Source organism: Eumetopias jubatus, unplaced genomic scaffold, assembly GCF_037043125.1.
Source record: "Eumetopias jubatus isolate StellerSeaLion01/CBP00866 unplaced genomic scaffold, mEumJub1_p1.0 scaffold_12, whole genome shotgun sequence".
Classification (NCBI taxonomy): domain Eukaryota; kingdom Metazoa; phylum Chordata; class Mammalia; order Carnivora; family Otariidae; genus Eumetopias; species Eumetopias jubatus.
In genome coordinates this window covers 105,786,264-106,021,487 of record NW_028274818.1, presented here as the reverse complement: position 1 = coordinate 106,021,487, position 235,224 = coordinate 105,786,264, and the positions used below count along the sequence as shown (strand labels likewise).

At 47.4% G+C, this 235,224-nt stretch overlaps 2 protein-coding genes, 1 non-coding gene and 3 pseudogenes across 4 annotated transcripts; 2 read left to right on the top strand and 4 right to left on the bottom strand.

Moving 5' to 3' along the window:
* The first annotated feature begins 20,151 nt into the window (after positions 1-20,151).
* BRI3 (brain protein I3) lies at positions 20,152-29,281 on the top strand. The gene is made up of 3 exons (XM_028088419.2): positions 20,152-20,439; positions 21,012-21,114; positions 28,865-29,281. Exons 1-3 carry the CDS (start codon positions 20,298-20,300, stop codon positions 28,995-28,997), a joined length of 378 nt encoding a protein of 125 aa, XP_027944220.1. The 5' UTR covers positions 20,152-20,297; the 3' UTR covers positions 28,998-29,281.
* A 185-nt stretch (positions 29,282-29,466) lies between these two features.
* BAIAP2L1 (BAR/IMD domain containing adaptor protein 2 like 1) lies at positions 29,467-124,918 on the bottom strand. Of its 2 annotated transcripts, none has more exons than XM_028088417.2 (14): positions 124,839-124,918; positions 100,082-100,157; positions 95,522-95,608; positions 56,372-56,433; positions 56,192-56,263; positions 54,745-54,882; positions 53,925-54,077; positions 52,016-52,183; positions 49,215-49,362; positions 46,915-47,122; positions 46,188-46,265; positions 44,528-44,708; positions 31,676-31,713; positions 29,467-31,256 (listed from the first exon to the last, which is right to left on the bottom strand). In XM_028088417.2, the coding sequence occupies exons 1-14, from the start codon at positions 124,887-124,889 to the stop codon at positions 31,181-31,183; spliced, it is 1,536 nt and encodes a 511-aa protein (XP_027944218.1). In that variant the 5' UTR covers positions 124,890-124,918; the 3' UTR covers positions 29,467-31,180. The 2 variants fall into 2 exon arrangements, with proteins under 2 accessions (XP_027944218.1, XP_027944219.1); XM_028088418.2 differs by having other exon boundaries at positions 49,215-49,320.
* On the top strand, positions 64,188-64,373 carry LOC114197417 (small EDRK-rich factor 1 pseudogene; annotated as a pseudogene).
* On the bottom strand, positions 102,790-102,932 carry LOC114197502 (U4 spliceosomal RNA). Its single transcript, XR_003606910.1, has one exon. It is a non-coding gene; the product is annotated as a U4 spliceosomal RNA (small nuclear RNA).
* Positions 124,919-133,318: 8,400 nt separating the features above from the next.
* On the bottom strand, positions 133,319-139,720 carry LOC114197409 (small ribosomal subunit protein eS17 pseudogene; annotated as a pseudogene).
* Positions 139,721-140,149: 429 nt separating this feature from the next.
* LOC114197488 (E3 ubiquitin-protein ligase RNF8 pseudogene) lies at positions 140,150-208,455 on the bottom strand (annotated as a pseudogene).
* Between the last annotated feature and the right edge of the window lie 26,769 nt (positions 208,456-235,224).

The following is a 235,224-nucleotide window of genomic DNA, read 5'->3' as shown; positions in this document are numbered from 1 at the left end:
CAGGCGGGCCTGCAGACCACCGACGCCCCCAGAACCTTCCCCCGCCACCACCACCCCCACCCCCCCGAGGCCCCCTGCCGCCCCCCAGAACCCGGCCCGTCGTCCCTTCAGGACCGACCCGTCGTACCTCGGGCCCCAGCCCGTCGTTTCTTCAGGACCCGCCCGCCGCCTCCCAGCACCTGCCCGCCAGCCTTGTGTTCTCTGGACGGAAGGCGAGGAGGGGGCGGCCGGGAGGGCCCGAGGCGGGGGGTGGGGGGGGCGGCCCCGTGGCGACCGGAGGTGGGAGGAGGAGAGCCGGCGGGCGCAGGTGGAGGCAGGTGTCGAGGTGGTGGCGTGGAGCACACAAACCCAGAGCTTTAACCTCCTCCGGAGAATTCCTCCAGACTTGTGATGCTGTGAGGACAGCGTGGCGTGGTGGCGGTAACAGGCCGCTGTTTTGTTCAGACTCCGGTGTTGCCAGTGACAGAAACCCTGACGGGAGGTGGGCCAGCCTAGTACCTCGTACTAGCTCAGAAGCGAGTGCTGTGCCGTCTGCCGGCCGGGATGGAAGTGATGCGCCCGCCCCTCTTTCCATCTCCTCGGGGGCAGCCCGGGGGCTACCCCCGCCGTTGGGATGGAGATGAGAACCAAAGCAGGAGCCGTGACTGCTGGCACGCCAGCCACAGCCCGACGTAGAGGCTGCAGCACTGTGGCTTGGACCTGGTTCCCCTTCCTCCCGCTCGGGTTCTCGCCCTCGCCCCTTTCCGAGGATGCAGACCAGCTTTTTCCCCCACCGTGGTGGCCGCGGAAGCCCCGCACGGGCCAGCTCCACTGGGACGAGAGGCAGAAAAGCCTCTGATTCATGCTGGCTGGTTTTGTGGTCTCGTGTGTAACCTTCAGTGTGGCTTTTGCGGACTGGCGCAGTCTGGAGGTGTGGGTTATCAGGCGCTGTGTGTTTGTGTCCCCCTAAAATTCGTACATTGAAACGTTCGTCCTCAGTTGGGTGGTATTCGGTGATGGGGCCTTGGGGAGGCGGGGTGGTGGTCACTGGGTCATGGGGGTGGAGCCCTCCGAAGAAGGTAAATGCCCTGATTGAGAAGAGACACACAAGAGCCCACACCCCCTCCCCTTGTGAGGCTACAGTGACAGGTGGCTGTCTACCAGCCAGGAAGGAGGCTGTCACCAGACACCAGACCTGCTGGCACCTGGACCTTGCACTTCCAGCTTCCAGAACTTTGAGGGATCGGTGTTTGTGGTTTCAGCCCCCCACTCTGGTATTTTTGTTACAGCAGCCCCAGGGGACTAAGACCCATGCTGGGAGGGCTCAGTGAGACCCGGGTACTATTAGCAGGAGGACGAGTGGCTGTCGGACAGCAGAAGCAGTAGTCTGGAGATGGGAGGAGAACAGAACCCGTTCTCTGTTCTGTCGGTGACCGTCTGTAGCCATTTCTCCTCTCTGGCCCCAGTTTCCACGGTAAAAGAAGCATTGAGTTAGGAGCGCTCCATGGTCCTTGGCAGAGCTCCTGCGCTGTGACAGAATTCAATACCAGCTTCCCGGAACTCGGAGTCTGACACAGTGGAACTTCTGGGGACCCACAGTCCTCCCCGTGGCACCACGCCCCCCTCCACCCCCAGTCCTTTCAGCCTTTGCAGAGCTGACTCTCTTCAGTTGTCAGGAGGCCTGCATTTTTTTGCCCTCACCACAGCTGATAGTCCTCATTCCCATATCTGCACTTCTGTTGTAACCTTCGTTTCTTGTTTCTCGTCTGTCCTCCTTGCCACGTCTCTCCTGGGCCAGACACAGTAGGTTCATATCCCAGCTCCGTCACTTACTAGACGAGTCACTACACCTCTGAGCCTGTGTCCTCGTCTCTAAAATAGGAATAACACCGCTTGCGTCTTTGGGTTGGAGGGAGGACGAAGTGAGAAGGTGTACGTAAAGTGCTTACGAGCACTCACATATTACTAGTATTGTTATTATAGTCTCTGCATATTTGGGTTCAAGGCACTTGGTCATTTGCATTAAGTCTTAGAGTTTCAGAGGCAGCACTGGGTTCAGCAGCATTCCAGATGATTGCTGGAGGGCTGCTTTCAGGTTGATGGACATTACTGTATCCGTCTCTCGTATTTGGGTCAGGGAGGGATGGCTGGATAAATGACAGGCTGGGCGGTCTGGATTTCCCCCAACACTTGCCCGTCAGTCACAGGAGAGAGCTCGGGCTTTCCAAATGGCTGGCTCTTCCCCACCATTTCTCCCTTCCACTGTAGCCTCAGTTCTGTGGCGGCTTCTGTGAACCTTTAAGCTCCAGCCTTGGCAGAACTTGCTGCTGTGCTCCTGGCCCCATCAGACTTCTAAACTTCTACGCAGCCCCCACTGTCCCACATGCCATACCCACCCTCCTTCCACTGTCCATTCTCATTCAGCCTTAAGTCTCAGATCAAAGGTCAGCTCTTACTAAACCCAAAGAAAAGCAGACGTGGGTTATTTTGCCCTCGTATTTTGTATGTGCTTGATTCTAGCCCCCCACATCTGTCTTATAATTGTTTTTCTGTCTGTATCCCTGACCACATCGCAATATGTTTGAGGGAGTGACTTCATGATTTTTTTTTTTTAAGATTTTATGTGTTTATTTGAAAGAAAGAGAAAGAGCATAAGCCGGGGGAGAGGGGCAGAGGGAGAAGCAGACTCCCTGCCGAGCAGGGAGCCTGATGCGGGGCTCAGTTTCAGGACCCCGGGATCATGACTTGAGCTGAAGGCAGACAACCGCTTAACCGACTGAGCCACCCAGGTACCCCAAGGGAGTGACGTTCTTATTCGTATTGGAATTTCCAGGGCTTAGTAATTGCCTAACACGTAATAGGTATTCGCTTTTTATTAAAGGAATTAATATCCCTCCCCCAGGTCCCCAGATAATGGGTAAGTCTTGCACTGAAAAATGTTGGAAGAGCCTGAGCAAAAAGGGCAGAGATGAGCAGAACTGGCCCACACACATCGCTCCTCTGTCCATTTCATCCCCCACCTCCACCAACAACGAACATGGCCACCTTGGCCCTTTCTTTTTTTTTTTTTTTAAAGATTTAATTTATTTATTTGACAGAGAGAGACACAGCAAGAGAGGGAACACAAGCAGGGGGAGTGGGAGAGGGAGAAGCGGGCTTCCTGTGGAGCGGGGAGCCCGATGCGGGGCTTGACGCGGGGCTCGATCCCAGGACCCTGGGATCATGACCTGAGCCGAAGGCAGACGCTTAACGACTGAGCCACCCAGGTGCCCCGCACCTTGGCCCTTTCTTAACATGGCTTCCAGTAGGCTCCACACGCGTTAAATAGAGGTGGTAAGGTTGTTCCTAAGATCTTTCTGATGGCCTGTCTTTTTGCTAACGACTGTTCGATTTTTCCTTTCTCTATGGAAACTCATTTGCTAGGAGTTAAGCTCTTAATCACGAGTGGTTCATGGTACTTTCACTTTAATTCTGTTTACAGTCATTCCACCCTTTGTAAAGCTGATGAGTCAGATGTCTGGCCGTGAACCTGGTAAGGTAGGACCCTGGACAGCCTTGCTCCTGGACTTCAGTTAGCCCTTCTCACTACTCAGCCAGTAGTGCCCTGCTCCTGATAACCCACACTGTTCAGAGTTATGTAGGTGCTGGATGAAGCAGTTAAAAATGTGGTGTTCCCCCCATCTCTGGCAGAGGAAAACTTGCAGAAACCATCTGTTAAAAAGGACAACTGAAAGTTCATGTATGTGCATGTCCTGATTCGCAAAGGCCACAGTGCCTTATAAAGTGAAGAAGTGATGTTTCTGTTTCTAAGAGGAAACCGACAACACCTATAATCTAAAACTTAAACAAACAATGAACTAAACCTGGAAGCCAGTGTTAGTCACTGCCCCAGTTGTCTGATCTCCGCCTGGTTATACAAACTCACGCACACACAGCCAAGTCTAGCATTCATTCAACAGTCACCTTTGGAGTGCTTACGATGTTAGGTTACTGCTAGTGCGGGTGGGGATTCAAATCAGCCAAAAGACCTTTTCCCCTAGAGCTGAAAAGGTCCAGTGGGGGAGAGAGAACTCTATTAGAAGCCAGGAAAGACTATAACCTGTAGGGGTATACTTGATTGTATAAAGGTGGTTAATTCGAGGTTGAGGAGGATAAACTGATAAGGTCAGTGGTGAAGTACAAGGGTCAGGAGTAGACAAAGAAAACCCAGGTTAATTTACTTAACATAAATTCTACTCCAGGAAGCAACATGAAGCTTTGCACTCATACCTTAAAGTCCTTAGTATTTATGTACCAGTAGGTATACAGGTCTGTTTATCTCGTGGGCCAGAAGCTTCTCATGAAGAACTTACTTTGTACTTCTTGTACATATCACTCTGCACTAGACCCCGTGACTGCTACTGGTTGATTGTAGTTGGAAGAATTTTTTTTTTTTTTAAAGATTTTTATTTTTAAGTAACTCTACACCCAGTGTGGGGCTTGAACTCACAACCCCAAGATCAAGATCCACCCGCTGCACTGACTGAGCCAGCCAGGCTTCCCAGGAACTTCTAATGGCAGTAGACTCACACAGAATGTGCAAAACCAAACCGTAATCTGTGTTATACTTGTATGTAAAAGAAATATACTATATATTTGATTCCAGAAATATAATTTGTCAAACAAGCCACTTGTACCTAAACTGTCTTTCATTGCGTTTTACAATCATTTACACAAATGAAGTTTATTATTAACCTACTCTGGAGAGAGGTTTCCTGTCTCAAACCCCGTCAGCTCTCTTTCCAGCACAGAAATGGAGCTCCGCTGACGGTTGCCACAGGTAGGGTCTGCCCTGGGTGGTGGCTGATACAGAAGTTCCTGGCCTCAGCTCTCCTGGGCTTACCACAGCTCTCCCAGGAAGGCAGTGCATCAAGGATGGGTGCCACCAACCACAGACCCAAGCTGGCTCTTCTGAGGCATTCTGGTATGCTTCTCTGTACCTGTCCAAGAACCAGTAATCTATCATGGCTAGAATTAGAATTCACTGCTGCTAACTTGTTCCAAGAAGAAAAGCTTAAAGAAATTTTCAGACACTTTTAGGAGTGAAAGGGGATGCTAACTAGAAAAGATGCCAGGACAGGTGGTAAAACCTAGATATATGGCTACTCTAATTATAGATTTAAATGTGAAAAACAAAACTTCTGGAAGATAATATAAGAAAAAAAAAATTTTTTTTTTTTAAGGTACGCTGCACACCCAGCATGGAGCCCAACACGGGGCTCGAACCCACGACCATGAGATGAAGACCTGGGCCAAGATCAAAAGTCAGACACTTAACCGACTGAGGCACCCAGTGCCCCCATATAAAAATATCTTAAAGATTTTGAGGTAAGGAATGATTTCTATAAAAAAGATGTAGAAAGCACCAGCTATAACGGAAGAGATGGATACATTCAACTACTTTAAAATCAAAAACTTCTCTTTATCAAGACACCATTAAAAGGGTAAAAAGGCAAACCACAAAGCAGAAGAAATTTGCAATACGCATAACCAACAAAGGGCTAGGATCCAGAACATAGAAAGAAGCGCCAAACAGTAAGAAAAAGACAAACATTTAAATTGTGAGAAAGGTGAAGGACCTGAGCGGGCACGTGAGAAGAAAGAGGAAATACAAATGGCTAATAAACATGAGAAAGTGCCCAACCTTAGCAGTAATCAGGGGAATACAAATTAAACCCACAAGGAGCTGCCTACCACATAGGCCAAGTGGAAGTAGAAGTTGGTGCTATCACTGGGGAAGTCAGTCTGACATTATCTAGTGAAGCTGAAGATAGGCCTGCCCTGTGGTCAACAGTGCCTTTGCTAATACACACACCAGGAGCACATGTGAGAACGTTCTCAGCAACATTGTTTCTTTTGGCTCAAAGTGTCCCTCAGCAGTGGAATGGATGAATAAGTGGGATGGAGTCATATAGCGAGTATTCTTGGTAACCAAAAACGAAGTACAACTAGGTGCAGCAACGTGCGTGAACGTAGAATGTATGGTGACTAAAAAAAGCTAGCCTAAAGGAGTACCTATGATCCCTTTTGTATGTAAAGTTCAAAAATAGGCAAGAATTTAATTATACTATTTGAGGATGTATGTTTACAGTAAAAATATAAAAATAAGTAAACGGTTACCGTAACATTACCATAAAAACCAGGATGTGGATGCCTTCGGAGCACTAAAGGGACATACTGAGGCTTTGGGATTGTTGCCAGTGTTTTAGTTCTTCACCTGGGCAGTGGTTACATAAGTTTTGCTTTATGATAATTCATAACATTTTTGTCTCAGACAGTCTTCTCTATTATATTTTATAATTTAAAAAGGTTTATTTGGGGGGTGCCTACATGGCTCATTCGGTTAAGCATCTGCCTTCAGCTTGGGTTGTGGTCCCGGGATCCTGGGATGGAGCCCTGTGTCAGGCTCCCTGCTCAGCAGGGCATCTGCTTCTCCCTCTCCCTTTACCCCTCTCCCCTACTCGTGTTCTCTCTCTCTCTCTCAAGTAAATAAATAAAAAAAAAACAAACCTAAAAACAATCCAGAAAACCCTGAGCATTTAAAATAAATAAAATAAAATAAAATAAAATGTTTTTTCCCCCCAAAGGACATAGGGTTAAAGCAATGGTCCTAGTTTTACCTGAATGAGATAACTTAGCAGTGACGGCGTCACACAGGATTTTTAAAAATGTTGTAGCTCAAATAATCCAGAAAAAAAGACAAGATGACATGCCCTAGAAATCTCTTTGAGGGCACAGAGAGCACGCTGGCATGATGGTGACACCATGGTGATAGTGACATGAAAAGACGTTTGAGGCATTTCCAGAAAAGTAAGAGTGAAGAACATTTTCAGAATATTCATACGTGTATGTCTGATTTGAAATGTGTACATAAAACCAAGTTAGTAAATAGTACAAATTGACATCCATTTCATTTTTATTCTCAAAAAGTTGAGCCCAAGTCAGCCACATCTTTTCTGGGAGCTTCCCAGGGGAAAGAAGAGCGCAGTCTGCGTTGGGACAGTCCCAGTAGCTGGTACCAGCCCCATCTGACAGAGCACAAAGCAAAAGTCATTTGCTGATGTTCACACAGCTGATTTTCAAATTTCTTGGGTTGCAGACCGAAAGGTGGAAGGGAATCCATGGCAATGGGAAATGTGTCACTGACAGCATCGACGGCAGCCCGGAAAACCAGGTTCAGCAAACAAACAGGAACGAGGGCCCCCGAGAGCCACCATCACCGTGCCTTTCCTGCCACAGCAACAGCCTGACCAGGGTGCGGGCATTGATGCTGTTGGGTGTTGCCCCAGTGCCACGGCCTCCACTCCGTTCTGGACCCGCCACAGGTGGCACACATTCCAATCTGTCCATTCTCCCTGTCACTCACTGCGGACCCAAAGTCCCAGGCTCAAGTGTCCATTTGGCCAACATCAACTCTTCTGCCTATGTCTTAGGGACTTGGGGTTTGAGGGAGAGCAAGGATCTCACCTTTTAGGGTCCCTACCAAGATTTCCCAGATCTTCTGGGCAACAGAAGGTAGTTCACGCAGTGAATGGTCAGAAATGGCCATTTTCATTTTCCCTTTAGAGGCAGGTGGTGACAGGGCCGGGACCGGTGCCCAGGACAACACGCATTTCCACTGTCCCTTCTGTGTTTCTTTGGACCTGGGGGTGAGATGGGTGGCAAACCCCAGTCACCAATGTTGGTATCCTCACCCCCTCGAGTAGTCAGTGGGGTCAGGTCCCAATGGGGGGCTGCAGATGGGAACCTGCTGAGGTCACCCACACAAGAATCAGTCCCAACAGCAGCTCTTTGAGTTATTTTTAAGCCAGTCAACAGCAGGCCAAGGAGTGGGTGCAGGTACAAAGAGAAATACTCCAGGCTCCTGCTCTAGAGAGCTTGTAGTCTAATCTCTTAAAACCTCAGCTGGGGGCACCTTTGTGGTTCAGCTGTTTGAGCGTCTGGCTCTTGGTTTCCACTCGCATCATGATCTTGGGAACGTGGGATCGAGCCCCACATCGGGCTCTGCACTCAGCACAGAGTCTGCTTGGACCTCTCCCTCTGCTTCTCCCCCTGCTCGTGCTGTCTCTAAAATCAATTAATTAATTAATGTAAAAAAAATCAGCTGTATGTTATGCTGCCTTTAACGTAAGGTCTTCTTATAGAATTCCTGAATTCCTCTTTCTAGTCTCCCTTTGTAGTTCCAAGTATATGTTTTAAGGGTGAAGTGCTCTATGATCTTTTCCCAATTTATATTGTGCAGTTATTATCACTCTTTATCCCTAAATGGTGAAGATCATCAATTAAAGGAAGCTTTAGGAACGTCACCTTCGGGGTTGTTTGACAAGCTACTACCCTGCTGGGTAGAGTTCTTTAGGCATTGTAAGTACTCAGGAAATGCTGGAGAGGGGTTGGAGGTGGGAGCAGGTAGTAGAAGTGATTTGGAGAAATGGGAGAGAGAATGTATTTGTTTTTTTTTTTTTTTTAAAGATTTTATTTATTTATTTGAGAGAGAATGAGAGATAGAGAGCACGAGAGGGAAGAGGGTCAGAGGGAGAAGCAGACTCCCTGCCGAGCAGGGAGCCCGATGCGGGACTCCAGGATCATGACCTGAGCCGAAGGCAGTCGCTTAACCAACTGAGCCACCCAGGCGCCCGAGAGAATGTATTTGATTTAGATATGGAGAGGCCTCTATAGGCGGCCAATATGCCTCCTGCTCCAAAGGTAATGAAATTGAGAACAGTTTATAGGTAATGGTTTACCATTACCAGGGGCCTGAATAAAGGAGTGAGGACGTGAGTGGCGCGCACAGCGGGAATGTCAAGTGCAACAGCCCAGGACCGGCAGGGAGGCAGGGTGGCTGGAGTCCGGGAGACATGAGGCAGAGTAACAGTGAGCTCAGAGAGCCTGGAGGGAGAGGGCCGATGGGGTTAGGGCAGAGCCATGCATTCATAATGAAGCCCAAGGGATGCGTTACTAAGTGTGCCCAAGCGCAGTCGTAAGTGCAAAAGGTAAGAGATTGTTTAATGTCCACTGCTTTCATTAAGTAGGTGTGGACACAGACCCCAGAGTGGCCCCATGATCTCTGCCCCCTCTGTCGTCCCCTCCTTTGATGTGGGCTGGCCTGTGACTTTCCTCTAGCTAGTAGAATACTGCAGAGATGCAGGGATTTGGCAGATGTAATTAAGGTCCCAAATCAGTAGATTTTGAGTTAATTAGAAGGGAGATGATCCTGGGTGAGCTCAGCTTAATTAGATAAGAGCCCTTTTAAGAGGGACTTGGGCTTTTCTGAGGCTAGACACTCGCTCCTGCTGGCCTTGCAGAAGTGAACAGCCATGTTGTGAACGGCCTCTGGGGAGGGCCACGTGGCAGGGGACCTCAGGCAGCCTTTAGGATCTGAGGGCGGCCAACAGCCAGTCAGAAGCTGGGGCCCTCTGTCGTCGGCTGCAAGGAAATGTTTCCAGCCAACAGTCAAATGAGCCCAGCAATGAATTCTTCCCCACTCACACTTCAGGTGGGGACACAGCCTGGCGACCTGTTGGTTGCAGGCTTGTAAGACCCTGAGCAGAAGACCCAGCGTGGCCGTGCCCAGACTCCTGACCAACAGACACTGTGAGATAAGAAATGTGCATTGTTTTAAGCTGCTAAATATGTGTAGTGTAGAAAATGAATACAGTAGATTTCTAACATACAAATACACACATACAGATTTGTGTGTATGTGTGTGTGTGTGTGTGTGTGTGTTGATTTCCCCCTGATGATAAAGCAATGTTTTGTACTCGTTTCTGTCAGTGTAAGTAGAAACAGCTAAATGCGTGGGACCAAGGAGCAAAGCCAGTGGCCCCAGAAGAAGCAGGAGCAGTCAGTGCTGGTGATTATTCATGAGAACAGGCAAGTGCCTGCCCCAGTGCTCACACACAGAAGCCAGGTAATGAGCAGGCTTCACAGCATGTTCCCAGGTAGGCAGTACATCACCCAAGTGTCCTCAAGAGAAGACATCACCATGAAGATTCAATCCTTCATTTCTGGGTGATAAAATTTTTAGAGGCCTTGCTAATTTTAATACAGTGCTAACAAGGCAGGGCACCTGAGTGGCTCAGTCAGTTAAGCGTCTGCCTTCAGCTCAGGTCATGATCCCAGGGTGCTGGGATCAAGCCCTGCAGCGGGCTCCCTGCTGCCCCTCCCCCTGCTTGTGCTCTCTCGCTCTCGCTCACTCTCTCAAATAAATAAAATCTTAAAAAAGAACTTGAACAAAACCACTGCTAATAAGGCAAACATAATTTTTTTTTAAAGATTTTATTTATTTGACAGACACAGCGAGAGAGGGAACACCAGCAGGGGGCGTGGGAGAGGGAGAAGCAGGCTTCCCGCCGAGCAGGGAGCCCAATGCCGGGCCCAATCCCAGGACCCTGGGATCATGACCTGAGCCGAAGGCAGACGTTTAACGACTGAGCCACCCAGGTGCCCCCAAACATAAGTTTTTAATAATGCTAACAGATGAAGTCACTGTTTTGTAATGACAGGACTAGAATACCACCCAGCAAGACTTTAACAAATGCATCATTTTAGGGTGTGTGGCTGGCTTAATCGGTAGAGCATTCAACTCTTTTAGAGAGAAAGTGCGTGTGCGTGCAGGGTGGGAGACAAGTAGGAGGGTAGGGACGTCGTGGGTGGGAAGTGGCAGAGGGAGAGGGAGAGAATCCCAAGCAGACTCTCCACTGAGCACAGAGCCCGATGCGGGGCTTGATCCCACAACCCTGAGATCGTGACCTGAGCTGAAATCAAGAGTCAGATGCTTAACCAACTGTGCCACCCAGGCACCCCGAGCATGTGACTCTAGATCTCAGGGTTATAAGTTTGAGCCCCACACTGGGTGTAGAGATCACTTAAAATCTTCAAGAAAAAAATGCATCATTTTAGGGGAGACATAAGGTTGCAAAGAACTATAACCTGTGTGAAGGGTTTGGGTTTTCCAAATCTGACCGATGCAGGAAATGACATTTCTAAGAAGCAACTTTAGCCTAGATCCAGCCCTCTCCAAGAATCCAACTGTAACCCAAATGCCTTAACTCAGCTGGTTAGAGATGGTATTCTTTTTGTTTGGGGCCTTTAACCCTGGAAAAATATCAAACATAGCTATAATCCTAGAATGATAGCTTTTTTATTTTTTTATTTTATTTTATTTTATTTTTAAAGATTTTATTTATTTGACAGAGAGGGAACACAAGCAGGGGGAGAGGGAGAGGGAGAAGCAGGCTTCCCACTGAGCAGGAAGCCCGATGCGGGGCTCGATCCCAGGACCCTGGGGTCATGACCTGAGCGGAAGGCAGACGCTTAACAACTGAGCCACCCAGGCGCTCCTAGAATGATAGTTTTTTTAAAAAGTAAAGGAAATCACGAAGATGATGTTGATATTTAGCCTGAGAAATTAGTCCATGCCTTCTGTGCTGTCTGAGGGGTTGGTAATAATTAACCATGCCACATTTATAACTACAGGTTAAGCTGTTGAAGAGGATTACTTTATTTGTAGTTGTGTTTTAGATGTGAAAAGAAAGATTGTAAAATTTGGTTCATAAATGAACTTAACACTGAACATTAAAAAAGTACAGGGAGTGTGGGTGTCCTCTTCATGCCTGATGCTCCGGGACAGTTAGGAACCTAGTCAACTCGGAAAAGATCTGGGTTCCGGAATCTGAGTGTGGGGCCCGGCCTTCCAACAAACAAGGATATCTCTTCTATTGTAGTAAGAGGACAGTGGCCCTGGGCATCTCTATGGAGGTGCCAAGATCTCCAAGTGAGGAAAAAAAAAACTTGCACAACAAAACACAGAGTGTCCACAAGGGGGAAAAGTCAACCCTAGTAAATCACATATGCATAGAACTACTGGGAAAGGGTAACGAGATCCACTCCAAACCCTTTACTGTGATACGTGTGGGGGTTGAGCGACTGTTTTTTTTTTTTGTTTTTTTTTTTTAACCTGATGTCAATGTTTCATGTGCAAATTCCTGTACAAGGTTCCGGGCAGCACCCGGTGCTCGGAGATAGAGATCACGCACCATGGCCGACGCTCACTCAGTGTCACACGCACACACGCACACACACGCTCACCTCTCACAAAAATCCAGTGAGGTTGCTACAGTTCTTACCCCATTCGACAGGTGAGGAAACAGCCCTAGACGGCATCCAAGTTAGTAGGTCAAGGAAACGGAGGCCTGGAATCTGGACCGCTTGCCCTCCTAGAGCCTGTGTGCTTAATCAGAAAACCGCAGGGCAGCCCGCTCTACCTCGCTGACTCTCGGAAACAGTAACAAGACCAATCAGCTCAGGTTCCCAGGAGAACGTGCCAAGTGAGTGATGTGGGAGTCCCAAGGAGGAAGGAAGGACTCAGCTGTGTAGAGCATGCTCTCACGGTGCCATAGCTCTTGGCTGATGCCCCGAAGACCTGGGAGTTTGTGTTGCAGGCACTGGGGTACCATCGCCAGGTGTAAGCGAGTGTCTGGTGACGCTGAGCGCGCTGGCTCTGAAGGGTGATTCTTCCCATGCTTGGTGGGAGGGGTGGCCCGAAGGACTAGAGGCTGGGACACCCTCGGGGGGCCTGGAGGTGACAGAGGCCGGGACCAGTAGCCACGAGATGGACAAGAAGGTTGTGTCACCTCTAAAAGACCTCACAATTACAGCTCAGTAATGCTGTTTTTTGGGTTTCTTAAAAAGGACAGACTATATAGGCCTAGGTTCCGATGTGTAGGCATATCGGAGGGGGATGTGTTTTCACTGCGGAGCGGTGGGGGGGGGGCTTCTCTGAAACTAAAGAGGACTAAGGGTTGCATTATGGCTAGCACCACCAACCACAAATTATTCTCCACTACCCGGTTTTGCTCACTGTAATGATGTGAACTTCAGATAAGAGCTCAGGTTTGAAAACGGATTCCTCAGGCAGTGTGGTGTGTGGTGTGCAATGAGCACATTTCACACCCGTTCCAGCCTTTGGCCTGCAGCAGGCTGAAGTGCTGGTGACCAGTGAACACAGGACCCACCACGGACAGAGTGGGCCCTGCGGGGCTTCTCCCAGCAGGCCTTGCTTTTCGGGATCCTTCGGGATCTTCGGGACACCAGCCTTACGCACAGCTCCTGGGTAGCCCCTCTCTCCTGGCCAAGGTACAGAGTACGTTTCCCTTTCTCTTAGGTCTGCATTGGAACCCCAGAAGGAACTCAGCTGAGGAAAGTCAGGGAAACAACCCACAGAAATGAATGAATGATGGTTTTGAAGGGTGCTTGGTTCCTGGAATTCAGGGGGCTGTTCTTGCCTCATGGCTCAGGCTACCATCCCTGTTGCACCTGTCCTACTGACAGTTTCCAGGGACACAGGACAAAACCCAGCACTGGCCTTTGTCTTTGGTGCTGGTCACATTTTGTCCTTACCTGGCTAGCCCTACAGTTCCTGTCTCTCCTAAGTCATGGATTTGATCCAGGATGCCCTTGGCAGTGGTCTTAAATGGGCTTCGCCTTAGCTGCCAGAGGCAAAATCCCATGGGTGGTACCTCCAGCCCCTTCCTAGTGGTGGGACTCCATGCTTGGAACCTGAGGGTCTCGGAACAGGGAAGGATTGTGAGGCTGCATTCTGTCCCCTGCCTGGTTCCTCCTGGGCCCTCCAGCCCCACGATGGCTCCTCCCCGGGGACCTTCTCCTCCACCACTCCTTCATGTCAGCCACTGCCTGTCTTCTGCTGGAGCATAAGGGGGCTGTCGCCAGCCCCATCCTCAGGCTCCTTCCCCGCGCGCAGGAGCAGCCCCTTGAAGCTAGCCATGACAACGGTGCAAGCGGCAGGTAGGGGCCACGGGCCAGGGCGGAGCGGGCGGCCAGAAGGAGACGGGCCGAGGGTGGGGAGGGGCCTTCAGCAGAGGTGGCCTCTCTTCCTGGGGACCTCAGCCCGCTCAGCCCTCCAAGCTGGCTGGCTTCACAAAGCTCCTTCACGAAACCACCTCAAAGCCTCAGCCTCTCCTGCTTCACTCTGCAGCTTGCAGAAGAACCAAGTTCTGGGTGTCACTTGCCAAACAGAATAAAGGCTGAGAGAAGGAAGGCCAAAACCCTTGGAGGCCCTGCAAGGGGCTGTAAAAATCATCTGGGGCAGCTCACAGAGGTCCCTCGTGGCCCCAAGGAGGTGACCTCTCGTCTCAGCTTGGGAGTGGTCATTTGCTTTCCCCCAACCAAAGAAGAGTCCCTGTTGCCGCCGAATTCAGTGCTCTGGTAAATGGTAACAAGCTCACCTTGGTTTCCCTTTACTGTCATGAATTAAACAATGGTGACAGATTTCAAAGGGAAATACCTTTTGCAAATCTGAGTAACTGTCATTGACCTCTGGGAGAGGGTAGAAAAGTTTTGGAGGTACATTTTTTCCCCCCCCGAATGATACTCTATAATCTTGAAAACCACTGAGATCCCAAAGGGCATCTTCCCTATACTCTGGGCACTTGTGGCTTTTTTAAAACCAGGAATGGCTTTCTGGAATGATCCAGACCTACTTCTAGCCTGAAGGGGGATGCACTTCATGGTCTATGGGCCAGAGCTCAATTCCGGAGGCCGGAGGATCTAAGTTTGAATCCTTACCAGCTACATGACTTGGGCAAGGTCAGCGGTTTTGAGCACCTACCATCCCAGGCACTGGGGAAACGGGGAGAGGGCACTATCCTGGCCCACAATGGGCCTCACTTAGTGGAGAGAGAGGTGCTTTCCTTATATGTCAACTGGGGGAAATAAAAATCTGCATATCCTGGCCCTGATCTGCTTCCCCACACAGTACCCACCACACAACGGCGTGACAAAGGTTGGGTTTCTCCCTGTAAGTTCCGTTCAGAAATGGTTATACCGTCATTGTGGCAGATGAGAAGGTAGACATGCCCCCACAGAGGAGACATTGTTAGAGTGTCGAGAGGATGCTTGAAGTCTTAGTATGAGAGAGCCTGGCTTACAAAGGTTAAGTGACGAGCTCAGACAAGAGCTGTTCTCAGTTTGTAGAAACCTGGACAGCAACCAGCTGTTGTTCCAACCTCAGCCCACTTCCTCTGAGTGCTGCCTTCAACATCCACATTTGGCTACAGTTTTTTTGGACGCCCCCGTGCCCCCAATCAAGAAGTCTTGGAAAAGCACCCTGTTCCGTTACTCTGCATATGGCAGAGATAAAAGGTGTTAAGTTAATTTTGCATGTGGTTGCCACAAACGTGTTTGACTGCCATGTTTTTGCCTATTATTAGTCCAGATACATTGGTTACATCCATTAATACAGAGCGGCTTTTCAGGGGTCTTGGGTACAGCTACTTGGAAACTTATTTAGCTAGAAACTTGCTATCCAGAATTTGCTCTTTGTTCTTGTGAGAATTGCTGGATAATGTTGACTTAGACATTTTTTATATGTCATTGCATGAGTGTGTTCTACCGGGTAGACCTATGGAGCGGGGACCACCTCTTAGAGAATGAAGGGTGTAGTATGGAATTAAATATAGTAATATATATTTATATTTTGATAAGAATTACCCTGTGACCCAGCGTGAAATTGTCACCTGTGTTGCATAGAAACGTATGTACTTAATTTATAAAATATGTAGAAATATTTGCCTAGTAGAATTATAAGGTTTACCACCAGCTTACCATAAAACTTAAAACTTAGTGTTTATCTAAGATAAACATTTAGCAAATATTTGGTGAGCACCTTCTCTGAGCCAGGTGCTTGTAATTGGTTACAGCCTTGGATTTTGAAATATTTACTGCTGCTTGCTTGCTTTCTTCTTCTTCTTCTTCTTCTTCTTCTTCTTCTTTTTTTTTGCCACAATCCTAACCACGTGAGATGCTAGATTCCTGAATGTGCAAGACACTCACGTGATGGGTAATTAGCACTCTGCAAAAAGGGACATGGATCCTTGTTTTAGTTTCCTCTGGCTACATCTGAGGAGAGTCCTTGGTGACTGTCAAGGTCTGGAGGACAGTGGCACCTCCCAGGCAGGGGCCAGCACGTGCACTGCCTGACCAGGTCCCCTGCAGAGTGCTCCCAGCGAAGACCTGTACACATAGCAATTAAAATCATATTTCCTCACTTTTATGGACGTGGCAATACTAAAAAAAAAAAAAAAAATCAATGTATGCGTGATATGAACATGCAGAATTTCAGCTATCTGAAAAATGTGCACAGAGGAAGATATGTTCCAACTCTTCAGTCGGAGTGTATTTCTGTTAAAATCGGCAGTGGCTGGCTTTTCCTGTGCCCTTTGCGTGGAGGCAGGGTACCGGGATCACTGGTGGCGGGAATGCCGATGTGGGATCTGAAGATCTAGCTTTCCTGGCCGGGAGGCCTTGGAAAAGTTACAGGACCTGAGTCAAGCAGTTGGGGGCCGTCCAAGTCTACTTCATGGGTTGGCCCCGAGGAAGAACTGAGGTGTTTATAACCTCGACTGAGTAAATTTAAAGATCAAATTGACTTTACTCAGTGACTTGTGAAGGGGGCAGCGTCCCATCCTGCAGATAGGAGCTCCAGAGAGCTACGCAAAACGGGAGACTTGTAGGCCGAGGGGGGCAGGGCGAGGAGAGAGCAGATCGCTTTCTCTAAGGGGTTAGAAGGGTTCTGTCAGGTGGATCACCTCACTGCTGCTGGCCAGGAAATTCCAGATTGACTGGTTTAAAACCGCGCTCCTGCGAAGGGTTGAACTGCAGTTTGGCTGGGTGTTAAGTCTTGGTTTGCTGACGTGGGGCTGAGCACAAGTGACTCCATTCGGGGCTCATCTCGTTCTTGTAACATAGGCGAGAGTATTCCTGGTCCCGCTCTGAAGTAGCATCACTGGTCTCGGTCAGCCCTTACACTGCCGTGTGGTCAAGTCCCGACTCTCTAGCCTCGCCAAGGGCCCATTGTCCTCGGTAACTTCCCTACTTCCTCTTCTTTCCTGGAACCCCAGCACCCCTCCCTTAGCCTTGGTCTCACTGCTGACCTTGCTTCCTGTGTCATACAGAAAACAGAAGCATGCAGGAGAGTGCTCCCACATGCGCCACCTTCTCCCATTTCTGGGGGTGACCCTGGGATCCCAGCACGGGGCCCCTTCTCCCCTCTTTCTCCCATATCCTCTTCCCATGAGGATTGTTCCCACCAGGACATACACATGCTGTTCCCTTCCTTCCCCTCAGAACCCAGGTCAACAAACAGAGGCTGGTCCTTCTTGGTCTCACGGCTAACTCTGACCTCCCTCCAGGCTCTGCTCACCTTGATGCGCCCACTCCAAACACCGATGCAAGATCACACACCACTGCACCGCCTTGGCCACCTCGCCCCCATGCCCTTGACCCTGCTCATTTCTCCCCTCTAGCACTCACCACTTTCTATGACTGCCTCCACCCCCCTTGGAGTGTAGCTCCACGAGGCGGGATGTTGCCAGTTTTGTTGCATCCTGGGCAGAGTATGTGCTCCATAAATACTTGTTGAGTGGGTGACCGGCTGTCAGCCACTCAGACTGTCTCAGATCTTTATCATAAGGCTAATGCTTCGTAGTTTTCTTCCTGCGCAGCCTTCCTCTGGTTAGGTGTTTCTTCGGGATATGCATGCACAGAGTCAGCCTGTCTGGGCCTGGCCTCCCCACGTGTCCCCTCCAGACAGCTTCTTTTGGTTCATGTCCATGTTCTGGCAACACTGTCACCTGGGCCAGAAACCTGAGCATCATGCCTAGTCCACATCCGTCCAGGAGGTGACCAAGTCCCCGTGGGTTCTTGAACTCTCTTCCCGCTTTCCTCTCCACCTCCACAGCTGTCCCTCCCTCCTTGATGCCCTGCCTCTGAACTACCCCCTACACTGCTGCCAGAGCCATTGTTTTCTAACGTGCAAATCTGAGGCTGCTCCTCCCCTGTTTAAACTCTGGCAGTTGTGCCGGAAGCTCTAACGGGATGCTATCCCACCTCCAGCATCTGGGCCCCACCTCTTCTGGCCAGCCCCGCCCTTGCTTACTGGAGACCCTCTCGGGCTTCCGATCACACCAAGTGACTCGGCCTTGGCAGGCAGTGGGCTGCTCTTTGGGTTGGGAGTTCATGCTGCCTGGAATGCTGGTCCCCTGGTCCCTCGGGCCGAGTCACCACTGGCATTCTAGATGGGACTTCTGCCCTGGTCCTCTTAGGGCCCCCAGGGTTCATGGGCACTCCCAACCCTCTCACTGCACATACCTCACTGCACTGCCATTGTGAGTTTACTGTCTAACTCCTTACCACACTGCTGCTTTTGTGTGTCCCCGGCCTGTCATCTTTGTCCCAACCCCCCCCCCCGCCTCCCCCCCCCCGGCCCCGCCCCAGGCCTTGCAAGGCAGAACCCAGGATAACAGGTCACATTCAGCGTGATCCTGAATGAAGGGGCAGGACCTATTTTGTGTCTGTGAGCAATGTCCACCAAAGTGATGTTGGGAAATCCCAAGCCATGCCCTCTCATTCATGAACATGGATTTCCAAGCTAGGGGACACTGCTGGGGTGGGGGTGGGGGGGAACCAATTACTGGAGAAGGGAGCCAGGGGCCAAGGGTTTTGTGGAGTTTGAATTAGTAAACAAAGGTACATGAAGAAGGGAAAATTAACCAGGAAACTGAGGGGACATCAGCCAACTTTACCTTTGGTCCAACAGGTAAGGACCTCACTGAGCTACCTCATGAGCAGTTGCAAGGTGGGGGAAGGATGGGGGCCCATCGGGGTGTCCACAGCTGTCCAGGTGTCAGCGGGCTTGACCCAAGCCCACTTTTCACTGGTTGGTGAGGTTGGGGATGCACCCCTGTTCTTCCTTGGAGGGGCTCTCACTGTGGGGCCATCTCTCTCTCTCAGGCCAGGACCCCTGCTGGCTGCAGAGTCCTTGGTCACTCTCGTCCAGGCTCCATTCTTGACCTGGCTCTCCCTTAATGCCGGCCAGGCCCGCCCCTCACTTCTCCCCCACAGGACGCTGGGATGATGATGACCAGTACAGGAGATGGGCTTTGAGGAGCTAAGCTTGTAGCCCAGGGAGAAGATGGTCTCTGAGGAAAAGTTAAAAATAAGGTGGGGTCTGAGCTGTCCTTTGTCCTCATGCTAGATCAATCTGCAGATCACATGAGACACCAAATGCTACAGAAGGCCCTGGAAAGGCCTAAAGGAGCTGCAAATTTCAGGGGCTGTAAGCTTGCAGATCCTTCTTTTCCAAGTTTTATTACAAGCCCATTAAGCGTTAGCGGGCAGCAGTAAAAACGCTTCAGTGAGGGAACCCGACCTAGTGGTTGGTCTTTGCGTCAGGTTTAGGCCACTCCCCTTGCCTGAGCCTCGGTCCCCGGGCTGTGGACTGGGACTTTTAAGTACGTCCCGGGTGGTTGTGACGATCAGCAAAACCGACGAACGAGGGAGGGACGGTGCTTGTCACATGGTAGGTGCTTAATCTTTAGGGTTTTGTCCCCAAGCGGGGAATTATTTGTAATCAGCGGCTACAACTCCTAGAAATTACCTAATTTAATTCATCAAGAAGAAAACCGAGGGAATGAACATCAGCTGAGCGCGAGCAGGCACGGCTGAGAAGCACGCCCTGCTTTTTCCTGCAGGAGTTTGCACTTCCACTGACCCGGGCCGCCGCCCTGGTTGGGATCCCGGGTCCCTCGGAACGCGGAGGCCCCGGCCCCTTTGCCCCGAGGCGGTGACAACCAGGAGACGGCCGGGGGACTCGCCCCTCCTGGACCCTCCTCCTGGCCGCCCCGGGCCCCTGCCCTTCCCCGTGGTGAGTGGGTTCGGGCGATCGGATCTCCCCCGGGGCCAAGGGGGTCTCCGCTGGGAGATGGGTGGGGCGGGCCCAGGCGCTGGAAGGGGCGGAGTCCGCGGGCCATAAAGGTCGAGACCCCCGTGCGGCATCTCCTTGTAGTCGTGTGTGTGGCGCGGAGTCTCCTCGTGGCGGCGGTCTGCGTGGCCGTGGAACCGGGGCGAGGAAGCGCGCGCGGTCAAGGCCGACAAGTGGCCGACCGGGCGGCCCGGGGCTGGCACGGCCCCTTTAAGACGCCGCGCCGGCCCCGCCCCGCGCCTCACCCCCGCCGGGAGCCGCGCCACGTGACCCGGGTCTTGTGACTGGCCGGGGGGAGGCGCGGAGGGGAAGCCCGCGGCGCCCGCCTCGGAGAGGGGCCCAGCCCCGCAGCCGCCGCCGCCGCCGCCGCCGCCGCCGCCCGCGAGGAGCGGGTCCCGCCGCCGGGTCCGGGCGTCCGCGCGAGTCCGAGCCGGCGCGGGAGCGGGAGTCCTTGCGGGAGTCCAGGCGGGAGCCGGGCCGGGCGCGGTGGGCGCCGCCCGCCATGGACCACAAGCCCCTGCTGCAGGAGCGGCCGCCCGCCTACAACCTGGAGGCCGGCCAGGGCGACTTCGCGTGCGGCCCGCACGGCTACGGCGCCATCCCCGCCGCGCCCCCGCCGCCGCCCTACCCCTACCTCGTCACAGGTGCGCCCGGCGGCCGGGGGTTGCGGGCCGGGGCAGGGGCTGGGCGCCGGGCCCGCGGCCCCGGGAGCAAACTTTGGGCCCGGTCCTTTGGCGACCTTTAACCCCGAAACCAACTTTTCTCCGGACACCGCTGTGGCGGGGGGCGCGGCCCGGCCGTGCTCTGCGGGGGGGGGGGGGGAACCCCCGCGCGGGCACTGCCGAGGGGCTGCCCCGGGGCCGGGAACGCCGAGCTCGTGGGGACGGGGGTGGCTGGGGAGTCTCCCGCACCGGGAGCCCGCTGTCGGGCCCTCCGCCGACCTGGGGGGTCGCGAGCCCTGGGCCCGCCCATCCCGGGAAGCGCCGCGGCCCGGTTTCCCATTAACTTCGTTGGCCAGGTGCTCTCTGCAAACTAGCACCCAGTAAAGCCCATAACGGGCACTTAGTGGAGGCGGGCCGTTGTCTGGATTTTGGAAAGGATGAGTGCGGGTGCGGGGGCGGGGTGGGTGTCGGGACGGGGGGCCGCCAGGAGAAGTAGCCCTCAAACTTCCCGGTTTTCCTCCCGGCCCCTTTCTGATGTGCCTTCCTGCCCACAGGGATACCCACCCACCATCCCAGGGTCTACAACATCCACAGTCGAAATGTCACCAGGTACCCTGCCAATTCCATCGTTGTCGTTGGAGGCTGCCCAGTCTGCAGGTATGTCACAGGCCGGGGGTGGGGTGGGGGGGAACACTGCCCCCCCCCCCCCCCCCCCCGCGAGCCTCAGGAAGGCAGACTCGCCGGGAGGTGGGCCAGTCTTGGGACAAGCAGCTGACCTGCGGTGTGGGCAAGAGTGGGTTCGTTTGTCCTTAGGTCTCACATTGTTTCATGGGTCATCGGGGAGGGGTTCCCTTTCCTGCGGAGTTGAGTGGTTTTGGGGCCCTTGAGTCCTGGATGAGTGGGATGCAGAAATGTTAACACCTGGTGTCCCTGGTTCTGGAACCTGCAGTTGGTTCTTGAAGGTGGGGGAAGGTTGCCTTTTACCGGGAAGGGCAGCGAGAAGTGCCCTGTCAGGAGAGCCCTGACTCAGATGGCCGGTGTGTCCAAGGATCCCGAGGTCCAGGAGGGCCAGGGGAGCAACATCCACGGCGCGGGGCCATTGGCTGGAGGAGGATGGGAACACTGGTTCGTTGTGTGGGGCAGGAGCTGTTTCTCGTATTCTCAAACCAAAGCCTCCAGGGTCTTGCAACTGGTTTTATAGGGTCCCAGCTGCAGCTAGCTCCAAGCTTGTTCTGCGTGGGTCACGCGGGTTCCCATTCAGATAAGACTCGGTCCTTGCCTGCTTGATGCACGAGTGCAGGTCTTCAGCTTGTCGGGGAGGAGGAAGTTGAAGTCTGAAATGGAATTGAGAAACGCCGGCTTACACCGAGACTTAACGTCCAAGGTGTATCTGGAAGGTCGGGAGCAGAGTCAAGGGGAAGTTAAAGATTTCAGAGTCACAGGGGTCAACTGTGTGGGAGGGGGAGGGCCTCACAGAGATGGGGGGTAGGACGCTGGACTCCCAGAGCCTAGTAGGGGGAGGGCTGTGGGCCGGCCGGGGACCTTGTCTGTCGGCTCAGGACAGGTGTGTCTTCTGATACAGCCTTTGGGGAAACGTAACAGGGGTTGGGGGAAAGATGACTTGCACCCTCCTGGACACCATTCTCGCCACGGGCATCTGGGGGCGTCACAGCTGTTGGGGTTTGAAGGCACAAAGGTGGGAAGAAGGGGCGTGGCCTGGGGGCTCCCCGAAGGCTGCTTGGCTGGCGGGGTCAGGGCTCGGTCGCCTGTGAGGAGAGCGAGTGGGAGTCTCGGGGGGTTGTGTGCAGAGGTGGGTGATGGGAACCCTGCTGTCTTTGGCTCTGAGGCTGGCGCTGGGTGCTCAGCCCTTCTGCCCCCACCCGGGCCAGCTGGAGGATTCCAAGGGCCTGTGTTTGGGCGGGAGAATCTTTGCGTGATCTCCCGAGCGGAGGAAGGTGTCTGGGGCGGGGCAGTCCGGCGGGGATCTCAGCGTCTCCGGGCCACGGCTGAGTGTTGTGTCCAGCCGGTTCGCAGCCTGCCGCAGGCGCTGCGTTCAGATCCCGGCCATGTTTTCCCACCTGGGAAGTGGGGGTGTTTTGGGGTGCTCCTTGAAGCCCTTCCTGGACCAAGCGCCTGTGCTCAGAGACCAGCGGCAAGGCCCCCGTGGCTGCCGGGTGGGGAGCACTTTCCTGCCCCCCCCCCCCCTCCGGCGGGAGCCCTGCCGTTTCGGAGGCCTGTGGCTTCTGCAGACAGAGTCCCAGGGCCCCGCTCCTGCAGAATCTGGATCGCGGTCGGCTGCCTGAAGGCCGAGGTGTGGGGCGCCGGCAGTGGGGACAGGCTTTTCATGTCGGGATCACCATCCTCCCTGCCTCTGGGTGGTAGCAGTGAGGAGGGGGTGCTCTGAGAGCAAGTTTGGGGACTGAGTTGGGAGCTAACGCGCGGACTCCCTCTTGGCCCGGCCCCATGATCGCTCTTGGCCTGCGCGTTGAGGCAGATGGGTGCTGGCAGGAAGGGCTCCCCCCAGCACCTGGGTGCTTCGTGTGTGAGCGTCCCCACCCTCCACCCGTGGTGCCCTCTGCTGCTGGACAGTGGGCAGCCCCTTGGCCCCGGGAGGCCAGCTTCCTAGGCAGCGGGCGGGGGAGTGGGGACCTGGGAGGTGGGCAGCGGGAAGGAGGGAGAGGCCGGGCGCTTCCCACGGAGGTTCTCCTGTGGTTCGGGGAGCGGGTGCGTGGCCCTGGGGCGGCTCCCCTCTGGGGAGAGTGGAGAGGTGCCCCTGGGGCACAGTCCAGCGAGGCCAGTGTCTGGCATCTGGAGTTGGGAGACGGCCACTTGTCATGTGACCACACTGTCTCCCTTTCCGTCCAGCCCGCCAGGCTCTGTCCCCTTCCCTCCCGGTAGTTTGGCAGGGATTTGCCCAAGTCACACGTCTGCGATTCCTTCTGAGGGAGGCTTGGCGTAAGAGGCCTGTGTCACTTGTCACTTGGCCCTCATCTTAAGCAGCCTGACCCCATCTTCCCTTTCCAGTGGGCTATGAGAAAGCTTTCCTTGGGGGCCCAGCAGAGGAGCGTGCTCATTTCACCCGTCTGTCTGGACTCGGCGCCATCTTGCCCGGGCAGGGCTCTGGCCAGGCCCTGGCCTCTCTGAAGCTGGTCCTCCCCTGGGGGGGGGGGGGGGGCTGGGCCGTCCCTCAGTGCAGGGTGAGGGGAGGTGGCAGCCCCCAGAGTCTGGGAGCCCAGGCCCAGCTCGGTTCACCCCGGGCTGCCGTGGGGCCGCCTGTTGGGAAGGCTCCCTGTGCAGCAAGGGGTCAAAGGCCAGAGTGTGCATAAAGCCTGGCCTGCCCGGGGCTCCCCACTGACACTGGCTGGGTGTCACTGGTACTTAGTTTTGGGGGTCACCCGAGGGGTACAAGGCGATCCAGAAATGAGTGGGGCCTTGGCAGCCGAGAGAGAGGCTCCAGGCAGGCTGAGGGTATGACACAGGGCATGGGGGGACGGGGTGCGGTGTGTGGAGGGGTCCTGAGAGGAGGGGGTCTGGTCAGTGGGTTGCGGGCAGGGGGCGGGGGGGCCCCAGCTCATCCGGCGTCTAGGACCACAAAACCAGCGCTCCGGCCTTGCCCTGAGGCAGCCGCCGGGCCTGGGCCGGCGGGAAAACAGGCCGCCAGGATGGGCCCTGCCCAGGGCCGCGGTCCTGTGGGTTCTGCCCAGCCTGACGGGGGGCGGGGGGGGGGAAGGGGGCAGCACCCGGATGAGCTGGGACTCGTGCCCTGGGCTGTGCTGGGCAGGGTGCGCAGCTCATGGGAGCACCCCAAGGAATGCCGGGGGCTTCCTCCGGTAGGCCTGGGTGCTCTGCAGCTCCTCCCGCAACCAGTGCACCCCACCCCCCGTCCCTGGGGCACCTACCCTCTGTGCCTATGTGTAGTGGAGGCCCTGGGAAAGCACAAGGCCATACAGAGGCGCCTCCCAAGTGGGTGCGGTATGAGCGGGTTGGCTGGGTGCTTTGGGCATCTGGTCCCCAAGCCTTGGCTCCCGCTGAAGGCCACCTGGAGGAAGTCCTCTGCTCCCTCTTCCCTGAGACTCGGCCTTCCAGTGAGGGCCGGTCTGGGGGCTGCCCCCGGGCTGCATGCCGCCCTGAGTGCGTAACTGGGGATGCACCGAGGGCTGCTGGAGCTTGTGGCCCTGAGGGCCGGCGGGGTGGGGGGAGGAGTTACGGGACGTGCGGGAGGGACGTGTGGGGGCCACCGTTCGCGGATGGCTGGTCCCCGGGGCAGCCGAGTGCTCACTCCCCTCGGGCCTCGGTGGCCGGTCTGTTGCCTCGCTGCCCGAGAGCCTGGCCCAGGCCTGCTCTGCACAGATGCCCAGTGGCCACTTTCTCCGTAGGGTCAGAGCCAGGAGTTAAATGAGCGTGTTCAGAATTTGTCAGTTCCCAGGTTCTCCAGCTTCCACATCCTTCCCTGCCCGCCCCCCCCCCCCCAGCGGATTGCTCAAGAACGGGGTGCGGCTTCCAGGCTCTGGGGGGCTGCCCGCTCAGTGTGGATTCTGAGCCGGTTGAGAGTTGAAGCTCGTTCTGAGCTGACTGGGGCCTTTCGGGGCGGGGGGGGGGGGGGAGGTTGTGGAGAGAAATAGCCTGTGACGCCATTTGGGAGAGACGGGCGGGAGGCAGCCTGCGTCAGGGTTGTCCCGGGGCGTCCCCTCCCTCCTGTGGTGCCTCACGGGGACAGGCGCTGGGGACAGGTTTGCTCTGCAGCCTGGAGTCTTGCTCCATCAAAAGTGGCCCAGAGATCAGATTGTGTTTCCCAATTCAGAAGATTCTGGATCTTTAGAAACTGTAAATTATGCCAGCATTGTTTCTGGGGTCTGGGGCAGTACCCATGGTGAGAACATTAATATTTTTGCAGCAGGACGTGAATATTCATGTGCAGTGGATGAATTATGACCGTACGTGGCCACGAGTTAGTTCGGGTCACAGGTGGCTGCCAGGAGAGTTTGCTACAAACCTATGAAAAAGTTCTTTCAGAGCCTTTTACCGTCTGGAAGGGGGACGTGGACTCCTGGGGTGGCAGGTGTGGTGCCCGGGGGCTGACCCCGTGCTTGGAGGCTCTCAGGCCTGGCTGTCCCTTTGTTCCTTATGCGTGAAAGCGTGTTGGGTTCGGGTTGTTGCCCCGTGGCGGGTGGTTTGCTCATGGACCTGCCGGCAGGGACGGTCCCTCGTCCCTGAAGAGAAAGGCCCCTGCTCTTCCGAGACCAGTGGCCAGACCATCTTTAGAGTGGGGTGAAGGCGGACGGGGAGAGCTGGGGCCCTGGCTCCAAGGGCCTCGGGGGGTAGGCGCAGGGTCACCAATGCATGACGGTGCTCCCCACGGAGGACGGAGCGGCGGGCGGCCCAGGTGGCTAGGTGTGCCCCGGCCGGAGCATGGGACAGTTGTGGACGGAAAGCACGGCAGGTGTGAGCAGCGAGGGCTTGTGTTCTTGTGTCTGGGAAGCCCGGGGGGGGGGGGGGGCACCTAGTCGGCCCGCGAGGCCACTGCTCTGCCTTTTAAGTTTCCAGAGCACCTCCAGGGGCCGAGAGCAAGGGGAGTGTTGGGCCCAGACGGTGTGGGGGCCACTGGGAAGCTTCGTGCTTGGGCAGGGCTGGTTCCCGGCCTCACGGGCACGGAGGACCTGGGGGTGTGTGTCCCCCCCCCCGCCCCGCGCACCCCGAGTTCTTCAGCTGAGGGCCGCGGAGCACCCGGGAAAAGGCAGCTGGGGCAAGCTGCCCACGACAGCTGCCTGTCCTCCGACAGGGGGGTTCATGTAGGGAGGTGTGCTGGGCAGCACCCGTAGCTCCTGCCCCCCCCCCCCCCCCCGCTGTGGGGACACTGCGCTGGGCTCAGAGGGCTGCCCCAGGCACTGAGGACAGCAGGATATGCCTTGGCCCCAGCCTCCTCCTGGACATCTGGAGCCTCTGAGCAGACACACTGGGTTCTCGGTTGTGCTGCTTAATGGCTTTGATCCTTAAGTGGGATGACACGGAGTGTCCGGCCTGGGAGGTGCTCAGCCAGGTAGTCATGGTCCTTGGGCCCCACTCGCCCCTGAGGGGGATGCTGGGCGAGGCACACTCCTAACTCTTTCAGAGGGCAGGCTCCTCTGGAAGGTTCTCAGCTGGTGCTTGCGACCCATCTGTGAGGCCTGGCTCACTTCTGTCCTCGCTTGTTTCCTTGGGCATTCTAACCGACCCTGTGAACTGATGTGATTCTTGGGATTTCAGCTGTGGGTGGGACTGGGTGGCACCAAAGCTCTTGAGTGGTCCAGGGCCGCCTGGCTGCCTCTAGCTGGTCTGAAAGTGGCTTGATTCGCAGCCGTAGTTGCAGGAGCTGTTGGCGAGGACTGTGGACAGAGCAGGTGCGTTCCTGTCCCCGTGTGTGGCCCAGGGTCTCCCTGAAGCCTCACCCCTGATTTGGGTAGCATGACCTCTGATGCTTTCTCAAGGGGGGGCGGGTGTCGGGTGGGCTCTGCACAGCTGTGTCTGGACGCCCACGGGCAGGGGCGGCCACAGGAGGGCCAAGGAACAATGTGGGGGCCCGACGACCTTGGCAGTCCTTAGAAAGGGGACTCCTAATACAAGACTTTCATAGCAGTCTAGACAAGAAAAGGTAACTCTGCTGGTGTAAATTCAGGCCTGTTGATCAGCTTGCCCTCAGATCCGGCCTTGCCTGGGTGCAGGCTGACTGGGCAGCACACAGGTCAGTCTGAGAAATGCCGGCTGAAACAGTTCAACAGGGGTCTTTACTGCGGGACTTCTCAGGGCCTTTCCTAAACTGTGCACTGTGACTCCAGGGCAGGGGGAAGAGTTTCCTCAAATTAATCAAAAAAGTCCTTTTTTTTCTGCAGAGCTTATCAGGGGAACTGGTGTTTTAGGACAAGCCCCTTGGGAAGTGCCGCTAGAGGGCACTGTCCTTTGTAGACATTTTAGGCAACTCCCTCCTGAGGGGGTAGGAAGGGAAGCGGGCATCGAGTGTGACTTTTTCTTTAAGCAGTTGAAAGCCAGGCTTCCTAAGAGTCTAGTTTACAAGTACCACGATTCTCAGCCTTGTGCCTGCTCTCTGCGCAGCTGGGGGGTGCGGGCTGGAGCCGTGGCCCAGCGTGGGCAGGAGTGGAGCTCAGAAGGGGCGGCCGTGGCAGGTGCGGCATTTGAAGTGGAGGAAGTCTTCTGTTGGGTGCTTCACCTTGACACGTGACCTTCTGTTAAGCTGAACCTTCCTCCTCTGCACACACGGTGGCAAAACGAGAAGCAGCTGCCTCCAGAACATTGTGGGCACAGGAGATCCTTAGCAGCGTTGGAAGACAAAGGAGCTGAGGTGTGGGTAGAGGAGGAAGTGGCTTCAGGGACACGGAGGCAGCTGGGGTGAATGGGGGTGGCCTGGGAGTGGGGTCCACCCCATGAAGGCAGGCAGGCCCCGGGAGTGCAGCAGGGAGTGACACCCTCCCTGAAGTCCCTCCTTCCTTCTCAGTACGTCGGCCCGGCTGATTTTGGCATATTTGTTCTGGTGAATTCTGGTGAAGTGCCTTGTTCACAGAGGCCCTCGGCTCACAGCGTGGCGGACGAGGCTGAAGGTGTCCCTGGCCGCCTGGGGAGGAACTTGTTTCCACCGACTTTCTCTGGCTCTCCGGAATGTGAAACGTTGCTCATTAGGGCTGAGCTGGCTCTTGCGGTTACCACTTTCATTTCAGCTCTGTGTCCAGAGCTTTCCAGAAGTAGCCTAAGAAGCAGTGGCAGAGCTGAGCGCAAGGCTCCTGCTTCCTGCCTTTGAAAATGACTCTGGAATGTGAGTGGTGACAGGTCACTGAACCTACACTCCTCACACATGGTTGGGGTGATAGCCCTCGGCGTGTGTGTGACGCACGTTGAAGGTAAACTTGACTTTGTGAAGAAGAAGCATTAAATTTCTCAAGATAAGCGGTCTTCCTATAGACACCGTGAATTTGGCTGATTTTAATCTTTCAGTAAAATCTGTTTTAACCTTCTCCCGAAACAAAGAAGTTTTTGGAATTTCCGTCTAGGGGATGGAAGAATAAAACTTTTCAATAGTGGGGAAAAAATACCCTAAAATGATTCGGTTTTCTGGGTCTAGTTTTCAGAGAGACAAGAATTTTTATAGAAACTAGCATTTGTTTCTTATTTGTCCTTTTGTAGCGCAGGAGGAAACATGGTAGGTAACGTGGCAAGGGAACGTTGTCATTACAAGCGAGGATTCCTTCTGCTGACTGCCCTCCCCTCCCCGCTCTGGAGCAGCAGCAGCAGCAGCGGGCCCGAAGCGGCACGCGCAGCAGGCCGGCGAGCTCGTTGCTGGAGGGGCAAAGACGGCTTCTGGGGACACAGTCACTGACGCGCCAGGGGCCCTAACGCGAGTGCCCCTCTCTTCTCTCCACAGAGTCGGGGTTCTGGAGGACTCCTTCACCTTCCTGGGCATCTTCTTGGCCATCATCTTGTTCCCATTTGGGTTCATCTGCTGTTTTGCCTTGAGGAAGCGAAGATGCCCCAACTGTGGAGCAAACTTCACTTAACGGGAACACCACACCCGGCTTCCCTACATCCAGCTGTCTTTTTCTAATGTAAATGTTGTGTACAGTAGCTTTATTTGATTAAGCTTTCAGGACTGTTTTGTAAAGCGAGGTGGGCTAGAGGGCATGAGCTGTAGTTTCGTGGGCGCAGGGGTCACAGCGTGGGGACACAGCGGCACTGCTCCAGGGTGAATGACAGCTCAGTAAAGCACTGCTTTTATTTTTTGCAGTCTTCAATTTGAGAAAGCTGAGAAATACTGTTTTAAATAAACGAGATTCATACCATTGTTTACCTGGTTCTGCGTCTTCAGCGTGTGCACACTGCTACTTGTATAGACAAACTCGTGTTACACGTTGAAATTTTCTGTAACCAGACTAGAACATACCCATCACCTGGCTTCAGCAGCATCCAGCTCCTTGGCAGGTCTTGATCTAGTCCTCCGTAGACAGTCACAGCTCAAGAGAGTGCTTTCCAAATTTTTATTAATATAACGAAACCTAATACCTTGACACTTACTTAGCACGCACCTCTGTGCCCAGGACCTGAGGCGAGCCCTCCCCTCCTCGGTGAGGCAGGCGTGTGCCCACCACAGTCCGTTCTGTGAAGGCCGAGACCGGATCGGGTGAGCCAAGCCCGCCTGCGGAGACCGCACCTGAGAGTCTCTGTCACAAAGCCGGAGGAGCCCGAAGAGCAGAGCTCCGGAGGTCAGGGAGGCCTGCCCCCCCCCCGCCCCCATTGCAAATACTGAGCTGCTGCGAACCCTCCTCCTACTCAGAGGGTGAGAGAAGCAGTGGACCACTGAACAAAATGGAACTGTGGTTTACTGGCTGGAGCGTCTTCCCTCAGGACAGGCGTGCGGTTTGCCAGTGGCACTCAGCCCAGCTCGGCCTGGAAGACCCTCGCGTAGGTCTGACTCCTCCGCCCTCGGGGTCGCCCGATTCGCCTGGCAGCCAGGACAGGACCAAGAACGTGAAGTGTCACACGCTTCCACTGGTCTACCTGCATTTGACCGTGACCACTTTCAAGTTTATAGAAGGATGTTGATATTTATGGCGAGACCAACAGAGCTGCGGTAAGTAAGGCCCTCTGCGCCCACACGCAGCGAATGGCCTGGGGGTGCATCCTGATTGCACTCCTCCAAAACGGGGCCCAGCCCCCAGCAGCAGAGGTAAACTCGGCCACTGGCTCAGAGTCCCCAGTTCTGAGGCTGTGATGGCAGGTCTCAGATGAAATGCAGACCATCCCATCCCAGCCGCCAACACTCAGGCTCCTGGCTTTCTACGTGCTCTTTGCGGGAGGGGGGTCAGTATCTGATTTCAGAAATGAAGTACACTAGCTGCGGGGGCAGCTTCGATCAGCGAGCACAGTGAGAACACCCCGGGGTCACTCGTGTGGGGCCCTCACACGCGTGTGATGCCCTGAGCCAGGCCCACGTGCCGCACGGCCTGGTGTGTTCTTCCCACTGAGTCGGGGAGCTGGTGACTCCAAACTACTAAACTCAGTAGCTTTGGGATTATTTGAGTACTAAACATCATGGCTGTAACAGGGTCAGGCAAAACGCACGCTCTACAGGTACATCTAAATCAAACTTGGGGATTCCTCCATCTTAGGTAGCTCTACATCTGATTAACCAATTTAAAATTTTTAAGTTAAAAAATTAAATTTTATATAAGTCATAATTTATATTGCTTACAGTTATGATTTGCATGCTAAGATGCAAATTTACACATCATTTCCTTTGGATAAACATCATAATGCTGGGTGAGAGCACATGCTTTATAAACTAAAACTGGTCTCCTCTGCATTCAGGTGCAGAAAGCCAATCATGAAAGCACAGACTATCCCTTATTCTGGCCATTAAAAAAAAAATCATAGAATATTTTTAAAATGATACAGTAAGGATTAGAACCAAATTTACTGTCTTCTGATGAACAGAACATAAAGTTTTAAATGACTGAGTTGATAACTATTCTTTCCAACTCAACTATTCTTTATCTTCTTAAAGATGGAAATGTATCAACCCAACTATGTTAAATTGAGAGAATGCATTGATTTGCTCAAGTAGAATACAATTAAAATCAGGCACCCTTGGCGAAGCTTTACAACAGTTACAGCACGTTGAACAATTTGTATCATTTTGCAAGTGAGAACTTAACGGAGGAACTGGAGCTCCCGGGCCCTCCCTTCATCGGATGATGGGCGCTGAGCGATCGTTTGTCACCGTCGGTCGGAGTTTCACGGTAGCGAAGGGGTTCTCTCCGCTGCAGGGGGAGGAAAAACGCAGCTACAGAAATACTACGAGATGGAAATTTGATTTTAAAAGAGCCGTGAACTACTCTTACTCGCTCTGTGAAAATCTATGGCTTCTATAAAAAATTCTGGACGCTTTGTGAACATGAACGTTTCTCTGTGGCAGTTCTGAGTTACAGAACTCTCCAGAACTGTAGATGCTGCAACGGGAGAGCCACCTAGGACAGGGTCTGGATTCAGTTGCCCATCGCCCCCGTGACCAGGCCTCCTCCCTCTGGGACCCGGGCAGACGCTGGCAGAGCCTCCAGGCCCTCTTCCCCAGCCTGATGAGAACAGGGTGGCTGCATCCTCCTCAGACCCCACAGGCCCGAGGCCTCTCAGGGTCGGGCCTCCTGGGCTGCACAGCCCTCACGGACAAAGGTCAACATACCTGAGGAAAGGAGGCTTTGCTGTCCCATTTGCATCATTCTGTGAAGAATAGATAAAGATGAAGTTTATGGAAGGCTCATGAAATTGGGACATTTTTAGTAAGACCTGAAGGTAAAGCCATCTAAAGCACAAGGGACTCTATAATGGCTAATGCCGGTTTTAGAAAAGTGCCCCCTAGTCTCTGTCCATTTGAGACCATCTCAATGTCTTTCTAAAGTCACTTAAAGAGTAAGGACAAGAACAGAAAACCTAAGGGAGGGACCCTCACAAGCGCTGGAACGACTCAGAATTTGAGGGAGGCTGGGACGGGCTGCTCCTCACCGATGGCCCTTCGGCTGCACACCTGTAGTGACTGCAGTTGGGTTTTTGGAGCCCAATCCTGAATGATGCCATCAAAAGACAGTAAGTAAAAATAAGACCTCGTTGGGTCTTGGTGCCCACAGACTGGTGCCAACAGGTGGCCAGAGATCTGGTAGGAAGTTCCAGAAGGCAGGGGGAAGAGGGAACAATGCCAACACTGTTTTTTGCCTTCAGGAACCGCCAGAGCCCGGGACTTGGGGGTCTCCCAGTGTGGCCAGGGACCACGGGGGCGTATGCACCTTCTGTCCTTCATTCTGTAAGCTTGCAGGCTTTACACTGCTGTAAATCTGCTCTGGCTGTTCGAGAACTCACTGGCCCGAGCTTGTGGGGCTAACTCTCTGGATGGTGCCCAGGAAGAGGGCAGTGTGACACCATCTGAGCCACAGGCCGCCACACCAGACCTGACCGTCCTGAAAGCTCCCAGGATTCCTGTGACCTCTGACCAGACAGCTCCTCTGACCGCCTGCTGCCAGCCTGGGGGTCAAAGGCCATCCTTAGAGGTGGAAGCCCAGGTCAGGGCTCTCTGCCTGGCTCCTCCTGGGTGCTGGACATACAGACTCTTGAAGTCGAAGAGGGCCTGCGGGCACCTGGGCCACTTGAGACCCGCTCCTGCTGTCTCTGTGCCTCTGAGGACCTCAGGGCGTGACCGAGAGCCCTGGGGCCGGCAGGTCAGCAGGCTCATCCCGATGGGGAGCGCCAGCGTTAGGAGGCACCCCAGTCAGCCCTGCACCCCGATTCAGTGTCTACTTTTCATCACTGATGCACAAAGCAGCTGCCCTGCTCAGCACATCCTAATAGGGCTTTAAATGGCTGCAAAGTGGTTTCTTCCTACGAGGCGTGCTGCACTTCCCCAGCAGGCTCAGAATAAGCCATTTCTGGGGAAGCGCTCATACTCTATATGATGGTTACAGGCTAATTTATAATTTATTTAAAAAGCACCAGGATGCCTGCCCTGCAGTGCCACGCGTGTTCAGACCACCGGCAGCGGTGTAGGGCCTAGAGCAGAAAGCCCCTCACGGGGGAGGCACTGGATCCCACCGGGAAGAGGCCGCCTGCGTCCTCCCGGCCTGGAAAGCACACTTCCTGCCAAGCAGACTCCCCAGGTGTGGCCTCTCGGAGGCATGTGCTTGGCCCCAGAGGCACACAGCCCTCTTGCTCCTTGATACTCTCACTGGGAGCCACCTTCTTGCTGCCTTTCCTTGGGGGCAAACCGTCTCCCTGCCGGGTGCGTCCTCAAGTCTGAGGAAAGCCCTGTGCACCCTGAGTTGGAAACCAGACACACAACCCTCCCCGAGTACCCGCAAGCTGCTCTCCAGGCGAAGGCGTGGTGGCCTGTGCCCAGGAGGGCCTCCTGAGCCCTGACTGACCCAACTCGACAACGAATTTAGCTACATGTTCACGAGCTGTGCCATCCGAGTACTTGGCCCGGACCCACTCGAGAGAAGCAAACACAGCAGCAGAGATGCGTCACAGTCCACCAAAAGCCAAGTGGCAAGAAGTAACAGCTCCTGTGAGGGGGGACGGCGAGAGTAACTTAGGACAGCCTGAAGCCATTCAGTGCTGGGCCGGACCTGGGTCCCGGTGTGGACCCCACACCCCGGCAAGCCTCCCCCACCGCCGGTCCCAGCAGCGCACACGTGCAATGGGCAGAGAGCCCCCCACCCCACCAGGACACTCAGAGCAGTCCCGTGAAACAGCCTAGACATTTGTCACCAGGAGAAGGGACAACCACCTTCCATCCAGTGAACGCCACACAGCAACGGAGCGCCACAGGAGGGCACGCTGCACGTTCGGTTCGTGTGAGGACCACGCCAGAGGGGCCAGCCTGGTCTGGGAGAAGGGCCGGTCTGTGTGTGTGGGCGGGGGGTCGGGGGGGCGGGGAACGTTCTAGTTCTCAATCTGCTGCTAGTTATACGCAGTTGCTTTGTGAAAAGTCAAGCATTTTCTTTACATGGTATTCTTCAACGTTCACTTAAAAATGGAACATTTTCAGAAAGGTTTCTCCCTTCTTTAACGCACCTCCACTGAGCCCACTGCTGTGGTCACAACTGACCGCTGTCCCCAAACCTGCCCCTCCTCCCCTGCTCCCTTTTCTGTCAGTGAAGCGCACCTCCAGGCCACGTGTGGCACTGCCCTCTTTCCATCAGGGAGGAAAGTGCACATCCCACTCAGAAGTGTTTTCAGATCTTCCCACCTCAAACCTGACCACACAGCCCCATCCCTCGTGCAGGCTGATGCCACAAGCCCGTCTGTCCTGCTGGCTGCCTCCAAACGTTCCATCTGAGCCCGTCCCTCCGCTGCCTCCCTTAGGCCGTGTCGTGGGGCTTGGGGTCCCTTGTCTCTGCACTCCCCAATCCCGTCTCCCTCTTCCTTTGTCCTGTGTCCCTGGACCGGACCCATCTCAACAGGGCTCCTGCTGGCCCTCGGCCTCTCGGCACAGGCTGACGGGCCTCCGCAGACTGGGAGCCACCTTCTCTACCCGCGCAGTGCAGGGCCCACAGCACCGGAGGCCACGTGCGAGCGCATGCCTGCGGAGCCGAGCTCCCCGAGGTCCCATAGGCAACGGCAGAAAAACTCCTTACACACGCCACGGGCCTTGCTCGGACTGAGCACGATGTTTCTCACACTTTTCCTCAGACTTCACAAAAGCCAGAACCTATGGCTTTTGTGAACAGCCTGTGAACACCTGTGAACAGCCAGGTGCCTGTTGTGTCCCCTCCTGGCAAGCAGGATGGTGCTGGCCTGGAGTGACTCAACACGACAGGAGGTTATCGAGTGACGAAACCAGGCACCAACGTGGGCTAGGCATGTCATTAGGAGCGTGGAACAGGTTACCCACGAGACCGTAAGGGCAGTGAAGGCCTCGGGCCTGGTCAGCAACAGCCCACAACCAGCTGAGTAGGAAAAGGCAGAGTCCGGGCACATCTTGCGATTCTTTGCCCCAGAAAACCTAAAAGCCCGAGTTCACCTTGAGTGGGCACTCACTGTCACATGGTGTCCGTTCCAACCCCCTCCCACTATCCAGATTTCTGCTCCGGTGTCCACCACGTGCCCACATGCCTTCAAGCGGACTCCATGGTCCCAGCTTATGGTGGTCAGGTCAGCTGAGACCACCCAGTATAGCCCGTTTTCTGGCCACAGGTAGACACTCAGGTGAGACAGGGACCGTGGCCCAGTGAGAATGCTGAGTGGGGAGCCCACACCCCAGAAGCCAGGGCGAGTGATGAGAGGGCCCTGGGTGGCCTTGCTACTGACCCTCTCTGGGCTGTTGCTTCCATGAAACAGACCGTTCCCTTCCTATCTGAAGCCACTGGGGCTCAGCTCTTACCTGCAACACAAGCCACCCTGATAACCCACAGCTGATGCCAGTCCTCCGCTGTGGGCTGGGCTCATCTCCCGAATCATAACCTCTGAACTAAAGTTCAACACCTTTAGTCCTGACATGGGGACACTGAAGGCCAGACAGGGAAGAGCCAACTGCCCTGGGGCAGGGGCTCTTCTGAAATCCCGGTGCCCACCCTGGAGAGCGGATGCAGACAACCCAGGCCCCTCGCCGAGGCAGCACTTCCAACTTAGAGCACCAAGTGTGTGTGGAGTGGGGCTTAGTTTTTCAATAGCGTTTTAGAGCCTGGCTCTCCACATGTTAAGAACTCCGCTGCAGCAACAGCAGAGAACAGTGTGACCACCTGGCAGGCCCTCCAGCTTCAGTCCCCATGACCCCTCCCCCCAGCCCCTCAGGGAGAAGTCGGTATCTCAGAACATCACAGGGCAGCCACAGAACTGTAGGTTGGTGGGTTCAGGAACACTCCACTCTACAGTAGAAGGCTCCCAGGCCTGGGTGTTTGGTGTACTTAAGCCTAAGAATCCTGGTGTTTAAACAAAACTCTACGTGTAACTGGCATTAACGGATGGTTGTACATAAAAAGTATGTATAAAAGCATTAAGATGCTTTGCCAGCTGCCTTGGACCCCAGCATTTGGCTGAGACAGAACATACCTTTCCCCAGCATCATCAGCTGGTTTGAACATTTTAGTTTAGGAAAAATAAACTATCAGCTGGTTGGGCCTAAGAACTTTTGAGATTTGAAATTCCAGGACTGGACCGTGTTCCCCCCCCAGCCCTCACGGGCTACCAGGCAGGCCTCAGTCATGTATCCATGCTTCCCAACCATCACGCTTCTAGATCCGTTTTTTTTTAAGATTTTATTTATTTATTTGAGAGAGAGAGAATGAGAGATAGCACGAGAGCGAAGAGGGTCAGAGGGAGAAGCAGACCCCCTGCTGAGCAGGGAGCCTGATGCGGGACTCGATCCCGGGACTCCAGGATCATGACCTGAGCCGAAGGCAGTCGCTTAACCAACTGAGCCACCCAGGCGCCCCTCTAGATCCGGTTTTTAAATGGAACATTGTCCTGTTCTGCATGCTCTACACCCGACTGTCCCATATGGTAGCCACTTACCCATATGGCTATTTGCACTAAAATTAAATATAAATACAAATTCCTTAGTTGCAAATCCACTTTTTTCAGTGCTCAACGGCTACTGTCCTGGGCAGCCCAGTTCTGGGACATATCTACCCAGCCATAAATTCTCCACTTACGCTTTTGCCCACGCCCTGATACCAGAGGATTAGATCCTGTGCTTCCTGTTGCTCTTGCGAGAAGCTACCAAGACTAGTTCTTCTTTCCCTGCGGGGGGGGCCTGCGTGTTTCGGTTTTGTTCTTGGAGATCGGACTTGATAGCGAGGAAATGCAGTAGCTCCTCTGACAGAATGGTGTCCGCTGAGGACACGCACGAGGATGCCCACTGATGATGGAGTGGTGGTGTTTTCTTCTGCAGTTTGCACAGGATCTTGAAATATGACTTCAAAACACGTCCGTGATAGAAATGGAATATAAATCCATCATTTAATCTCACTGTGCATCTGTGAAGCACTGTGTACTTACTTTTGGGTTATTACCCCCTTCATTCTGCGAGAAGATGCCTTTTATGGTCTTACAGATAAGGAACAGTGAATGTCCCAAAGATGGTGATGGGGGAGGGCGCCGCTGGAGTCATGGCCAGCGGTGCCTTGTTTGGGGAGGCCCTCAAACCTTGTGGTCTTTGCTGATTTTTAAAAGCCAATTAATATTTTCTTGTGACCTTTATTAACTGTCTTCCATTATCCTCCAGGCCACAAAGACAAAAAAGCAACCTCTCGGTTCCTCAGGAACAGCACACAGAGGACAGTGGTATTCGTCTTATCAAGCGTTCACATGGGTGGGGCACTGATAAGCTGACCGTGGAGGTTTTAGAACTTTCTCAATCAGTTGAAGGACCTCCAGGTCCTCCTGCTCTCCGTCTGTGCTTACCCCTCCCCCGCGGCCTCCCAGCCCAGGAGATCAGAAAGTTGGATTGGCCCCGTTCACATTGCCCACCAGCCGGGTAGCAGTGCCAGCCGCGTCCGGCTCACAAATGCTTTCTGACGGAGCACATGCTCCGATCCTCCTGTGTGTGGGGGCTGGGAAGGGAGGGTAAAATATCGATCTAAATAAATTCACCTATAGTTTTCTCAAAGGAGATAAAATGAAGTGCTACCAGTGGTCATCCTGGAAGTGAACTTATACTTTCGAGCAAAACAAAAATTCCCTGGGTTATTTTTATAATAAATAAGGTGTCATGATTAGATATTTTCATTTTTACAAACTTGGACTTTGCTCTTTAACTTAAACCTGCAGCTGTGACTGCCAGGTAGATGGAAAGGAAACCTCATTTCAGCATCTGTTTATCCAGCAAATGGCAACATTTGAGGTAAAAAAACATTTATCTGTTTACTTAAGTGCATGGGATAAATGTTGAGAGCATCCTTATTTCTGTCTCAAGAGTAGGATAATTTATCAATTTATTTGTAATAGAATTTTTTATTTCTTAAAAAATTTATTTTTTTAAGATTTTATTTATTTATTTGAGAGAGAGAGCACAGAGGGAGAGGGAGAAGCAGACTCCCCCCTGAGCAGAGAGCCCAACTCCGGGCTCAGTCCCAGGACCCTGAGATCATGACCTGAGCTGAAGGCAGACGCGTAACTGACTGAGCCACCCAGGCGCCCCTGTATTAGAATTTTAGACAAAAATTTCACCATAATGCCACTTCCTTCTATGTTTAATATAGCAGACAAATCATGAAATATATAAATATACCCATGGAAAAAAACTTTTATCTTTTTTTTTTCAAAAGTGGGAAGAGGGATCTCTCAAATTGTAGGTACTTTAAAAAACCATAAAGTAACTTCATCTTTAATGAATACGATCATACTTATTGGACCCTGATTATATTATTCAGAACCTCCCAAATGTTTTCTAGTAGTTACATGTGTAACTTAAGTGTAGATTTTTTTTTTTTTTGAAGCAAAGTTTATTGATAGTACAAAGCTCCCAGAGAGGGAGGGGACCCAGGAGGGTTGCCCAAGAATGTTTTCCTTTTTCAGTGTTCCCATGTCAAAAATCTGGAGCTCAAGATTAAATTTTCAAAAAAAAAAAAACAAAAAAAAAACTCCAAAATACATGAACATGAGCAAACCAGAAATGCTTCCAGAGTTAACACAGAACGATGGTTTCTCCCAAGCAGACTACACCAGGTGGTCACTAGCTCTGTCAGTCCTTACCTCCTGAATAACTTGTCACCCTGTCCCATCTCCACTGATCACGACTCCCTCTCTCCCTGGATGACCGCACAGCCAGCTGCCCTGTCGTGAGGCCCCAGCATGCACCCCTAGAGCCACATGCGGATACCACCCAGGAGGACGGAGGAAGGAAAACATGCAGCCCAGACTTCCTGGCTCGGTGTGCTTCTCTCCTGGCATAGCCATCCCACCAACTATCTGGCTGTGGCCCTGGACCACACCCAGCCACCACGGTTCCCAGAACGTATATCTGGAAGGCTCTGCGTTTTGTCAGAGCTCTTCCTTCAGATGTTGGCTCAAATGCTTGCTTCCAAGACACCTCCTCTGGTGCTTACCAGGAGCCTGAGCTCTCCCTTCTTCCTGTCGCCTCTTTGCCCCATGCACTTTTACACAGCTCCAATAACCAGTGAACAGGACTCAACTCCTAGGCCGGCCTTATTCCTATCTGTTTCCCTGGACCATGGTAGCTTGTCAGTCAATGCTCAATGGATGAATTCCAATGGGAAGGTCTCACTGTGATCCACAGATCCCTTCTAGGCGGTGCACCGTCGTGTGCCATTTGGTTGTGTTTAAGAAAGGAGTCTGGTTGGTCACAGCAGTCTGAGGCCACAGAAAACGTTAGTTACCCAAGTTAGGTGACCTCGCTGCAGGTACTGACTCTATACCTCTCTGAAGCGCTAAACATGCCTTTTTTATGGAAGGTCTCAATTATTAAGAGTTCATCAACATTCACTGTTCTGACACTCACAAAATCAATGACAACTAAAATCACATTGGAACCCACACAAGAAGGGCACTCTCATTAGATATTTGGGGCTTTTAAATGTTACATGAAACCAAACATTCAAGGCTGCTAAAATGAAAGACTAAAAAAAGTTGTCTGGCCTGCAAGACAGAAATAGGGGGCCTGACCAGAGTATCAGGGTGATGCTGGCCTCAGAGTGAGTTTGAAGTGTCCCTTCCTCTTTGATTCTTGGACAAAAGTTTGAGAAGGATGGTATTAGCTAGTCTTTGTAATGTATGGCAGAATCCACCAGGGAAGCCATCAGGTCTGGGGCTTTGTCAAGAGACTAGATTAGGATCAGTGAAGATGGTCTGTGGCAGGGGGAGGGAGGGGGCTTGGGATGTGGAGCTCTGCCTGGAGGAGCTCTGCCTGGAGGAGCCCTGGGACAGAACAGACTGGGCGCACATGGGATGTGAGCCGAGGACTCCTGCACCCACGGCCAAGGTGGGAAGGGCAGTGGCTTTCACGAGGTGGCCGCAGAGCATGGGACCAGCTCCAGCAGCAGAGAAAGCTACACGCCCAAAGCTGCTGCTCTGCCCCAAACCCTCAGTTTACTAGACAGTCTCAGCACTTTTCAGGGCAGCCTCCTTACACTGCCAGTCTAGTATGATCCAGCCAAAGTGGTTTAAAAATAAAGTTAGATCTCATTTAAACTGCCAAATGCTAAATAATATCATTTTTGACCATACTGATAAATAGGATTTTTCAGTGTATCCAATTCAGTATAGTAAGAACTGCATCAGTGCTTTCATCATAAAGCTTTACCGACATGGTAAAAATATTGAAAATTAAAATGTTCTCTAAAATGAGACCGTGTTGGCTAAAATTTGTGTGTGTGTTTTTTAAAGATTTTATTTATTTATTTATTTGACAGAGAGAGCGAGCAAGCGAGCACACAAGCAGGGCGAGTGGCAGGCAGAGGCAGAGAGAGAAGCAGACTCCCCACTGAGCAGGGAGCCCGATGTGGGACTCGGTCCCAGGACCCTGGGATTAGGACTTGAGCCGAAGGCAGAACTTTAACAGACTGAGCCACCCAGGCGCCCTAAAATGTCAGTGTTTTCACTTACAATTTCAGTGTTAACTATGATTTTGGGGCAAGATTCTTTTATCTTAGAAGACATCACACCCAGCCTTAAAGTAATGGAGTGAGGTGGTTATTATTAAAGCTGCTAATATCACAAAAGAAGAGATAATCAGACAGGTGTCTCTCTGGATGGACTAGCCACCACCACCGATGAAATGCTCTAACAAAACAGGCAAAGAAACAAAACAATAATACCGACTCTGATCCAGGTCGAGAATACAGGAGAAAGGGGAATGTGGTGAAGGACACCATGTGGATGCATTCAGCGAAATGCAGTCAGGGGCCACCCTCCAGGGCCAATAACCTGGTTCTTCCAGATAAGTTACAAGGAAAAAGAGATGGGGAGACCTTAAATACAAAAACACTCACCATGAGACTCAGTGACCAATTACAATGTGTGGAGCAGGCCTGGATCCAGATTCAAACTATACTGTTCAATTTTTAATAAGACAATCAGAAATCAGAAATTTGAAGTGACTGGTTGATATATTGAGGAATTACTGTCAATTTTTAAAGATATGGTAATTGGTATTTTGGTTGTGTAAAAATAAAAGGTATTATTATATTTAAGGTATTTATACATGAGATGACAAAGTCTGGAATTAGCATCAAATTGATCTGGGAGCGGCCAGGGTCAAGATGAAAAAAAGATCGGGGGGGATGCCTAGGTGGCACAATTGGTTAAGCATCCAACTCTTGGTTTCAGCTCATGATCTCATGGGTTGTGGGATCGAGCCCCACCTCAGGCTCAACTGGGAGTCTGCTTGGGGTTCTCTCTCCCTCTCCCTCTGCCCCTCCCCGATCACATGCACACACGTGCGTGCTCTCTCTCAAATAAGTCTTAAAAAAAAAAAAGATTGGTAAATGAATTGACAATTGTCAAAGCTGGGGGTGAGAGACATTATTCTTTCCACTTTTATTATGTTTGAATTTTTCCCTAAGAAAAAGTTGGAAATCAAACAAAGAAACAGGAGAAGGCACTATAGACAGGTCACACCAGAACGGTGTACCTTGTATTCATGGATCCTGAGCTGCGTGACATCCAGTTGTAAGCATTTTTTTTCGCCTGCCCCAGCAAAAGGAATGTTTATGCTTTTCAAAATGTCTTAAGATAATTTTCAGACTACTGTTTTAAAACGTACTAGGGTTGGGCGCCTGGGTGGCTCAGTTGGTTAAGCGTCTGCCTTCGGCTCGAGTCATGGTCCCAGGGTCCTGGGATGGAGCCCCACATCGGGCTCCCTGCTCCGCGGGAAGCCTGCTTCTCCCTTTCTCACTCCCCCTGCTTGTGTTGCCTCTCTCGTTGTGTCTCTCGCTGTCAAATAAATAAGTAAAATCTTTAAAATAAATAAATAAATAAATAAAATGTACTAGGGTATTTAATAAAACAGCATTTGATACCTTTGTCCTTCCAAGTAATTTCTCTTCCATGATGAAAGAATGGAAAAGTTCCATTTTCAACAGCTGTGTGTCATTCTTTTGAAAATAATTTTTGTTAGGTTTTGGTGTAACTTGGAATAATAAAGGTACAAACAATGTATCGTACAGTGTGCTTATCTGAGAAGCCAAAGACTTTTTTTTTTAAAGATTTTATTTATTTATTTGAGAGAGAGCAAGAGAGATCACAGAGGGAGAGGAAGAGGGAAAAGCAGACTCCCTGCTGAGTGCAGAGCCTGACACGGGGCTCGATCCCAGCACCCCAGGATCATGACCTGAGCTGAAGGCAGACACTTTACTTACTGAGCCACCCAGGTGCCCCCAAGCCAAAGACATTTTTGAGAGAGACTGCAAAACCCTGCATTTCCCAGATCAGAACACACTGCAGCTTATGATGAGGTAGGCATATTCTAAAACACCTGAAGGCTCCAGTCAAAGGCAGGGCACATTTTTAAGAGTCCCCATTCCATGTAATCCAGAGACCGCACCCATGCACCGCTCACAGCTGAACAAAGGCCACCAGCAGTACTGGTGATGGGGGCAGAGCTGTGGAGCCACATATCCCACGAGAAGCAGGGAGATGCCCCTGCGTGCGCTACAGAAAGGACCAGACAATAACCAGAAAATAAAAAACAAAGTAGCCAGGCATCAATGTACCAACTGCCTGTGGACTACCACCAGTGCCCGGGGGCACTTCTGGGAGGAAGCTGGCAGGAGTACAGGCTAGGCAGGCTCTGGTACCACCTGGCCACTGTGCAGCCCTGGGTACGAAGCTCAGCTGCACAGCCCCCAGAAGCCCAGCCCACTCTCTGACCCTCACCTCCCAGGCTCCTTCCCACTGCACTCCGGCAGCTGTGCAGCCTTGCAGAGGTTCTGCCCCACCTCCCCCGCACCTCCTTTCCCACCCTCCAGATCCGTTCATGGCCCAGCCTGAATGCCAAGGTCTGGGACACCACAGCCCTACCCTCACAAACACCAAGAACTCCCTGCTCCTCCCCCAGCACCACCACCTGGTAACCCCAACTAGTCGTCTGAGCCGGAGCAGCTGCACTTGCTGGAGAAACAACCAAACTGCCTGGCTTCCTTTTAAATCATGACCCCAAACCATAAACGGGCATCGGCATTACCCCCCGTATACCCCGTATTCTGTACCACACGCACCTTCTCACTCTTCAGAACCCGTTTCACAAATTCCCTTTCTTTACACTTGCTCGCTCCGCCCACCCCCTCCACTGATGCCCTTGCTTCCCCACGGAGAGCAGCCACCCTCAAGCAGGAACTCCCCAGTCTGTGCGCACCTCTGCCCGCGCCCGTGGCCTCTCGCTCACTACCTTCCCTGCTCCCGGCCCCACACGCCACGTGCGCTCCGCTTGCCTTCCTGGTCTCCGTTCTCTTCATGCTTCCCCTTCTTTACGGTAAAATCTGTCCTGAAAGAAAAATGAGAACACGGATCCCCCCTTTCGCAATTCTCCATCATCCTGGAGTCATGGCCTCGTTCTCTGAGCATGCCAAGTATGTGTGCTCCTCTGCTCCTTCCCGCTCCTTGACCCCTACGTGACAGGCTCCTTGCCATTCAGGTCTCAGTTTCGGTGTCCCCTCCTTGGGGGTGCAGACATTGTCACGTGCTGCCCAGATCAACAAGAAAATGCAGGGAGCGCTGCCCTGGGCTGTCCCTTCGGGAAACTGCCCTGGCTCAAGCTCTCTTGCCCTGGATGCCAGTGATCAAGGCCTGGCTCCCCTCCCAGTCCAGCTTCTCCCCCTGCCGAATGCTGCTCCCCTTCTCTCACTTTCACAGGTGAGGACCCCAGGGTGCTCCCTCATAAGCACCTGCACACAAACCTGTGGCATCCATGTGAGCGGTCGCCCCATCCCTCTATCACCTCACCTTGTTTTAGTTCTCTGCACAGCTTCCATCACTGTGTTTACTGTTTATTTCTCACTGTCTGTTTCCCCCCACTAGAATGTAAGTTCCAAGACAGCCACTAACTGGTCCTGTTCATCTCTGCACCTTGAGAGCCCGCACCAGGGGCCGGCGCTCAGGAGACACAGGTGCCACAGCAATGAAGGGACTCTGGGAGCCCGTGGCCTCTATGATCTCATGGGGTCATTTAGGATTACAGAGGGCGTACATGACACCATGTTTACCCAGCACCTGGTGCAGAGTAAGCACTTTCTGAAACCACAAAGATAAAGTTACTTTTAACCAGAAACCTTCCCTCAGGAAACGGTATGAAAATTGAAGAAAACGCAGAACAAGTGATGAGACTGACTGACTGCAGCCGGGGCCAAAGGCGAGGAGAGAACACCTGATACCATCTGACGAACTACATTTACAGATAAAAACAAACAGAAGTACTGAAGTTATGGAAGTTGTGTGGCTGTGTGAGAGGGTGGGAATGCAGAAGATTCAGGAGCGCGTGCCAGCCCCGCCTGGGGGGATACCACCTTCATTCCTGGTAGAACAAGAGCCCACACCCCCCAGATCGCCATTCAGGGTGGGGGTACACAGGACGTTATGCTGCAGTTCCACTCACAGGAGATGTGGCTTCTGGCTGGGACACCGGTGCTTTAAAGGTAGAAGTATTTTTGGAAACATCTGCTTTCTTATCTGCAGCCGCTCCCTGGGACAAACATTCCAAGTAATCCGGTGGGGGAATGACGACATTGCTTTTCTCAGATAAATTCACCGTGCTGATGCTTCTCACTGGGGCCAGGCTACCAACAAGCAGAGAGTACAAGTTACGTAAGATCCTGCCATCTGAATCCCAAACATCCTAAATATCCTAGGGCCAGAACTGCAATAGGTGAACACTCACATAGGGTGTGAGAGAGGAGATGACGAGACATGCGTGTGTGCACACACAATATACATCAATATAAAAAATACTGTAATGTTTTTACTGGTTTGTAAATGTGCACTCAAAAAAACTGGCTTAGGGGCGCCTGGGTGGCTCAGTCGGTTAAGTGACTGCCTTCGGCTCAGGTCATGATCCTGGAGTCCTGGGATCGAGTCCCGCATCAGGCTCCCTGCTCGGCAGGGAGTCTGCTTCTCCCTCTGACCCTCCCTGCTCTCATGTGCTCTCTTTCCATTTCTCATTGTCGCTCTCTCAAATAAATAAATAAATAAATAAATAAAAATCTTTAAAAAAAAAAAAAAACTGGCTTAAGAGCTGGCTCTTGATTAATTTAAGATCAGTAAGAAAATGAAGACTACAGCAAAAGCCTTAGCAAAGTGTTGAGCACTTCAGATTTGAAAAACAAAACAAGTAAGTCCTCAGCATTTTAACATCACAAACATAATATCTAGTTTTATTCCTTGGCCACTCGGCAGTTGAGCTGTTCTGCCAGGGGTGAGGACACACAGATGACACGGAGCAGGACTTGGAGGGGGGCATCGAGTGTGGTGCTCAAAGGTCTGCAGGGACAGCTGGATGGATTAGAGGCTTTGAGATGAGAAACACTGAGGATGAGGCAATTTAGGGTAAAAATGAGGAGTGCGGTTTGGATATGTCATTTCTTTCTTTCCTTTTTAGAGAGGTAGGGAGGGGCAGAGGGAGAGAGAAGCAGAGAGAGAGAATCCTAAGCACACTCCATGGCCTGCATGGAGCCCAACTCAGGGCTTGATCTCACGACCCTGAGATCACGACCTGAGCCGAAATCAAAAGTCAGATGCTTAGCCGACTGAGCCACCCAGGCGCCCCTGGATGTCACTTCTGAGGACTCATGGGGTAACCAACTACAGCTGCTGATACACATATAAATATTCATAGCTAGGCATGGAAAAGACCTTCCTGTGCCTCAGTGTCCTCAATTTTAAAGTGGGGACCTACCTCATAAGGTTGTTACGAGAATTAAATGAGCTAGTCAGCATAAGGCACTTTGGCACTTCCTAAGCAGTAATGGTGATGATGGTCACCTTGGATTTAGTGACCTGGCCGGGGGTGGGGGACGGGACAGTAAGTGGTTCCAGAAGGCTGACGAGGGTGAGGAGCAGAGTCTGGAGGCATGTCCCCACAGCAGAAACCACTAAGGGAATAGCTGTGGGTAACAGTCCCCCTTTTGTACTCTCCTACATGACTGGAGGTTTCCCTATGGGGTCGCCACACATCTAGACAGAATTCTCGTATGTCCAAAATCATGAGGTCAAAGGTGAGTTTTCATCACTGGGAAATGGGAGCCACAGTCAGGTCCTACCTTGGTGTGGGCACACTCATGGCCTCCTTTGCATCTTCTTCCAGCAACTTTGTGTAGGATGCTGGGAACCAGCCCCTCCTACAGGTGAGGAAGGAGAAAAAAGGCCTGGTTGTGGGGTCAGCAGAAGACAAGTGAACTTAAAGTATATTACAGAATGGCTCAGGGACAGCTCAGGGGCAGACCGGTCCATTTTCACCACATCACACAATGTGTATTTTACATACAGCTTTTTTTTTATTTGGATTACCTTTTTGGCTTTTTTCCACATTTATTTAATAGCTGAATAATCTGAACAGAAAACCAATTTAACCAGCTTTACAGTAAGGCCTGTGCACATACTCATGGCTGAAGACGCTAGCATTTAAACTATTTATGCGCTAAATCTTAACAAAATCCATCTGATGTGCAGACTATCCTTGAGAAATCCAAAGTCTTCTTTCAAGGAAAAAAAAAAAAACCACAAGAATTATTTAAAACTACTTTCAGAGGTGACTTCATTATGACCTATTCAAGTATCAAATTCATCTATATATGCACATACAGAAAATAACCTGAGACAGAGTAACTCCAATTAACTACACTAGAACCATAACTAAACTATGAACCGAACTTTGGTAAAAACGCTGTGATCACAAAGACAATTTGCCACTAAAAGAAGATATGGCCGCTCTCTGAAGTGCTGGGTGGCCCTGACTGCTGTGTGGACAGCATCTGCCCTGAGACTTACACTTTGGTGCTGTCATGCTCTCCATAAAGCCAGCCGTCTTTCTCCTCAGGGATGAGCAGTGTGAGGATGTCTCCCTGTGCGAAGCTGAGCAAAGTCTGGTTTGCACCAGCAGTGTGTGGGAAAATGGTTTTTACTTTCTGCTTCTTCATCATGTTCAGTCCAGTTGCAACAGAGACTGATCGCGGTAAACTGGGATCATCTGAAGAATCTGTTGAAAATGAGCGCAGCAGTGATCGCTTTTCAGGGACTGATAACAAGTCCAAACAAGCAAACCCCAGAAAGCCACCCACTCCCGCCTGCCAACACTCGTCCTACTGCGGCTCCGAGCACACTGTTTCCACACTTAGACTTTGCCTGGATGGGCAGGGACCGCGAGGAGCAGAGGCAGAACCACAGCCTGAGGTCTCTCACTGAGCAGGACTCTTGGGGCTAAATGCTCTTTTCCAGGCGGAGAGGATACAGTACGTGCCAAGCTTCACCCGCACTCTGATTTAATCAGAGGCAAAATGACGCATCACTGGAGGGCCTGATGCTTTCCTTGCCCTGCTCTCCCAACACGAACCCCAAGGCAGTGTAGGGCATCAACTCAAACGCCATTGCCCATGACCTGGACCACAAAGAATAAGAGATTGGAAATGCAGATGTTCTCGCCGTGCAACGGCTCAAGATCTCACCTGGGAATGCAGTAAGGATGCGATGAGGACCAGCACGTTTACTGAACCCTCCCTAAGTGCCAGTCCACACTCTCAATGCTTCACAGCTTCTGAGGGAAGGAGTGGTTATCAGTTATTGTCCACAGTGACTCACCGGGATCTCAGTTAGCAGGCCAGCATGGGATGTGGGTGGCCTGATACCATAGTCCCTGCACGATGTGAAGCATCGAGCTGTACATTTCTGTCTCAATTCCAGCACCAGCTGATATTTACCACTCCAAAGAAACAAAATTGCCATTCTGAAACTCTCATCTCTGGATCTCACTCAGCAGCTGCAAATGCTGTAGTCTGTGGGCTCTCTCTAGCACATGGCTCAATGGCCATGACTTTCATACCCAAGGGGCCTGTGAGATACCCCGCACAGAGAGAGGGGTCTCTGGGTGCCAAAGACTCTGTCTATACAGAGCAGAGCCTAAGCAAAGCCCCCTGAAATCTCAGCAAACAGTAACTTGTCCTGATTTATTGAAAAAGCATCAATAGAGTTAAGAAATTTAAGCAGTTAGAACTTAAGTGTCCAGAAAGCATGAAGTTCTCTGTTAGAGATGATGAAAGAGACTAAGCCTACTGGTAAGATCAATCACCATAATTTTGTCATGTGAACTTTTATGGTTTGTTTTATTGAAAAAGAAATTTTATCACAATTGCCACCAAATATGGTGCACAATATGAGGCTCTTTGTAAGTTATATCCCATTTCAAAATGTAACACCTTTCAATAGTAAGTTTCCTTTGTATAAACATCAAGCAGTATATGGAATTAGAATTTGTCAAAGAAATGTGTCACTTATAAAATGTCTTATGGTTTTATAATAAACCCAGACCTTTATTTACTTTGAAGTGTAAGTTTCAATAAGGCAGGGGTGGCTGGGTGGCTCAGTCGGTTAAGCTTCTGCCTTTAGCTCAGGTCATGATCCTGGGGTCCTGGGACTGAGCCCTGCATCAGGCTCCCTCTCCCTCTGCCCCTCCTCCCTGCTCATGCTCTCTCTCTCAAATAAATAAAATCTTAAAAAAAAAAAAAAAAGTTTCAACAAGGCAATTATAAATGTGTGCTACCATAGATGTTTATTTACCCCTACCTCAGGATAACGTTTATCTAAAATAGTAAAAAAATTTAAAAAGGTATTTTATTTTTTAACGATGCTAATTTTATAGACTTTATTTATTTGGGGGTGGAATGCGAGCAGGGGGAGGGGCAGAGGGAAAGAGAATCTCAAGCTGACTTCCCGCTGCGCCCAGAGACTGAGGCTGGGCTCGATTCCAACACCCCGAAATCACAACCCAAGCCAAAGATCATGACCCAAAACCAAGAGTCAGAGGCCCAACTGCACAACCGAGGCACCCCTAAAAAGGTATTTTATTTTTTAAAGATTTTATTTATTTATTTGACAGAGAGAGACACAGCGAGAGAGGGAACACAAGCAGGGGGAGTGGGAAAGGGAGAAGCAGGCTTCCCGCTGAGCAGGGAGCCCGATGTGGGGCTTGATCCCAGGACCCTGGGATCATGACCTGAGCCGAAGGCAGACGCTTAACGACTGAGCCACCCAGGCGCCCCCTAAAAAGGTATTTTAAAATAAAATAAATCTCTTACCTGTTGAATTCTTTATCCTTTCCGAATTCTGTCCAACTGTTGCTGGGTTATTAAACATATCAATCAAAGGACTAGTATACGCTCTGGCTGAAGGAGCTGGGGGCACCTTTGGCGAATATTTAGAAAGAGTGTCATAATCTTTCCCAACCTGTGAAAAATTCTTCATTAGTTTAATATTAGTGTAACACAGCAATGGAATTATACAGATTCCCAGGGCTGTTTTAACATGCTTTAAATTCCACTTTCTTCACAAAGTTCTCTTGGTTGATGGCAATGCCCCACTCTGAATTATTTCAAGAATATCACATTTTTTTCATTTTTGTCTTCATTTTTTTTTAAAGGCAGTTACTCCCCATTTCCCACCACACCCTGGCAACCACTAATTTACTTTCTGTCTCTATGGATTTTAGGCTCCCTCCTAGGTACTACAGGTTTTTTTTTTTTTTTTTTTTAAGAGATTTTATTTGTTTGAAAGAGAGATTGAGAGAACAAGTAGGAGGAGGGGTTAAGGGAGAAGCAGACTCCCTGCAGAGCAGGACCCTGGACCCCGGGATCATGACCTGACCCGACGGCAGATACTTAACTGACTGAGCCACCCAGGTGCCCTAGGATTCTACATTTAAAATAATTTTTCCAAGGATTTTTGAGTGCATTGCTCCATTGATTTCTAACATCTTGTTTTGCTAACAAGAAATCTGGTACCAGTGGAGTACTCTTTTCTTTGTAAGTAATCTATTTTCCCCCTCTCTGGAAGTTTTTAGAATTTTCTCTTTATCCCCTTCTGCAACTTGACCACAGTCTATCAAGGTTTTGTTTTTTTCCATTTGTCCAGGCTCACTGTTGTTGCCGTGTTAAAGATCAGGCAGAGTCTACTGCAGTAATCTCAGCAGGGACCACAGTTAGGGCAGTGGACGGGTGTGAAGCGGCTGGACCTGTTTATGCTTTGAAGGTGGAAACGACAGGGCAGGCCCAGGGCTTGGCTGTGGCTGGGGGGTAGGGAGGTGGGGGGTGGAGAGAGGGAGAGAAGTCCGCATTTGTGCCCGAGCTACTGGAAGGATGGAGCTGCCATTTTCTGGATGGGGAAGACTAGAGAAGCACACTTAGAGTGAGAAATCAGTCATCTGGTTTTAGACAAGTTGAATTTGAGATCCCCGTTAGACATCTGGTGATGATTTTGAGAAGGCAATTGGGTATCTCCAACCTGTCTAACATTATGTTTACATCCTCTCTCCGTTTTTGTTCTGTGTTTTGTGAGAGCTCTTTGGATTAATTTTCTAAGCAGTTCCATTCTGTTAATGAGCCCACCTATTGGTGTGGGGGTTTGCTTGTTTATGTTTTTTTTGTGGAGGGGGAAAGGGGAGGGAAAAATTTAAAAAGCTATTTTAGAAAAATTTCAAGCATGTATAAAGGAGAAAGAACAGCACAATAAATCTCCCTGTACCCAACACCCAGCTTCAACAATTATGAATTCATGGCCAATATTGTTTCATATATGCTACACCATCTTCCCCCGTGCCTGGAATATGCTGAAGCAAATCCCAGACATCTCAATTGTGAATAATAATCCATTTTTAATTCCCAAAATCTTTAGTTGATTTTCCCCTGGGGATGTAATATCTTTTCGTTTCTTTCTAAAGATTTCTCCTCTGCCCTCCTGCCTCTGTTGCCTCCAATATTGTTTATTCCAGTTTTTTTCTTTTAGTGTGTTTTTTCAGGATACTGGTTTTCCTCACTTGTTTGGTGAGCCCCGATTATCTGTCCATCTCTGTATTGTATGGCATTCCCTATTCTTTTGCCGGTTTATCATAGTCTGTATTTTGCCTGTTCTTGTTATCACAGACTACCTGTGGTGAGGTGGAGACAGGGAAGACGCAGCTAGGCGGGTGCCTGGCCTCTGAACACACAGTTTCAGCCAGTGGACAAAAGCCCTGATGCCTACTGTTTAGCACAAGTGGAACCACCTTAGAGGATGTGAATCGTCTAGAACCGACCATATATAGGAACGCCACATGCCATTCTCCACCCCTTCTTAGACCCACTGACTCTGAGCTCACTGCTCGGCCCTCTGCTACAGTCTTGCCCTGCATGTGCTTGGGGCTGAGATTTTCTTCTCTCTTGATTCTCCACACTCACTGATCTTGCCTTTCTCTGAGACTCCTTCAGTGTTTCTGGCCCACCGACAGCATCTTCTCTTATCCCCCATGCAGTTATGATCTATTCTGTAGGTTGTCGACTGGTCTTTAGCATCTTTGCTTTCATTTCAGAGGTCAGGGTGGACCCATGTGTCTAAACTATCCCCTGGATCTGAATTTCCACATTTGTATCGCTTCTCGGCCTTTTGGCTAAGATCAAGGGCGTATTTCCACATTTGTGAAAAGCAATAAAGCCGAGGTACAAGGAGTGGCAAACTACAATGCTTGATTTCATTACCTTGAAATACTTTGGTGGCTATTTTTTTCTGAAGTGCCTTATGTTGTGATGAATGGCACCAGAGTTTTGCTGATTATTCTCTAAGACACCTACGCCTCCTTCACTGGGAATAAACTCACAAAGTTGGAATCATTACAATTAAAAACAGTACCAATAACATTTCCAAAACAAAGATAACAGAGTTGAACACAGCACTACACAGTGCTGAGCACTGCATGGCTAATGTCAAATCTGAAGGTAACAGGATCAGAGTGAGACAAGGAAGGACCTGTGATTGCCATCACCAAAGGCCTTGGTCCTTCGTGCAAATTTGGCCCAAGATCTATCAGTAAAAACCCAAATGAAATCTTGGAGAGAGAACCCATCCCTACCATGCTGCTTCTCTCAATCATCGGTGAGGGCTGGGGTGTCCCGGACACGGGGGTAGAGCTTGGGGTCCTTATTTCCTCAATCATATTCATGATCTTCTCGGGCACTTTGGTAGCGTCACCACACGTTTCCTGCCACCGGGGCAGCTTGGAATTGAGTAATTCTGCAGACTGTGAATCCGAGAGAAACACAACAAAACACAAACGTGTACTGTTCAAAGAGCTGAGAAAAGTCACGTCAAATATCAGGGATAATGTTTTACTGGCTTACCACCAGAAGTGTGAGAGCTTTGGGTCAAATTCAGTGAGCACTTAAGCATCTATGAACTTCCTCCCTGTGTTACTTGCTGCGAGAGGTGTCGGCCCCTGTTCTACAGCAGCTTGCCCTCTGCCTCAGTGTGAATGCAGAGTTGAAGACTGACGCAGAACAAACTCAAACACGAAAAGGGAAGGGCTGAACAATCTTATTAAGCCTCACTGTTTCCCCAGTGGCCCCAGAAATGCCAATCAGTGCTTTCTTCCTCCCACTCCTAAGAGAAGGCAAAAAACCCTCACCCCAAACCACCTATGGCCTCGGACTGTAGCCCTGACACACCGATTGCTTGGGCCTGCTTTGTCCAAGGAGCCACTGAAAGGACTGGGATGCTGGAACCAGAAAAAGGGAAGGCAAAGAAGCAGTTTTCAGAGAGATGAAGAGATTCCCAGTAGAGAAGAGAAGTAGACTTCGTTTATGCTAAAAAGTGTAACTGGGATCCAAGGTTAAGCATGAGTCTGCCACCAACTAGAGCTCTCTGCAAATTGGCAAGGTTGCCTTGTGACACAGTGAGCACCCCATCACTGGCAGGGCTAGGCCAAAGGAAGAGCCTCAAGGTCACCTGACCTATGACCCTGCCCCAGCAGGACACCCTCACCGGAAACAGACACTGCTGAACTGAGTACAAAGTGATCATCTAATACTGCAATTCTTTCCTTTCCTGTAACAATGTTAGATCTTGGGGCTTTAGATCTGGTAGATGAATGGTCCTTAAGGTTGCAAAAACTTTATGGAATATGTAACATATGACCAAAGCATACATACAAGGCCAAGTTTTTTTTCCCCTGAAAAAGAGGAAGTTGCCTTATTTTCAAGCTCTTAGAAACTTCTACCATGGAGCGCTATCTAAATTATTATAAATAACAATGAATATTTGACTTCACTCCATGCTAGTTTTGGATGCTTACACAGGCCCAGTAAAATTTATAATAAAAAAAAAAAAAAAAAAAAAGGAAGGGAAAGTAACGTATTATCTTGTAATGATTCCTGGGGGTAAAACCTCACAACTACGTGTGCTGGAAGGAGGGCAGTAAAGCCAGTTCCACGGGTGATGAGATCATGAGGAAACACCTTGAAGAGGAATGAAAAAGGAACCACAGCAAGTGTCCTGATGCTGTGAATGGGTCTGCGGCTGGGAGAGAACTTCCAGGGACACCTCTGTGCATGGACTCCCAAGGCAAACACTCAAACTACCCAGGTGGGGTGAGCTTGGGGCTCGCTGGGACTCATCCCATGGCTCTGAAGACACTGATGCTGAGGACGCATCAGAAAGAGTCTGAGGAAAGCTGACTCATAGGTGAAAAAAGAAAAAAGTACTAATTCTTGATTATTAAGCATTATTTTATGAAAGATTTTAAATATGGATATACTACTAAATTAATCATGTATTATAAGCAATATTTAACCATTTCATCCACATTTCTGAAAGTTTACATATTCAAGTGGGCCAAAAGGTGTTTCTTTGGCATGTCTTCTCATTGGTAAACTAGGCCCATCGCTTTACATTGAGGCACATATGGAAGGTGAAGCATTTCAAGGGCATTTGAATATGAAATTAAATTATTAATAATGCAACAAAACTTGCCATCACAAACCCACCTGTAAATGATAATAATGTAAGTGATTTGCAAAGCTACAGTGTTTGTCGACCAGAAAGCAGAAGCGCCTTTTCTCTTCAAGTAGAGCTTCTTTGCAACCATCTGCAATAAATTTCTGGATTTCGCTCTGGCGAGACGTAACGGTTTCTACATACTAGGAAAATAAATAATAATTATACAAGTATGTCATGAGGAATCAAGTAGCTGCACAGCCAGGCATTTATCTTGTGCCGTCTTTACACTTGGTTTATTTTGAAAGAGAAGTTAACGCTAAATAGATAAACATGAGATAAAATAACAAAGCTGTAACCTGACCTGAGCAGGTATCATCATTCTGATTAAGATCCCTGACTCATGTGTAGAAGGACGTTGCCAAAGGCCTTACATTCTGCGTTGGGCAATCTGCACAAAATATTACTTTATACTTCAGGGATAGGATTGTGTTCTAGTGGAAAATCAAGGACTTTGAAACCAGAAAGTTCAAATTTAAACTCCAGTTCTAAGTATCAACCATGTGACTTGGTCTAAGCCCCATGTTCTTCATCTGTAACATGGGGAGAGTAATGCTAATCATGGAGTATCTCTTACCACCTCCCCACCCCCAAATCAGGAGAAAATGCCAATGTTTTTAGGAGGCTATTAATTATTCTTAACTCTGGAAAACTCTGTAACCTTCAGCTCATACCAAGTCAAAACGCTCATTTTTAACTTCAACAGCGGCACAGCAGTAAGTGGTTAAAGTGGCTGACTGAGGTAAGTAACGTTCCCTGTAAATTTTATAAACTGTCAACAACAAAATAAAATAATGCTGAAAAGTTCACCTCAATTTCTTTGTGTTCGTATTTGAGTGCATTTCGTCCTCCTTGACTTTTCCTTCTGATTTTCTTTAACTCAGCTTGAGATTTCTCCAGAGAATCTAATTTACTTTTGTGTTCCGTTTGGTATCTTTTGAGAGTTGCCTGTAAGTTAAATATTGTGCTTATTTGAGTGCAGCACCGTGCAAACTGTTGGGCAGTTACTTTTGCTAACACTTCCGTTGGGCATGGCCCTGCACACCCTCACCTCATACTGCTCCCTCCCTCCAACATGCAGCTTTGTCTGTCTTAAAGTCCCTGGTAGGACAAGGGGCTACTGACCCCAAGGGCAACTCTTAGAAGACAAGAGTGTCTTTTCTTTCTTTTATTCCTTATTTTCTCAAATTTTTTAGGACACTGAGTGCTAAGTGCTTTGGTGAATAAAAAAACAATATTAAGTCACATGTTCCTGTTTTATGACTTACAACTTTAAAAAACAGAATGAACAAGCACAATCACTTCTGATTATTTTGGGTGCTGTGTAACCAAGTGTTTTTGGAGCCTCACAGACCTAAGTAAGAATTCTGGTGAAATCCTTCACTTCCTGTGGGATCTCAGCAACCACTTAGTTTCTCTCAAATTCATGTTTTCCCTTTAATATGTACAGCGAGGATAGGAGAGTAGCTACATTATGGGGTTTCTGTAGGGACAAAAATCTGATAATGTATGGAAAATGCTTGGCATTACATCCACCTCAGCTGTTGTAGGTGGTCCTGCCGCCCTCCTCCAGAGCACACAGAGCACACGCACTCAGGGGCCATGGGACGATTTCAGGGTAACGACAGTGCTTACTGCCACATGGGGTCTTGGTGAGAAAGAGGCTTTAGGTGGCAAAGAAAGCAGCTATTCCACAGCAGGTAAGGGAGATGGAAAGAGCCGTGTGACAGGGCTGGAGGGTCCGGCAGAAGGAGAAAACTGCTGGAGTCATCAATACCAGGTGACAGGCAAGGGACACAACGCAGGAGCAGTCTCTGACGAATGGGCCTGGGAGTCCCAGGGAGCTCCAGATGGTGGTTCTCCCACCCACGTCTCACACCCTGACGTGGTTTGTGAAAGCAACAGCTACAGCAGCACGAATACAGATGCAGAGGTTGTCCCCACATACGTGTTCTTTGGAAACAGTGCTGTCTAGAAGCAGGAGGACTCCTTGCAATATTTTCCTCTCTGCTTTTTAATAAAGATCCCAGGTGTTAATGCAAACGGGGCACCCAGCTCCAAGGGACCTTGTCAGTTTCCTGCCTCTGTGTATATATACTCAACACTAAGCTCTGTCCATGTTTTCTGCTGCTGGATAAACAGTGAGAGAAAGTTCTCCTCGGCTCAGAGATCAGGCAAGTGCAGCCTCCCGGAACGCCAGGTCCCCGTGCCCCACACCCACTTCCAACCATGGAGGTGGAGAAAACCGTGTACTCACATTCATGTATTTTACGTCAAGTTCTGTCTTCTTCTCCAGCTCATGTATAATCTCTTTATGGAATTTTTTGAACTGTTAACAAAAGGAATTAAAAATTCACACCAGATTTGAGACATTAAGCAAAATACAGTTTAGAAATAAAATATATTTTATTTTATAAGTATAAACATAGTTACATACGTTTTCATCAAGACTCTCATTGAGTTTCTTGTGGATACTTGAAATCTCTATGAGAACATGGCCTGTGAATAAAATCAGATGTTAGGGGGAAAAGTCACTGTGTGGATTTTGTGAAGATATTAAAGAAAGTAAAATAGTGGAATGAAGCACAATCTACCGCTGCGAACCGCGGCTGGAAGCATCAGGCCCTGTGGCACGTCAGAAGCAGTGACTGCGTGCCCGTGGCAGGGTGGGCGCCAAAGGGACATAGGCCCTAGCAAACTTACTGTACAACACTGTTCATCCAGAGAATGCCAATTTTGTCTTCAAATTCACATCATGCTTTCTATATTTTCTCATTCACTAAGCTGAATCTTATTTATCTGATTTAATTTTTAAATTCTCTTATGCAAGATTATCATGGTCATTATAGTAACTAACTATAGGAACAAATGACTTATTTTTATCTAATCCCCAGAGTAATCTGATTATCTGTCGGGCATAAAAGATAAAGGTTATTTTTTCTCATATTAGTTCTTGTATCATTTTGGAAAATATTAACACCATGGGAAAATGCAGCAGGGACAGTGTTCTGCCTCGTATCTCCCGGGACTACATCAATTCTCTGAAACAAGTACAGTCACATGGAGAATGTTCCAGAATTGAGCTTTACTCCAAAAGCAGCAAGACAAACCACTTGATTTGCAAAGTACATCTCTTGCAGTTTGAGGCAGTGTGATGCATCTCTGCTACTAAACTCTGATAAAGGTGAACAAGAGCCTCTCCCTGTTCACTTATCTATAGGAACCAAATGGGTCTGATACCTAAGAACTAGAAAAAATAGATTCATTTGGAACAACCACCAGACCATACAAACAATAACAAAATGTGCTGGGTAGATCCTCCCACAGTTTGGTAGGAATTCCTTGGGTAAACTGAAGGCTGCAGATGAAGGAGAATTAAAATTAAGACTGTGGTAGATGTGGGGAAAGAGAAAGAATAACAACTAGACTGTGACTTCAGCTATCACCTTTACAGAAATGATACTATGGTGCCCTGTTCTAGAAAGAGTTAAGACATGTGACTCTCAAATAGCCAGTCTAGTCCCCCTACCCCCCATCTTCAGACTCAGAAATCCAGCCCCTTCCTGAACATGTCCACCTGGATGTCTCATTAGGTACCTCACATTCAACGTGTCTAAAAGTGAATTCACCCCATAGTCTCCAATCCCAGCTCTTGGCTGCCAGCTCACAGCCAGTCACATGGGGTTTACACTTCACCCATATGTCACACTCAACGACAAAGACTCATTCCCTTGTGCATGTGTGTCATTACTTGGGCCAGCCTCTAGGGTGAAATCACGCCCCTTACTCATCCTGCTTTCTTGGGCAACAAATGTGCCAGCCCTTCCCTGCCTGGGAGAGAACGTATGTGAGAATGACTTGTGAAGTCTCTGTGCGCCCAATCATCTGTCCCATGAGGGGTGGGGGAAGAGTCTCCCTAGTCTGCCCCCCACCAACACATTCAAACCCACCAGTTGGACCTCTCGGGTCTTGCCCCTCAAGCTCTTATCATTTCTCTTGACTCCCAGCTTGTTCTCCTCCAGACCCTCTTCCTCAGGGGTGCCAGGGATCCCTCAAAATCAAATGTAACATGTCATTCCCCCAGCCCCCACGGTGTCCCAGATAAACCAACTCCTCAGCATGAAGCCCACTGTGAACAGTGCTGCTTAAAATAACCATGGCAGGTGGTGGGGACAGAGACTCTCCTTATAAGGTTATAGGTATATAACTTAAAGTCCCTAAGCAGCCTGTGAGTCTAGGAACCCCTAACAGAACAGCCTGCTGGATAAACCTGAGAGTGAGGGCAGACACATCCCCAGCACTCATCCCCACCACACCAAGTTATCAAGATACCCACTTTCCATCCTTAATGACACTGACTTCATTTCTCCCATAATTAAGTTCTCCTAAAGCTCAACATGAAACAAATGAGAGTTCTTCACAAAGGAAACCTTCTTATGACCAAGAATATAATTACATTAATATGTCACTTTATCATTTAGCGATTTCAGATCCTGAAATAGTCTGAGTTACTTTCATATCCATTTTAAACCCATAAATAACTCCTGGCTGGAGATGAAAAACAACAGCAACAACAAAAAACCCCACTTCAATTACTTGAAAATTAAGCACTCTATTCTTGGCAAGTCAGATCTACTTTTTTTCAAAAAGTCTAAAAATAATTGTGCAAAGAGTGATTCAGGCTACATTCAATGCACCCATTACACCCCCCCACCCCGGCAACCGGTCATGCGCTTTATCACTACAACCTTGTCTAATGTGGATCTCTGGCACTTTCGTGAAAACCAACACTGCTGACCCTGGTGCACAGGCCCTGAGGCCCCTCCCGCTCCGCGGTTTTCTCCCTTCAGGCAGCTCGGTGGAGACTCCCTGAAACAGCCCATTCACTCTGTGGGCAGGAACGGAACACCTGACCTTACCCTTGTTATTCCTGTCCCTCGCAGCTCGTGGAATTTAAATGCTGACTTTATAGCAGCAGCAGTCCTTGGTCAAAAGAAGGTTTAGAAAACATCTTTACTGTGATTATGGGAGTTGCCAAAAGTGTATCTTGAAACAGAAAATGAAAACAGCCTTTATGTTCGATCTACAGAAGTTTATTCTTAAATATAGCAAGTGCTACTTTATGTCTGAAATGTGGCATCACACACGTTTATTTACTCCTAGCCCTGTAACCTAATTTTTCATAAATTACATTGGAGAAGAAAAAAATTTTTTTCAAGGAGAGGGTGGAGCACAGCCCAGATTGTAATGGAGCAGAACTAAATACACATCCAAACAGGAACCAAGTGCTGGTCTCAGAAATCATAGCACCGTATGTACTGGATCAACCATTTCCTTTTTCCTTTTTAGGTTCTGAGTAAACATTCTGGGAAGAAACACGTAGTAAGTACAGTAATATGACTCAGTCTGAGTAAATTACATTCTTAAATGGCAGTATTAAAGGAATTTAAATATATACGTATTTCAAAATCATGAACTTGACATTGCTAAAAGTCAATGTCTACCTTCAGTTTTTCCCTAAAATTCATGCAAATAGCTGATATCACTCCAATTTTAGGAGCTATGAACAAACATGCCCAAAAATTTGGACAATACTATATAAAGATATGAATTTTGTCAATAAGCAGAATGGACTTTAAAAAGTTAAATAAAATTAGAGAGTATTACTGGTAAGAACACAGAGAAAGTTTTCATTTGAAATATAGATTAGTCACTGGACTATTAATACATTTTCAACTAGATAATTCTTCATCAATTCACAGTATAAGTTTAGAGAAACCAAATGGAGATTATTAATGGACATAAGTAGCACAGAACAGGTGCTAAACATGTAGGCATACATATTTTCATTTATATTTGATCATGGATAATCAGAATACTGTATTTCCAGAAAGCAGAGAGCAATGACTGAGTCACACACTACTTCCTCCATGTTACTTCAAGTGGAATCAGACAATAAACTGACAGGGTGGAAGCCAACCTACTGTGGACCTAAAGTTACACTCTATGAATTAAAATAAACCTGACCAAAAATGTCACTAGAAAAAGGATATACCTTTTCTGACAATTTTTAAAATATCAAATATGATGAGGAGAAAATATAATGGAAGCACAAGCAAACTACACGCAGATGGGATATGTTAAATACACAAGTGTGTATCCTATGGATTAGAGTCACCAGCACTGAATTAGTACAGAGGCAGATTAGTAACCATGAACCTGTGACTAAACTTTAAAGGCTTTGCCAGCCTCTAAGAATAGCCCTCAGTAGGTGTCCACCCACAGTCCCTGGATGCAGTCGGAGGTGCTCTCCTCTGGTGTTGGTACTATACCAATAAACAACATGTATGGAGGGATAATGTCAAAAAAGTGATAGGGTAAGCATTTCATCCAATATTCTCCAGATGCCTAGCTTCTGACTTAGCCAACGATAGTACCAGAGTTCTAATTAATGTCTTGCATGGAGACCGTAATTATTCTACCACTGATTGTGATTTATACCATCTTATGAAAAGAGGTGGGACAAACAAAAGTTATACATTAGAATTATATAGCGTTCCAAAGTTCCTTCATAGTCTGAGATGAAAGTGAAGTGCCAAGTAATATCTGACTTTGGTAAGAAAAAATGCCACTAGGGTAGCCACTAAAAGAATAAAATGCATCTAACTACCAAGCGAATAGAGAGGAAAAAACAACCAGTCAAAAAGAGGTCAATCGAAGAAGTGAACATAGACAGTAGAAAGCAAAAAGTAATTACAGTGAATGTAAATGACTATATAATCTAATTAAAAGACAAAGATTGTTAGGATTAAAAAAAATTATATTTTGTTTATAAGAGATATACCTTAAATACAGGGATAGAGAGTAAAAGGATGGAGTAAGATACGTAGCAAACACTAACCAAAAGAAAGCTGATATAGGTTTATTAAAACCAAACAAGACAAAGTAGTCAAGGAGGGTGAGAAACATTAGACATAAAAACAATCATTTCATAATGGGAAAAAGTTCAATTCATCTGGAAGATGGAAAAAATTTTTATTTGTATGCATAATTAACATGGTCAACATATTTAAAATAAAACGGAATTATAAAATAAGTAGATAAGTCAATAATAATTGTAGGAGACTTCAATACACTTCCCTTAGTAAATGATTAGAACAAGCAGACAAAAGTATCACTACAGATAGAGATGACCTGAATGATAAATACACTTGAGCTACCGAACATATATAGAATACTATAACTTCATTTTTAAAGCAAACAGTATATTAAAAAGGGATCAAAAGAAAGGCTCACTATTATTTCAAAGGACTGAAATCATACTGAGTATGTTCTTAACCACAGCAAAATTAAACTAGAAATCATTAACAGAAAGGTAATCAGAAAATGTCCATATACTGGGAATGAAGAAACAGACTTCTAAATAACCCATAGGTCAAAAAAGAAAACACAACAGAAGTTAAAATTACTTTCAAATGAAATAATAAATACAGCATATAAGAACATGTAGGATGCAACTAAAGCTGTGGTTAGAGAAACTTATAGGCTTCAAATGCATATTAGAAAAGAATGAGTGAAAAAAAATCATTGCTCTAAACACTCATTTCAAGAATTTAATGGAATACTATCCAATAATAAAAAGAAATTAACTACTGACAGACATAACAACATGGATAAATTTCAAAAATATAGTAAAAGAAAAAAGCCAGACTAAAAAAGCTACATATTGTATGATTCCATTTATAAAACATTCCAGAAAAGTATCTGATAAACAAATCTGCCTACTCTGTGACCTAGCAATTTTACTCCTAGATATATTCCCAAGAGAAATGAGTACATTTGTTTATCAATAGACAAGCACAAGAATGTTCATAGCAGCTTTATTCATATCTTCAGGCCAGAAACAACTCAAACATCTATCATCACTAGAATGGATAAGTTGTAGAATAAACTCACACAATGGAGCAAGAAGACCCAAAATCTGTATACAAATTCCTCTCAAACCCCTGGCTAACATCTAAATTGCGCACGCACAGGGTGAGACTCTAAGAAAATCAGCAGCTGGAAGGATGTGGAGTTTAGCAGAGATTCTCATTAGACACACAGTATTGGGCATACAGAATTGGGAATTCAAGTCCCACCAAGTGAGAAAGGCTTGGGAAGTAACACAGGCTTTCCACTGACATCCAGTAGGGACAAGCCTTAGGAATAAGACTAAATCATAGGACTAAGGGCAAAACCAAAATAGAACCACATAACAAAAAAAAAAAACATAGAAAAGGATAAACAAGCAAAAAAAAAAAAAAAAAATAGAACCACCAGAAAAAATCTACAATTAAGCCTCTACAAGTCAGGGTTTTCCACTAGTAATTTAATTGCCTACTAGAATAAAACTTCACAATCGAAACAATTGAGTCTCTACAACATTTTATCACAATATTCAGCATAGGAAAAAGAAATCAGCAGACAGGGTGAATGGCAAACCTACAAACTCTGAACTCCTTTTACTGAGTTTTCTTTTTTATATTCCAAAATATATTATTTTTTAATTCTAATAATACTTGTTTAATATAAATTTGTAATATATTATAAATCAATACTTTTTTTTCCTTTTGTAACTGGTTTAGTTGGTACCATGTCCTCAAGGTTCATCCATCCTATAGGATGTGTCAGAATTTCTTTTTTTTTTTTTTAAGATTTTATTTATTCATTTGAGACACAGAGATACAGAGAGAGAGAGCATGAGCAGGGAGAGAGGCAGAGGGAGAGGGAGAAGCAGGCTCCCCGCTGAGCCAGGAGCCCGATGTGGGGCTCCATCCCAGGATCCCAGGACCTGAGCCGAAGGCAGACGCTTAACCATCTGAGCCACCCAGGTGCCCCAGAATTTCCTTTCAAGACTGAATAATTTTCCCTTGTATGGATATTCCACATTTTATTTATCCATTCACCACTTGGAAAAAATGTTGATGGGCACCTGGGTTCTTTCTGCTTCTTGGCTATTACGAGTTATTGTGCTATAAACATGGGTGTGCAGATATCTCTTCAAGACTTTTATTTCCTTAAAATAATTTTTTTTTGGTTAAAGATTTTATTTATTTAACACAGAGGAGGAGAGAGTGAGCGAACAAGCACAAGCAGGGGGAAGGGGCAGAGAGAGAGGGAGAAGCTCCCCACTGAGCCCTGATGTGGGACTCGATCCCAGGACCCTGGGATCACAACCTGAGTCGAAGGCACATGTGTAACCAACTGAGCCACCCAGGTGCCCAAGACTTTCTTTTTATTTTTTAAAGTATAATTAACATACAGTGTCATATTAGTTTAAATTGATAAGAACTTTTAATAGTTCCAGACTATTTTAGATGTATCATAGATTGAGAAAATGTATAAATATGTTAAGGTTACTGGGAGCCAACGTTCACACACATTTCCAAAATATGTAAGTGCATATGCTTATTTTTATATGTCCAAGTGTATATATGCATATATATAGGTCTGTTTTTGTGTATACGTATGTTTACAGTGTACACATATCGATGTATATATTTCCTAGCTCTGCTTGCTGAAAAGGCAATGGTGGCCCTAACTTTTGTGCGATAGTTACTGAGCAAGAGGAGGAGGGACGTTTGCAATGGCCGCTGTGCGATCTCGAAGGGGCTTGCCCTCGCTAGTCATGTTTTATCCCATCTCTAAAATGAGGCAAAGTTAGCGAACAGTCTAATCCAAAACCGTTAAGGTTCTATGAGGAATCTGAGACCCAGAGATGTGTGGTCCCCTTCCCAACCTCAGTTCCCAATCACTCATACTCAGATCTCAAACACAGGGTCCACACGGGGAAGAAACGTAAGCCAAACAAAATGCCTGAAACTTGAATTTGGCCCGCGGGCCTCCAGTTTGAGGCCTACCGTGCGTCTCATCACATATACCTCATGCTATTTGTCACTGGCCTCCTTCTGTGTGATCTCCCTTCACCCCTCTTTAGCTGCTACCACTCCTTTAAACTTCCCTTTCTTTGTTCAAGAACCTGCCATAGCTACCCACATCTCCTAGCATGCGCTCCTGTTATTTGCAATTCTTCAAGATCAAACTGAAATGCGCACCATTCACTGAAGGCTCATCTTTCCGGTTCCTTCCCCATTATTCCTCTATACACTCTTGCTCCTTACACCCTGCTACTTAAAAAAAAAAAAAAAAAAGGTGCTAGAAGGCCGATGCTTTCCCGAGGGGCTCTCTTCCAGGCTCGGTCCGGTGTCAGCATGGCCCGAGGAAATCAGCGAGAACTTGCCCGCCAGAAAAACATGAAGAAATCCCAGGAAATTAGCAAGGGAAAAAGAAAAGAGGATAGCTTGACCGCCTCTCAGAGAAAGCAGAGGGACTCTGAGATAATGCAACAAAAGCAGAAGGCAGCTAATGAGAAGTCTATGCAGACAAGAGAAAAATGATGACTATTTGGAAAAACCTGGGTGTTATTGCCAACTAGGTGTATCATAAGCTCTAAGGTCAAAATTTTGTGGAGCAAACAGTCATATGTTATATCCTTATAAAACTATTTTAAACTTTACCTTTCAGCCTGACTTAGTGTAATGTTTCAGAACCATTCTTCAAAGAATAAAACACTAACCATTCACGTGAAAAAAAAAATAGCAATAGCAATGAGCACACCTAATATTCAAATTTTAGCTTCTAATATCATTCCCTACTAAAAGGAAGTATCACTCCTTAGAAACAAAATGGCTATTGATTCCACAACTGAGAAGAGACAAGATGAGCCTGGTACATACCATTATGCAAGAAAGTAAGGAAGTACACAAAAATGAATGAGTGAATGAATGGATGAGAGTCAGCCTGAAGGAGCTCTTACTGGCCAAACACAGGATAGTTTGAGCACCAAAGTAACTAAGGACAGTAATAAGTTATAAATCATTGAAAAAATCTTGGAATCCATGGGTCCACAACAATAAATAGATAAAGAGGCAAGAAAGGAAGCCTTCTACTATAAGTAAATGCCAAGTGCCAACTGGTAAACATGGAGCGAGTACTAGAGTTAGAAAATTATCACTGTGCAAAAAGTAAACACTGGTCCAGGAAAAATTCATTAATAGATGCTAAATCTAAGGAATAAATGTTGATGAGGAATAAGATATTTGCATAGTCTGAAAGTGTTCCTCCCAGAGAGCTTACTAGTAGCAGTAAAAAAAAAAAAAAAAAAAAATTTACAGAGAAATAAGAAAACCCCTTCACTGGACGATCAAAATTAGTGTCACAAATGAGAGGCAGATGAACACTTTATGCCCAGATTTGATACTCACAGGACACAAAATGACGTAGACAGCATTCTAGCCAAGAATGTACCACCTGAATCTGATCACAAAGACCTGGAATTTTAGAGGTAAGATCTTGTGTTTCTGACCATTTCATCCCCTTTTAGGGTTTCTGATACAGGTTCATTTCCTACCAATTCTTCAGCCAGTATTAAGTTTCTTTCTTTCTTTATTTTTGAAGAAGAATAAGATGATTTCATCCTCCTCTGGTGGTCAATCCCGTGCTGGCTGATGAACAAGTGTGTTGAGTTCTCTGAGCCAAACAGAAGTTGTAGCTAACAAACCTAAATATTTTTTCCCTCCTGGAGAGGAGTGGAGTCCCTTTAGACACAGAACAAATGAACTTCTATAGATAGGCCTAGAATAGGTTGCCCAAAGGACATTGTTCTTTTGTAATAAAAGGCCAGGAGCTACTGCTATCTCTCAGCAACAGAACACAAGATGTTTAGGAAGAACTCGTGAAGACGAAAGGCTGGTCAAGGAGGCTGGAAAAGAGTGGGGTGCTGTGAAAGCAAAAAGACTGGAAGCATTTTCAGAAAGTGGGGTGCTTTGGACCGTAATCATCCACAGAGAACTCAAGGGGCACAAAGATCAGGCAAAGGTCAGAGCATCTGCAGGAAGATGCAATGGTGCCAGACAAGCCCCTGGTAAGTTCCTTAACCTCCTCTCTCCAGGTAACCTCATGGAGCCTCGGTATTCTCAGTTGTACGGTGATAACGAGAATATCTACTTTACAGGGCTGGTGAGTATAGTGCTTTCCTGCACTCTGAAGAGAAATACTGGCTGGTAAGGTGTGCACATCCAGACATGAGTAGCAAATCAGTTCAATAATGCATGACACCCAACAACAGAATGGGCCCACGCTTCTCAACATGGCTTTCTTTTTGGGAGTGCTTGTTTTCTGGAAATAAAGTCCACATATGAGGTGTCAACTTAGAACTAGTTACCACATTAGTGTCAACATTTTTTTGTTCCATACACACACACACACACACACACACACACACACACACACCCCCTATGTATTCTTTCATACACTTTAATATGCTTAAAATGTTTCAGAATTAAACATCTTAAACTTAAATTAACTCAAATTAAAACTTAAAAAAAAGAAAAATGGACACCTCTCCTAAACTCAGCTCAGTGCTCCTCTCATGTTTCTTCCCCCATTCCCAGGGTCCCCAAGGGAGAAACTGTCCATCTCCTATTATCAAAAAAGAACACACACAGTGTACTCTACTCTCCTCCACTTCATAGCCTTTCCCTTTATTAAACAAAATATTTGGCACCTCAGTTTTAAGTACTGACAATTCTATACTTAAACTGTATCAGGAATGACCCATAGAGACAGACACATCTGACCGACCACTGCTGGTTAGAAATGAACCGCGAAGGGCACTTCTGGTTTCTGCTCCAACATGTAAAGAGCTTGGAATCATCACTTTTTTACTCACATCAAGAAACAAGCTAAACAAACTGAAAAACAACAGTGCTTCTTAGGTTCATTAGAGAATTAAGTTCATAGGTAAAGATCTGCCCTGAAAACCAGAGATAGGCTAATATGGAGAATCATAGTTTACTGGCAGCAGAAACCAATGCAGGGGCCAGGACTGCTAGAAACTTAACTGTAACTGATGGTTGCTGGAGGCTCATCCTGGAGCAGCTTGAGTTAAAAACTCCAGGGTGCTCAGTCTTAGGAGGAGTCTCACAGTTTCATGAGTGTTACTGCTAGGAGCCCCCAGCAAGTTCTTATCATGAAGACTGGAGAAAATCCCCCTGGGGCTTCTGGCAGGGGGAGGGGGAATATAACCATTTTGAAACAGGCCCAGGGTTGTTCTGTTCTTGTTTTGTCCTGTATGAGGAAGGCTAGCCCTCAAGAGAAACTGTTTTACTAAAGCCTTATCTGACCTGAGGAAGGATAATTAGCTAAATCCAGCCTTCATGTCTCAAATAAGGGGAGGGGGGAAAAAAAAGGCTAAGAAACTCTTCTGAAGGTCATATCCCAGGTACTGTGGCCCACTAAAAACCAAGAACACCCCACAGAACAAAAAATGGAGATTTAAATCTAAAATTATAGAATTATCCCCCTCCCCAATTACTTTACTATTTATATCACCCATCAACAGGGTTTACATCTGACTCCATTTGGAAGGATTTTTGAAGGAAACCTAAAGAAAAGAGGGGGTAAAGGGAAATAAAAACAAGAACATCAGAGGAAAACTGAAGTTTGAGGTTCTTCTGGAGAAAATCATATAGGCCAAAAACTTGGATCTACATAAAGAAATGAAAATGAACAAAAGAAGCCTCATTTCAAATGGAGTCTGAAGGCCCTGAAGGGGGTGCTCCTGTGCACCAGCACTTGTGCTACCTACAGACCTCGGCAGGAAAAAGGCAGTGTGTTTGCATTTCCCAACAGGAAGCCGCTTACTACCCCAGGAGGAGAAAAGATGTCCTCCTGCCCAGCAACAGCTCAGCCATGAGAAGTCCCCATAACCCTGAACTCTCGCCCTCCTCCAATGGGCTTTCATTCCAAACAGCCCCTAACCTCCCCCTTTCATCTATAAAAGCAAGCCCCTCTCCTTTGTTTTCTGGACTTGCCTATGGTTTGTCATAGTCTGCACACCCCAAATTGCAATTCCCAATTCATTTTGCTGGTCCACTAGCTGGTTATTTTACTTTTAAGGTTGACAGAAATGAAGAGCATTAAAGAAGGAATAAATGAAGGTAATTAAACCTTGTACTTTTTATTCTTATTTAATATAATAGGTAACTCTTTATTCAAAGTAATAAGAACAACAACATATGGAGCGGTTCCAGCTTGTGGATAAGTCCAATGAATGACAACAGTGCTACAGAGGACAGGAGGGAGGAATGGTAATGCTCTGCCACAAGGAACCTGTGTGCCACTCACCCCCCAACCTCCATGAAGTGGTACGGTGGAATATGAAAGTGGACCTAGACTGGCTGTAAATATATACTACCAAACCTTAGGGCAACAACTAGAAAAAAAAATTTTTTTAAGAGTAATTAGTATGCTAAGAAAGGAAAGACAATAGAACATAAAATGCTCAATTAAAACCAGAAAGGGCAGGAAATGGGGAAGATTTTTTTAAAAAGAAAATAAACAAGTGCAAAGAATATAAAACAATTACAAGTATGGTGGTAGTAATCCAATTATGTCCCTAATCATTTTAAATATAAATGGTTTAAATGTACCAATTAAAAGACTGACAAAGGAGACAACAAAACAAGACCCAAGTGTATTGTTTACAAAAAAGTCACTTTTAAAATATAAAGACACATATATATTAACAGTAAAGAGGGGATGAAATGCATATATATGGAGAAGATATGCCAAGCTAACACTAACCCCAAAAGAAAGCTAAAGTAGCTACACTAATTTCATTAAGAGCAGACTTCAGGACAAAAATTATCCAGGATAAAGAGGGGTGTAACACTGGGATAAAGTAATCAACTCCCCCAGAAGCCATAGCAATACCTCAGTGGATGTGACCCTCAGAGAGAGCTGAAATGCCTGAGGGAACAGATGAACCCACTATACTAGCTGGAGACTTCAGTATTCTCTCTCAGTAACGGACAGATCCAGTCAGAATGACAGCTGGAAAAAGAAACTGCACAGCACCATCCATCAACTGGATCTAAAGGACAAAACAGGTCACCTAACAGCAGAATGCACATTTTTTTTTTTAATGTTCAATGAGCCAACATATAGTACATTCTGAGCTTTTGATGCAGTGTTCAACGATTCATCAGTTGTGTATCACACCCAGTGCTCATCACACGCACATTCTTTTTAAGCTCACACAAAACATTCGCTAGGACATACCATATTCTGGGTCATCAAACATACCGCAAATTTGAAAGAATGGAAATCACACAAAGAATGTCCCCATACCACGATGGGGTTAAACTAGAAATCAGTAACAGGAAGCTAGCTGGAAAAAATCCCAACATATTTGGAGATGAAACAACATACTTCTGAATAACACAGGGATCAAGGAAGAAATCAAGAGAAATGTAAAAATATTTGAATGAAAATACACCAAAATTTGTGCAATGCAGCAAAAGCAGTACTTAAGAGGGAAATTTATAGCATTCAACGCATTAGAAAAGAAAGATGTTAAGTCAATAATCTGAGTTCCAGTTTAGGAAACCAGAGAAAGGGGCACCTGGGTGGCTTAGTCGTTAAGCGTCTGCCTTCGGCTCAGGTCATGATCCCAGGGTCCTGGGATCGAGCCCCGCATCGGGCTCCCTGCTCAGCGGGAAGCCTGCTTCTCCCTCTCCCACTCCCCCTGCTTGTGTTCCCTCTCTCGCTGTCTCTCTCTCTGTCAAATAAATAAATAAAATCTTTAAAAAAAAAAGGGAGAAAGAACAATTTAAACTAAAGCAAGCAGAGGAAAAGAACTAAAAAAATTAGAGTATAAACAAATGAAAACAGGAAAACAATAAAGAAAAGTAAATGAAATCAAAAGCTAGCTCTTTAAAATACTCCTGGTAAACCTCTAGCTGGGCTAACCTAAAGAAAAAGAGAGAAGACACGAATTATAGGAATAACTTGTTTTATTGTGCTCTGCCTTATCACACTTTCCAGATATTGCATTTTCTATAAATTGGAAGGTCTGTGACAACCCCATGTGAAGTAAGTCTATTGGTGCCATTTTCCAACAGCATTTGCTCACTTTGTGACTCACATTTTGGTAATTCTCACAATTATTCAAACTTTCTCATTATTATTATATTTGTTATGGTGATCTGTGATCAATGATCTTTGATGTTACTATTATAATTGTTCTGGGGCGCCACGAACCTCACCCATATAAGATGGCAAACTTAATAAATGTGCTCTCACTGGTCCACGAACCAACAGCTTGCCTGCCTCACTTCCTCTCCTCAGGCCTCCCTATACCATGAGATACAACAATATTGAAATTAGACTAATTAATAACCCTATAATGGCCTTTAAGTGTTCAAGTGAAAAGAAGATTCATCTCTCACTTTAAATCAAAAAGTAGATAGGATTAAGTTTAGTGAGAAAGGCATGTCAAAAGCCAAGATAGGCTGAAAGTGAGGCCCTCTTGCACCAAAGCAGCTGAGTGGTGAATGCAAAGGAGAAGTTCTTGAAGGCAATTAAAAGTGCCACTCCAGTGAATACATAAATGATAAGAAAGCAAAACAATCTGATTGCTGATACGGAGAGAGTTTTAGTGGTCTGGATGGAAGATCAAACCCGCCACAACATTCCCTTAAGCAAAAGCCTAATCCAGAGCAAGGCCCTAATTCTCCCCAATCCCATGAAGGCGAAGAGGTGAGGAAGCTGCAGAAAAAAAGTTTGAAGTTACCATGGGCTGGTTCATGAAGTTTAAGGAAAGAAGCTGTTTCCATAACATAAAAGTACACAGTGGTGTAGAAATACAAGTGCTGGTGCAGAAGTTGAGCAGTTACCCAGAAGATCTAGCAGACCACTCCTGAAGGTGCCTATGCTAAACAACAGATCTTCAGTGCGGAGGAAATATTGGAAGATCCCATTTAGGACTTTGAGGACCTTCATAGCCTTTCCCTGGCTTCAAAACTTCAAAGGACAGGCTGACTCTCTTGTCAGGGGCTAATGCAGCTGGTGACTATGTTGAAGCCAAGCTCATTTACCATTCCCAAAATCCTAGGGCCCTTAAGAATTATGCTAAATCTACTCTGCTTGTGCAAAGGAAAGAGTCCACAAAACCAAAAGACAACCGACAGAATGGGAGAAGATATTTGCAAATGACATATCAGATAAAGGGGGTAGTATCCAAAATCTATAAAGAACTTCTCAAACCCAACACCCAAAGAACAAATAATCCAATCAAGAAATGGGCAGAAGACATGAACAGACATTTCTGCAAAGACATCCAAATGGCCAACAGACACATGAAAAAGTGCTCACCATCACTCGGCATCAGGGAAATCCAAATCAAAACCTCAGTGAGATACCACCTCACACCCGTCAGAATGGCTAAAATTAACAAGTCAGGAAACGACAGATGTTGGCGAGGATGCGGAGAAAGGGGAACCCTCCTACGGAATGCAAGCTGGTGCAGCCACTCTGGAAAACAGTATGGAGGTTCCTCAAAAAGTTGAAAATAGGGCTACCCTATGACCCAGCAATTGCACTACTGGGTATTTACCCCAAAGATACAAACGTAGTGATCCGTAGGGGTATGTGCATCCCAATGTTTATAGCAGTAATGTCCACAATAGCCAAACTATGGAAAGAGCCTAGATGTCCATCGACCGATGAATGGGTAAAGAAGATGTGGTGTGTATACACACACACACACACACACACACACACACACACACACACACAATGGAATATTATGCAGCCATCAAAAAATGAAATCTTGCCATTTGTAATGATGTGGATGGAACTAGAGGGTATTATGCTAAGCGAAATAAGCCAATCACAGAAAGATAAATATCATATGATCTCACTGATACGAGGAATTTGAGAAACAAGACAGGATCATTGGGGAAGGGAGGGAAAAATGAAACAAGATGAAACCAGAGAGGGAGACAAACCATAAGAGACTCTTCATCTCAGGAGACAAACTGAGGGTTGCTGGAGTGGAGGGGGGTGGGAGGGATGGGGTGGCTGGGTGATGGACACTGGGGAGGGTAAGTACTATGGTTAGTGCTGTGAACTGTGTAAGACTGATGAATCACAGACCTGTACCCCTGAAACAAATAATACATTATATGTTAATTTAAAAAATTTAAAAAAAAAATCTACTCTGCTTGTGTTCTATAAATGCAACAACAAAGCCTGGATGACAGCACACTTATTTACACTATGGTTTACTGAGTATTTTGAGCCCACTGTTGAGATCTACTGTTCAGAAAAAAAGGTTCCTTTCAAAATATTACTGTTCACTGACAATGCATCTGGTTTCCCAGGAGCTCTGACAGAGAGGTACCATGAAATTAATGCTGTTTTCCTGCCTGCTAGTCCAACAACCATTCTGCAGCCCATGGATCAAGGAGTCATTTCAACTTGCACGTCTTATCATTTAAGAAATATATTTCATAAGGTTATCACTGCCATAAACAGTGATTCCTTTAATGGATCTGGGCAAAGTAAACCGAAAGCCTTCTGGAAAGGATTCACCCTCTTAGATACCATTAAGAACATTTGTGATTCATGGGAAAAGGTCAAAATATCATTAACAGGAGTTTGGAAGAAGTTGATTCCAACCTTCACGAATGACTTTGAGGGTTTAAGACTTTGGTGGAAGAAGTCACTGAAGATGTAGTGGAAATAGCAAGAGAAGTAGAATCAAGAGTGGAGCGTGAAGGTGGGACTGAATTGCTGCAATCTCGTGATAAAATCTGAACGGATGAGGATCTGCTTCTTGTGAATGAGCAAAGAGTGGTTCTTGAGATGGAATTTACTCCTGGTGAAGATGCTGTGAAGACTGTTGAAGTGACAACAAAGGATTTAGAATATTACATAAACTAAGTTGATAAAGGAGCAGCAGGGATTGACTTCAATTTTGAAAGAAGTTCTACTGTGGGCAAAATGCATCCCATGCATATCAAAAAGCATCACATGCCACAGAGAGATCATTTGTGAAAGTTAATTGATGTGGCAAGTTTCATTGCTGTCTTAAGAATTTGTCACAGCCACCCCAACCTTCGGCAGCCACCACCCTGATCACAGTCAGTAGCCATCAACATTGAGGGAAAACCCTCCTCCAGCAAAAAAGATTACAACTCACTGAAAGCTCACATAATGGTTAGCATTTTTTTAAGCAATACTTTTAAATTAAGGTATGTACATTTTTTTTAGACATCATGCTATTGTACACTTAACAGACCACAGTATAGGGTAAACATAACTTTTATATGCACTGGCAAACCAAAAAATTTGACTGGCTTTATTGTGGCGGTCTCGAACCAAACCCGTACTAATATCAGAAATGAAAGATGGGCTATCACTTCTGATCTCCTGGACGTTAAAAGAATATAAAGAACTCTATGCCACAAATATGATAACTTGGATAAAACAGACCAATTCCTTGAAAGACACAATCTGTTAAAACTCACACAAGAAATAGATAATCTGAATAGGCCTATATCTAATAAAGGAATTGAATCAACAATTAATAATCATCCAAACATAAAAGCAACAGGCCTAGATGGTTTCAGTGGTGCATTCTACCAAATATTTAAATATTTGGAGAAAAGATACCGTATGTTCTCTACAATCTCGTCCAGGAAACAGAAGCAAAGGGAACACTTTCTAACTTACTCTATGAGGCCATTAACCTAATACCAAAACCAGGTAAGGATATAGCAAGAAAGGGGTGCCTGGGTAGCTCAGTTGGTTAAGCATCTGACTTTGGTTCAGGTCACAATCTCAGGGTCCTGGGGTTGAGCCCCATTCCGGGCTTTGTGCACAGTAGGGAGTCTGCTTGTCCCTCTCCCTCCCCGCCCCCCAGCTCATGCTCCCTCTCTCCCAAATGAATAAATAAAATCTTAGGGAAAAAAAAAAGATACAGCAAGAAAGGAAAACTACGAATCTATGAGTATCTCTCATAAAGAGAGATGCAAAAATCCTCAACAAGGTATTAGCAAATCATTTCCAATAATGTATGAAAAGAATTATAAACCATGACCAGTGGAATGTATTCTATGTATGCAAGACTGGTTCAACATTCAAAAGTCAATCAAGGCAATTCATCACAGCAACAAGCTAAGGAAGAAAAGATAAATCATGTGATCCTATCACTGACCTTATACCTTTCATAAAAATTAAACTCAAGGGGTGGGGTGCCTGGGTGGCTCAGTTGGTTAAGCGACTGCCTTCGGCTCAGGTCATGATCCTGGAGTCCCAGGATCGAGTCCCACATCGGGCTCCCTGCTCAGCAGGGAGTCTGCTTCTCCCTCTGTCCCTCTTCCCTCTCGTGCTATCTCTCATTCTCTCTCTCTCTCTCAAATAAATAAATAAAATCTTTAAAAAAAAAAATTAAACTCAAGGGGGGCCTGCGTGGCTCAGTTGTTGGGCGTCTGCCTTCGGCTCAGGTCATGATCCCAGGGTGCTGGGATCAAGCCCTGCATCAGGCTCCCTGCTCAGCGGGAAGCCTGCTTCTCCTTCTCCCACTCCCCCTGCTTGTGTTCCTGCTCTCGCTGTCTCTCTCTCTGTCAAATAAATAAAATCTTAAAAAAAAAATTAAACTCAAAATCGATCATAAACTTCAATGCAAAATGAAAAACTATAAAACTCTAACATGAACTTGGTTTAGTGATAAGTTTTTAGAGACAATATCAAAAGCATGATCCACGAAAGAAAAAAAACTGGTAAGTTGGACTTCATTAAAATTAAAAACCAGTCTGTGGGGCGCCTGGGTAGCTCAGCTGGTTAAACGTCTACCTCTTGATTTTGGCTCAGGTCATGATCTCAGGGTTGTGAGACTGAGCCCCAAGTTGGCCTCTGTGCTGGGTGTGGAGCCTGCTTAAGATTCTGTCTCCCTCTGTCCCTCCTCCTCACTCTCTAAAATTAAAAACTGGTCTGTAAAAGACACTCTTAAAAAATAATGAGAAGACAAGCCAGACTGGGAGAAAATATCTGCAATGCACATATCTGATAAAAGAACTTGTATTCAAAATATACATAAAGAACCATTAAAACAAAAATAAAACAAACTCAATTAAAATATGAACAAAAGATCTAAACAGGCACCTTACCAAAAAAGATACACAGATGGTAAATAAGCATTTGAAAAGATGCTTCACATCATATACTATTAGGAAACTGCAAATTAAAACAATGAGATACCACTACACACCTATCAGAATGGCTAAAATCCAGAAAACTGACACCACCAAATGCTGAGAATGTGGAGCAACAGGAACTCTCATTCATTGCTGGTAGGAATGCAGAATGTCAGAGCCACTTTACAAGACAGTGTGGCAGTTTCTTACAAAGGTATACAGTCTTACCATTCAATCCAGTAATTGTGCTCCCAGGCATTTACCCAAATGACTTGAAATCTTTTGTCCACAGAAAAACCTGTACATGAATGTTAACAGCAGCTTTTTCATAGTGCCAAAACTTGGAAGCCACCAAGATGAATGGATAAACTGTAGTGCATGTGTACAACTGAGTATTATTCGGGGATAAAAAAGAAACAAGCTATTAAGCCACAAAAAGACATGGAGCAAGCTTAAATGCATACTGCTTAGTGAAAGAAGCCAGTTTGAAAAGACTTCATACTATAAAATCCCAACTAAATGACATTCTGGAAAAGGCAAAACTACACAGACAATAAAAAGATCAGTGGTTGCCAAGGAGGGTGGGGGGGGTGGATACTGAAATGGTACACATAATGTCATTAAACATTTGTCAAAACTCATGTTAACACAACCAGTGAACCTTAATGTAAACTATGGCCTTTAGTTGAGAACAATGTATCCATACTGGTTCATCACTGAGTGGGAGAGAGAGGAGTCTGGGGGAACTCTGGGTAAGATCTGCTCAATTTTCTAGAAACCTAAAACTGCTCTAAAAAAATAAATTTATCAAAAGCAAAATAACACAAAACAACAGAAGAGCCATCTGGAACTAGCAGTTATTAGGAACTAGTACCCTGTTTGGAGGAAAACACAGGCAGCATCTGAAGGGTTCTAGAAGTTACTTGTGGACAAGAACTTCATCTTCTGATTCCCAATCACCTGTGCGATGTCAGTGCCTGCTTGGCACATAATAGTCCTTAAAAGTCTGACCAATAAATAAGTATATTGAACAAATGAATGAAAGGTAATTGCAGTGAAAAAGAATATAAAGAAGTACAATGAGGGCAGGGAAAGAAAACTGGCAACTTTGATCCATCATAAGGTGGTATCTGTAGTACTTGATTTCATTGCTATACACATAGGTATTACAGAAATGCTTACAGGAAGAATGATTTCTGAATCACTGAATGATTGAACCTCAATGCCTGGTCCCCGGCTTGCCCTCACCTTCCCCCTCCTACTCAACAACTGGTTTTAGAAGGAGCGGCTTCCGGGCGCCTGGGTGGCTCAGATGGTTAAGCGTCGGCCTTCGGCTCAGGTCATGATCCCAGGGTCCTGGGATGGAGTCCCGCATCAGGCTCCCTGCCAGGCGGGGAGCCTGCTTCTCCCTCTGCCTCTGCCTCTCTCTCTCTCTCTCTCTGACTTTCATGAATAAATAAATAAAACATTTAAAAAAAAAATTTAGAAGGAGCGGCTTCCGTTGTGGCAGTAGAGACCCCGGCTGCATCTGGAGTGTGAGCACCCAGCATCCATCTGCAGGACGCTAAGCTCTGGCAGAATAAGCCAGTTATTTCCAAGCACTCCCCCTGCTTGTGTTCCCTCTCTCGGGCAGGGCTGGCACCCACGCAGATGGATTTCCATCCTTAGAGCCTCCAGGAGCAAATTCCTGGCAGCTTTTGTTTCCTATCACCAAGGTTTAGTAACACCGAGGTCTGGTCTCAGAGAATTCTGAGCCATAAACAACCCATTAAAGAAACCCCCCCTCACAAAAAAACCAACAAGGGACATTTTTGTTTATAAAATTTTCATTCTGCCAAACAAGAAACTACAATACCAGACTATGTGGGTTCAGTGGACACCTGGCAACCCAGGTTGTGAGGATTAAGTGTCCTAACAAGGGAAAGGTGCCAAGAGCAAGACGCACACTAAACACTCAGTGTCAGCTTCCTTCCAGCTTCCTGATTTCTGGTAAAAAGTGAGAAAGGAAGGGAAAGGTAATGCAGAAAAGGAGGAAGTTGGTATAAATCACTTATTTTGGAAGTTTGGCATAAAAGAAAAGTGAAATATGAAGGTAGCTAGAGACAGCCACATGAAACAATTTTTTTTCTTTTTTAAGAAAGGGGCTAACTTGGGGCGCCTGGGTGGCTAAGTCGTTAAGCGTCTGCCTTTGGCTCAGGCCATGATCCTGGGGTCCTGGGATCAAGCCCCACATCAGGCTCCCTGCTCTGCAGGAAGCCTGCTTCTCCCTCTCCCACTCCCCCTGCTTGTGTTCCCTCTCTCACTGTGTCTCTCTCTGTCAAATAAATAAAATCTTTAAAAAAAAGGGGGGGGCTAATTTAAGGTTTGAAGGAAGAACAAATGGAAACCAATAAACACTGTATGACATATGAATTCTTGATTTATATATAAAAATGGTTTAAAAAGAAAATATTACTGTTATCCTTGCACAAGAACTTAAAATCTCAATGGGATTATCATTAGAAAACATTCTAGAGGGGCGCCTGGGTGGCTCAGATGGTTAAGCGTCTGCCTTTGGCTCAGGTCATGATCCCAGGGTCCTGGGATCGAGCCCTGCATCAGGCTCCCTGCTCAGTGGGGAGCCTGCTTCTCCCCCTCCCTCTGCTCCCCCTGCTCATGTTCTCTATCTCTGTGTCTCGAATGAATTAAAAAAAAAAAAAAAAAGAAAGAAAGAAAACATTCTAGAGGGGCACCTGGGTGGCTCAGTAGGTTAAGCGTCTGCCTTTGGCTCATGTCATGATCCCAGGATGCTGGGATCTGGCCCATCAAGTTCCCTGCTCGGCGGGGAGTCCGCTCCCCGCCTCCCTTTGCCCCTCCCCCATCTTATGCTCTCTCTCTCTCAAATAAAAATCTTTAAAATAAAAAAATTAAAAAAAGAAAACAGTCGAGATATTTTAAACTCAAGTGTTTTCAGTGAGGCAGTGAACAAATGCACACCTAATATCAGGAATCTAGTCTGTCAACACCTAAGGTAGGACCTAGCAGAGACGTCCTCTCTGAAAATTATAACCAAGTTTTATGTAAAGGTACAGGCAGATTCTGGGCTTAGGTGGTAATTCTGTCATTAGGATTGATAAACTGATTCAGCAAGCGTATTAAATGTTTATTATCCACTTCATTTTTGATTAGCAATTAAACTAATTTAGCCCACCTGCTGTACACAAGCACTGTCAAGGTAAAGCACAGGATTTGCAATGAAGGAAAAATATTTCCCAAGGTGGGTTTTAGTGTACCACTCTTATTTTAGATAAAAGGTTGCCATTAATTTATTCAAACTTATCAATTATATATCACATAGAAATAATTTATCAATTTTGCATCCATATACAGATTACAAGCAATTGTTTTTACATGTGAATGTAAAAAACTGCATCAAAAGATTAAAAGTTTTCTACAAGCTATTATATTGAGGTGAATTAACATTAATTATTCATCTTCCTTTTTCATCGATTAGTAGATTAAGGCTAAAATACAACCATTTTGACACTAACAAAAATGAAAGCAGGTGTATTATCAATAATGAATGAAGCTGACAACTAGTTATTCCATATGGTAACACAAATTAACTATAGGCATTTTCATGCAAGCCTGAAAAATGCTACATCTGAAAAATTTTTAAGTTCTTTAAAAATATTGAAACGGGGGCACGTGAAGCGTCCAACTTGATTTCAACTTAGGTCATCATCTCAGGGTTTTGAGATCGAACCCCTGCTTAAGATTCTCTCTTTCTGGGGCGCCTGGGTGGCTCAGTTGGTTAAGCGACTGCCTTCGGCTCAGGTCATGATCCCAGGGTCCTGGGATCGAGCCCCACATCGGGCTCCCTGCTCGGCGGGAGGCCTGCTTCCCCCTCTCCCGCTCCCACTGCTTGTGTTCCTGCTCTCGCTGTGTGTGTCTCTGTCAATTAAATAAAATCTAAAAAAAAAAAAAAAAAAGATTCTCTCTTTCCTTCTCCCTCTGCCCCCCTCTAAAAAAATAAAAAATTGAAAAAGGACCTCAAAACACAAAGAGAGAAAATACATAGGTAAAGAAGGCACTAAGACTATCAGTTCAGAATTACTGAGTAAAACCATCTTAAAAATTTTAAATAGGAACACCTAGGTGGCTGTTGCTAAGCATCTGCCTTCAGCTCAGGTCCTGGGCTGAGGTCCTGGGATCAAGTCCCTCATCAGGCTCCTTGCTCAGCGGGGAGCGTGCTTCTCCCTCTGCCTGCCACTCCCCCTGCTTGTGCACTCTGACAAATAAAATTTTTTAAAAAAATTTTAAGTGAAGGGATGCTTGGGTGGCTCAGTTGGATAAGTGTCCAACTCTTGATTTTGGCTCAGGTCTTGATCTCAGGATTGTGAGTTCAGGCCCTGTGATGGAGCCTACTTAAAAAAAAAAAAAAAAGAATTTCTTTCAAAAGAACTAAGGGTTTTGGTTGTTTTGTTTTAAGCAACCAATTCTAATTGAACAAATTTAAAAACGGAATAAAACAGGCTACTGCTCCCAACTCTCAGATGGAAAACTATTTATTCCTTTGATCCGAAACCACATACCCCATGTAGATGTTGGGTGGTTTTATAATGATGTGAATTTAAGGTACATTCCACAAAATACAGAATCATTTTATTCTTATTCCACAACAACTGAAACACAGAAAAGAGACTAACCGTGCTGTTGCAGTTCAAATGCTGTCCTCACCTTCTACCTTAGAGGGAAAGAGGACCAACACCAGCACACAATAGTAAGATCCTCAGAGGGAACTACAGATTGCAGGTACTGACTGAGTCCTTCCCTTGTGCCAAGTGCTGTGCTAACTACCTTACAGAGACGGCCTTAGTCTGTACTAGTCCGTACTCCTCAAAAGGAAGTACTGCTGTTACCCACACTGTACGGAGGAGAAAACTGAGATATCAAGAGGTTAGATGATTTTCCTAAGTTTACATGAGAACTAAAAGGTGGTAGAGCTGGAATCTGAACTCATGTCTGATCCCAAGCCTGTGCTCTTAACTACTTTGCATGCTTATTCAAATATGCAATGAGAAACCATGGAGAAGAGGAACTACATTTTCTCTACTAGGTACCCGAGGATGGAATGATGCCCAGTGTATGTGAATTACAGGGAAAGGAATGTCTACTCAACATCAGCTAGGACACTTTAATTACTAGTGCTGCCTGAAAATGGAACAGGCTACCTCTGCGGGGCTGGGCAGTATCAGTGGGTGAGGGCTGGCCTGGTTGCTTGAAGCCATTTCAGCTCAGAGTGTTTAGGTCATACATGAAGTAAAACCAAAGTGTTGAGACTGACTCCCCAAGGCACCCCATGAAAATGAGCCTCGCCCCCAACACCTCTCAAGGTCCAAACACACACACGGGACCTAACTCCCAAACAGGGTAGTCAATGGCTACCTGCTCCATGCACATGAACTTTGGAACAAACTAAAAAATGTTTTAGAAAAGGAACTTGGGATGCACAAAAAGATGATTATCCATTACAATTATCATCTGTGAGATGGACATGTAAATAAATAACCCCTCATAGGATCTGGCAAGACTCAAGAAGACAGAAGGAAAGCGCCTGACATGCTGTGATCCGCAGTAATGGTTGGTTTCCGACTGAGGGAAGCCACAGGGCATGGAGTGTTAAGTATCAACGTTATTGGGCAAGGGAAACAGGGCCCGACTTGTTCACAGGGATATAGAACTACACATTCACACAATCAACTCCGGACTCACATTTCCAGCAGCTGCCTCGACATTTCCACTTGGTGTAATAGGCATCCCAAACCCATGCCCCCCCACCGCCACACCCCCTTCTCCACACCTGACATCCAGTGCACAGCAAACCCGTTTCCACCTTCAATCCCAGTCCAAGCCACCATTCTTTCTCACATGTACTGGTGTAACAGCCTCCCAGCCGGTCTCCCTGTTTCCATCCCCCTACACTTTCTTCTTTGCACAGAAGCCAGCAAGCTTTTAAAATGTAAGTAAAACCAAGTCAGCTTGAGTTCAAAACACTTAGAGGTTCCCCACCCCCAAGTCAGATTAAAAGGCAACATTCTTACCAAGACCCACAAGGCCCTACCTGACCTGGCCCCGCCCTTGCACCTGCTATACTACAGACTCATCCTCTCCCACTCTACCCTTAACTGCATCTCAACCAGACTGACTTCCAAACCGTGACCCGAGTTCACAAGGCCTCAGGAACTTTGCACTTGCTAGACTCTGCTGGAATGGTCTCCCCAGACACCTGCCTGTGGAGCTCCCTCCCTACTGCATGTCCCTGACCACTCTCCCTAAACCAGCCCCATCCCACCCCTTTCCTCCATCAATCAGCACCTAACCTTGTTACTACCTGGCATATTAGACCTGTTCATTTGCCACCTACTAGAATGTAAGTTCTCAGACAACAGGGACGTCTACGTACTCTCCCTAGTGTCTACAACAATGCCTACCAGACAGATGCTCATTTATTGTGATTTAAATGAGGGAAGAAAAACTGTAATCCCTTAATTACTGAGTATTTCGTTTTATGTGGAATACCATGGAATGACCCCCCCCTCCCCAGGTAAGGGACAATTTTTCACAAGAGCAAAGAAGAAATAAACCTTGTACTCATCCTGATACCATAATGCTCACCCTTCGAGTCCCAGCACAGGGCCTCCATCTTGGTAATGTAAAGTAGTAAAATGTAGGCAGCCATCAAAAAGAGTGAGTAAATAGATTACTTGTTAATTCAAAGAAAGAGTAGAATGCTAAATTTAAAAAAAGCGGTGCACAAAACAGTTTATATAGTCACAGCTTTAATTATGTAAAAACAGACATTTGAAAATAATAAAGGTAGAAAATGTGTTTATTGGGTTCATTTTTCAGTAAAGGTATTTTTTTAAAAGTGTATTTTAATACTCATTGTAAAATGGAAGTACAATTCTAAACTTCTTTGAGGACCCGTAAGTTATTTAAAATATTAATATGAATGGGAAGTTAGGCAGGATTGAGTAGAAAAGTGAGAGATTAAAATACTTAATCATATACATGCACACAGAAGCAGAGAAGAGAGACCTTAGTCATGTCACAGATTTCCACTGTTACACAAATGGGAGCTGCTGACCATCAGGCATGGCTGAGTTATAAATGCCTGAGCCATACAGGTGTCAGCATCCCCGCATTCAATCACAGGAACAGACTTATTCTAGACTCTTACGAGTCCAGTTCTTAGTTGTGAAGGGCTTGCCATTCAAATTGCTCTGTAGTCACCTTTTAATTCTGTCTTTGAACCCATGCTCCTAAAATATTAGTCAGCTTTTAATGACTCAAAATCTTTTAGTCTTAATAATCCTAATTCTTATTTCAGTTTGAAATGAGACATACCAACACAATCTGTAGCCTAGCACTGAAACTAACAAGGGCTCAATTTTAATCTATCCCCATTACACCCATGATCCTCTCCATTAGTCCTAAATTCCAGGAGGCAAATTGAAATGCACAACCCCCCCGCTCCCGGCCCCAAACTGTTCCCTCCACCGGAAACCACCACCCTTTCTACCTCCAATGCTGACCATCAGGAAGTTGTAACATCCCAGATACTTGGGTTCCCCTCTACCTCCCTCACCCTGACTTGGGTGTAACCATCTCTTCCCGTGAAATCCTGTAGCCTATGTATCTTACTCTAGCACCCAGTCCTGTATTACAGGTATGTATGTATATATTTTCATAATGTCCCTTACTATGTTGTGGATACCTTGAAGGTGGGACCAAGTTTATGAATGGTGTAAATGATAGCGATGCTTTTGAGAGCCTAGAGAAACCTGGTTCATAGAATTAGAATGGAAGAAGCCCAATACCTTCACACACTCATTCAATCTACAAACCTTTCTAAGCTCATCCTAGCGTATATCCACTTCACACATTTCTTGCCTTACCAGCCTCCCCCTTCCAGCAGACACTGCTGAATCAGGACACTTCCCCCAGCATCAGAATCCTTCTGGAGACACTGTTGGAAGCATGATGGTCACAGCTCCTTTTCAGTTTTACAGAGGGACTTGTCCCAAGGCCATCTTCTATACTGAATCAAATTCTGGCTTCTGGTTTCTTCCTTCCACTGGATTTAAGCAAGAGTGCACAGGGGATCTAAATCCTTCTGTCATGTGCCCAGTCTTCCAGATTTCAAGCTACTTTCATAATTTGTTCCCTACACAGAAACCCAACTTCTGTCAGGTCCTCTTGAAGGACTACAAAATCACAAATTCAGACTTAAGTAAAAGGTTTTTAAAAGTTGTGCTACACCTGAACTCCCTCAGTCTGGGGAAGTCCTCCACTCTCCATGGAATCAACAGACCCCCAGCTTCACCCCTAACTAGTTGTGTTAAGTCTGACAAGTTACTTAAGCTAAGCTTCTGTTTTCTTGTCCATACAATGGAAATAATATCCCCACCTGAGAGGGCTGTTGTGAGAATTAAATGAGACTTCTGAATTCTGAACTTCTGTGACCGCCAACAATCATTTACTGTGCTATTCATACTGGGTTGGGGCCAACTAAAACTCTCCCCAGGTTATGGTGAGGTTAGGAGCCAGCACATGTAAGATGTGCTGTACAGACAGTCTCAAAAATTTCTGAGCAACTGGGGTCCTAATTCAGGTTTGCGATTTCTGCTGAAAAGCTGAGGAGAATAAGGTCGTACATAATTAGATGTTCAGGACACTGCTGCTGGGCTGCCTGCATTTTCAAGGGGACTGGGAAGCATGTGCAACCGGCCTCTTGAATTAATACAATGTCTACTATATTGTTTATAGTATGAATTAATTAGAATACCCTATACTGGCAACTTCTCAGAAAGAGCATACTTTTTTTTTTAAAGATTCCATTTATTTATTTGAGAGAGAGAGCGCTCGCGCAAAAGCAAGCACTTGAGTGGGGGTAGGGGTAGAGGGAGAGGGAGGATCTCAAGCAGACTGTGCTGAGCATGGAGCCCGTTGTGGGGCTCAATCTCACGACCCTCCTGACATCATGACCTGCGCCAAAATCAAGAGTTGGATGTTCAACTAACTGAGCCACCCAGGTGCCCACCTTTTTTGTTTGTTTGTTTTTTTGTATATCTGTCTGGTAGAAAACACATAACACAAATTTATCAGTGGCAATGTTTAGTACATCCACAATGTTGTACAACTGTGACCACCATCCAGTTCAAAAGCACTGCACCCCTCGAAAAGGAGATGCTGTACTCGTTAGCAGTCATTCCTCATCCCTCCCTCCCTCCCTCAGCTCATAGTAACCACCAATCCGCTTTCTGTCTCTCATGGGTTTGCTGACTCTGGAAATTTCATATAAATGAAATCATGTGATATGTGGCCTTATCTGCCTTTTTTCACTTAGCATGTTTTCAGGGTTCCCCCATATTGTAGCATGTATCACAACTTTTTTTTTTTTTTAAAGATTTTATTTATCTATTTGAGAGAGAGAGAATGAGAGACAGAGAGCACGAGAGGGAAGAGGGTCCGAGGGCGAAGCAGACTCCCCGCTGAGCAGGGCGCCCGATGCGGGACTCGATCCCGGGACTCCAGGATCACGACCTGAGCCGGAGGCAGTCGCTCAACCAACTGAGCCACCCAGGCGCCCTCACAACTTCATTCTTTTCAATGACTACAAAATGTTCCATTATAAGGATCTACTACATTTAGTTTATCCATTCATCAGCTGCTGGGCATATGGGTTGTTTCTACTTTTGGGCTATTGCACTAAGATTCTGCACAGGCATGTTTTATTTTTCTCTAGAAATCTAAGGAATGGAATTGCTGGCTCACGTAGTAACTTGATGTTAAAATTTTGAGGAACTGGCAAGCTCTTTTCCACCATAGGTGCTTCATTTTACACTCCCACCAGCAATGAACAAAGGTTCCAATTTCTCCAAATTTTTGTCAACACTTGTTATCGTCTGTCTTTTAAATTACAGCCAGTCTGTTGGGCATGAAGTGGTATGTCACTGTGGTTATGATATGCATTTCCCTAACAGCTAATGATGTTGAGCACCTTTTCATGTGCTTGTTGGCATCCTTACTTTTAATAATTAAGTCACTGGAACAGGAAAGAGTACCTAAGGAAGTATATTTATTCCCAAGTGGCTAAAGATCAAAAACCGTCAGAACCCCGTTTGCACTAACACAGAATCTACCCAAAACCCCACACCACAGCTGTCACCTTCCACCCTGGCATCACAGTCTGCTTGGGCATGTGTGTCTGGCAGGGAGGGGGAGGGTCCCGCCCAGCGCCTCTCCCATCATGATTCTAACCACACCTATCTTTGGCATATCTTTCTCCCTTTTATTTACTTATCCTCCCTTTATTTACTTATCCTCTTTCCTCAACCTGTCACAGGGGCCGCACCCTTTTTGCTGTTTCCTGTGCATCTGACCAGAGCCTCTTTCTCTTGGCATGCTCTCAAGTCCCTTCCCCTCCTCTACTTGTGTAGGAGAACTTAGTGAGTTTGTTTCTGACATAAAACTTCGGGCCTAGCACAGTGCCATGAACAGAGTAAGACCTCTTCCAGCATCTGTAAGAGAATGTGAATAGCTCCCATCAACAATGATGGTGGTGGTGGTGAAGCAGAGCCCCCTGGGTCTTCTGAACCACCGCCCCTCACCGTGACCTGTGCAGTTGCTGTGGCCCCCTGACCAGCTGTTCTTGGGCTATGGCTGAAAGCGTGAGAACAAGGGCTCCTACACTCTTCTCCATCTTGAGTTGAGAGTGCACACGGTATCTTTCAAGAAGACCAATTTGAATAATTGTGAATATTGGGTTTAAACAAAATAATTTTCTCTTCACATACTTCAAAATTCAAAAATTTACAAGAATGGGTAAGTATAATAAAGTTATGAAAACCAGGCAATGATGTTTCAGATCTACATTCAGGATGTGCCCACCATGCAATCAGGAAGCATTAAAGGTTAAACTGACTAATCTTGATTTGACAACTTAGCTTTTACATCTCTAGTTTTTACTATAGTACTTCATTTGCACATATGGTTACCTCAAAGCTAAGAAAAGAAATGCTTTTCTTTTAATCTTTGTAAAGAAGTACAATTTACAATACAGAACCTTCTCTTAAAGTTTTAGGAATTTATGCAGAAACCAATATTCCTGGGGCACTGGGTGGCTCAGTCATCAAGCATCTGCCTTTGGCTCAGGTCATGATCTCAGGGTCCCGGGTTCGAGCCCTGCATCGGGCTCCCCGCTTTTCCCTCTCCCACTCCCCCTGCTTGTGTTCCCTCTCTCACTGTCACTTTGTCAAAAAATACATAAAATCTTGGGTGCCTGGGTGGCTCGGTTGGTTAAGCGACTGCCTTTGGCTCAGGTCATGATCCCGGAGCCCTGGGATCGAGTCCCGCATCAGGATCCCGGCTCAGCGGGGAGCCTGCTTCTCCCTCTGACCCTTTCCCCTCTCATGCCGTTTTTTTCTCTCTCTCTCTCAAATAAATAGATAAAATCTTTAAAAAAAACTACATAAAATCTTAAAAAAAAACCCAAAAACCAATATTCCTAGGATATGGGGACTTAAATGGTAGGTGTGTACAGACATTTTATAAATTATTTATAAATTATAAGCCTATCTTTCTCTATAATTACTATAGCTAACATCTTTCTTGCTCCCAAAGGGACAAAGACGTGTTGAGTGAGCATTTGCCACTTGAAAACAAATGACAAAAGTCACTTGGCAAGGTCCAAAGGCATTTGTCACATGTACAATTCCAGGACAATCTTTTTCCAAATCTCAAAATGAAATTAAAGTAATAGTCATATTATAAATACTCTGAAGTACAAAATAGAAAATCCTCATATCTGATGAAAACACAAAATGCAGACTTATACATGTTGAATCAGTTTCAGACTACATGATGCTTCACTATTTAACACAACCTTTTATCTGCCAAACTATAACGAGCAGGATAGGATAATCTTGACTGCCATAAAATAAAGCAAGTCAGAAAAAGTACACCTTTTTGATATATAGAAAATTAATTTACATAACTGGCAGACTGCCTGGGATCCAGTAAACTAGCCAACTGGGTGACCTTGGCAAGTTACTCACTCTCTTTGAACCGCAGTGTCCTCATCTGTAAAATGGAAATAATTATAATAGTACACACTGCAGAAGGCTATCATGATGAGTATGGAGTTAGTAATTTGTACAGTGCTTAGAACAGCACCTGGCATACAGCAGGTACTATGTTAAGCAAATAAAATTCTCTACTGATTGTTTCTTATTTTTGCAGGAAGGGTTTTAATCTCTTTAAAGTGAGCCTGACCTGCAACTAAAAGATGAGGGATTTTGGTCAATAATAACTGCTTGGGGGGGCTCCTGCGTGGCTCAGCTAGTTAAGCATCTGACTCTTGATTTCCACGCAGGTCATGTTCTCAGGGTTGTGGGATCAAGGACCGCACGGGGGGTAGGGGGTGCAACCAGTGGAGAATCTGCCTCCCATGTCCCTCTCCCTCTGCCCCTCCCCCTGCTTTCCAAAAATAGAAAAAAAAATAATAACTGCTTTGGCTCAACTTAACTCTCTCATCGATTCTGATATGAATTCTTTTACTTTATTTAGACCTTAGAAATATCCTTGTGATATTTCTGTAAATTCATAACATTTCTTTAGAGATATTTCAGATACATTTTTCTGCTCTTATTTTTAAGACCTAAGACTGATTTTGATATCAACAAAACTATAACAAATGTACTTCTTAAAGTTACATGACCTAAAAAAATAAAAATAAAAAATTGCATGACCTATAAATATTCTATCAATAACAAAAGAAAACCTGTGATTTTGTAGGTTTCTTGGTGATGAGATACACTGGGCACAAACAGAAGATTTTAAGAAACTGGGCCAAACAAATTAATAAATGATTCAAAATAATGCAATAGCTAACTAAACAGGAACAAAATAACAGTCTAAATTTATGTAATGTTGAGCTGTAAGAACCTCAAAGGAAATCTGTAAACTCCCCAAAGTCTCCCGTTATTTCTTGAGGAATAGATGAGAACGAGCTTTATTTTTCCATGCTTTAAAAATGAAAAAACTATTTCAAACTTTCTTTTAAATATTTTGCCAAAACATTTTCCTCTGACCATTTTGGTTTTCCCTTTCTACTTTTTTCAATATTTTCTAAGTTTTTAAAATAAGCATTGTTTGATTTAGGGACAAAACTGGAAGTTTTATACACATTTCAGTTTCCTCTCAAATGAGGACTGTTCCTCAGGTGAACTGTGTACATGTGATAAAGATTTACTTGCGCACTGCAAGCACACACCCAGACAATGAAGTCTTCATGTGACTTCTTATTTAACAATTAAACACAGTGGATTAAAATATTTTACCTACCAGTCCTGACTACAGAGCTCTGGTTTCTGGCTCTTTGCTTGTTAGTTCTTCCCAACAAGGCAAAGTGGTTGCACTCTTGCTCACATACTGCATGGTTTTTAATGTATGCGAAACCCAAGCACTTAGCAGGTGGTAAGGAACTGCTTCTTCTTTGGAGAAAGGCCTGTAAAGTGCCAGGCTGTAAGTAGTTAGGCCCTGTGGGACAAACTTCTCTGTTGCAGCCACTCAACTCTACCGCAGTAGGCCTCAAAGCAGCCACAGAGGACACGTGAGAAAGTGGGTGTGGTCAGGTTCCAATAAAATTATATTTACAAATAGGTGCTGGCCAGTCCTCTGGCTCTGGTTTGCTCACCCCTGCAGTTAAGGTACAACTAATAAAAGGTGAATACTTTAGCAAAATGAATTTGAAAGAGACTTCAAAATATATGCTAATTTTTATTGTAATCTTCAAGTAACTTAGAGCATTTAACATAAAAATGACTAAAATTTGGTATTTCTCTTGAATCATGAATATTTTACTTTCAATTACAGTTGAAAAAAAGCAATAACACAGTTTGAGTTCTCTCTACAAATAGGAGAACAGACTCTATTTGTAAAGAGCCTTTCATTTTCAAGAGAAAATGACCAGGATATGAATTTTTGGAGGGAAGGATGTATACCCGGCAGATATACAGAAAATTAAAAATTGCTATTATTTTTCAAGTTTCAGACAGAATAACTTACAAATTTTGGATATTTACATTAAAACATTTTCCATCAAGTTTGAGTCACTTCACCCTGCCAAACTTGCACAATACCTTTGTTCATATGGGTAAAACAGAAAATAGGCATTTCTACTGCTTTAAATTCTAAATATTTTACAAGAATGTTATCAAATGGGGGCACTTGGGTGGCTCAGTCATTAAGCGTCTGCCTTCAGCTCAGGTCATGATCCCAGGGTCCTGGGATCGAGCCCCGCATCGGGCTCCCTGCCCCGTGGAGAGCCTGCTTCCCCCTCTCCCACTCCCCCTGCTTGTGCTCTCTGTCTCTCTGACAAATAAAACCTTAAAAAAGAAAAAAAAAAAGAGTAAACTGAGTTAAAGGAGCTGCCTGTGGAAGTGCTGACACTGTGGTCTTTTGGGAGACTCTGGATGTGCAGCCACAAGAACTGAGTGAAGCCCAAACTTAATAACACAATGAGCAAAGTAGTTGTGACGAAAAGAATGAAGATGTTTCAGAGAAAGTGACATCAAAGGAAACTTCACATTAAAAGACTTCTCCAGGAGATCTCATCCCACTGAAATCAGAAAGGATAAAATGCTGGAAGCTGATGCAAACTTAGGAAAGAGCATGACAATCTGCAAAAGCGTACAGAAGAGGCCTATTCCACATCTTGAGTTACAGGAAGAGACAAGTGTCGTTGAAACCACTCAAGGTTTTTTTTTTTTACAAATGAATAAAAATGCTTTAATTACCAGTGTTTCTAATGCTTAAATTACTGTGTACCGAATACTAATTTTACTATTTTTTTCATTTCCCTATACACTTATAACTGACAGTAAGAGAATTTTTAGTGTTTTTGACAAACATTTTTAAAGGTCATGGGACAATCCTAATTTTCCCCATTGATTATTAAGAAGGCTTTCAATGGTTTTAACCTGCATGGTCATTTCTGTGGTCTCGCACTGCCGTCTAAAATGAGGTCTGCATGGCGCCTGGGTGGCTCAGTCAGTTAAGTGTCTGCCTTCAGCTCAAGTCATGATCTCAGGTCCTGGGACTGAGCCCCATATCGGGCTCCCTGCTCAGTGGCGAGTCTGCGTCTCCCTCTCCCACTCCGATCTCTCTCAAATAATCTTAAAAAATATAACAAAAATTAAAAATAAAATGAGGAATGTAAAATTAATGAATTAAATGTATCGTTTCAGAATTTAGAAAAAGAATAACAGAGTAAACCCAAAGACAGAGGCAAAGATAGTAGAAAGAAGAAAAGTAGAAAGAAGAAAATGGAGGCGAGAGTATAGATTCATGAAATTGGAAAACAAAGACAATGGAGAGAACTGAAAAACTGGCTCATGAATACTTAGGAATAATCAAGGAAAATGTATATGCTTACATACTCTACAGAAGAGAATAATGTCAATGAAAAAAACTGTACTGTTTTTGAGTTCCCGAATATTTGTGCTTATATGAAGGGGCAACAGAGAGGCATCTTTCTGGTCTTTAAAACTTTAGAATCCACAAGGCACATTATCTCATTTTCAAACAACCCAGAAGGTGTTGCCATCATCCCCTTTAGGAATGCCAACTGGCTCACCGACATGCAGTGTTGCCCAAAGTCACACAAGTTGACAGCAGCAAAGTAACAATGCAAACCACACTGAGCATCTCTTAGGTGTCTGGCAGCATGCTATCCGCCAGGGTCTCAACGGAAAATAAAATCAGCCTGGCCTCCTTGTCCTAGCCCCCAGGATCTTTCCTGTGCTTCAGCTGGGGAGGGGGGCAAGCTCTCTGACTCACATGACACCGACGCCACCTACCATACTCTCTAGGGGTCACCAACTCTTATAACCCTTGTTCTGTCTGGCTTGCCTGCAGAGCACACAGTCAGAGACACAGGACCCAATGTGGTTGCCCATGGAGGTTCTCCCTCTCCCTGCCATGCGGAAGAAGGTGACCGCCAAGTTTACCCTTAGGGCCTATTAGCCACATCAAGGGAACACTGGGTTACTGCCACCCTGCAGATCACGACGGAAAAATTCATCCACGAGACTCCTGAGGATGAGCTGAGGCAATGTATGAAGTACATGACACACAGCAGGGAAGGAACTTAATGAGATTTGAGTTTCTGTATGAAGCACAGCAGAAGTGCAAAAGTCAAGCAATACTTGTAAGAGCCATATATGCTATTATAGAACATGTTTTACATATACATATATATTTTACACTTACATAAACACATATATGTGTGTACACACACACATGTAAACCTCTGAATTTCCATCCTTCCTAACCCTGTAACATAACACCTGGCATTAATGGTCAGCACCCACCCTTTCCAAGGGGACCAGTGACCTCTAATCACCACAACTGTCAGCCTTTCTGCTGTCTTTGGCCACTGACACTCTGCTTCCTGCTCATCTCCCTCTTGAAAAGGTCCCCATCGTGGGGTTCCCATCTTCTTCCTCTTCAATGGCCCCTTCTTGGCTGGCTGGCTCTTTTTCCCTTTGCCTCGGTGAAGTATGGTAAAGTGCAGAGATGAGGAACTCAGATTCTAAGGGTGAACCACCTATTATCAACTGTGTGATCTAAGGCACACCCTTCCCTTCCAGGTCTTACCTGTAAGTCAGAGATAGTGAAAGTGCCTACACCCAACTCATAGGGCCGTTGGGCCTGTGAGATGAAATGACTCCATCAGGTGCTGCGCCCTGTGCCTGGCAGAGCCAGCACCCGACGTTTGCTGGGAGGCATGCTATATACGAGCATCCTCAAGGGAAGAAAAGACCAGAAAAGAATATAGTGGTGACTAAACAATTACAGGTGATGTTTTTTCTCTCCAGTTTTCAAAAATGAGGCTGTGAGGTCACACAGACACACGGGCAAAGAGGAAGAAGAGAGGAGGAAAGAAAGGAAAGTAGCAGAGGCAGAGAAAATGCACCTCAGAGTTCATGATTACAAGTCACCCAAAGGCTGAAAAGAAAAACAAAAGGGCAGAAAAACAGAAACTACTCGCAAATCCCTAACTCTTCTTCTGTGCTTGGAGTCCCACTTCCCAAGTAGGAATAGATTGCAAAGGATGGCTATGGTTTGCAGAAGAAAAGGCAAGTGTCCAGGAGAAGCAACAATCGTAATGTCTGAAGTATACACAGCTAGTGAAACCACACCCCTTGTGGGAGAAAAAGAGAATCCCACTCAGAGACACAGAACGCCAGGAGCACTATGCAGTCTGAGGCACAGCTGAAGTGAGGACGTCTGTGTAAGTCCTTTCCTTTCATTGAAAATTGCTGAAACAGCACCTTTGATACCAGAGCTGCCGGACGTGGTGGTGTCATTAGATGTCCTAACAGCTATGTCCTCTCTCCCTCAGATCTATTCCTTGGCTAGCCACGCTGGGGAAAGCTCTCTGGCTGCAGGGTCATGAGACGTGAGAGAGGATGTGTGTGCTGGGGCTGCTGGGGAAAGGTTTCCTCCTTGGTAAAGGGCACAACTGAGAAGAAATTCCCCTTTCTGCTTTTGGATACAATGGGAGGAGAGAGGATGTGATGTCTAAGACTAGCAATGGCAGCCATCTTGGTACCATGAGTTGGGCTTGAGGATGAGAAGGAGAGAAGGAACCTGAGTTCTGAGTAATCATTACCTCACCAGGAATCTGCTTCTCCCGGCTTTTTTATGTGGGTTAATGAACATCCTTAATGCCTAAGCCACTATTAATTGGGTATTTGTTACTTTTAGGCAAAACCACGTAGCATTTGGTGAGCTGATGTGTTAGGAGGGATATCTAAATGGAAACACCCACAGCAATCAGAAATGGCATGGTTACAGCTCTGTCTTAATAGATGCCAATCCAAATGACAAGTACAAAATAAGCAAAAGGTGAATCACCTTTTTCCTCCAGCTTTTAGCTCCTTTTTTCCCCCTAAAGTGAGAAGAGAGACCGAAATGCTCAGTTCTGCCACTCTAATACTCATAATACATTTGGCCAGGTTTTCCAAGTAGAATCCTCACAGCAAATTTCTATGAATTAGGTCAATATTTTACCTAGAGCGTATTTTCTTCACCCACCTCCCAAAGTACGAAAGTATCAGAGTAAGTATAATAATTTCATGAAAAAAAAGTATATAAAATAAGAAAGGTTGTCCTACAGCTACATTAAAAAATATCTGAATTCAACATTAAAATGAAAACTACTCTTGTAATCTCAGATTTAGAAATAAGAATTCTTTAGCATCCCTTTCACTTCCTTCCTGAGCAAAATTTTTAAACTGAAAATTTTCAAACTAGGATTTGCTGGGGTTTGGGTGGGGGAGGGACACACACAAAGATTTTTCAGAGACAATACTCCTCAGGAATGAAAATTTTGAATTGATTCATGATCTTCACATATGAAATGCCCCTTCAGTCTTATCAGATGGGATTTATAATGTTTCATAATAAAGTTATGAATACCAACATCACAAGCCAGTAATTAGACAATAAAACCTTGAAAAATGAGAGAAATACAATCTACCTTAGGTCTCTTTCTTCTATGAATTCATTAGTCTTTCATACAGGGAATTTAAACAGACATAGGGTAGTATTTTAGTCTACACTTTAAACAAAATAAAAAACCAGGCACATGAAAACAAGTTAAACAGTAGGCCCCCGAAAGCAACGCTTGCTAGGGTGGCACTTTATTGTGAAATTGCTGCAGATGAGCAGAAAATTACTAACTATATAACATGGTGAATATAAGCAAAAAAGACAACTTGAAACAAAAATAAAACACAGAAGTTATTTCCATTCCCTCCAAATAAAACGCATATCCACATGAAAGAAATTTCACCACTGCAACATATTTTCCTCATTGAAACTGAAGAAGTTTTCAGCCTGTGTTTACAACAACACAGTTGCTGTGGAAATAGCTGATTCAACGTTACGAATTTACAGCTGAATAAAGTAAGGTGTGGAACAGAAATCTTATTTAAACAGTGGCAAGAACCAGAAAATATTAAAAAGGCAAACTGAATGATGGTGAATCAGAGTACCATATGCTTTGACGTAGGGGTCAGACATTTTCCCGTGGCGCCTGACACAAATAGGATGTTTCTTTTTAATTTAATCCTATTTTTGGAAACCTCTAATCATCTCCATCATCCCAGTAAGTTTTACTATCTGCTTCTGTCTACACAATGCAGTGTGTATTTTATTAAACTGACTCTGCTGAGGACAGAGTTTCTAGAGTCCATCCCTTGCCAGAACACGCACAAGTGACGGAACCAACAGAACACAAGTCAGGGCTTTGAAAAACGTCTGCATGTAACTGATTCTATTAAATAGAGTAGTACGGACTTATTCATCACATGACATCACTTCAGGCTTACGTTTCAAGACTCTTTACAAACTCTCCAAGAACCGAAGTTGTCAGAGAATGTTCCTGAGCTCCCAGTTCCACTTCACATCCTGCAGCCCAGCCCCCAACCCCAGCACTATTATCACACCTTGAATTTGTTCCTCCACTTCTATGGGTCAGGTAAGAGTTCTCCAAACAATCTTGAAAACTCTTAAGACACTTTATATAAAAATGATGTGAGTTATTTGAATCCTACAAGACCGCCCCCCCAGCTTCCCTTGCTGCTTGTTAATTGGAGAAACACTTTTCTTTAAATACACACGTTGCCAATATCTTCCTCTGCTATTCTGAACATTTCAAATTATGACAAATATTTTGAAGCCAGAAATGTTACCCTTTGTAAAATAAAATATTTAAAATAAAACATATTTATCCTTTATTCAAGATTTAAAAATGACTGTTGTGTGTGGGGCTATTAGAAAAGGAAAAGCAGTGACTTTTCCACCCTTAGGAGGAGGAGTGAATGGACTCTGTAAACAGAAACCCAGATTCCCTCGGCAGCTGCTGGTGCCAAGGGTATGGCTGCCGTCCTCATGTGCACAGGAGATCAATTCATACCAGCAAAACCGGAAAAATCACAACGGAGAGCAACTGTGGAAGCAGCGAGAGCCAAGAGCAGGACGAAAGGAGTCTGACTTTCTGCTAGGTGAGTCACAGGAAACACTCCTGCCAGAGTCAGGAGGCCCGCCGTGCCCATCTCCTTAAGAATGTAGGTCAAAGCTCCCTGGGCTTCATGCTCCAGGGATCCAAGGGGAAGGGCTAGGGCCCCAAATTTAGAGGCAGAAGCCCAATTCCTAGGGAGCAGGGAGACCAGCCACTGGCCTTGGCCTACCCTCTAACTAAGCCTCCACTTTCGACAGACCACAGCAAACTCAATCATTCCAAAAGTGAACACACTGGAGCACCGGGCTAGCCTTTCTTACTCTCTGGATTTGGGCCACTTCACGTATTCTGACAAGGGCTCACAGGAGGAAAGACCCTGGAACCAGCTCAACTTGTGTTTGTATGTAATGGACGGTCAGCTCACCCAGCTCTGTTGACACAGGGGACCCGGTGGCAATCTCACCAATCTTGGCCACTCCATCGTAGTAGGCTTTTCCCGCAAGGATCATAGCTAGACAAGGAAGGTGACACACAAAAGTCATCACTTAGACAAAGAAAAGAGGAAGTGCCATGGAGGTTTGCTTCCAAATATCCCTCAGTCCCTTCTGGCTGCAGGAAGGCTTGGGCTGTGCCAAAGGTGGCTCTCAGAAGGCAGGGCTTGTGCTTAATAGCTGTGCCAGGGGCAGAGGTCCCTCCACTGCACTTCCAGAGGCCCCCACTCGGTGGAAAACCCTATAGGATCCTCACCTTTGACCAGACCTGGGGAACCTTCAACAGCAGGCTCTGGAACAGAAAAGGCCCTGCCAGAGTGGATATGTTTTCAACATCAAATTAGGGCTACAAACACATCCACTTCAGCAAGAAATCTTTTCTCAGATGGTTATTCTATAGATATACAGGTCTGCAACATTAATTAGTTAAAAGAACTTGTACGGGATGGCCCAGGAACCTGGTCTTTCAATGTTTTTTTTTTCTTTCTTTCTATTGAAAAAGGTATTCTGAGCCACAACCAATAACATATTTGTTGTCAGGGGGAAAATCTATGAAATTTGAAATACATTGTCATTCTAAAAACACAACAGAATTACCTGAAAAATAAGTGAAGATTCTATCCTCCCCCCACCTTTTTGGCAGAGATAAGGGAAACTTTTATTTCTGTAGAAACTGGATTCTAATCATCTTAAAAATAATATCTCTCCTTTCCAATTGATTCTGATAACTAAATTATAAGGTACAAAAATTTGTTTTTGATTTTTCTTTTCTTTTCCTTTGGGGAGAGGAACTGGGGGCAAGAGAGACCCGGGTTTGAATTCTACCTTTACTTTTTTTTTTTTTTTCACCAGAGTGGGAAAGTACATGTTTATTTCAAGTTACTGGTTGCTCATCTACCTTTACTTCTAATGACATGACCTCCTTGGGCAAGGTAGCTATCCTTTCTGAAACAAAGGACGGTCATCTATAAAATGTCCTAATAGCGTGAGAAATGAACAAACAAATGGAAGCTATTAATACGGATTCCTTCTTTCACTTTACAACAAGCAGGCTTTTCAACAAGACCTAGCCTATTTAGGGTGATTTTGAAGAAAATTTATTTTAGTTCAAAGACTAACTTTGAAGAATACAGAATTTTGGAGCTAAAAGAGCCCTTAGGAATCTCTAAGATTCCTTTCCTTTTACCGCAAAGAAAACCAGAGGTCATGCCAACTGCTTTGCCCCAATTTTATAATGGGTATTGTTTTAAAATGGTGAATTAAAAGGGCATTTCAAATATAAAAAGGGGGGGGAGGTCCACAGAACAAATTATGTACACGTCCAGCTGAAGATATTACTGGCCAGAAAAGTAGTACTTTCATGGCAAATTCATTCATTTTCGCCTTTCTTGTTGAGTTAAAATATTACAGAAGTTACGGCTTTTACTATATATCTGTACAAGTTTAACAACTGTAACGCTCTATTATATAGTTATTTCATAAATCTGAGAATAACCTTGAAGTATAATTGTAAAAAACAACAATAACAAGTAGCATTTATGTGGACTTTCCAAGCCATTACGTAAGTTCATCTACCCAAGAATATGAAGACATGGGTCAGTGGTATTATCACCCTGTTTCATGAAGGAGGGAGGGAGTGGAGATACGCTGGGACATGCCCAAGGTCAGTGGCAATTCAGAGGGAGTACGCATACAACTCCAGCTAAGGTCATTTCCCCAGTTCTAAATTAGAGTGCTTTTTGACTCCTTGGTCTCAGCTAGAACTGAAAAAGAGAGGACTCCACCTAAAAACAAGGTTGGTGGCCAATAAACTGTCAAGCTAATACATGTAATATTTTAATATGAAGATTTTAAATTTTAAGATACTGATAAAGCTGAAAGGCAAATCGGTGGGAGAATGGCATGCAGATTTATACAATATATAAACAAAATTTTTGGTTTGCATTCACATATTACGTTGAAATTTTTCATTAACGGATGATTTGTTTTGAAAACTAACCTCAGAATGGTAAAATTCCCTTGCTTTTACGATAAAGTGGAATTAACTTTAAAAACTATATAATTTATCCAGAACTTAATAAAGAATCAAATAATATTCTCATAATTTTGCCATCCCCACTTTGTGACTACAGTAAGCGATTTTCTATCACTTACTGTTTTAAGGAACAAAGCATAATATTTTTCTATTTTAGTGGTTGGCCAATTAATTCAATCTAATTTATATACTTCTACCAGATAACTTTTCCTTAAAACATGATTTCATTAGGTTACAATTCTGCTCAAAAACTTTTAACGGCCTCCACTGCCCATAGCGTAAGCCCATACTCCAGAGAGTTCATGATAGATTTGTATAGTAATGGCCTTCAATAAACCACACCTCCCAGAATTCTCAACCTCTGTAGCTGCCTATACACTGATGGGTGGCTTGGTCATCTGACTTGCCTTGGCCAATGGGGTGCCAGCAAGTATAACTCCCACAGGGATTTGCACTCTTAGACCAGCCTGCTATGTCCCCGGAAGGGAGGGAGGGAAGAAGGGAGGGAGGAAGCCCAGCACCCCCACTAACTGCAGCTGCAGGATTGAGTCCCTGGGGGCTAGAGAACTGCACTACCTTTACAGGACCTTGAGAAATGATAAACTATTGCTGTCTTAAGCCACCAAGTTTAGGGACACTTGATTATGTGACAATAGGTAATTGATGCTGCATTCAAATACATTCATAACCTGACCCTACTCCACGCTGTATTTTATTCCCCAACAGCTTCCCACCCATGGCAGTGTGGACCTCAGATCTTGGCTTGGATGCGGTCTTTTCTGCCTGAAACATAAGGTCTGTCAGCTAGCAGAGCTCCTACAAGGTCCACTGCCTGCTCCCCTCCCCACCAACCTCCACTACTCAAATTCCTGTGACACAGCTCATTCCATGCTCTTTGTTAGCTGTGCATGTTGTCCTGATTTACGACCTAAGTGTTGACTACGCATCTGGCATCCTAAACTATGCCACAAATTCTTACCAAGACTTTACAAATTCATCTCGATTTCTCAATAGCTTCAGAAAAAAAAAACAGATGGCCTGCCAAAAATACTGGAAATACTTTAGAAGTGCAGAATAGTCCCTTTGGGGAGAAGCCTTGTTAGCAAGAGACTAAGGGGCTGGCAGGTCCCTGAGACCTTATAAAACTCTGCATCAGAGAGGCAGCAAGTGCTAGAAAGAAAAAAAACCACTGCAGGTCAGGGTGATTTCCTTCACAGGGGCATCTAAGGCAATGACTTTGTGGCCCTGTGACTAAGCAGTCATCAAGGGAGAGGCAGCTGTGCAAGAATTCTAAAACAAGTCTCCTTCCTGCTCTTTGAAGGGGTGAGGGGTTACCTACAGAAGTCACTGATACTGCGTGGGGGATGAGGGAGGATTTCCCAGCGCTGAAAATGTCTGGCAAACAGCACAGGGATGCAGAAGAAAGTAAATAAGCACTTTACTTTTCCATGGCTATGACAACTGGGCACCTGTCATCCAAAGTCCAGTTACCAATACCACCTTTTCCTGGGGCATGCTTAGGCTGCGGGTGTGTAAGGTCACGGGTTTATTTTCAAAATCTCAAGAGGGAGCAGCCAAAGGTGGGCCATGGTGAAAGGGAGAAACAAGAGATATATAAAAGACAAAACTTGATCTGAAGTCTTCTTCAAATCTAAAACCACTGGAAACTATTCTACTCATGTTATTGGTGGTCTTAGTGAACCAGGGTAGAGGGTGAAACTGGGGTCTAAATATTTTGGGGTGATACTTGTTACATAAGGAGAATTGTTTTGACCATGTTAGAATCTAGTGATTATTAGCATCTCAAGTTTTTAAGGTGATCATTGATAACATTCACCTTTTAGGAGGGAAATGCATGTGTAGATGCATGTCAGCTTTCTCAAATGAAACCTCCTGAAACTAGCAAACAAATCTGGTTCACAAAAGAGAGGCAAAAGCCAATGCTTGAATTCATTTTACAGGAAGCGCTCATTTTGAAATGAGAATCTAAGTTCAACCTTTAATTTAGATGTTTTTCCATTCAGGTTAAAAATCTGTTCATATCACTATCAAAAGTTATGCGCCCAAAGGCAAGAAACTCTTCTTTATAAAGAGAACAATTCCTCTGCTACAAGATACTAACAAATATTTTAAGTACATATTTCATATGTTATTAGTTCACAAAGAATTTGGTTTGCGAAGTGGAAAACCTATTGATGGCAATGATATAAAATACGAGTCATGTCAATAACCATGATTTGATCATTAAAATGCATCAGTTATTAAGTCTATGATTCCATTTATTTATTTCAAATACACCAATATCCTATCATTGCAAACTTCCACAGAATTAAATGTAAATAATTTCTATCAACTTAAAGACACTTTAAAAATTCACTACTAAGCACTTCAAAATAATTAAAATATTTACTGGTTTTTATATGTGCACTATATTTATAAATTTAGAAAAGAGACTTACCATTAACAGCTTTTTCGTAATTTTTTCCTAGGTTTATTAAATTTCGTAGCCCAGGATTGAACTGTTCCATAACATTCTGACAAATAAAACAAAACAAATAAAATAAGCAAACAGTTGATCAAATAATCTTCAGATTTTGCCACTACATAGCCTGGGATACCAATGTATGCTTGACAGTAGAGTCTACAAAGCCATGAACGTTTCTTTCAAAATAATGGAGAGCACATATTTCCTTACAGATGGAACAGGGTCCCTGCACCAGCAAGGCATGTAATCCTGGCAGGTTTCCATTGCCCAAGGGCTGCCTAGAACCTACTGTAAATGGAGCAAGTAGCAGACATGCATACCTACAAAGCACACCCCACAGGGGCTACGGGTCCAGAAGCCGATGCTCCCTTTGGGGTTTAAGCAGGTTAATGGTTGTCAGGCTAATGTTAAAAACAGGTGCACATGATCGGAACTTCATTATATGAGCAATGTTTTGATCAACTGAACAGAAATTTCTAAGAGAGCTTGTTTATTCATAAAGTACTTAGGTATTAACCACCAAGCGGTAGGTCCTGTGCACACAGCAGATGGGAAGGCATGGTTTCCCTCCCATGGATTTCATGATGCCATAGCTGTGCAAATGTCATGGTTTTCATTTTTAAAAGTGTCATTCCTGTGGCACTAGAAAGTCATAAACATAGAGACAAATGCTACAGTAAGTACTAAGACAGACAATTATTTGGAATGTTGATCAAACTTAAAATATCCTAAATCAAAGTAGAGACAATAGATAATTCCTGTGGGGCTCTGATCTCTTGACTCAGAACACACGGCAACTGAATGTATTTGCTCCACCTACAAATAATGAGCTTCACAGCATTAATCATTCCGGATCGACCACTTAAGTCTCCTTATTCCCCCTCAAAATGTGAACCTGTTTGCAGAGGACCAGGCAATAAAAAGAATGAAAAATACCCACCATTCAAGGGGGCAGATACTTGATATATATGCTCTGCAGGATAAAAAGTTTCCCCTTTATAAATCAGTACAGAGAGAACACAGTAACTTTTATTTTATCAAACAGTGATAAAGGCTTATCGTGAAAAACAACTCCTGGCTCAACCTTCCCTCAAATCTTAACTTACTCCCAAGAGCACTTTCAACTAAGCTTTTATTCTTGTACTTATTGCCATAGTTTGGGATAATATTCTTGATTTTTCAATTTTGGATGATAACTACTGGCTTTCTACCATAGGAGATGAGGACTCAGCTCTCCACACCACCCCACTTTCCCTACTTCAATCCTTCCTATATAAGTAAACGGCAATTTCCTGGTAAGTCGATAGTCAGGGTTTATTATGACTCTGTAAATATACAAGGAATGTACTAAGGATTATGTTTCCTTTCTTGGTACAGTCTTTGTTTCTCCTGGGATTAACAGTCATCTCATCCCCCTCCTCCCAGCTTAGTTTTGCATGAATCCACCTTAAATTTTTCCACATGCTCTATCACATCTAGCAGAAGTCTATCAGTATTTTTCAAATGCACAAAGCTGTCAGCTAATCTTCCATTCCACTCCCCCCCGCCAAAACTTCCTCCAAGGACTCTCCGTCCTCTTGCTCAGTCTGGCCTGACTGTCCCTGCCACGCTGTTACCCTTGCATGTCCCCTTCCTGATCCCGTGTTAGAGCTCTCATTAACTGGACTCCACACCTTCCTCTTTCTTCATTAATTCCTATTTGCTGGAGATCATTCTCCAAGAACAACCTTAAGAAATGATGCCTAAGAGGTAAATTTGAGTCCCCGTGTGTCTGAAATTATCTTTATCTTGACATTTGACTGATACTTCGCTGGGTAGAGTATTACAGAGCTCAAGTGATTCTCCCTTAGAATTTTAAAGATAATTGCTCCACTATTTTTAACATCCAGTTTTGCTATTGAGAAGTCAGCCGTCATTTCTTCTTCCTTTGTGTAGGACTTTGGTAGGGGGATGCTTATTTCTGGAAGCCCTGTACACCACATAATGGTCTGTCTCAGTGTGGGACTTAGTTCATTTATTTTACTGGGCACTTGATTCACCTCTTCCATATAAAAAATTATGTCCTTTAGGTCTGAAAAATCTATTTTAAATGTTTCTTATCTCTCCCTACTTTCTGGAATTCTGACAAGGATTTTACATATCCTGATTTCTTCTCTAATCATTTTACTTTTTTTTCCACTTTTTGTTCCCCCATCTCTGACAGACAACTTCACATTCCAACTCTTTTATTATGTTATTTTATTTTTTAAGATGTATTTTGGAGAGAAGGAGGGAGAGAGGGAGGGAGAGAGTGCGTGCAAGAGTGGGGAGGGGCAGAGGGAGGAGAGACAGAATTTCAAGCAGACTCCTCACTGAGCATGGAACCCATGTGGGGCTGGATCTCATGACCTGAGCTGAAACCAAGAGTAGAGCGCTTAACTGACTGAGCCACCCAGGCTCCCCCACTGTTTTTTTTAAACTTTTGATACTGTATTTTTAATTAGGGCTCTTTCAGAGTTTTTAGTTATCCCCTTCCGCCCCCATTTTTCTTCAGGATTTATTTATTTGAGAGAGAGGGAGCATGGGGGAGGGGGGCAGCTAGTGAGCATGAGAGTAGGGGGAGGGACAGAGGGAGAGAAACTTCAAGCAGACTCCCCACTGAGCGCAGAGCACAATGCAGGGCTCAATCCCACAACCCATGAGGTCCAGACCTGAGCTGAAACTCAGAGTTGGATGCTTAACCAACCAAGTCAACCAGGCGCCACTGGTTATTCCTTTTTTCAATTAGCAATAATCGCGCCTCGGATAAACCTCATTGGCTACGATGCTGCCACCGTGCAAAGCTTGGTTATTCCTTTTGAAAAGCATCCTATTCTTGTTTTGTGACTGTAATATGTCTTTAATTTGAATAAACTGAAAGTGGTATTTTTTTGTCATTTTCTTCCAATTCCCCATATTATCTTCTGATTATTTCTTTTCATTGTTTGGTATCCGTCTTTTGTGTTGGAAGCTTTCATCAAACATCTGGTGATCCCTGATCGCCAGTTCGTATTTAAAAGTAAAGCCCTAAAATGCTGGCTGGGAGCTTGTGGGTGTGGGTGTATACACAGGGTGGTTGTTGACTAGCAGGCTTCATTAGGAGTGACTGGACAAGTCAGCTATAGAGAAACTGGCCCAGTGACAGTAACCAGGGTCCACTGAGTCTCTTCAGAGAAGTTCTCCTTTTCTATGAAGGGTAGGGGAGGAGGCAGTCACCAAATGGTCAGCTTTCCACATCAGGAAGGGGAGTGGGTTGGGAATTCCACAGTTTACTGGGCTGATTTTTACTGAACTCCCCTGCTCTCTACTCCAAGGTTTATTCCCTTCTGCTGGTCGTTCCCCATCGAGAACTCCTCTGATTCAATATATCCTCTGATTAAATCTCCAGTCTGCCAGCCAGGCAGAGGGAGCTGCTGGTAGTACTGGTGGCTGGGGTAGGAAAGGGAAACTGGCAGTTCAACCAGCTTGTGCAACTCCTATGCTAGCCCTGGGTGGGCCCTGCATCCCACCTTCTGTGGGACTGCTCCTCAGCCTCCGGGGCTGAATGGCTCAGCCCTTGTCAGTTCTCCCGCTGCAGATTCTTTAGGTTTTCTTAAGGCAGCTACAACTCCTCTGTCCATTTTCTATTACCCCAGATTTTCTTAGGCCTTTTGTCAACTGCTAAGTCTTTTTTCAAGCTTTTACACCATGGATTTATGGGGTTCCCCCCAATTCCTTTTTCTTTAAGTTCTGCTATCATTTCAATGTATTCTTAGAAGAAAAAAACAAAAAACCAAAAAAAACCCATGGTCAATCTGCTGTGCTTAACTGGAAGTCCATTCATCCTGTGTTTTTAGAGCCTCTCATCTGTTTGAGCTCCATTCACAACCAGTAGCCATAAAGCCCCAAAGCCAGTGATGACTCCCCTACCAGTTTCTCTGCAAGATGGCAAGTCTCAATACCTGATCACACGGACCTGTGGCCACAGCTGCTATTTCTATCTTTTCTCAGTTCCCCTGTTTTGCTTTTAAGCTTATTTTGAAATCGTTTAACATTCACAAGAAGTTGTAAAAACTGCACAGACACTTCAGGTATGCTTCCCCTATGGTAACTTATATAACCATAGTATAGTATCAAAACCAGGAAATTGACAATGGCACAACACTTACTAGCTGAACTACAGACTATTTGTATTTACCAGTTTTTATATCACTCATTTGTGGGAGGGGGTGCATTGTTCCTATGAAATCTTACCACATGTATAAATCTGTATAACCATCACCAGTTATAATACAGAAATGTTCCATTAACACAACGATCTCCCTCATGCTACCCCTTTATAGCCACACCCTTCCCAACAGTCCTGACAACCACTGATCTCACTCACTGTAATTCCGTCATTGTGAGAATGTTATATAAATGGAATCATACAGTATGTGACCTTTGAGACCGGCTTTTTCACTCAGCACAATGTCCATAAGAACCATCCAAGTTGCTGGGTGTTATCCATAGTCTATTCCTTTTGGCTGGTAGTATTCCATAGCATGAATGCATCACAATTTATACATTTGCCCATTGAACATTTGGGTTGCTTATAGTTTCTTGCAACTGCAAATAAACCTGATATGGACAATCACATATGGGTTTTTTTGTGAACCTAAGTGTTCATATCTCCAGGATAAGTATCTAGGAGTTCAATTGCTGCATCATATGGTAATTGTTATGTTTGTAAGAAACTTACAACTTAACTTTGTAAGAAACTGCCAAACCATTTTCCAGAGTGCTTGTGCCATTTTACATTCCCATCAGCAATGTATGAGATTTTCAGTAATTTTTAAAATCTAATAACTTCATTAGAAAATAATTACTTTTTAATAAAAAGATAAAACTACTTTTCAAATATCTCTTCTAAAATTCTTATAAAAATCTTAGGAGACCAAGTCTGGATGTTGAGAACCTAAGTTTTAATAAAAAGATAAAACCTTAAAAAAATCATTTAAAATTCTTTAATAATCTTATGACGCTGAGTCTCAACGGGTAAGAATATAAGGCAACAGATACAGAGCTAACTGCCCTACTAGCATATAAGCAGTCATAAAAAGAAGCCCAGATCTGTGTTCTTTCTTAAGATTATTCTTAGTTCAGCTTACCCAAAAAAGGGGAAAATATAATTTAGCTTCTCGATATAATTCCTGAAATGCTTAGGTGTAAGTCCTAACTTAAAATAGGAAAAACAATGAATTAATTAACACCAAGCATAAACCACTATCCAAATGATGCTACTGGGGGCAAACAGGTTAACTAATAAGACCTGGGTCTACAATAAGCTTCAGAGAAAATACAAGAGTTTTTAAGCTTGGAAGTTCAACATATACTTCAATTCTTTATTATTTAGTTTTAGCTACAGAAATTTTTCCCCTGGAAACTTTGGCCCCTTTGAACAGTGGAAAATCCATTTCTACCCTGGCTCTTGGCCATTAATCTAGTTATTTTAGCTCAAGTACATGTATTTTTAAACCCAGGAACAAAAAAGCAGTGCCGCCTTTGTATTCCCCCATCTGTAAAGTTTTGTAAGTAGCAGTGGCTATCTTTGTGAATTGAATGGGTCCCACTTTTTTTTTCCGAGGGCAGCTGTTGGGTCAAAGGTCATATGCTGTGTTAAGACTTAAGACCTAAATTTTTTATATAGCCTAGGTTTTAGAAAAAAATCACCAGTAGTAATGAACAAATCCATTTTAATTCAGGTTTGGCACTAAGAATAAAAGGTTTAAGATACAAAGTATAAAAACAAAATAAATTATAAAAGGTATTAATGGTCCAAGAAACACTATTTTGTTACAATCAATAACAAAAGCTTAGTATGTATTGTTACTACCTGGCAAGGAGAATAATTTGCCAGACCAGTTTCAACCAGAATGAGTTTCATTTCTATTCAGAGAGCAATATAGATAGTTTAAGCTAAAATAACTGGCAATATCACTGTTCTACTTGTGCTGAGTCTCCTATGAAGAGAGTTGGTTCTAGGATAAAAGCTCAATGGGGGCGGGTGGGGGGAGCTCAATCAGCAGGATTGGAGAATTACCGGTTAGTTGTTCCAAATAAAATGTTGAGGAATAGACCACTCAGAACCTAGAAGGCACTTTCCACTAGATTTCTAGCTGGTTCGTTTATCTTATGCTTTTTTCCTCTGCTTCCTGTAGACCAACACATTATAATTTTAAACATAATTATACAATCTTATGATGGCTTTAACATCCTCACCATTTAGATTTTTCATTTTTGAAAAATTATTACCTTTACCAGTATGGAACTATAGACTACGAAGCATAAATTAATACAATTATGACTAGCCAGATAGTTAAACTGAGCTGACTTTAAATTTCTAAGAATTGGTTTCTTTTACATTTCTTTTTCCAATTCTCTAAATGACCAAGGACAAATTATTTGATACCTCAGTGTTTTATTTTTCTCATTTGAAAAATGCGGGTAATATTTACACTGGAATAGGTTTTTTAAAAGTGGTTTAAGAGTCTCTAATAGGGGGTTTTATAACGTGCTTCAGGTAACATTTATCCTTGAAATTTCCCATATTATTTTATTCTATACAATCTCATACAAATCCAGCAATGTCAAATGCTTAAACTAATCAAAGCACATTCTAATTTCATGTGACAAGATTATCTGTTAATAAGGATTAACTGTTTGAGAATACTTCCAGATAGACATCATTTGTAGACAATCTTACTTCCTTCCCTGCGCTGTTGGAAGCTGCTGTTCCTACACTAACATCATCAGTATTTGATTATGTCCCCTGCCTTTAGGGAGAATATTAGTGAGTAAATCTGGCAATAAAGCAGCTGCTTGTAGGCTAGCAGATGGTCAGAAGAGTCCTATTTTTCATACCCATCTTGAATGGGGAGCTCAAGCCAAGTAAAGGAAAATAAGACAACAGAGATGTTTTGTTTGAAGTATTAAGTTACAGCAGAAATACTCGATTCAAATTTATAAAACACAAAAATGCTTCCTATCGGCCAAACGTGAAGCGTTCTGGTTCTCCTTCAGTGTGTATTATCTATCTATGCTACTAGTTATCAACCTGCGTCATATATCAATTTGTATTATCTATTGTTTGTAACCTGCCATCCCAGTAGTCATGGGCCGGGGGAACATGGGATGAAAAAAACTTTGGGAAAAAACAAACAAACAAACAAAAAACCCAAAAACCAACTCGGGCAAATCACATCACCACCTCGCTAAGCCTCAATCTCCTCCTCTATAAAATGTAAATAATGATCATTTGGATCTCATGAGGAATATGAAGATTCAATGAGATAGTAACAGTATTTATGGTACACTGATGTGCTCTTCCAAGCACTTCATGCTTAGCGCACACCGAATCCACTGTAATAATTAATATTGCAAGACAAAAGTCTAAAATATTAGCCAACTCTTCAAACGGATGGACATTCCCATTTCCACAGAGGTCTCCAGATACCTCACTTCCGGTAACATGAAAATAAATGATACTGGCTCTTCTACCTTTAAGTGTCACACATCAGGATGAGAGAAACCATGAATACAAAAACCTCTAGAAAAATGTGGGGTACAAAGAAGGTGTGATTTTTTTTACTCAGTTGAGAACATTTTATTCCTTTTTTTCCCCCTGTAGGATACATTTTGACGTTTATGAAGTGCTACTCTTTTTCAGGCTCTGGGCCTAGCGTTTTACATGAGCTATCTCATTAGATCCTAACAACATGATTATTATTATCTTCATTTTATGGATGAGACACCAAAGCTTTGAGATGCTAAATTTAAAAACCTTGCTGAAGGTCCCACAGGTCATGCCCAGGCAGCCTCCCTGCTAACCTTTACACTAACCCGTCAGGACTCAATACAGTTCCTCAAAGTGGATCGTTCGATAAAGTAACTTGAAAATCCTTGTATGACAAAGCGCTATTCTAGTGTGAGAAATTAGGGGGGGTCTCTCTACAGTATTTCCTTTTTAGAGGATTTCTTGTAGTATTACTGATTTTTTATGAATAACATCTTCTAATGGCAGCACAATATTAACCAATTCTACCCAAGCAAACAAATATTTGACCTTCTTCTCTTTCCCTTAAAAAAATAAAGATGATTCCTCAACTACTGTGTCCTCATAGGAATAATGGTTAACACTACCGTATTGATTTCCTTCAGCGTCAAGGAATTAAAACACTGCAGAACAACATTACCAAACCACAGGATGGTTTAACCACCCCGGCCAAGTCTCCTCAGGGAGCCATCAATTAAGAATGCTGTTCATTTACTAACTCCTATTTTATACTTTTATACATACATGTATTTAGTCATGAATTATACATAATTTTCCTTTGACCATTTTAATAAATGGTATCATAATACATTTCACTCTTACATTTTTTTTTATTCAGTGTTATGTTCCTGAGACCTGTCCACCTTGTTATATACTGACTGGTCTATTCCTATTTAACTTCTGTATGGTATCCCATTGTGATGGCTAGCTTTAGGTGTCTGCATGACAGGGTATAGTACCCAATTAGATACTAATGTAGGGGTTGCTGTGAAGGAATTTTTATAGATGTGGTTAACATCTACAACCAGTTTAAGTATTATCCTCAATAATCTGGGTAAGCTTCATTTAATCAGCCGAAAAGCCTTTAGAATAAAAGGAAGGTTTCCCTGAGGAAGACGACATCCTGCTTGTGGAATGCCACATAAGCTTCTAGCTTGCCAGCCCGCCCTACAGATTTCAGACTTCCTAGCCTTCACAATAAAGTAAGTCAATTTCTTTATTTCCTCTGAACAGCATTTAGATGGCTTACAAGTTTTGGCTAATACCAAGTATGTGGCAAGGGACTGTCCATGTCTCCCTGTACACACAGGTATGACAAAATTACCTAGACAAAGAATTGCTGAGGCATTGGGTACGTGACAGATTTTTCAATTTTGTTAGATACCACCAAATAGGGGCACCTGGATAGCTCAGTCAGTTAAGCGTCTGCCTTCAGCTCAGGTCGGCTCAGGTCATGATCCTTGAGTACCAGGATCAAGCCCTGCATGGGCCTCCCTGCTCAGCGGGAAGTCTGCTTCTCCCTCTCCCTCTGCCCCCCTTCCCCTGCACACTTGCGCTGTCGCTCTCTCTCTCACTCAAATAAATAAAATCTTAAAAAAAAAAAGATAACCACCAAATACTTTGGAGAAAGTGGCGCGACAACGTGTGCTCCCACAATCACTATATGAAAGTACTATTCTACCACACTCTCACCAACAGTTGTCATCTTTTTTTCCTATTTGATGAGTGAAAAACAGTACCTTTTGTAAAAGAACTTTCACTGCTTCCCCTTCCAGCATTAAAAAAAGTACACATGACCGGAAATATCTAAGTAGGAGAGAAGAAATGATGAAAGGCAGTTTACTCATATATCACAAAGGTTTCATCCTCAACTGTCTGTCATAGATAAGGTTATCAGAGAGTATTACCCTTAACAGCAGGGTAGGGCACCGAAAGCCTGGCTGTTTCCATAACTGAGCAGGTTTGGACTCTGGCCACTCCCTCCCCGGCCCTCAATCACTATGCTGGCCTCTGGGCTGTTCTCGGAACAGGCCAAACCCATTCCCACCACAGGGATTTTGTACTTGATCTCCTTCTGCCTGAAGACTCTCTTCCTGAATACCCATCTACCAGTCCTCAGCACCAAACCTCTGAGACACTTTCCTCCGCTTGCCTCCTACCATGCCTGGTAGCACCTCCAGCCTCCCCCTCTCTCTAGCTCTGTTCCTTGCTTCTTTTACTTCAAAAGGCTGTTCACTACCTCACCGGATACAACCGATCTGTTTACTGTTTCCTCAGTAGGAACTGGATATAAAATAAGGCCAAGGACGACCTGTAACATCAAGGACAGTGCCCGGACCATTTAATGCCCAAAATGTACTCAGCAGCAGCAGTTTTTGACGACTGTTGTTGTTGTTATACAAGGGATGTATGTGCTCATGGATGAATCAGCCGCACGATGTGCCCTCAGCTCATCTGAACATACTGCAACAGACACACTGACCCAGTGGGCCAATTAGCTATGAAAATCAGGCATGAGGTAATACGCGGCTTGCAACTTCATTAGCTCAAAGTAACAGCTCCAACAGAGGGTCACAAAAGCTGTAAGGCTCTGCCCTATAACTACTAAGTCATAATAAGCTTACAAAAATCTGAAAATGCCAGGGTATTCCTTGTGAATTTTGCCTTCCTAATCCTATGTTTCTCCAAGTTGATTTTTAAATTACTTTTTAAGTATCAGACAGTAATGTGGCCCTTAAAAAAGTACCTTGTTAGGGGCGCCTGGGTGGCTCTGTCAGTTAAGCAACTTGCTCTTGGTTTTGGCCCAGGTCATAGTCTCAGGGTCCTGGGACAGGGCTCCCTGTCAGGCTCGGTGCTCAGCGCAGAGTCGGCTTGTCCCTCTCCCTATGCTCCTCCCCACCTCCCAAAATAAAATCTTAAAAAGAAAAAAAATGTGCCTCGGGGCGCCTGGGTGGCTCAGTTGGTTAAGCGACTGCCTTCGGCTCAGGTCATGATCCTGGAGTCCCGGGATCGAGTCCCGCGTCGGGCTCCCTGCTCGGCAGGGAGTCTGCTTCTCCCTCTGACCCTCCCCCCTCTCATGTGCTCTCTCTCTCTCTCATTCTCTCTCTCAAATAAATAAAATCTTTAAAAAAAAATGCCCTGTTAGAAACACCCCAAATGTCCACCAACTGGTGAACAGATGAACATGGTACATCCATAAATGATTATTCAGCCATAAAAAGGAAGAAAGTACCAATACACACAACCTGGATGATCATGCTAAGTGAAAGAAGTCAAGTCACAGAAGACCATATATTATACGATTCAATTTATATGAAATATCTAGTAAGACAAATCTATAGAGACCAAAAATGTATTGGGAGGTTGCCTGGGGCTTGGAATGAGAATGAGTAATGATAGCAACGGTCACAAACAGTATGGAGGTTCCTCAAACAGTTGAAAATAGAGCTACCATCCGATCCAGCAATTGCACTACTGGGTATTTACCCCAAAGATACAAATGTAGGGATCCGAAGGGGTACGTGCACCCCGATGTTTATAGCAGCAATGTCCACAGCAGCCAAACTGTGGAAAGAGCCAAGATGTCCATCGACAGATGAATGGATAAAGAAGAGGTGGTATATATACACAATGGAATATTATGCAGCCATCAAAAGGAATGAGATCTTGCCATTTGCAACAACGTGGATGGAACTGGAGGGTGTTATGCTGAGTGAAATAAGTCAATCAGAGAAAGACATGTATCATATGACCTCACTGATATGAGGAATTCTTAATCTCAGCAAACAAACTGAGGGTTGCTGGCGTGGTGGGGGGTGGGAGGGATGGGGTGGCTGGGTGATAGACATTGGGGAGGGTATGTGCTATGGTGAGCGCTGTGAATTGTGCAAGACTGTTGAATCACAGATCTGTACCTCTGAAACAAATAATATATGTTAAAAAAAAAAAAAGATGATGATAGCAGAAGGGGAAGAATGAAGGGGGGGAATTGGAGGGGGAGATGAACCATGAGAGATGATGGACTCTGAGAAACAAACTGAGGGTTCTAGAGGGGAGGGGGATGGGGGGATGGGTTAGCCTGGTGATGGGTATTAAAGAGGGCCCGTACTGAATGGAGCACTGGGTGTTATACACAAACAATGAATCATGGAACACGGAACACTACATCAAAAACTAATGATATAATGTATGGTGATTAACAAAACAATAAAAAATTAAATTAAAAAACTGGATGGTGGTGATGGTTGCACAATTCTGTAAATTTACTAAAAAAAAAAAATCACTTAAAAGGAGTGAATTTTTTTTATGAATTACACCTCAATCAAGTTGTGTTTTGTTTTTTTAAAGAAAAAGAACAGCAATAACAAAAACCCTTGGCTCTTCTTAACATTCCAGGCTGCTAAGGGCTCAGGCTTTAAATCCTTAATGCTATGGAATGCCCCAAAGCTATGTGTCTTTGTTCATTCCTTGGTTGGTTCTAATTAGCCTGCCCACAGAGAGCCAGATGTATTGCAATGCAGGCCATCCACTGTACTTTGTTAACAATGGCCCAGCACCATCCAGAAAAGTGTTACTGGTCTGCAAGCATCTATGCCCATGAAGCTGTTAGCAGCAACTTCCCCTCCTAGAATGAAAATCAATTAGATCCCTTAATAGAAAAAGATAACCCAGCTATTTTGAGACAAATCTCCTGCTGGATTAGCAGCTGTCTTTCCAGCTATGATTACGGAGGGAGTTTGGCAAATGTTTCACCAGGCCAAAAAAAAAAAAAAAAAAAAAGTCCTTTCTCTGTCCTTCTGTAAGGGTAGTTTCATAGGAAATCTTGAGTGCACAGAGAAAATTCACCATGAAAGTTTCTCACTATGACTTAAAAGTCATTTTGCCTGCATTTTTCCTTTCCTTTCTTTTCTTCGTCCGTATCCAAGCTTTGGTTTATAAGTAATTATCTCTGCAAAAGTGATCCTTCAGAGTGCAAAGGGCATGCCAGAAATGAAGCCATGACACCCTCAGAGTTACATGGCTCCCCATCCCTTGCAACATGACCTGAGCACGAGAAGCTGCTGGGCCAGTGATCAGCAAACCACAGGGCTACCTCCTTGGGCTCAGCTTCTCATGGAAGAATATTCTCCTAGTGTTCTGAAAGCACCTATTAGATCATGAGCTCCTTAGGAACCAACCAAGAGATGAAAACCAGTATGATCATCCAGAAAATTATGTATCTACCTCTTAAGATACACTACTAGAAGCAATAACATCTCCATGACCTTTTATTTCATTGTTCAAAGAAACAGATTTCTTTGACAAACTCCACTTTCTCTATTCCCTACTCATTTAGGCAGCAAGAATTGTTCTGAAGCAAAAGCAAAGTTAAGCAAAACAAAAAGATCCCACGCTGGAGGGAAAAAGTAACAAGTGTATTCTTATTACTGTTCAAGTCTTTTGCATGAAATTATCAAGCCTATCAAGAAAATTAAGTCCCAGGGACACCTGGGTGGCTCAGTCCGTTAAGCATCTGCCCTTCAGCTCAGGTCATGATCCCAAGATCCTGGGATCGAGTCCCACATTGGGCTCCTTGCTCAGCAGGGAGCCTACTTCTCCCTCTGCCTGCTGCATCCCGTGCTTGTGCTTGCTCTTTCTCTGACAAATAAATAAAATCTTAAAGAAAAAAAGAAAATCAAGTCCCAGAGTTATCCCACCCAGTAAATTAGTATAAGAATGTAGGTACTCAATTTTTTTTTTTTTTAATTGTGGAGGGAGAACCATGTTACAGGCAATATGAGTCCATGACCATCCTTGATAAAGTAACTTGAAGAAAAAGTCATGACCTGAATCCTGCTCAACACTACGAAGTTTCATTCTATTTTAAACACTAGACAAAAGTTTTACATTTGTCTGTAGAATTATGTGAAACCACTTTTCCCTATAATTTAAGTGCAGACAATTATACTGGGTCTAAGGTCCAACAGGTGCTATATATAACTCCACAGAGTTATAGATTTCTTGGCAGTGCAAAGAAAGCTTTCGGGGCTGAAAGCAGGCATTCCTAGCCTTAGCTATTATAACAAGCTATCAGACACTGTAACAATGTCTGGCCCACACTGGCCTCAACTGGACAAGGGATTTGGGTACCCTGTCCCAGATTTGAAGCAAATTTTGGACCCTGCACTTCAGAGGGAGTAGTACCTAGGAGAATGAAGTAAAAACCATTTCTTGGAATTCCAGCTATGATGAAATCCGTATGCATTTTTGCTTGGTTCAAGGAGGTGCACGTTCCCATTTGGAAGAATGGAAACACAATCCTCCCTATAGCTACGGTACCAAGAGGACTATTACATAGCTCTCAATCAGAATCTGAAAATGGCCTCTTCTGGTATTTTTCTATGGGTGGAGGGCAGGAAGGGTATTGTGGCAAGTACAAGATAATGTGCACTTAGGTTTAGTTCCACTAACTCTGTAAAGTCCTTCTCATGTTTGGGCCTTTGAAACAAGTATACATGTAGGTGTTCCATCTTTATTGTACCCCTACAGTGAACCCTGATGGGCATACAAAACACAAAGATGAATGAGGAAAGCATTCTAGCCCTTGAAAATGCATAGTCTAATAGGGAGACAGGTATAAAAAAAATACCAAGGCAATCCAAACTGACATGGTGAAAATAAGAAATGCAAACATCTTTAATATTACTTGAGTATCACTTAGAAATATATTAACTTTATCACAGATAAATGGTATCTATTAAGGAAACAATAATTAAGTTACTGGCTTTAAAATAGCTATCAACAGATAAATACTTTGAAGGCTACAGAGCACACTAGACTATTTGGTTGAGTGTTCTTACCTACCTATTGTTTTTAAAAGGTGTGTCATGGAATAAAAAGCAAGCAATGAATTTACAGGAAAGAATGTCTCATGTGCTGGGTCACATTTGTTTAGAAAGCCCTTAAGTACTTAACAGGTAACAGGAACTTTACTGGATCAAAGTAAACCGCTGATTTCATATAGCAAGTGACATTCTCTTTTTAGTTTACTAGTTCTTTCCAAATGCTATTCTTACTTCGTATCTCGAATAATTCTAGTTGAACTTCCCTCACCCAGACCCTGTGAGATGGGTCATTCTGTTTTGCATTAAAATTGCAATCCTGGGGCACCCGGGTGGCTCAGTCAGTTAAGCATCCAGCACCCAACTCTTGATTTGGGCTCAGGTCATGATCTCAGGGTTGTGGGACAGAGCCCTGCCGTTGGGCTCCAGGCTCAGTGTGGAGTCTGCTTGGGATTCCTTCCCTCTGCCCCTCTCCCCACTCACGCTCTCTCTAAAATAAATAAATCTTAAAAAAACAAAAACAAAAACTGCAGCCCTTGCAATCTGAGAAATATTGTTCAGAAGCCTAAAATAATTTAAAAATACTTCAAGTTCATTACATGTAGTTCTCAGATACCAGTAAGGGGAATCAAAACTTCTAATTTTTTTTTTTTTTGGTTTTGTTTCTCATCTAATTCTCTCTTACCCAACCCAAGTTTCCAAAGACTTCTTACAACTTACCTTAAAAACTCTTACTGAACTTAACCTGCACATACGTTTATTTTTTCCTTTCTTCCAACAGTGAGACAAAACAAAGTCCAAAGAACTGAACTGGTAAAGACAGGACCCCTCTGGGAGAGAGGGTAGGGAAAGGAGCAAGGAAACCTAATTAATGATACTGGGCAAGCCAAGGTAGAGGGGAAATGCTGGAGAGACTAAAACCTTGGCATTGTTGTCTTGTCATAACCTATAAACTCTAGAAAAGCACAGACTTTTTTTTCTCCAGTGTGGTTCCTAGTGGTGACCACAGGGCTTGGCACAACTGTGGTGCGTAACAGGAAAACAGCTGAAGAATGAATGTGGACAGTAAGCTGGGCACATCTATAACGGACGCTCAAAACACCATAGCTGTTATTACCAGGGCTAGCTCAGTCCCCCGGCCACCAAGGTGAGGATTTTAGCTATAACTGTGCGATAAGCATAGATCTTCAATGTTTATTCAACGAATTTCTCTGAGTTCTACTGTGCACTAGCACAGCGAGGGATTAAAACAAAACCAAACCAAAAACCCTCGAGAAAGTGTACAGCTCATTGACAGAAAAATTTTTGCCAGTGATTTCCACACTATTCTTTTATCAAATATTTACTCAGCTCTGTCTCTATGTTGGTCACTCTAATAGAGTGAATACTGGGGATAAGCAGTAAACAAAACAGATGGAAATCAATGCTCTTATGGTGGCTACACTCCAGTGAACACACACTGCTACTACTGACAACATACTGCTCTACGAGCTTTCATGCATTACAACGTTCAAGCTTCACAGTAGCCAGAGGTCGGTACTACTATCGTCCTTATTTACAGACGAGAAAACGGAAGCACAAGGTCAAATGGAGGAATATGACATTAAGTATATCCAAAAATCCGGGATAAGAAAGTAGATTGGTTAGCCGAATAAGCGATCTTCTCAGAGTGTGCAACAATTGTACTGAGTGTCCTATAAGAACAATTTTTGCATGTTTTAAAGTGTGTTTACACTTAGAAATAGAGGCTACTCTCACAGTTGATGTCCTACACCTCAAGCTGCTGAGTGTATGATAAAGCCCATGATAAAATATACCATTTGGTCAATTAAAACCATTAAAGTTTTATTTAAAAAAAATACACACACAGGGGTGCTGGCTGGCTCCGTCGGTAGAGCATGTGACTCTTGATTTCAGAGTTGTGAGTTTGAGCCCCACGCTGGGCATAGAGCTTAATTTTAAAATTTATACATACATATATATGTATATATATTTTAAAGATTTTATTTATTTGACAGAGAGAGACACGGCGAGAGAGGGAACACAAGCAGGGGGAGTGGGAGAGGGAGAAGCAAGCTTCCCACGGAGCAGGGAGCCCAATGCGGGGCTCGATCCCAGGACCCCGGGATCACGACCTGAGCCGAAGACAGATGCTTAACGACTGAGCCACCCAGGCACCCCAGAATTTATATATATATATTTAACAAAATTTAAAATATACACATATTCAATTATAGCACTTAAGTAAAAGGAATTATCATTGTGATTTTCCTGATTTTCTTTTACCATTTGAGTTTCTGTGTCCAGAAAAGATTGATCTATTAGCGTTGGTCTCGGGTATCTGTACCTGATGAGAATATGAAGGTGGCCAGGGTTGTCTCCTGCATAGTCCCCACACAGGCAGAGGCTTCCCTCCTCCTAACTCAGGAGGGGGCTGCTTCAGCCCAAAGGCCAAAGAGAAGCACTTATTTAGGGTGGCTGGTAGACAGGTCACCGGAGATCTGTTCTGACCCTCAACTCCAACCGTTTCCATGTTTCTTATTCTACACAATGTGTTCTAATCATCTGAACTTTTAGCCTTACTTCTGACAGGTTATTATTACCACTTTTGTACCTTTTCTTTTCCTTATTACTGCTCTTAATACCTTTCAAGGATACAGCTGCACCTAAAAGGATCAGCTGCTTGCAACATCAGGAACAAGACTCTTAGGAGATAGCTGTAAAAACTGGAATTGGGGGTTTCTCAGTTTTGTTGCATTCTTTTCTGTTGCATTCATAGTCTCAGGTTAGTAAATGTTAAAAATGCATTCTCATAAGTAGTAATTAAAGAGAAAAACAGAGAGACTTTAAATTAGGCTTATCTTTGAAAGGTTAGTTTGCAAAGCAGAGGTAGAAAATGGCACATTGTAGCTTAGTTTTCAAAACTTTTTACCCATTAAAATGATATATCAATTTCCGCTTTTTGAAAGCTTAACATTATAAAAGTAATCCATTCACACAAAGAAAATGCAAACACTCTAGAAGATAGAGTAAAAGTGGTAAGTAAAAGTCTCCGTCCCCTGCCCTAGAGTTTAACCACTGCTATACTTCGGTATTTTTAGTGAAGAAATTGCTATTGTTTAGGGACTTTTTAACCTCCAAAGCACCAAATAAAAAGTTTAAGCAACAAACTTGAGGGCATCTCTACGCCAGGCTGCTCTCCTTAAAGCACAGGTAGCTCCAGAAGGCTGTGAGCCATCAGTTAGCTCTCTGAGGGGTGCTCATTTGTTCCTGGATCAGGAACACCTTCTGGTAATATTTTTCACTTATTTTTGAATGAGAGAGGAACCAGCAACTTTTTATCTCATTTACACAAGTGTCACCTGTATCCACCAGGACTTGAGGCAGCTGTTAAACCCAGAACACAGTCTCTAAAATAATGATCAACCAGATGGACAGACTCAAGGTCTGGAATACAGAAATAGAAGTTTAAAATCAAGGCTGAGGAAAATAAGAACAAAAGTACACAGGCCTGAAGAGCTACAGAGCTGTAATTATTCTGTACACATCTCTAAGTACAAAGTTTATGGGGTAAGTTATACCCAGTAGCAGAAGACATGAAATCTCAGGAATTGCCCCAATGTCCATAAGCTACTATACATTATAGCTACACAGGTTTTACTAAAAAACAAACGAACAAAAAACCCTGTATAGGTTATAAAAAAGGAAGTGGCTTTAAATGACCTACTTAATTGGCTGGGGTTCAGGAAAGGTACATTCTCACACAATCAGATTAAGCATAACTTGGGGCATGTTTTCCAGAGGGCATTTTGCAATGGGCAGCAAATATGCTTTAAACTGTACCTACCCTTTGACCCACAACTCCCTTCTGGGCATCGAGCTTAAGGAAAACATCCCGGATTTGTGCAAAGCTTTACCTACAATGATCTTTGCTACAGTGCTTTAATAGCAAAGTGCTGGCAATGATCTTATGTCCAGTAAAAGGGGACCGGATCAATAAACTGTTGATAAAGAACGGAGTACTGTGGAGTCAGCAAGGTGATGAGGCACAGGATACTGACTGACATAGAGAGATGGACTAAAAACTATCTGGAAGTGTAACAGTAAGGGTTAATAGTGTTCTCTCTGGGTTGTCAGATCCAGGTGACTTTTACTTTCACTGTGAATATTCACAGAAGTTTTGGAAATTTCCTAGTATCAGAAAAATACAGTTTTAAAAATCCTGAGATTAAAACCAACACACACATAAAAGAATAAAATATGAATGTGGTAAATTGTTGAGAAGTAGGATCTGGGGGATTTGTTCTCAAGCATGTACAATCTAAGTGGGGAAGAAGACCCAAATTAAAACTGTCATTTCCTTCACACAGTACTACTCTTGAAACCTCTTAACTGTAACTCACTAAAATTATTTTAAAAACTAGTCTATTGTGCCTATAACGTAAAGCAGGTACATTTTCAAGAAAAGTCATGGAAAAAGACAGGGAAATGAACAAGAAAATTCAATTAACCATAACTTTGCACCCCCTCTCCCAGCATTCTAGTTTATTAAAACATGGCTCATCTATGCCCTCAAACCCCCTTATGCAATAAAACCTTTTGATGTGTTCAACTATGACAGTTTTAGAGTCTACTAAACTTAGATTTATGTCTTACTCTTCTGAATACGACAGCTGTCTGGCCTCTCTCATACCCATGTTCCCTAGGTCCTAGGTTCTACTTTCTGAAAGGAAGTATTCCCCTAGGGAGTCAGGCTTTCGCTGCGGTTGCAGACATCCAACCAGCAAATCTGGGCAAACAGTTTTGTTTTGAATTTCAAAAATTTTATTTGCATACACCGCCAGGGTGGCCAAACTTGAAAGAAAATATCAACTGTTGCCAAGGATGAGCTACTGAACTCTGGTACAACAACTCTGGAAAACTGCTTGGCAGTTTCTGCCAAAGCTAAATGCTCAAATACTTTATAACCCAGCAATTCCACTCCCATGTATATACCAAGAGAAATGAGGGCCTATACCCATCAGACATGTACTAGAATGTTCGTAGCAGCACTACTCACAGTATCCTGGAGTAGTCTGAAAATCTGAAAGTCCCTCAAAAGAATAGATAAATCGTGATGTATTTGCACAGTGCAATACTACATAGTAGTAAGAATGAGCTACAATTACTCTGACAGGGGAATATCTTACAAACACACTGAGTGAAAGATGGCAAATGAAATGGGCCAAACTAATCAGTGCTTAGAAGTTAAGGAGAGTAGTTATCTTGGAGGGAACACAGTGACTGGAAGGAGGCACAAAAGGGACTTCAGGGAACACAGTGACTGGAAGGAGGCACAAAAGGGACTTCAGGGAACACAGAGACTGGAAGGAGGCACAAAAGGGACTTCAGGCTGGTCATGGTCTGCATCTTGATCTGGGTGCTAGTTATATATACGTGTTCAGTTTGTTGATGATTTTGTGAGCTATATACACCTTTCAATATGTTTATTATGGTTCAATAAGAAGTTTAAGAAATAAATACATTTGCAAATGTCAACAGATAAGTTCAATTAATGTTTGTGTAGCTTTTATAATAATTTTTACTTTTGAACTGCAGAATAAATAGCTGTGTGGAATGCTGATAAAAACAAAAATCCAATTTGTTGAAATTCCATGCACATTAGGTTTCCCCTGCAGGTCTGCCTGTGGCTCATTACAACAGAAGTGCCAAGCAAGAATTAATGCCCAATACTGGAATAATGTCACAAATGTAAACTCAAAAGCAACCTGAGACTTGTGAACGGTGTCACCTGGCCAAGTGGTCCCAAGCTTTATAATAAAGGACACTGTTCTGTCTACATAGCAATGTTATCATAATTCTAAGACCTCTTTCCAATCAGGAAAAAATGTTATGACAGGAAAAGACAACCATTGTTCGTCTTTGTATTTTCATTTTACCAGACAAAAAGCTACAATACTGGGCTGTTCAGTTAATATTTGATACCTGGCAACTCTTTTCTGTTGCTACCTGGCACCTGATTCTTATTGTCCCTTTTTATAGTCATCATAGGAGCCAAGAGCAAGTTGTCTGGGCTTCTGCAAATCCCATTTTATCTTCAGCATACCTGAAGAAAGTAGTATTATGGAAACAGATGAAGATATCAAATAGTGTATACAGCTACACCAATAAACATACAAGGCAACTGAAACCTTCACAAGCTAGACCTGTATACCAGAGTCCGCACTGGAAGCCATCTAGGCAGGGACTTTCACTTCCACATCCCCAAAAAAACCCAAGTCAGGAAAATATAAAACCATTAAACAAAACCTAGTACACATGCTGAGATGCTTGTTTGACCCAATAAAAGGACAAAAGTACCTCATTCTTTTATTAAACAAATTTTTGTTCAAAACAAAGATGAACAAAATGGCAGAAAATTCTGGTGATATCTTAGATCACCAAATTATGAAAAGGCATTTGAATTGTGCATTTGTTGACCACTAGAAACTAAACTGCTATACAAAAAGGAGAGGGATGGAGGCTGGCAGGGTAAATGGCAGGAGGACACAGCTCCCTCCTAGACTTTTGGGAGTAGGTTTCTCAACAGTAAACAACAAAATCCACATCCACCTGGAGGGCTGATGTATACTTAGAATGAAACAAATGCTCTCTGAAAAGTGTTAAGGGAGGCAGGGGAGCCTAGCACAGGTATTCACTAAATAAATCAAATAAATGTTCATATAATCAACAAACTCGCACACCTAATACCGGCCAGTAACTGTTCAGAATATAACAAAGCCCAAGCTCCTCTCCTTTGGGCGCTCACATTCTAGTTGGAGACGGATGAGAGATAAACGAGTATGTTATATAGAATACCCTAAGGTACTAGCACTATGTGGGAAAGGTGAAGTTAGTGGGATTGGGAGATGGATGGCAATTTTAAACAATTTTTAAAGAGTTGTTTGAGCAGGTGACATTTAAGCAAATGTCAATTCGTTTAAACAATTGAACAACTGACAATTTGTCAATTATGTGCCCCTTCCCCCCTCCTTTCCCCTTCACTGCTGCTTACTTAGCAAGAGTAATGTTGGTATAGGATGGATGACATCATACCCATGTATGAGTATGAGTTGAGGAAGCCTCAACTTCCTAAGACTTTAGCAGTTCTAACTTCTAGGAAGGTTGTGGTTACTCTTAATTAAGGGTTTTTTTGAACTTTACTTCTTCCTCATACCACTAAAGCATGTACTCATCAGAAAACCATGCAAAAATCACAAGCACTGAGGGCAAATTATGGGCATACCATGTGGAGACAGGGAGGGATCTTTGGCTGAACTCTAATTAGCAACAATAACATTACTTGACATTTTGGGGCTTATTATCATATCATTTGTTCGTGAAGCCATAAAACACACATCCTCCTGGGATTCAGCATGGGTCTCCAGTAAGCATTTGTCTAAGTACACATTTTAGAGAGCTCAGCAAATGTGTAAATAAATGCTGAAAGATATTTGATACTGCATTACAGAGAATTACACTAGTTTATAATCCCCCACTTTTTCCAGAGAATTTATTCTTTTATTTCAAAGTTGGAGAAATTTGAGTATTTAAAAAAAAAATCTAAAATCCATACTAGCAAGTCATTAAATTTCATTTCCAGGTGCTTTTGTCAACGTACCTGGTTAGGTTATGTTTCTATTAGTAAAACACCATAGGTTATTTTTTTTTTTAAGAATTATTTATTTATTTATTTGATAGAGAGATAGAGACAGAGATGAGAGAGAGAGAGAGAGAGAGAGAGAGAGAGAGAGAGAGAGAGAGAGAGAGAGAGAGAGACGGACACAGCGAGAGAGGGAACACAAGCAGGGAAGCAGGGGAGAAGCAGGCTTCCCGCCAAGCAGGGAGCCCGATGCGGGGCTCGATCCCAGGACCCTGGGATCATGACCTGAGCCAAAGGCAGACGCTTAATGACTGAGGCACCCAGGCGCCCCACAAAATCTCTTTTTAAAAAAATCCTAGACTCAGTCAGTTAAACGTCCAACTCTTGATTTATGCTTAGGTCATGATCTCAGGGTCATGAGATTGAGCCCCTTATCCTGGCTCTGTGCTGGCGTGGAGTCTGCTTAAGATTTTCTCTCTCCCTCTTTTCCTCCAACCTCCTCCCCCTCCCTCTCTCAAAATAAAATGAAACAAATTAATAAAATAACTGGATTCATCACACTGTGAGATTTTTACCATATTAAGCTTAAATTGTTTTCAGCTTTGGTTGTCAGGGGTGGGGGTGAGGAAGAACTCAATGAGGAGGTGGTGAAGGTTTTCAGGCTTTCAAACAGACCTGTGAATGTAAAATTTCACTATGCATTTCCATCACACCCAAAGCATGAGCCAGCAGTATTCACTTCATAGGCTATATATAAACTTGCTGTCTGGAGCTGTAAATTCTTTTACTACCATTCAACATAAAAAACACAACCCCAAAACATTAATGAAAAAAATGGTGATTAAGGTCACAAGCAACAAAGATCTGTGAGCTTTTAATATGTTTTAAGACACCTGAGAATGGAAGTAGTAACTAGTCTCTGATGTTCAGCTTATTATAACTTTGCAAAGTATTAAAATGATTTACACGGCCTAATGTCCATAAATATGTATAACCCAAACTGTGAAATCTACACTTTTTGCATCCTGCCCCAGTTCTTTGGGGTCGGCACTTGTGGTGCTATAATTCACTTGAGTACAGCCCCTCCACTGAGTCATTGCTAAAAGTAAAAGGAAGAAGTGGGAGAAAAAGCAGAGTTAACTTCAGAGCATCTGACTGCTTGTCTCCAATTGATCTATCATCCCAGATTGGAAAGATAATATGTGCCTGTCTTCTTGGAGGCAATTTAGGTGTTCACGTGTTTTTGTGCCCCACTAGATACTTAGACTGCCTGAAATCTGCAGTGATCTGCATTCCTCAACTGCATACAGTTTTTCCTTAACGGAGAGACATCAGAGCAGCTCCAATTCCCCAAGTCTAAGTGTTTTATTTACACACTGCCAACACCTCACACTGCCTGGCCCACCATCTTCAGGATCGTTTAAGTATTAATAATCTCAATACAAATGTAAAACTTTAACATTCAAATTTCTGGGATTTCTAAAAATTGCCCTCTGTTAAGACAACACAGTTACTGAGACCAAAAATGCTGTGTCAACTGTGTCTACCATGTCTATCCAGAAAGTATAATTCACGTTACCTATTTGTGTATCCAGATGAAGGGAATCAGTATTTTGAACCCAATGGATAGATTACGAATGTATTTTCATGCCCTTCTTTATCCTTATCCTACAACAGTCAATAAACCCCTCTGACTTCAGGAATTCACTCAGACCTTGCGCATCTAGAAACCCAATTTCAGGGTTAAAAAATACATATATATACAAGTGACCACACTGTGGGCCTTAAAAACGGCTACAAATGAATTTGGAGAACTTGTGCTCAGTGAGCCTAAGCCGAATTAAAACAAAAGTTGTTTTGTAGTCTATTAATAGCAGATGATTAAGCACGTATCTTATTTCAACTGGAATTCATTTACAAGGACTCAAACTTACTAAAAGTGGCCCCTAAACCTAAATCTGTGTCTGTTATTGGAAAAACGCTTTCACAAGAAATGCAAGTTAAGAGAGGTGACCGTCAACGCTTTCCTGAAGGTTAGGTCCATCTTATCGGAACCTCGCCGAGCCGTGGGCGTGTCCAGGCGGAGGGGCTCGGAGCGCCGCGCGCGGCAGGGGGTCCCCGAGGGCGGGAGCGGACGCCGGGAGCCCGCGGCGCCCCCCAGAGGCGCACCTGGCGCGGCCCGAACCCCGCGCGCCGCTGGCGCTCGCCCCCGTCCCCGCGCGCACGAACGAGGCGCTGCTCTCGCGTCCGGGGCAGCTCTGGCGCAGCGGCCACGCCGGCGCGACTCCGACTCCGAGGAGCAGCCGGGCAGGAGAACGCGGCCCCCAGGGACGGGACGGAACCCCCCCCCCGCCGCCCCCCCCACCACCACCCCCTCCTCCGACGCCCTCCCGGCACGTAGGGCTGTGAAATGCGGGGCCAGCATGGGCGTCTCCAGCGCCAGGAGGGGCGCGGGGGAGGGTGTTCCCGCTCAAAGTCCCCTCCTCGCCCCGACCCTCCCCCGGCGACGACCGCGAGCCTCCGCGGGGCCTCCCCGCTCCGGACTCCGAGCCCCTGTCCTCCACGAGTCTCGGGGCCCCCCCCCCGCCCCCGCACTCCCGGCCGAGCCCCGCCCCCGGCCCCCAGGCCTCCCGCCCTCAAACCCCCGAGGTCCCGGGCCGTGCTGGGCTCGCTTACCCGGTAGGTGTTCTCCGTGAGCCGGTTCACCTCCTCCGGCCCCCGCGACATGGCTGCGGCCGCCCGGCGGGCGAACGCGGGAGGACGCGGCCGGGCCTCGTGGCCGCCCGACCCTGGGCGGCGGGAGCGCCGGGGTGCGGCTGAAAGGCCCTCGAGGGTCGGCTGCTCCCACAGCCGTCGGCCCCGAAGTGCCGGCGCGCTCCTCCGCCGCCAAAATGTCAAAACTTGTAGCGCCGCCGCTGCCGCAGCCACCGCCCGAGAGGAACGGAGGAGACGCGGCCTGACGCGGCCGGGCGAGCGGGGCTGGCTGGGCGGGCGGGGCGGCCCCACCTGAGGCGCGCGGGGTGGGCGGGACCGGGGTGGGCGGGGCGGCCCCACCTGAGGCGCGCGGGGTGGGCGGGGCTGAGAGGCAGGGACGGACGGGGAGGAGGCGGGGCGGAGGCGAGCTGGGCCGAGTGGGCGGGGCGTCCCCACCTGAGGCGCCCGAGGCGGGGCAGCCACCCCCTGCCCTTTTACTGCCGTCAGAGAGCTCCCGGTGACGCTGCGACCCGGATCCCGCGAGGCGTCGGTACCTCGCGATGCTGTTCTACTTGGATAGAGCCCGCACGGGGGGCGGTGAGGCCCCGAGACCCACGCTTTCCGCGGGCGCCCCTCCGTGCTGCTTTTGCGGACTGCGGGAAGAGGGATCCACCTCCCCCAGTTGTATCGATTTCCCTACTTGACCCCCGTTCTGTGCACCCTACTCGCTGACCCCAAAGATCTGAGGGATCCCAGGGCATGGACTCTCGAGGATGGAGGAAGGGGCTGCCACCTGTAGTTTTGGAAGCTCCCAATGTATTAGGAACTTAATAAATGCCAAGATCTGGTTGCAGAAACGGCTGAACATTTTTAAACTTTACATTAAGAACGACCTTTAAGGGGCGCCTGGGTGGCTCAGTTGATTAAGCGACTGCCTTCGGCTCAGGTCATGATCCTGGAGTCTCTGGATCGAGTCCCGTATCGGGCTCCCTGCTTCGCCCTCTGACCCTCCCCCCTCTCATGTGCTCTCTCTCTCTCAAATAAATAAGTAAAATCTTAAAAAAAAAAAAAGAACGACCTTTAAGCCAATGCAATATAGCTGTGCTATTCACGAGATCGTTACTAGATTTAGAAAACCATGGTGAGCTGAGGTGTTGCGGAGGTAACTCTTCCTCTCAGAGTGAGCAGGTGCGTGGGGCCTGATGCTCCCTGTTCTGTCTCCGCCCCAGCCCCAACCCAGACCCCGAGGATCCGGAACAGGCTTCTCCCGGCAGGAACCACGACTTAATATCTGAGACATCCTCCCAATAAGGAGGTCTTATTCTAGTTTTTAAAAAATTCCATTTGGGTGCAGTTGCATTTTAGTACGAGCTGTTAGGATATGAGGCTTCTAAACCACTCTTTTGATAAAGTTCAATTGGAAACGTACACAAAGAAGGCACTGTTCCCCAGATGGGAACACCAAGGGAATGAGATGTGGCTGGACTTAGAAACAACCACCTGGACTCGGCGGGACAATGTTATCAGGTTTTGCAGGTTATAAAACATCAGGCTTGGGGATCAAAAGATAATGTGTTCTTGGATGTTGGGGGAAATAGTACATCAGCCCTGGGTTTCAAGCAGTGGAAGCAGCTGCCTCCTTCCTTAACAGATTTCTAGCATTTGACTCCTAAGATTTGCCAAGTGGGTTCCATTCGCCATACTGAGATGAACTCATGACCTTACAATTACCACCAATATGTATGAGGCTCTTCAAGTATGTCTGCTGATTTTCATTTAAGCTTGAAAATCCCTGCCTTAACTTTGCAAGTCACCCTTTGTCTTAGCACTAACCTCTGTGCCTTCTGATGAATGGGGTCATTTCACTCTCTGCTGCAAGCCAGTCAACCGAGGAGCTGGAAAGAGAGCAGAGGCTTAACCTTTAACACCCCACAGCTCAGCAGTGTAGTTCAGAATCAGAAAAGACAGAGATTTACAAGCAATCATAAAACTAGCAAGTATCACAGATGGCTTGATTTGAGTGCCAAGGTTGAAATTTGATTAAAGGACCAGGTTCATAACTATGCAAGTCGACAAACAGATATTCAGTCATATTTAACTCTCCTTTGTGGACATAATTTCCTGGTTAGGATCATCCTGCTCCGTTAGAAGTCTTTGAGAATGGTCAGTTCTTGGGCCACATGGATATTAAGAGTAGTGCCATTCAGGGCGCCTGGGTGGCTCAGTTGGTTAAGCGACTGCCTTCGGCTCAGGTCATGATCCCGGAGTCCTGGGATCGAGTCCCACATCAGGCTCCAGGCTCAGCGGGGAACCTGCTTCTCTCTCTGACCTTCTCCCTTCTCATGCTGTTTCTCTCTCTCTCTCTCCCCCAAATAAATAAATAAAATCTTTTTTTTAAAAAAGAGAGTAGTGCCGTTCAGCTCCCAGCTCAGTAGGTTGGCATGTAGATGCCCGGTAAGTGTTTGTTGAACAAAAAGAAAAAGGGAGTATTGATTATCTGCTCTGTGCCAGGCACTCTGCTGGGGGGGCGGGCAGGGATCAGTGTAGGAGTGCAAAGTGAACTGGCCTTGACCCAAGCCTTTAATACATGTGCAAGAAGTAGAATTCAAGGAGGACCATAATGGAAGCTGTACAGTTGAGGCACTGTCAAATGTGCTGTAGGTGTAAAAAGGTGGGAGCAGCCCCCCCACCCCCCCCACCCCCGGTGGCTCAGTCAGTTAAGCATCCAGCTCTTGACTTTGGCTTGGGTCATGATCTTCAGATCATGAAATTGAGCCCTGTGACAGGCTCTGTGCTCAGTGCAGCGTCTGCTTGGGATTCTCTCTCTCCCTCTCCCCGTGCTCATGCTCTATAAAGAAATCAATTGATCAATCAATAAATAAACAAATAAACAAATAAAAAAAATGTGGGAGACCTCTCAAGAGGCCATTTGTATTAGGCTCTTCAAGTACGCTTGTTGGTTTCTTGCAAACTTAAAACTAAACCTGAAGTCGCGCTAAGACTTGACGATGCTCAGGGCAAGGAAAGTGAAATTCGTAGAAAGGAATGAGGGGAGAAGCCGGAGAAGGTGAGGAGCAGCCACTTGGTGCAACAGTTTTTCCCCAGGTGAGAAAGCGCTGCTGCAGGCCTCCCCCTACCCAGAGCACAGCCCGAAGGAGAGCCGGCCTGGCTTCCCTGGAAATCAGCACCACACCTCCCCAGAGGCAGGCACCCAAGGTTTCCTCTTTTAACTCCTGCCCGAGTTGAAATAATCAAAATCCTGTTTATGTGAACAAGACTTGTAAGAAGCAGTTGCAGATGACAACATTAGTAAGACTTTGAAAGTTGCAGTCCAAACAGGCTCTTGTTTTGAGGTTTTACCTTCTTCTGAAGTTACCGTGCTGCCTGATGAGGGGCTCTCAGCCTGGATGGGTCCTCTGGGATGTCCACGACAATTCCCTATGTTTTGTGACACAAAAGGTCTCCACTGATATGATAGTAGTTTCGGGCAGATTCCCGTATAAAATACTAAGAGGGAGGATGGGGCTTTAAGTGTTCTCATTCTGCAAAAGCAAGCGTGGACTGAAGACTCATTAGCCATTCTGGAACTCTCTCCCAGTCCAAGCTGCATTAACTTCTCCAGCACACCAAGTTCATTGCTGCTGTAGAGTTTCTCACCAGATGTTCCCTCGGCCTAGAATGTGCACCCCCCCACCCCCTCACAGAATTTTCCCATGATTTGGATTTCAGCCTAGACACAGCCTCAGAGAGGCCCTTCCTTCACCACTCGACCTGAAGATGCTATTTTAGGTCCTCTCTATCATGGCATGCAAATTTCATTCTAGTAGTGCTGATCGCTTGCTATGGTAGGCTGGAAAATGGACCCCCAAGGATTTCCAAGTCCAAGCATTGGAACTGTGAGTGTTAATTTATATGGCAAAGAGACTCTGCGAATGGGATCAAAAATTTTGAGAGGAGGGGATTATCTTGGAATATCTGAACGGACCGGATGTAATTAATCATAAAGGGCCGTGTAAGAGGGACATAGAAGTCCGAGGAGAAGATGTGATGACAGTGCAGTGATGCACTTCAAAGGTGGATGAAGAGGCCACAAGCCGAGGAATACAGGACCAGGCCACAAAGAGCTGGAAAGGCAAGTGCACAGAGCCTCCCGAAGGAACTACCCCTGCAGACACCTTGATTTCAGCCCCATGAGATTCATTTCAGATTTCTGCCCCAGAACTGTAAAAGAATAAATGCGTGTCATTTTAAGCTACTAAATGTGTAGTGATTTGTTTCTGTAGCAATGGGAAACTAATACGCTAGCTCATCTTTTCCTTGTTCATTTCTTTATTGATAGACTCTTTCCACCCCTTTCTCCCAATAGAATGCAAATGTCACCAGGGCAGGCGTGACTCCTGTCTGGGGCACTGCAGGCGCCTCGGTGCCTTGTACCAGTAATAGGTGCTCAAGAACTGTTAAGAAGATACACTTACGAGTTGGTCAAGATGCTCTTCATTTCACAAAAAAGCAGCTACATCAAGGGTTTACTTTTCCAGCTTTCAAAAAACAATAAAATAGACTGCGGAACAGATGGTGGGTCTGAAGTCCTTGACAGGAATATACAGATATTAGTTTCAACTCAACAAATATCAAAGGGTAACAAAACATAGGCATAAACAGATTTTGTGGAAAAGTCCTGAACTTTCTACAGTGTGCAGTGCATTGCAGAGTAGACACCCAGTCACTGTTATATGAATACCCTGAGAATGTTAGCGCTCAAAAAAGGGTAAATACTAATCTATTTACAAAAACACTAAATTATGTCCAGAAAGTATAGTGACTTATTAATATCTGGTATAAGTCCTCCTGAGAATTAAATGCAAAATGTATATATACTGTAAGCACTATAGGACCATGAAGCATTCAATGGGTTCCATAAGACACACGTGAAAACCAATTTTGTCATTTTAATGGTATTTGAACTACCTCTGCTTTTCAACTTTGTTCAGTTTTTTTAACTTTATTCAACTTTGTTGGAGAAAGCTCAAATCTTTTTTTTTTAAAGACTTTATTTATTTGACAGACAGAGAGAGAGAGAGAGAGAGAGAGAGAGCAGGAACACAAGAAAGCTCAAATCTTAATCCATCTCCTCTGTTGTTCATGAATTACTAACTAGTACTGTGGAAATGTTATTTTGTTATTTTCTAGAATGGACATGTTATTCAGCAACACTTTATTAGTTGTTGTCTCTTGTGTCAAAGAACACTTAAGCTTGTAACAAAATCGGAACTGGAGATTTGAAAGGGCTCTCACTACTGACTGATAGTTTATCTGGGCACAGAAATCATATTTCTCTTTTACATTTTTCACGTATTTATCTTTCTGTGCTGCATTCTGGATAATTTCTTCAGAATTATCCTCTGAATCACTCTTTCTTTGGCCGTGTCAAATTCCGATGTAATTAATCTGTCCACTGAGTTTAAATTTTAATACTTTTTATTTCTATAATTCTATTTGGTTCTTTTTCAACTATCACTGTTAAAAAAAAACAGCTTTATTGAGATGTAATTCACATACCATACGATGTACCTATTTAAAGTGTACAAGTTAATGGTTTTTAGGTTACTCATGAAGTTGTACAATCAATTTTAGAACATTTCATTGCCCCAAACAGAAATCCTATAACCATTAGCTATTACTCCCCATTTTCCTTCAATCCTCTCCCTTATACTAAATCTACTCTCTATCACTGTAGATTTGTCTACTCTGAACATTTCATACAAATGGAATCATATAATATGTGTGATCTTTTGTGATTGGTTTCTTTAATCTAGCTTAGTGTTTTCAAGATTCATCCATGTTATAGTATGTATCAGTACTTGATTCCTTTTAATTGTGGAATAATATTCCATTGTATACCCTCTTGTTTATCCATTCATCCACTGATGGACATTTGGATTGTTTCTACTTTTCGGCTTTTGTGAATAACACTGCTGTGAACATTTGTGTATAAGTTTTCATGTTTTCTTAGGTACATATCCAAGAGTGGTTTGCTGGGTCATTCTATGCTAGACGTTTTTGAGAACTGCCAAATGGTTTTTCAAAGTGGCTGCATCATTTTACATTTCTACCAGCAATGTATGAGGGTTCCAATTTTCCCACATGTTTGTCAGCTTTTGTTTTTGTCTGATTATTATTATTATAGCTACCCAACTGGGTATGAACTGGTAGCTTGTGGTTCAGATTTGCATTCTCTAATGGCTAATGATATTGAGCATCTTCTTTTTTTTAAGATTTCTTCATCTGAGAGAGAGAGAGATAGAGAGAAAGTGCGTGTCAGCGGGGGAGGGGGGTGGGGGGAGGAGGGCAGAGGGAGAAAATCCCCAAGCAAACTACCTGCTGAGCACAGAGTCCTACTTGGGGTCCATTCCCACAACCCATGAGATCACAACCTGAGCTGAAACCAAGAGTCGACGCTCAACTGACTGAGCCACCCAGGTGCCCCTCGAGCATCTTTTCAGACACTTATTTCATATCATCTCTGGAGAATATCTATTCAGTTCCTTGACCCATTTTAAAATTGTGTTATGTTATCTTCTGATTATTGAGTTGTCAGTGTTTTTCATATATTCTGGATGTAAGTCTCTTATTAGATATATGATTTACAAATATTCTCTCCCATTCTGTGGGTTGTCCTTTGAAACACACACACAAAATTTAATTTTACACCCTATTTATCCATTTTTTTTCTGTTGTTACTTGTGATTTTGGTGTCATATCTAAGAAACCTTGCCAACCCAAGGTCACAAAGATTTACCCCCATGTGTTCATCTAAGAGTTCTATAGTTTTAGCTCATATTTAGATTTCATTTTGAGTTAATTTTTGAATATAGTGTAAGAAAGGGTTCCAACCTCATCCTTCAGCTTGTGGATATCCAGTTGCCCCAGCACCATTTATTGAGAAGATGATTCTTTCCCTCATTTGAATTGTCTTGGCACCCTTGTCAAAAATCAATTGACCATAAATGTAAGGGTTTATCTCTGGACTTTCGATTCTATTCAATTGATCTATATGTCTATCCTACCACTGAACTGCCATACTGCCTTGATTATTGTAGTTTTCTAGTAAGTTTTGAAACTGGGAAGTGTGAGTCCTTTGACTTCTTCAAGATTGTTTTTGGCTATTCTGGGTGCCTTGTATTTCCATATCAGTTTTAGGATTTGCTTGTTAATTTATGCAGGAAAAGCATCTGGGATTTTGATAAGGGTTTTATTGACTCTGTAGATCAATTTGGGAAGTATTACTATCCTAACAATGTTAACTCTTCTGATCCATGATCATGGAATGTCCTCCCATTTATCCAGGTCTTTCATTTCTTTAAGCAATGTTTTGTGTAGTTTTCAAAGTATAAGTTTTACACTTCCTTTTTTAAAAGACTTATGTATGTATGTATGTATGAGAGAGAGAGCTCAAGCAGGGGGAGGGGCAGAGGGAGAGAATCTCAAGCCGACTCCATGCTGAGCACAGAGCCCAACGTGGGGCTCCATATCACGACCCTGAAATCATGACCCGAGCTGAAATTAAGAGTCAGATGCTTAACTGATGGAGCCACACAGATGCCCCTACCTACACTTCTTTTGTTAAATTTATTCCTAAGTATTTTTTGATGGTCTTATAAATTGAACTGTGTTCTTGTTTTCATTTTCCAATTGTCCATTGAGAGAGTACCGGAATATAATTGATTTTTGTATATTTATCTGGTAACCTTATTATCAGATTGAGGAAATTCCCTTCTATTCATTGTTTGTCGAGTGTTGTTATCTTGAAAGCGTTAGATTTTGTCAAATGCTTTTTCTATGTCTATTGAGATGATCATGGTTTATTTGGTCCTTTGTTCTGATTTGGTGTATTACAATGATTAAACTTCTGTATTTTGAATCAGACTTTCATTCTGGGATAAATTTCACTTAGTCATGGTATATAAGCCTTTTTATTATCGGTGGATTCAGTTTGCTAGTATTTTGTTGATGACTCTCACATCTATATCATAAAGAACATTGGTGTGTTGTTTTCTTGTGATGTCTTTGACTGGTTTTGATAACTGGGCAATAACTGACCCTATAGAAGGAATTGGGAAGTGTTCCCTCATCTTCTATTTTTGGAAGAGTTTATGAAGAATTGGTATTTATTTTTCTTTGAACGTTTAGTAGCATTTGCCAGGGAGGCCAACTAGGTCTGAACTTTGTTTTGTGGGAAGTTTTAAAATTGCTAATCTAATCTCTTTTTATAGGATCTTCCAGTTTCTTTTTTGGAAGTTATTTCCTTATGGTTTCTGTTCCTTCATCTCTGTAATCATTTACAATATTATTTTATAGTCTCTCCCAGAGAGTTCTGTGTAGTTTCTGTTTACTTGTTTTATTTTGTCTGGTTTGGTTATTTATCATTTCATTTAGCCACCATTGTGTTTGCTGATTCTCTATCATGGTAAATCACAACATTTCCTTATCTGTTTTGGGAATTTGTCATTGTTGTTGTTCAAGGTTCCACATGGTGTTTTGGAATTCATTCCAACTGTAGGCTGAGGGAGCTACAGTTTGGACAGACTGACAAAGTCTAAGAATTTCAACATTTCCTTAGTGTCAGGATCGACTTCAATGATTTCCTGATCCAGGGTGGAGACCCGAGCAACATAATCATCCCTCTTTTCTCTCTCCTCCTCCTGCAGATCGATGAAGATACCACTCACTGGGCCCCTCTCAATCCATTTCATCAGATGTGTGACATAGCCTGTGATCTTGCTGAGGGGCTTCTTGCCGGGAATAACGGCGATCTCCTCACACATGAGCTTGTTGGTGTGGGAGTCATTGTCTAGGCACATGTAGTACTTCTCAGTGGTGACCAGGCTGCCTTCTGCATGGTTTTGGTGTGAATGCAGCCCACGTTGGCGGGCCTGGTAATTATTATGAGGTCATCTTTAGTGGTGATCCACTTTGTGTACAAAAACCTCCTGTGGCCTGGGTTATAAAGTGTTCCTCCAGAAAAGCTTTGCATGTGTTCCTGAAGGGCACTCCCAAAAGATCACCAAGAGTGGGGCACCTGGGTGGCTCAGTTGGTTAAGCATCTGACTCTTGATCTCAGCTCAGGTCTTGATCTCAGGGCCCTACTTCGGAAAAAAAAAAAAGAAGAAGAAGAAGAAGACTATGAAGGAAGTGTATAAAATTCAGAGTTTGCACCTGCCCCATGTCACAGGCTTGGCGGGTTAATTTCTCTTGGGATGGTATTTTTTTTTTTTTCTGCTAAACACCCCAATGAAGCCAAATTCCTCTGTCCTCCTCCTACCCCAAAAGTGCTTTCTAGTGCCCCTCTTACTGGCACGCAGTAAGGGTCCCACTGGTATGAATGGGTCTTAGTGTCTACTCTCCATCTTGCACAGGTCACAAGTCCTTATACAAGTGGAACTTAAAACATTCGAAACCTCTGACCATTTGGGCCCATCTCCAGCTCCAGCACTCCCACCCCCACCCCCAACGGCCGCCATATCATCTGTCCCGGGGGCTTGTTTTGCTTCCCTTTGTGTTTTTGGCATCTGGTGTTTCCTTTTTTCTTCCCCCCAAACTCAGCTGTGTGTTAAAATATTTTTGTTACATTTTATATGTAATTTCGAGTATTTATAGCTGGAGGAATTCTGGGTTGTATAGTCTGCCAGAAGCGTGAAAGGGCCTTTGTAGCCTCCATTTGAAACTGCTTATGGTGTGATAAGAACGGGCTAGGAGGCCGAGGATCACATTCCGGTTTGCCTCTATCAGGATGCAGGACCAGGCACGGCATTTCCCACTTCTTGGTCTCAGTTTTTGTTCACCTTCAGAATCGGGTGGTTGGTCTTCAAGTTCCTCTCAGTTCTAAAATTCTCGGATTTTTTTTTTTTTTAAACTTCTGTCCACAGCACTTGCTCTGAACTCGAATTCTCTATGTGCAGTTTGGCCTCTCTGAGGAGAGGCTGTTTGCCAGAGGCCACGATAACCTGAATTCTTTACTTTTCCAAGGGCAGAAAGGGAGAGACACTTGTCTGTTGTCCTGAAAATCCCTCAGTGATTTGGCTTCATGGGGGAAATGGCTGCATTTGCAGAAATGGATCTGCCTGGCCTATCTTCATTTGCCTTGTCTTTTATTTTTTCCATGGGAAAACATCAGCAGAGAAAGTTCCAGCCTTTCTTTTCCTGAGTATCTTCATTTTCTGTACTTAACAAATGCCAAACATCGACCACATCTGCAAATTTCCTCTTTGTAAGACTTAAATTCTTGCACCGATTGCCCAATACTTTATCTTGATAGACAAGCGCAGTAAGTTCTGGAACAATTTTACCTTGAGCTGGGTTTTTTTTCCTTCTTCTTGGAGAACAGACTTGGAGAAAGACACTCTGTCATGGAACACTGCATCAAAAACTAATGATGTAATATATGGTGATTAACATAACAATAAAAAAATTAAAAAAAAAACTCATAAAAAAAAAAAGAAAGACACTCTGAAGTGCTGTTACAGAAATCTATGGAGCCAGATAGACAATTCTCACGTCCTTCCCTGAGGCTGCTGTCCCAGCCGCGAAGACGGAAGGATCCCCGGATTGTCGAGCAATTCCCCAAAGTGAACAGCAGGGGGTGCTGAGAGGGTGGAATGTAATGGAATATTCTTTTCCACTAGGACAATTTGTCTTTCAACACTTTAATTCTCTTTCCGAGACAGTAAAGGTTTGTCTTTGATGAACAGATTTTTCTGCACCTCCTCCTTATTATGCCCCCATGTTTGTGTTCATGCATCTGCCTGGTGACACCTCACTGCAAGGGTCCCTTCAAGCTTCAATGCCCCCTGGCACTTCCAGTGAATTTGTTTCTAGAACAGCTCAGACTATCTGTAACCTTTCTCTCTATCATTGTCCCCCTGCTCTGACTCCGAATTTTCATGGATCTATGGGAGCGATAAATGAAGAGGAAAATGCAACCGTGTCACTAAAAGGGGAAATATTAGCCCAGAGGATCTTGAAATTCAGCATAAAATGAAAATTTCCATTAGGCAAATGCGTGCAATTATAAATAATTAAGCAAAAACCTTGACTAGTAATTTACGTGTTTCTTTAAAAAATGTCCCTCCCGTTGACATTGACCAAGAAGCAAAAGAAGGCTGAAGAATCAATGGAAACTGTGCTGAGTCCAAAAGGCAGATTTTGCCACTTAAGTCAGTTTGTAATGTCCCATTAGTATCCGATCGCTATAAAACTTTAAGCATGCGTTTGGCTATGATGTCAGGCAGGACTCTGGGCCCAGAAGTAGGAGTCACAAATTCATGGCGGAAAGAGCTTCACCATTTTAATACTCTCAAAGGATGCACTGACCAACTAAAAGCTTGCACCCTATGCATTATTTGTTGTTTTGAGAGATCTTTAAAGTCTGCAGTTCCTATAGCCTTGGTAAGGGAACAAGCAGGCATATGATGTCAGATACTCAATGCCCCTTTTCTATGATAGGGTCTGGAGAGGAAGAAACTTGAATTTTTGTTCTCCTTTGCAATTAGGAATGACAAAATCGACACCGTCCTCACCAAAGAGACAAAGTAAATAAACAAAGGTCTGCTGAGAAGGTAAAAAGCAAAGGAGTTAGGGTTCGTTCAGGCAATTGCTTGCTTGACCCCCTAATAACTTCCTAGAAAGCAGATGGTCCTGTCCATGAAAGAGGTGGACGCCATCTTTCGAGCTCCAAGCAGCAACAAGACTGGTGTCAAAGAATTGAGATTGATGTGTGGAAAGAGAGAGAGCGGGACCCTGTCAGCGCGTGAGCACTGAGTTTTCCGTTCTTTGCAGCTGAAGGCATTCCTAAGTGACATATATTGTAATTAAAATTTGGGGAATTTGTGATTGTGTTGATGTCAACATATACAAAACATGATGAATCTTCAAATGAAAAATCCAAAAAGTGAGAAAGCACTTTTTGAAACTTTTAATACCTTTAAATGTCTTCATTTCGGGGATGACCATATTTTGGAGATAAAACGAAAAGATCTATGGACTGCCACATAAGAATATAATTATGGAGACCAGAGTGGGGAATGTTATTGAAATTGGGACGCTCCTGGAAAATCCTAGAAAATTGTCTTAAGAGTTTATATCCTTAAGCCACTTTTTAAAAGCACTTTTATTTTACTTTAATCAGAGAACGTAATTTTATACCCACTTTCCAAGAAATACGTTTCTGAATAAGTTTTCAAGGTTGGCAAATAAAAGCCTTGTAGAGATAAATCATCCACTTTGCTTTTGAGTCAGTCACTGTTCCCACAAAACAACAACAGTGACAATATCCCCAGAGGACACAAAAAGGAACGTATTCATGCATTATTATTAGCTAAAAAAGATGATCCATCTCTTGGCCTATAATTGAGCTCATAATTCTTGGAAGATTTCCCCTGTAATCAGTGGCTTTCTTCCAAACACGAAAAGAGATGAGATTTTTGGCACAAAGTGTCATTCGAATCTCCTTGGGGGGTGAAACATTTGGATCTTTGATATTAAGCAGGCAGAATATCTGGGTGTCTGCATTTCCTCCCATTCTGATTGAGCTAGCTGTTGGGTTACTGAGTCGGCTCTGGTGTGTAGACTCAATGCCTCTTCCTCCGTGTAGATACAGCAGGGGGATAGAGGAGTAGTTATTTGTGCCCTGCGGCGTTCCCAGACCGTTGTAAGCCTGACATTGGAGTAGCCAATGTCTACTGGCATTGGAGTAGCCCTGGGCGCCTGGGGCCGGTCCCCATTGCCACGTGCTGACTCAGGTCTCCTGCTGCCATTGGAATGGGCTAGAGTGTGACGACAGTGTCCCCGGCATGGTGGGAAGGTTAGTTTCTAGTCTCAGTGATAACGGCCCCTGTATGACTTGGAGCCAGTCATGCCGTGTCCCTGGACCTGTGTGCCCTAATCAATAGGAGTGGGGGTAGACAGTATTGCAGATGACTCTGAGGGTGGTTGAGGGGCCATGCTTTCCTTAGCGGCCCTTCTCCAGAATTGCAGCTACCTGGCCAGGCTCCCCATCGGAAGCAGCTACATAGACCAGGGCAGTCGCCCTGCTCTGGGGCTACTGGCCAGGGGGAGGCCCGGGAGGGCTAGAGCTGCCTTAGCGGAGGCTGAAAGAAGGTCACGGGTCCCTATTCTGAGGCTGTAGCCTGCCCACCCGCCCCCTTCGCAGCTGCCTTTGATCTCAGATTGTTCCATTTCACTGTCAACAGATTGCAGCTCACCCTGAGATCAGCTGGCCTGCTTTTCACCCCCACCCCAGGCTCCAAGCTTGGTTGTAAAGTCACAGGGAATTTCCACACTCCTCATGGGCAGATGCATCTCAAGTTTTGCTATTATTATTATGACTTTTTGAAGGGTGAACACTTTCTAACTTGACTTTGACTTTTAGCAGTAGCGACAGTAGAGAAGGGGACCAACCACTGACGGCCGGGCGCCCAGGCTGAAACTATGCTGGGCTCCCCCGTGGCTCCCGAGCCACTCTTTTTTTTGGGTAAGATTTTTTATTTATTTATTTGACAGAGAGAGAGGCAGAGAGAGAGAGAGAGAGCACAAGCAGGGGGAGCAGCAGACGGAGAGGGAGAAGCAGGCTCACGGAGCAGGGAGCCCAACAGGGGGCTCGATCCCAGAACCCCGGGACCATGACCTGAGCCGAAGGTAGATGCTTAATTACTGAACCCCCCGGGCGCCCTGGCTCCCCAGCCACTCTTGGCAGAAAACCACTTTGGAGGAAGTGGGACAGGCTGCTGGAATTTGGGCCCACACCCCAATCTCTGATCTCAGCTCCCTGATTCTTTCCAACCCGGCTTAGCCCACCTTCTGTGGCAGGACTCTCGCCCCCCCCACCCCCTCTGCCTTTTGAAATCGTCACTTCCGGCCTGGCTTTGCTGCCTGGGCCGCCAGGTAGTAAGCAAACCCTCCTGTGTCTTGTTTGCTGTGTGTCTTTGGGGAAGACACTTGACCCCACTGAGGCTTTCCCCCCCATTTGAGAAATGGGAATGAGATACCGGGAGCTTTACATACGTGGCATTGACAGGGGCTGTGGCAGGCTGCTGAGACCCCCTTCACTGACGTTTCTTATGTCAGACGCTACGTCTCATCCGTCTCATCGCACTACAGTTTAGTTCCCCAGCGACTGGGGCCCTCCTGGGAGCCAGATTCTTGCCTGTTCGGGTGGGTCAAAGCATGACGTACCTTGACCAGCAGCTCACCCTTGAGTCACATCGATCAGGAAGCCTGGATGGATGTGACGTCATGAGTAAACACAGACAGATAAGGTGGCAGCTCTGTTTGCCTTGGAGATAAATGCCTCCACCCTGGCTGGGCCTCTGTGCAGAGGGTGAAGGACACCAAGCCCATGAGTGTTAACTCTATGCCATGACATGTCTGTGGAGGCACTGAGAATCTCAGGATGGAGAAAAGTCCTCAGGGTCATCTTGTCACTTTGCTATAGTAAAGCATTTACTTCTAGTAAAGTGTTAGTTTGTTGTTGTTGTTTTCAAAGTCCAACCAGAGAGGCTCCTGATATTCTGCTTCTGTCTCAGCCAAAAGATGGTAGGCCCCTTGAGGGCAGGCTCAGCCCCTAGCTCCATGCCTGCTTCCATCACTGAAGACAGAATTTAAATCAATCACCTTCCCTGTCTAAAGGAAGAGTCCCCATTGGGACTGGAATTTGCCATTTCCTTCAGGGTCACGTAGTTCTTGGTTATGGGGTGCCACTGGTCCCCAGGTTCTGGCTCAGCCTGGTCAACTGGCTGGTGCGGCAGGGGCCTTTCATCCTTTGAGGGCTCCCCTAAGACCAGGCTGATGAGGCACAGGATCCATAACATAACCCCGTGAGCGCTACCAGAGCCTGAGATGGCTAGAAAGATCGGGAAAACCGATCCTTTCTATATTTGAGCATTTGCTATTTTGTTCATCGTGCATCTTTTTTTTGCATTCGACTTTCTAGAACATGGCACGAAGATAACTTGACTACGGAATCATTTGGCATTCCCTTAAGTTTTGTGCTAGGTCCATTTCCTCCCTCACTTCACGTGCCCAGTGTTGTGTCTGTGAACCAGAAAGATACAGATGGACAGAAGGATTGCCCCAGGCAGCCCAGCCCTGCGGTTCCGCTCTCCCCCTCAGGGAAGGCCTGTCTTGCTCTACAGTTTGCACAGACTTGGAGCCCCTTAAACCTTCCTGAGTGCCAGGGGCTGCCTGGGGTCCAGGAGGGCCAAGGGCGGGCGGGCTGCCCTGAGTGCCCGCCGTGTCCACTAGATGGCGCTCTGGCTGCGCAGGTGAGCGCCGCACGGCCGTCCCCACCGCTTCCCCTTGCTTGCCATGGTGGAGAGCACCTGCTCTGTTGATCTCCGCTGCAAGCCCAAAGCGTAGGTGAGGATACTGAGGCAGGGAGGCGAAGTGACTCATCCGCTAGCCGTTAGTCCCTAATTACTATCAGCCATGGGTTCTGGCATTCTACCCGACATGCCCAAACTTCCCCTCTCCCTGGATCAGTGGCTCTTGATCTGTTTTAGGGGCATCTTTTGACAAGCTGGTGAAAGCTCTAGGGATCCTCCTTGGAAGAGGTTTGAAAGTAATTTCATAGGCTTCAAGAAGAGCGCAGAAATAGATTAAGAGTTTGGCCATGTTAAGTTTAAAATGTCCATTAGACCCTCAAGCGAGGATATGTGGGGAGAACTGAAATATGAGCCCGGAGCTGGGAGAATATAAACTTGAGAATAGTTGATGGAAAGATGGTATATGGTGTATGCGTCTGATTTGGGGCTTATAGTTAAATCCTAATTTTTGGTTCCCGATACGAATCTAACCATGGATGCCACCCATTCATTCAAGAGCACCTACTATGTTGCTAGGCACTGTTCTAGGTGCCTTTATGGAGCTTCCGTTCTAGAGGGGGAGGGGACATGGTAAACGTTGACCAAATTGTACTAGCCATTGGTGTCATTCTCTCAACAGCTCCAGTTCTCCCTGTCCTAGGTAGCAGGATTTTACTCCCTGGCCTTCTTAGGGTTGAGTGAAACCATGTGGCCAGTCCTGGCCAATTAATGGTGAGAAGTGATGTGTTATTCTGGGCCAGAACTTTTAATGGCAGGTGTGAGACCCTTCGGAGTGTTCCTTCTGCCCCCTGACACGGCAACCAGAAACATTTCACACTGAGGCTGCGCAGTCAGCCCAGATCCCTGAGACATGCAGCATGAGTGAGAAATCAACATTCGTTTTCCTAAGTCACTGAGACTTTGGGAGTGTTTTTTGCCACAGCATGACCTGGCCTATTCTGACTGATACAACGATTAAAAAAAACCCCAAAAAACAAAAAAGGGAAATAATATAATTACATAGATTGCCAGAAGGAGATCAGAGCCCCGGGGAAAAGAAAAAATTGGGTAGGGGGCGCCTGGGTAGCTCAGTCGTTAAGCGTCTGCCTTTTGCTCACATCATGATCCCAGGGCCCTGGGATCGAGTCCTGCATCGGGCTCCCTGCTCTGCGGGGAACCTGCTTCTCCCTCTCCCACTCCCCCTGCTTGTGTTCCCTCTCTCACTGTGTCTCTCTCTGTCAAATATATAAAATCTTTAAAAAAAATTGGGTAGGATAAGTGGTATTGGAAGGGTGGGGGGGGTAGATGGAGGGGCAAACAAGGTGGGCTTCACTGAGAAAGTGGTCTTGGAGAAGGAAGCAAGCCATGCAGGTGTCCGCAGAGAAGAGTATCCCAGGCAGGGGAACAATCAGAACAAAGGCTGCAGGTGTGTCTGATGGTTGATGTGACTGAGACAGACTTTGGGGAGAGGTCAGGGAAGTAACAGAGCATCATCACATGGGGTCTTCGGGACATGTAAGGATGTTGCCATGTTCTCTGAGTGAAAGGGGAGCCATCGTAGGGGTGTGAGCTCAAACACAACATGACGCGATTCACATTTTCAAAGGATCAGTCCAGCCTCCGGGCTGACCGGACAGTGGGTGGGGGTGGGGCAGGATGGAGGCGGGGAGGCCTGGTAAGAGGCTACTGTGTATTGCAGGTGAGCATTATTGGTGGCTCATGAGCGGCGGTGCCCAGCAGAGGTGATGAGAGGAGGTCCGGTGGTCAGATCCTGGATGTAGTTTGAAGATGGAACCAGGAGATTTCCTGATAGATCGGATGAGGGATGGGATGGATTCAGGGTTTTTGGCATCATCAAATAGGAAGATGGGATTGCCATCAGCTAAGGGTGGGGGAGGTTGCGGGTGGAAGAGGTTTTGAGGGGAAGAGGAGGAGTTTGGCCATGTTAAGTTTAAAATGTCCATTAGACCCTCAAGCGAGGATATGTGGGGAGAACTGAAATATGAGCCCGGAGCTGGGAGAATATAAACTTGAGAATAGTTGATGGAAAGATGGTATCAACAGTTTAAGTTCTTGAAACATTTTGGCTGGTTATAAAGAGAAACTTTTAAGTGCAGCATTTCATACACACACACACACACACACACACACACACACACATACGGGGCTGATTCTAAGGACTTTAGGTGAGAGTTATGGAAGATGATGGTAGCTTACCTTTGATGGTGTCAGAGGAGTTTTGTTCTCTTTTAGGAATGTCAAGGGCATGATCCATTACATCATGCAATGTTCCCTCCACCCCTTTATCTTTTTCTTTTGAAAAATTTTTAAAGATTTTATTCGAGAGAGAGAGAGAGTGTGCAAGCACACAAGCAGGGGAAGCGGCAGGAAGAGGGAGAAGCAGGCTCCCTGCAGAGCAAGGAGCCTGATGTGGGACTCGATCCCAGGACCCTGGAATCATGACCTGAGCCGAAAGTAGATGCTTAACTGACTGAGCCACCCAGGCATCCTCCTCCATCTTTTTCTAAATCCTGGGAAAAGCTCTGCTTTCCCTCAGGAAATGAATATGCTTTCTCTTTCCCCAAAATGAAAATCATGAAAAGAGTGTGTGTCTCTTTTCTCTTTAGCTGCCAGGGAGCTCAGAGTCAAATTAGAAACTCAACTGTAATACATCAACCCCTTGGGCCTGTAGGGTCTGCATATTTGTGTTTTTACTTTCCCCCACCTTGACTTCCTACTTTTAATTCCCAGTCTTAGTTTTAAAGTTTTTACTTTATCATACCTGTTCTTGCTAGAATTGTCTCACATCCCTATGGAATGAGGGGGAGTGTAAAAAAACAAACAAAAAGAAATAAGCATAATTGAATAAAGTTGCTTTTTAATAACAATACAACTCATTTATAAGTAAAAACAATATTGGAAATTTGTCTCTAAAGTAATTCTCTATGTGCAGAGTTGTATATTCCAGCTGACTTTCATTATAAAATTGAAAATGTGTTCCTTAAGGAAAAAGAATGCTAGTCCCAAAATGTTATAAGAATCACTTTAAAATTGCAGCAAATAAATTCACGTATTTTAAAGCAAATAAGCAAGTTATAGCAAGACACTGAGAATAACATGCAAAAGAGGTCAAAATACAAAATGCAAAAGAACTAGAGTTGTTTTTATGTTTTAGTCCAATGGTTTAAAAGTTGCAGGGGAAGGATGTGAGTTTTCCTAACAGGACACACTGTTCAATGACACTGCACAGCCAATGCTTTCTGGAATGCGCTGAAGCAGAGATTCTCAGACTTCAGTCAGCCTCCTATACCTTCACCTACCTATAGGCACCTGTCTTATTAGTCTGTCAATATTTGCTTCTTCAATTCCTTTTCTAAACTCAAACTTATGTAAAGAGGAAACAGTTTAAGTAATATGCCAAAGGTATGCATTCATGGGTTTCCTACTTTCTTAAGGCCCATTAAAATCAATTCATAAATATGAGAATTAAAAACTACATGGTGTGGGGCGCCTGGGTGGCACAGTCATGTAAGCATCTGACTCTTGGTTTTGGCTCAGGTCATGATCTCAGGGTTGTGGGATCCAGCCCCACGTTGGGCTCCGTGCTGAGCATGGGGTCTGCTTGGGATTCTCTCTCCTTCTCCCTCTACCCCCCACCCCCTGCTTGAGCATGCTCTCTCTCTTAAAAAAAAAAAAATCAGATTCTTGGGCCCCACCCTGGAGCAATGAGGTCTACCCAGCCCTCCAGGGATTCTGATGGATGCTGAAGTTTGAGAACCACTGTTCTAGATTGGTGCCCCATTTTTGTACAGTAAACAGAAGGCTATCAGCAAGAAGATCTGAGTTCTAGTCTGCATCTATAGCCAATTAACTGTCACATAATGTAAAAAAAAAAAATGAAGGGGCGACTGGGTGGCTCGGATGGTTAAGCGTCTGCCTTCGGCTCAGGTCATGATCCCAGGGTCCTGGGATCGAGCCCCGCATCGGGCTCCTGGCTCAGCAAGGAGCCTGCTTCTCCCTCTCCCTCTGCCTCTCTCCCTGCTCATGCTTTTTCTTCTCTCTCTCTGTATCTCTGTGTCTCAAATGAATAAGTAAAATCTTTTAAAAAATTAAAAAAAAAATCACTCTGAGCCTCAGTTTCCCCATTTGTGAGGAAGAGGTTCCCAGCCCTGCTGGCACGGTAGGATCACCCGGGCTGCCTTTTAAATTCCAATGCTACTGTACCAAAGAGTCCATACCATATAATTCTATTTATATTAGGTTATAGAACAGGCAAAAACTGATCTATGATGAGAACAATCAGAACATGCCTGGAGCAGAGGACTGGTGGGTTCACTGGGAAGAGGCAGGAGGGAGCTTTCTGGGGTGACAGTACTGTTCTGTCTTGCTGGGAATAGGGGTTACAGAGGTGTACGCGTTTGTCAAAATCTATTGAATGGTACACTTGAGATTGTGGGTTTTATGCATATTTTGCCTCAAAGGGGAGAAAAGGACTGTAAACAAATATTGGACTCTAAATAATATTTGTGCTGAAGTATTTATGGGTGAAATGCACTGACATTACACCTCATTTTGAAATGCATCGAAAAATAAGATGGCTTGCTGGATGGATAGAGGAATGGAGGGTCGGTTAAATTCTTTGAATTTTTCATTAGGTTTGAAAATACATATTTATAATAAAATGTTGGAGGGAAATTCTGATGCTGGTGCCCACACTCACATTTATTAAACCGGGATCTTTCCTAAATTGAAACTTCTACCATTGGAGGGAGATACATTTCTTTCTCAAGGGTAACAGGTTCTAAGGTGTACCAGGGAGAAGAGACACATTGGGAGATTGTTGGGTTTTATTCCCGACAATGAATTTATTGGGCTGGAATCTTCCCACAGGTAACAATAATGGGAAAGGAATGGGTTGTGCACCTGGGCTTCGCTGTTGTTCGAACTGCCCTAAACCCTCAGCTGCAGGCATTCGGTGACCCGTGGCCACCTGATCCCCAGGTGCAACGTTTTGGGGATGCTCTCCATAGAACTTCTTGCCTCAGCCACCAGGGGGAGCTCTCACCCCAGCAGTTGTCTGAAGCTCCTGCACTGTTCAAAGTCGGGGCCTCAGAATGATTATGTGTCCGTCTCAGGGTCCTAGAGGGCTATTCCCGCCATGCTCTGCTTCCCCTGTTATTTCGGTCACCCGCAAAGGACCAAGCGCCTCGCACCCTCCTTCCAGACCTGCGCGTTCTCTAATCTGACTCAGTGCACCTCCGTACCCCCATCCTTCTCACCTTCCCGAGCTGGGCTGATGGCACCATCCGTAGCCGGCAAACTCCCCAGAGCCTCTTGAGCCTCGGTCTCTTCTAAGAAGCTTCTCCTCACTCTTACCTGGTTCACCGCCTCACCTGATGCCTTCCACGGGGGCTTGGGGGGCTTTCTTCTCTGACACCCCACAAAGCCCTGAGGCTAAGGTGGGCTCAGCCTCCTCCATGCTTGCCAAGGCCGCTTCTAAGACATTTCTCTTCCCCTTCTCATTCAAGACCCAGCCACATCACCTGCTGTCACTCCCGACGGCTGCCGTCTGCTGGTCTTGGGGTCACCCAAAGACCTCCACTTCTGCTGTTTCCTCCATACTCTGCTGGTCCTCTTCTCGACAACCCTACAGATGGCCATACTCCTCCTTGGCCTCCTGCTACCTTGTCTTGCTCACCTCCAGGGATCTCGGCCAACACTCTGGCCCCACCGCCCCTTCCTGTGGCCCCGGGGACGCTGCCCACTTTGGTGGGGCGGGGGGGAAGGGGAGGGAGACTTCAAGCACCCCCACCCGCACCTGCCCTGCACTCCGCCAGCCCACCCACACTCCCTTCATGGCCTCACTGTGCCCCCATGTGACCACTGCCCTCCTCCCTCTCCCGCCCGCTGACGTGCACTGGCCCCCTCCTGCTCCTGCACCTGCACCCCGGGGGTCAGCATCCCCGGGGAAAGCAGTCGATCAGGGAGACGCCTTCCACTTTAAATTCATGCTCACGGACCTAGGGGTACTGCTGGCAGCCCCACTGCTGGCTCGCACTCTCCACACGGAAGGTTTCATACCTCCTCTCCTCGTCTCCCCGAGCCGCTCTCGCTCCCACCCTCCCTCCCTTCTGCTCCGAGGAGCCACATCTGACTTGGTGGAGAAATTCGAAGCCAGGAGAGTGAGCTCTCTGTCTTCCTACACCCGCCTGCACCTCTCGGCATTCCTGCTGTCAAGGCGGAAGAAGCCTGGAAGAATCGTGCCTTCTCCACTAGGAAGCCAGCTGCCCCACCTTGCCCACCGCCCCCCCCCCCCAGCTCCTGTTCCCATACCTTCTTGCTTGCTCCAGCTTGTCCCCATTTTCTTGTCAACAGGAGGCTTTCACTGGAGGGTGAAGAAGTGGCTCTTTAGTTGGAGACCCAATGTCACTCAGCTTTCCGTAAAGAGGATTTTTTCTAATTGTCACCTGGCTAGGGATGGAGCAGTGTTGGCAGGGGGAGGTCTACTCTTGGTACACAGTCTCGCAGGTCTACGGTCCATGCATGTCCTCTTCAGGGTGGCTTCCTGGAAGTAATGAGCTCTGACACAGAACAGCATCTGGGAACTCTCCCAGCCATGTCCTCAACCAACCCTCCACCCGGCTCAATCATTCCCACCACTGCCAGGTGGAAAAGGGACACCTCTGTGTCCATGCAGGGTATCCCTGAGATGGTACATCAAGAGCACCTCGCTCTTCCAGGACAGTCCCACGCAGGTTCCTAAGCGAGCACATCCGAGGATGCTCTTCCCACCGTCATTCACTCATGATGGGGATAGGGAGGTGCCCTGGATGTCCCTCCCCCTCGGGGTAGGCAAGGTGTCGTGCAGACAGTCAGGGCTCACAGGTCACATGTGCACACAGCAGCATCTCCAAGCCTAGTGTTGCCTGAACACAGGGAGAAACCCCAGAAGGCCCATCACCATTTGTGTTCGTTAAAACAACACAAAACAACAATGCAGGTGTTTCAGAACACCCGCGAATAAAAGTGTACACATGGAACCCATCAGAGGGGCTATCTGTGGCAGCGGGGAGGCAGACAGACAGATGGGAGCGGGGTCTGCCATGGGGCTGTGCTGATGTGGGTCATGGCTCTGGACTGAGACACGACGTGATGCCCTCAGTACTCAGCCGGCTCACCTGCCCTGCCGTCCCTGTCTGACTCAGCGTGGGGACCTCCCTGCGCCTTCTGCTCCAGGGCTCCCCTGCAAGGACCCACTCACAGGTGCAGCTCACAGGCCCGGGCTTTCCTGGGTCTCACGGCCCCTCAGAAACAGGATTCTGGTGGTAAACGTAGAGAAGCCCCTCCTTACTGGGACCATACCCGAGGTCCCACCCAGTGAGGAAGAGAAGCCTCCAGCACACTCCCACAGAGACCCAGGCCTGGCCCACGAGTCCCTGGTGTCTAGCTGGCCCCGTCTCAGGGAGCCATGTGGCTTGTGTGTAACAGTGGGGGTTGGGACACCTCAGAAGGGTATTGTCCCCTCTGCCTGTGACATGGGCCATGAGGGCTGGTTTCCTGGAGTCCCAGGGGTAGTAAGTTGGAACTCTCAGGGTCTGGGTATGTCCTGATTCCTCTTGCTTGCAGTCCTGTGGTCTTATACCAATGGGCTTCCCGGGTACAGCATGGCTGATGCCAAGCCACCAGCATGTTTAGGAGCTGGGAAGAGATGCACACTGTTGGCTCTTGGGAGTCTGGTGGGGCCGCCTTCCTCTGCCCGTGACCTGCCGGAGGTGGCAGGAGGGGACAGAGCCCCAAGGAGCAGCGAGGGGAAGGCTCCACCTGTCAGAAGCTGAGGACCTCTCTGGTTTGGGGCAGAGTGACTCTCATTTAAGCTAGACCTGAGGAAAATGCTTAACGAGAAAGCTGTCCTCCGCGGGCCTCAGGAGGGAAGTTGAGGTTTTGTCTACTTTTATGTAGCAATCCACCAGGACTGGACGTTCTCATTAGAATGCAGGTAAAACAGGACAGACTTGGCTTTGCTGGTGAGAACTTTCGTTTCCAGAGCCGTGGGACACGTGTCAGACCTTTTCACAGAGTGCATCAGAAAACAGGGAGATTGCTGTCATTTTTATACAAATGAAGCTCAAGTGCTTCCCTCTGTAGAAACTTCTAGTTAAAAAAGAGGGCAAAAGTCTGATCTCCAAGTATGAATTCCCTGTTTCTTGCCGGTGAATTAATTGCTTCCCACCTTGTAACATTTACAGAATACCGATGGCATGCTGAGGGGAAGGGGAAAAAGATCTCTTGAAAAGGAGGAATTTTTAGGCACAAAGAAGAAACTCTAAATAGTCAGGTTCTCCAGAAAAACAGAACCAATAGGAGATAGATATATACACTCTCACCTGTGATCCAGTCAGGTTGATACATAAAGTCAACCATCACAGAAACTGTGTCTGCTAAGTGAGACAAGGTGTGATGTGGCCTTAAAAAGGAGCAGACACAGAAGGTGGGTGACTGTCATGTGCTGAGGCTGGGTAAAAAGCCCCGAATGGCTGCATAGGAGGACTCCTGGATGTGCACTTAGTGGGTCCTTCTAGAACCTTCTAGGAATTGTTCCTCTCAACTTATGGTCTAGCACATCTTGGCACTGAAAAGCACACTTCAAGCCTTGCCAGGATTCCACGGGATCCCAATAGAACTGGAAAGCAGAAATGGTTGGTTTTCTTGAAACTGAAATTTTAAAATGTTCCCATGATTCATTTACAAAGGAGTTCATTTAATAATCACTTCAAGCCACCAACAGTTTCATTGTTTTTCCAAAAAATCCTTTTCTAACGGGCTAACCATGAGATGCTAGCTTTGTGTTGCCTGGTGCAGAATCCTCAGCTGAGGATGAGCTGACACCCACAGTTTTGGGTTCTTCATCCTGTAGGAGGCCGGGTGCTATGTAGTCTGACCCCACTCCTTTCCACCTGTGAGGCCCACTTCTCACAGGTGCCACGGCACGACCCCCCCCACAAAATCACACATTGAATCTTAACCCCTGAGGTGACGGTATGAGGAGGTGAGGCCTTTGGGAGGTGATTAGGTCACAGGGGTGGAGTCCTCATGAATGGGATTAGTGCCTTTCGAGAAAAGACCCCAAAGAGCTCGCGTGCCCCTTTGGCTGTGTGAGGACACGGCAGGAGGGTACAATGACGTCGTGAACCAGAAAGCGGCCCTCACCACATCCTGAATCTGCTGGCACCTTAATCTTGGGCTGCCCAGCCTCTAGAGCTGTGAGACCTAAATTTCGGTGGTTTATAAGCTCCCTGGTCTGGGTTATTTCTGTTATAGCAGCCGGGATACAGACACAGGTGGGAAGGGGCTGCCCAGCCGGTCTCCATTTCCCAGCAGCGCCCTGCCCCTTATATTTAGGCGGGGGGCCCGGGTGTGGCAGGTTGTATTTCCCCCCCAAATGATATCATCACTATTTCTGGTCTCGTCTGTTCTTGCTGCTCTTCCATCAAGAAGTGGAATCTATGTCCTCCTTGCACGGGGCAAGGGTCTTTGTGACAGCCTCATCCAGCTGAGTGAGTAGATGTAATAATGCTCTACGACTTACTTCCAAGGCAGGGACACAGAAGGTGATGCAGCTCCCACCTGGATCGCTCCCGTGACACGTGTTCTTGAGAGCCCTGAGCCGCCGTGCCTGAGTTGGGCCGACTGGGAGCCGACCTGCTGGAGAGACCACATGGAGATCAAGGTGCACAAGGCCCTGTTGACTCTCTCCAAGCCTGTACCAGACATGTGAGTGAGGAAGCCTTCTCCAGGACAATCTTCCCTCCCCACCCCCCGCTCGCCACTGCACCCGTGGGCGAGACCCTGAGCAGAACTGCCCTGCTGATCCCAGATTACCCTGCATTTGTGGGCAAAAAATGATCCATTATTGTCTTAAGCCGCTGTTTCAGAGTGGCTTGTCGCACAAAAATAGATAATCATAATACCACGCGAAGGGGAGTGAGATGGGTCATTTCCGGATCGAGGTGTTTAAGAAGTAGGGAGACCATATGGCCTGGTTTGCACAGACTCGGTTACACCTATTGTCTTGGCCTAATTATTTTTTTTTAAGATTTTATTCATTTTATTTATTTTTAGAGAGAGAGAAAGAGCGAGAGCATGTGAGCAGGAGGAGGGGCAGAGGGAGAGAGAGAGAGAATCTCAAGCAGACTCCATGTTGAGTGTGGAGCCCAACACGGGGCTCGATCTCATGACCCTGAGATCATGACCTGAGCCAAAATCAAGAGTCGGATGCTCAACTGCTCAAGTGGCCCCCCTGCCCTAACTCTTAATAATGCCCCCTTTCACTCTAAGAAGTCCCTCAGTTTGGGAGGTATGTTCTATGGTCGCCCTATTCAGAACCAGATGTGCCTTGGGTTGGGTTGGGTTGGGCTGGTGTAGACAAAACCAGTGACCTTGGAAGAGCCACAGATGGAAGGCTCCTGGGCCACTGCATCATGGCATTGAGGAGAACCAGCCATGGCTCCAGACCCCCATTCACGACTCTGCGTGAATGAGACATAAACTGCCAAAGGGAGTCATTTTTTGGAGCTGCGACACAGTTTGTTACAGCAGCTAGTGTTAACCTGGAATTAGTTATGAGCAAAAATGAGAAATCACCATCCTGGTTAACAAAACGAGAGTAAGGGTATCAGTGTCAGGAATCTGAGCCCGTTCGCTTTCTACCTACAGACTCCTAAATTACGTGAATCCACGATCAGTGTTAGGCAATTTCTATGAACAAAGAAATCTTTTCTTTTTTTAAACCACGTATCGTGAGCGTGGACAATGTTTCTGCCTGCTTTCTTCCCAGTTCTTGCTTTAAAAGATCAGATGTGCTGGTGACAGTGGATTCTTACCTTTTAAAGGAAGAAACAAACCCTCAGGGTGTGTTGAAGACTGTGGGCTTTGGGAATCAGATGGGCTTAGTATGAATTCGAATGGAGATGTTCACTAGCTCTACCACCCGGGAAAACATCATCGAACCTCTCTGCGTTCCGGGTTCCTTACCTGCGAAATAGCAGTAACAACGCTGATTTTCCACTTCTTTTTTTTTTTTTTTTTTTTAAACATTTTATTTATTTATTTGACACAGAGAGAGACAGCACAGCAGGGGGAGTGGCAGGCAGAGGCAGAGGGAGAAGCAGGCTTCCCGCTGAGCAGGGAGCCCGATGTGGGACTCGATCCCAGGACCCTGGGATCATGACCTGAGCCGAAGGCAGACGCTTAACCATCTGAGCCACCCAGGCGCCCAATTTTCCACTTCTTTTTCCTCCTCCTTCTCCTCCTTTGTCCCTTTGATAAAATTTTGACAAGTGAATCCATGCATGTATATGAAATACGAGATCCCAAAGCGCATACATTAATGTTAAGTGTGTGTGGGTGACTTTCAGTCTTCACCTTGAAGGTGGCCTCTCTCTCATGCGGTGCTATGGAAAGACAATGGGGTCAGGACCTATATCCTGGGGTCTGTCCCCCCCCCAGCCCCCCATCCCTTCGTCCACCTCTGATGTCATCTGCAGCCTGACGGGTGGCTCACAAAGCAGAGAGGGGGTGGTTGGCCCAGCATGGGAGGGGGCCTGGCCAGGCCTGACTCCCATCACTCCCCAGATCTCAGGATCTGAGGTCAAAGGAGAGAGGCGAGCAGCACTAGAAATGTGCAAGCCCTCTGACGGGCCCAGACAGGCCTGGAATCTGACCAGTACCCCCGCCCCTCCCTCCTAGAAGGGCTGGGGTACATTAGGAAAGCTTTGTGAGTGAGTCTTGCCCTAGAATCCTGAAAGGAAAGCCAGGCGAGATCATGTTTGCGAAGCTGCCTTATGAATAGTTAAGCGTAACGTCCAGGACAGATATAATTTTAAAAGAGACAGAGAGAACCCTAATTATAACTCCAGGGAAGTTTCATGAATCAGAACTCTCTTTCCTGGATGCTGATTGCTCGGAGGGTGGAGGGTGCTAATTATGTGATGTGGGAACTACCTTCTTTCGCATCTAGAACAAGCTGGGAGATATTTTTCCATTAAGTTTTTCCTGTGGACCGGGCAGATGGACTCATCTCTCTGAAAGCGCCCCCCATCAGGTCGATGCTGGAGAGGCAGGCCTGCTGATGGCCAGGGAGCTCACCTCCCATGCTCCCCAGCAACCCACAGGAGACAGAAGCTCCCGAGAATGTACAAGAAACCCGGCTGTAGCTATAAACTGTGTTTACAGCATGCCGGGGGCCCAGGGAATCACCGAGGAAGGGAGGTTGCCAAAGGAACCAGAGTTATTCCTTTCTTTCTTTCTTTCCTTTTTTTTTTTTTTCTTTACCTGAAAATAAAAGATCACCACCGACCTATGAATCATAAAGCGGCGCTGACCACGAGGCCTGCAGCCGGAAGGATTGCTGAGGGCTGTCAAGGCGCCGGCCGGGGCCCTCGGGAGCAGTTTCTCTTCCTGGCAAGGACTCTGGCTTGCTTGCTGTGAAAGCTTTATTTTCTTCTCTCGGGCTTCCTTGCTCACTCGTTTCCAACCTGGCCCACCTATAATTTCTTCCCAGGCAAAGCTCACATTCCCATTTCTGGTTAGGCTTCCCTCTTACGGCTCTTCCTCCTTTTTAAAAAATTTATTTCTTGATCCACCCACTTCATTTCTGCTTCCTGGGGATTGTTTACCAACGCAACACATGCTAATATTACATAAAACATGCCAGGAAGTGCCAGCACATGGAGAAAAAGTCTCCTCCTCCTTCCCCCGGGGCAGCCCCCCTCGCCCTGCCCGGACTGTGGCTGGAGGAAAGTGGGCTATGGCCCAGGCTGCAGAAGCCCCCTGGGTGCCTGGGTGCCGGCTTGTGTGGTGGGTTTGCTCGGTGGGAGGCAGAATCCGCAGATCAGGCACCCAGGGAGCGCGGAGGTGCTGTTCTAGAACCCTCCACCATGGTGCTCTTTTCTCCCTCACTTGTCCCCTGAGCCTTGGAGGGAATAGTGGGTTGGCTCAGTGGATGAGGCACAGGTAAAGGAGAAATTTCCTGGGTCCTTTGCCTTCCCACCTGATAGGTTCCTGCAAAGGGCTAGTGCCCGGTCTTTTTTTTTTTTTTTTTTTTAAGATTTTATTATTATTATTTATTTATTTAAGAGAGAGAGCCCACAAGCAGAGGGAGGGGCAGAGGCAGAGGGAGAAGCAGACTCCCCGCTGAGCAGGGAGCCCGATGTGAGGCTCGATCCCAGGACCCTGGGATCAGGACCTGAGCCGAAGGCAGACGCTTCAACTGAGTGACCCAGGCGCCCCGTCTAGTGTCCAGTCTTGAAGGGACGTTCATTCACACAGTAGACATTCACTAAAGTCTTCAGTGTGTCAAGCAGAGTGTTGAAGACTCTGGGACAGGCTGCCTGGGTTCCAAGCCTGCCTCTACCACTTACAAGCTGGGTGACTGTGGACAATGACTTACCCTCTCTGTGCCTTGGTTTGCGCATCTGTAAACGGTCTTATTCATGAAGGTTAAATGCGGTGGTATTCATAAAGCATCGGGCTGGTCGCCTGGCATACAGAAAACAAGGGTTGTTCGATAAAAATAAGCTGTTCTGGGCGCTGAGAATGCAAGGATGCTCCTGACCCCATGGAGCCTTCACGTGGAGGGTGAAGACAAACTAGAAACATGTGAACAAAGAAATGATATAATTGCAGTGTTCCGAGGAAGATTAAACTGGCAACAGGATAGAGGGTTAGTAGCAGGTGTGTGTGTGGGGTGGGGTGGGGTGGGGTGTCATTTTAACCAGGCACGTGAAGGAAGGTCTTCCAGGGGATGGTTATCTGCATGGAGACCTAAGTAATGACAAGGATCAGCCACGGGAAGAGCAAAGGAGTGGAATCCAGGCAGTGGGAACAGCATGTGCAAAGGGCTGGTGTGTGGCAGGGAAAGGAAGACAGGCGTGGCGGGGGGTGGGAAGGGGAAGGGGAGAAGCAGGCCCAGGTGCCGTGGGGCCCAGCAGGCCCCAGGAAGGAACGGATTCTTTCCTAATTGCAGGGAGAGACAATGTTCATCTCCCAGGGCTGCAATCACAAAGTGCCACAGACTTGGTGACTTAAAGCAGAAGTGTGCGCTCTCAGAGGTCTGGGGGTCACAAGTCTGAAATCAGCCACGGTCCCTCCAGAGCCTCTAGAGGACCCTTCCTCACCTCTTCCAGCTTCTGGTGGCCCCAGCTTTTCCCTGGCCCCTCTTCAGTCTCCGTCTCTGCCTTCACACGGTCCTCTGGGTGCGTGTCTCTGTGTTTCTCTTCTTAACGAGGACACCGGCCACCGGAGTTAGGGCCCACCCTAAATGCAATAGATAGCATCTTGAGACCCTTCACTTAATTATATCTGCAAAGACCCTGTTTCTGAATAAGGTCACATTCACAGGCATCTGGGCTTAGGACTTGGACATCTCTTTTTGGGGGACACGATTCAACGCGCTATGGAGGCCACTTTTAGTTTAAGAAGTGGCTTGTGATTTAGCAGCATCACGCTGGCTGCCGTGTGGAGATTGGACCAACAGCAAGTTGGGGAGGTTCTGCGGCAGGCAGGGGTGCCAGAGATCGTGGGGAGAAAGAGAAAAGATGTTCTCCTCTTGGACACGAACAACGCCACAGATCCCAACCTCAGACAAGGCCACGGTGTCCATGATGGATCAAGAGAGCAACAAGACCTCTCCGAAATCATGTTTGAACACACAAGGTGTGGACGTGGTCCAAACCACAAAATTAACCAGACATCCTCCATCCTGGCTAATGTGACCTTTTTTTTTAAATCAACATCAGCTATAGTTTGCTCTGTCCTTGTCACCTTCCAGGTAAGAATTATTAAGACGCCCAGTCACAGCCTCACCTCTGGTATCTGAGAGCATCCAATCCAGAGCAAACCTTGCTTCCTTGAGCTCTCCCTACCCCTGCCCCACATCATACAACAGAAGCCTCGATCCTCTAACGGGTCCTAACTGACACGCCCTAGGGCTCCCGGTGGTCACAGTTTGAAGGGCAGCGTGGGCTCCATGGCTGTGGGACCTGTGTGGTCCGCAGGGCCCTGCACTGAGAACGGCCAAGTGCTGGGTTTAATGTGATGCTGCCACCATATTGGAATTCTTAATAATTTTCCAACAAGGGGCTCCGTGTGTTCATTTTTCACTGGGCCTTGCAAGTTCTGTAGCTGGTTTTGCTCAAGAGCACCGACGATGGCTAATGGCAAGCTCATTGTGGTAGAGAGAGTGGTGAGTGGGTGGATTCGGGACTTTCTGGCCTGGACACGCAGGACTGGTTGCTATTTTGGATTTGAGTCGGGGAACGCAAGGAAGAGAGAGAAAAATCTGAGTTTTTTTCTTGGGGAGGGAATGTCCTTTATCAAAATGGGAAATACTGGATGGTCATGTCAAGCGGGCTTTGCGTTGGGAGGAGGTTGGGTCAGGAGTCTCAACCTGGTGAAAATATACTTCCTGTCTTACACTAGGAAATAGGCGTGCAATGTTACATTTTTGAAAGTTGGTAACTCAGAGCCATATTACAGTTTTGCAAGATATTTACTATAAGGCAGCAAGGAGGGGAGAACAGAATAAAGGGCATATGGGATCTCTCCATATTATTTCTTACAACTGCATGTGAATCTCCAATTATCTCAAAATTAAAAGTTTAATTAAAAAAATTGGTGCCCCGGAAAATCAGGATGTGAATGGAGCGATAGGCGGCTCCAGGCAGGTGTTACTCATTTGCATTCATAAGTTCTTAAGTCTGCAAGGGGCTTGGGGGCAGCTCACCCAGGGGATGCAGCCTAGTGAAGGGGCCATGCATGGTGTGTGAAGGGACGGTGGTGTCCACTGTGGCACCTGAGCATCCTTCCTAGTGTCCTCGAGTTGGGAGTTGATGGGGTGGAGAACAGCTCATCTCTCCAAAGCCCTGCGAGTGAGGGGTGTGGACTTGACAGAGGAGAGTTCTTTGAGGAAAGTGACCTGGGCACTCAGCTCCTGTAGCAGTTTCCGGTCACCTCAGCAGGGGATGGGCCCGGGGCGCTTTGGGCCTGGACGCCATGGGGAGGAATGGAGGCCAGAAGGACTCCTGTTGGTCTCCACTTTTATGCTTCCTTTAGTTAGACTCAGGCTCCCGTGGGTGGGGGTGGGGTGAGCATCTCATCTTGATATTTGCAGATTTATTCACAGAACTCCCCACACATCTGGAGGAGAATATATGACTTGCCCCCTAGAGGAAATAGTTAAATGAATCGCTAAAGCACAAAATGTTCCTGTAAAATTGCTTCCATATTTTATTAGACGCAGATGAGCATGAATTATTGTGAAGCCAACAGGAGGGTTTGCAAATTGGGTTCTTGCCTTTCCATAAACCGCTCTTCCATACCTAGATCATTATGGAAAAGCTTTAATGAGCCTTGGCTTTGATGGAGGCATTGAATTCACCCATCCATTCATCCATCCAACATTTACTGGGCACCCACTGTATGCCTGGCAATGCCAGCTAACTGGCAGCTACAGGTGTCATTCTCACTGACCTACCTCCAAATGAGTCCTTTTGAGATAAGCCGACTTGAGGTTGGAATGTCACGGGAGGGACACCTTTTGCGGGGAAGGGACTCCCTTTCACGTATCCCAGGGGGCCACTGCCCACAGAGAAGAAGGTGCTTTTTCATGTCCCCCTCCACAGTTGAAAATGTGACCTAACCTTGAATGCCTCTTTCTTAAAATCTGCTCATTTGTGTCAAGGTGTGAAATTTCTTGGAGGAGAAATGGACCCGGTTGTGCAAAACTAGCTTCTGAGTTATTTGTTTCTTACCTTCTGTGTGGCTCTGCCAAGTTGATCCCCGCTGGGCATCCGAAGGGGTCTGCATTCTGCTCAGAATGCCCAGCTCGGGGCAGGGAGTGGGGAGCTAGGGAGGAGAGGCAAAACGTCATTGATTTCTCCTCTTCTGTCTGGAAGTTAAGCATAGCAGTATGGCTCGTAGGATCGCTGGAAACCTGGTGTGACCGGGGACTGGCTCACAGTGCTTCCTCAGCCACCATGAAGAGGAAGGAGCAAGGGCCGTAGTTTCTTTGTCAGCCCTGGCCTGAGCTGGGGCTGGGAGGGGTGGCTGTCTCTGATGTGGTCGGGCAGGTGCTGGCCCTCACCCCATCGGGACCCGGGGCTTCTAGGATGGTCAGGGGCACTGCAGGCTGTTTTTCTGGGGGTGGGCGGGGCATGGAATCTGCCTCAAGGGAGGCTTCTTGAAGAAAAGCAAAAAGTGGGAAGGACACCCAGAGATGCCACCTGTTGCACACAAGCCCTTTACTTTACCGACCATGTGTGGGGCTCTGACAGCTCCTGCAGGCTGGGCTGGAGCAGGGGAGTCCCACCTCCCCCAAACTTGTGGGCGCGGACACAGCTCAGCGAGACCTATCACGTGTCCAGGATTACCCAGGGAGTGGTTTGAGATTGGATCCGACTTGCTATACTTCTCTGCACCACGGCTTCCCAGACCAGAGCTGTGTGTTGACCCCTTTGGAAGGCAAAAACGTGTTGTAAAAGAAATGTTTCGGGAGACTTCTGTGAGGAGACCTCTGGGCAGGAAAAGGTGCCCTTCACTGCGTCTGTTTTCAGGTGAGGGGAGGTATGGAGGAGAATGACCGGGAAATGTCTGGAAGCATCTTCTCCTGTCTGAGGGCTGCAGTTCATGACCAAGCCAGGCAGACACAATGATATCCTCTTGGTTACAAGTAGTGGGTACCTGGATTGCTCAGAAATGCAGGAAACACAGCTGGTTAGAAATGGGCGTTCAAACTAAATTCTCCCGAAATTGAGAGGGCACAGGGAACCGGTGAGTGGCCAGGGGAGGTGGGTGTGTCTGGTTCTTATCAGTTGAATGCTCTTCAAAAGACCCTGTGGTTCAAACTTTCAAATCATACCGAAACGAACAAACAAACAAAAATCATACTGAAACAATTCTGTAGAATGTCTATTTTGGTAAAGAGAGTAGGATGAATATGGTTGTACCTTTATTTGAATTACTGAGGATCCTGTGGTGTTTCTGGGTCAGGGTTTGCCTTGTGAAGTCTCAGCATGGTGTTCTGGAAATGCCCCGGTCTTAGCATCAGAAGACCCAGGCTGAAGGTGGGCTCGCCTACTGGCTGTGTGATTTCTGGCAGGTCATAGTGTGCTGAGCTACAAGTTTTCACTCTGTAACAGCAGAAGACAGTAGTATTCGCTTCATGGATTGTCCAAGGGTGTTGTAAAGCTCACACTGAATGAGCTTCTCACCTTGACTTCCAGATCCCCGTGCAAACACAAATTGCTATAATCAACCAGAGGAGAGAGGAGACAGGACCAGATGTCTTCTTTAAACCCAAGTTAGGCTTGTCTACAGTCAAGGTTCACCAGAACAACAGAACCGATAGGATCGATCTATCTATGTATCTGTGCATCTCTCTCTCTCTCTATCAACATACCATCTATCTGTCTACCTATCAAACTATCTATCTATCCAATGTATATCAGAGGAGATCTATATAAATGAGGAATTGGCTTACGTGATTATGGAAGTTGAGAAGTCCTGCTATTTGCCATCTACACGCTGGAGGCCCAGAAAAGCCGATGGTGGAGATATTCCAGCTCATGCAGTGAGTCGGGAAAAAAGTAGCCAATTCCTCTTTCCTCTGTCTTCTGTTCTGTTGAGGCCCTCAATGGATCTGATGAGGCCCACTCTACACTGGGGAGGGCCACCTACTTTCCTGCATCCACACCTTCAAATGCTGATCTCATCCAGAAACACCGTCACGGATACAGCCAGAAATCATGTTTAAATCCGGGCACCCCGTGGCCGGTCAAATTGACACGTAACGTTAAATCGACATCACCATCTGGAAAGCGCCTCTTTCCATTCATGAAATCGGAGGCATGGTCCTTGGCAGCTCAGCTTGTTTCCTGAGGCAGGGGAGGAAATGTTGGGAGCTCTGGGGTGGCTGTCAGGGATGAGGGATTGCAAATACCAGAAGATGGGAAAGGCACACGAAGAGCATCAGTGGGCGAGAGTCTCTGAGAACCACAGCACGAAGTTTGGAATATCTTTTGATAGTTTTAATGTCATGGGTGTGTTTCTGTAAAGGTGATGCCACCTGGAGCCTTGGGATGAAGGCAGATTACATTTAGAGGGTTACCCTCAGAATCTGAGAACTAGGTGTTGTGTTAGGTTGCAGCCCCTTTGCTTGCATAATCACTCAGTATCTGAGCTATTGTATAATAAAGAATCCGACTGGCCTTTGTTCCCGGTTCCAGGAAGGGAGCTTCTAAGTTCTTGGAATTTTCAGAGTCGATAGGAGTGTGTGTTAGTCATGGTGGCCTCCTGGGATGACACCTGGGTTTATGTTAATGAAATGACTCAGGATGGGGGCTGGCCACACCAGAGAGACCAACCACGTGATTAGCAGGTTGGGGCCTCCAGCCAGGGGATATCAGCCTGCTATGGTCTGAATGTTTGTGGGCACATCCCCTCCCCAGTTCATATGTTGAGATCCTGATTCTCAGTGTGATAGTGTCCTTATAAAAGAGACCCCACAGAGCTCCCTCACCCCTTCGGCCATGTGAGAACACAGTTGCAAAAGTGGCCATCTATGAACCAGATCTATCAGGAACCCAGTTCATGCCAGCCCCAAGGTCGGATGAAGCGTCCATAGGTGTGCCAGAGGGTGACGTGCCCAGGTTCGACGGGGAGAGGGCCCGGAAGCAGTGTATTCAAGTCCCTCCCAGACCTCACCCTATGTGGCTCTTCATCTGCCAGGTCCTGATCTGCATCCTTTATAATAAAACTGTAATCAGAAGTACAGCACTTACCTGAGCTCTGTGAGTTATTCTAGCAAATCATTGACACTGATGGGGGTCACGAACCGCCCTGCCCCCAGATTTGTGGCCAGTTGGTCAGAATTGCGGGTGGCCTGGGGATCCCTGAGCCTGTGCCCAGTGGCTGAAGCGGGAGCGGTCTTATCCAGGGTCCTGCCCTTAAGCCTGTGGAATCTGTGCTAACTCCAGTGGTTAGAAGTGCCTTGCAGTAACTGCAAAGCCGAGAGAACACGCTATCTTCTTTCACTTTTTTTTCTACCGAGAAATATTTTTCCAGAGCTTATTTTGTGTCAGGCCTGGTGGTGGGTGCCACACATACCACCTCACTGTTGAATGTCATGTTACTAAAGGAATTCGTGAAGCTTGGAATACCACTAGTGTCAAAGGGGCGATGTTGTGAAAAACACACTGAGATCGGAATTACTATTTTTAGGAGGAGGCACAGATTTGGAGGGCCAGATTTCCACATAAATTCATTAAAGCAAGGAAGTCTAAAAGCTTCACGAAGTTAAGGGCTGGGAAGTAATTTTCAGCCTCGCCTTGAGAGGTATCCCATTTGAGAAGAACTGAGAGTCGTTTCCGGGTGGAGAAAGGAGGCTGGTGACAGACATCCTTGCTCTGTGTTTAAGGTCTCCTGCGAGGTGGTGAGTTTGCCATGGGGGAAGCTCTCCCACCGTGAGCACAGGGTAAGCCGTTAGCAGGGCTGTGAGGACTGCGAGGGACATGGCATGCCGAGAGCAGGAGGAAGGGCTTGGGGACGTCCTGAGTCCTCACGGGGATGGGTGGACCCCGGCGGAGGCGCACTGGTGGAGGAGAGTCTGAAGATCCCACACGGGAGGTGTTCCTGGCCCAGAAGCCAGGGCCTCATTTCTGAGAAGGACGGTCTCTTGGTTCCACAGGACCATCTGGCTGGGCTTCCTGTGTTAGGAGCATCCCAGCAGATGGGGAAAATGAGTCACTGTGGACTACACTGCCCCTCCCCAGTCAGGGGCAGTTGAACGAAGTTTGGAGATTCCGACATGGTGGGCCAGGTGCTTATGAGAACTTCCAGAAGGCAAGAATTGCTGAATACAATTACAAAATAGAGTGGCTCCCAATTCTTACGTTTAGACTCAGCAGAGTTGGGGGAGGAAAAGAGACCCTCTCAATAGCCTCCAGGTCAATGACATCATGTGGGTGTGCCTCCCAGTGGGTGGGGTGCTCAGCAGGCCCCCAGAGCCTGCCAGGGCTGGAGGAAGGCATGATGTCCCCAACATGCTACCATGGTGGTAGTGTGGGTCAGGAGTGCCATTTCTGGATGGCCGGGCCTCTTACACCCTGGTATTTCATAGACCCACCACTCAGGGGCTTCTCAGGAATCTGGGAGTGGGGATGGCCTGACCCCTTCCTTAGGCCTGGCAGCCATAAACATCCAGGAGCCAGCAGCCCCCACAAGAGAAGGATGCACCTCACTCTCCCAATAGCAGACACAGACCCTGCCGGCTGGAGAAGCAATGCCTACCCCAAGAGGTCTGCCGCCTGGGAGAGGTTACACTCCCTGAGCTCTAGGACTCTCTGTGAGGAAATGTGATGGGCCAGCCTGATGGGGTCCAACAGCATCTCCAGAGACCCCTGAGAAGGGGAGATGTGTGTGCATGAGTGTGAGTGTATGTGTGTGTGAACAGGATGTGTGAGATTATACGTGTGCACGTGGGAGTGTAAGTATGCCTGTGTGTTTGTAAGCGTGCAGGTGAACTTGAATGTAAGGAGTTGTGTAAATATGAGCGTGTATGTGTAAGCATGCACGTGCAGGTGCAAGTGTATGTGTGTGAGAGTGCATGCATGCCTGTGTATGAGTGTCTTGTGTGAGTGGTATGTATGTTCGTACATGTATGTTTGAAGGAGTGCATGTGATTGTGTGAATTTGTGTACTAGTGTAGGAGTGTGTGTTTGTATATGACTGTGTGTATGATGTAGGACTGTGTGAGTTTATGTGTATGAGTGTGAACATGTGTTTGAGTGTGAGTGTGTGTGAGCTGGTTTGCGTGTGGGTGTGCGTGTGTGTCGAGATGCCGATTCACCCTTCTCCAGGAGGGGCTAATGCTCAGGTTAAAGGGTAACTAGGGGATGCGTATGGGGGGGGTCACAGGGCAGGGGCGCAGGTGGATGGAGGGACTCAGCCCCTCGGGAGGAGGAAGGAATGTGCAGCACAGAGAGAGCCACATGGAAAAGGTGCAGAGATGTTTTAGCAGATTCCAACGGCAGATGATCCAGGAGAAAGGAAGAGATGCCTAGTGAGAATTTTCAGGAAATTTCCACATGATGTTTTGGGCAAAACCCTTGCTCTCCCCTTTAATGAAGTCAATTTTAACGACCTACATCGGTATACTCGGCGCGGGGACTGGTCCATGAGGACAAGCCTGACATATCTGGGTTATACAAGGTAATAAACGGCCAGTGGCCATCTCTCAGGGACATCCTGCTGTTTAAGTCCCAAAGGACGCTCAGGAAAGCTGGATGTGGATTTGTTAAAAGATAAGGCTTTGAAGGCGCATCAGGATAGGGTAAGTGTCCAAGAAGAAACCCACGGGGAGAGGAATAGCTGTTCTATCTTGCCATCAGCCTGCACGCTCCCCAGGGAGCCTGGCGGAGCGAGGGAACAATGCCAGGAACTGTGGAGACACAGGATGTGAACAGCATTTGCGTTAGAAAACCAAACTCACACCAGCTGCAACATTGAAGATTCCCTGGCTACTGTGACTAAAAGGCCAGAGGCACGAAGGGGTCGCGTGGGTTTGATTTAGTGGTTCCAAACCCATACATGAAGGGTTTCCTCCCATGTCTCTGCTCTGCCTTCTGCAACAAAAGCCTTATCCTCAGTTAGCTCCCTGTGATGGTTCCACATCATCTATGTTACTTCTTCATGCCCCACCGTCTGGATGGTGACGGAGTCTCTATCCCACATCCAAGCAGGAGCCCCAAGATCCACCTGAGGAGATGGCAATGCCCGTGGCTGTGGGAGTGGACATGCCAATGGGCTTAGGTCCACTGAGACACCCACTGAGCCAGCCCGTCGTGGGCTGAGTTGTGTCTTCCCTCGATTCATACGTTGAAGTTCTAGCCTCGTCTGGTTGGTGCCTTGGATGCCCCATGTATCTTCGAAAAGATTTGGTTTCATGTACGTTTGCTCTCCACCTTGTTTTAGGTCTTTCTTTTTTAACTCAGCACCAGATTTCAAGACCCAGTGACATCGCTTGTAGGTCTCCTTCACTTCTTCCAAATGCTGTGTTGTGTTCCACGGTAGGCATCTGCTCTGTGTGATGCCTCCGTTCTCCAGGGTGGGAGGGAGCTGGGTGTCTTCTGCTCCCTCATTCTGCCCCTCCAGGCCCACCTCCACCTTCCCCTCCAGCTCTGTGCCCAGTGGGCTGCCCTGTATGAGCCCCGACAATGGGCTCCTTGCTTTCTGGCTTCTGATGGGGTCTGGCCAAGAGGGGCTCAGGGGGAGGGGGGGCAGGGCAGGGCTTTCTGGGGATCCTTCTGGCAGCAGCAGGGTAGCTGGCTGGGTCCTACTCGTCTACACAACTCTTCCCATTTGGGTTCATCCACTACTCCCTCCCTTCAGGCCTGGGTCACAGCTCTGCTGCTCTGAACCTGGGGCTTCCCCTGCACCCACACTTTTGTAAACAGTCCCTTTGTAAATTAACCCTCCTGGGATGATCCTGATTTGGGCATGCCACCCGTTTCCCACCAGGACCCTGAGGGATCCAGCCTGGGTTCCCTCAACCTGCCATCTCAAACAGGGCCATGATGGGCGTCCTGGTGCGGGTCCCCTCCCGGAGTGAGAGGCACCGTCCGGGACAGAAGCGAACGCTCCACCTCATCAGCGCCGCCCCCGCCCACCAGGCACGGGGGCTCCCCTTGCCGCATGTCTTCACCCACATTTAATAGTAGCCTATTCTGATTCTCCTCGATCTGGTAGATAAAACCGGTGTCTCACTGTTGCCTTCATCGGCCCGTACTTGTCAGTTACCTGGGTTTTGCCTTTACCTGTTCGTGACTTTTGTTCTTTCTGAATTTCTTGACCATGCATTCATCTTGGTTCTACTGAAACATGCCCCTGGGGGCGGGGGGACAGGGGGTTATCTCGGCTGTGAAATAAGACTTCCTTCTGTATTTGAAAGAATAAAACATTAAAACAAGACGGGAGGAGCCTAATCATAAAACGAGCAAGTCGCATAAAAAAAAGTTACTTTTAAACTGGTGTGGGGGTAGGGGCAATGTTGGGCGCACTGTCCTGGAAATAAGCAAGCAGAGGGGTAGCCTCCAGGCTCTGGGCCCCGCTGCTTGGCTGTCTGCGGGGAGCTAGAGCCACTCACTCCGGGGCCTGGCCGGCTCTGGGGGAACAACCACCGGTCACTTTGCTTTCCAAGACTCTGAACTGAAAGGTGGCCTGTAAGAGGCAGCAGCCCCAACTTCATGCATTGCACTGGAGTCCTGGGAGGGGAGAGGTTGGGCACGTCGGTGGCTGAGGGTCAAGTACTGTGGGCGATTCGGGAGGCTGGCTCCCCACCCTGTACCCTCTCTGTATTTGTACTGCCAATGGGTGGCTCAAAACAACAGGGATGTACTCCCCCAGGGTTCTGGGGGCCAAAAGGCCAACATCAAATTGTTGGCAGGGCCACACTCCCTCTGAAGGCTCCACGGGGAGGATCTGTTCTTATCTTTTCAGCTTTTGGAGGTTCCTGGAGCTCCTTGATCTTCCTGGGCTCCTGGACCTCACTCTAGTCTCTGCCCGTCCCCCCGGGGCCTCTGTCCGTGCAGGTCCCTTTGTGTCTCTCAGGAGGAGACTCTCACTGGATCGGGACCCCCCGTAAATCAGTGTGCCCTCGGCTCTAACCTCAATCATTCCTCCCCAAAGACCCGGTTTCCAAATACGGTCACACTCTGAGGTTCCGGGGGGGACATGGATTTGGGGGACACTATTCAGCCTCTTAGGCCCTCTAAGTGGGAATCAGTTGGCAGACAGACCAGAGGGGCCAGAAGAGGCCACCGCCAGGGTCATCACAGCAGAGCTGGGGAGGGCAGTGGGGCTAGCCCAAAGGGAAGAGGGAATATTTGTGAATTATGAAAATGCGTGCCATAGCTAAGCGAGGTGAGGGCATCGCATTTCAAAGGTGTTTGTCTCCGGGCAACTGGTAATTCTTTTGTTCGGAGAATAAAAGCAGAGCTTACCACCCGAGAGGGGAGTTAGGCCCCTGAGAGTTCTGAAACCAGAGTGGGTTCCCTATTCTTTGCGTTACCTCCCGGACCTACCCTCTGTGCCTGTGAGGGGAGTCTGCTCCGCACCGCGAACACATCCTGGGGCCAGAGCAGAGGGCCAGGTCCCGCTGCCCACGTCCAAGGGCTGACAGAGGAAGGAGGCCACTTCCTCATGTGAGAGGCAAGAGGGACTGTCCCTTCCTCCCCATCTCGAGGCCCCTGCCCAGGGCCCACCATGACAGGGAAGGAGGGAGAGTGGGGTGGGTGGGTGCTGCTCTCACAGTGTCTCCCAGGAAGGCAGAAGGGAGAGCAGAATTTCCCATTTTACCGTTCAAGCCGGGAGCGGAGGAGGGAGCTGCCCTTGGGGACCAGCAAGGTTCTGGTGGGAGTGGATGGTGGGTGGTAGTACGTGGGGGTCCTATTGTTGGTGACAGGGGTGGTAGAGGGGTTGGGGGTGGGTGGTGGGGGTGATGGGGTGGTGGAGGTGGGGTGGTATCATTGGGGGTGGGGGTGGTGGGGGTAGGGACCGGGGGTGGGGTGATGGTAGAGGTGGGGGTGGTATTGTCGGGGGATGGATGGGGGGGTGGTCAGAACAGTGGCCACATGGGCCCTGTGTCCCCAGTGGCAGCCACATCTTCCCTGACCTTGGTCGGGCCTGCTGCCCCAGCTGTCCAGGTTTCTGCCTGTTTGGGGGGGGTCTGGTTCTCCAGCCTGCCTGTGAGTCTGTGCGCTCCCCAATACCTTTCCATCAATTCCCTTCTCTGATCAAATTAACCAGAGTTCATTTCTGTGGCTTGTGATTCAGAAACTGACTGACACAAGAGGGAATGCAGCCTGGTCACAGTCAGATGTGGAGAGGGGTCCAGGGGGCAGGGTGGGATGCCCCGTCGGGAGAGGGCAGCCAGGGCTGGGGTGAGGCAGCACCCCAGGACCCAGGCCAATGAGGCGGGTGCCCCAGGTGAGGGAGGGCAGCGACGGCCCACCACACTGAGGGTGGCTGCCCCGCCTCCACCCCCAGGCCTGCCAGACATGGCCCAGGGAGAGCAACCCTGACATCCGCACCCCCACTCTCAGCCCAATCCACTCCTGGGGGCGCTGGGGCTCCTGGTCCATCCTGCCCTGACCCCTCGACTGATTGTGTGACCTTGGACATCGGCCCCCACTCACCTCTTTGTGCCTCATTCCTCTTGCATCTCGGGGCAAGGTGCTGGTTTTGGGGGTTCTCCGGAGGCCCTCTTCTCATCTTTGCTCTCCGTGATGGAGTTTGGTCCAGCGGCAAATGGCCTCTCCATGCGTCTGCCTGTGCTGGGGAGGCAAGCTGGAGGCTACGGATAAGAGGCATCAGGATTCAGACGGGCCTTCGGCTCACCTGGGGAGTGGAGCAGGGTTTCCTCTCTCCTGGCTTTGCAGAAGGGCTGTCCGTAGGGGGACAGTGGCGGGCCCTGGAGTCGGAAGGGAAATGAGCTCAGGATGGCAGATCTTAAGGGAGGAGGGGTCCATCTGAGGAAACGCAGGAGGATTTGAGGGGTCATTGAGACGACTTCCCAGGGTGTCTCCAAGGTCAGTCCAGGGCACACCAGGGCTCGATGGGAGCCCCGCTGGCTCGAGGAGGAGGGTCTGCTGCAAGCGGGTATAAATAATGAAACTCTGCCGCTACTTACAGAACACCATGCGGAGAATGCTTCTGGATTCTCTTTGATTTCTTCTTTTCACCTGAGGAGACTCTGCCTCATGTTTCCCACCCGCTGGGGAAATGGAGACTCCGGGCTGGCTGTTTGGCGTTTGGTTCATGGTTGAGCAGATTGCCCTAGAGGCAGCCAAGCATCCAGGCTTCTGCTGGCTCCCCGTGTGTCCCAGCCGGTCAGGGATTGCTGGGGGTTGCTGCTGGGGAGCCCCTTGCCCACTGGCCACACACATGTTAGTGGGTATTACAGATAGTCCCAGGCAGGAAAAGGGAAACCACTCAGGGTATTGAAACAGAGCGAATTTGTTGGTTACCTAGGTGATTAGTGACCAGAGAAACCTAAAGGGTCAAATGAGGCAACTCAGAGATTAGCAACCTGGAAGCTGCAATGGCCCCTGGGCTTGGTGAGACCAAAGGAGGAAGTGGTTTTATGGGTGCCCAGTACCTGGGGCCGTTAGGTGGAAGGCGGAGCCATGGCAGTAGCTGGTCGGCCGGAGAAGGGACGATGGAGGGAATTACCGTGCGGCACGTGCCGGAGCCATGGCGGAGTGGCAAGGTTGGACGCTCCACCGGACAGTGGGGCCCAGATCTTGGCTCCTTCCTCCATCCTGCCTCCCGGTCTTTTAAAAAAAAAAAATTATGATAAGACACACATAACAAAACTTGCCATCTAAACCATGTGTAAGTGTATGGCTTAGTGGCACGAGGTGCATTCACTGCTGAGTAACCATCACCACCGTCCATCTCCAGAACCTTTTCGTCTTCTCAAACTGAAACCCTGTCCACGTCAAACATTGACTCCCCCAGCCCCCTCCCTCAGCCCCTGGTTCCCACCCTTTACTTTCTGTTTCTGTGGATTTAACTACTTTAAAAGAATTCATTCGTTCATTCATTCATTCATTCACTTATTTATTTGGAGCGCGTGAGTGGGGGCAGGGGCGGAGGGAGAGGAAGAGGGAAAATCTCGAGCAGACTCCACGATTAGCGCCAAGCGCGTCACAGGGCTTGATCTCATGACCCTGAAATCATGACCTGAGCCAAAACCAAGAGTTGGACGCTTAACTGACTGAGCCACCGAGGCGCCCCTGGATTTGACACTTTAGATATAGAAGTATGCTCCTACAGTGTCTCTTTGGCACTGGCTTATTCCACTTAGTACAACATCTTCAAGGTCCATCTATGTTGTAACAGGTGCCAGAGTGAACTTCCTTTTGATGGCTGAATAAGATCCCATTGTATGGCTGGACCACGTTCTGTTTATCTGTTCATCCGTTGATGGCCACTGGGGCTTGCCTCCACCTTTTGGCTCCTCTGAACAACACTTCTATGAACATGGCTGTACAAATATGTCTTGGAGACCCTGCTCTCTAATTACTGGGTATGTACCCACAACTGGCATTGTTGGATCAAATAATTAGTGATGTTGAGCATCTTCTCCTGTGTCACCTTTCAGTCTTGCACTAGCGCCTCCCACTGACTAAACCTACCTAGAAACCGGAGGGCAAGGGAGCCTGGGAAATGTAGTCTTCTGCTTGAATGGACAGGGAAGGGCACAGGGTGGGGGTGTGTCTGGGTGGGAGGGGGCACTGTAAAAATAGCAGATATCAGTGTCATAAGGGACTTCAGGGTCTCCTGTGCATATCAGTGTTCTGAGGAGTAAATTCTACCCCAGCAAGAGGAAGGGAGCTGCCAAGATTTTACGGAGACGACGTGGCAGAGCCGGGGTTTGAACCTGAGCATGTCTGACTCCCAAACCAGTGCTCTTCCCACTCTGTGATTTCTGCTGCCCTTGAGGTGCTGACAAGAATGGGGATCACTGGTTATGAACGTGCCATGCACTTTCACACCTCAGTGGCTTTGCTTATGCTGGTCCCACTGCTTGGAACGCCTTTCCCTCCTTTCCCATCTGGAAAACTCATGGTTACTCTCAGCAGCTCAGCTCAAATGCCAACTGCTGGAACCTGAGCTCTGGGGAGAACAACCTGACAGGACAAATGATTGCTTCAGTCTGTGTAAACAGCACAGAACAGTTGACAGGGCCCCTGTCTACACTCCATGTTGGGTCCCTGGTGTTTCTCTCTTCCCAGCATACTGTCCCTGTACTTCTGATGACTCTGAGTTTCCTCTAGGGATCTCTTCCCTCATTTTGTGTGGACTGGGTAGTGCTGACACCCCTCGGTCCCAAGCCCATCATCCAATCCATCTTCCTGGTCACAGAGACTTTCACTGAGCCCTTGGGACAAGAGGGACCATCCTCCACTGAGCTGGCAAAACTGTGAAGGCACCACAATAGACAGGCCTGCCTGAGAACGAAGCCAGTGGAGGGGAAGGCAGCATCATGGGCCGTAGCACTATAGAGTCTGGACAACATTGTTTCTCTGCCTGGATACAGCTGTGCCTGAAGGCACCCTCACCTATGGGTGCCAGTAAGTTCCCTCTGTGTGTTGAGATTTGAATCACTTACCCCTGGAAGTCATGATGGATGTATGTGCCTTGGGCCAAAGCCCTGGCCTTCACACACATTCTTGATTCAGTGCTCCTTGCCCGGCAGCTCTGTAAATCTTGCCCCCAGGAGGAGTGGTCTCTCTGAATACCCCATAGCATAGAGACAAACAGATCAGAAATTGGTGGGATGCCACCTGGGAAGTCTTCAGTCAGTAGGGCATACTTTTCCTTATCCCCAGGCTTGGTGACTTGCCCAACAAGGCCTGCAGGTCGTGGGTGGTGGAGCAAGGACTGAACCAGGATATTGGGCCCCCTGGCCACTTTGCCCGAAGCTAGACCTCTGGTGGGGGCCATCGGGACATCTCCTTGTTAGGCAGGATGACAGAGATCTCCCTGTTTCTGAAATGGCCACAGAGCAGAAAGAGCTGAGCTTGGTGAGGGGCTGGAGGGCTGGGGCTCTGCAGTCTCAGCAGTCCTGCGCTTGCTGAGACAGGCTGCTCTTCCCCAAGAGCCCAGGAGGGCCACTACCGGGCACAGGGTGCTTTGTGCTTCAAGGACAAAGATGGAACGAAGCCCTAGCAGCCCAGTGCCTCGTCAGCTCTGTGCCATTCCCCATCCTCCCCGGGCACTTTGCACATTCAAAAGCTATTTTAGAAGTAGCAGCACATCTGATTCTCTTTAATGCACTTCCAGGCAGCACAGATGTGCATCAATGAAAGAATGTTCCCTGAACCAAAGTGCTTCTGGGGGCCTCATGATCCTCTCCCTCGGCGCTCACTCCCAGGCCAAGAGTCTCCCATGAATCATGCATTAGCTTCTGTGATTGCTGCTCAGAGAGGGGGCAGTTCTTACAGAGGGAGGCAGAGCCACTGCATGCTGTGGGAGGCAAAGGGTCTGGGGCTCCCTCTGGGAGTGGGGGCAGAGAGCAGGAGGAAGCAGACCCTGGAAAGGGGAGGTGGATGTCTGCTCGCCGGAGGCGAAGCTTGCCGCGTCCAGAGCCCTGCCACCAGTTCACATGGCGATGGGGCCCTGGCTAATGCACCTCCCGCTCACGCCCCGTATGTGACAGACTTTATCCTGAATGAAGGGAGGACTTGGCACCCGAAGAACTCCCATATGGAGCCCAGCTTCCATGGGGGTGGGGTGGGGGGGGAGCCAGCAGATACAAAACAAAGCGCGGGGTGGGGGCAGAGCTCTCCACAGGTAAGGAGATGACAACTAGACTAATGAGAGAGGCAGAGCTGTGCAGCAACTCCCAGATCAAAATAATGGTACAAAGCTCATTAAAACACACAAAGACGTAAATTAAGCACTGCAGTCGCCTGTCCCTAAAAATGTGTCTGTCAGACAGACAGATGACCGAGGGAAGATGTCTGATGTTTCTGTCGTTTGCAAAAATACATTATTTTGAATTTGAGGGGGAGGACAAAAATTCGTGATTTAACGTTTAAAGCCATTTTCAAAGTTTTTTTTTTTTTTTTCTTGTAAGCTTAAAAATGTCCCTGGAAAAGAACACGAAGCCATGTGTTATTAAGAGAGACAAGTCTCTCCCTTCAATGAAATGAAGGCGCCAGCCAAGTGGGTATTCCCAACAGTGGTGGTCTCCTTGAGGGCGGCCCAGGGGATAGTGGGTGTTCTTCACTGCGCAGGCAGAGCTCAGATCCAATATTCCTTTACATCCCGAAGGCTCTATGCCGAAAATTGCCAGATTCTTCCTCTGGGTCATCATTTCAACCTACCTGTTGAGCCTGCTTCTGTGAGTCGGGAAGGTAGGAAGCTGCCTATCTTCGAGGGGGCACTCCCCTGCCCCCAGCACCGTCCTGGACCGAGGACTCAAGGCAAAGCAGCAGGAGCGGATCCGGGGTTTGAGAGAGCAAAGCTCTGATCAGTTGAGGGATTCCCTTTGAGAAAAAGAATACATAGATACAATACGAGCTTAGGTATGAAAATGAATATTTATTTAGAACGAGAAAGGAAATCACCACAAAGTCTTGGAGCCCTGGGAATTCAGGTCCCTTTCTTCTGCCATCTCTTTAGGCAAGTTATTGGACACGTTTGCTGATTTCCTGGCTTTTCTCTCTACCTAGAATGCCCTATGACTCCCAGGATCTTCCAGCTCTCACCGGGGCCCAAGCAAACAGGAGGTCCTGACACTGGAGCTCCCTTAGCTTTACCGAAAATCTACCTCTGCCCAGAGAAGTTACATCTCTGCCCTGCCTGGGATTTGCCTCTGTGGGGGGACCCAGGGTCTGTGAATGAGTGAGAGGCTAGAGGCTTTGGAAACACCCAGAATTCTGGGATTCGGGGGCACATTCCTGGAGGTAGCCTGGCAGAGCTCCGTACCTTCAGTCAATGGAAATCTGGCCAGTTGAATTATACTCTTTTGGAAGTAGATCACGTAGAAAGGGGGCGGGGTACTGGTAAGCCAGGGCCTGGAGACAGTTGTGGGCAGGGCCGTCCAGCGGGGACAGGGCAGGAGGCATCTTGGCTAAGGCATTGAAGACCGCTTGCCGGGACTGATCCCTGGCATGGGAGAGAGAGAGCCTCAGGCTGTGTGGGCCCAAAGCCCCTGCTCAAGTTTTCCTCACTCTCCTTGTTCTGATTCCAGGCTAATCAGGCAAATTTGGGGGCATCGGTCATTCTCCAGGAGGCCTACCTGCTAGCCAAGAAAGTGCAGTTAGCCTGCAAGAAAGTCTGTCCACCCAAAGTGGCCCCCAGTGGTCGTCTGGCTCTCGTTGGAGGTCGCCTGACGGAGAGAGGCTGCTGGCCCATCAACTTGCACACCCGGTGGCTGTATCTCACAGGGCAAATCACTAAATTGGCATTGTGGTTTCTTATTTATTACTTTCTTTGAACTTGGTTGGTGCCAGTTCACCCCCAAGACAGATGGAGCCATTTTGCTGTGCCCAGAAAATCAACGTCTGGTACGGAGCCAGCTCGATAAATTCACGCGCAATGAATGAAAATTAGATTTCTGGGCGTGCTGAGAAGGCTGAACCCACACAATAACAAATTCCCAGGAAAAACTGGCCTGGCGAGGGCCAGTCTGGGGGAGTGGCCGGCCTGTGCTGGGTTCTTCTGGGTGTCACAGCAAGCCACAGGCTTTGAATGCAAACTGCAACAAAAAATGGGTATCCCTTTGTTATGGACTGAACTGTGTCGCCCCCATTCATATATTGGGGTGCTAAACCCCAATACATCAGAATGTGTCTGTATTTGGAGATAGGGTCTTTAAAGAAGTACATAAATGGGGTGCCTGGGGGTGGCTCAGTCGGTTGAGTGTCTCACTCTTGGTTTCGGCCCTCTCTCCCCTCCCCCGTGTGCTCTCTCTCTCAAATCAATCAATCAATCAATCTTAAAAAAAAGGACACAGCCCTCTCTCCTCCCTCTGCCCCTCCCTGTTTGTGCGTGCTCTCTCAAATAAACAAATCTTAAAAAAAAAAAGGAATAGACAGCTCTCTCTCCCTCACTCTCTGTCCCTCCCCCCGCTCGTGCTCTCTCTCTCTCTCTCAAAAAAGAAAAAAAGAAAAAGACACACGCAGGCATTCGAATTCTCTACCGAAGTGAAGCCAACCACCCCCAGCTTTGTGGAGAAGCCACTGGGGCCACAGCTGATTTCAATTCCATTCACACCTCGTGAGTCAAGATCATGCAGATGTCAAGGCTGTTCATTCCAGGGGGCCCATGACTGGGGCGCCAGCCTGGCGCCTCCATAGGAAGCCACAACTCAAGCTCCATGCAAGCTTCAAATGACGACCACTCACCTGGGCTGCGCTACCCACCGCTTTCTGGGGAGTCTGAGCTTCTATACGTAAGCACGTTATAGAAGATTGCATGACTGTAGAAAGCAAGTGAATCAGCAAGAAATAGGAGCTGGGGAGAGGGTTGTTTCTTAACTGTGTTCCATTTAATATGGGCTCAATACATGTACATTTGGATTGAAAAGTTAGGATGAGGTCATTAGGGTGGCCCTCACCCCCCATAACTGGTGTCCTTACAAGAAGAGGAGTTTAAGATGCAGACACACGCAGAAGGACAACCGCGTGAGAACGCGGGGAGGAGACGTTCATCTGCAAGCCGAGGAGAGAGGCCTCAGGACACGCCAACCCTACCGACACCCTGATCTTGGACTTCCAGCCTCTAGACTATGAGAGAATAAACGTCTGTAGGTTCAGCCACCCGGCGTGTGTGACTGATACATGCCTCCCCTCTGTGAGCCCCCAGGAGTCCTGCTGACCAGGAGGCCCACAAACGCCTGGAACTGCCCAATTCCCACCACCCCTTGTCCTTGAACATCTCTCGGGTAGGTGGCCGTAGCAGCTTCCTCCAGTCTGCAGCCAGCGTGGGTCCTGAAGCCCACACTGACCAATTTCCCCGCTGGCTAGAAGGCCTCCTTGTCGCCCCACTGACCCGAGACAGACCCTAAACTCCTGAACGTGGCTCTGAGCGTCCCATCCCCATGCCTCATCTGTACCACTCCTGCTCCCTTCTTGGCTACGAACGGTCCACAGTCCCGCACACCATGGCCTTTCATTCAGGCCTCTGTGACTTGGTGAACTCGTCTGCTAGAGCTGCTGTAACAAAGCCCCACGGACCAGGTGGGTCAAACAACATGGGTTTATTAGCTCACGATTCTGGGGGCCAGCAGTCCAAGGTCAGTGCCTGGGCTGTGAGAGAGAATCCGTTCTAGACCTTTCTCCTTGGCTTATAGATGGCGGTCTTCTCTCTGTGTCTCTTGACATAGCATTCTCCTATGTGAGCATCATTGTGTCCCCATTTTCCCAGAATGAGGACACAGGTCGTATTGAATTAGGACCCCTACTAATGACCTCATCTTAACTAATTACATCTGCAACAAACCTCTTTCCAAATATGGTCACATTCTGAGGCGCTGGGGTGTGGGACTTCAACATACAAAATTTGGGGGGCACAATTCAACTCTTAACACTTGGATATGCCATTCCCTCCATCTGACATGTTCTTGCCCTTGTTTCTTTCTCTGGAAAACTCTGTCATCCCGGAGGCTGTAGGTAGCAGAAGCCAGGCATCCTCCAGCTAACTCCGGGGGTGGACCCTGCTGCTCTGCCCCATCCTTGCCCCATCCTCCCTCTACTCCTCACCCAAGCCCTGCCCCTTCCGGGGCACCCTGCCGCTAGCCCCCCCAACCCCCGGCCTGTGCGCCCCTCCCCCTCCCTGCGCTCCACCCCCGTCCCGCGGGCCCAGCCCCCCTCCCGGGCACCCCGCCCCCTTCCTGTGCGCCCCGCCCCCGTCCTGGGCGCCGCGCCACTCCGGTCCTGCGGGCGCCCCCTCTGTTCTGGGTTCCCAGTCCCAGGCCTCACCCTACCCCTCCGGTTCCATCTGGCTATCCGCGTCTGTGCGGGAGTCTGGGGTCCCCGCAGCCTCACGCCCCCAGGTGCTTCGGGCCCCTTCTGCCTTGTCCTTTAATTCGGGTCGTCATCTTCCTTCTCTCTATGCACTTGCTTGTTTCCAGAATTAATGAGAATAAAATTACTTTTCATAACTTTTGGGGGATTCGGGCCGTCCCTTTAGGAGGCGGGAGATCTGGGGGGGAGGCCGGCGGTCCCTGAGTCGGTGGATGATTTCTTCAGTTCTGGGCTGAGCGGGCTCCCGGGAGTGGCACTGCTGCGGGGACCCAGTGGCAAACATAAGCTGTTTATATGCACGCCGCTGGGCCTGGGGCTCCCTGATGCAAAGCAGGAGTGATAATGACAATAACAGCGCACCTCTGGGTAATTTACAAAGAGTGTTTGCCAGCCGCCGTCCGCTTTGATCCTTATTAAAAAACAAAAAGCAAAAAATTCGCTCTGGCATATTTTCTATCCCCATATTAAAGACTGAGAAATTGAGGCCCAGGAAGGCAAGCTGGAACCAGGTCTGCCTCATTGGAACAAGATGAGAGAGGAAAGGGGGAGGCGACCTTGGGGTTGAAATCTTGGACTGGAACCTCAGGTGGGGGCGGGGTGGGGAACAGAGGGAGAGCTGGTCCTTAGTCATCTAGCCCAAGCTCAGCACCTTGGCTGGACCCGGCAGCGGCTGCAGGCCTGGGTGGGGCCTGCCAGGCCCTCCATCTGCTAGGAGTAGCTTTGGGGGGGACTCCAGACCGCTGGCTGAACCGACCAAGGAAGGACCTTCTACAGGTCCCAGGCTTACTTTCCTTGAAAAGCCACATCCAATACCCTCTCAAAGCTGCCAGCTGACCAGGCCCAGAGAGTGGTTGTCTCAAGGAAACCATAAACCACATGAAGGATGCCTTTCTCATATTTGGTTGACATGCTTTATGTGTGATCACTCTTATGACAACAGAAGGTATATAAACAAGCTCAGTTACAGTTTCTTGGAAATCATAAAATAACTTGGAGGGACTCGTATGCCAAGGAGTCTGAAGATGAATGCCTGGCTATAAAAGAGGACTCGCGTCATATTTCATAAAGCTGCGGTTCAGCTGCCTGGCAGGTGAGGAGCGAAAAGGGGGATTGTTTTGAGAACGTTTTACGATGCATCCAGAAGCGTCCAGTTCATTGTATGATCAACATTCAGACTTGAACGAAGGGAATGAGCATTGCAATTTCCTCCTCTCAAATATCCTTTTGGGAGACAGCAATTTTAGGACTGAGTATAAAATCTAATAATTATCAGCTACCACCATAGAAGGAGGAAATCCTTGTTCAGTCTCCATAGTTTGTGCTACTGGAGGTGAGAGGGTCATTAGTTCTGTGTTCCAAATGGAGAAACCAAGGCTCTGGCGGGCACGGGGACTTGTCCACAGCCTCACAATAAACAAGAAACAGACAGGGACTGAATCTAAGGACGGGTTAGTTTCCAAGTTTGTGCCCTGTGGGAACATCATTATATAATTGTTTAAAAGCTGACTTGTTCTCTTCAGATTGTACTTTAAAAACATGTAATCGGAAAGCCCCTTTATGAAGTCTTGGAAATAAAAACTTCCATTAGAAAAATAAAATCAGGGGCGCCTGGGTGGCTCAGTTGGTCGAGCGACTGTCTTCGGCTCAGGTCATGATCCTGGAGTCCCGGGATCGAGTCCCACATCGGGCTCCCTGCTCGGCGGGGAGTCTGTTTCTCCCTCGGACCCTCTTCCCTCTTGTGCTCTCTATCTCTCATTCTCTCTCTCAAATAAATAAATAAATAAAATCTTAAAAAAAAAGAAAAATAATATCAAATTAAAAAAAACCACTCATTAGAACATAATAGGATAGATTCCTTAAAATGATTAGCTCACGTTAGTTTTCTCTGTACTTGCTAATTAAAAAAAATTTTTTTTTAACATTTGATGAGAGAGATCCGAAATTATTCATTTAATTTATTATGGTAAATCTCAGTGTTTAATATATTTTCAACACGTTTCTAAAGCGAGATCTCACTTTGGTGTCTCCCCCCCACTTTTTAATTTTCTGTCTAAAATTAGAAGTTGGGTTAAAAGAGGCAGAAATGCAGAGCCAATGTGGAGGTGGGGCTCTCCTCACAATGTTTTATTCTGGTTCCTTGAGTTAATGTTTTTCCAATTTTATTGAGATATAATTGAAGTGTACTAAACTGTACATATTTAAAGTGTGCAATTTGATATATACATAGAAACCATCACTACACTCAAGATAAAAATTTCTGTCGCCTCCCACAGTTTCCCAACAGCCCTTTGAAATTCACCTCTCACCGTCCCACCCCCAGGTGACCACGGATAGGTCTTGCCATTCATTTGCATTTTGTAGAATTTTATATAAATGAAGTCATGTTGCATGTATTCTTTTGCCTGGCCTCTTTCACTCGGTAGAATGAGGTGAGGCTGCTTCACGTGGTTATCTATCAGTAGTTGGGGAATAGCGTTCCACTGGATGAACACACTACCATTTCTGTATCCACTCACCCACTGATGGACGTTTTGATTGTTTCCAACTTTGGGCCATTGTGAATGAAGCGGCTGTGGACACGTGTTTGAGTCTCCGTGGGGGCATGTGGGGACTTCGTTTCTCTTGGGTAGATGCCTAGAAATGAAAAGAATGGCTCACATGGTAGAAGCATGTTTAAGTTCTCAAAGAAAGTGTCGGACTGTTCTCCGAGCTGGGAGTACCACTGTACGTTCCCATCAGCAGCGAACCAGAGTTGCCATTGGTCCACATCTTGCCAGTTCCTGAGCTGATCTTATGCGTAGTTTTGGCTTCTGCCAGGGAATCAATTCTTGGCTTATTTAATGATTGTCTACCTCTAAGGCTCACCAGTGTCAACCTTTTAAGTATCTCTCCTTGCTCGCTGCCACCTCATCCTCAGCTCTGTCCTCCTAACTGGACTTCCCATGTCCACTTTCTCTCCTTCAAGCCAGGCTCCATGCGCCAACCAGCGGGGTCTCTTCAAGACACAATTCTGGTGGTGACTTTGCCTTGTCTGAGACCATGTCACGGCTTCCCAGTGGTGGGAACACATTTCTCTCAGAATGCAACATAACCCTGCAAGATCTGCGCCTCTGGTCGCACCCCACTCCCCAAGCCCCAGTACCCAGTCTTCCCTCCATTCTTTTCGTGGTTGGGTTCAACCAGAAAACATGCTTTGTTTGGTTCCTACGTGAGGTACCACACAGTTTTATTACTTTTTAAAAAATCGAATGAACTGTCAACATTAAAAACGTAAAAAATCTGTCAAAACCTTAGTGGACCGGCATTCCCCGCTGTGGCAAAGTGCGCGGGAGCTGGGGACCGCCCCTCCTTCCTCCCGTTTTCTTGCCCCTGTTCATCTCCACCCACCTTTGCAAAATTCACACTTGCTTCTCCTTCAAATTTCACCTTAAAGGGGGAAACCTCTGAATCTCCTGCCCTTGCCTCTCTAGCACAGGGACCTCAACTAGGCAGGGTGGGTCCCTCTGCTATGTGTGAGCCGTGGGGCCATACTCTCTGTCCTTGGGCACTTGATCTTGTGAAATTGGTCCACTGACCGCTCAAGACTCATGCGATGTGAACACAAAGCCATTTCAGTTTCCTGGGAGACAGAGTGGGGGATTAAGGCCGTTATACCAGCCCTGCCAAAAGGAAGAAAGCTAATATCAGTTTTGATGCACGAAATAAGATTTTTAAAGTCTGCAGCAAGATTAAGGAAGCTAGGTTTGGTCAAGAGAGGTAAGGGTTCTTGAAATTACTTCAGCTCCCCCTTTAGTAGATCAAGAAGCCGACCTGGTGGACTGAGTCAGAGGGAGTCTGTCCCTTTGAGCTCAGTGGCTCATGCAGTAAGAGGGACATGGGGACCGGGGTACCGAGCCTGTGTCATAAACGCCTCTCCGTAGGCTTGGGGCCCATATGGGTGATGCATGACATAGGGGCCTCTGGTATACTTCCTTTTTTAGGACTCTGGGTGGGGGTGGGGACAGGGGGCCTCCCAGCCTTCCTTCGCCACCATAGGAAGAGGGAAGCCCCGAGTCCAGCTCCTCCAAGTGCCCGTGTTTCTACGTGATATGGGCGGGGCTGGAAGTACCCACATTCCCGGGACAGGGATGAGGTGGGTGGGCTTCCCAACTGAACCGAGGTTGGGATCTCTGGGTCTGGGACTTGTGGGCTCCGTATCAGAGGGCTCTAGGGCCAACTTCCTGTGCCCCGGTGGGGGATGGGACCCAGCACCCCTCCCAGAGGTGAGAAAGGCCAGAGTCATGAGCAGCTCTGACCGAGTCTCAGGAGAACAGACTCCCAACAGCCTTCACCCGGCCATACACTTTAACAAGAGGCAGGTCTGCACATGAACACCAGGCCTGGGGCCAATTCTGTGGGCCCGTGCAGGTCACAGGGCCTGCGCTTAGACGGGCTCTCACTTGGTTTAATGCTCCACTGTCACCATCTTGAAATTCTTAGCCATTTTTGAACAAAGCACCTCATATTTTCCTTTGGCACTGAGCTCTGCAAACTGTGGAGCCCGTCCTTCTCAGGAGACACCAGCCACATGTTCATCCAAGGACAGGGCCCCCTCCCCCTAGTACCATGAGGTCATAAAACCACCCACCGTCCACACAGGCTGGGACACAACCTTGAGGGGGCTGCCAGGGGCAGGGGGCTGTTGGTGACTGGAAGGCACAGGAGCCCTGAAGAGAATAAAGAAACTATTAGGTTATGGAAGGGTGTATACTGACTGCATTGCCCTGCATTTTGTTTTCTTCTCTGCTCTCCCTTTCCTCCAGCTGTAAATTGGGTGGGGGCCTGGGAGGAAGATCGGATTCTTGTATAGATATTATTTGTAGAGGAATAAAGAAGCTACACTTTGCACATCTGCATGCAGTGTGGATCTGTGTAATCCTGCCGCAAATGGATGAGGGATCCCTTTTTTCATCCAGTTAGCAAGACTGGGGAAAAAGCAATGGAGAGCCTGATCTTAGAGGAACAAAAGTAGTGGTGGTTAAAAAAAAAAAAGAAAAGAAAAAGGAATTGGAAGGAAAATGTAAAGCTGCTTCTAGACTCGCGTGCTGGTGACCTGGCTGCTTTCTGGGGTGGGGAGAGAGCAGAACAGCTGGTTGCCTAGTGACACCCAACATCCCCCCCCCCCCCCACAAGGAGTTGGAAGAGAGCATGAGGGCGATGGAAGTTTTGTTCTGTTTTAGGGACGGAGCATCTGATCAGAAAAGGAAGCCCCACGTCACTTCCTGTGGGTAGGGGAATCTCAGACCCAGGAGCAGGGAATGTTCCAGCCAGTGCAGGAAGGACGGACCGTTAGTCCCAATGGCAGCATTTGCTGGAACAGCTTCTTATCGTAAGACTCAGAGAGTGTGAGGAAGACGAAGCTGTTCATGGGAGGGAGAAGCAGACTTTTCCTGAGAAGAGGAGCAGAAACCAAGGGTTAACACAGAAAGGATGTATCCGAGGAGAATCAATCTATGTGAGAGGGGCCCCCCCCGTTAATCCCAGAGTTATTTCTTTAAATCTCGCTCCATATTTCCTTTCCTCAAGTAACGTACAGAGGGATTTTAATGACAAATAGCAGTTTTCATAGAAAAAAGTTACAGGCTCTGAGGGACCATTGTGGGGGGGGGGGCGGTCGTCTGGTCCTCCCCTTGCCTCTGGACAGAACCCTGTCATCATGATCCCAGGCAGAAAGCTGCGCTGCTTTTATGGTTCTTCAAAGACGGAGCTGTGTCGTCTCCCTTGAAGCTCACTCCAGGGCCTGCAAAGTACCCTTCATGGCTAACTTCAATCCCTGCTGATGTAACCTTTCCTCTTGTTTGAGGCTCACAGGAAAGAGGGCAAAGCGAGACCCCACCTGGGGTGGACCATCCTGTCCTGGGAGGAGTGGCAAGCTTTCTTTAAGCAGAGACAGGACAGTGATATTCCTAGCCACCCAGAGATGGCGGAAGGACCCTGGACAGCCCTGTGTCCTCTTGCTCTGGGGACCCAGTGAGATGAGGTATGCCACAGAGCCCAGCCTATCACACAGACCCCTGGGGCCTGGAGAAAGCCTGCCCGCTTTCTCCTAGCCTCCACTCTGGACTGCCCGAATCTGAATCTCTTCTCAGTAGTGTGACTTAACCTTCCCCGAGTTTCGGTCTTATTGTCTGCAAAATGGCATCTAAGGATACCCACCTCATATGGTTGCCATGAAAATGAAATGGGGTGAGGAATAGAGCACACCTAACATCATGCCTAGCACCTGTCGGGAACTTGGTGTTAACTATGACTGTTTTCTGGGAGAGTCGACGTGCCTCACGAACAGATAAGCCCCCTGTTAGCCCCGCCTCTCCAATCGGTCACCACTGGCCACATGTGGCTATTGACTTTTAACTTGAAATTAAATAAGGTTAAAAATGCAGTTGTTGATTGCAACTGCAATTGCACGTTTCAAGTGCTCAGTAGCCGCATACGGCCGGGTGGCCACCTGTTGGTCAGTGTGGCTAGAGAATATCTCCATCACCGCAGAACATCCTATCGGGCAGCACTGCCTTAGATCAGTGAGAGGAGGCAGGTCCCTAAAAGGCACAGAAATAGGGCAGGCAAGTTTTGAGGGAGTGAAGGTCAGGGTCCACAGCAGAGGTCCCTCTGGGCAGTAAGTAGGAGGCAGCATGTGGGTGGGAACCGGGTGAGCGGGCTATGGGGGCCCCAGCAGGAGTGACTGCAGAGGGTCTGAGGACTCACCGCCCCCCCAGCGAGCCAACAGCCTGCTGCCTCCCTGAGGGAATCCATGGTCTTAGTTTCATCCTCCACCCTTTTCAGGCCTTCCATGGATGTGGCAGTCAGGGCATCCCTTGGGAGCCAGGGGATGTATCTGACGCCTCCTCTGACCCAGGAGGGACTGTGGCGGTGGCACCTTGAACTTCCTCCGTGGCGCTTCAAGACGGGGCATTTGCATGTCGTCCTCTGGTGTCCTTCCTTAAGTGCTAAGTGATCGGTGATAGATCGAAGCCCTGATTGTTTCTGAAGGGCTCTTTTACGAGATCGCCGATAAAGTTCTAAATGATCATGCCTGTTTGGGGAAAGATAATGCCAGAGCAGGGCCAGGAGTTTGTCAGAAGAAATTCCAGCCGGGCGAGCATTTAAGGAACGAGATGAAGTCTGCGTTTGGAGACAGTGAATTAGACGGCTGAGTGTGTCACCGTAATAATGATGAATAATAAATGACCGAGAAGCTGCTGTAACTCACAGGGTAGGAGTGGAGACTGGCAAGAAAAATTTATGGCCTTGTAGTGGGGGAAGAGAACGTCTCAGACATGCCTCCGACTTTTGAAGAGAATCTTCTCGAAGAGACGCTCCTCTGAAGGAAAAAAAAAAAAAGCCTCTTGTCAAGAGAGTGCCTGCCTCTGTTTCTGGGAGACAGGGGGGTCTGGCTGTAACAGACCACCCCTCCATCCAGCCCTGTCTTTGTCCACTCTGTCTCCCTGCACAAGCCCCCGCACAAGCCAGGATCACGGCCTCTGTGGGGACAGGCCATGCCCTCCCTGATAGGGCGTCCTTCCAACCCCCTTCTCTGCAAAAGGGGAGCGGCCCCGTGACCAGGGGCCCCACATGTGGCTGGCCAGGGTGGGAGGAGCTACCGGCAGGAAAAGCGCGTTGGCAAAACATTTTGCAGGTGCAGGGAGTCTGCTGTTTTTATTAGGGCCCAGGGGTCACCTTCTCAACATCCATTCAGAGCAACCACCTAGGAAAGACAGGAGTCAGAAATAAAATGCGCCTCAGGTCTGTGGATGGATGTCGATCTTTAGTCATTTATTGATGGTCTTCGGGGAAGCATCGTCACAGCCTGTGTGGAAAGGCGCCCAAGGGGACATGTGCCATCTGGCCCGCCCTCCCAGACCCTTCCCCCAAGCCTCCAAATGTGCGTGAGCCTTCCCATCTTACGTAACCTGCCTCAACCTCCCCTCTCCTCCCAGCGCGGCCCTGTTCCGGGCTCCTGGTCAGAGCCCAGCCGCTCAGTCCTCTCCCTGCTTCTGCTAAGTGCATGTCCCAGTGGCGCTGAGCGCAGCAGAGTCAGCTCGGGGCTCTGGGTGGGTCCCATGGGCGCTGCCTGTCCAGCAGGCATAGCCTTACCTCTTTTCTGAACAGTCTCTCCCTTCTTTCTTGTCTGCCGTGACTCCATCTTCCCCTGGGCCTGTAATCTGTAATTATGTCTTAAATTATAAAGGTGACTGAGTGACAATGTGAGGAAGAGAATGTCATGAAAAGAAAAGTTGCACGTTACAGTTCTCCTGGAAACGAGAGGCACACATCCAGGCAGGCCGGGGAAGCAGCCGGGGTCAGGAGGCAGGGCGAGGCAGGGCGAGGCAGGGCGAGGCAGGGCGAGGCAGGGGAAGCAGCCTAGGACTGGTATTAGTTTGTGAAGGCCACTGTGACAAAAATTACCAACTGAGTGGCTTAAGCAACAGAATTTTATTTTCTCACAGGTTTGGCGACTGAAAGTCCAAGATTAAGGCATCTGCAGGGTTGGTTCCTGGTGCAAGCTCTTCTGCTGGCTTGCAGAAGGCCCCCTTCTGGCTGTGTCCACACGGCCTCCTCTCTGCTCCTGGACAGAGAGAGACAGAGGGACAGACAGAGAGAAACGGAACAAGCGCTCTGGTGTCTCTTCCTCTTCTTTTTTAAGTAGGGTCCATGCTGGGCGCCTACTTAACGTGAGGCTTGTACTCACCACCCTGAGATCAAGACCGGAGCGGAGACCAAGAGCTGGACGTTTAACCGCCCCTCTCCCTGTTCTTACAAGGACACCAGTCCTGTTCGATCAGGGTCCCCCTCTTATGAACTCATTTAACCTTCATTATCTCCCGAAAGGCCCAATCTCCAAATATGGTCACACAGTGCAGGTTAGGACGGCAACATAAGAATTTTGTGGGGACACAATTCAGTCTAAAACACCTGCCCTGCTTCTCATGGTGCTTCCTGGGTTTGGGGGTCACCTCCCAAAAAACTATGCCTTGAATCCTATCTCAGGTCTGCTCTAAGACACTGCGGGGGGTGGGCTACTGGTGCCTCTCAGATGGTCCTGTCCAGACCACAGGCTCTGTAACCAAAGACGGCACAAGTGTCCTCCCATCTCCCCCACCAAGGCCTCACCGCAGGGGTGGAGGTGTCTCTACTCTCCTGGTTTCCAGCCAGGGCCGGATTCCACTGCTGCCTTCCTGGTCTCTTTATTGCCTCCTTATTGCCAGCCTAGAAGATTTGGACAATTGCATCTGTCTGTGGCACCCAGGGGGTGGGAACACCCTTGGGGGCCAGTCATGGGGCTCCCGTCTGGGGCCAGATGCAGCCAGTGGGGAGGGCAAGGCAGGCCACTCTGCTACCCATACCTCGAGGGCAGAGGTCTGTGCCATGGCTGGGACGAGGCCTGCCCCGGTGGCCCCTGTCTGCCCTGGCCTGGCCCAGCCCGTCTGCCTGAGAAGGAGGCATCCTTCTCCCCTGGGGTTTCAGAAACCTGGAGGGGATGAGGCCTGATCTCACAGCTGTGGCTGCTCGTTCATCACTGATGCAGCCTGAGGCTGCCCGCTCTTGAGCGGCCCCATCCCGGATGGAAATGTGAAATGTCAGCCTGCTGTTTGCGCACCGCACGGGATGGGAACGGGGAGTGGGGCTTAGTGCTGCGTGACCATCCACCGGTCGCCGGCCACATGCAGCTATTTATAGTAAAATTAAAAGTTCAGATTCAATTCCTCAGTCATATTAGCCACCTTCAAGTCCTCAAGAGCCATGGTAACTCGTGGCTGCGGTACTGGGGAAAGCAGATATGGAACATTTCCATCCTCATAGAAGGCTATATTGGCCAGCGCCTTCAGCCCTGATTGGCTCTTATGGGTGAGCACCGGTAGTTCCGGGCTTCTGTGGAATGGAAGCAGCCTGTGTTAAAAATGTAGCTTCCAGCCTGACTCCGAGTGCCTGTGGCCTCCTTCCCTCCACCCTCTGCCCGCTTTGGCTCTGCTCCTGGCCCAGTGCCTGTCCTTCCTGGGCTCCCAAGGTAAGGCTGGTCCAAGGATGGATTTACCAGCCACCCTCAACCCTACCAGGAGAGAGGGCAGGGGAGCGGGGGGTGGGTGCTCCATACAGCCTCCCCTCTGCAGAGCCTGTGTGGGGGCAGGGGATGGTGCCACCCTAGGACTGCATGGAGCAGGCCATGGGTGCCCTGGAAGGACAGCCAGAGGGGCAGAGGGAGTCCGTATCTGACCATTCTGAGCTAAACCGTGCCCCCTGCCGAATTCATCTGTGAAAGTCCCAACCCCTGCATTTGTAGGTAGGGTCTAAAAAATCTGGAGCTACCTTGGTCCCACCCCCAGAGCCTCTGAGTCCACAGGTCTGCACTGGACCCAGGAATATATATATTTTTAAAAAGTCCCCAAATGATTTTTTAAAAACTTTTCATGTTGAGTTCATGTGAAGCTCACAGAAAAGCTGCAAAGATAGTACAAAGTTCGAACATACCCCTTACCTGCTCCCCCTTATAGTTACTGTCTTACAGAATCATTGTGCAGCGGTGGAGCTCAGCCCCACCAGCTGTGGGCGCATACGTGTGCACGTGCGTGTGCGTGTGTGTGTGTGCGTGCGAGTGCACGCAGGTGGGTGTGTACATATGCATGGATGTGTAGAGTCAGGGATATGACGGGCAGGCAGACCAGTGGGGCTTGAGGCTTGTAGTGGGGCCGCTAATGCAGGGAAAGCCCCCAGAAAAATCCAAAAGTCTCTGCACTACCAAATAAATATTTAATGTAATAACAAAAGCCTAATGTTAAAGATTTTTTAAAACAAGATGAAAGTGGGGTGCCTGGGTGGCTCAGTTGGTTGGGCATCTGAGTCTTGGTTTTGGCTCGGGTCATGGTCTGGGGGTCACGTCATGGGATCGAGCCCTGTGTGTGGGGCTCCGCGCTCAGTGGGGAGTTTGCTTCTCTCCCTCTCCCTCTGCTCCTCCCCCTCCCGCTCATAAATAAATAAATCCTTAAAAAATAAAAATAAGATAAAAGTAAAATACATCACTAAAAGCAGGGGAGGCCCATAAGGATGTGTAAAGTGCATTGAAATGCATCCCAAATCCTGGTGATTCAGGGCAACCTTTCATGATACAGGAGATACTAATTAACTTCAGGTTTGTTAGGTTAAGTATCCATGTTAAAAAAAATATAAGAGAGGTGGTGCCTGGGTGGCTCAGTCGTTAAGCGTCTGCCTTCGGCTCAGGTCATGGTCCCAGGGTCCTGGGATCGAGCCCCGCATCGGGCTCCCTGCTCGGCGGGAAGCCTGCTTCTCCCTCTCCCACGCCCCCTGCTGGTGATTCCCTCTCCCCCTCCCCCTGCGTGTGTTCCCTCTCTCGCTGTGTCTCTGTCAAATGACTAAATAAAATCTTAAAAAAAAATGTAAGAGCAACCGCTAAAAAACTAGAAACAGAATGTCCAACTCTCAAAATAGTAGAGGGAAAAAAGTGTAGAAGGAATGTTGCCCACATTTACCGTGAGCTCGCGGTGAGCAGCCCCTGCTCTGAGTTCTCCCTCAGGTCATCTGCCCTGGGATTCTGTGTCATTTCCATTTCACTGATGGGCAAACAGAGGCATGAAGAAAGGGAGCCTGCCCCGGGGCCAGAACAGAGGTCCAGGCAGTTTGCCTCGGTGACCTTGAGGAAAGAAAAAGAATGAAACTAAGGAAAAAGATGAAAAACAGAAACATACAGGGCAGATGTTCCTCTGGGTGCCATCTGCCGGCTGCAGAGAAGGACGCTGGGGCTCTGAGGCCGCTGGTCCAAGGTCACGTCAAGGGTGAGGGTGGGCGGGGCCGGGGGCCTGGTGTAGCCCCCCCCACCCGCCCCCTGCCCCACACAGTGCCTCGCCCAGAGATACAGAGGCAAAGGAGTAAAAAATATAGGACTGTTGGTGTCCTTAATAATAGAAGAGACAAGTCACCACTCAGGAAGCACATCGGCTCACAAATCATGGAAGGATCAGCCATTCCGGACGCCAGGTGCTTCTCCGAGAGCTGAGCCCAGAGCTACACCCGGAGCACCTGCTTCATTGCAGCTCACCCAGCCAGCCACTCAGGGCACGTCGGGTTCGAGATGCATTTCAGCAATATTTGCTTCTCCACCACATTAAACAGATCTGAACCTTTTTGGAGGGTAAGTCTTAGAGGGACCTAAGTGCAGAAACAATATGTATTTGTTTCGAAAACCAGCGTGCTTCTTGTTTCACAATGGATCAGTTCAGGTATCTGTGGCCATCTCCTTGTTTGTGGGTTGCAAAAGCGATATATATTTATTATAAAAGCTTGGAAAATACAGAAAAGAATGAGAAGGAAATTAAAAGTCACCCATAATTTGGAGAAGACAACCGTCAGCACTTCTATATATTTTTTAAAACATGTGAATCAGCAATATTTATCATATATATCATGTAGATGCAGAAAATGTGTTATATGTATTTAGGGAGATATACGTACGTGGAAAACATTAAAGAGAGGCAAAGGAATGAATCACGCAAATGAAGGATAGTGATTAACTTTGGGGGGTGCCGGGGGCCTGTGATTTGGGGCATACAGGGGCTCAAATGGACAGCCGTATTTTTATTTTAAGCTGGGTGTGGGGTACTTGGGTGTGTCTTCTTCTTTAAACTATATGTAAAGGTTATACACATATACCACCTTTTGGTACATGATATAGTTTACAATTAAAGCATTTTGATTTTATGGCATTCTTTTCCCACGTCATTTATTCAACAAACACTTGCTGAGCGCCTCTTGTGTTCTAGGCATTGGGATCCATGGGCTTGAACACAAAGATCTCTGCCCTGGTCGGGGGAGGTATGTTTGAGTCGAGGACATTGAAGATCAGGAGGACTAGGGGGCAGCTGGTCATCTTCATAGGATGGCCAGGGGTTCCTCATGGAGCAGAGCCTTGGAGGAAGTGAGGGAGGGAGCCCCTTGGGCATCTAGGGAAAGACCATTCCAGGAAGAGAGAACAGCCAGTAGAAAGGCCCTGGGGTAGGGGTATGGTGGGGGTAGTTGAGGACTAGAAGGAGCCCACATGCATTGGAGCGGAGGGGTTGGGGGGAGGGGGAGGGTAAAGCTCAGAAAAGTCACCCGAAGCCCGATCCAGGAGAGATCGGTAGACCCTACAAGGCTTTGGCTCCAAATGAAATGGGCACCATGGGAGCATTTGAGTGGAGAGCTGGCTTGAGCCGACATGTTTTCACAGGGTCCTGCTGGCTGCTCTTGAGAATGGATTTAAGTAGGACAGAAAGAGGGACACGCCTCAGGAGGCTCCTGCAGCATCTGAGAGAGATGAGGGCCCATAGGACTTGCTGTTGGATGGGATGCCTAAGAGGGAGAGGGGCCGATGCCACCACCGTGATTTCTGACCTGAACAACGAGGATGATGGGGAGACCCCCTTGGATGAGGAAGCCCATGGGGGAGGTGGGGGGAGGCAGGAGGAGAGCCACGGGGAGAGCGGGGGGTCCTGGAGGCCGAGGGAAGGGGCACTGTGAAAGAGGAGTGCTGGGTCACATGAGATGCGGATGGAGAAACAACAGAAGCAACATCGGATTCAGCAACTCACGCTGGCAACCTCAACACTCCCGGTGCTTGTGGACGTCACGGGGGCGGTAACAACCTCCCCAGATATATGTCCGCGTCCTAGACCTTTGTGCCCGTGAACGTGACCTCACTTAGAAGTGGGGGCTTCGGCAGGTGGCACTAAGGCAAAGATCCTGAGCTGAGGTCACCCTGGATGTGGGGCGACCACACAGGGAGGGAGGCCGTGTGACAAGGGGGCCAGAGAGGAGAACGGGGAGTCTACAAGGGTCGTCGGAAGCCACCAGAGGAGAGAAGAGAGGCCTGGACCAGATTCTCCCTTGGCCTCCAGAAGGAAGCAGCCCCGCTGACACCTGGGGGTTGGACTTCTGGCCTCCTGGCCGGTGACAGACTGCATTTCGGTTCCGTGAGGCCTCCCAGCTTGTGGTGCTGTTACAGCAGTGCTAGGAAATGAGTGTGCAGAGCAGTGGGGGCATGAGAGGAGGTGGGGGGTGGCCCAAGAGGGAAGTGGGGTCCAGGTGCGACTGGTGCTCCCGTGGCCAAGGTGGTGAGGGTCTAGGGAGGCTCCTTCCTGCCTACTTAGATTCCCCCAGAACATACAGTGACCATCCTCTATCTGCACATTTTATAACATTTTGGAATTTTGAGTATAAAGCGGTGGATTATTGAAGACCATTTCATTATTCATCTGCTGAGACATTCTTACCTTTTGATGGCAAGCATAATTTTCCACCATTCCCTTGAAATGCCCTGGGCTTCCTGGCACCACGCGCACACCCTCGTCTCTGGGAGCCGGGGAAGGAGCTCCCGGCCTTGCAGGCTCCGCGCGCGGTATGGATGGGCGCCTAGTGCCTGGGGCCTGGAGTAGCAATCGATTTCTGGGGCAAACGAAGCTTACAGCTGTCAGGATTTCAAACGGCCAGCTCTGTCTTGCCATGGCCTCACGTAATTGTTTAAAATTCTAGACTTTAATCATCACACTCGGCATAATCTATAAGAGGGGTGGGTGGCGGGACAGGAAAATACTGATGTAAACGCACAGGACCGTGGGCCCCACCTTGAGGTGGGAAGTGAGTTTGTTCCCCAGGCTGGGCAGAGTGGATTCTGGCATATAGACTGATTGCTCAGTGCAGCCAGGCGCGGAACACCAGCCAGCCCATGGCTCTATCCATATGGGCGCAGCCAGGGACCTGGGACTGTCCTGTGGGGGTGTAAAGCTGGCCCTTCTGGGAAATGATGCCAAGCTCCCAACAGGGCCTGTTAACGTGGCCATGAATCCCTGCTGGGGCGACATTTGTCCCGGTTCTCTCTGGCTCACGTAAGGGTGTCTCCAAGGCAATTTGACTACACACACATTTTGCTGGGAGTGCTAACTCATCACCCCCGAGAAAACTGTGGCGTCCCTCTATCCGTTAATTCGCTCATTCTGTCTTTCATTAAAAGCATTACCGAATGCCTGCCGTGCATCAGGCACCCTGCTCGGTGTCAAATGAAACAATCGATTCCCAAATAATGTGTCCACCCAAGGCCAGGTTATCTGGGTAATTGACCAGCGGGCTTGGCGTCCCTGTGGATTAAAGGTTCTTGTGCAGTGTAATGTGTTCGGATGGGTTTAGCCCTGAGCTGAAATCAGACTTCAACTTGGCTTCTTGTGAACACAGTGAAGCATCCATCAATTTTCCACACCCTCGGGGCCACTCCCGGGAGGCGCTCCAGGACCCCTGTTTTGATCAGGGCTGCCCGCATCTTATTCCTCAAAGCCCAACAGTGTCCAACCTTTTCACCCCACCATTGCTCTGCGCGTTTGTATTGCCGGCAAGGTGGTTCTGCCAACAAATAATTTCACCAGGTTCCATGTCCTAAGCTTCACCGGGCTGGTCTTGCACTCCTTCCCTGGCTTGTACAGGAGGCATTCCCGATAAGGCCTTTGTCTGCCTGGAAGGCAACACCAGCCCTGGCCCCGCATCACCGGTGCGGGGTTTTCACTTTTATTTATAGGGCATGTCATCTGGGACAAGCCAAGTGTTGGATCTTCCGGAATATTACAGAGAAAACATAGCCACACATTTCAAAAATCTTCTGAGCAAGAGGTTGCCAAGGGGAAACTTACCAACCAGCTGCTTTTTTTATTATGATGAGAGGGAGAGTGGCCAGGCGCGTAGCTGGGCTATGATGCTGTCATGTGGCCCCAAGAACAGTTTGCAAGCAGCTCTTGTGTGTTCACAGTTCGGGCTCTGTGCAGAAGCGCTGTCGTTTCCCACCACCCCTCGAGCTTTACCAGGATTGACTTGGGTGCCAAAGCCACGTGTTCGGGTGCCTATTTCCAAATTCCATTCAAAATTACAGTTGGTGTGGGTGAAGGGGCAGAGGATACAGAAATGGCATTTCCATTTTCCAGCCCCTCCTTATCTTTTGGATAACAGGATTTCTATTCTCCCCAGTTTACCCTCCTTTGGGGGTGTGAGGAAAGATGGGGGGTTGGGATTGAAGCAGGCTGCCCCCGATTCCCTGGGCAGGGAGATGCAGTGGGAGGCGCTCTCACGAACGTGCGGAACGCCATGTGGTTTCCATCCACTTTCAACCAAACATCTGTTTTATTAATATTAAATGAAAGTGCTTTTGGCTGTTAAGAAAACATTACTATAAAATGCGTAAGTATAATGATCACATCCTCAATACAGTGTATAAGATCACCTCTATGGAAAACAGGCACTTGTGCATTTGCTTTTTATCATATGCAAGTGTGATAGATAATGAGAACATCAATCCACGTGGAATGATAGAAATAAAATTTATTGCACCTTCCTGACATTAATAGTGTCTCGGAGTGCCTCATGCCCCTTTTCCTCTGTGAGATTAATTCAGGCTTCTTTTAAACTTTGCCGTATTCATCAGATATATCAGTTCGGCAGAGTCTAATTACCAGGGACTGATGGAGCAAGTTTGTATTAGTTCGTGGACCGGCAAGGGCAGAAGGACCCGGGAGCAGATTGCTGATTCCCAAGCATCATCCAGCTTCCTGGGGGAAAGGCATATGGCTGAAGATCTTGCTTGAGTGGAGTGCAGAGATATTTGGTTGTTCCGCAAACGTCTGCCATACATCGAGAATGCAAACTTTGGCGGGAATGAGGGCAAGTAAATAGAGTAATGTACATCTTCATTAAGACGGGCATTTGTGGGAGGGAGAAAACTGTCCTCATCTGTATATGTAACTTCTCTGGGTTGGCAAAGGGTGTAGATCATCAGAGATGGTCGATACAGCTTTTTCCCCTACCAGAAATGTCTATTAACCTACAGATCTGCACATTTACGGTACAAATAGAAACCGATACTCTTAATTATGACTCTCAGGCAACAAAAAAATCCTGTTGAGACTCTGTGTTTATCAGAGCCAGATTAAATTATGGTCACCGAGGTTTTAGTGCCAAATGCATTTTATTGTTTTCTAATTCTTTGAGAAGGGGAGATCCATGTAAGGTATAGATGTAATGCTCCATTAACTAGGATATCTGATTGAGACAGAAGGTCTCATCTGCCAGCCTTGCTGGAGAACAGAGTTAATGGAAATGTGCTCATAAAATGTACAAATGGCAGCCTAGCTGAGTGCAGCTTCCCTTATCATGGTGATGGTAGGAGACAGAGAGGTCAGGCTGGGGTTACCCATGAGCTGGCCACAGGGCGCCTCAAATGCAAAGTGGCAGAGCATGTTCTCAGAACCTGGCTTTGCCTGATGGAGTCGGGTTTGTGTCCATACCTTGCAGAATCCTCTCTGCCCTGGTCTCAGCATTCCAGCAGCGTTGGTCCTCCGCTGTTCTCTCAGCATGGCAAACTCATTCCTTCCTCAGGACCTTTGCATGGGTTGTTCTTCCCACCTCAAATGTTCATCTCCTTGACGTTTGCATGCTTGGTTCCTACAGACATTCCATTTGCAGCGCGGATGCCCTCTAAATGTTGAGCGTCTGTGACAACCCCTCTGAAGTGGGCATCAGGTCACTTTCCAAGGTGTCATCTTGTTGTAATACCCTACACACATGCCTCACACCCAACATCTTCTCAGTTACTTGTCTGGAGTTTATCGTCTGTCTCTCCATGAGGGCAAGGGACTGGTAGGTTCATCTCAGCTGTATCTCCAAGACATATAGCTCACTGTGGGCTCTCATTGCAGTTTGATGAAAGGAACAAAGTTATCAGTTGTTTTGGGTGATTGTGGTTTGACCATACATCCAAATCCATCCATCACATACTCCAAATCCAGGAGGGAGGCCTGGAGCTCACCCCCGGCTGGCAGTCCTCAGTGCCCCCAACCACATGGGTGGATGCCATGGATGGGAAAATGCCTACAGTGTGGGACTGCTTCAGACCTAAGGGAGGCCGGGCACACTGGTGAACATTCTCCTCTACTGAAGGTCACCAGTAATATGGCAAGACTTGCACAGCTCCCCTCCCGCCTGCCCCGTGCTGCACCACCACCCCCAGCCAAAAAAGGGTTTTTCACAGAATTGAGTGGCAAAAGTAAAAACAGTTTTTAAAAAGCCCTGAAACCTACCCAAGATCCCTCCAGGAAACACTGGGGACCCCGAATTAAGGAAGTGCGGTGAAGACGTCCCCAGAGAGGGTCCCAGAGTCCTCTCACATGGGTGTGAGGGGCTGGAAGGCCGAAAAGCCCAAGATCAGAGCTCAGAGGGGTGGAACCCGGACCCAGGTGGCTGGTGCCCACATCTGCCCTGCGCACATGTGTGACCTCGGGAAAGTCCTCTCCGTGGCCTGTCTGCATAATGACTGACAGCTGCCTCTCCAGCCTCCTCCCAGGGCCGCGGGAAGGCTGCGTGTGCCAGCAGGCGCAGGTGGGCATGGATACAACACAAATGTCGAGCTGTTATTAGTGGATACAAGCCAGTAATCAAGACCCCATTCCTCAGAGCGGCACTGGTCTAAACTGTGACTGACATCTCTGGTTCCAGCTTGGTCCTTGGAATCCAGAGGCTCATGTATTGCAGCCCAGCAAGTGATCACGGTCCTGCCTGAATAACAGCACTTGTCCTAGCCATGAAGGTAATACTGACAGTTTGCATTTCTGAGGAACGTTCTGTGGGCTGGACACTGCGCTAAACATGTCGCGTGTGCCGCTGTAGCTTATCGCGAAACCAACCCTGTGGAGGACGTACCAATGATGAAATGGAAGCTCAGAGAAGCTAAGTTACTTGCCTGCTCAAGGTCACCCAGCTGGTAGGTGGCAGAGCAGGTATTTGAACCCCAGAGTCTGACACCCAAGCCTACCTCTGAGCCACCAAGACTCATGGTCATCACTGGGGGTAACCGAGAGCTAGGAGGGCCCGGGCACAGAGGAGAAGTGATGGGGCCGGGTAGCTGGAGTGGAGGGCATCTTGCTCCCTGAGAGCGAAGATGGTGACGTGGTTCATGGAAACACCATCGTTTGTGGCTGATGGTTGGAAAGTTGCCAGCGGGGCCTCGATCTGGCGCTAATGATTCTGCAGAAAAAAAAAAAAAAAAAGGAGGGGGTGCTTGAAAGAGCTTAAATGCAAACTCCCCGAATCCAGGAGAAAGAGCATTAAAACTTTGATCTCCATTAAAGTAACATTGTGGTGGGAGGCCCCTTTATACTCATGCTGATTGGACACATTGCATCCAATGCTTCCGGTGGACCCAGCAGAACAGCCAGGTTGTGAGGGCCCCAGGGGCGCCCAGAGGTGAGTGGAGGAGCCAGACAGAGCTTGTTCAAATCTCTGTCTGCCTCTTCCTCGCGTGTGACCCTGGGAGGTTACTTAACCCCTTCTGGGACTGTTTCCCCTTCTGTTTGATGGGAGCAGTATATCCAATCACAGAGCTTCCCTGAGCAATAGGAATAGTCTGTGTGACGTGCCTGACATTGAATTGGTTCTCAACACAGAGTAGCAACTCCGATGATTAAGATTTTATGGATTTTGAACAGATATTCTCACAGATGTCTGCCTCTACCATGCAGGACTTCTGAGAGCTGGGGACCCTGTCTGCCCTGATAGAGGAGCCCCTGATTGCGTCCTCTGCTGGCGCCCATTTGCAGGGGGCAGTGGTGTCTTGCCCTGCCTACTCTCCAGACCAAGGAATTCCCACCATGAGTGAGCCCTCAATGGGCCTCTCCTCTTGCACACCCAAGGAGAGCCCACATGGGGGATGGTGGAGTGTGAGCAGGCTGGGGAGATGGTATGGTGTGTTTCTGGGGTGCAGAGTGAACCCCACCCAGGGACAGAGAGAGGACCTGATTGGGCTGGGAGGCTGGAGCTCCTGCTGTGCACTGAGGAGATGGGGAAGGTGGGCGGATGTTGGAGGTGCTGGGTGGGGGGGGGGTCTTGACAAGTGCATCCTGTTGGGGACTATACAGAGATGAATAGCATCTCCTCAAAATTCATGTCCTTCCCCAATCTTCAGAATGTGACCTTATTTGGATATAGAGTCATTGCAGATACAATTAGTTAAGACAAAGTCCCAATAGAGTAGGAGGCCCTTCATCCAATATGACTGGGGTCCTATCAATTATAAGAGAAGAAGAGACACAGAGATGCCCAGAGGGAAGACAGCCATGTGATGATGGAGGCAGAGATTGGAGAGATGCATTTACAGACCAAGCAATGCCAAGGACTGCCAGTAACCAGAAGCCCGTGGAGAAGCTCAGAGCAGATGCTCCCTCTAAGACCCCAAGGAGGAACCAGCCCTGAAACATCTTGGTTTTGGACTCCTGGCCTCCAGAACAGTGAGAGACTAAATTTATTTTGCTTTAAATCATGGTGAGCTTCAGAGAGTGGGGAGCGGGTCTGCGGAGGTGAGCTCTTCGGGTCTCTTGGGCAGAAGAGCAAGGAGGGGCAAGTTCCAGCAAGTAGTGCCTGCCTTTGGTGCTACAACAGATAAGCTGCTGGTACTAAGGAAGCACACAGGCCAATGCGACAGAATACATTCAGAAACAGCCCTGCACGGGCATGGAAAGATATAGGGTGTTTCAGATCAGTGGGATAAAGGGGGATTATCCAATGCGTGATATTAAGATAACTTAGAATACTCTGGAAAAAATGAAGCTGGGATTCCTTATATCAGTATTTATGTGCAAATGAAGTCTAGATGGATCAGAAGTTTAAATGTATTACTGAAAAAGAAGGCCACGGCTCCTGGAATGATGGAATAGATATTTTTTTTCCTATTCTCCCTGTTAAGTACAGCTAACATCCCCGGACATTATATGGAAAACAAACATAGGAAATCTCTGAAAGATGGAGAGAAGGCACACAGGCCAGGGAGTTCAAGACCCAAGAAATGACATGGCACTGGGTTCCTTGGAATTTGATGTGTGTTTGTGCAATGTATATATCTCAGACTGAACGCCAGAGAAGCTGGCGACCTAGAAATGCTAACAGGTGCAGACAAAGAAAGCCCTAAGAAGAATCCGCTCTCTCTGGTCAGAGGACCAGGAAAGGGGCAGCCTAGCAAAGCAGGTAACTTTGGACAATGAATGATCGCTGTACTCCTGCGGAGCACCTAACACCACTGAAAACAGAGGCCACATACCCCACCCCTGCCAGCACAGGCTGAGTGAGGAGCCTAGACCTTTACCCGTTCCGGGTTGTAATGAGGGACCCCAACCCACCCCCTCTTTGCTGAAGTGGTGGCAGAGAAAGCCTTAGTGGGGAGCCACAAGTTTCATTCCTGCTGGTGGTACTGAGACCCCTCCCTCTGTGAATTTGGTGGACATTGTGTGCGGAGCCTGGGGGTAAGCCCCATCCAGTGGTAGGTAACAAGGCCCCCTGCTCCTCCCTGCTGGGGGTAGTGTCAGCTGAGGCCTAGAAGGAAGCCTGCACTTCTACCCCCACCTAGCAATAAGAAGGTGCCCCCCACTTTCCCCTGCCAGAGCAATGTCACAGAAGGCCTGGTAAAACGGGAGATTAAATAAGATCCAGATTCTCAAAACATAATACCCCAAATATCCAGGTTTCAGTAGAAAAATCACTCATCATACCAAAACCCAGGAGTATCTTAACTTGAATGAGATGAGGCAATCAACAGAAACCAACACTGAAGTTGCATAGGTATTAGAATGATCTGACAGGGATATTAAAGGAGCCATGATAAAAATGCTTCAACAAGAAATAATGAACATGCGTGAAACAAAAGAAAGCGCAGAACATCTTAGCATATGGAAAGTTCCAGCAAAGAGATAGAAGGAATAAAGAAGAACCAAATGGAAATTTTGAACTGAAAAATGAGATAACAAAAATAAAAGCTCGATGAATGGGTTTAACAGCAGAATGAGGGGACAGAGGAAAGAACCAGTGAACTTGATGAGAAAACCATAGAGATTACCCAGTCTGAACAACAGAGAAAAAATAGACTAAAAAACAATAATGACCAAAAAAGAGAGCCTCAGGAGCCTTTGGATGATAACAAAAAGTCTGACAGTCATTTCACAAGAGTCCTGGAAGGAGAGGAGAAAGAGGGTGGGGCTAAAAATTACCCAGAGAAATAATGGCCGAAAACTCCCCAAATTTGGCAAAAGACATAAACCCACAGATGAAAGAAGCTGAGTAAACCCCAAACAGGATACATCTAAAGAAATCCATGCTAACATACATCATGTTCAAATTTCTGTAACCTAAAGAGAAAGAAAAAAAAAAACCTTAAAAACAGTGAGAGAGAAACAATACCTTACCTATATGAGAAACATAATTAGAGTTACAAAAAATTTCTCATCAGTGGAAAACAGTATGGAGGTTCCTCAAAAAGTTGAAAATAGAGCTACCATACGATCCAGCAATTGCACTACTGGGTATTTACCACAAAGATACAAATGTAGGGATCCGAAGGGGTACGTGCACCCCGATGTTTATAGCAGCAATGTCCACAGTAGCCAAACTGTGGAAAGAGCCAAGATGTCCATCAACAGATGACTGGATAAAGAAGCTGTGGTATATATACACAATGGAATATTATGCAGCCATCAGAAGGAATGAGATCTTGCCATTTGCAACGACGTGGATGGAACTGGAGGGTGTTATGCTGAGTGAAATAAGTCAATCAGAGAAAGACATGTATCATATGACCTCACTGATATGAGGAATTCTTAATCTCAGGAAACAAACTGAGGGTTGCTGCAGTGGTGGGGGGGTGGGAGGGAGGGGGTGGCTGGGTGATAGACATCGGGGAGGGTATGTGCTATGGTGAGCGCTGTGAATTGTGCAAGACTGTTGAATCACAGATCTGTACCTCTGAAACAAAAATGCAATATATGTTAAGAAAAAAAAGAAGAAGAAGATAGCAGGAGGGGAAGAATGAAGGGGGGGAAATCGGAGGGGGAGACGAACCATGAGAGATGATGGACTCTGAAAACAAACTGAGGGTTCTAGAGGGGAGGGGGGTGGGGGGATGGGTTAGCCTGGTGATGGGTATTAAAGAGGGCACGTTCTGCGTGGAGCACTGGGTGTTATGCACAAACAATGAATCATGGAACACTACATCAAAAACTAATGATGTAATGTGATTAACATAACAATAAAAAAATTTAAAGAAAAAATTTCTCATCAGAAACTATGGCGACCAGAAGGAAGCAGCACAATATTTTTTGAAAGCTTAAAGAAAAGAACTGCTAAATAAAACTATCCTTCAGAATGACGAGAAAATGAAGACCCTCTCAGATGAAGGAAAACTAAGAGCATTTGTCACCAGCTGATCTACCCTAAAAGGATGGCTAAAGAAAATTCTCAAGACAGAAATAAAATGATAAACACAGGAATCTTGGAATACCAGAAACGAAGATAAAACAATAGAAAGAGTAAAAATATGGCTAAACACAATAGACTTTCCTTTTATTCTCGAGTTTTCTAAAGTATGTTTAATGGTTAAGCAAAAATTCTAACACTATGTGATGAAGTACTCAATATATGTAGAGGAAATATTTAAGACAATTATGTTATAAATGGGAGATGTAATGGGATGTAAAGTTTTTACATTTTATTTGAACTGGTTAAATGCTGACACCAGTAGACTATGATCTATTATGGATGCTTAATGAGATACCTTAAGTAACCACTAAAAAGACGCAAAGAGATAAATTCCAAAACACTACTTATAAATCAAAATGGAATTCTCAACAATGTTGAATGTTCAAGTAACCCACAGGAAGCCATAAAAAAGAAAACAAGAAATAAGAATCAGAAAGAAGCGGGCGCCTGGGTGGCTCAGATGGTTAAGCGTCTGCCTTCGGCTCAGGTCATGATCCCAGGGTCCTGGGATCGAGTCCCGCATCGGGCTCCCTGCTCTTTGGGAGCCTGCTTCTCCCTCTCTCTCTCTCCCTCTCTCTCTCTCCTTCTCTGTCTCTCATGAATAAATAAAAAAAAAGAAATCTTTAAAACGTCTGGCCTTGGTGGGGTCATTTAAAAAAAAAAAAAAAGAATCAGAAAGAAGGAACAGAAAACAAAAAATAAAATGGCAGACTTAAGTCCTGACAACAATAATTACATTAAATGCAAATAGTCTAAATACACCAATTAAGACAAAGGTCGACAGAGTGAATTTAAAAAAAAAAATAGCCATGCAAGAAAAGCCATGTGGTCTCTTTAAAAAATTAAACATTCACTCATCATATGGTTCAGCAATAACACTCCTGGGTATCTGTCTCAGAGAAGGGAACTTTTCTGTCCACAGAAAAGCCTCATTGTTCATAGAAACTTTATTTGTAAAAGCCAAAAAAACTGGAAAAAGCCATAGTGCCCTGCAACAGGTGAATCTTTAAACAACCTCTGGAACATCCATACCATGGGATACTTCTCAGCAGTAAAAAGGAATGAACTCTTGAAACAGGCAACAACTTGGTTGATCTCAAGTGTCTCATGATGAGTGAAAACGGTCAATCTCAAATGGTTGTGTACTTTGTGACTCTGCTTATATAAAACTCTCAAAATGAAAAAATCTCAGATATGGAAAATAGATTCATGGTTGCCAGGGGGCTACAAGTGGTGGAGTAGGGGAAGGAGGCCTGGTCTGACTGTAAAGGGGCAGCGTGGGGGAGATCTTTGTGGAAATGGAGAGTTCTGTATTTTGATTGTGGTGATGTCTACACAAACCTATGCAAGTGATAAATGGCCCAGAACTACACACACACATTGAATTGATGTCAGTTTCCTGGTTTTCATGTTGTACAACAACTATGGAAGTTGTAACCACCAGGGGAAACTACATGGGGTACAGGGTCCTCTCTGTACTATATTGGCAACTTCCTGTGAATCTGTGAGAGTTTCAGAATAAAAAGTTAAAAACAACAAAGACATAAAAATTACCGAAGGAGCATGAGTGAAATAAAACGCAAAACCTAGTGCTCAGAAAGGAAATAATCAATAAATTTGGCTACATAAAAATCTGAGGCTTTTGTTTGATGGAGTAGACCATAACAGAGTCAAGAGAGAGATGAAATTCTGGGAAGAACATATTTGCAACCTCTGTGGCAGACAAAGGTGACAGGCCAATTTCCCTGCCTTACAGAGTTCACATAAATCGACAAGAAAAAAAATAACCCAATAGAAAAATGGGCAAAGGATGTGAACGGGCAATTTACTCAAAAATAAATACAAATGGCCAACAAATGCTGGACACGTGCCCAGCCTCATTCTTGATGAAGGTCATGTAAAACAAGCCACAGTGAAGTCTGTTGTTCGCCTATCAGATTAGCCAAAGTGGGAAACTGAGGTGCCCCGGGGCTGGTGAGGGTAAGTAGGCACTTTCCTACACCGGGTGGGAGCGTGAATCAGCGCCCTCTTTCCAGAAGACAATTAGAGCATAATAATGAAAATTAAAAATACTCCCCGCAACCCCACTGCCATGAAGTTATCCTAAAAGCACACTCTCAAGTTTCTTGAGATACACGTCCCAGAATGTTTTTGCACCAAGAAATGAGTTACATTTGTAAAATGGTGCCTGGCACATAGCAAGTGCTATGTCAGTGTTTATTAAATATATCAGTAGGGCTCAGCTGGGGCCCAGGAAGGCTGTGGCTTCAGGGACACTGGCACATAAGACCCTCAGCACAGACGCCAGCTGCGTGGTGCACACTGTTGGCATTCACCTGTGATGGTTCATCTTACGTCTCTACCTGACGGGGTCAACGGGGTGCTCAGATATTTGGTCAAAAATTATTTTGGGTGTGTCTATGAAGGTGTTTTTGGAGGAGATTAGAATTTGAATCAGAAGACCCAGTAAAGCAGCTGGCCCTCCCTAACATGGGTGGGCCTCATCTAATCAGTTGAAGGTCAGACTAGAAGAAAAAGCCTTGGTAAGAGGGAACTCCTTTTGTCTGATTTTCTTCCAGGTGGGAGACATCAGTCTTCTCCTGCCTTTGGACTTGGACTGGAACTTACGCTCTTGGCTCTTCTGTATAGAGAGTCTTATGTTTAAAATCTTGGTTCCTCCCTATTTCCCCTTCCAGGGACGATGGTGATGATGAGTGTTTGGTGCAGTGTGTTTTCCTACACATGCAAGTCAACACATCTTAAACATGTCCCAGGACAGGGTATGAACACCCAGCATCCAGAAACCCAACACTTGGGACCCATAAAATCTTTCCTTCCCCTGCTGCAGTGAGTCGTCTGCAGTGTAGACATTGGCCTTGGCCTTAGGAAACACACCGTGTTAAAAGTGGGCCCAGCCTCATCTCTAGGGAACTCCGACCACACGATGTGGGCTGGGCAGGATAAGAAAAGCGATGGTCTCACCTCTCTAGTCTCACATTCCTGAGCCAGGGGCATATATGTCGGGTGTGAATGTAGCTAAAAGGCAAACAACAGGCGGCAGGCCTGTGCAAAGGCAATTTGCAGGGACATAATCTTGCCCCTCTGTTCTCCCTTATCTAATCTTTGTCTCATTAAACAAGATGCTCCGCCTGCAGTAAAGGCAGCCGCACATACAGACCTGGTGATTTGTTCAGCTGGGGGACTTTGTAGCGTTTGCTCATACCTGTATTTGTGGTAGAAGTTCTTGCTTTAGATAGAAAAAGAAAAAAAAGGTTTTCCTCTAGAATAGAAATAGAATGCAGAACTTTGACTTGTGAATTTGTAATTCTTCTTCTTCTTTGTACCCTTAGTGGTCCTGATCTATCCTTTAGCCCATGAGATGCAAAGAAAGTTCTAGAACACCTCTCAGAAGGACTTCTGGAGCCTATCTGCACTCACTGAGCTGTCACCTTTGGACATGCCCTGTGAGCTCTCAGCGCTGCTGCACGAGCACTGCCTTTGTTATTTTTTAAAAAAATAAAGACAAGGTGGATTGGATACCCCGAGTTCCAAATGTTTGCTCTGCTCCCCCCCTCAGCTTGCACTCCTTCTCCCTCTTTGCTATCCAAATTGGCGTATAAACTCATTTGCCTCAGGTGAGTCGGGGACAGCGTAAGGCTAATGTCGTTTGAGCAGATGTTTGCCAACAGTGTCTGAAAATGGGGAGCCAGTAAGTTTCTCCACCATGGTTGGTGCCCAGGCCCCATCGGTCTTGTGAAAATGTTCTCGTGTTTCAGGAAATCTACAAAAACAGTTTACCACAAGATAGATGCTCGGTTATCAATGAGACCGAGTGCAGGAGCGTGGGACGAACAGCGGCTGTTTCCTGGCCCAGCCCCACCCCCATCCTACTCACTCTGGGACGACCTCCCTGTCTCTGCTGGTAGCGATTCCAGTGGTGGTGGCTGGGATGCTAGACGCCGTGCCTCTTCTTCTGCTGCCTCACTTGCCAAGTTTAGGGGGTAACTACTTATCCTGTTAGGGTCCGTGAGAATTTAGGTGATTCACCCCACTCTCTACTCTGCTTCCCAGCCTCTCCCCGTGGGTGACGGTTATGTTCTTTTTTTATTCTCGTGTTGGTTCCCTGAATGGGGTCGTTGAACCCCAGGCAGGTGTGCCAACAACTGGGCTCCCTCTGAGGGTGGGTGGGAGGTTGGTCCCAGGTGCCCCGAGTTCCCATTGGAGGAAGGTAGTTCTGGGTACAGTGTCCCTGTCTCCCGATGGCCCCGTGGTCTGCCTGGGCTTCCTGAGCTGTGAGTGGGGGGCCTGGGAGGGGAGCTGGTGGAGAAGAACAGGTGTAGGTGTTTCATAACTGCCCCACTCTTGGTCCCTCCCATCAGGCCTGGAGCACCCCCCCCCCGGATCCTGTGTCTTGGCTTTTTCTCTCACTTCATCGTGCCACATGGCCCCATCCATTTCCTTATCTTCCAGAAACCCACTGACGTTTCCTCTTCACCGATAACCCTCCCTGGTGGGTACAGTCCTTCTATATTTCTATCCTTTATTCAGTCTGCCTTGTCAACAGGAAAACCACATCAGCCTTTTTAACAGGTCTCAAGACGCCAAACAGAGGCCTGAGCTGCCCCAGGCAGACAGTCCACAGAGCCTGAGCATGATCTTCTGATGATCGGCTGCCTGGGCTTTCTGGGTTCCCTTTATAGATGTTCCAGACAATTCCATTCATCCTTAACTTCGTCACAGCTTTAAAACAATTGCTCAACCCGGGGCAATTCGGGGGGTATCGAGTCATCTTTAAAATGGTGGAGATGGACTGGCTGTTTGGTCAATCAACCCACGCACCTCCTGCTCCTGTGAAGATGGTCCCTGTGCCCAGGAACAGACATATTTCTGCCAGCCCGGTCATTCAGGGGCAACCGGTTCCTGTGAAGTCAAGTAAGAGTTGTCAATGATTCCAAAAATCTCCATGAACACTTTCCATCTGCGAGCCTCGTGAAAACCCCATGAGGTTGTGTTATTCCATCTTCCGAAGCAGACCCACCAGTGCAGAAGGGTGCCTGGACTTGCCCAAGGGCTCCAGACTGACCCCAGGTGTCGGGCTCCGCCCTTCGAGCATATACCATCCGTATCCTGCTCTAGTCCTTTCCAAACTGGGGGTGGGGAGGCCCACAGACAGCAGATCGTATCCTGGAATCCTAATTTGTGAGTCCATGTCATCTACCTTTTCCCCACCTTCAGGTTTTGTTAGGGGTTGAATTGTGTCCCCCTCCCCAAATTTATATGTTAAAGTGCTAACCCCTAGCTAACCTCAGAAGGCAACTATTTGGAAATAGGGTCTTTGTAGATGATTGAGTTAAAATGAGGTCATGAGAACGGGCCCCAATCCAATATGACTGTAGCCTTTACGAAAAGGGGAAATTTGGACACAGAGACACCCCCAGAAGGAAAACAATGGGAAGACACAGGGAGAAAAACGGCACCCATAAGCCAAGGATAGAGGCCTCAGGAGAAACCAGTCCTGCCAACACCTTGATCTGGGGCTTCTAGACTTCAGAACTCAGAGGCAATGAATTTCTGTGGTGTGAGCCACCCAGCCTGTGGCTCTTGGTTATGGCAGCCCCAGAAAACAAGTGCAGGTTCTAAGCAGGAAACTAGATTCTTCGCATTTCCTTGCTTTGAAAATTTTCCAAAAGGCAGGGCAGGAAGCTGTACTGCAGTCTCTTCGTAAAAGCCAATTATCATAGAAGGTGCTTGGTGTCGCAGAAAGAGACAGAAGGGTTGTAGCCCCTTCTCGTGCTGCCTCCCAGATGGCCTCTGAGCCCCCGTCGGGCTCCAGGCCACCAGCCACAGAACCGCCAGATAAGCTCTGAGCCCAGAGATCAAGGTGCCAGGGGCCTCCTGACGGGGTCAGAGAGGTGCCAGGTGGAATCGGCCATTTGGGACTGGCCGCGGTCTTTGTGGGATCCGAAAGCCGGAATTTGAAATAAGCCCGTTTACATGGTTCCTGACGACTTCCTCCCAGCTTTCCTGAGTCACCTGGTTAAAGTCTTGTGAGAGGTTGAGCTTTCCTCCGTGGGCAGAAGGAAACCAGGGTTTTCATCTGCACCTGCATTGTTCTGGGGGAGCATTTACCCCCAGTGGCCAGCAGGGGGAGGCATCACGCACCACAGGCAGGAGCCAGCCGTTTGAGGGGGGCGTGGAGGGCGTGGGGTGGGGGGCGTGGGGGGCGTGGGGTGGGGGGCGTGGGGGGCGTGGGGTGGGGGGCGTGGGGGGCGTGGGGTGGGAGGCGGTGGTTGGAATAAGGAGCAGTGTAGAGCTGGGAGAGGTCAAGGCCATACTCATCCCTCCCTGGTGCCCCCACCCCTCAGCTCTCTAGCCCCCTGCTAACTAGAAATGAGCCCAAGGGACTCTTTCCCCAAATACCCTCGGGCCCTCACTTGGGGCAAGCATACAGCCAGATTTGTGTCTGTGCATGGACCTGAACAGAGAGACCAGGATGGGGGTTATGCAGGCCACTTCATCCACCCACAGCTGAGGACCATTTTGCAAAACACACATTTTGGGCCTCTCCTGGGGCAAATACTAGCCACCAAGAGTATTCGCCTGGGTTTTCAAGCAGTGCTCCCTGGCATGGCCCTGGAAGTGCCTCCTTCTGTGCCCAAGTGCCAGTGTGCGGAGAGCAACGGACAGTTATCAGCTGCATTAGGACGTTTCTTCTTTCTTTCTTTCTCTCTCTCTTTCTTTTCTTTCTTTCTCTTTTTCTTTCTTTCTTTTTCTTTTTTTCTTTCTCTCTTTCTCTCTCTCTCTCTTCTTTCCTTCCTTCCTTCCTTCTTTCCTTCCTTTTTCTTTCTTTCTTTTTCTTTTTCTTTCTCTTTCTTTCTTTCTTTCTTTCTTTCTTTCTTTCTTTCTTTCTTTCTTTCTTTCTTTCTTTCTTTCTTTCTTTCTCTCTCTCTCTCTTTCTCTCTTTCTCTCTTTCTTTCTTCTCCTTTTTCCAGATGGGATTACGGCTGCTGCTGCCAGCCATCCCCAAATCTCATGCCAGGTGCTGCAGACCTTGGAGGCTAATTGGGTCAGAGCCTTATTGGGTTGCAGGCTGCCCGGACATTGTCTTGGACAAGGGCATGCCCCTCCGAGATTAAATTCTCCCACAGCAACGGAGCCCATCTTTCCTGGTAAAAATATGAGCTTCTGTCAACATAGGCGCCCTCTGATCTGATCTGCAGGGCCCTGCTGTGGAGTCTGAGCGGACAAGGACGCGGCAGGAGATGACACAGGGCAGACCTGACATGCCTGACTCAGGTGCAGCTCTCTGAGGCCTGCCCACCTCTTGGGGAAAGACGGCAGGCTTGGGGTGACAAAGTCTTGGGTTCGGGTTCTTCTTGTCCCCCCAGCACGGTGACTTTGGTTGGGTGTGTCACTTTACCTGCCAAGCCTCAGGGGTCCCTCCCAGGCGACGGGGCACAGGGCTGTGGTGCAGCTGCAACGCGCAGAGGCAAGGAAAGCAAATGGTTTCTTACATTGGAAAGAACACTGTTCTTCCAATGGGGAAGGAGCTGGGTGCCGGCTCTGTTCTAGGTGCTTGGGAGACACTAGTGAACCAAAAAATGAGCCATCCCTCACTCGTGGGTTTATATTCCAGTGGAAGAGAGACAGTAAACAAAAAGCAGAATACATAAGGAGTTTCTGTATCAGGCTAGAGGAGCCAAGTGTGATGGGAAGAGGAAAAGCCTGGCTGGGTAAGGGCTGGGACTGTAGCCAAGTGGAAGAGTGGCCACTGGGAAATGGTTGCGATATCGAGTAAGGCTGTTAGGGGAAGTCCCAATGCAGGCGGCATTGGAGCAAAGACTTGAACAAGGACATGAAAGAAGTAGCCAAGTAGAGATCCAGAGGAAGAGCATCTGGGCAGAGAGACAGTCAGTGCAAAGGCCCTGTGGCAGGAGTGTGCCTGGTGTGCTTCAGGCACATGGTGGTAGCTGAGAGAAATCACTGAAGTATTTGAATTTTCACCCTGAATGAGATCGGGAGGCACTGCAGGGTTTTGATAAAAGGAATGACATTATCTGCTGTAGGGGGAGGCAAGGATGGGGCAGGCTGGCCAGTTAGCGGAAGGCCACAGTAATCCAGGCATGAGATGATGATGGCCTGGACCGGGGTGGTTGCAGTGGAGTGGTAAGAAGTGATGGTTTCTGGATGTATTTTTTTTTTTTTTTTTTAGGCTTTACATTTTATTTCCACAAATGACATCTTGTTTTCACAAAGAGGTAGACCATCCTCTCCAAGAGAGGCTGCCTTAGCTTTTAGGGGCAGCCGTAGGGGTACCCCAACCTGTCCAAAACAAATGTCAACTGAGGGGCTTCTGAGGTACCAAAACGCTAACAGAAACAATCAAGTTGAAAAGCAGAACAGAAATACATAACCCATTCACCACACAGGGAAGCAGAGTCTCTCAAGTTCCCGGAAGCAGCCCTCGTGGTGGCAGCACGGCCAGCCAACATTGGTCGTGCGGAGGACTCGCTCTCAAGTCTCTGTCCCACGGGGCTCCGTCCTGAGCGCCATCTCAGAGAGGCCCAAGACCTGTCCACAGATAATCCTCCAGACCCTCCCAAGCTTCCACTGCCTGGCAGTCCCTCGAATGCCCCTGGAGTGTGGTCTTCAGGACAGTCTCTTTGCTGGGTGGCTCAGTCGTTAAGCGTCTGCCTTTGGCTCAGGTCATGATCCCAGGGTCTGCCTTCGGCTCAGGTCATGATCCCGGGGTCCTGGGACCGAGCCCCACGTCGCGCTCCCTGCTCGGCGGGAAGCCTGCTTCTCCCTCTCCCACTCCCCCTGCTTGTGTTCCCGCTCTCGCTGTGTCTCTTTTCGTTCACTAATGAGGACAATTCGTCGTTCTTTCACTTCTGAGCTCAGATTATCTACCATCTTATTAATGCAATTGTCCAGAACCAGGGAGTGAGTTTTGGACTTGATGTCCTTCCGACAAATGGGGCATTCTGCCTTCCGCTTCATCCACTCATTGATACAGTAGGAGCAGAAACTGTGGGCACAGTTCAAGGTGACAGCCTCAATGAAGTATTCTGAGCAAATAATACACTGGAGCTCATTCTCTATCACGTCATTCACGTGGCTAAGCACTTCCTCCTTCTGTGCTTGCACCTTCTCCTTCTCTTCCTTGGTCTGTTCCAATTCTTTGTTCTTGCCTTGAATGATTGCTTCAAAGTCCTTCTTGCTGCAATTTAGTTCTTCCATTAGAGCCCGATGCTTGCAGAGCCTGGGCCAACTGTTGCTTCAGGTCCTCTCCTTGCTCCTTCTCCAAACCCTGGAGATGCTGCGGCTCCTCTTCCTGGAAAGTCTTCTCTAGCTGCTCCACTCTGGCCTGCTGCTGGGCCTGCTCTGCACACAGCTGGGACTGTAAGTCCTGCAGCTCCTGCTCCATTTTCACAATTCTCTTTGAGTTCCCTTTTGGGTCTGCTTTTTCACCTTCAAGACAGCTACCTGGTTTTCCTGCATTTGTATTTTCAGCTTCAGAATCCCGGACATGGTCACCTTGAACAGCTCTAAGCTGCTTTGAGACGCTGAAGGGTTTGAGGCTTTCTGCTTCTTAGGATGAAGCTCTATGACTTTTGCGGAGCCAGGGTGAACATGAGCCTCTGTGGCCTTCTCCCTCGGCTCAAGGGAAGTCAACTTAGGATCCAGATATTCGGAGGGTTGACTGGCCACTTCACCTTTCCCATGAGACTTCACTGGCTGACCAGGTTCACAAGACACTTTACTTATTTTGGATTTCAAAGTTGAGGGGCCTTCAGCTCCAGAACCCTCCAATTTATCCAAACTCAATTTCCTTTTAGTTCTCAATCCCCTATGTTTTCCCATCACCTGGTCATTCTTTGGGGCAAGACAAAGATACATCCTCTCCTGGTCTTCTTCAGTAACTTCATATTCATACTCTGCATTCTCCTTATTCTCCAGAGGTACCCCGAGCTGGATGTGGTCTCCCTTATGGATAGAATAGACCTTTAAAGGTTCTAGACGTTCTCTGTTCAGCCAAACACCATTCAGACTCTTGTTGTCCATAATTGCCCACTGGCCCTCGACATTCCGCTTCTGCTTCAAAACACAGTGGTTTCGGGAAATCATCAGAGGGCAGATTTTTGACACCAGTTGGTATGTGACACCAAATCCTCGCCCTATAGTCACCTTATTTCCGTCCTCCAGCAGCAGCCACTCGGCGTTCATCCCTACCCGCCGCCAGCACCAGCTCCGGCCACCGGCGCGGTCTCCCGTGACCCACGAGCTGGGCTCCTCCATAGCCCACTCCGACCCGGCTTGCGGTCAGCACAGAGCGAGACCCCCGCCCGGGTTCCCGCCGCCTCTCAGCCTCGTCCCCGGCGCCATACCTAAAAAAACCTCTGGATGTACTTTTAAGAGTATTTCCAGACAGATTGGATGTGGAGTGTGAGGGAAGGGAGGAGTCAAAGATGACCGAAACTTGGGCTGCCATCAACAAGGATGGGGAAAGACCACATGAGGAGAGGTCTGGGATGGAAGCTCAGGGGTAGGGCTTTGGAAAGGTTGAGTTTAGATGTTCACTGGACAATTCCCTGAGATACCCAGCAGGCAGCTGGATATGAGTCTGCCCTTTGGGAGAAAGATCCGGACTGGGGATGTACAACTGGGAGTCATCAGTCTATGGATGAAATTTAGAGCCAGGAGACTGAATGGGATTAACGGAGTGCGGGTATACGAAGAGGAGAAGAGGGCCGAGGTCTGAGCCCCGGGACCCTCCGAAGTCAAGAAGTCAAAGAGAAGTGAACGAACCAGCCTAGGGGGCAGCGTAGCTACCGTTAGGGGCTGAGGCTGTAAGTAACACAGGGGTCATTGTTGACCTTGACAACTGTGATGCACTGGATCATGTCCTCCCCAAATTCATATGTTGAAGCCCTGACACCCCAGGATCTTGGAACTTGACTGTATTTGGGGGCCTTTAAAGGAGTGATTATGGTAAAATGAGGTTACTAGGGTGGGCCCTAATCCAGTAGGACTGGTGTCCTTGTTGGAAGAGGAGATTAGAACAGAGATATGTACAGAGGGGCGACACGAGGACCCAGAGAGAAAACTGCCGTCTACACGTCAAGGAGGGAAGGCCTCAGAAGGAGCCAACGCTGCCATACCTTGATCTCAGACTTCCAGCCTCCAGAAGTTCGAGAAAAAAATGTCTGTTGGTTAAGCCCCCCATCTGTGGTACTTTGCCGTGGGGGCGCCAGGGGACAAATTCAAGCACCTCAGGGGAGTGGTGGGCAAATCAAGTCAGGTGGGCTCAAGAGAGCAGGGAAGCAGGAATGGAGATGGCAGAGTCTGGACAACTCTTCTGAGGGTTTTACCCCAAAGAAGAGCAAAGGCAAGCAGTGTAGTTTTCAGAGGAAGTGGGATCAAGGAATTTTTCTTCTTCTTCAAAAATGTTTCTTTGCTGATTTTCGGTGGGAGGCGTAACAGCTTGTTTTTATGCTGCTGGGAATGATCCAGTAGCCGTCACAAAGGCGATGACGATGCAGGACAGAGGCGGAATGGGGGTCTGTGCCCAGAGGAAGGTGGGGCGCAGAGAGGACTGCTGGCAGTTTTGTGGGCGCAGCTCGTCAGGCAAGTGAGGTGACAGAGCGACAGGGCTAGCTCACCGTTCCGCCATCTCTGCCTTTCCTTGTCTTTGTGCTTTTGGGCTCTGCCGGCTGTAAAAAACCGATAACCATGCAAGTGATTCTTGGCCCCGAAATGCAAACCGGGCGTGGCTTCTAGAAAGCAATGTGTTGCCGCCACTCTCCTGCATCTGTTTGCAGATTCACCATGTCAGCCTTCTTTGTGTGATTCTTTCGGTCAGCGCTCCTTGAAACCCCTGGTAACCACTCCTTAACTGATGAGTGAAATAAGATCTCTGACACATGTTTATTTTATATTGGTAGGAGAGTCGCGGTTTTGCCTTGAAAATCCTTTTACAAGACACTGATAGAGGCTAGTTCATATTCTCCTCTGATGGGTTTACTTTTTCCCATGATACCGGAGCTCATGGCAAAAGCAGACCCCTCTCGAAAACCCTTATCCGAGGAATGCTGGGTGACAGGAGGGGGCTATGGGCCACCTGGAGAGACGTTCTAGGTGTGTTGGCCAGACAGTGGCTCAGCCTTCCCAAGGGTGACATCCCCTGGACATTTGTACTCTGGCTGCAGGCCCGCTTGGCAACACTGTCATTTTTCACCTGGAAACCCCACTGAAGTTTGCTCCCCCTTTACTCCCCACCAGCCCAGAAATGGCCAATTTGATTTATTTGTGTGGCTGAAAACCTGATGAAGATGGGGCAATCCAGTGAGCTAGTGGGACCCCAAAGGAACAAAGTTTCCCATTCAAAGGTCTGTCCTGAGGAGAAGTGGCAGGGGCAGGGGCTGCTCCAGGACAGAGAAGCACTGAGCTCAGCACCCCCAGCCCACTCCCTCCGGGACCCACGTCTGACTCCAGTCTGGGAGGAGAGTGTTCTACGGAACCGAACTTCTGCTTGGCCAGGGCAGGATTCTGACACCTCTGCACGGGCTCCTTCCAAAGGCTGGGCCCACCTCCCTCCCCTCTCAGTGGGCAACCCAATGCCAACTATCTGGTTCTGGAAAGTTCATGAATTTTGGTCTCAAGGTTCTAGATGGAAGTCCAAGCTCCTTCCGCCCCAGAGGGATGGCCTTGGTGAAGTGACTTTGTCTCTAAGCTTCCCTGTTCTCTTCTGGAAGCTGGGAATGTATGGAACCTGCCTCTCTGGTCAGGGCTCTTAAAGGGCAAAGTTCCCAGGACTGTGCCAGGCATAGGGCAGTGTCCAGTAATGCTAGTTCTTGCCAGTCTGACCACCAACTCGTGTATTTTCTTGGGCCCACGGAGGCCAAGCTCCCTCCTGCGCTCACCTAGGGTCTGCCCCTCAGCCTGTGATAGGCCCCTTCTCCAGGGAAGGACCCCCTGAGGCTCTGGCCTCGCTGTGCGCCCTGCCCGCATCTAACCCCTCCCTGTAATGCCACATCAGCAGAGGAACCGGGACTGGACCTTCCCCTTGGAGACCCGGGCCAAACTCTGCCCCCAGCCCTGACTTCCTCGGAGGATCCTCGTGTGACCTTTCCATCACGCACAAAAATGCCTCAGTGTTCTAGTGTTCTAGAATCTGATTCTATTTGGCCTTGTACAAGTTCCTCAGAAATATCACTCTTATTTCTGGATATATATATATATATATTACGTTTATTTATTTATATTTGTGGCCTCCTAGTCCAGTCCCCAAAGCTCTACTCAATCTTTCAGGCTTAGACCAAGTGCTGCCTCCCCTAGGCAGTCTTACTGGATTGCTCACAGATTGAATTGACAGCTCTCTCTGCAGCTCAAATCCCCTTCCCATCCTGGCTGCATTTAGATGTTTACATTGTTTCCTCTATCACTCATTCATTCATTCACCCATTTGGCTGTTTCCTGAGCACCCACCACGCACAATGCACAGGCCCTGTCATAGGCCGGGTGCTCGGGTGTAAATGCATCAAGTTTCTGCCTTCAGATGCCTGTATCCTCGGGCAGGTTTCTGTTCCCAGCACCGAGCTGAGCGCCTGCCTGCCAGATCACAGGTGTTTGGTAAATAAAGAGGTACTGTGAGCCCATTTGCCCAAAGCTCCTGCACTTAGCACACCCTGTTTGTTTAGATTTTAACTGTGCCTTTGCTAAGGCACACTTTAATTAACGCTCTTTGGCCCACTGCACATTCTTCCTCCATCTGTGGGAGAGTGATGGCTGCAAGACAGTTTGGAAGTTGTTATCCCACTGCTGGGAGTCTCCTCGTTGCTTGGGCCTGGGCCCCAGGCAGCCTGGTTCCCACCCTGGCCTCATGCCCTGGGCAAGCCCCTGTCCCTCCCTTCCCGGCCCTGCTGTCCTCCTCTGTGACCTCTGAGGAGCTGAGGGCAGTGGGTGTGCTTGAGCCTGTCCAAGTGGTGTGGCTGCCACGACCCCCGCTAAAGTCCTGCCCCGCTGCCTGGTTTCCGGCTCCCATCTCTGGAGCCAGCTGAGCCCCGCAGAAGCAGCGAGTGCCAGACTGGGCTAAACCAGGAAAAAGCACCCTGTGCTCTGCCCTCTGGGTGATGCTGTATCCCCCAGGGGCCCAGACACCCCACAGCAAGCCCACCTTCAGGAGAAGAGTGGGGGAAGCCGTAGACATAGGTAAGCAGACCATGCATGTCACACCTTCCGGTCCCCACTTTCAGGATGATGTCAGATGCAAGTCCGGCACTCGTTTCTGGCCCCCTGGAGTCCATCCCCTCACCTTGCCCGACCAGGCCCGGGGCTCCCCCTGGGGAATCATTTCCCACCTTGCCCCACTGCACCATCTGGGTGGAAAGGCAAATCTGGGCGTGCCCACCCTGGGGAAGCCACAGGCATCCCTGGAGGTGCCGACTGCTGATCCTCAGCAGTTAAGGGGCATGCAGGCCACCCCCCGCCCCCCTTGGGGCTAGGCACACGCTTTCCTGGGGCTCTGCATCTGGAATGGAATGAGGTGGGCATGAGGAAATGCTGGAGACACTCACTCCCCCATACTGGGCTCATTCAGGGCAGGCAGTTGATCAGCTTCTGCGGCTCAGAGGCCCGGCCCCTCCCGATTCCTCCTTGTCCAGACTTGCTGTGTGTGTTTTCTCATTCCTGCGAGCCATGCGTCCTGGTACTCCCGGCTGGGGCAACGGTCACTGGGTCAGCAGAGAGTGTACATTCAGAGCATCTCGGTGTGGTCTCAGGAGGGACACCCTGCTCTGTGTCAGCTGGCAACTGTGGCCAAACTCATGCTTGTCCTTCCCGGGTCTTCAGCGGTGGTGGCTCCTGGCAACCCCTGGTGTCCCTTTGCTTGTGGACACATCACTTCAATCTGTTTCTTTCTTTACACAGTCTTCTTCTCTGTGAGTGTGGGTCTGTCTTCTTTCAAAGACACCAGTCACGGTGGATTCAGGGCCCATGCTAATCCAGTATGACCTTAACTTAATGATATCTGAAAAGATCCTGTTTTCAAATAAGGTCACATTCTGAGGTTCTGGGTGGACATGAATTTGGGGGGGGGCATTATTCAGCTACTACACAGCCCTTCTGAGCAGAAATCCAGCATCACCCCCATTTCCACAGCTCTGCCATGAGTGTGTGCAGAGAGGACCAGCCGGTTGGGCCCTCCCATCACAGCCACCCGGCTGATCTGCCTTTGCAACCCTGTGTCAGCCCTGCCTGGGGATCCTGAAGCTCAGTGGCACGGGACAGACCTGAGGCCCTGGGGTCTGGCCATGGTCAAGCCCAGAGTCCTGCTCAGGCCTCTGGTTCCAGATCCAAGTCTCCCCATAAAATGACAGGCTTCTTCTGAAGCACATGCCCTCATCTGCCTCCTCAGGCTGCCCTGTGTCCAGGCGAGCAAGCCTGCAGGGCCCAGGAGCCCAGTGTGGCGTCTCATAAACCAAGTGTGACACTCGTAGGCAGCTCTGCAGCCTCTGGGCCAGCAGCTCTGTTTTCTGACAAATGAATTACTCTACTGTTGCAAATATGAGTTGTGAACACAAGTAAGCCCCAGATCACAAATCCATTTTTATTAAAAAATACAACTTTCAGTGTTGTGAGTCCATTTTTCACTAAATGAAGAATGTGACCAAAACAGCTCAGGGAGAAAAAGAAAAGGCAACGTTTGGCCAGTCAGGTAAGACCCTGAACACATGAGTGAAAGTTAAAATAGCCATTCAAATATTTTATGTTAATTAAACTCTCCGGCTATGGCTCAGCTTGCCATATCCAGTTATGCGTATGTGAAACATTGGTTCTTTGTCAGGCTGTCCCGAGTGCTATCCTGCGGGAAAGAAGTCAGGCCAGTTGGGCCTTGTCTGTTTATGCTAACTGCTGTGAGCGTCTGTGCCCTGCAGCACCCAGATGCGGCCCAGCCTCACTGCAGAGATCTCTTCTTATAAACACAGAGTCAGTTCCTATGCGCTTCTGATAAGGGTTCCTGTGCGCTTCTGATAAGGGTTCCTGTGTCTGGGCTTGGGTGGCCCGGGAACCTGGGGGCCTGGGCTCTAAGCACACAGTGGGGCTAGGGAAGCTTTGGGAAAAAACCCTGGTGGGGACTCTGCCCTGAGCTTCCCAGCTCAGCTTCCCCACAGTAGCATGGGAAAGAGGCCAGCAGCTCCCTCAGGTTGAAAAGGTGGAGATCAAGTGCCTTCTTCCATGAGAAGGGCAGGGAGCACTCCATGAATGCCAGCCACTATCACCCACACTCATCTGATGAATGCAGGGACAAGCCTGCAATCATCGGCAGTAGGGGGCAGGACCTTCCCCCTCTCGGGCACAAGGGGCACCTTCTTTGCTCACAAACTCCCGGAAGTGGGTTATATGGTCCCAGAGGGCTCTGTCCACTCTTGGCATTCAGCTCTCAGAGCAGAACAACCACTATTACAATTCTTACTTTTGTCTGCTCTTTAAAGTAAACAACCAATTCACACCCTGAGAACTTACAGATTGGTAGGATATAAATACATCAATTTGTTTTAAGCTGTTGGAGAGCAAAACGACATTTTTAGCACTCAGAAGGGCTGAATCATGGTCTGGAGGTATGCAGTTGGATCAACTTCTTTGAGGGGTCAAGTATAATTTTAGAGTAGAATTAGTATGATTCATGATAGAACTGCTATACTTATAAAAAAAAAAAATTCAGTTCCAAGCAAGGATTATGGTTCTTTTTACTTAAGCATTTTCCAAAAAGTTTAAGATGCGTTTTTGGAGGGAGGCGTTTATGACTCGTGAAAAGTCTGAAATTGCCTCTTCCCACTGAGCACATCTTTGTTACAAACATCTAAGTCATGGTCATCTATCCAGATGACCTCTGTGTGATGGCTGAGGAGGCTGGGCCAACGTACCCTGCCCATTTCATGTAACAGATTCAATATCCCCCAAGTTCCAAGAAGTTTCTTTCATTATCCTGCCGTTTCGTAAGGGAGTGGGTTGGAAAAAGTCCAGTCAGGTTAAATGGACTTTATAGGAAGTACTGAAGGAGGGGCACCCACAGAATATTTGTAGAACTTTAAAGCCACACGCGCCTTGTATTTACTATTATGAAGAAGGAAAAGAATTAAAAAGCTCTTAATCTTCGTTTCCTCATCTGTCTGATGAGGATCACAGTGACCTGGATGCCTCTCCAATGGAGGGTTTGGGGGTCAACTGAGGAGACGGCACTGTGGGGGTCGCAGGGGTACATGCCTACACTGAGTCTTCTTCCGGCCGCTCTTCCTGTTCTCCTCTTCTCCTTCCCATAAGGGAGGTTCATTTTGGAGTCTGAGGTCACCTCTATCAATGAAGAATATTTTGAAAGAAAACCCAGCTGAATTTGGGCCAGGTGCCTCTTTCTTGGCTTGTTTTTGGGGAAGAAAAGTTTAGAATCAATAACCAGAAATTTTACTTAGTTGGATGCTGTTTTTTAAAAACAAAACAAAACAAAACATAAAACAGTAGTAAGATGGAAGCATGCTCCCTTTCCCAAAGGCAAGCCCTTACTCTTCTAATTCCAGCTCTTCTGGGGCCTCTGCCCTCCTCTTCAGGCCTACATCTTCTAGGCCAACTCCCGGGGCCTCTGTGGGGTGAGTCCTCACCCTGAGATCACACACCCAGACGTAGCTGTATCTATTTAATGGGTTAGCCAGTAGCGCATTATTTCTGGATGATCTTCAAAATATCCTGCTCAGATTTATTTCAAGTGTGGATTTAGTTTCTTTCCTGCAGTGTTACTAGTTGGTAAGGATATGTATTTTGCCAAGGTAATTTGTTCTACTCTGGCCCAAGCGAGATGCAGCAAGGAAAGACATGACATCTTCAATTTCAGAAAGGAAAGAGCATAAATTCTGAAGTGTAGCACCCGCCAGCACAGGAAGGTCCCAGGGGAAGGCTGTGAAAGAATTGTATAAAGTTTTAATAGCTCAAGACCCAAGGTAGCAGAATTAAATGCAAGCTTTGGGACCAACTCTTTTCTTGATCATATAAAACGTGGGGAAACCTCTGTATCAACTCTGGCAGCTCCTTGGGTCTTTGGGCAGCACGCGGACGCTTCAGAATTTCAAAGCACATGTGAGTCTTTCCAATCTCATCAAGAGAGGTGGAGCCATTTGCTGGACATGCAGAAGAGTACAATTAGCCTGTAGCTACAGGACCTCTCATGAGAACAGGTAACTCAGTGACTCACTGAATACCATGAGTCGTTCCAGAGAATTATCAAATTCAAGGGTGTTGTGGAAACCCCCAAATTTGTAGCCAGTTGCTCAGAATTATGAGTGGCTTGGGGTCCCTACAGTGTGGCTGGTATGTGAAACTAGAGCAGCTTTGGGGAGCCCTTAACTTAAGGGATTTGTGCTAACTCCAGGTGGCACAGAATCCTGGGTTAAGCTGAACTGAATTGTAGTATAGGACTGTAGTACACCCAGTTGGTTTTCCCTTTTCATTCAACAGGGAAAATATTCCCACACATATTCCTAAAATGAATCAGGAGTTCCCAGATCCTTCTCTGTCATGAGAGGCTGGTGTGGCCAAGAGGACTTTCTTTTGCACAACCGGCTCCCATGATCGGGACAAGCAGGCTTTAGTCTGAACCGTTAGCTGAAAATGCCAGTTGCCCACTCCTTCTTATGTCCTCAACTAGAGGTGCCCCAAAGCCACCAAACCATCTGTTCACAAACCAAAGGCGTAAATGAACACAAAGACTGCAGCTCCAGGTGCATGTGCCCAAATCACCCATCCCAAATGGCAGAGGTGCCCTGAGCGAGTATGTGTCCTACAGTCTCCATGATGACTCGGGGTGTTGTGTGGATGTAGGTTGAGGGAAGTAAAGGCTCCCCCCTTTCCTTGCATCAAAGCCTTCCCACAGCCCCACTGTTGGGAGGAGTTCCTGGCAGTGATCTATTTGTAGAGTTGCTATTTAACCGGGTGACTTGCCTTGGCAGCTGCTGAGATCTCGGATCTAACAGATTTGAAACTTAATCCCCGCAGCGCCAACAAAGCCCTGCTCTTTTTACATGGCTAAAAACGTATGATGTCCAGACATGGCTCAGTTGTGCTCTGTCTACATGGCATTTAAAACACCTCTGCCCACGTGGGGCATTCACATGAGCCGGGTTTCCTAGTAGGAGTTTGAGCTTCAAAAAAAAAAATGAAATAAAATCAAGCGTGGGGAAAAGGCTCAGAAGTTGCTCTGGCAGCACACTCAGTTCACTGGAAGAGAAAGTGAATCTCCCCATCCCTTTCTCAGTATGGCCCAGAGTGGGGGGGTGGGGAGAGGAAGCGGAGACAGAGGTTATGCAAATGGATGGAGAGGGTTGCATGCCTGTTTCTGGAGGGCTCTGTACTCCCAGGGCTTGCACGCATTCCGAAAGGGAAATGCATGGTTTAAAGAATGGATCCAAAGCCCTTTGAACATCTTAATCTCACTCTGTTTACACTGTTGGCTGGAGTAAAGCCAACACCCACACGGCTGAATCCTGCTTCCGGCTTCTTCTCCTCTTTGTTTATTTTCCTCATGATGCATCGCAACATCTGTTTCCCCCGATTATCATCTGAGAATACAGCCCTGGGGAGGCAGGATCTGGTCCTCTTTTCTTGTCTTTTCTCTGTCCCACCTCTGGACTCAGCAGATGGCCAGTGCCCAGTAGGAGCTTAATAAATGTTTCATAAGGAAACCTCCTAAGTGGCCTCCCTGCCTCTGGCCTCACCCCTTCCACCTGCCTACTCAGCCTGACACCTGGGTTACTGTTCAGGTGACAGGTGACAGGGGAGGGCCTTTACTCCTGGCTCCCCAGAATCTGACCTGTCCTGAGGGCAGCCCCCGGCGCAGCTGTACAGGAGGACTCCCTCATCCCTATCCGGGCCAGGCCCTCCTTGGGGCCTCCGATGTGTCTTTGGCCTGGCGTGCCCATGCCTTCTCCTTGCCTCGTGGTCTTCCTTCTTCACGCGTTTCCTTTTCGGCTTAGCCCTCACAGTCCCATGCACAAGAAGGGGCTTAGAGGCTACTGAACCAAAACATCAGACACCGATGTCACCAAGCTGGGCCTCACACCAAGCGAGTCTTCTCTTTTAAAGACTTACCGTGTATATAATGTGCCACCATAAGTTCTTTTTGTCATTACTTGAACGGAGCTCCAGCCAGTTGAAAAAAAAAAATCCGTTTTTCATCTAGTGGAAAAAACAACCCGATATCAGGGAACTCAGCCATTTGCACATCCGGATCCTCTTACCACAAATGGCTTAAGTGCCTAGACACGCCGCTGATCCCATGCTAGATGGTTTTGGTGCCAGAGCCAAATGAAATTCCAGGCAGCAGGGGACAGAGCTTTCTGTGGCTTCCTGGAAGTATGGTCATTGATGAGACTTGATATTAGCCGCTTCTGCAACCGTCCAGCAACCTGGCAATTGCTCATCAGCGTTGGTGCCCAGAGGCCGGGCAGGCAGGCGCACGGAGGAACGCGCCCGTCCCCAGCAGAGGGAAGCAGGGGTGTTAGGCAGGGTGGCAACGAGAGGAAAGAGCCAGACTTGTGTGTCTGACAGCCGTCCACAGGAAGTACTCACCTGCCCCTCTCTCCCTGGGTTTGCCTTCTTTTTGGGGTGGGGGGGAGGGCAAATAAACTTTAGGCTGTTGAAAAGCCCTGCTGTAATTACCTCCGGAAGATGGGGGGGTCGAATCCCAAGAGGCCCTTACCAATGGAGCCTGCTTCCTTCCTCAGGAACTTGAGAGGGTGAGAGCAGTTTCTCTCCTCCCAGGGTGTCTGCATCCATAACCGGTCACCCATAGCCTGCGCTCACACGGCCAGGCTTCCCTGGGTCTCACTAACTGCAAGCGGTGATTAACTCCTTATTGCAGCCATCTGCATCTATTGTGTACCAAACATGGCTTTTAATTAAATTAACGAGAATAAAGTAATGTTGACTGCCGGTTGCTAATATTAGTGCAATCCATCAGGAGCAATATGGTCAGGAAGACTCAGAGAAGGGCAGATAGGGAGGTGGGGTCGGGTACTCTTGAAAGGAAACCCGTTAGTTGCTGCTGTAGTCTTCCTCAGCTTCTCCCACCCACATGAGCGGAAAAGGACAGTGAGCACTTTCTTGCGGCCCAAAGCCCGTGGGGGCCCCTGACTGTCAGTGGCTGCCGGTTTCAGAGCAACCGTGACATATCTGGGCTCCCCCACAGCAGTGGGGCCTCCTGACAGACCCTTCTTTACACTGCCCCAGGCCCCAGCACTGGAAGACTGGGGGTCCGATGAGATTACCTAGGGTTGCTTTAGCTCCTGCCATTCTGGCCTCTGATCCAGACACGGATACACACCATGTCCCTTCCCCCTTTCTTTTCTCCAGAAAGAAAGTCACCTCTTCTTCAGAAAATCATGAGTATTTCAAACATAAGTGCGTCTCCCCAGCATCCTTCTCCCCACAGCACCCGGGTCTTCAAGGTGCTTTCTGGCTATTCAGAAACCCCAAGGCAGAGTCGGGACGTCTTTCCCCAGACGCCTTTTTCTTTACATGCAGGGGCATTCCGGAGTCCCATACCTCTTGGGAGGATACATCAGGCTCTCTCATCGTCTAACCTAGGGACTGGCTCATAAGTTATCGAAGACTGACAGGAATTAGTAAGTGATGCAGAGCCTTGACACCTCTAGAAGGTACGTTTGAACAGGATTTCGACGAAGGATGGGGGTAGAAACAGGGGCACCAGCGGGCATTGGGGGAGTTGGTTGGTATAGAAACTCAGCAATAGTTCCCTGCGGCTCAGCTGTCAAGAGGCCTGGCTGCAGGGAGAGGGAGAGGGTGTCGTTTATTGAGCCCCTGCTGGGCTGTCAGACCTTTCTGTGTCCCATTTTACTTTTTTTTTCTTCTTCAATTTGCTTTTGGCAACTCTCCACATGCAACCTGTGTCTCTGGAGGTAAGCATCCATTTCTTGCAGGCATGGAGGACCTACAGCTTTTCCAAGCCTCAGGGGGCCAGGCTGAAAGGATTCAGGATAAGGTGCAGGCCAGAGCTGGGCTGAGAGACTGTCCTGTGAGGAGAGGTGCCAGGAAGGGATGCCACCCAGTGATTCCTCTCAGCTGCCAGGGCTGCTGAGGGAGGGCACGGGTGGGGACATAGGGAGGGAAAGACAGGTGCCTGCCCTGCTATGGGGGGCAGTCCTTAAGCTAAGCAGAGCTCCTGTTTTGGGGGTGCAGCGGATTTCCCTTTTTGTCTGTCCAGAGACCTCACCCCCTCACTAGGATGACCAGATCACTCTGAGGAGGCCATCCTAGGGAGACGGAGGCTCCAGGTGACACAGGGACAGAGGCTCCAGGTGACACAGGGAGACGGAGGCTCCAGGTAACACAGGGGCAGAGCTCTCACCTGTACAGGAAGTGATTTTCCAGGATGGAGTGAATCTGGTAGGACAGTCAGAAAAAGAAAACTCATCTCACACTAGTTCCATCACCAAAGGGGCTCACATAACGGGAAGATTCAGAGAGAAGATGTTTCAGGCTTGGTTTGATTAAGCAGCTCAACAACACTATCAAGCCCCCTGTTTTCTTTCAGGCTCTGCCTTCCAGGATGGCAGCTTTGTCCTTAAGCAGCCTCCCTCATGAGGGCAAAAGAGCCTCCAGAGTTTTAACCCTTGCAACCACTATCATATTTCCTTTTGACATATGGTAAAATCCAAAAAGCAAAGAAGTTTTTTCCCAGGAAGTTCCTAGCAAATTTTCCTTATGTATCATTCCCCCAAACTGGATCACATTCCATTCCTTCCTGAGACAATGTCAGGAATGCTTTGGGCTGACTGGCTGGGCCCTGTGTCACCTGAAACTGTTGCCCATGGCACAAGGGATGGGATCACCCTGACCTCATCGCATGCACAGGTGGACAGCTCACTGAAGCCTGATGTTTCGTGGGAGTCTGTCCTGTTACATGCTTGGGTAGGGGTTACTGGTGGGCAGCCACTAGAGCCCCTAGGGATGCTGATGCTTATTTTCTGTGTTCGCAGGACCGAACAAACAGCTCTGCGTATTCACTGAAGCAGCAGAGCCTCTGATTGGATGCATGGATGCATTTATAGTCTCTCGGGGAGGGGAAACAACTAGATGAAGAGGCTCTCAAAGGACCTGGCATTCTCTATGGTTTCTGGAGGACATTTTTCATGATTCTGGCAAACTTGTGCAGAATCAGAAAGGGGGCCCACATCAGAGCTAACTACTCAGGATTAACAATTGCCTAATTAATTCAGGCGCAGGGGCCTTTGGCAGGAGGAAAGTGGGGAAGGGAGGGGAGGCACCTTTGCCTGGGTGCTCTTGGAGCTGTTGGCACCAGTCCCTGGGCAGTTGCGGCGGTAGGCCACCTCACCCAGGTGGAGAGACTCAGGCACCCAGAGTGTTCGACAAGGCGCTCAACTTGGCACACAGTCTCCTCCAACCCAGAGGGCACACTGACTCCACTTTCACAAGATGCAAATGAAGAGCAGGCTGGTAGTTCACTGTGAGCCCCAGGCTGTGAGTTCCCTGTCCTCCATTAAGGCCAGGAACTGGCTCAAGTTCACACAGGTCCTGGCTCAGGGAGGACGCACGGGCTCTTCTATATTGCCTGGTTTATTTATCGAGCTCTTGTTGTCTGAGCTGCATCTGGGAACCAGGCCCTGAGCTGAGCGCTGGGGGACTGGAGATGGGTGGTAGCCCCTACCTTTGAGAGATTAGGACTGAGGGGGGCGGAGGGGAGACGCTCATGGGGGGGTGAGTTGTGGAGCACCCAGGGAGAGAGGAACTTGAGAAGCACTGACTATCCCTGGAGGTGTGTGGGTGCTAGGCCATGGTAAGGCCGGGGCATGTTTAGGGAACAGAGGTAAAGCAAGAGGGTACAGAGACTGGCTGTGTGTGCAGGGAGGGGTGGTGGTAGCAAATGAGGCTTTAGGGGTAAACTAAGGCCGGGCAGTAATGGCCTGAATAGAGAAAGGAGAGAAAAGGGAGAGTCATGCCTGTAGGCAGCTGGGTTTATGGGACCTAATACATCTGCCAGGCTGTGGCAGTGAGATGGAGCGGGTCAAAGAGGAGGGTAGTACAGGCAGCAGGTAAGGAATGCTGGCTCAGGCAGAGAGGATTTCCCATTGGACATAGCAGGTGGCAAAAATCAAGGTTACCTTCGGTGTATTGGTCTCTGGCTTAGAAAATTTGGTGAGAAGACACAGGCATGGGGGCTCCTGGGTGGCTCAGTCGTTAAGCGTCAGTCTTCAGCTCAGGTCATGGTCCCAGGGTCCTGGGATCGAGCCCCGTGTCGGGCTCCCTGCTCAGCGGGAAGCCTGCTTCTCCCTCGGCCCCTCCCGGTGCTAGTGCTCTTTCTCTCTCACCCTGTCTCTCAAATAAATAAATAAAATATTAAAAAAAAAAAAGAAACAAAAGACACGGACATGGGGGATGGGCTTGGGTCAGGAGATGATGGTTCAGCGCTGCCGTGCCCTTGGGACATTCCTGAGTGTCCAGAGAGCACAGCACAGGCGCAGGGCAGGGATGGGGATGCGGGAGTTGGCACAAAACCCTATTTATTTATTTATTTATTTATTTTAAAGATTTTATTTATTTATTTGAGAGAGAGAGAATGAGAGATAGAGAGCACGAGAGGGAAGAGGGTCAGAGGGAGAAGCAGACTCCCCGCTGAGCAAGGAGCCCGATGCGGGACTCGATTCCGGGACTCCAGGATCATGACCTGAGCCGAAGGCAGTCGCTTAACCAACTGAGCCACCCAGGCGCCCGGCACAAAACCCTTTTTATTTTGCACATTCTCTTCCAGTGTTTGTTCCCGTGAGAGGCACTTACAGCTTCCCAGATGCAGACAACCTGGGCTGAAGTCCAGCTCCCACGATCACCGGCTACATGGCAGATCACTAGCCTGAGCCGTGTCTCCTGGTCTGTGAGGTGGGGATGACGGTCTCTACCCCACAAGCTTGTCTCCAGCATTAACTGAGAGGGTGAGCTCAGCTCATGCCTGCCGTAGGACACGTGAGAGGACGCAGCCACGGCCACTGTGGTGACATGCGTACACCCTTAGGATGGCCGTGGCATGACAGCCTTCTAAGCCATGCCACCTCCCCAATGCCGAGCACGGGAGTGACCCTGGTGGGCTGCGCCCGCAGGAACCAAGGGAAGTGATGCTCCTGCGTGCCCTGAGGGTGAGCCTCTGCTGTCAGGGAATTCAGTCTTTCCGGTAGTTCTCTCTGGGATGGTTACGGCCGGGCAGCTGCCCAGCAAAGCACATGGAGAACACAGTTCGGTCTCCTGAGTGCTCCTCCCCTCTTCTTGCTCCGAGGGCAGGACCACCGGATTCAGGGTCAGGCAGTTTCACATAATGTAATTAATACACACAATGGAGGGCTGTTCCTGAAGAGGGCTCGGAGAGCCAACGGATGTGGCACCAGGTACCAACACCCTGATCCATTAGTGCTTCCAATGAAGGGAGCTGCTGCCTGATCCTCGTGAATGACAAGCACTACTCAGACATTCAGTTTCCCGTTTCTTGTACATTGTGTTCTGGCTTTAGACAATGAGATGCATACACAGAGCCCAGGAGAACAGCTGATCCACATCTCGTACTCTGAAGACTCGTGATTTCAGGGGAATTAATGAACAGAGACAGAGTGAAGGCCTTGCCCCCACCATTGCGCTGATGAAACTCAGGCTGCGGGGAGCCCCTGGGGGTCTGACCTCAGGGCCTCCATGTGTCCAGAGCATCAGGATCTATTTGGCTCCAGCCTCCGTCAGACCTCAAAAGCTGTTCCCAAAAGAGTCCAAAATTCGAGGCATGAATTGGAGATCAGTGGCCAGAAGAAGTGGAATTTTTCCAGTGAAAATCCTGTTACATCTGGTTTGCTCCTATCAGTTATATTTCATAGTTTCTCTGATATCCCATCAGAAGAATACTAAAGAGGGGGGTTGGTTGCACACCTTCAATAATGCCAATGAAACAAGAGGAATGCATTTGAGGATGTATGAGACTCTGGCAAGCATTAAGGCCAGTCTATTTGGCAGTTTCCGAGTTTAGCAGAGTAATTAACCCCCCACTGAGGACTCAGCATTATGCTAACTGCTACCAGGGCCAAACAACAGGCTTCCTGGCTGGGTGGCTGGATGGACTGATGGACGGCCATGAATAAATGAAGAGCAGGATGTGTGTCTCATCCTCAAGTTGACACTGTGATTCCTTGGTGTGCTGTAACTGAGCTGTCTGGTCCTCATCATAAATCCTTAGGTGGAGTCACTTAACAGTGTGTGAGTGTCTGTCTGTCCCACCAACACCACGGTGTGAGAACTTCCTGGTTTCCTCCAGAGCAGCTTTGCCTTCCTGCATTTTAGCCCAGCTCCTCTGGCAGAAACGACAGCACAAGTCTGGGGAGAACTTAGCCCCAAGGAGACGTTCTGCCTCAGAGAATATCAGAAGCTTCCCTTTCACTTTTTATTACATTCTGCCTTAGGTGGAAGAGGGGGCTGCTCTCCACTACTGGAGGGTCTGTACCACACTAGAGAAAATCCCAAGGTGAACCCCGGGAAGGAAGTGCCACAGAGCAGGGAGCCCACAGGCATTCTTCACTTGAGGAAGTCGGGCAACCTGGGAGAGCTACTTCCAAGGACCCTTGCTGAGACACAGCACCAATATCAGAACTGAAATCCAGGCTGCCTCATTAGCCCCAGTTCCCGTGACGACCAAGGGGGTGAGCCCTACCGCCCCCCAAGCAGGGAAGGAGCTCTACAAGAGGCCTGGGGGAGAGAAAGCTCAGGCAGTTGGGGGGGGGGGGCATGAGAATACGCCACATCTGTGGCTGCAGCCAGGACTGCAGAGGTCCTTGAAGAGGGTGGGGTCCAAACTGCATTCCTGCCATCAGCATCCTGAATGGTGACAAAGGGAGAGCAGGAAATTCCCAGAAGAATCTGCTAGGGCATGCGAATTCTGTTTGGGGAGGGAGAGGAATGAGCTCAGGCTGGATGAGGAACCCAGGCTGTGACAATCACATTGAAATAGTGTTAACAAACTTTGGATGTTCGGAGGTCACTCTGGCTTTCGAGAACGTGACAGTTTCTAGGTCCTGAGTTCCAGAGGAACCACTAATGATGGTGTGTGTGTGTGTCTTAGCTCCTATTTAAATTTATATTTCTATTCAGATTAGCTAATCTAAGAGCCGGCAAAACAAAACTGTGTGTTGGGGGAACCCTTGACTCACAGCTATTGTCCTTTGCTTTGAGACATTTCTGGCTTGTATCCAAAAGTCTGTGCTAATTGACATTTGTCTTTTTTCTCCGTAAAGCTGCTATCCCTGTTTCATCATTAGGACATTGGCACCACAACTATTTCTGATGCTGAGTTCCTTTCTGTCAGGGCCAGACTCTATGGCAATTATCATTAAAAACAAAAAACAACTCACAATCTGATAAAGAATCTGCTTTGTAGGCTCAACTAAATTAACAGACTAGTCTTGTAACCAGATAGACTTTCCTTTTCTTGGCCAGCACTAGAAAGTTCTCAGGCATCTGTCTGCAAAGAACAAAAGGAACCTAGATCTCTATTTCTGGCCAACTTCTTTCCCCCACCCCCAAACCCTGGCTCAGCGTAAGACAAGACACACTCCACAGAAACAAAACGACTCCCCTGACAAAGGAAGCCGAGAGCCTGTAAGATGCAGCTGAAAGACGAGAGAGGAGCTCAGTTTTTTGATTCCATTAGGGGCACCACTGGTTGGGGAAGCGATTAAAAAAAAAAAATGTTCCATCTTCACGCAGTGTAAGGTTTTGAAGTATTTGCCCCCAGTTACTGCCGTGGTGGGAGGATGTGGATTAATTTGAAATAAGGAAAAACTTGAGGAAAGGTGGAGGGGACTACTCTGGTGGGAGGTTGGGGGCGCACTTCCCAGATAGCAAAGTTAATGTGTATTAACGAGCTGCCAGAGCAGAATAATCAGCTATGCCCTTGGCAACCAGCCTGAACATGAACCCAGTTTTACAGAAGGCCCAGGGATCCGCCCCGCATGGAGATGATGATGCCTTCGTTCCCAGGCAGCTTTCATATCGGCACTGGCAGCGTGCACCCACAGCCCATAGCCAGGAGGAGCCTCCCCCACTTGGCTGGGTATGAACACAGTCTCAGGCTCACAACATCACCCTCCCTCCTTCTGTGTGGGGTCAGTGGAAATGATCCACAAGCGATAGGCTGACCCAAGACAGAACCAGGGTCTCTGCTTCACCATTCATTGGCTGGTTAGCCATGGACAATTCCTTTTACCTCAACGAGCCTCAGTTTTCTCATCTATAATGGGCACAGCGATGACACCTATGTAAAGGGCAGTGAGGAATAAAAAAGATACCAGATGGGAAGATGGAAGCTCTAAAGGGCTCTATGCTTGTGATGTTGTTGCTCTTGGCGGCTGCCCACTGCGCTGTGTCAAGCGTGCCTTTAGCAAAGAGAAAAGAGTGTGGAAGAGTCCAAGAGGAGCAGAGATTTCTTCTGATACTCCCAATGCTGCGTTCTCCCCCCACTCCAATCGGGAGAGGCCTGAGGGTGCTCTGCCAGCCATTCTTAACCTGAAGTAGCACTCTTCTTCCTTCTGGAAAAAAGTGAGCCTGATATGCAAAGGCATCCTCTGCTTCCTGGGGCTCTACCAAGTGCTGCCACCTGGGGCAGTTAATTGTGTCCCTGTCCTGTCATGGCTACAGACGGTGACCGACTTGATGGCAGGAACCAGGCCACTCAGCGGATGAACAGTCATAGCTGGTCGCCCTGGCTGCCTTGCTGGAGGAGCAGCTGGGCCCCCACAGGCCCCCAAGGAGAAGAAAGCTGTTTCTCATTTCTATCCGATTTCCTATTATCAATAAATGCCCCCTGACCACTACAAGGCTTTTAAAAATGCACCAGCAGATGCTGGTGGGCACCAATTAACTTCAGAAACAAGGAACAGGGAAGGAAATGTGCTGCGACAGGAGAGATCCTCCCCCATTCCCATCAGTGTTTGGAGATGGACAGGGCGCCTTTTTCTCACTTCTTGAATGTGTAGCAAAAATGAGTAGGAGCTGAACAGAACAGTCCGTGGAGATTCTGGTGTTTGCCTCTGAATGGTTCTGGGGCAACAGGCACTGCGCCTGCTCCCAGAAACCGGGCTCTGCGAAGAGGCCCAAGGACACAAGGGCGTCCTTGAGTGGTGGTGCCTGAGCAGAGCTGAGCCCTGAGGCTGGGAGCAGGCATCGTGAATGTGCCACGGGAAGGAAGGCAGAGGCTCATCTGCACCATCACCTGCGGAAGCAGGGTCTGGGGCTGAGATTCTGGCCCCCTAGAGAGCCAGAAGACCACTTCTTTGTTGGGGTCTGAGCAACAGAGAGCAGCACCTTGTCAGTGGGTGTGATTCTTATGACGTCCGTCCAACAGCCCCCATTAATTCACACTCAGAGCCAGCATGACTCATGGCCTTGAATCAGCCATTGTTGAGTCTGAAGGAGGCAAACGCAAAAACCAGTGGGAAAAGGTGTCGAGAGGGAACGTTCCGTTCTGTCCTCCCGTGAGAAGTGCCTGTTTAGCAGAGTTGTGGCAGGGACAATGATCTAGGGGATGTCCTTGACAATTCTCAGGCTGTCAGGCTGAGAGGCAGAAAAGATGGGGAAGTTACTGACAGCTGGCGATTGGGGGGAGAAGAGCAAGAATTCACCGACTCATTCATTCATTCATTCATTTACTTGCAAGTATTTATTACACTTCTCTCTGTGATAAACACCATTCCGGGCACTGCAGATAACCTGGTGATCAAGATACCACCCTTTTCGTGGAGCTTAGTGGGGACACAGACAATGAAAATGGGTGCTCTCACAACAGTTTTCCTGGAAGCCAATACTCAATCCCACATAGGTGTGTTGTGAGAGTTGGAGAAATTCTACCTTAGTCCATTCAGGCAGCTATAACAAGATGCCACAGCCTGGGTGGCTTATAAACACACATTTATTTCTTCTAGTTCTAGAGGCTGAGAAGTCCAGGATCGTAGCACCAGCAAATTCGCTGTTTAGTGAGAGCTGCCTCGTTCAGATCGTGTCGTCTTGCTATGTGCTTGCATTATGGAAGGATTAGGATGCTCTATGAGTCTCTTTTATTAGGGCACTAGTCCCAGTCAAGAGGGCACAGCCCTCATGACTTAATCACCTCCCGATGGCCTCACCTCTTAATACCATCACCTTTGGGGGCAGGTTTCAACACACGAATTTGGGGGGACACGAGCATTTAGACCATAGCAAATTCTAAGGTGAATAACACATGGTCCCTGCCCTCAAAGACTGGCCTTCTCATGGAGGAGCTACCTGGGGAGAGTAGTGAGGCATCCCGAAAGAACAGAGAGGTAAGGGAAAGAAGATTCACCTTGGAGAGCTGAATTATGGACTCGAGACCTCCTGCATCAGAGCTGAGTAGGCAAAGTCACCTTAAGAGAGACTCCTCAGTCAGCAGGACTGTAATTGGATTTAATGCATAACTTATATAAAGAAAGATTGTGTTGAGCAGAAAGAAAGTCATTGGAGAGGACCCCTTCCCCCACCTGTCCCGGCACCGTTGGAGATATGGCACCCTGGTCCAGTCCCTGCAGCAGGGATATTCTTGTGGCCCAGAGGCACTTCCTGGGCTACCCATGGGTGGTGGATTGAATTATCTGTACACAATTCTTCCTTGTCTGCCCTTGTCCCGGCTTCCCTGAGGTGAGTCTATTCCTAACTCTGCTGCCTTTAGCCTTGGCTTGCTTCAGCCAGTGGAATGTGAGTGGCTGTGACGTGAGCAGGGGCTTTGTCTGCCTCTTCTGCTTCTGCCATTCGCCACAAGAAGTTTGTCCCAGAATCCCCTTCAGTCTGGGGCCCAGAATGAGACACACGGGGAGCTGACCTGAACCCAAACTGCAGCCCGAAAGGGGGTCTCCACAGTCCACCTGCAAACTCGTGAATGGGAAATGAACACTGTTGTTTTAGACCAGTGAGATGTTAGGTTTGTTACACAGCATCATTGGCACAGAAACCTGACTGATATACAGAACCTGATGCGGTAAACACTCTATTTTTTTAATTAAAATATTTTTTAAGGATTTTATTTATTTATTTATTTGTTTATTTATTTATCAGAGAGAGAAAGAAAGAGAGTACAAGCAGAGGGAGAAGCAGGCTCCCTGCCTAACAAGGAGCCTGACATGGGACTCGATTCCAGGACCCTGGGATCATGACCTGAGCTGAAGGCAGAGGCTTCACCAAGTGAGCCACCCAGGTGCCCCCGCAGTAAACACTAATTATGAAGCAGCCTAAGTGTTCCCTTCTCTGGTTCCTGGCTCTCTAAACCACCTCCTAATTATAATTATCTTCCTGTACAGGAATGCCTATAGGGAGAGAAGGAGCGGGTCAGGCCTCTGTTAATATTATTTAGTAGTTTGATCTTCTCGTAAATTATCAAATTGGCTTTACTCATCAGTCTCTTGTGAGTGGTTAAGAGGAGCTATGGGGTTAGTGTGTGGTAGACTGCTGTACCACGATGAAGGCCCCAAGGCCTTGTCTATGGGTCTCTTTCTGGCCTGACAGCCAGCCAGCCTTCCGTAAGCCACACCGCCATGCAGCCAGAAGAAACTCCTCAAAGCTAAGTTCACAAATCACTGTAACATCATGTAGCCAACCACCACCATCCACCCCCAAGACGGAATGATCATGTCTGGCTATAGCAGTAGCTTTCAACTGGGTTATGGGAAGGTATCATATGATATCAAATCTCATTGTTTCCAGCGGCAGGATCATAGTGAAGGGGATTGGAAGGTAGAGTGTAATTATGCTCTCCGCCATCACCAGTTGATGACCACTGGGTCAACAGGATCAGAAAACTTTGTGGGGGATGCATCATCCAAGATAAGCTTTAGAGGATGGGTAGAATTTTATTAAGCAAAGATGGGGGTGGGGTATTGTAGGTGCAGAGAATGACATAGGCAGTAGTATGAACAGGTTGGAGAGATGTACATGATGAACTTGGGGAATGGCAAGGCAAGCTGATCTATGTGGCTAGAGCACAGGACACAAGCTGAGAATGTGGGTGACATGAGGCTGAGAAGTCAGGCCTGTGTGTCACAGAGGGTTAAAATGCCTGGGTGTGGTATGAATCTTCTGAGGGGCAGGGAGGGACCTGGGATCACTGACTGTACCACAGTTCAGTCCCCTTCCAACAAGGCCAGGCGAGCAGACCAAGATTCTAGAGGCTTATCATGACCCTGAGGCTCTGATAACCAGGGCCCCACTCCAGTCGCTGCAGCCCCATTTGGAGAAACGCCTGGTTTGGAGCTTGGGGATGGGAGGTAGGCCACGTACTGGCCTTACTACATCCTACAAGCTTTGCTTGGCCTGGCTGATCTCTGCTTGTCCCTGCATCTGACTGGCTCTTGGTCTCAGTTCCGGACACACTGGTGTGTGGTTTGATCCACTGGCAACACTGTGGATGTGCTCCTAGTGACCGTGGAAGCCCCTGAAGTATGGCCTAGTAAGTAATGCTTGGGCAGCCCCCTTGGCTGGCTCTGGCCCTACCGGACTGGGTTTCTATTCTGCTCTTCCTTCTCCTTTCTTGGAACAGAGGAGAAGGGGCAGAGCTGAGGTCAGGGGAAAACTCTCTCCAGGGTCGCTTCTCCCAACCTCCCTATCATGATAAAGACCCACGTGGCCTGAGAGAGGGGCTCTGGCTCCATAAGCCATGTTGACCCCACGCAAGACTTGCAAAAAGGGGTCAGGTCTTTCTGTGAGCCAAGGCCTCTGCCTGATTATACTTGGTCTCTGGATGTCCAAGCTGTTTCTAGAGATGACTTTGTCTAGAGAAACCAATCCATTCATTCATGGCCTCATCAAGCATTTCCTGAGCATGTCGAGGCACTGTGCTAGGCCTTGGCAGGATAGTGATGAACAAGACAGACAATGCTCTGGAACTGACACTTCAAGGAGGCATATCTGGGCCTTCAAGACAGGTCTACACCAGCAATAGGGAAAGAAATCTTGGTGCCCCTTTTGGGGTGGGCTGTGTTTGGGCAAGTCTTTAGCTATGGCTGAGGGATGCCTGGAGCCCCCTGAACAGTGCTGCTTGGAATACACTCAAACAGGACACTCTGCCTGACAAGGACAGGAAAGAAAGCATGTGTACCACTGCCCCCTCACTGTCACCCAGGCCTGTCCATCCCTGGCCTGTGCCCCAAACCATTTCCAATGCCTCCTTCTTCCCACTCTGCCCCTTCAAGACCTTGGATCCCATTTTAACCAAATTCCACATACATACAAATGTTCTTATGCTGTGGAGAGGAGACAGAAGTTGATTTGCCCTGGCTCACTCTAGTGTGTGAAGGCCCTGAGAGGGCTCCACCTTGCTTTGCTGGCAGAGCTGCCATCCAGTCAGTCCTGCAACAAGACTGCGTCCTTCCCACCAGGGGCAAGGATAGGCGGTGGTTTGGTGGGACAAGCCCTTTGTCAGTTTTTGCATGCATGACAACCTACAGTGAGCTCAGATAAACACAAAAAGGTGTTGAATAAACATAAGCCAATTTCCCATACACTATCTTGACCTGGTCTTATCAATAGCAGGTACTGGATACATTCTGGCTGAAATGCTGTTTTTAGTCCTTTCCTGTCTAGAATGCTGCAGTGTCTATGCAGGGCAGACCTGGAGCCACTCTACCACAGCCCAGCAGCTTCTCAACAGTATGAACCCAAGACAGAAGCTAACAGTGCCTGGTTTGTCTATTTTTCTAATTAAGGTATACTTTACATAGAGCAAAATGCACTCTTTTTAGCATAGGGTTGGTTTTATGAGTTTCAACAAAGGCACAGAGTTATGCAACCGTATCATCACCCCAAAAAGTTACCTCATGCCTCTCAAATAGTCAACCCTTCTACCCACTTCCTGCCTCTGGCATCCCTGATCTGTTTTCTGTTTCTATAATTTTGCCTTTCCAGAAGATCATATAAATGGAATAACACAGTATGTAGCCTCAGATTCTGGCTTCTGTTGGTTAACAATGCACTTGAGGTTGAACCTTGTTATTGTGGGTATCAACAGGGCATTCCTTTTTATTGCTAAATAGTATTCCATAGTATAGATGGACCACAGTTTGTTTATCCCTTTCCTAGTTGAAGACATTTGGATGGTTTTCCAGTATTTTTTGGTGATTATGAATCAAGCTGCCATAAGTATTCTTTTTCAAGTTTTATGTGAACATAAGTTTTCATTTCTCTCGGGTAAATATCCAGGAGTGAGATTTGCTGGTCTTAAGTATATGTTTAACTTTATAAGAAACTGCCAAACTGTTTTTCCAAAATGGCTATACTGTTTGGTACTCCTGTCAACAATGTATGATGCTGAGTGAAATAAGTCAGACTGAGAAAGACAAATACCATATGATTTCACTCTTTGTGGAATCTAAAACAAAAACAAAAACCAAATGAATAAACAAACAAAAAGCAGGATCAGACCTGTAAACAGAGAGAACAAACTGACGGTTGCCAGAGGGGAGGGGATTTGGGGTGGGCAAAATGGGTAAAGGGCAGATGGAGATACAGGTTTCTAGTTATGGAATGAATAAGTCACAGGAATAAAAGGCACAGCACAAGGCATACAGTCAATGATACTGTAATAGTGTTGTATGGTGACAGACGGTAGCTACACTTGTAAGCACAGAATAATGCTTAAACTTGTTGAATCACTCTGTTGTACACCTGAAGCCAATGTAACACTGTATGTCAACTACACTCAAATAAAAAAAAATATAGAAACAACAACGTTAACTAAAAAGTTCTTGCTTAACGTCTCCCCAGAATACAATAGTTTGCCAAGAAGATTATTCATTTAATCTTAGAATGTTTGTTGTAGAAAATAGGAGTTTGTGTATTTAAACTGTAAACTCACTTAAACTTAAAAGTAAACTCACTTTATAAGTTAAAAAAAAAAAGCAATAAAACCACAAACAAACCCAAACCCCCACAATGTACGAGAGCTTTGGCTGTCTCATCTGTACAGGCATTCAGTTCTGCCAGATTTTTGTCTGTCTGAAGCCATTCCAATAGGTGCACAGTGGCATCTTGCTGTGGTTTGAATTTGCATTTCCCTGATGACTGATGATGTTGATCATCTTTTCATGTACTTATTTGCCATATGTATATTTTCTTTGGTAAATTGCTCAAAACTTTAAAAAATGGATTGTTTGTGTTTTCTTTTGCCTTTTTTTTTTTAGAGTTCTTATATCTTCTACACACAAATCCTTTGTCACAATATATTGCAATTGTTTTTGCTTTGGACAATCAGTTCTCTCTTAGGACAGTTTAAAATAAAGAAGTTTAAAAAACATTTACCTTCTTTTAAACTGTTCTTGGAGATTTTAATTTCTTTATGTAGATCCAAATTACTGTCTGATACCATATTCTTCTTCTTCCTGAAGGATTTTCTTTAACATTTCTTATACTATACATCTGCAAATAATGAATTCTTTCTGCTTTTGTTTGTCTAGAAAAGTCTTTTTTAATTTTTAATTTTTTTTTAAGTGGGATCCACACCCAGCATGGAGCCCAACACGGGGCTTGAACTCATGACCCCGAGATCAAGATCTGAGCTGGTATCAAGAGTCAGACGCTTAACTGACTGAGCCACCCAGGTGCCCTTGTTTATTTTTTGAGAGATAGAATTCTGGGGTGACAGATTTTTTTTCTCTCAATACTTTAAAGATGTTACTCCATTATCATCTGGCTTCCATAGTTTCTGATGAAAAGTTTTCCATAATTATGTCTCTGTATGTGTCTGTTTTCCTCTAGCTGCCTTCAAGATATTGTCCTTATCATTGGTTTGCAGAAGTTTGAATAGGATGTGTCTGAGTTTTTTGTTTGTTAGTATTTGGGGGATAGACTATTCTGGCGTGGTCCTCTGATCTTCTTGGATTTGTAATTTGATGTTATTTTATTTTTAGAAAATTATTGGCCATTATCTCCTCAAATATTTATTCTGCCTCATTGCCTCTCTCTTTACCTTCTGGGCTTTCAATTACACTTATGTTAGACCATTTTTTATTGTCCCATACCTACTGGAGGCTCTATCCTTTAAAATTCTCTTTTTGCTCTTTTTTAAACTCTTCTATGTGTTTCAATTTGGAGAATTTCCACTGATCTCCCTTAAAAGTTCATTTTTCTTTTCTCAGCAGTGTGAAGTATTCTGATGAGCCCTTTGAAAGCACTTCTCTTTATTATAATTTTTTAATTCTATCACTTACAGTTGACTCTTATAGTCTCCATCTCTCAGCTAAAATTTCTCAACTGTTTATGTTCTTCACCTTTTTTTTTTTTTTTTACCAGAGCGTTCAACATATTATTTATAGTATTTAAAAATCTCTGTCTCAGAGTTCTAACTGATCTGGTTCATCTCTGAGTCTGGTTCTTTTGATTGCTATATCTCTTGGCATGGAGTTGTTTTCACTTGCTCTTTTGCATGTCTTATAATTTTTGATTGAATGCCAGACACAGTATCTAGAATAGTGGACTAAAATAAAGACATATGCCTGCAAATGGGCAAGCCTTTTCTTCTGCTTGACTGCTAGTGTGGGGGTTGAGTTAATTTAGTCAGGAATAAAATTGGGTTTTGTTGTTGATGTGGTTACCTTCAGTGCACAACCAGCTTCAAATATTTCTAGAGATGCCTTGTGTTTGGGGTGGTGGCTGGGGTGCAGAGGGTTTCTGTTTTTTTTCTAATCATTTCTGTGACATTGTCAGTTTTTAGTATTCTCTGTGTGTCTGCACCTGAAAGAGGGTTCCATGCTCTTGCCCTTCCCCCTGCAGGGGGATTGCTGTTGCTGTCACTTGGTGCTAGTCTGGAGGTGGTGAACAAAAATATTCTGTTTCCTGATCCACCTTTGACACAGGCGGGCCCTGTGTCCCTGGGTCTTGGGGGTGGGGCTTTTTCAGAGATCCAGTCTACTTTCCAATGACAGCCAAACTCTGCCTTGTAACTTTGGTGGGACTTAGGAGGGAGAGTTT

Excerpts from the sequence above, each read along its gene's own strand:
- BRI3 (XM_028088419.2), top strand. The coding sequence starts at position 20,298 with ATGGACCACAAGCCCCTGCTGCAGGAGCGGCCGCCCGCCTACAACCTG. Across the intron at positions 20,440-21,011 it reads CTACCCCTACCTCGTCACAG|GGATACCCACCCACCATCCC; the intron begins GTGCGCCCGGCG and ends TCCTGCCCACAG. Across the intron at positions 21,115-28,864 it reads GGAGGCTGCCCAGTCTGCAG|AGTCGGGGTTCTGGAGGACT; the intron begins GTATGTCACAGG and ends TTCTCTCCACAG.
- BAIAP2L1 (XM_028088417.2), bottom strand. The coding sequence starts at position 124,889 with ATGTCGCGGGGGCCGGAGGAGGTGAACCGGCTCACGGAGAACACCTAC. Across the intron at positions 100,158-124,838 it reads TCACGGAGAACACCTACCGG|AATGTTATGGAACAGTTCAA; the intron begins GTAAGCGAGCCC and ends TTTATTTGTCAG. Across the intron at positions 56,434-95,521 it reads CCCTGTGTCAACAGAGCTGG|GCCATGTTCTCATAGAGATT; the intron begins GTGAGCTGACCG and ends TTTTATTCACAG.